At 46.0% G+C, this 268,560-nt stretch overlaps 1 protein-coding gene across 1 annotated transcript; it reads left to right on the top strand.

Moving 5' to 3' along the window:
* Nucleotides 1–27,423: 27,423 nt before the first annotated feature.
* On the top strand, nucleotides 27,424–173,936 carry MRPL20 (mitochondrial ribosomal protein L20). Its single transcript, XM_069610121.1, has 4 exons — nucleotides 27,424–27,670; nucleotides 101,867–101,977; nucleotides 166,250–166,327; nucleotides 172,964–173,936. Exons 1-4 carry the CDS (start codon nucleotides 27,584–27,586, stop codon nucleotides 173,135–173,137), a joined length of 450 nt encoding a protein of 149 aa, XP_069466222.1. The 5' UTR covers nucleotides 27,424–27,583; the 3' UTR covers nucleotides 173,138–173,936.
* The last annotated feature ends 94,624 nt before the right edge of the window (nucleotides 173,937–268,560 follow it).

Here is a 268,560-nt window from a genome sequence, read left to right as displayed (position 1 = left end):
TCCCGTCAGTATTAGCTGGCTCGTTGTTAACTGGTTTAGCTTCTCCAAAACCCCCTGCAAGTATTCTTCCTGCCCTGAGTTGGGGGCGTACACTGTGGCGATTGTGAGAGGCCACCCCCCATTGTAGCTGGACGAAGAGGAATCTACCTTCCTTGTCGACTTTTGTGCCTATTATTTCGAAGTCAGGTAGGTGTCTAAATGCTATGAGGACCCCTCAAGCTTTGCTCTTGTCATTGGCCTGCAGAACCTGGGGTTATCCTCAGCTTCATTCTGTATCTGTCTTGCTTACGGATATCGGTCCCCTGGAGCGTCACAATGTCGGGTTTGGTATCCTGGAGGAGGTTCTCCAGTTTCTGTCTCTTTAGTCAGTGTGTTTAGTCCTCTAACATTGAGTTTTAGTATTTGGATCCAAACCAATACCCCGTTACGTTCTGAGAGTAACCATGTCGAAACGATCCCCCTCCGGCTGGACTCGGCTGAACTTCCCCAAGCCGTAACGTCGTCCTAGGTTGCTTGATCTCGTTCCCATCCCAGAGAATAACTGTGCGGGAAGAGCCATTCCTCTGCTCTCCCCTGTTTCCAAGATCCGTCACCCCCTAACCCCCCGTCTCCTGGAGCCGACCCTTAGGCTGACATTCCCTGTGTAACCCCACCGGGTCTTAACCCTTGTCTCGTGATTTCCCCCCCCCCCCCCCACCCCCTTGCTGCTGTTAAGCGGACAGCCTATTCAGCCTGGGGCTTTGGTTGCTATCCCCCCCCCCCGGACCCTGCAATTCTTTGTGTCTCTGCTCTGACCCCTCTACTCTTCTCCACTCCCATGGCTTCGCTTGGTGGCTTTCATGTTCTGGCCTCCTATTAGGTCCTCCCCCTGCATCCCCTTCTTCTTCAATATTCAGGATCTTGGGTCCCTCATCCAACGTAGTGATGTGGTTTTGGCACCCTTCCCACTTGAAGACCATTCCAAAGGGGAATGTCCACCTGGATCTTATTTGGGCTTTGGTAAGGGCTTTGGTCACCGGGCCCATTTGCCTCCTCATTGATAGTATGGATTTGGCCAGGTCCTGGAAAAGTTCTGACGGCGCTGTTCACTTTTATCAGGGTTGCTTTCCTTGCCGCTTGGAGGATCCATTTGTTTCGGTCGTATCGCTGTAAAGCCATCGCCACTTCTCTTGGCCTGGCCCCGGGTTCTTCTCGCTGCGTACCTTCTATCTGAGAATTTCTCCCCCAGACATGCCCAGCAAATCTTTGAACACATGCTGCATTGTTTCCCTGAGGTCAGCATCGCTCACACTTACTGGCAGCCCCTTCACCCTGATGTTGGACCTTCCGAGCGGTTCTCCAAGTCCTTGGCTTGGAGCTCCAGGTTGTGTCGCTACCGCCTGCAGCTTCGCTAATACATCTATCTTCCGGGTGTTTTAAGTGAGTTCTTGAATTGCGTTTCATTTGTATCAATTCAACTGTCGCCTTTGATTTCCTGCAGGGATTGTGCAAGTTCTGTGCGTAATTAGGCTTAATTGTGTCTGAAGGGTAGCAGTCATTTGGTCACTGAATGCCTTAAAGCACTGTTGCAGCCCCTTGCTCGTGACCTCTTGCCCCTGTGGTAGCGTCGGGGGCTCCTCCAACTGCTGCCTCTCTGTGACCCATGGATCCTCTTCCTCCGGGGCTTCCCCCTCATTTCTACATAGCTTTTGGAGGGTCCCTTCTGTTTTCTTGAGATCTTGGTCCTTGAGGGGCCTTTTATGGCCTCCTTGGCCTTGTTGCGCAACATTGCCTGCTGATGGCGAGTGCCTGCCTGCACCTTACTGTAGGGGGCTTCTTCCCAGGCCTCTGAGGTTCCTCTTGACCCCAGGGTATTGGCCAGTTGTTCTGTAGGAAGGGGATGCTTTTCTCTCCCTCCTGTGCTCAGCGGGGGTCTAGCTCCCCTTTAGAGCCTGGGTTGGTTGCCCCCTGGGGGCTCTGGGGCTAATACGCTCAAAGGTGAAAGTGGTTATGGTCGCAGTGTCACACTGGCCTGGAGCCCAGGAGCTTCTTGAATTTCTTCCCGGGGGGCCCCCGTGCTCCCACCACCCCTGAGCCTCTAAGTATGCTCTTGAACCCATGGAGGTTCCTTCTCGGTTAATCTTGCATGGCAGGGTTAGTTTACATAAGGGTGGGTGGTGGAGCGAAGCAGCGCTCTCCTGCAGAGTCAAATGCTGAGGGTTGGGGGCACGTGCCGTCCCCACCCCTCGCCCCGGGTTCCTTCCCTGGCCGTTAGCGGGGGGGATGCTGCAGGAGACTTAGTGCTGTCACCCTTCTATTACTGCAGTTTGCCTCTGATGTTGCTGAATGGTATGGGCATGGGCCTTTGCTGGGGTCCGGGTATGCTGCGGGTCTCCTGCCATAGGGGGGGGTCTCCTTCCAAGTGTAGGTTATGGTGCGCTGGGGCAGATCCTTTCATAAACCTCCATGTCCGTTGTTTGGGAGAGGAGCGTCTTGTGTGCGCCTGCTTCATGGCTGCCAACTCCCTTAATTATGCCTACTTACCCTGCGCCAGCTGGGGCGCATCACAGCTCATGGGGGCCCTGTGCCGCGTGGTTCGTGGAGGCCCTGCGCTGCGTGGAGCCGGGCTTGCTGTATGGGGCAGAGGCAGACGCAGGATTTCAGGGGAATACTACCCGCTCCCTCTCATTTGTAGCTGGGTGTCCTGGCTGCGCCGGCTCTACTGTATTGCCAGTGGATCCGCGGTGGTCCGCTCGCACTCCCCAGTCTCGCCTATGTTGCCTTGGCTGAATGGGCACCCTGCGTCTTCTGCACCACCCGCGTGGGTTCTCTGATCTCCTCCGGCTTGACTGCCAGTCCCCACACAGGCATCGCTGCTGGCGGTCTCAGGTCCACTAACTCTGCCCCCAAACGCTGCAGTTGAAGTTTTCTTGGGGACCGCTCGCTTCACGGGTCGTCCCCTTTGCTTTTGCTGCCCTGGGGTCTTGTAACACCGCTTATTGCTCCTTTTTCGGATGGCCGGGGAGGAGCGCGCTCCTCACAGTGGGGTGGTCGCGGGGGCCCTTTTGGAATGTTCTTATGAAGCTTTTTGAACCTTTGTCTGCCCTTTCTTGAGTAATCTTTCTTCCACACTTCTCAATCCATTTTTCGTCCAGGATGTGGCACAGAGGGGGTGCTGGTCTCCAACGCTGATGATGCGGCTTGGATGCACAACTCTGGCAGCGTCGGTGCTTATTACTAGACTTATCTGCCGCCTTTGATACCGTTGACCATGCCGCCTTGCTCGTCTGGGCCGGCCTTTCTGGTGCCGTACTTTCCTGGTTTTCTTTGCTTTCCTCAACAGTCAATTTCCACCCCCCCCCCCCCTTTCCACTCTGTACCATCTGCCTTGAGATGTGGATTCCCTCAGGTTTCCTCCATCTTCCAGGTTTTGTTTAACGTAACCTCTTACCAAGCTTATCTGCTCTCACGGCTTCCACTGTTATTCTTAACAGATCACACAGATCCTGGTCCGTTTAGATCTCTCTCTTGTCGAGACAGCGACCAGATTTAGGTCCTGTCTCGAAGCTGTGGGTGCATGGATGTGTAATAGCTGCTTCAAGGGGAAAAAATGAGGAGTTGGTGGTGGGCGCTCCTTCCTCTACTGCCTTTTGGACCCCATCTTTTTGGCCATCTTTAGGGGGTAAATATGACATCTGAGATTCCGCAGACAGAAAAGCTAAGTCTAGTATGTCAAAGGGGCCATCTTCAACTGAAAACCCCATAGCAAGGTTCTTTGTTTACTCCTTTCTCAGTTACGTGCCTCTGTGGTGTCCTTACTTGTTATGTCCTCCATGGAACACTGCAACGCCCCATTTCTGGCACAAACTGTCTACTTCTTATGGCACCTTCAGGTCCTGCAGAACTCTGCAGCCAGAGTAGCCACTTTCACACCTAGTTGTGCTCACATTACTCCATGTGTGCACCATCTTCATTGGCTACCCATGGCCAAGCCCATTCAGGTCAAGGGCTAATGTCTAGTACATCATGCCTTTTATGGAACTGGGGCAGAATGTCTACAGGCTAAATTCTGTTTGTACATTCGTGCTCGGCCACTCCGCTTGGAATGCCTGATATTAAATACTGACAAACTGCCTTGTACATATAAATCCATTATACATCCATATAAAAGTGCTGTGTGCAAATGCGTCATAAAGTCAAAGCAGAACCATATTACTTCAAGGCAAATCGTAACTATTGCAAATGCCTGACTAAAGTGCCAAGAGTATAACGGATTCAAAAAGTGCCAGGTGCGCTTGAGAAACGTGTCAAGTGTTTCTGAGTTCCTTCCACTCTAATCGCATTTTTAATTTTAGGCAGTGTGAGTTGCTTTTCATGTTATTTTAACTCACTGGGCCGCATTACGAGTTTGGAGGTAGCCATGGTGCTATTAGCGCCATGGCTGCCTCCAAACTCTGGTCTGGGTTCCTTGAATGAGGAATTACTAGGCCATTCCAACCTTGGAGGATCCGGTAATTCCTCATTCAAAAAACCCATCCCCATTTCCATTTGAGCCCCCACAGGGCTCAATGGGATTGGTCCCCGTGCGGGACCCGCAAAGGACGTCTGGTCTGACCAGACGTTCCGAGGGGGGTCCCGCAAGGGAACCTCGTAATAGGGTGGATTGGGTTTACCGGCGCTGTTAAACCCATTCCGCCCACCTTGTAATGAGGCCCACTGTCCTATAAATCCATATTTCGAGTGACATTTTTTACTTGCAAATATTCTGAGACCTTTAGTTGTCTATAGTTTACCTGTACTTATTCACACTACAGCACCATTATGAAAAGCAAATAATGTATACATCGATAATTGCGTCACAAACCTCCGGCACTGTGTATCATCGTTCCCCTGCTGAAGGTGTGAAGTCGTAATATCTGTTGAGCCCTTACAGGAAATATTGTGACAAAAGATTGTGAACATTTGCAATAATAAAGTTTACTTTTTCTTTTATCCAATTCTTGCAGCGACTCATGTGCACTTATGAGAACTGTTTTTCCATAAATGTTTCACTATTCGGCTTCTTTTTCCTTCCAATCCCCCAGGTAAAGCAGGTTCACTCCATATGGCTCCACCAATTTGATCTTTGGATTACACATGTATATGTATTATTTGTTGCTTTACAGTGTAAGCACTTGTCATAATAAAAACACTTCAGTTACCCAATTGTCTATTTCTTTAAGCTAATGTGTTATTTGTTTTTAACCCCTTAACTGCCAATGCCTCCCACCCCCCCTGCGCGCCAAGCCCTTTTTTGGTGGTTTCGGTGTGTCGCCATTCAATCCCTTGTAATGCTTTATTTACATGTGATATCTCCCTCAAATTTGGCCCCCTTTCTTCCCACATGTAGGTGATCCTAACGCCCCCTAGGAATTCTAGTTTGCTGTATGGGGGTGAGAGAAAATAACCGAAAACGGAGCACATTTCGTGTTTTTTCAGACAATGCCAATAAAATTATGCACAAAGAAGCCTGTGGGTGTTTCCTTGTAAGAGCTAGGAACAAATGATTTGCTGTGCTAAATTTGCCATTTTCCAGGCTTTCAAGAACAGGTTGAGTGAAAACCAAAAAAATAAGGTTACCATCAATTTTGTGAGAGCTATGCAGGTTTACCCCCCCAAACCCCCCCCCCCCCCCCCCCAATAGTCCATGCGGGGACGGAATGGAAGAGGAGGGTAGGAAAGCTGAAAGGGAAGACCAAGGCATACATTTCTGAAAAGTAGACAAAATTCCAAGTTTAGGAAAGGGTGATTTGTGCAGGTGAGGCAACATCTATGTAGGGAAAATGCCATAGTTTGGGGAAAGATTTGAAAAATTACAGTTAAAAAAGGTATGTGCTGGACATGGTTGGACCTGTAAGGTAATGGCTTCTATGAATATTTAGAAAAGCAGTGCCCCGCTACATTCCCCTGACTTTTCCAGTTAGGAAATCGCATGTACCATAAGCCAAAAATGGAGCCATAGTACACAGGAATTTTATGCTGACGGCCTAAACAGACATACTTAGCATGTGTAAATAAGGAAAATAAATGTGAGGAATGGCAAGCATACCATTTTTGAAAGAGCACAGGCAGCCCTTTTGAAGGGTAGGTGACTTGAGCAGGTTACAAAAGCATACCGTGCTTAAATCGGCAACTACATGTAGTTCACATTTGGGAAATTAAAGGGGTGTGTAACAAAGTGCAATAGCAAATGTATGAAAATGTTAAACCAAGAGAAAACAACAAATGTCCTACTATCCTACATACCCACACATGTCCTGACGAAAACTGTACCTCATGTGTCGGTGCAAGTACCTCGGTGCAAATGGAAAGGGCTAAACCACTGGTAACCCAAGTGTTTCAGGAGAGCAGACTCCCGTAGGAACCCACAGAGGTCTGACTTGTGCCAATTGCCCTAGAATTTATTACCCAAAAGCCCGGCAAAGTCTGAAATTTAGGGAAAATAAACACAGTTTTCAGACATTTCCAACCTGGAAACTACTGAAACATACCGCCAACACATGGCCTACCTTCCCAAAGGTGTCTGGATGAAAACAGTACCTCGTGCGGGTGTACCTACCTGGGTGAAAAAGTGTTAACCATCACCAAGTCCAACGGCACTCCCAAGGAGCACCAGCAGGGTCTCCATCCGTTCCCTGAGGGGAAATTCTGTAATGCTGCCTACCCAGAGCTCCAGGATGGTCTGCGGTGATGTCACCGGCCTTGGATGACTCTACCATGTGGGTCCACCATCCCCAAGTGCAGCAGGACTCCCAGGGAGCCCCGGCAGGTTCCCCGATCTTTCTCAGAGGGAGAAGCTGTAACACAGGCCAGCCAGAACTCCAGGATAGTTTGTTCCTGGCCTTGGGCAGCTGTCTCCCATATGGAGTGACCATCTCCAAGTGCAGCGGCTGTCCCAGGGAGCACTGATAGGGTCACCTACCCTGAGGGAGTGGCACCCTTCTGGTGCTTCCTGGAACCGCTGCTGGGCTGCGGGATGGTCAACCCACATGGGAGACAGCCGCCCAAGGCTGGGCACTTTACCTGCAACCATCTTGGAGCTCTGGCTGGCCTATGTTACAGCTTTCCCCCACCAGGGAGCCCCGGCAGTGTGCCAAAACCTCCACAAAGGGAAAAGCTGTAATGTAGCCCAGCCAAAACTCAAGGACGGCTGGAGGTGATGTCCCCGGCCTTCGGCATCTGTCTCCCATGTGAGTCCACCATCCTCAAGTGCAGTGAGAGCGACCTACCCCAAAATCTGATATTTAAAAAAATGGGTACAAAACATTTGGAAAAAATGCAACTACTTCAGGTTCAATTTAAACACATAGATCCATAATTATGCCAACGGCTAAGATATTTCACACTTTGGTCCAATTAAATGGTTATAATAAATCTTGAATATGATAAATATGTAAGAGCCATGAACTGATAACTCGAGTAATAAAATAAATGAAAATAAGGCCTACTTTAACAATATACTTTCATGGAATATAAACGACTTAAAATATGAAACTGTCCATGAAAAGAATTACATATTAAGTACAACAATGAACTGAGTGACAGCATAAAAAAGGAGAGAACTGTGACCATGTTTCTAGGTGGACATATGGGAATGGAGCTACGAGACTCTGGAGGGGCCTGTACTTTGAGAAAGATAATAGCCAGTATATAAGGTATTCCCAAGGCGTATACCCTATACACTTTATCCTTTGCCAGGTACCAGTCTGTAATTCAAGACCTGGTAGAGTTTTGAAGAATGAACAACTCTGCATTAGAAGGTCAAAAGTTTTGTGGGTATCGTCTTTGATCCCACTAAAAGTACATTTGAATACTCTCTGCAGGATGGACTGTGGAAAAGACCTGCTTGGGTATGCAATGAAGTTGGCATATGAGGAGGTTCAAGGTTGGCAGAGTTATTGCGCAGCTGCCTGCAGGAGGCACCATGGTGGGGTCAGGCAGCTACCATGACAGCGCTGCTTGACTTCAAGTTGGCAGCTGACAATTTATAACTGATAAGAATCACTAGATCTGAAGATGGCGAGTTACTCAGAAGAGCCAATCACTTTGTCACGTACACACAAGGAGTTGGGCACATGAATTAACACCTTTCCTTTTCCAGTATAAAAAGGGGCAGGACTATACAGGGAGGCTTTGGTAGAAGGCCTAGTATGGGAGTTTAGAAACAAGCGTTGCAGTAAAGAGCGGAGTAAAAGAGGAAGAAGGAAGGCGAAGGGAGTTGAAGGAGAGTAAGACTTGAGGTGGATGGGAGAGGTAGGTGAAGATGCGACAAAAGAAGGGAAAGAGGAGAGCAGCGTAAAAAGGGGAAAACTAGCAATGGGGGAAAAGCAGAGATGGAAGGTGAGACACAAGAGAAAGGAAGAAATTACTTGGAGAACAGTTTAAAAGGTACAGACAAAATCGGTGTAGGAAGAGGGCCACCGATGGAGGAACATTTTTGGAAAGGTACTGAGGAAGAAAAGGAAGGTGGAGGAAGGAAGAAGTGCAGAAGGTGGACCCTGAAAATAGGATAAATGCTGTGAACGAAAGCCTGTGTCCATTAAGTATTATGCTAGCTGGTGCCTGGATGTACATCTTAACCTAATACCTAGCCCATCAAAAGTAGAGAGGGGTATTGGAAAGATGAGGAGGAGTGCAGTACCCTGGGTAAACCAACTTGACCGTGGTTTAACTCTCAACACCAAGCTGAGTGGGCCTGTCTTCGGTTTCTGGCCCTGCCGATGCATCACATCATCAGTTTCTGGCCCCTGGAAGGGCCTATCTTTGTCTTCAAGCCCAGGAGTGCCAGCGCATCTTCAAGCCCGGGACAGACAAATGGTCTTTCTGGCCAGGAGAGCAAACAAATCTTCATGCCCAATAGGGCCAATTCGTCGTCAATCCGAGGCGGATCAACCCATGCTCATATAGAGCACTAGAGGGGGACTAACTGAAGCATTCCCACTTGGCAATACAACTCTAGTTGAGTAATGTTAGAATACGGAAAGTGGCCATGGGATTAAAGTCCTCTAGAAGAAAGGGGGACTCCTTACAGTGTTAGGAATGTCAGCAGACGGAATCCTATGGGTGTGGAATGTGAACAGAGAACACTAAAAGAGAATGCAAGGCAAGTTGTATGGTGGTTGGTGTAAGGGGGAGGACAGAGAGAGTTGTTACAGCATAAAAATGAACTTAAAAGAAATTAAGTCACACATACTGGCTGTGTTCTGGTTCACTTCCTTAACAGGTGATGAGTTGCGGCAATGACAAAGAGCCTGCACTTGCCATTGAGTGTGGTTGCCCTGGCTGAACAGGTACAGGGTTAGTTGCACAGTCAAAATGGTAGCTCAGTGGGACTCTCCAGGCATGTATTGGGGATTATCTGGGCTGTGCGTGAGCCTATGAGGACACAGGAAGCACCCTAGCAGCATAGCCGTGCATGCAGACGACAGAACACGTGATCCAAGGACGCATTGTCCGGTGTTGCAAGTTGTTACCTGACAATTTTAGACATGATAAGGAGTTGACATGTCTGTTGCTTAGCTATGTAACAAGCTGAAGGCCTTCACTGCGGACACTGCGCTCCGTGCTGTGCCTGTCCCACGTGCACTGTAGCGACCGAAAGAAACACTTGCACACATAAAGAAGGGAGCATGCCGTAGCACAATTGGCTGTTACTCTTGAGAGGTGTTTTTTCATTGCACTTTAAAAGGGAGATTACAGACATTTGTCCCTGTGAACAAGGTGACAAATACCAAGAGCACAAAAATAGGGAAGCAACAGAAATGAATTCAAAGATTATGGGAAATATACCAGGCACTGGGTTATTCCTAGGTTATTAAATCGAAAGAAAGATTCCAGAAGCATATGTTAGCAGTATATGGTCCTAATTATTTGAGTAAAAAGAAAGAGGCACTGTTTCTTTGTCGAGGTCGGGCTGGACAACAATTTCTTAAAACTAGCTGAATGCATCAAGATGGGCAACCAGCTTGATGTATGCATAGCCAAGATGGACAAGCATTACGAGGTGAAGGGGAATAACATTTTGGCTTGTTATCAATTTTCCATCAGACAACAGAAATGTTGTGAGACCATTGAGGAGTTTGTTACAGCACTGTGAGGGTTGGCTATAAAGTGTTGTTTTGAACATTATCAGAAAGAGGACATTCGGGACAAGTTGATGATCAACAGGAGATCAATTGGTCCCCTCGTCTAATGGGAACTAGCCCACTCACACTGAAGTAGCTATTTCCCATTAGAGAAACGGCCCTCTGACCTGGAGAGGCAGAAAAGTCGGAGAGCCATTTCTCTAATGGGAAATAGCTGCTTCAGTGTGAGTGACCTAGTTCCCATTAGACAAGAGGACCTTTCTGCCTCTGCAGGTCGGAGGGCCGCTTCTCTAATGGGAAATAGCTGCTTCAGTGTGAGTGGGCTAGTTCCCATTAGCAGAGAGGACCTTTTTGCCTTTCCAGGTCGGAGGGCCGTTTCTCTAATGGGAAATAGCTGCTTCAGTGTGAGTGGGCTAGTTCCCATCAGCCGAGAGGACCTTTCTGCCTTTCCAGGTCAGAGGGCCCTTTCTCTAATGGGAAATAGCTGCTTCAGTCTGAGTGGGCTAGTTCCCATTAGACGAGAGGACCTTTCTGCCTCTGCAGGTCGGAGGGCCGCTTCTCTAATGGGAAATAGCTGCTTCAGTGTGAGTGGGCTAGTTCCCTTTAGACGAGAGGACCTTTTTGCCTTTCCAGGTCGGAGGGCCGTTTCTCTAATGGGAAATAGCTGCTTCAGTCTGAGTGGGCTAGTTCCCATTAGCCGAGAGGACCTTTCTGCCTCTGCAGGTCGGAGGGCCGCTTCTCTAATGGGAAATAGCTGCTTCAGTGTGAGTGGACTAGTTCCCATTAGACGAGAGGACCTTTCTGCCTCTGCAGGTCGGAGGGCCGCTTCTCTAATGGGAAATAGCTGCTTCAGTGTGAGTGGGCTAGTTCCCATTAGCCGAGAGGACCTTTTTGCCTTTCCAGGTCGGAGGGCCGTTTCTCTAATGGGAAATAGCTGCTTCAGTGTGAGTGGGCTAGTTCCCATTAGCTGAGAGGACCTTTCTGCCTTTCCAGGTCGGAGGGCCCTTTCTCTAATGGGAAATAGCTGCTTCAGTCTGAGTGGGCTAGTTCCCATTAGACGAGAGGACCTTTCTGCCTCTGCAGGTCGGAGGGCCGCTTCTCTAATGGGAAATAGCTGCTTCAGTGTGAATGGGCTAGTTCCCATTAGCCGAGAGGACCTTTCTGCCTTTCCAGGTCGGAGGGCCGTTTCTCTAATGGGAAATAGCTGCTTCAGTGTGAGTGGGCTAGTTCCCATTAGACGAGAGGACCTTTTTGCCTTTCCAGGTCGGAGGGCCGTTTCTCTAATGGGAAATAGCTGCTTCAGTGTGAATGGGCTAGTTCCCATTAGACGAGAGGACCTTTTTGCCTTTCCAGGTCGGAGGGCCCTTTCTCTAATGGGAAATAGCTGCTTCAGTCTGAGTGGGCTAGTTCCCATTAGACGAGAGGACCTTTCTGCCTCTGCAGGTCGGAGGGCCGCTTCTCTAATGGGAAATAGCTGCTTCAGTGTGAATGGGCTAGTTCCCATTAGACGAGAGGACCTTTTTGCCTTTCCAGGTCGGAGGGCCCTTTCTCTAATGGGAAATAGCTGCTTCAGTCTGAGTGGGCTAGTTCCCATTAGCCGAGAGGACCTTTCTGCCTCTGCAGGTCGGAGGGCCGCTTCTCTAATGGGAAATAGCTGCTTCAGTGTGAGTGGCCTAGTTCCCATTAGACAAGAGGACCTTTCTGCCTCTGCAGGTCGGAGGGCCGCTTCTCTAATGGGAAATAGCTGCTTCAGTGGGAGTGGGCTAGTTCCCATTAGCCGAGAGGACCTTTCTGCCTCTGCAGGTCGGAGGGCCGCTTCTCTAATGGGAAATAGCTGCTTCAGTGTGAGTGGGCTAGTTCCCATTAGCCGAGAGGACCTTTCTGCCTTTCCAGGTCGGAGGGCCCTTTCTCTAATGGGAAATAGCTGCTTCAGTCTGAGTGGGCTAGTTCCCATTAGCCGAGAGGACCTTTCTGCCTCTGCAGGTCGGAGGGCCGCTTCTCTAATGGGAAATAGCTGCTTCAGTGTGAGTGGGCTAGTTCCCATTAGACGAGAGGACCTTTTTGCCTTTCCAGGTCGGAGGGCCGTTACTCTAATGGGAAATAGCTGCTTCAGTGTGAATGGGCTAGTTCCCGTTAAACGAGAGGACCTTTTTGCCTTTCCAGGTCGGAGGGCCGTTTCTCTAATGGGAAATAGCTGCTTCAGTGTGAGTGGGCTAGTTCCCATTAGCCGAGAGGACCTTTCTGCCTTTCCAGGTCGGAGGGCCGTTTCTCTAATGGGAAATAGCTGCTTCAGTGTGAGTGGGCTAGTTCCCATTAGACAAGAGGACCTTTCTGCCTTTCCAGGTCGGAGGGCCGTTTCTCTAATGGGAAATAGCTGCTTCAGTGTGAGTGGGCTAGTTCCCATTAGCCGAGAGGACCTTTCTGCCTTTCCAGGTCGGAGGGCCGTTTCTCTAATGGGAAATAGCTGCTTCAGTGTGAGTGGGCTAGTTCCCATTAGCCGAGAGGACCTTTCTGCCTTTCCAGGTCGGACGGCCCTTTCTCTAATGGGAAATAGCTGCTTCAGTCTGAGTGGGCTAGTTTCCATTAGACGAGAGGACCTTTCTGCCTCTGCAGGTCGGAGGGCCGCTTCTCTAATGGGAAATAGCTGCTTCAGTGTGAATGGCCTAGTTCCCATTAGACGAGAGGACCTTTCTGCCTCTGCAGGTCGGAGGGCCGCTTCTCTAATGGGAAATAGCTGCTTCAGTGTGAATGGGCTAGTTCCCATTAGCCGAGAGGACCTTTTTGCCTTTCCAGGTCGGAGGGCCGTTTCTCTAATGGGAAATAGCTGCTTCAGTCTGAGTGGGCTAGTTCCCATTAGCCGAGAGGACCTTTCTGCCTCTTCAGGTCGGAGGGCCGCTTCTCTAATGGGAAATAGCTGCTTCAGTGTGAGTGGCCTAGTTCCCATTAGACGAGAGGACCTTTCTGCCTCTGCAGGTCGGAGGGCCGCTTCTCTAATGGGAAATAGCTGCTTCAGTGTGAGTGGGCTAGTTCCCATTAGCCGAGAGGACCTTTTTGCCTTTCCAGGTCGGAGGGCCGCTTCTCTAATGGGAAATAGCTGCTTCAGTGTGAGTGGGCTAGTTCCCATTAGCCGAGAGAACCTTTCTGCCTTTCCAGGTCGGAGGGCCCTTTCTCTAATGGGAAATAGCTGCTTCAGTCTGAGTGGGCTAGTTCCCATTAGACGAGAGGACCTTTCTGCCTCTGCAGGTCGGAGGGCCGCTTCTCTAATGGGAAATAGCTGCTTCAGTGTGAGTGGGCTAGTTCCCATTAGACGAGAGGACCTTTTTGCCTTTCCAGGTCGGAGGGCCGTTTCTCTAATGGGAAATAGCTGCTTCAGTCTGAGTGGGCTAGTTCCCATTAGCCGAGAGGACCTTTCTGCCTCTGCAGGTCGGAGGGCCGCTTCTCTAATGGGAAATAGCTGCTTCAGTGTGAGTGACCTAGTTCCCATTAGACAAGAGGACCTTTCTGCCTCTGCAGGTCGGAGGGCCGCTTCTCTAATGGGAAATAGCTGCTTCAGTGTGAGTGGGCTAGTTCCCATTAGCAGAGAGGACCTTTTTGCCTTTCCAGGTCGGAGGGCCGTTTCTCTAATGGGAAATAGCTGCTTCAGTGTGAGTGGGCTAGTTCCCATTAGCCGAGAGGACCTTTCTGCCTTTCCAGGTCAGAGGGCCCTTTCTCTAATGGGAAATAGCTGCTTCAGTCTGAGTGGGCTAGTTCCCATTAGACGAGAGGACCTTTCTGCCTCTGCAGGTCGGAGGGCCGCTTCTCTAATGGGAAATAGCTGCTTCAGTGTGAGTGGGCTAGTTCCCTTTAGACGAGAGGACCTTTTTGCCTTTCCAGGTCGGAGGGCCGTTTCTCTAATGGGAAATAGCTGCTTCAGTCTGAGTGGGCTAGTTCCCATTAGCCGAGAGGACCTTTCTGCCTCTGCAGGTCGGAGGGCCGCTTCTCTAATGGGAAATAGCTGCTTCAGTGTGAGTGGACTAGTTCCCATTAGACGAGAGGACCTTTCTGCCTCTGCAGGTCGGAGGGCCGCTTCTCTAATGGGAAATAGCTGCTTCAGTGTGAGTGGGCTAGTTCCCATTAGCCGAGAGGACCTTTTTGCCTTTCCAGGTCGGAGGGCCGTTTCTCTAATGGGAAATAGCTGCTTCAGTGTGAGTGGGCTAGTTCCCATTAGCTGAGAGGACCTTTCTGCCTTTCCAGGTCGGAGGGCCCTTTCTCTAATGGGAAATAGCTGCTTCAGTCTGAGTGGGCTAGTTCCCATTAGACGAGAGGACCTTTCTGCCTCTGCAGGTCGGAGGGCCGCTTCTCTAATGGGAAATAGCTGCTTCAGTGTGAATGGGCTAGTTCCCATTAGCCGAGAGGACCTTTCTGCCTTTCCAGGTCGGAGGGCCGTTTCTCTAATGGGAAATAGCTGCTTCAGTGTGAGTGGGCTAGTTCCCATTAGACGAGAGGACCTTTTTGCCTTTCCAGGTCGGAGGGCCGTTTCTCTAATGGGAAATAGCTGCTTCAGTGTGAATGGGCTAGTTCCCATTAGACGAGAGGACCTTTTTGCCTTTCCAGGTCGGAGGGCCCTTTCTCTAATGGGAAATAGCTGCTTCAGTCTGAGTGGGCTAGTTCCCATTAGACGAGAGGACCTTTCTGCCTCTGCAGGTCGGAGGGCCGCTTCTCTAATGGGAAATAGCTGCTTCAGTGTGAATGGGCTAGTTCCCATTAGACGAGAGGACCTTTTTGCCTTTCCAGGTCGGAGGGCCCTTTCTCTAATGGGAAATAGCTGATTCAGTCTGAGTGGGCTAGTTCCCATTAGCCGAGAGGACCTTTCTGCCTCTGCAGGTCGGAGGGCCGCTTCTCTAATGGGAAATAGCTGCTTCAGTGTGAGTGGCCTAGTTCCCATTAGACAAGAGGACCTTTCTGCCTCTGCAGGTCGGAGGGCCGCTTCTCTAATGGGAAATAGCTGCTTCAGTGGGAGTGGGCTAGTTCCCATTAGCCGAGAGGACCTTTCTGCCTCTGCAGGTCGGAGGGCCGCTTCTCTAATGGGAAATAGCTGCTTCAGTGTGAGTGGGCTAGTTCCCATTAGCCGAGAGGACCTTTCTGCCTTTCCAGGTCGGAGGGCCCTTTCTCTAATGGGAAATAGCTGCTTCAGTCTGAGTGGGCTAGTTCCCATTAGCCGAGAGGACCTTTCTGCCTCTGCAGGTCGGAGGGCCGCTTCTCTAATGGGAAATAGCTGCTTCAGTGTGAGTGGGCTAGTTCCCATTAGACGAGAGGACCTTTTTGCCTTTCCAGGTCGGAGGGCCGTTACTCTAATGGGAAATAGCTGCTTCAGTGTGAATGGGCTAGTTCCCGTTAAACGAGAGGACCTTTTTGCCTTTCCAGGTCGGAGGGCCGTTTCTCTAATGGGAAATAGCTGCTTCAGTGTGAGTGGGCTAGTTCCCATTAGCCGAGAGGACCTTTCTGCCTTTCCAGGTCGGAGGGCCGTTTCTCTAATGGGAAATAGCTGCTTCAGTGTGAGTGGGCTAGTTCCCATTAGACAAGAGGACCTTTCTGCCTTTCCAGGTCGGAGGGCCGTTTCTCTAATGGGAAATAGCTGCTTCAGTGTGAGTGGGCTAGTTCCCATTAGCCGAGAGGACCTTTCTGCCTTTCCAGGTCGGAGGGCCGTTTCTCTAATGGGAAATAGCTGCTTCAGTGTGAGTGGGCTAGTTCCCATTAGCCGAGAGGACCTTTCTGCCTTTCCAGGTCGGACGGCCCTTTCTCTAATGGGAAATAGCTGCTTCAGTCTGAGTGGGCTAGTTTCCATTAGACGAGAGGACCTTTCTGCCTCTGCAGGTCGGAGGGCCGCTTCTCTAATGGGAAATAGCTGCTTCAGTGTGAATGGCCTAGTTCCCATTAGCCGAGAGGACCTTTCTGCCTTTCCAGGTCGGAGAGCCATTTCTCTAATGGGAAATAGCTGCTTCAGTGTGAGTGGGCTAGTTCCCATTAGCCGAGAGGACCTTTCTGCCTTTCCAGGTCGGAGGGCCCTTTCTCTAATGAGAAATAGCTGCTTCAGTGTGAGTGGGCTAGTTCCCATTAGACGAGAGGACCTTTTTGCCTTTCCAGGTCGGAGGGCCGTTTCTCTAATGGGAAATAGCTGCTTCAGTGTGAGTGGGCTAGTTCCCATTAGCCGAGAGGACCTTTCTACCTTTCCAGGTCGGAGGGCCCTTTCTCTAATGGGAAATAGCTGCTTCAGTCTGAGGGGGCTAGTTCCCATTAGACGAGAGGACCTTTCTGCCTCTGCAGGTCGGAGGTCCGCTTCTCTAATGGGAAATAGCTGCTTCAGTGTGAATGGGCTAGTTCCCATTAGACGAGAGGACCTTTTTGCCTTTCCAGGTCGGAGGGCCGTTTCTCTAATGGGAAGTAGCTGCTTCAGTGTGAGTGGGCTAGTTCCCATTAACCGAGAGGACCTTTCTACCTTTCTAGGTCGGAGGGCCCTTTCTCTAATGGGAAATAGCTGCTTCAGTCTGAGGGGGCTAGTTCCCATTAGACGAGAGGACCTTTCTGCCTCTGCAGGTCGGAGGGCCGTTTCTCTAATGGGAAATAGCTGCTTCAGTGTGAGTGGGTTAGTTCCCATTAGACAAGAGGACCTTTCTGCCTTTCCAGGTCGGAGGGCCGTTTCTCTAATGGGAAATAGCTGCTTCAGTGTGAGTGGGCTAGTTCCCATTAGCCGAGAGGACCTTTCTGCCTTTCCAGGTCGGAGGGCCGTTTCTCTAATGGGAAATAGCTGCTTCAGTGTGAGTGGGCTAGTTCCCATTAGCCGAGAGGACCTTTTTGCCTTTCCAGGTCGGAGGGCCGTTACTCTAATGGGAAATAGCTGCTTCAGTGTGAATGGGCTAGTTCCCGTTAAACGAGAGGACCTTTTTGCCTTTCCAGGTCGGAGGGCCGTTTCTCTAATGGGAAATAGCTGCTTCAGTGTGAGTGGGCTAGTTCCCATTAGCCGAGAGGACCTTTCTGCCTTTCCAGGTCGGAGGGCCGTTTCTCTAATGGGAAATAGCTGCTTCAGTGTGAGTGGGCTAGTTCCCATTAGACAAGAGGACCTTTCTGCCTTTCCAGGTCGGAGGGCCGTTTCTCTAATGGGAAATAGCTGCTTCAGTGTGAGTGGGCTAGTTCCCATTAGCCGAGAGGACCTTTCTGCCTTTCCAGGTCGGAGGGCCGTTTCTCTAATGGGAAATAGCTGCTTCAGTGCGAGTGGGCTAGTTCCCATTAGCCGAGAGGACCTTTCTGCCTTTCCAGGTCGGACGGCCCTTTCTCTAATGGGAAATAGCTGCTTCAGTCTGAGTGGGCTAGTTTCCATTAGACGAGAGGACCTTTCTGCCTCTGCAGGTCGGAGGGCCGCTTCTCTAATGGGAAATAGCTGCTTCAGTGTGAATGGCCTAGTTCCCATTAGCCGAGAGGACCTTTCTGCCTTTCCAGGTCGGAGAGCCATTTCTCTAATGGGAAATAGCTGCTTCAGTGTGAGTGGGCTAGTTCCCATTAGCCGAGAGGACCTTTCTGCCTTTCCAGGTCGGAGGGCCCTTTCTCTAATGAGAAATAGCTGCTTCAGTGTGAGTGGGCTAGTTCCCATTAGACGAGAGGACCTTTTTGCCTTTCCAGGTCGGAGGGCCGTTTCTCTAATGGGAAATAGCTGCTTCAGTGTGAGTGGGCTAGTTCCCATTAGCCGAGAGGACCTTTCTACCTTTCCAGGTCGGAGGGCCCTTTCTCTAATGGGAAATAGCTGCTTCAGTCTGAGGGGGCTAGTTCCCATTAGACGAGAGGACCTTTCTGCCTCTGCAGGTCGGAGGTCCGCTTCTCTAATGGGAAATAGCTGCTTCAGTGTGAATGGGCTAGTTCCCATTAGACGAGAGGACCTTTTTGCCTTTCCAGGTCGGAGGGCCGTTTCTCTAATGGGAAGTAGCTGCTTCAGTGTGAGTGGGCTAGTTCCCATTAACCGAGAGGACCTTTCTACCTTTCTAGGTCGGAGGGCCCTTTCTCTAATGGGAAATAGCTGCTTCAGTCTGAGGGGGCTAGTTCCCATTAGACGAGAGGACCTTTCTGCCTCTGCAGGTCGGAGGGCCGTTTCTCTAATGGGAAATAGCTGCTTCAGTGTGAGTGGGTTAGTTCCCATTAGACAAGAGGACCTTTCTGCCTTTCCAGGTCGGAGGGCCGTTTCTCTAATGGGAAATAGCTGCTTCAGTGTGAGTGGGCTAGTTCCCATTAGCCGAGAGGACCTTTCTGCCTTTCCAGGTCGGAGGGCCGTTTCTCTAATGGGAAATAGCTGCTTCAGTGTGAGTGGGCTAGTTCCCATTAGCCGAGAGGACCTTTCTGCCTTTCCAGGTCAGAGGGCCCTTTCTCTAATGGGAAATAGCTGCTTCAGTCTGAGTGGGCTAGTTTCCATTAGACGAGAGGACCTTTCTGCCTCTGCAGGTCGGAGGGCCGCTTCTCTAATGGGAAATAGCTGCTTCAGTGTGAATGGGCTAGTTCCCATTAGCCGAGAGGACCTTTCTGCCTTTTCAGGTCGGAGAGCCGTTTCTCTAATGGGAAATAGCTGCTTCAGTGTGAGTGGGCTAGTTCCCATTAGACGAGAGGACCTTTCTGCCTCTGCAGGTCGGAGGGCCGCTTCTCTAATGGGAAATAGCTGCTTCAGTGTGAGTGGGCTAGTTCCCTTTAGACGAGAGGACCTTTTTGCCTTTCCAGGTCGGAGGGCCGTTTCTCTAATGGGAAATAGCTGCTTCAGTCTGAGTGGGCTAGTTCCCATTAGCCGAGAGGACCTTTCTGCCTCTGCAGGTCGGAGGGCCGCTTCTCTAATGGGAAATAGCTGCTTCAGTGTGAGTGGACTAGTTCCCATTAGACGAGAGGACCTTTCTGCCTCTGCAGGTCGGAGGGCCGCTTCTCTAATGGGAAATAGCTGCTTCAGTGTGAGTGGGCTAGTTCCCATTAGCCGAGAGGACCTTTTTGCCTTTCCAGGTCGGAGGGCCGTTTCTCTAATGGGAAATAGCTGCTTCAGTGTGAGTGGGCTAGTTCCCATTAGCTGAGAGGACCTTTCTGCCTTTCCAGGTCGGAGGGCCCTTTCTCTAATGGGAAATAGCTGCTTCAGTCTGAGTGGGCTAGTTCCCATTAGACGAGAGGACCTTTCTGCCTCTGCAGGTCGGAGGGCCGCTTCTCTAATGGGAAATAGCTGCTTCAGTGTGAATGGGCTAGTTCCCATTAGCCGAGAGGACCTTTCTGCCTTTCCAGGTCGGAGGGCCGTTTCTCTAATGGGAAATAGCTGCTTCAGTGTGAGTGGGCTAGTTCCCATTAGACGAGAGGACCTTTTTGCCTTTCCAGGTCGGAGGGCCGTTTCTCTAATGGGAAATAGCTGCTTCAGTGTGAATGGGCTAGTTCCCATTAGACGAGAGGACCTTTTTGCCTTTCCAGGTCGGAGGGCCCTTTCTCTAATGGGAAATAGCTGCTTCAGTCTGAGTGGGCTAGTTCCCATTAGACGAGAGGACCTTTCTGCCTCTGCAGGTCGGAGGGCCGCTTCTCTAATGGGAAATAGCTGCTTCAGTGTGAATGGGCTAGTTCCCATTAGACGAGAGGACCTTTTTGCCTTTCCAGGTCGGAGGGCCCTTTCTCTAATGGGAAATAGCTGCTTCAGTCTGAGTGGGCTAGTTCCCATTAGCCGAGAGGACCTTTCTGCCTCTGCAGGTCGGAGGGCCGCTTCTCTAATGGGAAATAGCTGCTTCAGTGTGAGTGGCCTAGTTCCCATTAGACAAGAGGACCTTTCTGCCTCTGCAGGTCGGAGGGCCGCTTCTCTAATGGGAAATAGCTGCTTCAGTGGGAGTGGGCTAGTTCCCATTAGCCGAGAGGACCTTTCTGCCTCTGCAGGTCGGAGGGCCGCTTCTCTAATGGGAAATAGCTGCTTCAGTGTGAGTGGGCTAGTTCCCATTAGCCGAGAGGACCTTTCTGCCTTTCCAGGTCGGAGGGCCCTTTCTCTAATGGGAAATAGCTGCTTCAGTCTGAGTGGGCTAGTTCCCATTAGCCGAGAGGACCTTTCTGCCTCTGCAGGTCGGAGGGCCGCTTCTCTAATGGGAAATAGCTGCTTCAGTGTGAGTGGGCTAGTTCCCATTAGACGAGAGGACCTTTTTGCCTTTCCAGGTCGGAGGGCCGTTACTCTAATGGGAAATAGCTGCTTCAGTGTGAATGGGCTAGTTCCCGTTAAACGAGAGGACCTTTTTGCCTTTCCAGGTCGGAGGGCCGTTTCTCTAATGGGAAATAGCTGCTTCAGTGTGAGTGGGCTAGTTCCCATTAGCCGAGAGGACCTTTCTGCCTTTCCAGGTCGGAGGGCCGTTTCTCTAATGGGAAATAGCTGCTTCAGTGTGAGTGGGCTAGTTCCCATTAGACAAGAGGACCTTTCTGCCTTTCCAGGTCGGAGGGCCGTTTCTCTAATGGGAAATAGCTGCTTCAGTGTGAGTGGGCTAGTTCCCATTAGCCGAGAGGACCTTTCTGCCTTTCCAGGTCGGAGGGCCGTTTCTCTAATGGGAAATAGCTGCTTCAGTGTGAGTGGGCTAGTTCCCATTAGCCGAGAGGACCTTTCTGCCTTTCCAGGTCGGACGGCCCTTTCTCTAATGGGAAATAGCTGCTTCAGTCTGAGTGGGCTAGTTTCCATTAGACGAGAGGACCTTTCTGCCTCTGCAGGTCGGAGGGCCGCTTCTCTAATGGGAAATAGCTGCTTCAGTGTGAATGGCCTAGTTCCCATTAGCCGAGAGGACCTTTCTGCCTTTCCAGGTCGGAGAGCCATTTCTCTAATGGGAAATAGCTGCTTCAGTGTGAGTGGGCTAGTTCCCATTAGCCGAGAGGACCTTTCTGCCTTTCCAGGTCGGAGGGCCCTTTCTCTAATGAGAAATAGCTGCTTCAGTGTGAGTGGGCTAGTTCCCATTAGACGAGAGGACCTTTTTGCCTTTCCAGGTCGGAGGGCCGTTTCTCTAATGGGAAATAGCTGCTTCAGTGTGAGTGGGCTAGTTCCCATTAGCCGAGAGGACCTTTCTACCTTTCCAGGTCGGAGGGCCCTTTCTCTAATGGGAAATAGCTGCTTCAGTCTGAGGGGGCTAGTTCCCATTAGACGAGAGGACCTTTCTGCCTCTGCAGGTCGGAGGTCCGCTTCTCCAATGGGAAATAGCTGCTTCAGTGTGAATGGGCTAGTTCCCATTAGACGAGAGGACCTTTTTGCCTTTCCAGGTCGGAGGGCCGTTTCTCTAATGGGAAGTAGCTGCTTCAGTGTGAGTGGGCTAGTTCCCATTAACCGAGAGGACCTTTCTACCTTTCTAGGTCGGAGGGCCCTTTCTCTAATGGGAAATAGCTGCTTCAGTCTGAGGGGGCTAGTTCCCATTAGACGAGAGGACCTTTCTGCCTCTGCAGGTCGGAGGGCCGTTTCTCTAATGGGAAATAGCTGCTTCAGTGTGAGTGGGTTAGTTCCCATTAGACAAGAGGACCTTTCTGCCTTTCCAGGTCGGAGGGCCGTTTCTCTAATGGGAAATAGCTGCTTCAGTGTGAGTGGGCTAGTTCCCATTAGCCGAGAGGACCTTTCTGCCTTTCCAGGTCGGAGGGCCGTTTCTCTAATGGGAAATAGCTGCTTCAGTGTGAGTGGGCTAGTTCCCATTAGCCGAGAGGACCTTTTTGCCTTTCCAGGTCGGAGGGCCGTTACTCTAATGGGAAATAGCTGCTTCAGTGTGAATGGGCTAGTTCCCGTTAAACGAGAGGACCTTTTTGCCTTTCCAGGTCGGAGGGCCGTTTCTCTAATGGGAAATAGCTGCTTCAGTGTGAGTGGGCTAGTTCCCATTAGCCGAGAGGACCTTTCTGCCTTTCCAGGTCGGAGGGCCGTTTCTCTAATGGGAAATAGCTGCTTCAGTGTGAGTGGGCTAGTTCCCATTAGACAAGAGGACCTTTCTGCCTTTCCAGGTCGGAGGGCCGTTTCTCTAATGGGAAATAGCTGCTTCAGTGTGAGTGGGCTAGTTCCCATTAGCCGAGAGGACCTTTCTGCCTTTCCAGGTCGGAGGGCCGTTTCTCTAATGGGAAATAGCTGCTTCAGTGCGAGTGGGCTAGTTCCCATTAGCCGAGAGGACCTTTCTGCCTTTCCAGGTCGGACGGCCCTTTCTCTAATGGGAAATAGCTGCTTCAGTCTGAGTGGGCTAGTTTCCATTAGACGAGAGGACCTTTCTGCCTCTGCAGGTCGGAGGGCCGCTTCTCTAATGGGAAATAGCTGCTTCAGTGTGAATGGCCTAGTTCCCATTAGCCGAGAGGACCTTTCTGCCTTTCCAGGTCGGAGAGCCATTTCTCTAATGGGAAATAGCTGCTTCAGTGTGAGTGGGCTAGTTCCCATTAGCCGAGAGGACCTTTCTGCCTTTCCAGGTCGGAGGGCCCTTTCTCTAATGAGAAATAGCTGCTTCAGTGTGAGTGGGCTAGTTCCCATTAGACGAGAGGACCTTTTTGCCTTTCCAGGTCGGAGGGCCGTTTCTCTAATGGGAAATAGCTGCTTCAGTGTGAGTGGGCTAGTTCCCATTAGCCGAGAGGACCTTTCTACCTTTCCAGGTCGGAGGGCCCTTTCTCTAATGGGAAATAGCTGCTTCAGTCTGAGGGGGCTAGTTCCCATTAGACGAGAGGACCTTTCTGCCTCTGCAGGTCGGAGGTCCGCTTCTCTAATGGGAAATAGCTGCTTCAGTGTGAATGGGCTAGTTCCCATTAGACGAGAGGACCTTTTTGCCTTTCCAGGTCGGAGGGCCGTTTCTCTAATGGGAAGTAGCTGCTTCAGTGTGAGTGGGCTAGTTCCCATTAACCGAGAGGACCTTTCTACCTTTCTAGGTCGGAGGGCCCTTTCGCTAATGGGAAATAGCTGCTTCAGTCTGAGGGGGCTAGTTCCCATTAGACGAGAGGACCTTTCTGCCTCTGCAGGTCGGAGGGCCGTTTCTCTAATGGGAAATAGCTGCTTCAGTGTGAGTGGGTTAGTTCCCATTAGACAAGAGGACCTTTCTGCCTTTCCAGGTCGGAGGGCCGTTTCTCTAATGGGAAATAGCTGCTTCAGTGTGAGTGGGCTAGTTCCCATTAGCCGAGAGGACCTTTCTGCCTTTCCAGGTCGGAGGGCCGTTTCTCTAATGGGAAATAGCTGCTTCAGTGTGAGTGGGCTAGTTCCCATTAGCCGAGAGGACCTTTCTGCCTTTCCAGGTCAGAGGGCCCTTTCTCTAATGGGAAATAGCTGCTTCAGTCTGAGTGGGCTAGTTTCCATTAGACGAGAGGACCTTTCTGCCTCTGCAGGTCGGAGGGCCGCTTCTCTAATGGGAAATAGCTGCTTCAGTGTGAATGGGCTAGTTCCCATTAGCCGAGAGGACCTTTCTGCCTTTTCAGGTCGGAGAGCCGTTTCTCTAATGGGAAATAGCTGCTTCAGTGTGAGTGGGCTAGTTCCCATTAGCCGAGAGGACCTTTCTGCCTTTCCAGGTCGGAGGGCCCTTTCTCTAATGAGAAATAGCTGCTTCAGTGTGAGTGGGCTAGTTCCATTAGACGAGAGGACCTTTTTGCCTTTCCAGGTCGGAGGGCCGTTTCTCTAATGGGAAATAGCTGCTTCAGTGTGAGTGGGCTAGTTCCCATTAGCCGAGAGGACCTTTCTACCTTTCCAGGTCGGAGGGCCCTTTCTCTAATGGGAAATAGCTGCTTCAGTCTGAGGGGGCTAGTTCCCATTAGACGAGAGGACCTTTCTGCCTCTGCAGTTCGGAGGGCCGCTTCTCTAATGGGAAATAGCTGCTTCAGTGTGAATGGGCTAGTTCCCATTAGACGAGAGGACCTTTTTGCCTTTCCAGGTCGGAGGGCCGTTACTCTAATGGGAAATAGCTGCTTCAGTGTGAATGGGCTAGTTCCCATTAGACGAGAGGACCTTTTTGCCTTTCCAGGTCGGAGGGCCGTTTCTCTAATGGGAAATAGCTGCTTCAGTGTGAGTGGGCTAGTTCCCATTAACCGAGAGGACCTTTCTACCTTTCCAGGTCGGAGGGCCCTTTCTCTAATGGGAAATAGCTGCTTCAGTCTGAGGGGGCTAGTTCCCATTAGACGAGAGGACCTTTCTGCCTCTGCAGGTCGGAGGGCCGCTTCTCTAATGGGAAATAGCTGCTTCAGTGTGAATGGGCTAGTTCCCATTAGACGAGAGGACCTTTTTGCCTTTCCAGGTCGGAGGGCCGTTACTCTAATGGGAAATAGCTGCTTCAGTGTGAATGGGCTAGTTCCCATTAGACGAGAGGACCTTTTTGCCTTTCCAGGTCGGAGGGCCGTTTCTCTAATGGGAAATAGCTGCTTCAGTCTGAGTGGGCTAGTTCCCATTAGCCGAGAGGACCTTTCTGCCTCTGCAGGTCGGAGGGCCGCTTCTCTAATGGGAAATAGCTGCTTCAGTGTGAGTGGCCTAGTTCCCATTAGACGAGAGGACCTTTCTGCCTCTGCAGGTCGGAGGGCCGCTTCTCTAATGGGAAATAGCTGCTTCAGTGTGAGTGGGCTAGTTCCCATTAGCCGAGAGGACCTTTTTGCCTTTCCAGGTCGGAGGGCCGTTTCTCTAATGGGAAATAGCTGCTTCAGTGTGAGTGGGCTAGTTCCCATTAGCCGAGAGGACCTTTCTGCCTTTCCAGGTCGGAGGGCCCTTTCTCTAATGGGAAATAGCTGCTTCAGTCTGAGTGGGCTAGTTCCCATTAGCCGAGAGGACCTTTCTGCCTTTCCAGGTCGGAGGGCCCTTTCTCTAATGGGAAATAGCTGCTTCAGTCTGAGTGGGCTAGTTCCCATTAGACGAGAGGACCTTTCTGCCTCTGCAGGTCGGAGGGCCGCTTCTCTAATGGGAAATAGCTGCTTCAGTGTGAGTGGGCTAGTTCCCATTAGACGAGAGGACCTTTTTGCCTTTCCAGGTCGGAGGGCCGTTTCTCTAATGGGAAATAGCTGCTTCAGTCTGAGTGGGCTAGTTCCCATTAGCCGAGAGGACCTTTCTGCCTCTGCAGGTCGGAGGGCCGCTTCTCTAATGGGAAATAGCTGCTTCAGTGTGAGTGGCCTAGTTCCCATTAGACGAGAGGACCTTTCTGCCTCTGCAGGTCGGAGGGCCGCTTCTCTAATGGGAAATAGCTGCTTCAGTGTGAGTGGGCTAGTTCCCATTAGCCGAGAGGACCTTTCTGCCTTTCCAGGTCAGAGGGCCCTTTCTCTAATGGGAAATAGCTGCTTCAGTCTGAGTGGGCTAGTTCCCATTAGCCGAGAGGACCTTTCTGCCTCTGCAGGTCGGAGGGCCGCTTCTCTAATGGGAAATAGCTGCTTCAGTGTGAGTGGCCTAGTTCCCATTAGACGAGAGGACCTTTCTGCCTCTGCAGGTCGGAGGGCCGCTTCTCTAATGGGAAATAGCTGCTTCAGTGTGAGTGGGCTAGTTCCCATTAGCCGAGAGGACCTTTTTGCCTTTCCAGGTCGGAGGGCCCTTTCTCTAATGGGAAATAGCTGCTTCAGTGTGAGTGGGCTTGTTCCCATTAGACGAGAGGACCTTTCTGCCTTTCCAGGTCGGAGGGCCGTTTCTCTAATGGGAAATAGCTGCTTCAGTGTGAGTGGGCTAGTTCCCATTAGCCGAGAGGACCTTTCTTCCTTTCCAGGTTGGAGGGCCGTTTCTCTAATGGGAAATAGCTGCTTCAGTGTGAGTGGGCTAGTTCCCATTAGCCGAGAGGACCTTTCTGCCTTTCCAGGTCGGAGGGCCCTTTCTCTAATGGGAAATAGCTGCTTCAGTCTGAGTGGGCTAGTTCCCATTAGACGAGAGGACCTTTCTGCCTCTGCAGGTCGGAGGGCCGCTTCTCTAATTGTAAATAGCTGCTTCAGTGTGAATGGGCTAGTTCACATTAGACGAGAGGACCTTTTTGCCTTTCCAGGTCGGAGGGCCGTTACTCTAATGGGAAATAGCTGCTTCAGTGTGAATGGGCTAGTTCCCATTAGCCGAGAGGACCTTTCTGCCTTTCCAGGTCGGAGGGCCCTTTCTCTAATGGGAAATAGCTGCTTCAGTGTGAGTGGGCTAGTTCCCATTAGACGAGAGGACCTTTCTGCCTTTCCAGGTCGGAGGGCACTTTCTCTGATGGGAAATAGCTGCTTCAGTGTGAGTGGGCTAGTTCCCACTATTATGCAGGACTTGGCCACTAGGGGCAAAAAGGGCAATTTTTCTAATGGGAACTAGCCTTCTCAGTGTGAGTAGGCTAGTTCCCATTATTATGCAGGACTTGGCCACTAGGGGAGCAAAAAGGGCCATTTCTCTAATGGGAACTAGCCTTCTCAGTGTGGGTAGGCTAGTTCCCATTATTATGCAGGACTTGGCCACTAGGGCCAAAAAGGGCCACTTCTCTAATGGGATATAGCAGGACTTGGCCACTAGGGGCAAAAAGGGCCATTTCTCTAATGGGAACTAGCCTTCTCTGTGTGAGTGGGCTAGTTCCCATTATTATGCAGGACTTGGCCACTAGGGGAGCAAAAAGGGCCATTTGTCTAATGGGAACTAGCTTTCTCTGTGTGAGTGGGCTAGTTCCCATTATTATGCAGAACTTGGCCACTAGGGGCAAAAAGGGCCATTTCTCTAATGGGAACTAGCCTTCTCAGTGTGAGTAGGCTAGTTCGCATTAGTATGCAGGACTTGGCCACTAGGGGAGCAAAAAGGGCCATTTCTCTAATGGGAACTAGCCTTCTCAGTTTGAGTAGGCTAGTTCCCATTATTATGCAGGACTTGGCCACTAGGGGCAAAAGGGCCATTTCTCTAATGGGAACTAGCCTTCTCTGTGTGAGTGGGCTAGTTCCCATTATTATGCAGGACTTGGCCACTAGGGGAGCAAAAAGGGCCATTTGTCTAATGGGAACTAGCCTTCTCTGTGTGAGTGGGCTAGTTCCCATTATTATGCAGGACTTAGCCACTAGGGGGCAAAAAAGGGCCATTTCTCTAATGGGAACTAGCTCACTCACACTGAAGCAGCTATTTCCCATCTGAGAAATGGCCCTAACAACCGATGGTCCGTTTCTCGGATGGGAACTAGTATCAACCGTTGCACTTGCACGGCATCCACTGAGCAACCGTCTTCCCGCTGAGCGCTCACTAAAAGTGCTCTGGAACCGCTTCGTTACTCCGGAAAAACAACAATGATGACTAGGAAGTGACGTGAAGAAGAGTAGGCAGGCCGTTGCTATGGTCCGTTTCTCAAGCGAGAACTAGCCACTACCCTCACGAAAATCAGAGGGACACAATGATGTCAGACGTCAGACGATACGTGCATGGAAGGGGGTGGAAACGTGCCCAAGTCACGTGAAGAAGAGTAGGTGGGGCGTTAGTATGGTCTGTTTCTTGAATGGGAATTAGATACTACGACGATTAAGGTTTCGCATTCTCCTTTTCATACGAATAACAGGAAAGTGTAGCGTAAGCCCGAATCTGCGGTAATAACATGGTTTTCCTCAGTCTATCTCGATGGGTGCGAAGCCGGGGACCGGACCGTTACTGGCGGGTACAGGAGGTGCTGAAGCACGCACGGGTGAGACATGCGCACATGCATGACCTACTTGTCACCTCTGATATTTGCAGTACGAGTTTGTTTGTCCTTTGCATTTCTTGATGTGGGCCTCTGTTAACGTTTCATCTCGACTATGGGCAACTGGTGACGTTTGACCTCAGTTGCCTGTTATCTCCGTATCCTATATCTATCAAATATGTGTACTTAATTTCCCTTTTGGCCCAAAGCAACAAGGACCCACTTATGTGGGTGAAGACTTTTGATTTTCGCTATCCGGGATTTTTTGTGGGAGTGTGTTGAGGGCGTTGGGTACGGGTATAACGGTAGCTGATTATATTTTGGATGGGTGCACACCCGAGCGAGCGCAATACAACCGTCCGACGAGTATTCTCCCCACGAGGACATGGGCAGTTTCTAGCCAACTTGGTGCCCAGGGCGAAACGCCCGAATGTAAACCTGCCCGTCCTCCGACTCGCACACGTCACTCCCAAACTGCGTCAAAACCCCTCCTCAAAACGACTAAATAATTGCTATATAATTGAAGGTGGTGTCGTTACATTATAATGCAAATACTATACAGAATAATTCTAATGTGAAAGCACAGCTGTTGCGGTCGAATGAAATTATTTTTCTGTCACCTGCTCTTAGTGAAGGCATGTCTGAATGCAGTTTTAAACTCCCTATACTGGCACACTCGCCCTGTGTTGCAGGTCTTCTGTTCGTACCACCTGACTTGTATTTCTCAAGGGGCAATACTAGACCAATCGTGTAAATTATTTTCTGATGGAAGGTTATTGTTGTATCTTGAATCTATGAGGCTGACTGCAAGCTAGGCTTCTGAGAATGCTGTGTAGAGTGCTGGAGGCCTGGGGGTTCCAAGGATGTCGGTTGTGGATTTAAGAGTTATGAAAGGGACCAGAGTAGATGCTTTGTACCTTCTCTCCCACCTCTATGCTGTAACCTAAAAAAAATAAAGCATCTTGTCTGTTTGCAACTTACCTGGGTCCGACTGGTTCCTGCTCCTTGTCCTTACCTGACTCAGGATACATCAGTTTATCATTCCAAGATGGACAGTCTGGTACACTCTTATTCTGCTCTTCAAAATACCTCTGAGAGGGGTAGGAAAGGGGACAAATAGCACCAGTGAGGGTTCCTGTATGCTTTGCGTTAAATCACAGGGCCTTTCAGGTCTATAACCGTGATCAGAGATCTCTATATTGGATAAACAAGTCGGTGATAAAAGGTTTGTATGTGTGAATCTTTAAATTCATAACGGATTAACGGCTTGGTGCTCACATCACTGTTCACAACTCTCACCCCAACATTAAAATGTTTATCATAAACCATACATACTTATCTGGACAGCTTAGGTTTTTTGGATGCAAGTAAAAATTGGCTGCAACATCAGACACTCAAATGGGGTACAAGGGCTCTTTTGCTTCTTGTTTCTAAAGAATTTTAGATGAGTAAGGGCTGGGTCAAGACATGCTGTGTGAGCATGCCCAACACTACCAATGCAGAAACATCTTTTGGTAATTATATCTATACAGGACGCCGTAGAAGAGAGACCCAATAAACGATACACAGAAAGGATGGTACCTCTTACAAACTTTAGCCTTACTACTACCAAGCTGGTGAAGCGTTTTTAAACAAAACCGGCTTCTAATGCATGGTAAACGGTCCACAGTTCCTCAGCCACTACCTCCTTACTATTACGCAGGCCTCGGGGGTTAGTTCTGCAAAAACTAGCAGGCCCATGCTTTATCTATCAGAGCCGGCATTAGCATCTCTTATTAGTGCTCTCCTGCAGCTAGTGAAAATCATGGTGTGGCAGTGTAGAAAGGGTGTTTGGCCTAGTGGATGTATAATTTGAGGCAACTTCTTTTATTGCTTTATGCGTTTAAAGTGTGGGCACAGTATGGCATGCTCCTTGGAGCCACACACACAAAACGTTCCAGTATGCTATTTTATGTACGGACATTGGACACATCAGACAAAAACAGGCATATGTGCTGTTACATAATGGAGTGCTACGCAGACGCCATTAACCAACATGGTAATGGCTTGTGCAACGTACAAAACATTGATGCACACATCACTGCATTCATTTGTCAAGAATTACTGTCTACCTGGTGACACACAATGAACTCTATTTTCCTAATCAAGGTGCTAAGTCACATTGATGAGCCATTTGGTGTGCGCGCTAGGCAATGGTTGCCTTGTTTAGACAATTAAAAGACTGTTGATGCTGAGCGGATTAATTTAGTCTATGTCCCAAAGTAGCCACTAGGATACTTGAGCAAGAAAATGACAGGGATGCACCATCTTTAACTAAAAAGTAATATACAAAAAAAGTTGTGGTATGTCAAAGAGACCTGAAAATAGTTTTAAACTTTTTTCTGTGTGGCATTTTAATTCTCTTGGAAGAATGCATAGGTTTGGAAAGTTAACGGATACTTGTGCTGGCCTGCTGAATGAAAATGCCCCATGTTTAGCCCTTAACACTGATGTCTTTTGAAATAAGCATTCACTTATAAATTGCCCCACCTAAAAGGATGTCTAACCAAAGAATGAGGGGCACATGGTGTGAGACTCCAGTATCTCACACGCTGTGTTTGGAATGCATTCCTTTTGTTTGAATATTCCGAACGCACCGCAGTCATCAAAAAGTCGGCAGAGAGCAGCCAGCCCCACATTCCAAAGGAGCACTCACGGCACAGCAGGCTGCTTAATATTTTGTGCAGCCAGATCAGAGTCCGCTTTCTGGGTGGGCCCCTTACTGCGCCCCACTCCTGAGCTGTTTAGCTCCTGCTCCCCGGGCCGTCACCCGCTCCGCCCGGGCCAAGGAACAGGGCTGAAGAGGACATTGTATAAAACAATGCATTTTACAGCCCACTTAATGTGAAAATGTGGGTAAACCACAGCACCGTTTACACTGTTTTGTAGTCTAGCACAAGAAAATGTCCAATAGATGTTAGGTTCATTATACCTTTGGCCCCGTGGGGGGCATGGCCAGCAGTCGGCAACCCGCCGTGCTCCTGCTCAGGATCCTAAAGCAGCCGACATAACGGCGTCTGAACTGAAAGTGCAGATATACAAATCGAAGGGCACACAGAAGGATCATTGTGCTCCACTCGACCACAGTAACGGAAGAAATCGGCACCGAGAACGCTGCGAACAGAGCTTTTGAAAAGGCTCCCCCGCGGCATCCAAGATGGCGGCTTCCAGCGCGAAGGCGGACGGAGTACTGCAACAGTAAGACTACACGGAGTGTCGGCAGGCTTACTTGGTGGGACTGCTGACTGTGACCTCTTTGTGGTCAGCCGAAGTGACACGCGACTTACGCCTCTACATGCGAGACACAGGGCTGAGTTGGAGCACCGGCGCTCACGCGACGTTCTGAGTGAGGCGGAAGACCCCGGCTGGCGGCCGAACATAAGAGGAAGTGGGAATCCCGTCGCTGCACTGGAACGAGGACGGGGTGCGCCGCTGAAGACCGCTTCTACAGTGCGGCGGGCGGGTGAATTGGCGCCGGATACAGAGATAGTTGTACAGTGGAACACCAGAGCCGCGTCTGCTGGTCGGGAGACCTAGAACGCGTCCGATGGAAGTCTCCACATAGCACGAACCGAAACACTTGTCGGGTGAGATAAGAGGCGAACCCTAACGGGTGGGACAACTGAGGCAAAGCAGGAACAGTTCCGTACACAACGCAACTGAACTATTTCAACCTGCAGAAGGAGCTACTATACCGCGCAGAGCCTACAACACGAGGGACTCACTGGACATGATCCCATGTCTGAGACGTGGCAAATAGCACGACACGCTGACGCTGTAGTGGCCTGTCTCAACTCGCAGCCGCAAACCGCCCTGGTCACCTGGACACCAACAGCAGTAACACGGTGAGTGACTGATCCTCTTTAAGCTGAACACTGCCTTTCGGCGCCGACCACCACAGTCCTCATCGGGGTTGTAAACACCACTAGCCAGGCGGGACCTCCAGAAGAGTGTAAAGGGAGGGGAGAGCCGGATGATCACATGTGTGCCTTGAACTAGTACTCTTGCCCCACCTACCTGAATCAAATTGTGGCACAGAGGATCATTACGTTTGAATACTGAATGCCGGGGACGGACTATGTGGATTGGTGAGCAGCTAGACACTAGATTCTAGTTTGTAACTGCGTAATACCCGAACTGGGGCCTTCCACAGCAGACCTCTGGACTCTGATTCGGATTCCAAGCTAGGGCTTGTAGCCCACCATACAACACTGGAACCCCTCAGCCGGGTCATGTCACCTCCAAAGAACAGATAAAAAACTGTAACAATGGATGCTTTCACGACAGCTATGCCGAAGCAGCAACCACTGCAGGAAGTCACTCCCGCGACGGAGCCACCAATCCTAGCAGCGGACCCTCGAGACACTCAAATTCTGCAGGCTATTGTGGCCCTACGAACATCCATGGAAGATAAGATCGGAGAAATCAGGTCAGACATACAACTAATGAGACAAGACGCCCGCAATCTGACGGAAAGGGTGACCAAAACTGAAACCTCCCTACGGGAAACCTGCGAAGATACCCGTGAGCTGAAAGCAAAAGTCCGGGAACTAGAATCGACAGTGGCTAGGCTAGAATCCCGCTCCGAGGACGCGGAAGGACGTGCCCGCCGCAATAATGTTCGAATCTTCGGGATTCCGGAGGACATGGAGGGCCCGAATCCTACTAAGTTCATAGAAACGCTGCTACTTCAAGAAATCGGAGCAGGTAAACTCACCCAAGCGTCCTCTGTGGAACATGCCCACAGATCCCTTCAGAAAAGGCCGCCACCGGGCTCGTACCCACGTCCAATAATGGCAAAGATTTTAAACTTCCGAGACAGGGAGGTAATATTGCGGTTTTCTAGAGAGGGTGGAGTGATCAAGAGGAATGATTCCACAATAGTTGTATACCCCGACTACACCCCCATGGTGCAACGTGCACGGAACTCCTTCATACCAATAAAAGCTAGACTACGGAAACTCAACCTGAAGTACATGCTATTGTACCCAGCAAGACTTAAAGTACTATACAAAGGAAAGGCAATCTTCCTTGAAACTCCAGCAGCTGCAAATATGTGGCTTGAACACAATAGTCTCGCCGATGACTGAAGAACTCGAGAAAGGTAATAAGTGACAAAGGAACGACTGAAACTATACATGTAAGTGAACATGGAACTAAGCAATCACGACCATGCCCGTGAAGCCCTAATTGAACCTGCAACGAACAGATGTCTTAATTGGGCAGGAGCACGAAGGACCAAGTGCGAGACCACCTACGACCCACCCGACCCAAAACAGTGCAGGCACAATGCCTACACACCACCCGTACCGAAAGGCCTGGAGAGGCTCGGGAGCACCCGAGCGTTGTGAGTTTGAGACAACTGCTGGGGGCAGTTTCTTGTTGTTTTCTTCGTTCGACGCAACCTTCGAGATGGAGGTTGCGAATGTTGGTAAGTCTCTGATAAAATGAAGACTGAGGATGGGAGGGCAGGAGCAGCGAACTTAGCGGGCTTCAACCTACAACTGAAGGGACTTTGTGGAGACTTGGCCACATTCATAGTTGGCTCTTGTGTGGGGCGGATTGATCTTAGGTCCCCTATAAAAACACCATGGCTATGCAAATCAGGATAATGACATGGAATGTGCGGGGTCTAGGCACCTATCTCCGCAGGAATAGAATTAAGTCCTACCTACACAGGAAAAAAGTGGACATAGCCCTGTTACAGGAGACCCACTGCACCGCTGAATCGGAGGCGAAACTTAGTGAACACTGGGTGGGACATTGCTTTGGGGCCTCCTATTCTAGATTCGCAAGAGGGGTCTACACCTAGATCAACCCTCACGTACCGTTCCAACTCACCAATATAGTAAAAGATCCAGGAGGCAGGTATGTGATACTATGGGGGACCTTTGAGCAAAAGGAAATGTGCATCGTGAACTCGTACTTCCCCAATAATAATATCCCAACACACTTGAAAGAGCTGGGCTCCAAAATGCTACAATACAGCAATGGCCTTTTTATATGGGGGGTGACTTCAATTGTGTCCACAACCCGACACTAGATAGATCCTGGCCTCCATCAAAGGGCCCCCCAACAGCCACTGCTTCCCTAAAAACCATGATTGAAGGACTAGACTTGGCAGATGTCTGGCGGGAACTTCACCCAATAGAAAGAAGGTTATTCTTATTTCTCGTCTCCACATGCCCTCCACACTAGGCTAGATTATTTCTTTGTGGGTAGGGAGCACTTACCTCAGATAGGAGATGCACAATACCTGGGGAGAACCATATCGGACCATTCTCCACTGCTGATAGAATGGAATCATATTGGCCCAAAAACCCCCATCTCCATGTGGAGAATGCCTGTGGAGGCCTTAAAAGACCCTGCATTTAAGGAAGAGCTGCATGAGTCCATAGACAACTACCGAAAACACTGGAAGTGTAGAACATATCGGCATACTATGGGATGCCCTAAAAGTAGTAATGCAGGGAGAAATCATTGCTAAGGCAGGTGGCATCAGGAAACCTTTACGCAGCAAACTAGACAGGGGAGAACAAGAAATTCTGAGACTGGAAGCAGCCCCTGTAGACACCCCAAAGAGAGAAGAGGGACTTGGCACTCTCAGTAAGAACTGCGCTGAAGGATGGAGCAGATTATCTAAATTCGACTTTGTCACCAGAACAAATGGAACACACGCAGAGGCAGATAAACCTGGCCGGTTATTGGCCTGGCTCTGCAAAAAAGAACACCCCAAACATATAACCACTACATTGCGAGATGAGTTTGGTGACACTCGCAGCACTCAACAAGGCGTCAATGATACTTTCTACGCACAATTATATTCCCATACAGACCAGGTTCCCCACGACCAAATATTGGATATGTTAGATGAGATTGGCCTGCCCAAACTAAATTCTACACAATCCGAAACCTTAGACATGGACATCACACCCGAAGACATAACGGATGAAATTAGATCCCTGGCAACATGTAAGGCTCCGGGCAATGATGGGCTACCCCCAGAATTTTACAAGGCATATGAATCCTCCTTGACACCGCTATTACACGAAGTCTTCTTGGAATCCTATGAGAGAGGTACCCTACCTGATAGCATGAAGGGAACACTGGTGGTCCCGATGCTCAAGCCTAGCAAACCCGCAGATAGGTGTGACTGTTACCGCCCGCTTGCTATGCTTAACTATGATGTTATGATACTCATGACAATCCTAGCCAAGAGGCTATCTAAAGTAATTGGAGACATAGTACATGCGGACCAAAATGGTTTTGTACCTGGTTGTAACACGACCATGAATCTGCGCAGACTCCAACACATAATAGCTCAAACTGATACAAGTAATGAACACTATGCACTATTGTCATTAGACGCCATTAAGGCATTTGACTCCATATATTGGGAGTGGCTGGTGGCGGTTTTGGAGAGATTCGGGTTTGGCCAAGGATTCATTAGGTGGATCGAAATCCTCTATAACGGACCAAGGGCACGGCTGAAATCTGGGAAATGTGTCAGAGCCATGGGACATTTGTAGGGGAACCAGGCAGGGCTGCCCACTTTCACCTATGCTTTATATATTGGGTCTGGAGCCCATTGCCATTTACTTTAGGCAGCAATTCTTTGACGCAGGCATAAGGGTAGGCGGGGTGGATCACGTCATCTCATTATTTGCCGATGACGTACTGATATACGTCAACAATCCTCACCTCAATGTACCAACAATGCTAGAAGTCCTTGATAATTACGCTAAGGTATCGGGCATACAATTTAGCAAAACCAAGTCCTGCTTGTTTCCTCTAGCGGGACTAAAAGGTAGGACTGCTGAGGAACTCCCAGCATTGGGCATAAATTGGCAAACCACTTAATTCTGATACCTTGGGATTCAGATAATGCACACCCCGGAACTAATGCATGAACGTAAAGGCGGCGCTACCAGCACTGCGTAAATCCATGAGATTCTGGGCTAGGTTGCCTCTATCTATGATGGGCAGGGCCTCCATAATTAAAATGATTGTTCTCCCTAGATTTTTATATGGATTCCAAAATGTGCACTTCTATATCACTAAACCCTTTTTCCGATTGCTAGATTCAATAATCCGGGACTTCCTATGGGCGGTTCGGGGGGTGGCAGACATCGGGTGGCTCTGTCCACATTGGTCTTGCCATACAAACTGGGTGGAATCCAACTACCAAATTTAGAGAAATATTACCTTACTGCACAGATGGGCTTTGTAACCAAATGGTTAGCGGACGAGACTACGGCAGAAACTCCCTTGTTACAGTCCATGATCTTCCCGATACGTTTGAAAGAACTGATCTAGGGCCCCTCAGAGCCTATTAAGAAAAACACCCTTTCTAGTGACCCTAGGTAGGAAAACATGGCACAGGACCAGTAGGTTAAGCAACTAAAGCAACCATACTCCCCCGGAAATGCCACTGCTCTCGGGGCTGGATAAAGCTGATACCGAACTAGATAATGTCAGGCTCTGGGAAAGAAAAGGGGTATACACTTGGACGGGACCTATACGCTGAGGGAACCTTCCGGGAGTTCTCTGCGTTCCAGGTGGAGGATAGTATTCCCTCTAGCCAATACATCTGGTACCAGAAGATTCAGAAAATAGCTCGAACAAAATGGGTAAACTGGCCTGAAGAACCGGACATGGACCCCTTCATAACACTGCTATATAATCTAGGAGATGGTGGGAGAGCGGTGTCCCAAATATACAGCCATCTAAGTGACACTCCTAGTCCCCGAAGCGTGGAACTAAAGTCCAAATGGGAAACAGACATAGGACGGGTAATGTCGGACAAGGAATGGGACAGAGCACTGTCGTTCCCTAAGGAGGTCTCTAGAAACCACAGATTCCGATTGATCCAGATAAATGTATTATACCGCACTTACCTAACACCGAATAGAGTGGCTACATTCAACAGTTCTATGCAACCGAACTACACCTGGTGCGGGGTTGAAAATGCAGACCTGGTCCACATGCTATGGAACTGTATCAAGACTCAGACCCTTTGGTCCAAAATAAAGCAGACGTGCGAGGGGGCGGGGTTAACCAGATACAAATGGACCCCGCCTGAATGCCATTTGGGAACTTATCGCAGATTAGCTAAACTCAAGCACTCGGTTAAGCTGATGGACTTAGTGTGTATAATAGCTAAAAGGACTATGGCCATGTCATGGAAAAAACCAACAGGTCCGATCTTCACAGTGTGGCGTAAAGAACTTGAGAAATGGGCGAACGCCGAAACAAAAGCCTGGGAGGACAGTGTAGCTAGATCCACCGAAGACTCGAGTATGGCACTAACCGCATGGAAAGACACCATGGCAAAATTATTCCACTCTTCGGATGATAAACCCCCTTGAGTAACCCACTGGGAGGATTCTCTGATCCAAGTAGCCAACTGTGCCATCTGAGTCAGTCCATCAGAGGCCACGAGGACTCCTGAGTGGGCTCTTGCGCCCCCCCACCCCAAACCCCTGACATCCAACTTGTCGGCAACCTGCCGAACACTATACAGAACAATTTCGGAGACAGTTAAAGTTAATTTGTTGTTTGTAGTTACTGTTTGATTTATTGCAATATGATTAAGGAAGATTTATCATTTGATATTGATGTTGACACCCAACCGGGGTGCTGCTTTTGTAACCCTAACTAAATGCCAATAAATAAATACCTTTGGCCACAATGGTGGTAATACAACAATTATATAGGGGGGATCCTGCAAAGTGGGGGCAGAGTTTGGAGGGTGTGAGGCGCTGAGAGGGCATAGCTTGCAGTTGAACTCCACTAAAAGAAAATGTTCAAAATAATAGTTTAATAAAAATGCCATTTCCTTCATGCTGCTTCGTTCCATACTCTACACTGTAAATCAATTCCACTTCAAATCACTTCATGGCAGCGGTGCACCCAAAATACTGTTGGTAATGCAGTGATTTTTAATACGTTAAGGGATGCAAAGATACACTCTTCAATAGAAGGCTACCGCGGTAGCTCAGCAGGTTGAGAGACAGTTGCTGATGTTGTTTATTAAAAAACGATTAATCGTATGACTTTTTGCAATTCCAAGTGCTATAAAATGTTTGCCCAGGGCATGCGTTGGGCCGGTTGCTTGCTAATATTCAGGGCGGAGATGGGGGTATTTCTACTGAAGAGGGATGGTGAACCCTGCCACCCACACCCCCTCTTACTAAATTCATGACAAGGAAGAAGGCCAGAAAACAATGCAATCCCCCATCTATTTTGGACGAATTCCCAACAGACCCATGATTAACAAATACATTGAGAGGTATCCTTTCAGCCAGCCGTACAGACCCAGGGACATAGAGATCTATCCTTGCGTGGTTTAAGAGCCACCTGCTATGATTGGAGACACCGCAAGGCATAAAATAAGCAGTGTCGTGGAGCAATTTGCTTTGAAATTCTGTAGGTTTGTTAATTACATTGGCACTTGTGTAGCAAAGCTAGCTATTTAAGTTACCCTGTTCAATGAAGGCACAGCTCACCCTGAATTCCTCTCTTACCGTCTGAGCTCTCTCCACACTCTTTTCTCTGTTTACTGCAAGTTCGAAGGGGCTAATGGAGAGACAGTGCATCAGTAATCATCCCATTCACTCTTGTGCCAAAAGGCCTGTGTGGGATTGCTACGCATATTTTGTTTTCTTTTTAAAATCATTGCAAACCAGAAATAATCAGGATAATACTGTTATTAAGCTAACTGTATCCTGGCTGCCAAAGACCAGTATGTGTTAGGAAAAAAGGCTTTTAATTCCTTTTCTAAAAATGTAATGGGTTACATGATGCATAAATACAGTATTGCTACTGTGAAACACTGCATTGTCTCCATGTTTTTCAGTGAAGTGCATCTGAATCTCAGTGTCAACTAGATTTAATTTTGTTGAGGAAGATGCGTCATATTGACTAGTGGACACTTTTGAAAATGTGAATGACCACGCGGCTAGATGCTTTGATGGCAAACCTAGTCCTGTGACCTGCAGGTTACATACAGCTTGCAACTGTTGCTCAACCCATGATCTGATCCCCTATCTTACCATGTTGCTTTATAACCACTATCCTGAAAATGAGATGGCCGCAAACTACAATATTCTCTGTAGTTTGCCCAGTTCTCTGCCTGCTAAGCCATCCACTCTGCTTAGCCTTATACATAATGAATACACAAAGCTAACTTGATATTTACTTAAAGTAGCGATCAATAGTTTCATCCAGTCTGTACATCTACAGACCTACTGCAAAACTGTACACGGCCTCCAGAGCTCATTTTGCTCTATGATTATGATTGCATTATATATTTGCACCTGCAGTAGAGCGAGCTGGCCAAACTGTTTTTCAGAGCCTTTTTATCATATCTATTTATTTGTGTCCATTCATGCAGCTAACCTCTTTACAGGCACTCATCCAGGGCTCGCAAAGTATTTTCTCCCACTTGAATAGTCAAGTAGATTTTAAGAAGGGCCAGTACCATTTGCAGGGGATGTTGGAAACTTTTATTTAAAACTTTACTTTGCAGTAAATTTCAAATAAACATTTCAATGTGCATGGCTGGCCTCTGGGTGGCAGCGATGTGCCAAACTAAAGTGGGTTTGTGGTGACATGCACCATTTTACAGAAAGTGCATTAAAATGTGTTGTCGTCCGTTGCCATGGGTCTAGGGCATGTCTCTTTAGTCAAGTGGGTAAACTAAGTTAATGAACTTGCAGGTCTAGTGGAATTTTAAAGAATTTTTTAAGACCCGACTTCTCACTAATGTCTTACTTAAGCGGTACACAAAACTGCTATATTGTTGTTCCTTTTATATCTTGGGTACAAGTATCTTCTGGTGGCATGAAAAACATTAGTACACAATTGCTAATCAAATGGGTTTGTTTGCTAATCAAGAAAAATGTAATTGGCAAACTCTGCTAATCAGTTTTTGAAAACTAATTTATGCCTTGCACCTGCTTGTACAGCTTGGACTAAACACCAAGAAGCCATGTTGCTGACTTCGTTAGAGACACCACGACATAGCAGCGTTAGACATAAAGCACACCTGCCATCCGGACTTCGGGACACAAACACGCACTCAAATACATGAACACGAGCGTACAGTTCTATAGTTGGAGGACAGATAATAAACTTACTGTCATTGCTTTTATTATTTTTGTCAAATGCAGAAACGGCAAGACGCAAGAGATCCTGAGCAGAGCTTGCAGGTGCTTACATGCGAATAACCCTTTGGAACTGCAGAAGCACCTATGGGACCTGACAGAGCCACGTGCGACTAACCTATTGAAATGTATTATAGCATGAACACTGTAGAAACCGCATTATAAGGTTTAGATAAATTACAGCAGGCCTCTAAGCAAGAGACGCGCTGAGCTGATTCAGGCTGGACAGAGAGCAAGACGTGTGAGACAGGACCCACAGCCAAGGCCAAGAGATACGGATGACATTCCAATCCCCAGACGACAAAGGGACCAGCTGCAGAAAATGCTGATAAATCCCCATAATTCAGAGCCACACAGCTCAAGTTTGCGGTCTCTGAACATGTGACGCAGCCAAAGCAGACAAGGGACAGCGATCAACGGTGGGAAAGGAGAGCTGGCCTCAGGCCACCAGACAGACTGCAAGAAGTATGCAACAAGAGTTTCGCTGGTCAGGAGAGCATTCTCATAAGCAAAGGTGGTACACACAAGTTACAATGCAGACACATTCGTTCTCATTACCTTGAAGAGGTACACCGTGAGCTGAAATCCTTTGCGGATCCTAGGCTTGGGCACGTCGGTTCTAGCCAATCACAGCTTAGTACCCCAGAGGTGGCTAGCAACGGGCAAGAAGCAATGGTAAATCCACCACACTGCAACAATGTTATAGTTAGTGACTTGGGGATGGATCAGGCCAGCCACCTGACATGCGAGGGCCAGTAGAATAGCATCTATAATGTCCTACATATGTAATGGAATACCCAATCACTTGGGCCAATAGGTTTTCTGGAGAGGGGCCCAAGTTATGACAAGGTGATGACGCTATCTGGAAGTAAAACCGGACTGCGAGCAGAGGAAGAGTGAGATGTGCATGAATATTTTCTGTTCCGGTACTGATCCCTGTTGGTTTTGTCTGTAATAATAAACCACAGATTGAACTTGCAGTTGACTGATTCCTCTGTGTATCCTGGGGGAGGGTGTTGGGCCCTCCAAGTCCGTGGACGTCCAGTGTCCCTCTGGCATACCTGGGGGTCCGTCCCCAACAATGTCCTTCTAGTGAAAATCCAAACTTGCCACCCATGAACCCACAGTTTAATTTCCTAATGACTGCTGTCAGCACAACAAACATTTGTGATTAAGCAGTTTGACAAGCATATAACCTTTTTATAAATATAACCTGTGATAAAACACAAACTAAGGGACACAGAAATTATAGGGTATTTTTGTGTTAGTCGAAGGAAAACATTTAAAAGAACTAGTGAAAGCAAGTTTCAGCAGCATTTTTGAGTTTGGAAATACCTTTTCCATGAGTGTAGGATGCACATTTGCACCCAGATACTCTATGCGGGGTGCGATCTCAAGGATGTCAGATTTGGACTACTATTCTCCTTTGGTCTGGTATTCTGAAGCCGCATCGCCCCCTGCCAGCCTACACTGTCCACACCCCGGCTGCTCTGAGCCAGCTCCCGCACATTTCAGCCAGTTCCTCTGACCACAGGTGCTGTGGAGAGGGTTGCCATTGAACTATTCAGTGGCTTTGCTCACCATTGATCTCCAGGGGATGAGGTGAGAAATAAAGTGGTTACAATGCGCAAGCGCGCTCCTGGCAGCAATATGTGGTGTGCGGCTCTGCACCCCCACTCCATACCCCAGCGCAGCAAGTGCCTTGGTTTTTTGTGTGGGTTGATTGCCGGCAGAGGCAAGCCAGATCCTGAGATCCGGCTATATATCTGATGCCAGGTCTCGAACCCGGCTATGGCAGGCCCATTGGCCAGCGCTGCATGTCAATATGGCAGGGTTTATATATGCTTTGCTGTCTTGAGTCCAAATATGTACGTGCTTGCTCCCCAAATATAGGCCAGTATCTGTGACTCAGTCCTAAAAAAATGGGTTGGGGGGGGTGATCTGACTCTCACACTTTGGTAAGTGATGTCACAGGAATTGAACATATCTGAAAGTGAAGTATGCACATTTCAACCCACTTGCCTTTTCATAATTTCAAGTGCACAGGACCAATTAGCATTTGCAAAGAGAACATATTTTCCTCTTAAATTGCTAAATATTATAGAACTAAAAATCTGTGTCAAACTTGTCTTATATAGAGGATGTCAAAATGAGACGTTTAAGTTTTCTACGATAAGCAGTTTGTGTGGTCTTTTGGCTAAGTTTCTTCTCCTCCTCCTCTGTAAAGGAAGGACAGTGCCTGCCCTCTTGAAATAGTGGGCGGACACTGTCCACCTGCAGGGTCCTACTGCCATGTCTTTTCCCATTATGTCAGTAAAAATGTCACACCACAGAAAGAAAACCAGTACGTGCTGGCTGAATGTACGCCACTATCGCCATGTAAGAGCACCCATGCTGCATTTGCATGCTTTCTTGACATGGCATAGCATTTTTACTGCCATTTTGGGCAAACAGCAGCTTCACCAGCGTAGACCAGTATCCCCATGTAAGAACGCTCATGTTGGCTTTGGCCAGAACATCAGTAAAAATGCCAGATCACTGTAAGAAATTATGCCCACACTGGCTGCACCAATGCAGGCCAGCATCCCCGTTCAAAAACACTTTTCTTAGTTTAGGACCTTGACCCTATATACCTCCCCAGTTCCCCGTTCTCTTACCCTGACTAGCACCATACACGCACATACATAATCGCAGGTGTACCAGTATACTAAAGCATATAACCACTCTCATTCTAATGCACACTTACTGACATAACCCCTTGTATGTATTTATGTATACAGACATGCACACTGTCTCCTTCCCTGCATGATACCTCCGCTACAGCATTGGATACCACTACATGCTGTCTGGATTGCCCTCTGGCTCCTGTGCACGATAGACGGGAAGTACAGGGGGAGGTCAAACCCTTCTCCCATCCTGGTTTCTGGCATGCGTGTTGGGAGCTGGAGCGCCACTATCTCCCAAGCTCTGAACACACGGGGAGGCGCAGGAGCGATTTTTGTTCCCCACACCATCCCATATGCCTTGGGCTTTTCCTAAGCCTGTTTGCCCCGTGGGCCATGGTAGATGGGAGGAAGCAAATGCATGGCCTACTTACCACCGTTATATTTGGGTGTACTGCTGGACAAGATATGGTAACAGTAATCCACCCCTAAATCATTCTACCTCCCACCCTTACCAAGAAAGCATCTTGTCACACCAAAACACAGCTTAACAAAATTGCACATACACCGCCCCAAAACACATGTATCTACATAAAATGTTCCTTAAAGACAACACTAACGCAACACAGACCACCACAAGTCATCAATTGTGTAAGCAATTTACATTACCAGCTTGAGGTGCCCATTATCCACTGCGCCCGATAACTTGCATCTAAACACCACTTAGAGCATTACCTTTTCCCATATCCATACATTAATATTGCAACAAGTCAACCTTTCTTTGTTCCCTGTGTTCCTATGTTTGACAACTCCTACTCTTTATGATCCTGACGCACCAAGCGATCATGACCATGGCAGAAGTTGTGCAAGGCCCAATAACGAACCCAAGGCATAGCAAATAGATTCCTCCATTCTTATGTGGGGCACAGTTCTGCTTGGCCAGAGGCACCCCATTGAATGGCAGCTGCACAGGAGGAAATGAATGTTGGTCATGCTGTAATCTGTCTGCTATACTAGAATTTCTGGGGTCCCAATTGGCCTTCCAGATCAAGTGGTCTGGAACTGAGGCTTGACTGTTGCTACAATGTCCTATGCAGTGTGCAATGATTAATTTTCAATTTAAAGATTGTAGGTTTAGCTGACCCAGTTTCGTCGTGTCGGAGATATATATAATATATATATATTGGGAGAGGCAATGGGGAAACCCCTCCATAACAGGAAAATAAAGTCAACTAGGTTGATCAACATGAGTTCACCAAACCTGCCACCTTCAAAATTAAAACCATTTATCTCATCGAGCTGTTCCATGTGAATGCCTCGGCCTCCAGCAGAGAAGCACAAGGGCATTATTTTGTTCCTGAAAACATCTGCCCCATCGTAACTGTTTCTTTTTTACAATCTGGGATTCTAACCCACTCTGTAATTAAGGCATTTGACCACATATCTTCTGAGCTCTGGTTGGTGTAAATATTATGTATTATAGCCAATAATATAGCCCGGTTTGAAATTGAGTGGTGCTGACAGCTATTGCTCCTGCCTGTAGTTCTAGAAGAGCCTGGTTAGCTTGGTACCAATAGGTACTCTTTGCTCCCCAGGCCTGCTGATGCCAAGCAAAACAACAAACACAACAGGAGGTTGAGGAGCCCACTTCTAACCTACCCTCATTAAGGAACATCACCTTTAGAAACGGACAAAAAGGGTTAGAAGGGCAATGCATTCTTGTTACCAGGTGGTTGCCGAAACTTAACCAGTGATCCACGAAAGCAGATGCTTCTTTGATTTGAATTTGCTTCATGATTCAATAGACAATCAAAAAGTACAACATTTTATACATGTACAAAAAAAATCACATAATGATTACAAATGTTAAAAATGGTTGAGGTAGATTTTTTGGCATAACAGTACGGATATGATCGGTATGGATATGATAGGATGTAAGCATCCGACTTGATTATCTACTCAACAAAAGCAAAACACACCTATGTGAATTTAACGCTGTGCATTTGGGTCAATCTATAAATAAGCATTGGGGGACAAAAGCATAAAGGGTCATACAAAATGAGCAAAAATGTTACATTTGCATCTTATGTTGAGTTAGATTTGCGGAACGCTATGTACTACCTGGTTCCCCGGTGGTAGCTCCTGCGGGTTAATGCCGGATACCCAGAAGCTGCTTTTTAGCTCCTGCTGATCTAATCTTAATTTTGACCTGAGTATTTGTATCGCACAGTACAAAAAAATCATACAATATTTAAACCCTTATAGACATTTAAATTCAAAAGTTTATCTTTGTAACCTTATTTTCCTCATCCTCAAAGGAACACTAAGCCCAAGAATGCAAATTAATGCAAGCCTCACAAATCGATGTTACACTTGAGATTTACACACTTTCATCTTGTTGTCCTGATGTGAAGAACATTTTAATATACACATAAAAGCAAACCCTTTTTTAAAGGCCTTTCTCCCTCTATTCAGGACTCTCAAACCTAGGTGGGATTTCACCTGTCTTTAGCTACGCAAGTCTGAGTGCTGGCATACTGGCACACTGCTCAACGCCCTGCCTCTCACTCCCGGCTTGCCAACTCTAGCGTCCCCTCCAGTTCCTCCACTCTCTCCTTCCCACCTACTCTATGGTGCTCTGAATCTCCTATCTTCTCTAACTGCTTCTCTATTGACTACCCTGCCCTCCTCACCAAATCTGGTAGGAAGAAGTTTAAAAAGGACATCCTGGTCTCCAACCCAGGCCTCCCTATCGTCGACACCTACACCAGTGCCTCCTCTAAGGAAACTCTCACCGACATCCTCTTTGTCGTTCCTTCGCCAGAACAACGGACCCTTCATATGGTCTCTGTGCTCTTCCCCTTTCTCCTCTTCTACCATTAATGGTGGCACCCGTTGGGACGCCCTTCTGGATCCCTTCCATTCCTCTAAGGTCATCATTAATGTTTATTTGAATGGGACCATCTTGGTCCAAGGCCCTCAGGCCAACCTTCACCTCTTTGATCGAAGCTTTCCGCGCCTCATCAATTTCCTTCTTCTCTTGCTGTTCCCTCCTCCCTTTCTATGGCTACCTCGCCTCCCTCTTCTGCCTCCAGCTTGGCTACCTTGCCTTCACCTTCTCTCTCTGCCCCCTCTCGGGCTCCTTCTACACCTCCGAAGGGCGTACCTCTGAGCTGTACCCCTCCTCAGAAGTCCTTCAAGGATGGCAACCTTCTCCATATTGCCACTCTAAACTCCCGCTCTGCTGTCAAACACTCCTCTGATATCTGCCGCCTCCTGGAAGAACTTGACCTTGATGTCCTCGGTCTCACAGAGACATGGTTTACGGCCTGTTCTGTCACTAGCTTTGACATGCTCCTACCTCATGGCTACAAGATCCTCTCCGCGCCTAGGCCCAACCGCCCTGGAGGGGGTGTAGCCCTGATCTTCCCTAAGTGGATTCCTGCCTCTGTCACTCCCACGCAGGTCTACTCCTCCTTTGAATGCCTCATCTGCAGAATCTCTCTCTCCCCTAGCCATTCGCTTACTGTGGCTACTATGTTTCGGCCACCTGGTCAGATCTCCTCCTTCCTCTCTGAGGGGGTGGACCTCTCCTCCTCACTCCTGGCCTCAACCGCTCAACTCCTCTTTCTTGGAGACTTCAACATCCACCTGGATGCCTCCTGTCCCCCCTCTGGACACTTTCGCGACCTCTGCGACTCTCTCTCACTCTCTATTCTCCCGTTTGGGCCGACTCTTTCTGCAGGGCACACTCTTGATGTTCTGAGCTCTTCTGACCTTCCCCTCTCTGTCCCTCTCTCCACTCCTCCTGGAGTGATCACTTTCTCCTATCCTCCCACCTCACCTTTCCTACCCCTCAGGCAAAGCCACCTTCATCACTGCCACCCTCCTTCTCAGTCATCCGACTCATGAAGCGCGTGTCAGTTGAGGCTTTCGCCGCCACCTTCTCACCTCCTCCTCCCCCTTTGGCTGACTCTCACCCTGACACACTCTTGATATCCTTGCCACTGTCATGAGAATCCGCCTGAAGTCCAAAGCCAAGTGCAACTCATGGTACGACTCAGACCTCGTCATCCTAAAACGCAAGTGCAGGGTGGCCGAGAGGAAATGGCGTGCTTCGTGTACATCCTCTGACAAACTGGCCTGCCGCCTGCTCCAAAGACTATACCGGCTCTCTGTCCTAACCAAGAAGAGAGCCCATATCCAAGCCCGCGTCTCTGCGGCATCAAACAACTCGGCCGAACTCTTTAAAATCTGCAAGGAACTGGCCAATCATGCCGCAGTCTCTACCTCCCCTGTCCCCTCCCAGGCCCTCTGTACGGCACTGGCTTCTCACTTCATCTCTAAAACTCAGGACATCCTGTCCTCTCTCTTCTTCTATATCCCGCCTCCCCCCACTCTCTGCTCCTCCCCTGGCCTCTCTGCAGCCACCTCACCTCCCTCCTTCTCTGCCTTTCCCCTGTTCTCCGTAGACGAGGTTACTAGACAAGTCCGATCTATGAAAGTGTCGTCGAAACGGGTTCACCCCTGTTCCTCAAACTATCATGGACCACATCGGCTCCTTGGCTCCTGCCCTGGCTGATTTCTGCAATCACTCCTTCACCACTGGAGTCTTCCCATCCCCCCTGAAGCACTCCCTTGTGCACCCTCTTATTAAGAGACCCTCTGCCGACTAACTATCGCCCAATCTCCATCACCCCCTTCCTGGGCAAGCTCCTGGAGAAACTGGCCATCTCCCAGCTCAATCTCCACACAGAATCTGTTGGTTGTCTTCATGACCATCAGTCTGGCTTCAGAGCTGCCAGAAGCACGGAAACTGCTCTCCTGAACATCCGTGAAGACCTGCTCTCCAACCTTGACTCGAACACCTCCTGTGTTCTTATATTAATTGATCTCTCCTCTGCCTTTGACACTGTCAACCATGCCATCCTGCTCAACCGTCTACGTGATAACCTGGGTATCACTGGTCAGGCTCTGGCGTGGCTGGCTGACTTCCTCTCCGACCGGCCCTCCCAGGTCCAACTTGGGTCTTTCCGATATCTTTGTCTCTACCTGTGGTGTCCCCAGGGATCTAACCTCTCTCCCTGGTTGTTCAACCAATACCTGGCACTCCTTGCCCACCGCATTGCCGCTCTCTGCCCCAACTTTCAGTGCTATGGGGACGATACTCAGCTCATTTTCAGGCTACCCTCGGCCTCCGCCTCTCCTTCCCTCATCTCTGACTGTCTGTCTGCCATCCAGGAGTGGTGTGCTGCCAATGACCTCTGCCTTAATGCCAGTAGGACTGAGATTCTGCTCATCGGCACACCCACTCCCTCCTTCCCTGCAGCTCTCTGGCCGGCCTCTCTTGGCCCTCTTCCCGCTCCCACGTGCATGGCTAAAAACCTCGGGGTCATCGTTGATTCCACACTCTCCTTCTCTCCTCACATCTCTGATGTCTCTAAGAAGTCACATTACCAGCTGCACCACCTCAGAGGTATTCTTCCTTTCCTCTCCTTCCCCCAGAAGCTCTCTGTCTCCAGAGCCCTGGTTCTCTCTAAGCTGGACTATTGTAACAGCCTCTATCTAAATCTGCCTGCCTCTACTCTCCGCCCTCTGCAACTTATCCAGAACAGGACTGCAAGACTTGTCCTTAGCCTCAAGCCCAGGGATCGTATCTCTCCAGGACTGAAATCGCTGTACTGGCTCCCAGTGGCTGAGAGGATTAAGTTCAAAACCCTCTGCATTGTCCACAAGGCCTTCTGGGGCCTGGGGCCGAAATACCTTCAACTCTCTCTTCCTAAATATCTTCCTTCTCGACCTCTCCGCTCTTCCTGCTCCAACTCCCTCAGGGTCAGTCGCTTCTCCAAGCAACGAGTAGGTGGTAGATCTCTCTCTTCGGCAGGGGCCTCCCTCTGGAACAGCCTTCCTGCCTCCCTGAAACTTGAGGAGAACCATCCCCGGTTCCGGAAGCACCTCAAAACCTTCCTCTTTGCTCCTGCTTTCACTCCCCCTCTCCCCTGTTGATTTTCCTGACAGCTACTGCACTGGAGACCTGGCCTCCCTTCTGATCTTGGGCCCAGGCCCGCCAGTTGCCCACCTGCACTGCCTCTCTGGCAACCCCTGCACTTGGGGACTGTTTTTTCTGTATCCTTACAGCCCCCCTACCAGCACTTATGTTCTGCATTTACCATACACTGCCACATGCTGGCCTTTTTATTTATCTTATTTTATTGTACTATCCCTTGCACTGCACTCCCCACCTCCCCCCCACCGCCTTCCCCCCCCCCCCCCCTGCGCTTTTTCCTTTCCCCTTCCCATGCACTTGCGCAATCTGAATGTCTCCTGGCCTAGTAGGATCATTGTCTGTCTTCCTTTTGTTCCCCCTCCCTTGCCTCGTCATCGCCTTGAAACACTTGTGTATAGGCGCGTTATAAATACCATATCATATTATGTCAAACTAGTGGACGCCATGGGCAACTAAGCTTTAAATGAGACTAAATGTTACAGGGCGAACTGTGCATGTAGGCTGTGTCCTCCCAGAGTACATGAGTCTATGCGTTTGTTTCCTGAGGTTGGGCTACCATCATTCCATTTAATAAAAAATGTAAACAAAAAAAAGCCCAGGTTCTTACCACACCACACTTAAGCATCACAGTTTACTGTATTGAATTGATATTTTATTTCTATCGCGCTCCTAGACCAGTGTTTCAGAGTGCAACAAGGCAAGGGAGGGGATCAGGGAAAACAAAACAACAATCTTACTAGGTCCAATGATATTGAGAACGTGCAAGTGCATGGGGGAGGGGAGAAGTGCAAGCAAGGTGGAAGAAGTGGAAAGTGCGGAGCAAAAGGAGAACAGAATAAGTAAAAAATGAATAATAAAAGCAACAAAAGTGGTAGTGCAGTCAGCAAGTGGCAAGTTCTGATTTAAGGCAGCAGACACGGTAGGTCCGATAAGTGCAGAAAGAAAAAAGGGAGGGGGGGACTGAATGGGTACAGATACAGACCCCAGTGTAAGGGTTGACCCGGAGGCTCAGCGGGAGGGTGGCAGGGTAAGCAGGTACCTGGGCACGGAGGACAGAGGGTGGCGAGGTGCACAGTGCCAGGAGAACAGATCAGCAGGGGATAGGGGGGAGAAGGCGGAAGCCAAGAGGAAGGTCTTGAGGTGCTTACAGAACCGGAGATGGATCTCCTCAAGCTTTAGAGTGGCAGGGACGCCCCAGTCGAAGACCGAGATCTACCCCTAGATCGTTTCTTAGAAAAACGACTGACCCTGATTGCGTTAGAGGTAGAGGAGAGAAGAGCTCGAGAGGGGAGGTATTTGTGGAGGGATAGCTGAAGGTATTTTGAGAGAACCAGAGCTTGGGAGACAGTGAGCTTCTGAGGGAAGGAGAGGAAGGGCAGAGTACCTCTGAGGAGGTGCAGTGGGAGGTTGACTTTTTAAAGACTTCAGAGATGTGGGCGGAGAAGGAAAGTGTGGAATCGAAGATGACCCAGAGGTTCTTCGCCTTGCAGGTGGGGGTAGGAGGAGGGCCAAGGGAGGCCAGCCAGAGAGTGAGGGGAAAGGATGGAGGTGGTGTGCCGATGAGGAGGATCTCAGTCTTGCTGGCATTCAGACAATGATCATTGTCTGAACACCAACCTTGAATGGCATTAAGGCAATCCGAGATGGGAGAGGAGGTGGCTGAGGGCAGCCTGAAAACGAGTAGGGTGTCGTCAGCGTAGAACTGGAAATGAGCAGAAAATGGCAATGCAGTGGGTGTGAGTTGCCAGGTATTGGTTGGGGTTGTTTTGCCTTGTCTCACATCTGCCTTGGAAAGTCGTATTTTCTTTGTATTGCTGCTGTGTATAAAACTAGTTCTTTTCCCTCCTTTTGGGAAAGTCGAATCTGGGTGCTTCCACATTTATGTTGAAACTAGGCCTCCCTCCCGCTCCCCATTTAGGAAAGTTGAATTTACAGTGCTCCCTCTCCCCCCCACCCCCATTGGTCGTCCGTTCACACAGCTCCTGTGTTCCCCTCTGGTTGCCTGCTCATTGCCTCCTTCTCTGTGATCCCTCTCCTTGTTGCCTCCTGTGGTACTCGGCTTGGGTTGTGCTTCTTTCATCCTCACGCTCCCTTTATGTTAATGTTTTTATAACTGGCACGACGTCTAAACTGATGATGGTTCTCTGTTGCCCTAAGGTTAGAAGGAAGACTATTCAAGTTTTGTTGCTTCGAAAGAGGAAGCTTTTCCGACGACCCGTGGCTAGCAGAACCTAGGAATCGCCAGCAAATTAGCATTGCTGGAGCACAGCTTGCATTCAGGGATGTAGTGGAGGAACCTCTCCCTAAGGTATTCAGCTCCTTGACCATAAACGGCTGGTGAACCAGACAAAGAGATTAAAATGTGATCCTTTGCTTCACCGGAAGCCAGTGCAGGGCCCTGAGAATGGGGCTAATATGTGCTCTATAAGGAGCATTTGTAGCCACTTGGGCCGCAACGTTCTGCAGTAACCGCAACCAATGTGAAATACCCATTGGGCGGGAAAGTAGAGGGCACTACAATAGTCAATGTGGCTGATGATGATAGACAATACCACTAGCGGTCACAGACCAAGTGGCAAAAAGGGGAGTATTTTACTAAGTACTCTCAGAAAAAAATTCCCAGTTTGAACGGATCTGGTTGGAAGCCTGTGACAGAAATGTTCGAGGGAGAAAAGACAGAAGATTATTTTTCCAAAATAACCTTCAGTGTTTTCTCCCCTGAACATTTCCGACTTGGCTCCACCCACAACCCACCCCCAGCCCCCTACTTACCTTGCTGCGGCACACTTCTGTGTGCCACCGACTTGTGTGTCCCTGCAACGCTTTGCTTGTTCCCTTTCACTTCCGTGATCGGGAACAGGCGCTGCAGGGTACTTTCCTATTTTTATTTGGGATCGGCTGCAGGGGACACCCCTGAACACCCCACAATATAATGAACATGGGTGCAGGGCACACCCCTGCTCACCTTAACACCGAATGTGGAATTTGGTCGAAATTATTTCAGCCATTCGGAATTTTCAAACTGCTGAAATCTCCCATTCTGGCTTTTCTTTTTGGTTGGTTGGGGGGGGGGACTTTTGGGTGCTTCCATTTTAACTGCACTTACCTGGGGCATTCTAGAAAGTGAGTATGTTAAAAGAACACCAAGATTCTTCTTGCCTCCTCGCACCCCCTTTGGTACTCTCAATCCCTCCCATCTTCTCTAACTGCTACTCTATCCTGTACCTCCCACGAAGTCCAGGAGGGAAAAGTTCAAGAGGGATATCCTCGTCTCTAACCCTGGCCTCCCTATCGCTGATACCCACTTCACCGCTTCCTCCAGAAAGACCCTAACCAACATTCTCTTTGTCGTTCCCTCTCAGACCTATGGACCCCTCATATGATCTAGGCTCTCTCTCCTATCTCTTCCTCTCCCATTAAAGAAATAAGAAACACCAAAGACCACCAGCAATTCAGGAAACTACTAACAACCTGGCTCTTCAGCGCCACAGATTCAAATTGAAACAATTAAACAGGAAACGCAATGAACTGGATGACAGAACTCCGGATGATACTGACAACACCCAGAACCTACTAATGGAAACCCTGACAATAACAAGAGAGACGAGGCTAGGTCGAATAGGACACAAAGCACACCCATAAGGACAGAAATTGGCATCCCTCCCAACCCCTTCCAACAACCACACCCACCCCATGAATGCTACCAGGTACCATACTTGGACAGAGTTGTGTGAATGTGAGACCGCTGCCACACTTGAACTGAGCTATGGGCATAGGCATGTGCCGGGCTCGGCCGGAGTTGTGAATGATGACGGGTGCGACGCTTGGACGTAGCTGCGAATGTTGGTATGTGCCATGCTTCAAAGGGGCTCTGAGAGATAGCTTGTGTGAGCAGCTGGATAAGACTGTGAGTACCTACCACTGCCTCATCTGGATGGAGTAGCGTTGGTTGACCGATACCGCGTATGGACTGGATTGAGAATGCTATTCAGCGCCAGATTTGGATGGGCTCACGAACACTATCTTGCCCTGAATACAGACATATTTGACTGAGGTGGGCGGGGGCCGAACTTGGACACGGTTAAGAATGTAGGTGGGCGTTGGGTATGGAAGGAAATCCGGGTGTCGGCCGGTGCTGAATCTGGATGGAGGTGCAGAGATGTTCGAGCGCTGCACCCGAAGGGAATGTGGAAGTTTAGCACCTTGCTTCCAGGCAGCAATGCCAATTAACCAATCCACTAACAATTTCACCCCTCTGCATACACACCTCAAACTCTAACCAAACACAACCCATTAACACAACAATCCACACAAACTTCACTACACTGCAACAACAAAAAAAACAGACTTGCACAACAGCCCACGACGGCTACCGACCAGGAAACGCCCCAAGCCCAGCGAACGTGTGTTAACTAACATAAGAAAACATTGCTGCAAAAGAAAGAAGTACTCTTCACCTTATGCAGTTAGTGGAGTACTTTGTAATAACTAGGGTTCGTTTGTATCAAATGACACCCTTAGTTTTAACCATATTGATGCATGTTTTTTTTGTAAAGAAATGCCACAAACGCCACAACATTTTTAACATATAAATTGTAATATATGAACAAAATTTACAATGTGTTCAATATTGAATTTGAACCACAGACAGTCATAAACATACTTAAAAAAGAAAATTATAATTTTCCAATCCTATTTTTCCAACTTATTAAGTGAAAAGACATTAACAAAGAGTAAAGAAAAAAAGTGTAAATGAACAAAGACCCAGTGCTCAAGGAGGGAAAGGAGGAAAATATCCTCTAGTTTAGTCAAGAAAGATTAGCGATAAAAGATTATGAACGAAAAGCTTCAGAGGATTTATTTCAAAAAAGGAAAAACTAAACAATTTTGTAGAAACAATTCTGTATATCCAGTTATAAAAAGATCTAGTAATTTCAACAAGGGTAATCAAAACCATCAGGTCTTTGGTATCCATTATTGTGTATTTATGTACATCTTGGTTTATATGAGTCCTGGAGTCAATAAGTATTCTTTTGTGCAGGACTCTATGAGGAAACCCCCACTGGGTTTGCCAGAGAACGTGTTGAGGCTGCCAACGGCACATTACTGCTCTCTTGCACTTTTCCCGCTTATTCCCACTAACTCGCCCCCTGCCGCCAGGGGACCACTCCGGTGGTGATGGTGAGCGGTACAAATATCCTTTAACATTAATGGTGGCACTTGGTGAGGGGTCCTCTTGGCCCCCTTCCACTCCTCCAAGACCATCGTTAATGTTTATCTGAATGGCACCGTCTTGGTCCAGGGCCCTCAGCCCGTTCTCCTCCTTTTCGGCAGGCATCACTCGCATCTTATCAACTTCCTTCCTTCTCCTGCCACTCCTACTAGCGCCTCTCTGGCTCCCCTGCCACCTCCCTCTTCTGCTGCCTCTCTGGCACCCTCCTCCTCCTCTCTGACTACTATGCCACCTCCTTCTTCTGCCACCTCTTTTGCACCCTCCTCGGCTACCATGCCACCCGCTTCTACCACCTCCACCCGATCTCAGGTCCCTTTATCACTTCCACTGGGCGTACCTCAAGCCTGTATCCCACCCTGGAAGTCTTTCAAATGTGGCAACCTGCTCCACTTCGCTACTCTCAACTCTCGCTCTGCTGTCAAACACTACTCTGACATCTGCCACCTCTTCAAAGAACGTGACCTGGATGTCCAGTCTCTCACCGAGACATGGTTCACAGCCAACTCTGTCATGAGTTTCGACACTCTCCTCCATAACTGCTGCAAGATCCGCTCCGAGTCCAGAGCCAACCGACCAGGAGTTGGAGTCGCTCTGATATTTCCATAGTGGGTCCCTACACGTCTCATTCCTACGCAGGCCTGCTCCTCCTTTGAATGCCAGGTCTGCGGGCTATCGCTCTCACTTGGCGCCTCTCTGACATTGGCTACCATCTATAGGCCACCCGGCCAGGTTGCCCTCTTACTCTCAGAATGGGCTGACCTTTCCTCTTCACTCCTTACCTCTCAACTTCTCCTCAAAGACCTCAACATCCACCTGCATGCATCTAATCTCCCCCCACCAGGCTCTTTCCCGCTCTCTTTCCCCCCTGGTCTGAGGCAAAGCTCACCCCAGCACTGCCACCTACTACCTTCTCGGCCCATGAAGCATGTTTCAGTGGATGCCTTTTGCTTCTACTTTCTCTGCTCCTCCCACTTCTGCGACTGACTCTCACTCGGACACGGCCCTCTCTAAATAACCTGCATCTTTCTATCTCCAACACTCTGGATGTCCTTGCTGCTGTCATGAGAATCCGTCTGAAGCCTAGCTCCAAGTGCAGCTCTTGGTATGACTCTGACCTCGCTGCCCTGAAACGCATGTGCAGGGTGGCTCGGAGGAAGTGGAGAGACTCTGTCCTGTCCAAGAAGAGTCCACATCCAAACCTGTGTCTCTCCTGCCTCGAACAACACAGCTAAACTCTTTAAAATATGCAAGGAGCTGGCCAATCCTTCTGCAGTTTCTGCTTCTCCTGTTCCCTGCCTTGCTCTCCGTACAGCTCTGGCTTCTCACTTCACCACTAAAACTCAGGGCATTCTGTCCTCACTCTCGTCCTCCTCTCCCTCTACCTCTCTCAGCCCCCCTCTGGCCTCCTTTTCCCCCTCCATTCTCCTCTTTCTCTCCTACATCTGACAACGTTTCAAGACAAGTTCGATCTATGAAAGTGTCGTCCAAGCAGGTGCTCCCCTTGTAAAGCAACCACTGGAGGGGATGTCTATGCCTCTCCTCTGCCATGTAAGAGCAGGAGTACAGAGGACCCAGCCAAGATTCTCTATAGGGTAGCTATGGTCGAGCAATCAAGGCCTAGCTTCTCAGGAGGTAATGGGGGCTGTTTCTGAAGTACAGTGTAGTCCCCAAGCACCCACAAAGGAATGTCCACACACTGTTAGGTAAAACACAGCTTTTTATATAAATAAGGTTTAAGGTTATATACACAATCACAATAATACACTTTGTGCTCCGACAATTCTAAAATGGTAAATCTATACAGTTCTAAGTGGTACCAAGATTACTTCGATTCCATTAAAATGCATCAACTGTACTCAGTTCAAGTAGCATACGAATCAACACAGCAAAACGATATCAACCATAGACTTAGGAGGAAGACAAGTTGGTTAGACAATTGGCAGAATACTGAATCCCTACCAACCAGACACAGTTCCGTATGAGGATTCCCCCCAACCTGGGCAACCTGTGAATGAAGATGCACTACACACCCAGTCCTTATATTGTCTATTAAAGTCTTATCTTCTATAGTTCTGCAACCCTAATGTACCTTGTGTTGTAGAGTTCTTCGTCTGGCCCTTCTTGAGTGCTCTCCCTTTCAAGCAGGAGCCACGGGTCGCCTAACCTCCGAGATGAAGAAAGGGTGAATGGTGGTGGTTGAGGGAGCAGCTTCGACCTTCGTACTGCTTGTTGACGAAAGCTTGTGAACGTCCTCTGAAGAAGAGGCGTGTGGTGCACCTCGACAATGAGTGATTGTTGCCGCAAAGAGTCAGTGAAGAACTTTGGCCCAGCAAGTGCGTCGAGGTGTCGGCGAACGGGATGCAACCACGGCTGGCTTCAATAGCTTCGTCGTCGTCTGTGGTCTTCAGGTGGCGGGAAACCCACCAGCGGATTCTCCTTGGTCGTCGGCGACCTTAAACTTTCTCCTGCAGGACGAAAGCAGTCAACGAGGATGAACAAGGGAGTCCTTGGATCAAATGTTCTTAGGCAAATGGAGCGCTGCGGCTCCGGTCGGCAACGGCGGTCGTTGGCAGTGGACTGCTGTCCGGTGCTACTCTTCGTTCTCCTCGCCGGTCCCCTTCTCCGGTCGGCAGCCTTTCGTAGGTCTGTCTACCAGGGAGCTTTGGCAAAGATCAGCTTGTGCACAATGGTCCCTCGTAGCTCGGGGAGAGGTCTCCTTACCAGGTCCTCCCTTGGATCAGTTCTTGTAGGCACAGCAGCTTTCAGATTTGCAAGGAAGGGAACAGCGGTTCACCACCTTCTTCCGGCTCGGTTTCGAGAGTATCAACTTCAGCTTCTAAACGATAACTAGCAGTGAGAGGCCCCCATATGTACTGTTCATCTCCCATCATTCTGCTGGGTCACGCTCAGGCAAATGATCATCCAGAAGGGCCTTCGGGCAATCAGGCAGCCAATCAGGCGCATAGTGCATTTAGGCCATTCTTCTCCATCCAGACACTCGCCACACAGAATGTGGATTTGGACAAGCACTCCGCCATTCAGCAATACACAGTGCATGCATACCAGTTTTGGGCAGGGCTGTCTGTCATTGTGTCAAACACCAGATACTAGACACCCACAACAGGAAATGCGTATTCGTCACACTCATTCACCCAGGTTCCACCCCACGGGCGTACCCACAACATACAGTCATTGGGAAGGCCCCAGCCAGTCTGGCATGGACTTCCCTACACTACCATATATGGAACTTCCACCCAACAGCCAGTCGGGGAAGGGACTTGGGAAAAGTAAGGTAACGCAGGGGCCATCTTGTTTTCTATCAGGAATCCACTGATTCCAATGACAGGGCCCGGGCATCCCAAACTGGAGGATGCATAGGGCACCTGTCAATTCAGCACAGAGCTGCCACCAGCCCGTACCCTGCTCTGTGGGCCACACACAGGTGCCCAAAAACATACACTAGAAGTACAGGGTCGTACTCCCACCCATGGGTGCCATAAGGGTATCCCATGGGTCTGTTCACCAAACCAAATACAGGAAGAGCCGCACCATCAGGAGTCCTCCGCACCACATGAACTCCTGCGCCGAAAACAAGACAGAACATACATGATAAAGCAATAAAGGACAAGGATACAGATGTCCTGTCCCCCTGATGCATTTCCAGCATCACACCCCTGCTCCTCCAGAACCATCAAGGACCAGATCTACACCCTTGCTCCAGCCTTGGCTGATTTCTGCAATCACTCTTTCACCACTAAATCTTTCCCCCCTCTCCTCAAGCACTCCGTTGTGCAGCCCCTCCTTTGAAATGTGACCGGTAGCCCAATTTACAGGGGTACCCCTTTAATTATATGCGTACCCCCTAATCACGCTCACACCAGATTAAAGTTCATCCCTCTAGGAAATTAAGGCCAAGAGTCTTATTTGGCAAGGTTAACACATTTTATCTGTACAGAAATGAGGATGGGGCAAAGGACTCTGCACCTGAACGGTATATTCTGTCCCTCAACCCTGTTTTCCCATAATGTTGCATGTTGTGCATTAAGCATGTACACTCCCCTATTCGTAGTATACATGGGCTTTTGATGGACAGGAAACAGCTGCTTAGTTACCCCGTGCTCTCTGCCAGAGCTAGCCGAACACTACGGCAATGCCTGTAGTCTATTTTTAGCACAGGCTGCATTCTTTTCAGGAATGGTGGTGGGGTAGTATTTTTGACACATACCGTGCTAAGAACTGCATAAGTTTTAACATTCAAAAATTAATTCAGCTAATAGTTATTTACACCTTATATTTAAATACTATCTTCATTTAGTGCCTGTTCACGTCTGTGTGTGATTATTTTTTTCATGGAAAAAAGCTTTCTCAGTGCTCTAGTGCTTGGAGAACTCTTGGCTAGTTGTAAAGCGCTGGGGGGGAGGCGGGGTGGTTGCAGGAAGGCGCAAGCTCCTTCCCAACAAACGTTTTTGGCCAAATCTACCTCCCGGGAAACTATTGCCCGATCTCCATCATTCCTTTCCTGGGCAAACTCCTGGAAAACCTGTTCATCTCCCAGCTTACTCTCCACACCAAATGTTGGTTGTCTCCATGACCATCAGTCTAGCTTCAGAGCATTGAAACTGCTCTCCTGAACATCCATGAAGATCTGCCCTCTAATCTTGATTCCAGCATTCCTTCTGTCCTCATCCTCCTTGACCATGACCCTGGTCATAACAGATTAGGCCCTGGGGTGGTTGACCTCCTTTCTTCAGGAACAACCCTCCAAGGTCCAACTGGGGTCCTTTCGCTCCACCACCTGTCTCTCCACATGTGGTGTTCCCCAGGGCTCTGCCCTCTCACCCTGGTTCTTCAATGTCTACTTGACCCCTTCTGCCTACCTGATCTCTACCTTCTACTCCAATGTTCATTCTTATGCAGATGACACTGCTCTTTCATGCTCCCCTCAGCGCCTTCTCCTCTCTCGATCATTCCTGACTGTATCCGCGATTCAGGGCTGGTGTGCCTCCAACGAACAGTAATGCTGAGATTCTTCTCATTGGGACCCCTGCTCCTACTTTTCCCTCTCACTCTGTCCACCCTCCTTGAGCCCTCTTCCTTCACCTTCCTTTGAGGCAAAAAACCTTGGTGTCATCTTCGACTTCGTTCTTTCCTCACATCACAGCCCTTGCCAAGGGCCACTACCAGCTGCACCTCCCCGGAGGTATTAGCTCTACAGAGCCCTGGTTCACTCTAGGCTGGACTACTTCAACAGCTTCTTTCTCAATCTGCCTTCCTCTACTCTCTGCCCTCTTCAACTAATTCAGAACAGATTGCAAGACTTATCTTTTGCCTCAAGCCCTGGGACCGTATCGCTACAGCCCTGAAATCTTTGCACTGGTCCTGGGGTGGCTGCAAGGATCAAATTCAAGACCCTCTGCATCGTCCACAAGCCTTTCTGGGGCCAGGGCCTGCACTACATCCAACTCTCTCAAAATACCTTCCTTCCCGAGCCCTTCGCTCAGCTACCTCCAACTCTCTAAGGGTCAGACGCTTCTCCAGGCTGAAAGTGGTGGGGGGTAGAGATCTCTCCTCTGAAGGTGCCTCCCTCTGGAATGGCCTCCATGCCCTTCTCAAACTTGAGCTGGATTACCTCAAGTTCTGGAAGCAGCTCAAGACCTTCCTTTTCTCATCTGCTTTCTTTCCCCCTCGCCTGCTGACCTACCGGTCTACTGCGCCGACTGGTTGCTTGGCTACCCTCTGTCTCACCGGGTACCAGGCGCCTTCATGACCAGTCTCCCTTGCACTGCCTCCGGGCCTACCGCACATTTGAGGCTGTAACTGTAACCTCTACAGTCCCCTGCCTCCTCGCACTTACCCAGAGCCATGCTGACTTGGCCGCTATTGCATGTAAGAGTTGCCGCATTCTACTGCTGACCCCTGCTTGACCCTCTCCAACTGTCCTGGCGTCCAGAATCTAGACACTGGTTCTTCATCTAGAGTCACTGTATCTACAGTTGCAAATACATCAATCTCTAGGTGCTGCCCACTGCCCCGGAATGGAGACACCAATTCAACAAAGACCACCTCTCAGACCCGTCCTTATTCCCAACCTCCCTGCACCATACCCTCCTCCCTTAACTCGCCCCTCCCGGTGCATAACCCATGCCACAGCACCCAACTTCACAAACCCCCCCCCCACCTCCTTATCCCGCATCGGGTCTCACTCCAAATGAAAAGACCACCCCCTCTGCCCGTCCTCCCTGCACCACATTATCCCCCCCCCCTGGACTCACCCCTCCCAGCGCATAACCCACATTCTAGCACCCAACTTAATGAGCCCACCCCCGTGCACCCGAACATCAATACACCCGGACGCCGCCTGCCCCCCCCCCAACCATCCTTCCTCCTCCAACTCTTAAGATCAGAGGAGCACTCTGGTGCGCCAAACACCCGTCTCCTCAAACGCCCATCCCACACTCTACTCTACACGCCTGAACACATCCACCTTCCTGCTAGCATCTATTGAGAACACCCCCTCACACTCACCGTCCTGACACCCCGCACAATATCAAACTCAAGCCAGAGGAGCTCTACGGTGCTCCACACATCATGAGTCCTCCTCCACTACCACGCCCCCCCTCGTGCCCACTGAGGAACTCCCCACCCTCTCAACCCATGTCCCCCCCTCTCCTTCAGCCTCTACTCATCCCCTGCCCACAGAACCCTCCCACCCCCCTTCATATCCCTTCCCTTCTCTGAAAGCGGCTCATTTCGCCCCTCTCTAGAATGGTTGCTTCATCCTTTTCCCACACTCCTATGGCACCAAAACCCACAAAATGCCCAAAGAGTAACTGGTCCTCTCACTCAACCCTCCATACATCACCACTTCTCCATCGGTCCAACCTCCCAACCTTTGCCTCCCCTACCTTCAGACCCTCCCCTCCCCCTTCTCCCAGTCTCCACCACCTTGCTCTTGACTTCTCACCTAATACACCTAAACCTCCAGACCCGAACCAGAAACAACCCGCCTAAATCCCCACACCTCAAATATTCCACTCAACACCGTCCCAATTCCCCAGGTTCGCCCCTCCTCATCTCTCACATACCTACCACCGCCCGCCTACGCTTCCCACCGACGTAGCCTTCTCACCCAACACTTCCTGGCTACTCGCTTATCGCCCACAATAGGCCCTCCAGAGGTGGTGGAGTGGCAATCCTTAACAAACCCCATTTCACCATCTCACTCATGAAATCCCAAGCATGCAACGCCTCCTGTGAATCCCTTCTGGAAAAATTCTCGCTATCACCGACATCCACGCACGCCTCCCTACTCATCAAAGACCTCCTGGATGCATTTTGCCAACATTGTCTGTGGCTCAATAGCTACCATTCAGGTAAATCACCCATCTCTTACACTTCTGGGAGATTTCAATATCTAGCTTGACATGCCCAAACCCATGACCCACCCACAGGTTGACAGCCTTGATGTACTCAACCTATTCCAACATACCACTGGTCCATCCCACTCAGGTGGGCACATGCTCAATGCTATTTTCCGCTCCTATGACCTGGTTTATATATCCCAAACCACTTATATGGACAGACCACTTTGCCATCCCTTTCTTTATCCACACTCCTACTCCTACAGCTCGCCCTACCCCCACCCTTGATCACAAATGCTGGAACAAAGTTATAGTACTCCCTGACGTAGCTGAAGCCCTGCTTCTGCGTCCCCCGGCAATTCTGCCCTGTTGTAGACCCTTAACCATTGATTCCATCGACTCCTGGCTTAATGAATCACTAATTCCTCTCACCCCCTCGTGCCCTGCAACCTCACGCAAAGGATCGTCCCCCAAATGGTTCATGCCCCACCTGAGGATTGTCAAAAAACAAAATGACTCCCTTGAATGTAAATGGCAATCATCTAAAACCGATCTCAGCAGACACATGTTCACCCTCCACCACCGTAATTACAAATCCGAGATCCGAAAGGCTAAAAAAGCCTATTACAATAAACGATTTCTGAACTCTGGCAGCAGGAGCAAAGAACTCCACAAGATCATCTGCAAATTCGTAAAAAAACCTACTTGCACCTCTCCCAACCCAATCCCACACAATCACTTTGCAACTCCCTCTCGCTACATTTCTACAACACCGTACTTAACAGAGTTGCAACCCTTAACACAAGACTGTCCTCGCTCACCCCCTCTCTACACCGACCCCTCCCCTTGCTGCCTTGGAGAACTTCCACTCCCACAATCTACCATCAGACCTAATCACCTCGACTCTCTCACCACCATATCCTCTATTATGTTGACATGGAGTGTAATTGGGTGACCCAGCAAACAGAATGTGGTCAAACAACTAACTGCAGGACTATCTTATCTATAAGCAATGTGAACATATGGCTTTGATGTGAGCGAACCGTTAAATCCGGGCCATACTTTCTGCTTGCCATCCCCATCTGCTTCTTGATGTTAGTACTGTCAATTTACTTGACCATGGCTTCTTTCTGGTTCGATTTCTGATTGTATGTTTCCAATGGACCCCACCCCCCTGCACGCTCAAGTCAATAGCGAATAATTTCGCACTTCATACTTGTAGTATCGCTGGATATAAACTCATTTAGCCAGCCCTAAATGTGTGTTTTTCTGTACTATCATACTGTTGACCAAAAACTGTAGGAACAGTCTTAAAATTCTTTCTTTAAACATAAAGGGCCCCAGATGGCCAGCGAAGAGGAATAACATACTAGATTACTGTTGAAGAAAGCAGGTTTTTTTTTTTCTTTTAAGACTCCCTTCTTGATGCACATGACCTTACTGGACTGAAGGCTAATAGAAGGCTTTCCCTGGCCTCCGCTAGAATTTTCTTTACTACTATACATTTCGACAAATTTAACAAAAGTCAAAATTTACTCAATTTACTCTGGTAGAGTAGGCCATGCCAAAGTGGGTGTATTGGGATTCCAAATAAATGGTCTATTTATGGCACACTCTGCAGATCACGCACCCTTTTGGCGAGAACTTCCAATTAGAATCCAAATTATTGGGTATGAAACAATAATCAAATCTGGAAACTTTCAATTTTGGTGCCCCTTTTCAGATGGAGTAGAGCTAAAAATTCTTTTGCGCCGACACCATTCTCCTATGTCTCCCAGACTCTGGACCGTCTATCCCTCAACACATTCATGAGTATAGGTTAATCTTGGGGTACAAGTTCTTTCCTCGACATCCCTGATACACCACCGGCATACTGGGCATATCCAGCCTCAAAGGAAAGTAGGAAAATAGCAAACATTACTTTATGCATATAATATACAAAGCACCATCAAACTCCACTAGTCCTGCCCTCCCTACAATCAACTACTAGATGATCACCAATATTCTTTGTGGGGAGGATTCCAGGCATTTAAAATGGTCATTGCCCACAAATCTACAAGCCAAGTCTAATTGCTGCACTATTTGCCCCTTGCTTTCTACAAACCTACACTCAATAGTATAAATATTCATCTGGAAGGGCAGAAAAAACAAGAGTTAAGCTTAAAATGCTTAAAGCATGCAAGAAAGTGGGGGCTCTCAGATTCTGGACTTTAAGACTGATCTCCTGGTCGGACATGGAGCAGTATAGTTTGCCATCCAGCTACACCTCCCATGTTTCAATGGCTACTAATCAAACTGAGACTTCTTTCCCTAATGCACCAAATAATTGACCCTCACAAATCTGTTATCATCCCGCTGGTCATCCAATCAACAAACAATTCACGATCCGGCTAGCCACAGAAGTATCAGGTTTTCCAAACTAGCTTCACAATAGGGGAAATCGGAGTATCGGTACTAAGACTCACCATGTGAGTAGGTCGAATCGGTCATGTAAAGGCATTTTAACTGTCCAGATACTCTCTCAGAAGTACTCTCCAAGTCCCCAATTTGCTCCATGCTGCACCCCAGAGTTCTAACTTCCTTCTAAAATCCGTAGAAATTGAGTGTACACTCCATTCTGCATTCAATGTCTATCATATTTTTCACTGTGTGGGGCCGAAACGTGTAGAGCCTGGATTGAGACCAAGAGGTGTGTTAGTGCCGATGACATCCTACAATCGGATGGAAAACATCCTAAAAGCAGGAAGGACAGCCGGCCCCAACAGAATCATCAGAGCAGAAGTGCAGTTATTCCAAGTTCTCGCTCAATCTACCCTACTAAAACACAGGGCGATAGGCCCAGTAGAGAAAGCCTTAATCCATAGAAAGATTAGGTATAACTGGACTTTACCTTTCGGTCTCATATTTACATGGGCAGGAAATCGGCAGCAGATCTCGACCTGCAGCATAGGCCTGAGCATCCTACATAATAATTAACAAGCAGCAGAAGACACTCCTTCCGATGCTGGGCCTTCAATACGTAGAAATAGTGGGAATGGTCATTGGTTCCCCCTAGGGCAGGAGGTCCGGGGGGGGGGATGCGCCCTAAGGGGGTGTCACACAAGGTCCGGAAAGATTGATAAAATAAAGTGCAACTCTGGCAAGTCATAGAGTTAATCTGCTCCCTACTTTTTCCGGATGAGCAGCATCAGTTATGGGAATACTGCATCCTAAGAGGGATCCGGGGAAACACCTGCAAACCAAGAATGAAGGTCTGGATATATACATATAGGATACTAGAGCGAGGTTCAAGTGGCGACACGGATGCCCATGGTGCCCCTTGGAATCGCGGGTGGAGGGGTCTTAGAGTACCCCCAAACAGTTCTTACCTTGGGATGTTTTATCTGATCAATTCCATTAACTTTAGGCCTTTGAGGTCGCTGGGACCTTTAATCCAACCTGGGGACAACTTGAGGGTGGTTGAGTTGGCGAGGGGTGTTAGTGGGAAAGGGGGGCGGTGTCCTCTGGATTAGTGCCAGGTGGGCATCAATACGATTGCTGGGATACACACGCGTGTACAATCGTGGTGTACATATACTACGACCATAGAGGAGGTTCATTAATAGTATTAACTAGTTATATCACAGGTCTAAATCCCCCCTATCAAAAGACGCACGGTGCAACACTTCTTAAAATGGGAAAATCCAGAAATGGTGACAATGCAAGAAGCACATATTTGCAAAAAAAGTCAGTTTATGCTCCTACCCCCAATTATTTCAGGCAAATGCAGATGACAAAACGAGGGGCTTCTTATAGCAATCAAGAATATTCCCAATGCAACAAACATTGGCTGGCAGAGAGACAAGCCAGGGCGATATTTGTTTAAGATACAGATAGATTGATGTTATAGTATATTTGTGTTTGCCTATGTCCTGAATACAGGATGGGCTTCTCAGGTCTGTGTTGTCACAACTGGAATTGGTTGCAGACTGGGATATCGTACTCGCGGGTGACTTTAACTTGGCGTGGTCATCTGCAGAGGACTGTAGCAGGGAACACTATCTGCCCTCCACGTCACCCTGAAAAGGTCTCGAACAACGTTTTTATTATATTTCCCAAAAAAGATAATTGGTGAAGGATTCACATTTTATTCTCATGTCCACTGTGCATTCTCCTGTATCAATTGCACATAACTCTCGGCTCAGCTACTGGGGAAAGGTTGAGGCGGTGGGATTGCAATCTATGCCCTATCTGATCATGCCCGGATTTCACGACAAGAACAATGCTGAATTTCAATAGTGGGCTTTGGCAATGGTTCCTTCCAAACGAGTTAGTAAAAGATGTGGTCTTGACAGAATTGGTTAGGGACAAAATACAGGAGTAATTTGAAAATAATAAGCATCAGAGATCTCACCCAGGTCTTTGTGGGGCGTGTTTTAACGCGTTCATTAGGGGATAATTGATAGCGGCTTAAGCGCATAGAGATGGACAAATGAAAGAATTAGAACTGGAAGATCAATTAAAAGCAAGTGTACAGGTTATGGCAACACAGCCTAGCAGAGCCATTACGAGAGCCTACCAAAACGTAAAAGGACAGCTGGATACTAGCTAAATGGGCAGAGAAAAGCTTACTGAATGCGAGCCAGAGGTTTTATATTCAAGCTAGTAATGCAGACCGCCTATTAGTTATACGACTTAGGAAGAGTGCAACTGCACAAACAATTCTAAAAAGGAGGGTGTGGTTTTGCTACAGAAAATGGGGAAGGGGAGGGAATAGCAGAGCAGTTTGTAAAATGTTATTCAACCCTATATACCTCCGACCAGCCGATGGAAGCTCCCCAAACCTATTTGGAATCCATTTCGCTGCCCTTGGTATCTAGCGTGGAGAAAGAGCTATTGGAAATGGACATTGCTGAAGAGGATGTACATTGGGTTATAAAGAAACTCCCTCTGAGCAAAGCACCGTGACCGGATGGTTTCCCGGCTTTATTTTAAGACATTTTGGACAGCATTGGCTCCGATATTAACAAGACTATTAAACTCCTACGGGACGCTGAGTGAAATAATTTCTTCAATGGATCAAACATAGGTGGTATTGTTCCCCAAGGCAAAGACCCAACGCTCTGTGGCACGTATCGCCCTATATCTCTGATGAACATTGATGCAAAAATACTAGCAAAAAGACTAGACTATTCTGCCAAAGCTAATAGACTCAGATCAGTCTGGCTTTGTTAAGACCCGATGGATGTTTGCTAATAGCGCAGCCCCAGCATTGCAGTCCTGAACAGGCCCAGCGGTGTGCAACGGGGCATATCAGTGCTCCTCACCCCCTACCCCCTCCAACCCTCCAACGAAAGACCATAGAAGGGGCTGGATGGATAGGAAGCACAATACAATCTCTGCATAATGCATGGAACACCAATGACCGTAGCTGCGCATATAACCCCTTCTAATGCCAGATAGGAGGCACAGGCCTGGGATTGGCGAAATAGATCGGCCTTCCCTGCGCCGCAAAATAAGTATATTATTTCGGGATCTGGAATGCCTTACAATTCTCCTCATGTCTGATCAGAACATATAATAAAGGGTACGCAGCCCAAAGAGTAAAGGCTTATGAACGCTGAAATCTGGAAAGTTGTAAACATTTAACAGAATCGACATACCGAAGTGAAATAAGGACCTCTACCATGAAGTTCCCTAGTCAGTTCTGAACCTGAGCAAGCCACGTGGAAGTCACTCTATATTGCTTATGGACTACCCTGCCCCCACACCTACCGAAGGAATGGCTAGCTCTGGATTGTTTTTCCTCTAGTGCAATCTATAGTGCAATCAGATGGTGAAGTGTGTCCAATTGCACATGAGCATCTAAGATTTTACAGAGCGGCCTTCACTGCTACTGGGAGTGAGAGCTGCTGAGTGCGTAGGCACCAGTACCAAATCCTTACTTGCCTAAAGAGGTAAGCCACGTTAACGGCACGCTAGTGCATAATACAGCAAAGTCCCTACAGAGGCGGGGAGAGTTTGTCTGGGGCAGACTTCACGAGCAACCGATGGCGGGCAGACTCTAGGGAAACAGCAGCATCACCATCGGTGGCTGAGCCAAGCCCCGTGTGAAAACCAATGGCCAAATACAGCCAAACACCCATCTGCTATAGGCCCTGATCCTCCCACTGTTTATCTCCTGACATCTCGCTGGGCGGTGAGCCCATTAAGATAACCTGTGAGACATCCATTGAGTTGATTTCAGATTGGAGCACATCTTTATGAGCCCGGTCCTACACTGCGGGCCTGCTCAGACCGGTGTGGCTGGTCTAACAAGTTCTAACCAGGCGTGGGATATCTGAGCGGTGAAGCACGCTGACCTAGCTGGGTGAAGCGCATCACTAGTGATCAGAGACGGAGCGGGCCATCTGCGTACATCAGTAGAGAGACCCGCTGAAGCGCAGATGCAGAGGAGCAGCTACAACCCCGGTGTGCTGATACACAGCAAAGGAGAGGAGGATTTTCCCACCTCCATATCGGAAGACCATGAATGCGGAGGGTTTACCCTAGGGAAGGGAGAGCAAAAACCACTGTAGCCTGTCATGGGGACTGCAAGCCTAAATCGATCTCCAAGCCTCCACCCCTACTGGGGCCATGCCCAAAAGCACAAGCCCTAGGCCATCACATAAAGAAAACCTCAGTAGCTCAGCCAGTTTTATTTATTTATTTATTTATTTTTCTGGCAATTTCAACCCTGAGCCGAACAAATATTAGGCATATTGCTGCAGCACACCCCTTCAAGGTGCCTCCCTGTGAGCTCAATGGCCCATGAGGTGGGGGCGGGGGGATCCAACACAAACCCTGGAGAACCTGGGCCTCAGGATTTGCCCTCATCAGGTGGAACTCGTATTATTATATGCTAATCCCGCTCCCCTGCCCAGATCACCCATATTCGCGCACACCATGGCAACCACCTCTGCCCTCACCAGCCTCCCTCCATCATTCATCACCAGGAACCATTGTCTCCAAACCTGTACCAGGAGACCCTTAGCACTCCTACCCACTTAACCATCCACAGCTCCACCCTCCAGCCATACCAGAAACAAGCTCCTCCATATGCGCACATGGCCAGCCCTCCACCCACATCACCCAGCCAAAATAAAATCACTGTTCCACCACCCCTACCGATACCACCCCTCTCAAATGTGCCTTAATCAGCGATAGGTCAGTCCCAGCTCCTGTCCCTGAGATCTATGAAATCCAACGACATTGGCTTCCTTGACATATCCGAAACATGGCTTCATCCCGCCACTGGTCCTGCATTACCCATTGCCATCCCGCCTGGCTATGCCATCCTACGGAACAACAGAATCCCCAACAGAGGTGGCTGAGTCGCACTCATCTTAAACACACTTGCCATCTTAACCATCAACTCTTACCCTATCCCCAACTGCGACTCACCAACATGCACCATCAATCTCCACCTCATCTACCGATCCCATGGCCACATCAACTCTTACAAGTTATCAATCCCTCATTAAAGCCGAGCTCCAAACTCCTTTTAGGCGACCTCAGCCTGGGCCTCAATGACCCCTCTGACGCACACGCCAAAAGCGTAGCCATGTCTCTCAATCACACTGGCTTCCTTCAGCGAACTGATCCCACCCACATCCATGGCCGCACCCTTGATTGGATTGCTGTTCTCAACTGCAACATCTCCTGCCTGATCATCTTGCCCTGCCCATGGTTCGATCACCACACATCACCTTTGACATCCCGATTGGGAAACGGCCCTCCTCCTGCCACCCAATGAAACCTAAAGGCCTAGCACACTGTACCAAGAACCTAGCTAAGGGCCACCTCCCACCAATCCTCTCGGAACCCAACCAACCGAACAAACGACCCTTTGGCCCTAGTCGATCTCTACGACACCACGATTGCTGAAGCAGTTGACATGCTCGATCTGCTCAAACAGCGCAAAGCTAAACCTGCTTTAAATAAAAACTCATGGAACACCCCTAAGCTCCTTGCTTTGCACACTCTGAAACGTTCTGCAGAAACAGCCTGGTGGAAAAACCTGTCCTCATTTAACAAAGACCAATTCACTTCTCTCACCAAAGAGTACAAAAAGGCCATACACACCGCCTAAGCCAACAGCTATAACGAGAGAATAGAAAGCACCAAATCTAATTCTCTTGAACGCTTCACAATCTTTGAGTCTGCAGTCACCCCTCCCACCGCTCTTGCAGTTGACGACGACTGGTGCACCAAGGTGCAAGAAGCCCTTAAAGGAAAACTCCTCACACTCCAACAAATCCGCAACAAGCCATCCAATCCAAACCACCACCCTCCTCTCACCCTGCGTCCCCACTCTTCCCCATCCCCCACGCCATTTGACTTTCACACTGTCTCAGAACTGCAACTAACCAACATAATCAAAAGCCTCGAGCCATCCCGCTGCAAAGGCGACGCCTGCCCTGCCCCCACCATCAAAGACTGTGCAGAGTCACAGACCGTTCATCACTGCTATAATAAACGCCTCCTTCTCAATAAAAACTGTTCAGCATCCCTGAAAGAAGCATGGATCCTCCCGCTACTAAAACAAAATAAAGTCCCTCGACCCCTACATCCCTACCATCTCATCACAACAGTGCCCTTCATCCTGAAGATCCTCGACCGTGCAGCCCACATCCAGGTCCAAAAATACCTTGAAGCCAAACACATGCTAGGCAGCAGTCAATCCGGCTTCTGCACAAGGCATGGCACGGAAATGGCCCTGCTCGATTTGAAAAATCAACTAGATGACATCCGACACAGGTAAACCTGCCTTGCTTGTCATGCTGGACCTCTCAGCTGCGTTTGATCTCGTCGACCATCAGCTTCTCTGCGATCATCTCACCACCACAGCAAACTTCTCTCCTGCAGCCACTGATTGGACCAGATCCTTCCTATCATGCCGCCTCACTCATGCCAGTTACCTGCAGTGTCCCCCAAGGTTCTTGCCTTTCCCTGACTGTGTAACATTTATACAAAACCACTTTTCGATCCTCTGGATGTCCTCGGCATCTCCTACACAAACTACTCCGATGACACCAAAATTCTCCTCCCCTTCAGGGTCTTATCACCAAGACACCGCTACCATCAACTCAACCTACATCCTCATCCAAAACTGGATGGCAACACACATGCCTTGCTTAAACGACAATAAAACCGTGATTCTCATTGTTGGCACCTCGCGACTCTCCACAACTTGGATCCAGCCTACAAATCCTTCAATATTGACGTCAACCTTATCCCCATCTCGCCCACTGCCAAAACTCAGGGTATCTAGCTGGGCGATTCATTCGACCTCCCTACACAGCCAAACTGATCGACGCTAGTAAGCCTTTCCCCTCCATATCCAATCGCCTCACTATTGCCAGAGCCATCACTGGGGCCAAGTTGGACTACTACAACGCCCTCTTTGCTGGAAACTCTGAACGCAACCTGTAAAGGTTACAAATCATACAAAACAATGGCGCCCTCGGTCTTACCTAACAAGCCCACATCTCAGAAGCCAGAAAAGAACTCTACTGTTCCTGCCTCTCTTACCACCCCTTCTTCCTCCTTCTCTCATGTTTCTCATTCTTCTGGTCGTGGTGGTGGCATTGGTCTCCGCTTCCACCCGAAATACCTTCATCTACCTCCTCATTGTCTCTTCTTACCTTCCCTTCCTTCGAATACCTGTATAAATCCTTTTCTTCCCCTCACCCTATTGCCTTTCTAATGATCTGCAGACCTCCTGACCCCCTCTCCTTTTACGATGACCTTGACCACCTCCTCTCTGATCTCCCTCTCTCCCCTCACTGTACTTGGTGACTTCAACCTTCACATCTTTCTATCCTCCCCTCCTACCTCCTCTCTCCTCTCCCTTCTTCTCCTACTCGCTCTTCTGGCTCCACTCTTGATCTCCTCTTTAATTCTACTTATTCCTCCTCCCCGTCTCTACTTTACCCAACTAGCTCTCTGATCACGCTTTACTCTCCTTCTCCCTTACTCCCTCTGTCCCTCCATCCACTCATTTATCCTCCTCTATATCCTTTTCTCAACAACGAGACCTCTAGCCCTTCCCTCTTTTTTGACACTTGCTCTTCTCTTCCCCCTCTCCTCTCTCAGCTAATGAAGCTCTATCCTCCTCTCTCTTCCAGTCTCGATCAACTTTACCCCTCTCTTCTTTCCGTCCTACTCGCAAACCTTCCCAACCCTGGCTTTCCCCTCACCTCCTGTACATGCGTCGTCTCCTCCGTTGCCTCGAGCATCGCTGGCTCAAATTCCCCTCTATCTAACCAACCCTCCTATTTCTCTTACCACTCTCTATATGACTCCTACCTCAACTCGGCTAAATGCTCCTACTATTCTAGCCTCCTCCACTCCTAAGCCCCTCATCCTTGCTGTATCTTTCAAACCGTTTCTCGCCTTCTCTCCCCACCCACTCCTGGCCTCTCGGCAGCGTCTCCCCTCACTCCTTCTGGTTTCGCTGACGACTTCTCTTCCAAAATTCTCTCTTTGCCAAAACATTAACTGCTCTCCTTCCTATTCCCCTCGTCCCGCCCCTCCACTCCCCTTCAGCTTGCATGTCTGATTTCTCTCCAATCACTCCTTCCGACGTCTCTCTCCTCTTGACCAAATCTCATCTTACTGCTGCCCCTTCCGTTCCCCTCCCCACCCTTCTTATTCTGAAGATTTACCCTCTTCTCATTCCCTACTTAACCTCCTTCTTCAATATCGGTCTCTCCTCTGCTACCCTCCGTTCTGCCTTCAAGCACGCTACCATACCTATTCTGAAGAAACCTTCTGCCAATCCCCTTCTTAAATCCAACTTCCGTCCAATCTCACTTCTTCCTTTTCTCTCTAAAATACTTGAACGCCTAGTCTATTCTCAGCTCTCGTCACTTACCATCGATCACCCCTTACTTCTCAATACTCTTTCCTCCTTTGGTTTCAAAGGCTCTGTTCTCAACTGGCTCTACTCTTACCTCTCACCACTCTTGTGCTGTCTTATGGGGCGGTCGTACCTCCCCTGCTCTCCCCTTGGACTACGGTGTTCCCTAAGGCTCTGTTCTCAGGCCTTTCTTATTCTCTTTGCACCTCCCTTCTTGCCCCTATCATCTCTTCCTTTGGGATTTCTACGCCGATGACACCTAGCCTTTCCTTTCCTTCTCTTCCTTCACTCCTGACCTCCATCTTAATCTCTCTTCCTGTCTTACTGCCATTAAAAACTGAATATCATCCCACTCTCTCTCTCTCTCAATACTGATAAGACTGAAGTCTTATTATTTCCCTCCAACACGCTTCCTCCTCCCTCTCCCCCTCCTATTCTTCCCCCCCCCTCTAATCTTCCCATCTCTACCCATGCTCGTAATCTAGGCATTCACTTTGACTCATCCCTCTCCTTTACCCACCATATTTCTCTTCCCTCTCGCGCATGTCGCTACCATCTTTTCAATATTCGTAAAGTCTGTTCTTCTCTCACCTTCCATGCTACCAAGATTTTAATCTCCTCCATCATCTTCTCTTGTCTTTTCTATTGCTCTTCTCTCCTCTTCGCCCCCCCTCAAATCCCTCTACCACTCTGCTATCCGTACCCTCTGTCTTCTCTCTCCTTATGAATCCATCGCCAACTCGCCCTCACCTTGGCTGGCTTCCCTTTCACTCCCAACTTAAATTTCACTTCCTCTGTCTTGTCTTCAAATCTCTCCATGACCTTGCTCCCCCATATCTCTCCTCTCTTCTTTCATTCTACAGTCCCTCCCGCTCCCTCCGATCTGCTGATCGTTTTCTACTTTGTTTCCCCGCCCCATGTGCCTCTTCTTGTTTCCGCTCCTTTCAGCTCCAAGCCCCCATACACTGGAACTCCCTACCTCCTTCTATCCGCTCCATCCCCACCTATTCTTCCTTCCGTGCTTCCTTGAAATCTCTCCTTTGCCATTCCCCTCCCTGACACTCCTCTCCCTTTCATCTTTCTCTCTCTCCCCTCCAGTTTCCCTCACATACTTCTCTTTACCTGCCCCTTCCCTCTTACGTTTCCTCCCCTCCTCTTGCTTCCTCACTCTATTCCCCATTCTGTCTCCCTCTTCTTAGGCAAATTGTTCTACATGCGGTTTTTCTGGTTTGCATCATGTTTTGTCTTTTGCTTCTACTGTTATCATTTTCTATGTATTCTTGTTATTAAATTGTGGAGCGCTTTGGAGTAAAGCGCTATATAAACACAATAAATACAAATACAAAAGATGTCCATTGGCTGCCGATCTGAGAGCGAATCAACTTCCAAGATCCTCTCCATCGTGCACAAGTGTCTCTCCGAAACTGCACCAGCCTACCTTTCTCAGCGTGTGGAAAAGTACACCCCCTCTCGCCCACTAAGATCCTCACATGACCACTTGTTTAACGTGCCCAGATTCAACCACCAAACTGCAGGTGGCTCAAGCCTCCCGGTCAGCGCGGCCAAACTGTGAAACCATCTCCCCTTGTTATTGACAATGGAACCCTCCTGGACCTTTAGGAGAAACTTGAAAACTTGGCTTTTTATCTAAGCTCCTCAGAGCCAAGACACTGTATCACTGTAAACCTCTTGAACATGCGTCTCCTGCTTTCCCGGTTTACCTTTACCTGTACACCCCTTTTCCTAATGTAACTAGCGTCTAGATACCTTAGGGTTCAGTGCGGTGCTACAAATGCAAAAATAAATAATATCCAAGAGATTTCCACCTAGTTGAGAAAATATCTAAGATGAATACGCCAGCCATTTAAAAAAATGTTTTTTATCCCTTTATGCTGAGAAGGTGTTTGACAGAGTTGAATGGTCGTTCCTGTTCCGTACACTAGAACATACGGGATTCAGAAAAAAATTGAAACAAATGGTGCGAGCGATTATCACACTCACAATATACAGCTTTCAATTAACCTACAATTATCCCAACAGATTGATATTCGAAGATGGTTTTGTCTCCATTATTGTTTTCTATTTATTTGGAAGCATTATTTGGAAGCATTTCTTGCAGGACTGAGTGGAACAGCACAGATCAAGGGAATTGCATTTGGTGGGGAGGAACGCAAAATAATGGAATTCACTGATAACTTGGTACTCGTTCTGACGGATCCACTTTATTCTCTAGAAGCGGTAGTCTGTGAAATCTAGGCATTTGAAGAGTTGCAGGACTAAAAATAAAACTACGTGAATCTGAAATTCTTAATCTATCGTTAGACGGTGACCAGCTGGATAAATCTATATGTTGCTCTTCATTTAAGGGGACCCAAGAGGGAATCGCTTACCTTGGGGTGACCATTACAAAATCGTTAGATCTGCTATATGAGGCAAACTACAAGACATTATTAAAATATACTAAAGCTGAGCTCAAGTGGGGGACCCTCAACATTTCCTGGTTGGGTAGGATGTCCTCTTTAAACATATCTCTCCCTAGGTTTCTCTATTTCCAAGCGCTTCCTATACCCCTACCCAAGACTTTCTTCACAACCTTCCATAAATTGGTAAGGGCCTTTTTATGGAAAAATAAAAGGCCACGAGTTGCTCTACAGACATTAACGGCTTTGAGGTGCAAGGCGGTGAAGAGGGGTGCGGGGGGGGGGGGGTTGGTGCTCCTGAATTTTATCAATTCTTTAGAAGCATCGCAATTAAGGGTCCTAAGAGAATGGCTCTCTGAGGATACAAATCTGGGCCAAAATCTATAGGGCAGTGTTAGTGGCACCACTGTCGGGGGTAATGTTGCTCAATAAAGCTGAAGGGCCTAAAAACATGCATGCAAGTCGGATTGTATTGCTATTGGTGGATTCATGGGACAAAATTATAGATCGAATTGGATTCTCTTTGATTTCATCCCTGTTTATGCCACCATTTAGGAACCCACAGTTTACACCAGGGATGGAAAGGGGAGCTCTCCAACAGTGGAGCAATGCACTTAAGGTTCAGAGACTTAATACACGGCCAGGAGGTAAAATCCTTTGATACGTGTAAACAATGAGTTTGGGATGGGGGAAGCCGACAGGCTCGGATACTACCAGCTGAGGTATTGGCTAGCCCATCCTCCGAACAAATAGTCAGCCTCTTGACCACTCGCCCTTTTCGAGAAATACGTTACCTTCCCATTCAGGGGATACAAATGTCATATCATCATTGTATACAATGACCATACATGAAACATTAGGAACACACCCTAGGGTGTGAGATTCGTAAGAGCGATGAGAATTTCTCTGGGGGAATATTCTGAAGTTAACAAGGCCCATACAGCTACAGAAAATGTATACGGTTTTGGTACAATGGCATTATACCACGGATAGATTACAGAAAATATTTCCTAGCACTTCCCCACCCCCTCCCCCTTCAGTTGCTGGAGAGTTACGTATGATTTAAACGAATAGAAAAATAAAGAATGCAATAATAACAAAATGTATTTTTTAAATTGCGGGGGCCTGTCCCCCAATGCCCCCCTTTAACCTTGCTTCCAACCCGACCCACTCCATTTAATCCTTTACCCTGTGTGGATGGGCAAATTGTTGTTACAGGGACGTTATGGTTACAGGTAAAACCGAAAACCCCCAGAAATTTGCCAGTTAAGGTAAGCTAAGCAACCACACGCCACCACTGTGCACTGCTTAACACCCATGACATCACAAATGTCATTGATGACATCACTGCCCCACAAAGCCTCCACTCCTTCCAACCCGAAATTAGCAGCAATGCCTCTTTGCACGGCATACCTTTGCAGATCTTGCACAAAGGTATTGCCCACGATCAGCACTGTGCGTCTCTCTATCTCTGCCAACTTCACTACAGAGTAGTGGGAAAAAAATAGTACCGCCCTTCCTGTGAACCACACAATTTCCATGCCCACCATGCTCAGAAGGGCAGGATGTGGCACGTGCCTTTTCCTAGCTACAGCGAGGGCTGCGCCCAAGTAAAGCAGGGACAGTCCTTCCCTTTCCACTGTTCTTTTTGCAGCAATCCCTCATTGGGTACTGTGAAATATTCACACATGCATGCACCAATCACATCAAAGACCTCTGCATCCAATACTATCATGTGTATAGCCCTCCGCATGTACCGTTGAACACTCTGAGTACACGTCACGTGTTCGCCCAAAGCACCTCCAGTAGAACGTTCTGCAAAAGAATCCACGATTTCAGCATCTTAAATCATCCAGACCGGCACCCATCACGGCTTTGGCTATGCACCCAAGAGGCTAGGCCTTGCCCACACCCAGCACAACATAATGGAGCCATGTATGCGAACATGTAGCCAGGTACTACAAACGTAACATATCCAGCAGTACTTCCACCCAACCCTCGCACCCTAACAGCAATGTATGGAAATGTATAACAGTTAGTGTAATCCACAAACATACCACAGCCTCTGGCACCCCTACCCACTTCCATTCACAAAGTATTGTGTCACTGCCAACCACACCACAAAATCTTCACATCATTGGGCCTTCTCCCAGCAATCTGCACAAAGGAGAGTACCCAAGCGCATAGATGATCCAATTCAACCCTACCCTCTTCTATACTGACAGTATTCCAGCACTGCACCCCGTGGGCACACTGCAGTACTTGTCACTGCAGCATCTCCAGCCATATACCGGAAAACTGTAGGATGTTCTAACAATCACCCCACCCATGGAACCAACAATATACCCATGTCACCTTTCTTCTGGTGCGCTACCAAATCTAAAATGTGCTACACAACCATTCTTTAAAGGTCACCACCCTCTTAGAGATGCAGAGTGAAAACTGCATGGCTGCAATGGGTGTGGTCCAGGCCTAAGCTCTTGGGTGTATAGCCAAAGACCATACACCCAAGAGCCTAGGCCTTGGCCATACCCACCGCAACATAATGCAGCCATGCATGCAAACATGTGACCAAGTACCACAATCCACAAACGTACCACAGCCAGCGGCACTCCTACCCGACCTCAGCACCATAATACACCTATGCATGGAAACATACAACAGTTAGCAGAATCTACAAAAATAACACTGCCTCCAGCACCCCTTCCACTTTCATTCCCATACTATGGTGTCGATGCCAACCGAACCACAATCTTCACAGCAGTGGCCCTGCTCCCAGCACTCTATTTAGTGCACAAAACCAATACCTCATAGTGCAGTACAGTAGTCACAACTCTGCGCAATGGACACTACTCGAGCCAATAAAATATGCAGTTGAACCCTATCCACTTCTATGCACACAGCATTTGAACATTGCACCCAGTTGACACACTGCAGGAGTGTTCACTCCATGAGCTCCAGCCATGGACACTGTAGGATGTGCTAACAATCACCACACCCATGGAATCAACAATGTATGCAATGTTGACAAACCACACAAACAAGACAATGTCAGACCTACTTGCAACCAGGGCACACAGTTGTCGGTGCAAGGCCTCCAGTACACCACAGTACACGCTATGTTAAAATATTAATGTCATGTGTAATGCGCTCCCCTTCTGCAATGGACCTGCCACCATTCACCACGGAAATAGGTCGCCGCATGAGCTATCGTGGCGTAACAGACTGCCTGCTACAAGGTACTCGCCTCTGGAGGTACAGTACTCGCGGATACTGCAGGTACCACCTTCTTCCACCTAATGAGATCTATCAGATGAACCACTTCTCACTCCCCCACCCTTTCCATCCCTTCTTCCCACTACCACATGGCGTAAAGTATGTTTGCCAGGCCCTTTGGGCACTACACTGTCCGCGGATAGAACATGACGGCATAACCCAAAATTGTGACGCATAGCAGGCTTCCCTCCAGCCAACCACCGGCCGCGTCCAATGTTCGCCGACATCACGGCATACTGCAAGCCAAAGAGACTTTTGACTGCGGAGCAAACGGGGAAATGGGTCTGCGGAGCCAGATGGCACACATTTTTGGAGACGTACATTTCAGTTCTTTGCAACAAAAGTACTGTTCGGATTTCCATGAAACATACAAAAGCACGCTTTCGGGACTAAGCTCCTGCTCCTCCCGCAAAATTTGGTTAAAATCCCTCCAGCCGTTTGGGCTGTAGGCGTGCTCCAAGTTTTTACCCATTCAGTCTATGGGGGGAAAAAAATGTTTGGGACCCCCACCACCCCTTACACATTTGTCCCCTCTGCCCCCCTTAAAGAAACCTCACTAAACTTGCCAAAAAATTCAGAGTGGGCCATATACTTTTTTTGCACAGTTTGGTGAGGATTCGTGCAGGGGGAGGAAAGTTATAAGCCGCCCAAAAAGAGGTCTTCCTATGAGATGAGCAACTTAACCATAACTACACAGCCGCTACCGCGGACCGTTTTGAACATTGCACCCAGTTGACACACTGCAGGAGTGTTCACTCCATGGCTCCAGCCATGGACTAAACACTGTAGAAGGTGCTAACAATCACCACACCCATGGAAACTACCTCACGCCATACTCCAGGCCAATGAGAATTTGGACCGCGGAGCGAACAGGGTAATGGGACCACGCTGCGTAGCTAGATGTCACTTTTTTTAGGGGCGTACATTTGAACTGTTTTGAAAGTACTGAATGGATTTTCACCAAATTTACCAGGGACCAAGCCGCCGCTCCTGCGGCAAATCTGATGAAAATCCATCCAGCCGTATGCCCTGTAGGCCTGTGCAAAGTTTTTCTCCATTCAGTCTATGGGGAAAAACATTTTGGGACCTCCCCGTATAACTGTGCCCCCCGCACCTCCTCTACGAAACCTCACCCAACTTCCCAAAAGAATTCAGAGAGGCCCATATACTTTATTTTGCAAAGTTTGATGCAAATTCGTCCAGGGGGAGCAAAGTTATAAGCCGCCCAAAAAGTGGTCTTCCTATCAGATGAGCAACTTAACTATAACTACAGGGCCACTACCGCGGGCCGTGTAATAATATATTTTCAACAATCGTTCTCATCGCATTAGTTTTATTTTTGTTAAAACACTTCATACCCTGCTGGAGAGGATGCACAGACCGAGGGGAATGGTCTCGTATTTGGTGGACCTGTTGTGACGAGTCAGAAATTTGACAGACCAGTACAGTCTTCTCCAAAAGTAGCCATTTCAATTCAATAGGGGAGCGAAACACCTCACCTGTTAAGACTAACACTAAAGGAAAACACTCTAAAAAAGGTGTCTGTCCCTCACACATGTACATACAACAAAAGCATACAGGTTTTTTAGATGGCCGGTCAAACTCACAATATAGTAGTTGTATGCAAACATAAACTCTATGAACAAGTATCCTTGTATCATGCGTTGGATCCCCTTCCATAGGATTAATACAGGATCCTCGGATCAAAGTTCCAGTGAAGATTTCAATATTTATTTTACATTTATTTAAAGTGCATTAGTTCATTATAAACTTTTAGCACCAAAACCAGCAAATGTACGCTACATAGTCATCAAATCTACTAAAATGTTAACCTTCCATTACATATTACTACAATCAACAATATTAAAAACAGTCAATACTAAAATGAATATGTATTTAGCGTCTAATCGAAGTTGCAGCTAGCCTACTACTGAACAATAGCGTCTTGCATTCGAACAAGTACATAGTCTTCATATATAGCACCATTTCAAGTCGTTTTGGGAACAGTATAATTTACAATCTCATTCCATTTCATAAATGCTGCAGCTGTTATAATATTGGATTCAGCTCCATAAATGGTGGTCCAGAATTGGTCCTTGATGATATTGTCAATATTAGTAACAAGGCATGAATATGCCTTTTTTATATATTGCTTTTGTAGTGCTAGGCAAGCTGTAAGCAAATGACAAGTCTCTATTATTTTGACACATGCAGCATGCATACGTATTCATTTCACCTTGGTTCCATTTATTTGTATATTCCCTAGTAGGGAGGATATTAAAACGTAAATAAAAGTTCTGGAGAGCTCAGTTTCATTTTTCATATAATCAAGCTCTCTGTGCAAACCATTTGGACCTTGGGGAACTCTGACTAAACGCTAACCGGAGTGCCTCAATAGGCACAGATTGCGGCATATTAATAACTGCGTAATATGGTTGAGCCAATTCATCTGACTCTCGGGAAGAACCACAACGGCGTAAAGTAGACCCGGAATTACGGCTGTACGATATATTTCAATGAATCCTTGTATGTTGTATCCCCCTTTTTATGTATGATATACTATCTTACCGCCAGCCATTTATTCCATGTTTTACTTAATACATAATCACCTTAGTAAGATCTTGTTGGGTTAATGGTAATCGGAAATCCTAGGTATGCGTACTCATGAACATTTTCCAATGCCTGACCATGTTTCAATACCTTCATGGTATTATGCGTACCATTTTTACCAAGCGCATAGTTTTAGTTTTAATTGTGTTAATCACCATTTTGTTTTTATTCACGTATGTCATTGCATTCATGGAACGGTGGATTCCAATCTCTGTTTTCTGAAAGAAAATAATATCGTCGGCATAACCTAACCATGCTAAAGGGAGGAGGAAAATGAAGTACTTTCAAAAAATTGAATTTCATATCGGCCATGTAAAGACTATATAGCAAAGGAGAGAGTGCACAACTCTGTTTAAGGCCATTATTTGTTTGCTGATATTTAGAGTATGCTCCCGATATATTTAATCGTGATAGATATATGTGAATATATTTGTTGAATAAAATACAATAAAGTCTTCTCATTATCCAGGACCACTAGCTTTTTCCAAAGTTTAGGTTTAGAGACCAAGTCAAAGGCCTTACTAACATCTATATAGCAGCAGTATAGTTTCGTCCTGAGTTCTTGCTTCGTTTGGGCAAGAAGGTACTGCAACATAGATATATTAGTGATGGTGTTATATCCTTTCCTAAATCTTATATGTAAGGGGCACAATAGATTGCTGTTTTCATTCACTGAAATTGTAAATGTTTTCAATTTAATCGCTGCAAAGATTTTTTGGCTAAGATCATTCATAGCTAGCAGTCGATAATTATCTCCCTTTTTGAAAATACTGATCTACTGCTAACCTTCAAAATGTGTATAAAAAGATGATTAAGAATCTTGGCCCATAGTTGTGGGTCTGCCTTGAATACCACATTCACAGGATGCCATCGGGACCTCGCGCTTGAGAGCTCTTTAGTTGAGATAGAACACCAATCAAACTATGGTCATCTATGTCCCAGTTAATTGTGAAATTCGATGCAAGTTTCTTCTATTTCATCATAGTGCAGAGTCACACCAATCAGACTTCATTATTGGGTTGATTTCAATCGGATGGAAGTAAGCTCATCTTGTGTGCATTGAAATGTGACCAGAACTTTCAGGAATTATTGGCCATCGACCATTTTTTTTTTTATTTAACATTTTTTTTTTTGTTTTTGTTTTTTTGGACACCATCAATTTTCTATACTCCGTATTGGCCCTTTTCCTAGTAATCGCTTTTTCCACCAGACTAGTGTTTTTATCTCTTGATTTTACTGCACATTTTGCGATATAAACTCTTGCATTTAGCAATAAGTGGATGAAACGATATTCTTTTTCTATCGTTTCGAGATATTCTATTTTTAAAGTTGATCTGTCTAGGTTTCATTTTATTTTTCATAATAATATCTAATGCTCAATTACAGTCTTTCAGAGCTCTTAATATATCAGAGTTAGGATGTTTTAGTTGGTCATTTATATCTTGAATATTCCTTTCTTTCCAAATTAATCGATTTACCTTTATTATCCAACCACTAACTTTAACAAATTGTTATTGTCAATAGTATCCCTATGTTGTATGATTCAATATCATTTGTTCTCATTACCCAGTAGTGCGTTCCAAGGAGTTTTAGATTACTCAAAAAAGCTTGCAATAAGTGATTGCGGCTTGCCGTCAGGGGCTGTTATATTCGTGCCTTTAGTGTTAATAACTACGTTTTCCAAAACAACTGATTTATTCCCTTCATTTTCCTTCAGGCGCATTTTTGCACTGCACAACGCGGCTTTCCGCATTATCAGATGTAAAGACAAAAAAGGCAGGCAATATAGTCTCTGCTCAGGCTTACCTGTGTGTCCTTTTCACCGTGTCACCAGAGCACCAGACACAAGACACTCCCTTACTCTCCGGAGCGAGGAAGCGCACGCTGATGCGCCGTTTCCCAGTTAAAGTAGTAGTCATGGGGAGGCAATAGATTGTAGATTCGATGAGTCAATCCAGGCAATAAAGTCGATCTGGTGAATAACGTAGCACGCAACGTGCTGGCAAACAGTAAAGCAACAATCCACAGGGAAACTCGAACCGCAATTAAGTCCGCTCGACACACAAGACACTCCCTCATACTCAGGAGCACGACGGACAGAGTTGATATATATTCAATACGAATAGGCTGAGATGCAGGAATGGAGTCTTTGCTGCCATCTGCCTTGCACTGTGAGTTCTTCAGTTTGGCTTGCTGACATTTCTTCATTAGTCAACTCCACTTCAAACATAAAGGCGTGCATGCCATCCATAACACAGTTTATGGAGTAGCTCAAAAATAGTTTACCAATGCGGATGATAGTGTCTAGAGAAGTCTCACCTATAGGTAACAATATCCAAATTCTGTTTCAAACGCAACACAAAGTGCTCTTCATTCCACAAGCCTTGCACTTGGCACTTGGATATGTTAAACAAGATCCATCACTCTTCCTATGTGATTGTTCTATGTTTTCACAAGTTTCTGCTTCAATAAATCAAAAGACGTTATCTTCACACTTCTAGTTGGTTCTCAATATAACTTTCCTTCTTTATAAACAATGATTTTGTCAGGATGTGTTTTGCCACAGTTAAAATCATCACACGCTAGTGGCCTTGCCACTTTCTTTCCACCACAACCTTGAACCACAATGCAGTACCTCAATGTCTTCTTCCGGGTTCACTAACCTGCCAGGACTAACCACTTCCCTGGTATACTCACCTGCCATGCTACAACTCTTACTACTACTACTACTACTACTACTACTACTACTACTAGTTTTCTGTGATGAGGTCTGTTTCAAACTTTATAAAGGTTTGTAACTTTCAACAACATCGAGATCCATAACTTCTTTCATAAGGGCATAATGAACATTGATGCTTTTTGTTCCACTGATTTGTTTGCCACAGGCAATGCAGGTTAATTTCCTCTTCCCCTTGACAATTACTATAAGGAGGGCTTCTTTCCTGCCATCTTTGTCTTTCTTCTACTCCACCAATTAACTACTGGAAATGTCTCTTGTTGGGTTTCTTTCTCTAGGAAAGCGTGTTTCCCTCTTATTTATTATGGCCTTTGGCTTCGGCAATACTGGTTCTCTTCATCAAGTATTGCCCTGTACTTTGGCAATAATAAATGTAATCTTTCGTCGTTTTGTCTCTGCAACACACTGAGGGTATTAGACAGATGACACGGATGCAGTATTGAGCTTTCATTGTAGATTTCATTATTAGTTTAAATAAACTTGCATTAAGTTGGCCCAGAAGTCCAGTTCATAAGAGGGTTGTAGTTACTGCACAACAACCCCTCTTCCCCCGTTCCCTTGTCCTGTAAATTCTTGGCTGGCCTGGTTAACCAATAATTCCCTCATTGGCAGCGCTTAAGCAGGCAAGCCCTGCTTGAATAAACAATACTCTCCCTCGTTGGCAGAGTTCCCCTTGCCCGTTGTGTCCCTCTGCGGGTGAGCCGCACCGTCCTTGCCGTTATTCTTGGCTTTTGTAAGCCCAAATGAACACTTCTCTGGCGGCGTCCTGCTCACCCGTCTTCTATGTCTGCCTTGCCACGCTTCCCCCGGAGCGAGCCAAAGAGGGAGAAAAAACACACTTTATTAGCCCCTTGAACCAGGGCACCCACGTGGCTCCACTTGATCTCCCGCCATGCTGACACACCTCCGCCTCCCCCGACCCGCAACCCGGCAGCCTTTCTACTCCTGTGCTCCCTTCGTCCTGCTTTAATGTAGCTGCCCGCAGCCCTGCCCCATTTCCACACTGGAGCCCCTTTTCCGGGACCCGCCCTCAGTGAACACCTCAGTCTCTCTTAATGTAAGAGTCATTCCAGAAGTACTTAAATTCGTTAGTTCGGTAATCAGAATTATTTCCAGTATGCAGGCTGTCAATTATCGCCCGGGGCCACCTCGCCTAGGCTAACTCACCGGCCTTCCTCTGTGCTTCCGTCCGACCCACTGCTGTTTCAGCTCCTCCTTTCCGCATCAGGATTTAAACTCCTGACCGCTCTCGTCATAGCTCCAGTGGTTGAACCTTCTCTGCAGGGAGTCTGCTTCACTCTTCGTGTACTCCAGTACTCACCAGCCACTGGAGCACTGCACAGAATTGGGAGAGCTCCCCTCTCCCGCAGGACAGCCAGCATCCGCACCATTTAGTTTATTACTTGTATAGCGCTCCTAACCCAAGGTTAACTGGGCGCTTGTGCTTGAATACAGAGTGGTTACATGAAAGAATACAATCAGTAAACATATATACAGTTACAAGGTTACATACTGTAATACAGTTAATAAACATATTTATAGTTACTGCGATATAGAGCCAAACCACAATGGATATATTATTTAGAGGTGGGTTAAGTCAGGTGGTTTCTGACGGACTCTAGCAGAGGGTATTTGTAAGTTAGGTCAGGCCGGTTCTGCATGACCTTAGAAGGGGATTGTAGGCAACTCACGCACCTGTAAGTTGGTGCTAGCTAGGGTACATACTCCTAAGCAAGACGTGCAGTGTATAAAGTAAACAATGTGGGAGCTAGTGTGCTAGTTGGTTTGAGAGAAGAGCCAAGATTTGGTCTTGGCTCTGAAGGTCCAGAATGAAGTTTCAGATAAGATGGCTGGTGGGAGTGAGTTCCAGCACTAGGCAGCGACCACTCGGAAGCTGGATCCTCCATCTGTTTTTAAGTTGTAGTTTGGGATGGTGAGCTGGTTCAGGTATCTGGATCTAGTGGGTCTGTCAGACTGGGTTCTAGAGAATTTGTTTGAGGTATTTTGGTGCTGTGTTCGAAAGGCATTTGTGCATGATGACTAGAGATCGTAATGTAATTCTGTTGTGTACCGGTAGCCAAAGTGCATCCTTCCTTAAGGAGATGTATGTGGCTGGAGCACGGAATGTTTAAGGCTGATCTTAAGGCATTGTGTTGCAGGACTTGGAGTTTGTTTAGGTTCCGTACGGAGGAGCCGAGGAATGGGGTGTTACAGTAGTCCAGCTTCGAGAGTATTAGTGCCCTGGCTAATGTTAAACGGCTGTTGGTAGAGATGTAGGGTTTACAGGCATTTATAAGTTTGTCGGTGTAAACTGTTGTGAAAGCTGTGCTGTTCACTTGTTTATTAAGGGATAAGGTGGAGTCCATGTAGACCCCAAGCGTTGATACTTTGTTTCCGTCAGCGATGAAGGCAGAATAGCGTTTTTGTCTAGTTGGTTGAGTCGGGTTTGGGAGCCAATCATTTAAACAAACTGTGGATGGCCATCCATGCTTGGATCTCTAAGTAGATGTTGTTGATCATTTTGGTGTCCTTTTTGTATAGCACCCTGTGAGCGTGATGAGAATCTGGGTGTCATCCGCATAATTCGTGTAGGTGACACCCAGATTGTCTAGACGATCAAAGAGATGCTTAGTAAATATATTGTAGAGAGTGGGTGAGAAGGGTGTGCAGTTAAAATGTCGAATCAATAATTTCGAGAAAAAAAAAAAAAGTCAAAAAAAAGTTGAATATTTATTTATTTTTGGGGGGGGTTGGCTAGTAAAAAAGGGTTATTTAAAACAAACAGGGGATTGGGGGAACCCCCCATTAAAAAAAAAAAATAAAATAAATGTGACTCTTTTTTTCTTCAACATTATTGATTCGACATTAATGCATTTGAAATGATTGAACCGGTGAGACGCAAGAACCTGGCGGCACTCCACAGTTGATGGGCTCTGGTGGGGCAGATGCTAAGGGTGAGAAGACCCTGGTGGTTCTGTTTGAATGGAAGGATTGTCTCCAGCTAGTGGCGTTAGGTGAGGAGGCTGCTGCTGGGGTTGGGTGCTTGTTCAGGATTTTATGGTCGACAAGGTCAAAGGCAGCTGAGGGGTCCAAAAGTAGGAGGATGGATAGTTTGCCTTTGTCCTTACATTCATCCATCTGTATCTTTAGGTTCAATAGGGCTGTCTCAGTGCCGTGTCTGAAGCCAGTCTGGCGTAGTCTTAATAAGTCACTGTCTTCCCAGTGTTTCTGATTTTAGAGAGATGCTGCACTGTCTAACATTTTTTGCAGAAAAGGAACCATTATTATAGGCCTATACTTAGTGGGGATGCTAGGATCTAGGTTAGGTTTTTTTAGAAGCTGACCCATGCTTCTTTGAGATTATCGGGTACTGAGCACTTTTTAAAGTATGAGTTTATAAGCGCTGTTATAAATGGTGCCAATTCCCCTTTTTTTGTTTCAATTTTAAGTTTGTAATAACGCTATTTCATCTGATAGGGCCTTCTGTATATTTGCACACCAGGCAGAGTCTTTATGGCACGTGTCAGCAGGGGGTGCCAGTGACTAGTTCCCCAAGTATAGTAAAGAGTTCCTTAGTATTTGACTTGGCGTTCTGGATTCTTTCATTAGAAGTGTCCTTTTTGGTGTTCTAAATGGCAGTTTTGTAGGTTGTGGCAGCAGTGACAAAAATCGTTGTTTCTGGTGGAGGGAGTTTTTCTCTGTAAACCAGTTATTTAGGTGGGTGGTGTGTTTGGCTTTACGCAGTTTTAGGGGAGTGATTTTGTTTATTGCTCGCTCCAAGGTATTGTTATACCCTTCTTTCCACTAGAAGGGCAGGGTCCTTGCCATCAGTGGGTGAATTGGTGATAGGCTGTAGTAGTGGCAGTAGGTTTTCTATGGTTAAGTTGCACTTATGCCTAGACCTGGGCGAGGGGCAAGGGTTACCCCTGTGTTGGTGGAAGGATTCTGTTGTGGTCTGACCAGGCAAGTGGTTCATTTTTTAGAATTGTGGTAGGGCAGTTAAGGTCCGCCAACCAATCTAGAGTCCTACCTTTTATTGTGGGTGGGTTCAGTAATGTTAAATTTAAAACAGAGTTGGGAGATGGTATTCTCAATGGTAGATGCGTTGGTATCTTTTCGATCATGAAGACCAAAGTTTAGGTCACCTAGTAAAATGATCTGTGAACTAGTTTTAGTGTTTTGTGTTAGGAGGGTGGAGATGTCATCCTCGAAGGAGGATATGGGGCCAGGCGATTGGTAAATAAGATGTAGAAGTAAGCTCCGGTTGGGGGTGAGAGGTAGTTTAACTGAGAGTAGCTCGGCAGATGGTAGCGGTGTGCTTGAGAAATCTTCTCAAACCGAGGTTGGTTTTGGCAATAAAGGCAATGCCGCCCCCTTTACCTGTGGTTCTGTCAGCTCTAATGATGGTGTAGTTCTCAGGGAGCGCTAATATTATAGCGGGTCCAGAGGCTGGGTTGAGCCATGTTTCGGATATGGCCATAAAGTCCAGTTGGTTGAATGTGATCTATTCGGCGATGTCAAGAGCATGGGCTACTAACTATCGGGCGTTTGATATGGGCTCCTTTTGATGCTTGGTGCGGCATGTGCGTGTTGATGACGTGGTGTGGGATGTGAGCTGCCTAGCACTTTGTTGATGAGTGAGTGTTCGGGGGATGGCTTAAAGGCCACCTTTGGGGTGGATCGCCTGTTTTTGGGTTCTTAGGAAGGAAGTGAGATCCTAGTCTCACATTTCTGGTGATAAGTGGACAAGAAATCAAAGGCGTAGGTGGAGTGACATAGCGGCGGATCCACTCTACTGGGGTCAATGGCGCTGGGTCTGTAAGGAGGGGGGTTGATTTCAAGCTCGCAGGATCAGTCATGAACTGGGTTTGTGGTAAAATATTAGTAGGACTGAAGGTGAGAGGTAGGTAGTAGTGTGGCCATTAAGAGAACAGTCTTGCAAAAGAGGGCCATTCGAGGTGGTACTCCGTGCAATGTTGTGAGATTCATGGGTGGTGGTGCAGTATTGGGCTTAGGGTGCTGGGCGATAGGTTTGCTGGGTGAGTCTCTATGGATATGGTTGGCAATACTGTGGCTATGGTGGTCAGGCGAGTAGTTTTCCCATTATAGTGGGTAGTAGCAGTCACAAGGCAATCATATTGTGGTAGCAGTTATACAAAAAGGAGACAGTTGTCACGTTACCATGCGAGATCAGTATGTGTATAGGCATTGGCAATCGTATTGTGACAGTGCTATACAGGAAAGGATATGGCAGTCTCGTAGCAAAGCGATAACAAGGCGAGTATAAGCACAGTGGCAAACATAAAGTGGCAGTGCTATACAAAAAAGATGGCAGTCTCCGGTAAAGTGATATCAGAGCGAATAATAGTATAGTGGCAATGATATAGTGGTGGTGCTATACAAGAAAGGAGATGGCAGTCACATGACAGAGCACAAACACTACGAGTATCTGCATAAAGACAGTCCTTATAATGCTTATTTGTATGTTTTATCTTATGACTTTGTAGCAAGCCGTATAGGTATGTGACTAAATATTCCAGAATCGGCCTTAACAGTGCGTGCGAAACGTGAGGCTGATAATACCCGGGTGTTACATTCACGTTAGAGTATATACTATCATATATTATGTGCTATCATATGAATAAATCCACATTAAATGCTGTAGGTGTCCTATACTGAGAGTAGCATATGAAATTGGGTGCTGCTTAAGGTTGGGGGGGCAGCATACAGTTTGGGGAGCTATCGTGAGCTGGGCTAAGCAAAAGGTTGGACGGTAGGGAGTGACAAATGGCAGCAAATCTCACCATGTGCAGCGTACAAGGATGTTCATATATTGAGTTCGGTATCAGCGTGCAGTGTCTTGGCCCGGAGTACGGAGCAGTTTGAAGTGTTTACTGACCGAGTAAACAAAGGGGTGATGGTCGTAGCAGGATGGCAGTGTTAAATCGAGTCGCTCTAACGGCTCAGTCAGGAAGAGCCTTATTCGGTTGCATTTGTTCAGGCCGGCTTTCGCCTGCCAGTGCCCCACGATTGGCTTTCAGGAAGCGCCTGACCAATCGGCTGGTGCGGGCTTCCATGGATCCTGTAGCTGCAGCGATTTCCCGCTGCACGATTTCTGTACTTCCAAGCCACAACTCGTATGACTCACCCAGTACTACAATTCGCTGGAAACACAGCAGCGGTCCCGGCGTCGTCTTTCTGCTTCTGCTTCTCACACTGCTGATGAGTTCTTCTACTGCTGCTGCTCATGGCCTGCACCTGAAGGGGCTTTAAATAATCAAAAGTCCCGCTCAGGTGTGAGCCATTAGGAACACTAGACTGCATACTGCAGTTCTGTGGCTCTGAGCCCCCTTCCTCGTCCCAGTCCCTAGGGCATTATGGGACTTGAAATCCCTCTCTTCATCAAAGGTTTCGATTTTAAGCACATCCAACTCTCTCTGCTTATAGAATGTATTTTTAGCAAAGGGCTTTAAAGTAATTAATGGTTAGTTCTTGATTTCATAGCTCAAATAAAAAGGGAATCACATGTATCGGAAGTATTGGCATTGATGTTCTGATCCTTGTACGTTTTATTCCCATGCTGACCGTAACGGTTTTTGCTAGTTACGCTATGGGTGCTTTTGGAAAGGGGAGTCTTTCTCTGACGACACGCTTTTAGGTATTCTGGCATTATGGAACGCTCACCCTCCGAAGAAAAGTACTGCTTCTCTCCTACCGGAGTCACACTATTCCCTTGGATGGCCTTCTCCTCCCAGGTGATCCGTCCAGCTAAACCCCCTCTCCCCACCCCCCCCAAACCCTCACCTTAGGGTTATGATCAGGTAGCGGTTGCCTTTCCCAGGCCACCTGGCAGAGACTTTAGGCAGGGATTCTGTGAGGACGCTGCAGGATTCATCACACTATCCAGTGATCAAACCCTACTGGTCATTCATAACCGAAATTCAATGTCCACCTTGGGAATGGAGGAATGATCACTAGGGTTGTGGATTCCAGAGAAGGCACCCATACCCAAACCACAGTTCAAAGCTTACATGATCCTACTATTGGCAGTATTATTAATTCTGGTGAAGAACTGGAAGGTTAAAGAGGTCCCAACTACTAATGACTGGATAATAGAAATTTTGATTATTGTAGCATTGGAATGGGTCACTTAGGGGACTGGGATCGGTTCTAACCTTCCTTATGATATGATATATGATATGGCATTTGTAACGCACCTATACACAAGTGTTTCAAGGCACGACGAGGCAGAGAGGGGGGACAAAGGGAAGACAGACAACGATCTTACTAGGCCAGGAGTCATTCAGATTGTGCAAGTGCATGGGCAGAGGGGAAGGGAAAGTGCAAGGGGAAAGGGAGAGGGAAAAGTGCAGTACAGGGGTGGTAGAATAACAAGATAAAAAATGAGGGCCAGCTGGTGGCAAGTGCAAGCTAAGTGCAGACAAGTGCTGGGAAGGGGGGCTGTAGGGATACAGAGACAGTCCTGCAGTGCAGGGGTTGCCACGGAGGCGTGCAAGGGGGAGAGTGGCTAAGCTAAGGACCGAGATCGGTGAGAGTGGCCCAGTTGCAGATTCAGTGCAGTTTCAGTCAGGAATTTAGCTGGGGAGAGGGAAGCAGAAGCAAAGAGTAAGGTTTTGCCCGTATTAAAAGTTTTATTCCAACATTACAGAATACAAACAACATAAATGAACAACAAGTTTCTTATGCAAATACAAATAATGAATAATAAATACAAAATCAATTCAGCAATTGGGAAAAGTAGACTGACCAGGCTAAAAAGAAAGAAAGTAAAGAAAGGAAGTCAGAAACCCAGAAAGGACAGAAAAACCAAGAAACAATCAGTAAGCAAATGAATCCAGCAATGCAGAATCAAAAAAGGGTACAAGCATTAATGAACACAGCAAAAGCATATTCCAGTTAGAGATTGAAATTCTACCGTAGACCAATTGAAATTCAATTTTGGGGCATTTGGAACGGGTTCCTGGAGGTCTACGGTTGAATTTCAATCTCTGTAAAAGAGGAAGGTTTTGAGGTGCTTCCGGAACCAGAGATGGTTTTCCTCAAGTTTCAGGGAGGCAGGAAGGCTGTTCGAGAGGGAGGCCCCTGCCGCGGAGAGAGATCTACCCCCAACTTGTTTCTTGGAGAAGCGGCTGACCCTGAGGGAGTTGGAGACGGATGAGCGAAAAGCTTGAGAAGGAAGATATTTAGGAAGAGAGAGTTGAAGGTATTTTGGCCCCAGGCCCCAGTAGGCCTTGTGGACAATGCAGAGGGTTTTGAACTTAATCCTCGCAGCCACTGGGAGCCAGTGCAGAGATTTCAGTCCTGGAGAGATACAGTCCCTGGGTTTGAGGCCAAGGACAAGTCTCGCAGTCATGTTCTGGATGAGTTGCAGAGGGCAGAGATTAGAGGCAGGCAGAGTTAGGTAGAGGCTGTTACAGTAGTCCAGCTTAGAGAGAACCAGGGCTATGGAGACAGTGAGCTTCTGGGGGAAGGAGAGGAAAGGAAGACTACCTCTGAGGAGGTGCAGCTGGTAGTGTGACTTCTTAGAGACATCAGATATGTGAGGAGAGAAGGAGAGTGTGGAGTTGAAGATGACCCCAGGGTTTTTTGCCTTGCAGGAAAATAGCCAAGAGAGGCCGGCCAGAGAGCTGCTGGGAAGTAGGGAGTGGGTGTGCCAATGAGTAGAATCTCAGTCTTACTGGCATTAAGGCAGAGGTCATTGGCGGCACACCATTCCTTGATAGCAGACAGACAGTCAGAGATGAGGGAAGGAGAGGAGGAGGCCGACGGTAGCCTGAAAATGAGCTGGGTATCATCCGCATAGCACTGAAAGTTGGGGCAGAGAGCGGCGATGCGGTGAGCAAGGAGTGCCAGATATTGGTTGAACAGCCAGGGAGAAAGGTTAGATCAATGGGGGACACCACAGGTAGAGAAAAAGATGTCAGAGAGGAAGGACCCCAATTAGACCTGGGATGGTCGATTGGAGAGGAAAGAGGTCCGCCACGCCAGAGCCTGACCAGTGATACCCAGGTTATCACAGAGATGGTTGAGCAGGATGGCATGGTTGACGGTATCAAAGGCAGAAGAGAGATCAAGTAATATGAGAACACAGGGGGTGTTAGAGTCAAGGTTGGAGAGCAGGTCTTCCCAGATGTTCAGGAGAGCAGTTTCCGTGCTTCTGGCAGCTCTGAAGCCAGACTGATGGTCATGAAGACAACCAACAGATTCAGCATGGAGATTAAGCTGGGAGATGGCCAGTTTCTCCAGGAGCTTGCCCAGGAAGGGAGTGATGGAGATTGGGCGATAGTTAGCCGGGCAGGAGGGGTCGGAAGAGGGTTTCTTAAGAAGAGGGTGCACAAGGGAGTGCTTAGGGGGGATGGGAAGACTCCAGAGGCGAAGGAGTGATTGCAGAAGTCAGCCAGGGCAGGAGCCAGGGAGTCGATGTGGTCCTTGATAGTTTTGGAGGAACAGGGCCGAACCTGTTTCATAGATCGGACTTGTCTGACAACCTCGTCAGCAGAGAAGGAGGGAGGAGGGGTGGCTGCAGAAGGGCCAGAGGAAGAGCACGGAATAGACAGAGGGAGGTGATGGGAGGATAGTGAGGACAGGATGTCCTGAGTTTTTTAAATGAAGTGAGAGGCCAGTGCCGTGCAGAGGGCCTGGGAGGGGACAAGAGAGGTAGAGACTGCAGCAGGGTTGGCCAGTTCCTTGCTGATTTTAAAGAGTTCAGCCGAATTGTTAGATTCCGCAGAGATGCGGGCTTGGATAAGGGCTCTCTTCTTGGTGAGAACGGAGAGCCGGTATTGCCTTTGGAGCAGGCGGCAGGCCAGTTTGTCAGAGGATGAACATGAAGCACGCCATTTCCTCTCTGCCACCCTGCACTTGCGTTTTAGGGTGACGAGATCCGAGTCATACCAGGAGTTACATTTGGCTTTGAGCTTCAGGCGGATTCTCATGACCGGGGCAAGGATATCAAGAGTATCAGATATAGCAGAGTGGAGAGGGCTGTGTCAGGGTGGCAGTCAGCCGAAGGGGGAGGGGGAGATGAGAAGGTGGCGGCGAAAGCCTCAACTGACACGCGCTTCATGGGTCGGATGACTGAGAAGGAGGGTGGCAGTGATGAAGGTGGCTTTGCTTGAGGGGTAGGGATGGTGAGGTGGGACGATAGGATAAAGTCCTCACTCCAGGAGAGAGGAGTGGAGAGAGGGACAGAGAGGGGAAGGTCAGAAGAGCTCAGAGCATCAAGAGTGTGCCCTGCAGAATGAGTTGGCCCAGATGGGAGAATAGAGCGTGAGAGAGAGTCGCAGAGGTCGCGAAAGTGTCCAGAGGGGGGACAGGAGGCATCCAGGTGGATGTTGAAGTCTCCAAGAAAGAGGAGTTGAGTGGTTGAGGCCAGGAGTGAGGAGGAGAGGACCACCCCCTCAGAGAGGAAGGAGGAGATCTGACCGGGAAGGGGGGAGGGAGAGGGAGAACGAGAGAGAGAAAGGGAGGGAGAGGGAGAACGAGAGAGAGAGAGAACGAGAGAGAGAGAACGAGAGAGAACGAGAGAGAGAGAGAGAGAGAGAACGAGAGAACACACCAACACAAGGCATTCAAAGGAGTAGTAGGTCTGCGTAGGAGTGTGTCAAAGCTGGTGACAGAGCTGGCCGTGAACCATGTCTGTGAGACTGAGGACATCAAGGTCCAGTTCCTCAAGAAGGCGACAGATATCAGAAGAATGTTTGACAGCAGAGCGAGAGTTAAGAGTGGCAATGTGGAGAAGGTTGCCATCCTTGAAGGACTTCCGGGGAGTGGTACCGATCAGAGGTACTCCCTGCGGAGGTGAAGGAGCACGAACGGGGGCAGGGAGGGAGGCGGAAGGCAAGGTAGCCGAGGTAGCCTTCAGAAAAAAATTAGATTTCCAATGTGCCCACAGTGGCTGCACATTTTTGACATCTTTTAAAGCTTTGCGCTCTCCATGCAGGGAGCTTTGGTGAGTTTCTTATTTCAGCTGGCTGTACGAATGGCCATTAGACACAAGTTAAAAATCTATAATATTTTCAAAGACCCAACCTTCTAACACCCAAACCTAAAATACAACAAATTGCAAACTGCTAGCCAAATTGCAGCCGATGACACTGAATGGGTGTTTGCTTGATTAGCCAATCGTACAAATATAGTCCTGGCCTGGCTAATCATTGACTTCTACCAAACTCTACAAGGTTCGTGTCACATCATGCCCACAAATGCAGACACTGCCATGACTCTGACAGAGATTTGGAACACATTGGGCCTCATTACGACCCAGGCGGTCCGGAAATAACGGTGGCGGTAAACTCGCCGCCACCGTTGTTTCCGGACCGCCTGAGTCCGACCCCTGCAGGCGGGAGGTGATGTTCCCGCCAGGTCTGACCTGGCGGGTTTAACACCTCCCGCATGCAGGCGGAGGAGGAAACACCGGCAGCATTACGAGATGCTGCCGGTGTTTCCATGATCCCCATTTCCATCGAGTCCCATAGGACTCAATGGGAATGGGGATTTACACCATTCCGCCTCCGTGATTCCCGGAAAACCGGGGTTGTAATGCCCCGGTAATTCCGGGAATCACGGAGGCGGAATGGTAATACGAGTCCGGCGTTAACCAGGCGGTTTTACCGCCTCGGTTAACGCCGGACTCGTAATGAGGCCCATTGTCTTTAAATGTCTCAAAATATCTCTTCTGGTCAGACATCGAACACATTTTCCCCTTTCAGGACAATCTCTCCTTCAACTTGGTAGTCTTTAAATCTGCTACCTACAAACATTAACTTGCACCAAACATCAGCTCCATCTGATTCTATCCAAATTGATCACTATGCACTCATGGTGGGCTTGGATCATATTTCTACATAGAGGATACCAATTGACAATTCAGAAAGCTAGGAAATCAAGCCTAGACAAAGACCTAATTATTTCACTGAGTACATTCTCTAGTCAGACCAGTGTTTAACATTCTTCGTTCTTAATCCACTACCACCAAGTAGCTATACATAACCTAGGCATACTGTCATGACCGCTGACCCTGGCAGTCGGGGTCCCTGGGCCATGCCACGGTGTCCCTTCATGGCACCAATCATGTCCCCCCAAGACTCTCTTGGAGTCAGTCTTGGCGCCTTTTGCGTCAGGCTCATATGGCAGAAGGTGGAGCTGGAGCTCACAATGGTGGCAGTGTCACAACATGGATGCCCCACATGGTTCAGTTCCAGAACGGAACCATGCGGTCTAGCATTTAGGGTGTGGTCAGGCCTGACGGCACCTGGGATACCTGCAGGCTATTTAAGCCACGCCCAAGCTGGAGAACACGCTTCGCGTTGCTCTGCTCTCGCAGCGTGACGTTCACCAGTCTGTCGGATCGTCTTCAGCATTCCGGGCCTACACCTGCAAGAAGAAGCACACCATTAGTTATTCTTACATGTTAGCGAGTCCAGCTCTTGTCATCCGCTCCAGTGTCCAGAACACCCAGCATCTCGGCGTACGCTCGCTTTCTCTCCTGAAGCCGTAACCTGGGGAACAAAGAAAAGCAGTATTATTAAGCGTTTATTCTTTACATTTAAACAATCAGAAGGCTCACGCTTACCTGAGTTGAACTCGCTGTTGGTTCATGCCCATTCCGGCCTTCCAACAACCTGCAAGAGAAAAGGCAAGGCTGATTAACACGCAGAATTGCTCGGCAGCGATTCGAACAACATCTACTCACCTCTCGGCAGCTACCATCTGAAACATTGCGGCGACCTGCAAGAGAAGGACAACACAGTTTAGCACACCGCTTGAAAAGTACATAGCGTCGCGCTCCGCGCTTTCACTTACCAGGGGCAATTCAGGACAAGCTGTCAAACCAACAGACTTACCTGAAGAACTGAGTCGCAGCAGGTCTGGACTCACAGGGCACGTACCAGTGAAGCAACTCGGTGGCGACGCACCCATCCATGATGCACCCCTGCACAGAACAGCAGGACGGAGAGCGCACCATTTCAAAAACCAAGGTGAGGAAAGCACTAAGGGGTCGTTGGGTCCACAAGGGAGGTTGGCTCTGGGAAAGAAGAGACTGTAAGCTAAAATCAAAACTCCTGTGTTCCAGACTAGATCCTTGGCAGAACAAGAACCCGAAGGAGTGGGTCCAGATTGGTAGCAGTCAGCCAGATTGGGTGGAGTCCCTGTGGATACCAGGTGAGCGTTACCCATACTACATTATTCCTCTCCTCGCGCTAGAAGATGTCTATGGATCTCTCTGACTTATTTAATCCTTTCCCTAACTTCATGTGGGCCCTAACTGTGTGTGGCAAAGTCAAGGACCCCTCTCAACATACCCTCAGTTCTACATATTGTGAGAAACCAGAGGGTATTCTCTGCTCCTACTACCCCTGTATCCTTTGCTCAGGTGGCCAGGCAAAGGCCACTTGAAAAGGGCATTGTCGCACTTGCACAATCCGAATGACACTAGGCCTAGTAAGATCGTTTCGCTTGTCCTCCCTCCCGCCCTTGTCTTGTGGCAGCTAGAAACACTTGTGTACGGGTGTGTTATAAATGACATATCATATCGAGGCCATCACGCTTGGGTTCCGACCCTGGGGTGGAGAAGAGGGTGGGTCACCTGGGTAGAGGGTCCTCTCTGATTGGGAGGGGGGTGCCCACAGGAGCGACATGGTATTCCCCCTTTCACTATTGAAGACCGCACCCAGCCTTTATAGGCAACTGTAAGCCAGCTCCCCTCATTTTACATTGGACAGTACTGGGACGAGAAAGAGGCGACAGAGTAATGAACACTAAAAATGCATTTCACCATGCTAGTACTCGTACGAAGAAGATGCCTGCAGAGTACTAGGAAGGTCAGGCATGTTCCTTTTAATTATAGTCCGGCAAGCCCAATTGTGGATTCACACCGGCAACCTGTCAAGTGTATAAATGGAGAACTAGAGGACAGCAGAGAGAGCAACAGGGCGACCCTTGTGGGAGAGCTCAGCAGCTGACCCTTTCTGAGAGGAGGCAGCGTGGTGGAACCTAAGAAAGAACCAGGACGCTGGCCGACATTGCAGAGGAGCTGTGGAGCCCAAGGCGAGAGAGGCTGTTAGGCTGTCGCCGGTGTGGGAGCCTCCGTGTGCAAGAACGAGCAGCTGGAGCTGAGGGCCGAGCAGGTCAGAAGAGAGGATGCCGTCCGCGTCCCTGCCGAGGCGGCGAAGTTGCCGGCGTGTGCAAGATTGCACCCGGCTTGCAAGTGGAGCTTGTGGAGGCCGGCACGCCGACCTCAGAAGAACGCAGCAGGAGGTGCCGGGAGGAGCCGCTGCCGACAGGTGAGTGTTGGGGAAAGCAACTCAAAGCCAGGGCGCTCCTAGCGGGCTGTGCGTACGTAACTATAAGGATCGAATTGAATGAACACTTGAAACTAATTTGAAATATGCATATTGAATCCCGAACTGAATGAAAACTTGAAATTAAGCTAAAGCAAATCGCAGATAACGGCCAAAGGGAAAGTGCCCATGGGAAAGCAACATGCGGAAAAGAACGCAAGTGTGCCATAGAGAGGTGGGGCATGAGTAAGACCACCTGAAAGTGAACTTTATAACGGATGCAGTGCGGTAAGGCCAAAGACTAGAAAGTGGTGTGTGGCACGTTGTGGCAAAGCCAATAGGCTAACTAGGAAAAGCCAGCAAGAAGGAGCGAGTGGGTATTGTCTTAGCGCACTCTGCAACTGACGGAGGAGATACAGGTACGGAGGGGTTTTGGGGGACGATTGTGACGGTGAAGTGTCGCCTAAACAGGACCATGATCACCCTGGCGTCTTTGTATGCCCCCTGCAATGTGCACCAGCTGGCCTTTCCTAGGAAGATTTTCTTAGTATTGGAAAAGTGAGGGGGGGAGTGACCATGGTGGGAGGCGATTTCAATTCCATAGTGGATCCTGCTTTAGATTGGTGATCAGCGCGGGGGGACCGAGCCAAGCCACTGGGGAGGGAGCACAAGGCTTTGTCGCAGCTACTTCAACGCCACTTCTGGGAGGATGTGTTGTGGAGATAGACACCCCCAGGTGGGTGGTTATACCTTCTTCTCGCCCCCATATCAAACCTACATGAGAATTGACTTCCTGCTGGTTCCCAGGGAGCAGGTGGCCGTGGTAGTGTCCCCAAAAGCGGAACCGGTGACCTGGTCGGACCACGAGATGGGAGTAGTGGGATGGGGGCAGTGGGGAGTGGAGGATGGACGGCGGGGGACCCCAAAGTGGAGGTGTAATGATCTCCTTAAGGACGCAGTCTTTAGGAAACATCTCCAGAAAGAGATTGGACACTTCTTTGAGACGAACACCACGGGGGACGTTCAGTGGAAAGTGTTATGGGAGGCGGCCAAGGGCACGTTTAGGGGCCCTCATACAGGAAGGCGCCCAGAAGAAGAGAGGGCTGCTTGAGGGGAAGTTACGGGGGGAGACCTTAGAGGGATGCGGATGCGGGGTGCAGCTTACGCACCCAGGGGTGGACCGGGAGCAGTTGCTAGCAGGGATGCAAGATAAAAGGCAGGAGCTGCATTCACTCTTGATGGTTCCATGTAATAATGTCGCCACAAAAATCTCGCCATGCAAAAATATCGCCGAAAAATGGCCGTTTTTTGTGGCGACATATTGCATGGAACATGCGGGGGACACCTCCGCAACCCCCACATTTTTTTTTTCTTCCCCCCCCCCCCCTGTCCCCATATATATGGTCACCCATATAATATCGCTGCAACCTTTTCCCGGCGATATTATTTACGGCGACCATATATATGGGGATAATATTACCTGATACCCTCTTGATTGGGAAAGTGTTTCAAAAACAGCGTTTTGCCAATCAATGATATTATGAAAAGGGGGACTGGGTGGGGATCCTACTAGCAAATTGAAAAAAAGAGCGAAGGGTGGAGAGAAGAGTGACACGTATACGAGGGACAGAGGGGGGCCTTTTGGGAGGTCCAGGCGACATTCCCAATGTTTTGCTCAGTTTTATGAGGGCTTATATGAACAGCCTATGGGAGAAAAGGGGAGGGTTATACAGGAATACTTGGGGAGGCTTCCAATACCAAGATTGACTGATGGTGAAAGGAGTTCTCTACAGGTGAAAATTACAGGAAAGGAAGTACTGGGAGCCATAGCCCACCTTAAGCCGGGAAAGGCGCTGGGGGAAGATGGTTATACCTCCAGCCTTTTACAAAAAGTTCCAGGAACTGCTAGCAGGCCCCATGGCTAGTCTCTTTAACTCGATCCAGGATGCAGCAGATAAACCCCGCTCCCCACCCATCTCATTTCTGGAAGCACTGATAGCGGTCATACCCAAACAGGGTAAGGACCCTACATATTGTGGTTCGTATCTTCCCATTTCTCTACTGAACACTGATGCCAAGATATTCTCCAGGATATTGGCATCGCGGCTGGAGATGCTCATGCCACGGTTGGTCCATGCTGACCAGTCAAGGTTTATTCGGAATAGGCAGGGCTCGGACAATCTGTGCAAGACTTTACACATACTACATGCCCCAGAGGTGAGGAGAGCGGGATCAGTGCTCCTCTCCCGAGATGCCGAAAAGGCCTTTGACCGGGTAAACTGGTCATTCATGATGGGGGTTCTAGGGAAGATCAGTATGGGGGCCTGGTGGATGGGGTAGGTTGCGACTCTATACTCCGCTCCGAGGGCAAGAGTGGCTGTCAATGAAGGGGTGTCAAGGGCAATGAACCTGAGCCGGGGCACTAGACAGGGGTGTCCCCTATCCCCTCTGTTATAAGCATTCATGATGGAACTCTGGGCAATCGAGCTACAGAACAATCCCAAGATAAAGTGAGTCCATCTAGGGGGAAGGGAATATAAAGTGAGTCTGTTTGCGGCCAATGCACTCCTCATTGTTATCGAGCCAAGGGTGTCGATCCCAGCGCTCTTCCAGGGTCTCCAAGCGTACGGGTAACTGTCTGGGTACACGGTCAACCTTGAAAAGTCAGTGATATTTCGGGTTGGGAATGGGACGGGGGAAGATGGGGGAATTATTGAGGGACGTGGGGTCATTGGGGAAATGTCAAACCTCTTTGACAAGAACTACACCACACTCTGGGATAACATACAGCTTGACCTACAGCGCAGGGTTCGGCTCACTTGCTCCTGGACGGCAAGTCTTGATTGTATCAAGATGACAGTCCTTCCCAAGTTTCTGTTTCTGTTTTTGTTTCAAATTTTCCTGATCGTGGTCCCAACCCTTTTTTTATTTTTTATTTTTTTTATTTATTTGTAACCAAAATCCAGAATGCCCTGCTATGCTTCCTGTGGGCGAGTGAGACCAAGGGTGGCATATAGAACACTGGTCCAATCGGGGGATAAAGGGCGGGTGGGTTTTCCCCGATTTGGCAGCATACTACAGGGCGGCAAACCTACTGATCATGGTAGACCACATGGACTTGACCGTGGAGAAGCAATGGGTCCATATGGATAATCCGGTCTGGGCACTGGTCACGCTAGGTGAATGGTTCTGGGTCCCGCCAAAAGATATCCCCTGAAGGTTGTTGACTCATCATATCCTGGTGGTATTTTGGCTGGTGTGGCGGGAGGGGGGAGGTACTCGCTGGCTTTCATCATGGCTATCACCACTCAACTGTATGTGGGCGCCACCCCTGTGGGGCGGGGGATCGCTGCCCTGGAGCGTTATCAGGCCTGGTACGAGGCGAGGCTATCAAGGGCAGGCTAGTTGTGGGAGGGCAGTGAATTTGTACCACTGGCCAGGTTGGAGGAATGTCTGTCTATAGGGAAACTCTGTCTTCCGCTATGTACAACTTAAGGGGGTGATAACCAGTTCTAGATGGGGGAGAGAACGTCCGCAGGGAAGTAACTCCCTTTGAAGGGATTTTGCTGCAAGATAGTGTCACTAAAGGACGAATATCCAGACTATACGCTGAATTGAGGTGGGGGCGACCTCGCTGGCTGCCTACTGGCAAGGGATAAGTGGGTCAGGGATTTGGCAATAGACCTCACGGACCAGAAATGGGTGACCATCTGTAAGGAGGGAGGGGGCCAGGAAGTCCACACAAGCCTTGCAATATAGAATGCAGGCCTACAAGATAATCCACCGCTGGCAATACTCACCGGCACGGTTTGCAAACATGTATGCAGGGGCAGATTCGAGATGCTGGCAATGCAAACGGCCGCAGGCTGACTACTCTCGCATGTGGTGGGCATGTTCGTATATACAGAGATACAGGACGGAAGTGCTGTCTTGCCTTAAGGACCTGGATGAAATACAAAGGGGGCTGTCGCCAAGTTTGCTGCGGTTCGGGGTAGAGGTGGAAAATGAGGCTGCAGGGGTAGAGTGTCATTTGGTGCGCACTTTGTTGGTGGCAGCACAAAGTTGTGTGGCCTAGCACTGGAAAAGAGGGGAGCCCCCTCGTAGCGGGAGTTGGTGCTGAAGGTGCAAACACTATATGATATGGAATACCTTGCGCACCAGCTCGATGAAACCCGCACAGCGAGTGGCTGCCCTTCTTTGCTAAGTATGGACATTGAGCTGTTAGGGAAACAATGGGGATTAATGGAGGTGCAAGGGAGATGCGACTGTTCCGGTGGTTGTTTCTTGGTTATGTAATATGCATTCGGGCGGGGACATCTTGAACACTGATATGAGCCACATGTTTTCCTAGTGGTAGTGTAATAACCTGATGGTGCTTTGATGTGTTACAAAAATGACAATAAAATATTTGATTTTCCAAAAAGAAATCTGTCTCAGCAGTCCTAAAGATCAGTGAATTAAAATTTGATATTAAATTTCTTTATTGTTTTTCTAATTTTAGCATTTTCGTGGGAGGAAGAATAGGTGCTTCAGTTTGGCAGTGAGAGCTGTTCGACGGGCTTTTGTGAAATCAACTAAGGCACGGAAAGCAAAGGGACGACGCATGAGATCGGTAAAATTATTAAAACGTGTAATGTTAATTATGCATAAAGAAAAATACATTGCTGAGAAGCTGTTTGGGTGGAGTGAGTTAAGAAAGAGCAGTGTTTCCCAAAATTAAAGAACTCCTTGTTCTAGCATAATATCAAAGACTACATTGCTGCAATGTAGGGTTGCATCTCTTACAACTAACTTGGACAACTCGTTGATTCTCCACTAAACATAACCTCACTCTCTTAGGTGACTTTAACCTTCCCTCTCCAACCATGTCTCAGAAATCGGAACTTCAGACTTTTCTTACTGCCCATGCTCTCCACTCTACCCATAAACTACCTACCCAGACCGGGGGTAGCTTTTTGGATCTCTTATTTATCTATACCTCTCTCTCGGCTACTAATATTACTGTCGCACCATCCATATCTGATTCCATTGTTTCCACTACCATCTCCTTTCCACCCTCTGATCTCTCCTAACCTCACCACTTCCCTCCCCTATTACTAAAAGGGAATGTAAACCTTCTGCCATTCCTCCCTTTCTATCGACCCTACAAACCTGATGCTTCTTCCACCAGCATCCAATCGCTACTATATTACTCATTCACTTCCCACTCCTACCTTTCACCCCCAAGTCTCAGTATCCTCAACCATGGTTCACCCCATTCATACTGTCTGCACAGACATGCGTAGGCTGCTGTGCAAAGGGTGGCATACCCACTCAAACGAGGACCTGAAACTCTACCTCTCTGCCCTGAACTCTCTCAAGTCCTTGCTTGATGGAGCAAAAACAGATTTATACTTCACCTGCACTCCAACCTCCAACCATCCTCTCTGGCTACATGGCACCCTAAACTAACTCCTCCTAAATCTAGCATTATCAAGCTACTCTACCATCATCCTATGCCTCTATCCCCCACTTTAGATACACTAATGCTGAAGAAGTCCTATCTCTACTGATGAAGTTTAAACCACCTCTTGTGTACCATCAGACGCTCTTGCTCCTTGGCTAGTCAAGCCTTTTGACCTTTTAGTGGCCTTTCACCTCGCCGAACACATCAACCTGTCCTTACGCTCTGCTTGCTTTCTCTCTATTTTTAAAGTCCCAAACTTTTGCCATGCCCTGTCTCTCCTTCTGCGTTCCTCTAAAGTGCTCAAAGGGTGGTGTTCAACCGTCTTGCACATTTTTTAGACGTACACAAATTTCAAGACCCCCTAAAAGCAGACTTCCGCTCCTGTCGTTCCACGGAGATTGCCCACATGAATGTCTCCAACTTCATCTCTTCTCCAACTTCATCTCCTCTGCTAAGCACCTCCAACCTATCCTCTATCCTAATTCTCCTTGACCTTGCTGCTGCCTTTGACACTGTCGATCACTGTGATCTCCTTAATACTCTCTTCTTCACGATAAAATCCCTTGCTGGATTGAATCCTACCTGGCTCCTCATCAATTCTGTCTCCTAGAGCAACAACACCTCTCAAGTCACTCCTAACTGCTCTGTCTTGGGTCATCTCCTCTTTACAATCTACACTTCTGCGCTTGGGGCACTATATCTCCTCTTTTGGATTCTCGTACCAACTCTTTGCAGATGACACTCAAATTTTCTTCTCTTTTCCTGAATTCTCCTCTGATTTCACTATCAAAATGTCCAACTGTCTCTCTGCCATTAAATATTGGATGGCTTTGCACTCTGATTTTAAACTCCAATAAAACAGAGGTGCTCTTCTTCCCTGCCAAATACACACTCATCTCTTCTCCTGCCTATCCAGTTCCCACCTGACACTCTCCCCTACTCGTCTTCTGTTAGATGACAGAGGTTTCTATGACCCTTCTCACACCGTCTCTACTTTTATCTCCAAAACTGCAATGGCAGCTCACCGCAACCTCCGATTAGAAAAATCAGACGGCTGCTTCCTTTCAACACTGCCAAGCATCTCTAAACTGACTACTGTGCCAGCATTTTCCTGGGTCTCCCCAACTATGCTTTCTGTCCTCTTGCTAAAATCATTAACTTTGCTACCAGGATTCTCTTTGAACTCCCTCACTTCACATCTACTTCCCTGTACCGCCCAGGCTGGATGGCAGACTATGTAAAACAGGGCCAGATTTAAATGTTTGCTCCTGGTTCACAAATCTGTCCATGGAAAGGCACCACTGTATCTATCCAACTCTACAAGCCTTCTCGTAATATCTGTTATGCCTCCTTGACTACCCTGTGGCACCTTGCCCTCCCTGTGCTTCCTCTGACTTCTCTCTCTTTCTTCCTCCACTTGGATGGAATTCTCTTCCCCCGGACATCCTAGAAACGGTCCACACCGATTTTGTTCAAGAACCAAACTAAAAGCCTACCTCCAAATTACTTTCTTAGCCTACCTCTCATTTGCCTTCTAGCTAACATTTTCCCCTCGCTTCTACCTGGTCGCTGTCCCTCACGTTCGGCTACCTCCACTGTAGCACTTCATCCATCATGGTCACACCCCTAACTGTGAGGGGTCAGAAATGTGAGGCAGACAACCTTGTAAGGCGTTTTCAAAATTTGCCATTTTATTAAATTAAAAAGGTTGGATAAACTCCTCCCTATCCCTACCCTAACGAGGATTCCCCTGCCTAAATTATAACGGAAACACTCTAACTAGCAATATCCGTCCTTCACACTCGTACATTAAACCAATCAATAAGGAAATGCATGGCAGTTCAACACAACAAAATAATATCCCAATTGAACTTGTAATCTAAAAAACATAGTGCTGGCTTATGATCTGGGTGAGTTTCCCTTCCCCGTTTTAACCAGGGTTCTTGCTCCACAGTTCAAAAGAAAATCTTTGTTTGTGACAAAGTTCCAAGAGTTCTTAAACACTTCAAAGATATACCAAAGAAAATAGAATGTTCTTTCTCTTCTTTGCTTAAGAATGAAGCTCAGAACAATCTTCTCCACAATGCAACAATAATTGTCTTTGTCAGGATGTTTTGCCACACTGAATGCTTTCAAAGAAATGTAGCTAATCCACGGCAGAATTCTACAGTTCTTCCTTCGGCACCATACATGATATAACAATGATTGTCAGGATCACAGTTTAGCACTTCATTTACTGTTACCTGGACTATTCCCATGCGAGGCCTACTACTTCAAAGGTGTGCAATCTGAGTATACACCCCTTGCCGAACAGCTCTTCACAAACAGAATGCGTTTCAGTGGTGACCTTCAACTTGAACAACTTCACAATGTTCCTTGTTTAGCAGCATTAAACCTTTATCAACCTTTCAGGGAAACAAGATTAAAATTAGTGCTCTTGGGTCTTCCATTACTCCCCTGGCCTGTGGCAATATCTGTTGGACTTTATATTGCTTGGGGTTTAGATTCTCTTGACTTGCAAATGGTTGTAGACATTAGTTTTCAAAAGTGTGCCTCACCAGGTTGATGGATATTCCATAAACTCTGATGCTTTAATTTACAGTCATTTGGTTTCTTAAAAACACCTTCGCTGCTTTCTGATAGTTCGGTGTTCAAAAGTACTTCTAACACTTCTTTCACTCACATGTGAGTGAACTGCCTGCCTGGAACACGCGAGAGGGCTCTGAGTGTCCCAGAGTCTCGTTCACGCTGTGAACTCACCTGGTAGGTTGCGCTCTTCCGACCCTCTCGGCATTTGCAGGTCTTCTGTTGCAGTGGCTCCCTGCGAACCAGCAAACAGTTTCTTTTGGTCCGCCTGCGCCCCTCATTGCTGGAGCCTTCTTTGCTCCAGAGCCCCTCATTGCTGGAGCCTTCTTTGCTCCAGAGCCCCTCATTGCTGGAGCCTTCTTTGCTCCAGAGTCCGTGGTGTACACCAGTCACGGGAGACCTCTTGAGAGGGAAAACTCCTTGCAGCCTTTGCTTCCTGCTGCACAGCCTCTGCAAAATGAACCTTCAAAGGGCAAGCGTTCCCTCAACACGCTTCCCTCTGCACCTGGGACATCTGGAGACCGAGCATCTCCAGACGAGCCACTGTCTTTCACTTCCCAGTGGTCTTGGTGTCTTCCCCCTCCAGTCCTGACCTCGGCTGCATACTGTCTGCACGACGACTCCTGCTCACACTGCTCTCCTCCTACTTCAGCCTCTGCGTCTCTTCATTCTCTATTGTTTGATTTATTTATTGCGCATTTGTTAGCCGCCTATACAACAGAATGGTGTTTCCAGGCGCCTGCACCTGGAGTGGCTTTTTAAGCCTCTCATGTCACTCAGGTGTGGGTCATTTACATTAATTAGTTTTTCTGACTTATGAGCATTAGAAGATTGGGGTTTCGGGGAAAGCTAAACAAGGGTATTTCCTATTCCTCTTGACTGGTCACCCCCCACCATGTGACATGTGATCCTCCCGCAGAACATGACCCCCAGGGTCGGTATCGGAAAGCGTCTGCCTTTCCCTGGATACATGAGAAGGGTACCAGGCCAGGTTTTCTGGGGAATCATTTCTGATTTATCACATAACCTAGCTAGCCGTACCACCTACCTGCACCTACAAATTTTTGTTCTTTATGTATGTCCAACCATGTACCGTCCCTGGTGACTGTTCAACTTCCCACCACCGGCCAACTTGGTTAGAATGTCACTCGAACCCACCCCATTGTAAGAAGCCCACTGCTTCCCGTCAAATCTGATTTCATATCAATTGTACGTTCTTTTGTGATCAAAAGAACATTGCTCCCACCTGTATAAATATGTAAATAAATAATGATGGCTTTTAGCATCAAGGGGGGGGGGGTCTCATACCAGGCGTAGCACTGAAAGTGCTGTGCCTTCCAGTTCTGGTGCGAAGGTTGCTAGCTCATAACGGGCTCTTCAACTGCTTGGTTAGGGGAGAGTTAACCCAAGCACTTAGAGTAGCAATTATATTCTGGTGGGAAAGCTGGAAGTTCCTCGGCCAGAGAACCTGCAGAACCAGACGATCTCAGTTTGCTGGTACACAATCGCAAAGGTACTGAAGGAGGGCGTCCACACCTTGGCATGACTCTGAACATGTACCGGCGGACATCTTGGGGTCAATAGGGTTGTTGCTTTGCCCAATTTTCCAAACCGATGTGGCCTTCAGATATACTGAAATGTGGAAACTACCTTCTCCGATGGTCTTGGCAATAAATGAGGAATACTACGCATGCTTAAATCGAAAATACAATTTCCCAACATGTAGAGACAACCAATGGAAGGTGAATGAGACGTCTAGTTCCACAATGCTGGGCTTGATACAAATGTCTTCTTGCGCTCATAGTCCTCGCTTCAAGCACAAGAGTCAGTATATCAGTCGGAAGATGCAAAAAATTCTTCGGTTTCCAAGTTCACAAGGAGCAGTTCCCTTTATGGGCTTGGGTTCCAGAGGTTTCCGTGAAACTGGCAGCTTTGGGAGAAAACATGATTAAACCTGTTACAGTGCTGAGAGATGCATTGGACTGATGGGATGTGATGCTTCTAAGTACTGAACATCTGTTCAGTATGCCACTGCAACACCCTGTCCCCAACGCCGCCCCTGTTGGAGCCGCAAGATTTTGATTGCAGCTGCTTTTTCTGTACCCGTGCCTCCACCATGTTTAAAGCCTACCCTTATACACCCATCTGTTTTATACCAATATCCAGTTACCAAGACTAATGGTTTTCTGTGTCTACTAGCAGTCAAACTCTCTGAATAATCCAACAGTTGTATTCAGCTGCATCACAGATGGAAGAGTGCTCGGCTTTCTCATGTTAATGGCTCAAGAGTTAATTTGAGGTTTGGGCAGTTCTTGGTTTCTTTTGTGGCATAACATTGATTATTTGGACTCTCCTCTTGTTACGGATCTGCTATTGTATCTACTTCACCTACAAAAGAGGTTTTACCATATCAGCTGGTCTAACCACAGGATCTCGTATTGGCCAAATATTTTCAGAGTGGGTACAGCTATTGCTGCTGATTCAGAGCAAGATTCCTTGCATCCTTCTAAATGTTTTAGGTTAGTTAGGCAGAAGGCTTTGCAGGCTATGAATATTTTACCACCTGAGAAGCATCAGTTTGCTTTTGGCTTAATCTATTCCTGAGAGAATCATTTTAGCTATGTAAATTCCTTTGTTAGCTCAGTCCATGTCCATCTTGAAGATCCATTTGAACTATGAATGATTCCTTTCTCAGAAACATTAGCCCTTAAATGCAATTCCCTAAGGGTAAGTGGACAGTGGTTATAGCAGCTCTTGGAAAAGAGCAAGGGGCATGATCTGTCTGCCTCTTTGTTGAGCAAAGCGCCTAATGCTTCGAGTGTGTCGGGGTATTAAGGTAAGAATGCTTAGCAGAACTCTACAATTTTTCCAGCAACTCAAATCTGCTTGAGTTATTATACAAGATTACAGAATTGCTTCCAGCGGCTGTCAACAAGGAATTTTCCTGTTGGCTCTTGCATTTAAGAGACCGAAACATCCGCTAGAAGTTAAGAATAGCGTATCGTTTGCTGATTTCCGTTTTTGTTTGGTTCAATAAAAATGTGACTACAAAAAAATAATTGTGTATCATGCTGTTATATGAGGCGACTGATGGAATTTGTATTTTTTTTTCAACAGATAAAGGAATATTTAAAGCACTTTTCTCACTGAATACTATATTGTAATTGTTTATTTATAGAGCGCTTATGCACGGGTGAAGTGCTTCAAGGCGGGATGGGAACAGAGGGGTAAAGTGTCATTCTTAAGCCTTGACATTTCCGAATGATCTTGCAAAAAAGACTAGCAAACTTGGCCTGATGGCCTTACTACAAGTGCAGGTGTAAGAAAAAAGGAAGGAGTGAAGGGGGAGGAGAGGTAGAAGAACATAGTCTTTAAGCTACCGTACTCGGCCAACAACGTTTTGGGTAGTCCAAGTGCGTGACAGATGGTAAGGCGATAAGGGGGCGGGGGTGTGAAGGTGAGGAGAAGGACATACAGAACAAAAAAAAGAAGAAAAGGCTGCCGTACTAAGCCTGGTGGACCAGACCCAGTACTTTCTAGGTAACGTAAGTGCCAGACGTGGAATGAAAGGGCGGGTGGTGGGGGAAAGGGAGCAAGTGCGCCCAGTCCAAGGACCTGGTTTAAGTGCTGAGAGGTTACAATTCATAAGGAATGAGTAAAGAAGCACAGAAGTAGTGGGTGGAGTGCAGAGGCCTAGGGGCAAGTGCGAGGACTGGCGGGGGAGCACGAGACCTGTGTGGTTTTGGAGGTGCAGCAGGTGACCAGTCAGTGAACAGAGCTAAGTTAGGGAGATGAAGTAGGCAAGAGTAGAGAGGGGGTGTTAACGAGGGAGAGAGAAGAGGAAGGTCTTGAGGAGTTGCCAGAACTTAAGGTGATGGGGCTCAAGACGGATAGAGGGAGGGAGGGAGGCTGTTCCAGAGGGAAGTGCCCCCAAATCTCTGTTTTGAAAATCTGAGTTGGAGGCGGACAAGCAGGGGCTTTTTTTGTTTTGTTCTCACAGATGGCATGATGGGCATGATTTGGAATACATCCTTCACTGTCTTTACCACTTCCTCATCTGCATCCATGCCATTAGCAGTCTTTCACAGGCTTGACCATTTTCCATGGCAAGACATGTACCAATCTAGTGGCGTAGTGGGTATCTAAAAGACAGATTCTAGCCGACAAGCTGTACCAACTGATTCTTTTTCTACATGATTTCAAAGATTCTCACTGGCATTTGCTCTGGAAATTCAGAGATTTCTTCCATTGCATGCCTTTGAGGCGGTCCCAGGACATCAGAAATCGCAGGGGTTTTAAGCAATTTCCTGTCCCCGAAAAATCAGTTGGCACAAGACCAGCAGTAGACCTTTCTGATCTCCCTCTGTTTTGATCAGTGGAATATGTCCACAGGGTGTCCTAAAATGAGATTCTGAAGACGTTCGACTGGGACCTAGATGTCTCCTTGGATCTCCAAGATGGCACATTTACATTGTGATTTTGGATGGTGTGGTGAAATTCCTAGTTTAACTGTGGGGCTCATCTAGTGGGGTGACGAAGAGGACTCCAAGCTAGTGGATGATTGGTTGAGGGGTGGTATGGGGAGGACCCCTTGGTCACCCCAACTTAGTCCCCAACCTAGGGCAGATGGACTGTACTATCGGACCAAAGAGGCTATTCTGAACCATATGAAGCGAAAGCCACATGAAATGGGCAATTGAATGGTGTTCCTGTCCTCAAAGGGAAGTACATATGAATTCCTGGAGTAAAGCAATTTTTAAACTCTATCCCCTTAAGAAAACTTCTGTGATCAAAGGACACAATGTAACTAAGGAAATAAAATCCTTAGTTGCTGGTAAAACCCACTCCAACATCAGAAGTACATCACATTTTATTACAACGCTCGCACAGCTACTCAACACAGACATCAAAAACATACCATACTTTCCTACAACAATTTCACAGTATATCCATTTAAGAAACTGGTGCTGCATTCAATTCCCTGAAGCTCTAGCCCATAGAGCTCCTGCAGGGAGTGGCGCTAATTTCAAAAAGACAAAAAAGGGTAGCAGGCGCCCCTCTCTCGAAAGAACAAGGCATGATAACCTGTTCAGTGGTTATTAACCACATTCAGAGTTCGCAGCCATTGCTTTTTGCTCACTGTACCTTCACAGATGGGAAATATCCATTTGCATATCAGTCTTTGTCCCGCCCACAAGGGCAGTCCAGCACCGAAATGCTATGGCAATTCCTCTCTGAACAAGAGTACCACCAGCAACCCCATACACGTGTTTCAGCCTTGTTGGGCATCATCAGTGAGGTGAAGCTGAGCCTCTCTAAGCACAGTGAGCAGGGAGTCCACGTCTGGTTGCCCCCAGGTAACCTAGGGTGACCAACCCCAAGTTCCTTTTCAAAAATACAAAAAAGGTAGCAGGCGCCCCTCTCTCGAAAGAACAAGGCATGATAACCTGTTCAGTGGTTATTAACCACATTGAGAGTTCGCAGCCATTGCTTTTTGCTCACTGTACCTTCACAGATGGGAAATATCCATTTGCATATCAGTCTTTGTCCCGCCCACAAGGGCAGTCCAGCACCGAAATGCTATGGCAATTCCTCTCTGAACAAGAGTACCACCAGCAACCCCATACACGTGTTTCAGCCTTGTTGGGCATCATCAGTGAGGTGAAGCTGAGCCTCTCTAAGCACAGTGAGCAGGGAGTCCACGTCTGGTTGCCCCCAGGTAACCTAGGGTGACCAACCCCAAGTTCCTTTTCAAAAATACAAAAAAGGTAGCAGCTGCCCCTCTCTCGAAAGAACAAGGCATGATAACCTGTTCAGTGGTTATTAACCACATTGAGAGTTCGCAGCCATTGCTTTTTGCTCACTGTACCTTCACAGATGGGAAATATCCATTTGCATATCAGTCTTTGTCCCGCCCACAAGGGCAGTCCAGCACCGAAATGCTATGGCAATTCCTCTCTGAACAAGAGTACCACCAGCAACCCAATACACGTGTTTCAGCCTTGTTGGGCATCATCAGTGAGGTGAAGCTGAGCCTCTCTAAGCATCAGCTTCACCTCACTGATGATCCCCAACAAGGGTGAAACACGTGTATGGGGTTGCTGGTGGTACTCTCGTTCAGGTTGGAATTGCCATTGCATTTCGGTGCTGGACTGCCCCTGGGCAGGACAAAGACTGATATGCAAATGGATATTTCCCATCTGTGAAAGGCACAGTGAGTAAAAGCAGTGGCTGCGAACTCTCAAGTGGTTAATAACCACTGAACAGGTTATCAAGTCTGTTCTTTCGAGAGAGGGGCGCCCGCTACCTTTGCAAAACTAATTTCAAAAAGTGCTTGAACTTTGGTCACGGTTGGTTGACTCCCAGAGCCCAAGCCCAGGCTGTGGGCCACTTGCAGTAAAAAAAGAATTCTCAGTACAACCTGGAGAGGCAACAGCCTCACAATTGGTCAAATGGAGTCAGGCTCCAATGCAAACATAGGTGAACTGACTATGCGCAGACCGACACAGACCCTCACTTTCACATTCTTAGATGCAGACCGTTACAGAAAGCCCCACCCGGTGGGTCATGGGCTGTGTAAGCATGACGCCCCAGTGAGTGTGTTTCAGGTACGAGCTGGAAATGGTATGGAGCAAGCTGGAGAATGAGTAAAGAGTTTTGGGTGGAGGGAGGATGAGGAAACATTGCAAGGTGGTTGGAGACCTAGGAAGGAAGAAGCCCATAGATAGTAGAGTACTCTTGAGACTGCAAGTAACATTGGGAGTAATCTCAAATGTTGTGAACTATTTAAGGAAGCTCTGAGGGGTCAGAAATGCAAGCCGGATACAAAGTAGTTATGTTTTCAAAGACATTTATTAAATAAAAATGGGATGGAAAAACACCACTCTGGCCTTATTCTAAAAAGAAATGTCCATACCTAGAAATCAAAACTTACGATCAGTCTGTGTCAGGATGTCAGTAACTGAAAAGCAGTCCTTGTGTCCAAAACATCCTATCCTGACCCACGCACTAAAACAAAACTAAAGGGTGCAAGGAAATGTCTTTATCTTGATGTTGGCAAAAGTGTCCAAAATCAAAAGTATAATAATGACTCAAACAAAAATGTTACCCAATGTAAAGACCCTTGTATCCAGAGGGTGGTGGTCCCCTTCCCCTGGATTCTTAAGTAGGATGGCAATAATATGTCTCTAACCAACAGTTCCTTTGTGTCTTCACTGGACTCAGAGTTCTTGTTCAAGTAAAGAGTTCTGTAATGGTCTTTCTGTAGAATAGAATCATTTATAACTTTGCAGATCACCTGGTATACGCCCCTTCCAGGAATCTTGATACAATTTCAATTACATGGTGCACTCGCCTGCTATTTACGTGTTTCACAACATTTACTCGTACTTCTCCCCACGTTGGCATCTCGTACATCTATACTTGATTGGGGTTCGCCTTTATACTTTGCCTTGTCTCCATACAAGCAGTCTTCTTTTTGTGGTTTGAATGTGTAATTTGTCTTGTCTACATTTAAACAAGCTTTGCTTTTGTACTTTGCCTTGACTGTCGTGAACCATCGAACTCGCCCCTTCTGGGCCTCCTGGTCCCTGACACGTCAGGCCTTACACTCCATAATACTACCAACATAGCGGCAAGATCAGAACGCTGCTCGCCAGTCTTCACGTTCTACGCAGCGTCCTCTATAAAGAAGCCACAACCCCGCGGCCCTGCGCGTCTCAACCAGGGCCAGATCTGCTACCAGCTGTGATCGGACGTGTGCTCCGAACCTTCTCTGGCTCCTGGATTCCCTTCTCCCAACTTCTTCCCTCTTTCCTAACTTCCCGGAATCCCTGCGTCGCTTTCACTTGCCCCCCTACTCCTTCTTGAATATTCCCGGAGTTTCCCAAGATCCTGGACATCGAAGCTGAACGTAATCTGAAGCCGAGGACGGCCGAGCAGGCTTATTTAAGTCCTGAACGATACGAAAGAAGACTCCACCTAAAGACTCCAATCAATGAGAAAAGTCAAGCCTGGTGCCAAGCACCTCCAAACAGTTCCTAGGAGCAATCCTAGATACTCAAGAGGGGTTGACATTTCCTTCAGAGGAAAGAATTTGGAATATACTACTGCAAATTCCGCAATATCAGTCTCCGGTCACCAAATAACGGTACGCAAAGCAATGCGTTTGCTGGGCATGATGGCGTCATGCATTTACCTGGTCCCCCATACGCGCCTGCGCATGCGTCCCATGCAGGAATGGTTGGCGAAACATTGGTCTCAGGCAAGTGGTCAGTGGGACGATCTAGTGGTTGTTTCGCCAGCACTAGTACAAAGCCTTCACTGGTGGACAAGAGAGAATCTTGCACAGGGGAAACCCTTTTACGATCCCGAAGTACAGGCAGTAGTCACTACCGATGCATGTCTGACGGGGTGGGGAGCTTACCATCTCCACCACACAGCTCAGGGTCTCTGGTCTCCCCCAGTGGCCAAGAACCACATCAACCTGCTAGAGCTTCTGGCAGTATTCAGAGCGCTTCAAGCGTTTGAGCCCTACCTACTAAACCTGTCAGTGCAAATCCGGACGGACAGCACGACAGCCATGTTCTACCTGAACAAGCAAGCATATATATATATAATTTTTTTTTTTTTCCCACTACGCACATGAGCAGAATTAAACAAAGGTTACTAAAGGTCTCAAGAGGAGAGTGTTGCATCAAACGAATCGAGAATTAAGCCGGAGCGAACTCAGCTGAAGGTAACCATGCCAAGAAGCCAAGGTCATATCTGGTTGGAATAGGCCGACAGTGGATACAATTAAGGAGAAAAGAACAGAGTATCCTGTTCAGAAAAGGTCAAGATGAGCCACAGATGGTATAAGACTGGCAGAATTAAATCAAATACATGAAGAGGCCAATTTCACAGTGTCCTAGTCACTTGGCAAGGCAGGCTGGAAGAGTAATACTTTTACACCTACGTATGGATCTCTGTCATGCCTATACTCCTTAAAAGTTCTCAGACCAAGAAGCAGACTCGAGGCCAAACTACAAAGCAGTAATTGACACATGATCACTGAGGTGATGGTGGATTGTAACCTAATTGGAGGGAAGCTGGGGTGCAGACTAACTCCCTGCACCTGGCTGCTCTTTCTGTCTGCTGCTAGACGTAAGTGGAAAAGCAGGAGTGGGGTTGATGCCAACCCAATCATAGTGGACCGTGTAATCTAGGGCCTTACGGCCAATGGGACGTCGTACTTTTAGTGACGTTCATAGTGGCCATTTTGAAGAAAGGGCTTAGTTGCCCCACCTGATATTGATTATCCAGGCCCCTCTCCCCGTTGGCACATACAGATATAGTACCTATGATTATAGTTACCTTCCTATAACCAATCACGTTGCATGATGGGTTTTTAAGATTGCACGTCAATGATGAGTTTTTGCTAAAAATACTGTTTTTTCAGAAATTAAGTTGGAATTGGAAGAGAGAGAGAGATCGATCGGTTGCTGATGTTCATTGTACTCCCCGTTTTATGTACTTCTCATTAAATGGACTCCTTTTGCCAAACTATTGAGTTGTCAGTTATTTGATGCATGAGTATAAATCTGCATCCGCATCTATCTCGAGGGTACTGCTACTCATCTTAAAGGCTGTTTGGAGATCCCCAGTCAGAGGGCTGGCTGGAGACCATCCAGTTCACTTGGTTGCAGAGATTGATGGTTTGATTAGATAAGATACCCATCGGCCGTCGACATAAGTCCTCAGCAATATCGCCAGTCCTTTGCCATCCAGCTGATGGAACGCGAAGCAGGTCAGGTGTGAAGGGACCTTTGCTTTCTCCCAAAAACCCCTTCCCACTTCTATGAGCAGCTGATCAAACAAGCGGCACGGAAAGGCGGTAACGAAGGCGGTGATCCCGAGCGTCCGGAGAGGAAAAACATGCAAACGGTGAGTGAAAAAGCCTGAATGTTTTGGCAAAAGCTTGCATGCCTTAATGAACAAGTAAAGGGAAGGTAACGGAGGGAGGTGGGACAAATATAACATCAGAGAAGAGTATAACGTAAATGTGTATATATAAGGGGCAAACATTGAGTGTGGCCGAGCAATATAAAGAGATATCGTGAGTGTGGCCACGATAAGAGTATACGCCCAGTGGTTTTAATGGGCGCTAGCAGTAGCCTTCATCTAAAGTCCTGATTGATAGGATGACGTAGGAGACCAGATCGATTTAAAGACTATCTGAAAGAGAGAGGCTTACATTCCATGTTGGAATACAAATAGGGGCAGGATGCATCGGAGGAAGCAGATGGCATGACATTTGTGTGGCCGGCCAGAGTCATGGCTGTTTTATGTGTTTTAGTTAATGTGTGACATCAGAAGGTAAAAAAACTTTTTTGAAATGGCATGAAAAGTGCACGATTATAAAGAAAAAATGTTGCATGGCATGGACTGATGGTTGTTAACAAAAGTCAAAGTAAAATTATTGTTGAAAAAACTGGATTGGAGCTTGCGACGATTGGTGCTCGCTCATACTGTTGATTTTGTTTATGAAACGTAAAGTATAATAAAGTGTTATATAAAGAGTGGATAAACGGGTTAAGCATCGAAGACATTACCCCATTTATATACTTGTGCAAACAGTTGCCGAAGCATGCATCTAAGCTTAAACAGTACAGTGCGGAATGGGTTAAAGGGACCGCAGACAAAATGTTTATGCCATGGCCCCAAGGTGGATCGCTATCTAAAATGATCCTGCAGCACATGACAACATATTTGCATGCCACATAGACAGGCGGGGGGGGGGGTGGAATTTAACGCCTGTCTAGTTTAGACTTTGGAAGATTTACCAAGAAGAAAGAGTATGAGCTACCATTAGATTGGATGCTGAATATATGCACAGAGGGGGGGGGGGTGAAGAGCCTTCTGCGCCACCCGCCCCGTCTGAAACAAAAAGCGGAGCTAGTAAAGACGGATTGTACCCGTTGAGGGAACTTAAAGCAGCCATGGGATATAGCAAGACGTCATATGAGTTGCCTATGCAAAGTAGTGACGAAAGCCCAGAAAAGGACAGAGAAAGAGATATTACCTCCAAGTCCCGAAGGACAAGGAGAGACTTGAAAAGGGAAAAGGAGATCATGCACAAGCAAGTACATCTCTAGGTACGGGAAGAGAGGTAAAGAGATGAGGATAGGACTCATGAGATGGCATTCACACAGAGCGAATGGATGGGAGGTCAGATTTTATTGAAACTCGATGGTAAAGGCATTGAGGGTATGAGACAAAGGGGAGAACAAGACGAATTAGAAGGAAAAGAGAAGCAAAAGGAAAAACGATTAAGAGACGAAGGGGTTAGGAAAAAAAGATGGGCAGAAACGAGAGCAGTTATATCATGACTAGCAGGTCAGAAAATAGGAAAAGGCGGAAGAACAAAGAAAACGTGATCATAAGCACAGAACAGATGATCAGGATAGAATAGAACAAAGGAGAATAGAAGAACAAAACATACAGGAGAAGAGAATAAAAAGACAAAGAGATGAGGCAATGCGAAGGGCACATGAACGAAGAGATGCGAGGAAACAACAACAAGAAGAAGATATGGTCAGAGAGGAAGCGTGGAGAATTTGATGACATAGAACGCAAGCAAAGTCCGGGAGCAAGGGATCTCAAATATCTGGAAAGAGAAGTTAACCTGATCCAGTAGTAGACTGGGAAGGTATAAAATAATTATTTCCTGTGTACAAAGTACCAGACACGTCTAAGAGTAAATCTAGAAGGTGACTTAGACACCAGAAGTATCGGAGAGACAATCGATGGAATATATGATGAGATGGGGCAAGAAAAGATACTCCATGGGAAAGGAGAGGAGGAGTGTCCTGAGAGCACTCAGATGTATGATACTGAGGAAGCCTCCCGAAGTGGCAGATATAGAGAGATGTCCTTAGATAGGCTGACGCTGAATAGAAATGAGGAGGATGAGGGAAGTTGCGCGAGTTGGGCACAAACAATATCAGACGCAGAAAGAGAAGAATTTGAAGAAAGAGAAGATGAGAGAAGTCGCGAAAGACGCTTCTCTAGGCGAAAGGGAATAAGATGGTCGGATTCTACTGGGTCTGCACCTAAAGCACCGGAGTTAGCCATACAATCAGATCGACATGAAGGAGTATCACACGGTCAGAGGGGGGGTGTCTCCACCACCATATGTGAGCAGGTTAAGGACATTGTTGGGTAGATGGCGATGCAGGAATATTACCCCTGCGGTAGACCGAAAAATGATGAGGGGAAAAGGAGTTTAATGTGTTGCAGTTCCCCTTGTTAGAAAAAGGAGGAACGAGGCCACAATATATACCTTGGCTGCAGATGGATAGAGAAAACCTGAAAAATAAGCTCCCAATGTTGACATCTGGAGCTGGAAAATGGATATGACGGGAGAGAACACTTTAGCTATAGGGGATATTGAGGGTCTTTTAATCGCCATACTTGGTGGTAGAGCGGATGATGTGTGGACAGGTGCAGGTTACCATGGAGTGACTACAGTTAATACCGCGCATGACAGAGCATTGTTTAACAATTGCAGAACCGCGGTATGGAAAGTGCTTCGAGTGCTATACCCAGACACTTCTGATTTGGGAGCTATTATGACACGCAAGATGAAGGGAGATGATCTGTTGCTTTATATTCAGAATTTCCAAGACTCATGGGTATAGGAAACGCAGGAATCTTGGGGGAAATCTATACCCGTGTTTTACCATATATTATGCCATGGGCTGCCAGAACGGGTACAGAAGCAGCTCAAGAAATTGGTAGGGATTGAGCCTAAACCATGGTCTGAAATACAGCTGACCATCATGCACTACTGCAGGCTGCAGCAAGAGAAAAATCGCAAAAGGGATGCTGCATGAAAGGGCAAAGAGGCTAAATTGGTGCAGAAAAAATTATCAAAATATGCCATTGAGGGGGCAATGATAACTAGTAAAGATGGATCAAATATGCAGCAGGTCAATCACCAAAGACGGTTCGATCAAAGCAATAATGGGTTTTACCCAAGAGGAAGAGGCTTTCGAGGAAGAGGATGGCAGAGTAATCGGGGAGGTTTTCAAAATATGCTAAATGGAAAACAGGATATGCAAAATGGGCAAGTAATCAGACCACCTCCAAAATATTGGACGTGTGGGATGACCGGGCATCTAGCACGTATGTGCAGAAGTCAAGGAATGGTGCAAAACGACCAATTCACAAGAGTAGGGATGGTGAATCCATCTGCGTTCTCGCAGCAGGGTGGAAATGGATTTGTGCAGAATCACACGGTACAGCAGCAAGCACCAAGAGTACAGCAAAGCTTGCAACCGCAGCAGAAGGTGACACATTTTCTACAGGGACAGTCTCGACAGTCTCCGATGCAACTGTCATAAACAGGTACAGGACAGGTACTGAATTCTGGAATAGGAGATGCCACTGGTGATGGAGGAAATCCATTCATGCATTGTGGGACAAGATTATATATGAACAAGGACAGATCATTGGGAGACCTGATGTGTTCTATCCTATCGGTGATACCGAACCCTCACGAGGAACCAAGGGTAGATGTCTTTATATGGGAAAAGGAATATTCTTTCTTAGTTGACACAGGAGTGACGAGCTTGTGTATATGTGAAGGCAAGTTTTCTTTGTCTGGCGACGCCATAAATACTCCAGGCTTTACAGGAGCAACAAGTCGTGTTCCTTTTACAAAAGAACTTCCAGTTTCCATAGGAGAATAACTGCTATATTCGAGGCAGACTCCTATAAATATATTGGGACGAGACTTAATGGCAAAGCTAAACATGACAATCTTGTTCACGGAGAAGGGCATAGTATGTTCAACTCCAGGAATGCATTATTTGAACGTGTGCAAAATGATTAGAGCATATGCAGGACAAATGACAGAGCTATTCCATTGGAACCACAGATATTAGCATATGAAGTGCGCATGTTAATGTTATGGCTACCAGGCCTTACAGACAAAACAATGAGAACCTCAGATGAGTTTCTGTTCAGGCCAAGAATAACTATGCATGAGGAAAAGGGACAAGTGTTTCCCATAACAATTCAAGCAGCCATAGTGCGAGGAGAGGTGGCTTTGCTTGATGGTTGTGATGATGAAGGCAGGCAATGGTCCGCAATAATCGCCATTGGGGAAGGTTACAGATTGACTGACGTCACTGATGACAATCTATTTGAAAAACAAATAGGTGAAGATGAGATGACATTTGAGGTAAATCTCATTTGTTGGGTGGAAATGACTCCGAGAGGTGCGTCAGAGAATGATGTTGGCATAAAAACATCCTGAATATTTTGATGACATGTCAAAAGTACCTGTTTCAGTATGGACTACAGGCCCTTATCACGTAGGCTTACTGAAAGGAGTTGGAGAAGTGAAGATTAAATTGAAACCAGGAGCAATTTTACCAAAAGCACGACAGTATCCCATGTCTAGGGAGGCAGATGAAGGGATTTTTAAGACAGTTTCTGCCATGATGGATCAGGGCATCTTAGTGACGTCGAGTCGTCATGCAATACTTCGATTTACCCCGTGAAAAAAGGGAAGGGAGTGGTCTTGGAGGCTAGTACAAGATCTTCATCCGATAAACCAGATAGTCGAGGCAGAGTTCCCTCTAGTCCCGAACCCGTCTACAATTCTGTATACCATACCTGTTAAGGCACGGTATTTCACAGTGATTGACTTGGAAAAACACATTTTTCTCAATCCCATTGAACAAGGATTCACAGGATTTGACATCATTTACGTTCAGACAAGTTTGTCTGAAAAGTACAAGACTACCTCAAGGATATTGTGAGTCTCCTTCAATTTTCAACAGGGTCCTGCAGGTGTACTTAAGCAATATTGCATTAGAGAGTGTTGTCTTGCAATATGTGGATGACTTTCTAATTTGCAGCACAACAGAGGAAATGTGCAGACGCGATTCCATTCAGCTATTGACTGTACTTGCTGAGAAGGGATGTAAAGTTGACAAAGAGAAGTTACAATATTGTCAACAAGAAGTGCTGTACATAGGCCAGCTGATCTCACATGAAGGAAACTAGGGTTACCCCTGAAAGAGCTGAAGCCATTTCAAAAACAGCTATACCACACACGATAAAACAAATGCAGAGTTTTCTAGGGTTATGCAATTACATCAGAGCATGGGTCTTTGATCACAGTTTGTATACAAAGCCCTTACTACAAGCCTTAAATAAGCACAGGCAACAAAAGAAAAAATCAAGTAGACTAAAACCATGTAGGAGGGGTTTGATGAACTAAAAAAGGCCATTTGCACACCACCAGTCTTGGGGATTCCCAATTAAACAGTGGAATTCTATCAGTTTTAACACACGAATGGCAGTGTTATTACAGCAGTCCTTGCACAGAACCACGTTGGAGTACAAGCCCCTGGCATACTAAAGTGGGAATTTGGACCCAGTAATGAGGTCACTTCCCGTGCGAACAAAGAAAGCCACAACCATTGTGATGGGGTGCCCAATGACATTATTTGTCGAGCATGCATTATTTGACATTTTAGAGAAACCGAAAGGCATGTTGACATCTCAAAGAGCTTCTGCTTATGAAGTGGTCATATCGAATCCAACGATTAAAATAGTGTGAAGCAAAATAGTGAACCCAGCTATCTTTATAGCAGAACCAGTCACTGAAGGAGGGCCAATACATGATTGTGCGAACTATGAAGAATTTTATGATGAGATTCCAAGAGTGAAACAAAATGCATTGGCAGAAGGAGAAATCGTCTTCGTTGATGGTTCTTCCAGGATCGATCAAAATGATGGAGTAAGATATACAGGTGCCGCTGTAATAAAGCACACGGCGAATGGGGAATTCTGAGTACTCATTAGTGCACGGTTACCCTTCCATTATTCAGCACAGGCTGCAGAATTATTGGCGTTGTTATTCGCACTTTAGAATCACGCAGACCAGGAAGTAACAGTGTACAGTGACTCCGCCTATGTGACATCGACAGTGCACGCAGGCTTAGCACGCTGGAAAAGGAGGGGCTACCTCTGAGCGGACGGCACGCCAGTGCAGCACGCAACTTTATTGGATAGGCTCGTTAAGGCACTACAGCTCCCAGTGGGCATAGCGGTCGTGAAATGCACAGCCCACACGAAAGGGACAGATTTTATCTCACGTGGAAATCAAGCAGCAGACACTCAAGCCAAGCGTGTAGCAACCGAAGATGAAATAATAATGTGGAAATGTCTGATGTGCATGAGAAAATTATTGTTGCACGAAGTGAGCCGGCAGGCTATAGCAATATGCCAAAAACTCAGTAAATGGAGCTCCAAGAGAAGCCCCACAGGAAGAAAAGAACCCATGGAAGCGAAGACGGTGTTCTTTAAACCCCTCTGAGCTTGTGGCGACATGACAGCACTTGTAAACCAGTGATGCCTATAGCCTTATTGAAGATAGCACTGGAACAGTTACACTATCCAGCGCACCTAACAAAAGAGAATCTAGCAGCAACAATTGCCGAAGACTGGTTTATACCGAACTTGGCAGAACACGTTGCATTTTTAATGGTAAATTGCATAATCTGTCAAGTTTACGGCTGGGCATACACTACATGTAATTAGAGGTGTCATCCCAAGGCCTGATGGACCCTTTCAGCACTTGCATATCGATTATGTCGATATGGTTCAAGTATGTAACAGGTACAGGCATTTCATTGTTGTGGTGTCCATTCTCTAGATGGATAGAAGCAGGTCCATGTACACACCCAGAGTCTACCTGTGCGGCCACATTCCTGGTGAGGGAGATGTTTCCCAGATGGGGAGTGTGTGAAGTAGGTCAGATAATGGTCCTCATTTTGTTCATGCAGTATTTCAACAGATCAGCTGTTGCTTGGTATAAAGCACACATTGTCATCAGCGTATCATCCTCGAGGGAATGGGATATGCGAGAAGCTCAACCAACGGCTTCTTAAAGGGAAGGATAGCCAAGTTTGAAGCTTACTCTGAAGAAGGGATGGTTACACTGTCTTCCACTGGCACTGTATGCACTCAGAAACCAACCTGGTTCTGATTACCATCTCGCGCTGCACAAAATCGTGACAGACAGAAGAATGCGAACGCCTTTAACACCTCGAACTAGAGCTAGATGTGATGCTTAGCAAACAGGAGAAGTGTTAGGATTGGAAATGCAAAACTATTGAATTGCATGACATCTTGTTTTTCTGTAATTTCAGGACAGCTGCAGCGACTACAAGAAGGGTGTAGGGCAGTACAGAATACAGAAGGAGATGCTACAGCAGATAGTTTCAGAATTACGTGTACCTCAGTTATTCCCTGGGGACACTGTCTTAATGAGGAAGCACACAAAGAAGTGGGACGAGCCACGGTCCCCCGGCCCGTTCATTGTAGAGGACATCACACCCTCTGCAGTCAAGTTACAGGAAAGAAGAGCTTGGATCTTCCTTGGTGACATCAAGCCATACATTGGAGAAATCCCTCTGCCCGCACCCCACCACGAAGAGACTACAGACAACGGGTAAGAACCTCAGCACGTGCAGACAAGATCCATGATGAGGAAGGACGCATGACCAGTCAAGCAAAAGGCAAGAAACCTTTGAGCAAAGTTGTGACTTAGTTCTGGACATTTCCTTTAAGCAAAATAAGGGAAGGAGGACATAACACGAAGACTCTGTGCATTCTAGTTGCAGGGTGAAACAAGAGAATTGCATTTATAAGCCACAAAATAGCTTCTTGATTTTGAACATTGGACTGAGGCACACTGAAGCCTTGATAAGAAAAGCTATGCCAAATTTTGATCGAGGACATATAAACTGGAAGAAAATACAGTATCCGGAGTCCTTCGCCACAGAATCCTTTTTTGGACTAATTTTTGGTGTCACGCAATAGTGACCTCACCAAAGGCATTCTGATCTATTTTGAGTTAGTGTTGAGGTCCTACCCATCATTGGTGGGAAGCCTCACGAACATAAGTTTCTTCAAGATCCTGAAAACAGAAACAATAAAGAGGCTGCTCGCAGTGATTGCAGAACAGTTTCTTTTACTCCCGTCCAGTGAGGACAAGACAAATGTCCCTATCACAAGAAAATAACAGACTAGCTAATGCTGTGTTTTTTCACTTGATTGAAGACTTTCCAGACCTTGTGGGGAGGCATGCCAATGTAGAGGTCCTCACTTTCTTCAGAGATCCAGCAAACACTACACATCTGAATATGCTCCTGCATAGCATTGTGATTCAGATTGAACTTTTCAGTCATCATCGAAATCGCAGAAGAGTGTAGAAACTTTCCTTCGAGGGACAGATTGTGAAGGTGTTGCCAAGGAATTCACGTTTGTTTATGCTGACAAGAAAACATGTTGCCTGGAGTGAAGCAGATTAGTGGCATAGACTGGGAATTGGTCTATATGGAACATGCAATTTAGGATTTACTGAACGTATTGCCTCATTAGGAACTTTCGTTAGTGGAAAGAGAACTGTTTCCAGACCCAAGAGACAGTCTATTATTCGGACCGAGAGAATAACCGGTCCAGCACGTGTGACCTGCAAGCAGAGGCAGCAGAGTCCAGATATGTTGACACTGTTTAGCATGTATTCAAATAAGTTGTTTTGCTTGCTTAGATGATCGAGATGGGAAGCCAGAACAGCAGCATAATCCTCCCCCATGAGGAGAGGCATTGCTTTTGGCCCAGGAACAAATGCTGTAAAATTACCTACAAGTGTATAATTTTCACATGCAATGTATTATGTTCATTATCATACTGTTGTCATTAACAATTAGAGCTGCATTTTTTATAGGTGCACAAAGCGTTCAGATTCCTGTGCACCCACCTAATGATGTACGCATGAGACCTACAAAGGTGCCCAGACCTTACATAGACATTTCAGTTCCTAGAAAGAATGATAGTGACTGAGCTTGAGATGGATGTGATGAACAATGACACACACAATGACACAATTAACAAATGAATTGAAACGCCATAGACCGGGTCAGCAAAGTAAACCAGATAAGGGATTGATGAAAGGTACACCTTCACAGATAATGGGCACATACACACCTGGTCTAGTGTCAATGATTTCAGAATCGCATTCCATCGGACAAAAAACGATGAGAAGTTTTATGCCAAAAGAAGATGAGAGACAAGTGGAGGAAGCTGAACTTTTAAGGAGACAAAAAACTTTAGAGAATGAACAGATAGAGACAGCACCTACGAGCACACTTGATCCAGTGACGAAAGGTTCAAGCTCAAGTCCTGCAGGATAATCGTGTGTGAAGATAATAGCAGAATCAATATGGCCATTTTATAGCCATTACCAGGAAAGGACATAATGTTAAAGAAGAACGGAGCTTTCTACTAGACAGGGAACGAGGATGGATGTAACTAATCAACCAGCCAGAAGAAGCTATATGGAATGTGTTCAAAGATGTGGTTTTAGCAAACTACAGAAAGACTTTAAGAATTAGAAGAAGCACACAAGAAGACAATAAAGAACTGAACGAATACCTGGACAGCACAGCACACTTGGGGAAACAACATATGTACCAACATATGAAGGAAGTTGGAAGGCGAACTTCAGATGAAGAATGCTTTGTTTGTGCACTCCTACCTATGGGGAAGTCAAAAATCTTCGTAGCTGTTGAGATAGATGTCAAAACAGCACACTGCCTATCACATATAGCAATGTGCACGACCATCGGCCAATTCATGGGAAGTGATGCTTCGCTCAAATGGGCAACTGAAACGACTGATCCAGATGAAGATTATTATGTCCAACACATAAAGACGAGAAATAATGGCAAAACGAAGAACATTGTGATCAGATATGAGAAATCTGGAGTGAAAGGAGCAGAGATCAGAAGAGAAACAAACAATAAATGTATTGAAGGAAAATCTACAGAAGACGCTCGAAGATGGAAGGACAGAGGTCAAATGCAAATTTGGGGAACAGTGCTTTCTCCAGAAGGATGGGAGAAAGGAGTGGTGATCTGCAGAACATGGATGATCAGTGGCTACTGTAAAGAAACTGAAAATGCGCAAATGATATGCAAACAATTATGGCCGAGGCTTGCAAGACTACCGACATGGTTCGAAGACTGAGGAGGACCCTTGCAGATAGTGCCCTTGGATAGTTCCAAACTATGCTTTAGAAACAATGGTACACGAAAAATGGGAGAGAATCAGAACTGTGGACGAATCTTCGATGCTACAGGAATGATACATGGAACTGCAGTGATCCTGGATCATTATTGGGGTGTGTGGCTCCAAAGCATATATCAGATTGCCGAAGAATTGGGGAGGTATGTGTACATTGGTGAATGTCCATGTTCCAGCATTGGTGATTCCAAGACGTGATCTGAAAATTGACAGTTTCCCGAAAGCAGATGCTCACCTGAGGAAGAAGAGATCTGTGGAAGTGATAAGCCGAATGAAGAGAGAAAACTACTTATCTGCCAAATCGATAGAAGCCTTTGATGCAATCCCGTATGAACATAGGTTGTTCAGCCTAACATCATCAGTGTTCGCGACAATTCTGATGCCAAGAATTCAGGTTGGAGCAAATACTAAATGGTTGCAGATAACCAGATGGGAGTTACTGCAGATTGTGAACACGACCATAAAAGGATTTAATGCAATGAAAGAAGAGTTCAGAGCAATTCGACTAATGATGCTCACAACAGATATGTCCTAGACATGATCAAAGCGAAGGATGGAGGTGTTTGTGCAAAAATCGGAAAATCATGTTACACATTTATACCATCACACAATGACAAAAATGGAACCTTAACAGAAGCCATAGGGATGCTGATACAACTACAGAATCAGATGATAGATGAGGTTCACGAAGTTGATGATGACAGTTGATTTGGAACACTGTTTTCATGGTTTCCACAATGGATGGCAGATGCATTCAAGTTCCTAGGAGCCCTATTGGTGATGATATTGCTTGGAGTCTGTGTAATCAAGCTAATAATCTCTCAGTGCCAGAAAACTGCAAAGAAGGCCATAGAGATGAAAATCATGATTGATGTTGAGTCAGGATGGAAGCTCAAGGACCTGACTGACGAAGAAATAAGAGATGTTGTGAAGGCCAGCATTTATGCACCTGAAGGAACAAAGTTCCTGTATCCTAGAAAACATAGAAAATATGTGGGGAGATGGATCTATTCCAATCCAAGTGGAGAATGTCAACTAATGACCTGGAACAAAGATGAGCATGTGAGAACAGCAGGATGCTTGAAGAGAGTAATAAAGATATGGAGCCCAAGGAAGCATTTCTTCAGACTTGGATGTCTAGATCCAGAGGATGAAATTAAAGTGGATACAAAGAAGGAGGTGCGAGTGGTCAATTGACCAGAGGGGGGAGTGAAGAGGAAGTGCCAAGTGTCATCCACATTCCAGCCACCCCCTTCGTAGTACCTGGTACTTTCACGCCAAAGTATGTGACTTATAAAGAACAAACCAGCAAAGAGCAGCGGTTGAGTAACAGCACCTATTGAAGTACTGACACATTAGAAAACCTGGCCAGTAAGGTACCCATTGAGAAAACTATATCTACAATCGTTGTCAGAATGGAATACCCTAAGAAGCCGAGAACATAATAAAGGAAGACGAATGGTGATATCATAAGACATCGGACGGACACACACATAGATGATAAAAGACCAGAGAATGCTGATGGAAAACAAAGTCAAAAGGAGATACTATGGATAAATGACATCTTGAACCCAAGATGAAGAAACTTATGCCATATACACGATGAAGATATTCAGTTAATTTAAGCGTGTACAGATGCAAGAAACTGCATGAAGCAAAGAAATTGTGAAGCTTGCTTATGCTTAATAGTAAATGGATTGTGGCAAGCGTATACACTAAAGGTTTTAAGAGGAGAGTGTCGCAGCAAACAAATTGAGAATTAAGACGGAGCGAAACACAGCTGAAGGTAATCATGCCAAGAAGTCAAGGTCGTATCTGGTTGGAAAAGGCCAACAGTGGATACAATTGAGGAGAAAAAAACAGAGTATCCTGTTCAGCAAGGTCAAGATAAGCCACTGATGGTAGAAGACTGGCAGAATTAAATCAAATACACAAATACATGTCCTAGTCACGTGACAAGGTGCAGGATCAAAAAACCGGAATTAAGGCATCAAACCATACCATATACTAATGACACACCAGCCACGAGGATTCGGAGTCAAATATATTTATTCAAGAACAGCATTTGAACAAATGGATCTCAGCACCCCAAGACGTGTAAGGCAGACACCGTGAGGGTAGAGGGAGAGCATCAGTACAACAGTCCATAGCCAACTTCATAGCATTAGAAGGCATTGGCCAGCCCCCTTTGTTCAGACATCATCAGGCTAGGGATCAAGGGGTTACTGCGTAATTCATTCTAATTAAACATTATAGATTCTTGCCGCCAGTGACGAGATAGTTTACTATCTGAGAACCGGGTGCATCTGGACGGAGGAAGGAATATCATGTTCCCTATGACAAGGTGGCTTTCCTTGCTTTACCAGCTAATGTTATCTTTCTGTGCTAAGGTCAGACAGTTCTGAAGCAGAATTGAATAACGGCTCCCACGGAGGAGCACATTCAGCCATATATAATTCTTTCCAGCTATCTGCTATAATGGCCTAACAAGACTGAATGGCACCTGGGTTTGCTGATTAGTCGTGCTCATGTACAGCTTCAAGGTTCTCTCATTATAAGACAAACAATTCATTTGGCGGCCTGGCATTCGTAACTATGTAAGCAACTCAAAGTTGAAGCAGCGGTCAATACTGTGCTGAAGCTGAAAACCAGAATATATATGATGAGTAGAACAAAACTGAAAATGGCCCCCTTGCACAAAATGGCTTCTCAAGCATTAGTTTCAGGTTCACATGTTGTGACATTGTTTCATGATGAGAAAGTGATGCGAGTGTGCTTATGCCAACACATAATTAGACAGCATAGTTGCATTTATGTTTTCACAAAGCCTCCTTTTGGCCCAAGCCAAGAGCATCACCCAAAAACTGCCTCTTGCTCAAACCAAGTGTCTGAGTTGTTGTCGTCGGAACAACCCGAATCATTCTCAATGGACATGAATTCTTTAATCGTGGCATCTTGTGCTACCATTGCGTTATTGGTGATTTTGGACAGTTCGGGTTTCAGCTTGATTTTTTTGACAGCCTGCGTACAGCTACCCCCTATCGTGGTGCAAATGGCGGGTAGACACTGCACGCAGCAACAACAGAATAGTACGATACGAGTATTATGGTCAAGAATGAGAATATCATCCACCCCCAGGATCTTGGCATGTCCCAGAACCAGCCACCAATGTTCCAATCACCCTTGGGGACATGAATTGCTGTACTTAGTATATGCAACCTTTTTATCGCTTTGAATATTGTGGTGGAGGAGTTGGGTATGTAAACACAACACGCGGATCCCCTAACTTGCATACACCACCATGTTCTACCAGGATGCCGTCAAGCACCATCTATTTTGAAGGGCCAGCAATCGGATTGCTTTTTGCTCCGTCATATTATATATTATGTCTGTTTCGTTAATTGTTTTCTCCAAGACTCTAGCTAATCTTCTAATGTATGAGTTGATTACTTGACCCCAGAAGGGTACAAAAGATGTTGCCACATCCCCAAAAATCTCCCAGGTTGGATCACCATCTACCTGCCGCCTGGGGCGTGGTTTGAAAATTTCAGAAGTCGTTGCAAGATATATTCCTGGCAAGAGTATCCCCAAGTAGCAGGTACCTCCCCAATCCCTGGGTAACCATGGGTATGCCTCATCGCTGCATACAAAATAAACGGGACCTCCTATGTACAATGGTCTGTCTTCATGCCCTAAAACAGCAGTATTTGCGCACCTATCAAATGTACCCATTTGACGAGAGCCCTTTTTACGCATACAAAACAAAACAGAACAGAGTGTGGGCTATGGTTGATTGTGTAGGAAGGCGTTATGGCATCCTTATTGCCCACAGGAGCCATCTTGAAAGTGATCATAGATTGATGGGGTCTGGAAAGCCTATAGACAGGTCTGGTAGATGCAATGTTTGGTTTGCTTCTGTCTGAGAATACCGAACAACCCAATGGTGTCAATACGAGTCTCTCGAAATCATTGATGTTAGTACCATCGAAGTTCCCTGTAGAACTGTCATTCCATCTTCTGAAAAATATTCCCCTAAGAGAGGCATAAGTGGCAGTAGTCGGAGGGAGAGGATGTATGTACCAATCCAGCCCCTTTTCCCCATGCTGTTGCAGATGTGAGCATACCCAGCAGTCTGTTTTGTTCAGGATGGCATGCGTAGCGTTAATTATCAGCAAGATGGTGGTGTTGTCATAACCCCCTCTGTTTAACATCCCGAGTATGGAGAGTATGAGAAAGGACATGTGGGGTAACCATTCTGGTAGTGCTCATAGTTGGTAACATAACATCAAGCAGGTGTAAGTGCTCCAAATACCATAATAATATTATCAAACATATTGTAATACATGTGAATATTGAGACCGATACACATTTGGCCTTCAAGGACCATCGTTTCATCTGTATATGTCTAACTTCATCAACCTGGTCATCAGCATTGCCGGTACGAGCGGCCCCAAACACAGGCATAGTTCTCTAAAAGTTTCTCAGCGTCTGTTATAAAGCCTTGTTGTCGCGCTTTTTTTAGTTTATCCGTAGGCAGCAACTGATCGCGAGATGTCCTCCAATCCGTTGGTTCAGAAAGAACGTAGGAAAAAGCACAGAGGTTTGGGAACAATGACCTTGCTTGTCCCCACAAGGACCAAAGACCGCTCCCGGCCCTTCAAGTGGCAGGGCTGAAGGTAAAGGCTACTGCAAATTTGTAGCGCTCCTCTTGTCGCGTGGTTGCAGTTTGTACCTGGTTGCACCAGGCAGAAAGTGGTCAGGAAACAAAACGCTGATGTCTCCGGGTACAGATGCATATGCGGAGACAGCATTGGCAGAAGATGATGCAGGAAATGGAGAAGGCAGCAAAGATGGCACTGCAAGCTCCCCAGGCCCTGGAAATAGATTCAACTCAGGCTTGGCATTCTGCGTGTCGATCAGTGCTGATGCATTTTGGGAGATGAGTCATCAACGTCTGTCGCCCCACTTGACATAGGGCAGAGGAAGTGGGATCAGTTTAACATGCGTGGCATAGATCCAATATTTTCGGCCTTCAATGCGTACAGCAGTCTGCGCGGCCAGGAGGAGCTGGAAGGGGCTCTTCCAGCGAGGTTCGAGGCAGTTTCTTCGATCAAAGTTCTTCGTGAGGACCCGGTCCCCTGGCTGCAGACGATGACCTGGCCCTTCGTATTTGACTGGAAGAGCCTCTCGTACCAGCTGATGAATCAAACGCAAGTTTTGGGTCAACTGATAACAGTAATCGACTAACAGAGGGTATTCTATCTCGCTCAGTTTCCTACGTCTAGGTACTTTCCACTCGTACACTGGTCTCCCCATGATAATTTCATAGGGGGAGAGACCTGTTCTTCACTGTGCGGTTGTCGGCATTGAGAGTAAGGCTAAGGGCAAGGCATCTGGCCATTTCAATTTGCTGTGGGCACATATCTTCGCTAGTTTATTTTTCAGAATTCCGTTGTGACGTTCCACAAGTCCGACGCTCTGAGCGTGCCTCGCTGAGTGAAAACGTTTGTCAATTTGCAGGCCTGCGCATATTTGCAGTATTACAGCTGCAACAAAATGCGGCCTATTGTCGGACCAAATTACTCTTGGCAATCCAAACCTGGGGAAATACTCTTTCAACATAGATTTGGCTGTTGACATAGCCGTACAATCTTTCAGTGGTTAGGCCTCAACCCATTTACTAAAAGCACAGATTACCACCAGAACATATTTGTAGCTCTGGCAACGCACAATCTCAATGAAGTCAAAATGTATTACTTCAAATGGCATGGAGGGAGGACCGAAACTACCCTTTGGTGTCGTCGTTCTGTTTCCAGTGTTATGTTGTAGACAGACCATACAGTTTTGGACAAGGCGCTCGGCAACCCTCGGGATGTTCTCATTATACCAGACAAGGTCAAGAAGCTGACAGATCTTTTTCACACATATGTGTCGCGCCATGTGCCATGATGACTATGGCGGTAACGTATGCATTGGGTAACATCCATCTTTTTTTTTTTCATGCTCAACCCAACAACCTGCATTTTCTAATCCAGCGGAACCCTCTGACCATAGTTTGATTTCTTCGGGAATAGCCTATGTCTGAATTTCTTTTATGCTACCAATCCCTTCCTCCGATCACGCAAGTGTCAGTGACTCATCTTGCTGAACCTAAAATTTACATTTTGAAGTGTACGTCATTTGCAGTTTGCTTAGCAATTTTGTTGGCAAAAGCATTTCCTTTCCTACGTCGTCCGTCACTTTTTGGTGTGCGGCGCATTTCATTATTGCTAGTTTGGTTGGGAGTGCGAGTGCCGACAACTGCACTATCAATGTGCCATGCTGGATCTTCGTACCTTGTGATGTCAAGAAACCCCTCTAAGCCCACAGACGACCAAAGTTATGAACTACCCCAAATGCATATTGACTATCGGTAAATATGTTTACACTACATCCTTTAGATATTTCACAGGGTCTAGTCAAGGCGATTATTTCTGCGGCTTGGGCGGAGTTATGTGGGATTCGTTTACTTTCTAGGATAGTAGTCAAAGTGGTGATGGCATAGGCAGCAATGGAAGTGCCATCTGGCAGTTTGAAGCAAGAGCCAGCACAATATAGCTTGCCATCCGGTTCTCTCAAGGGTAGTGTGTCATTGAGGTCAACCCTTCCCTTATCTAGTTCAGTTACAAAAGGCAATCATGTGATATAATGTCACTGTTTTCTGTCTCCTCTGGAGAAGGTAGCAATTCAGCCGGATTCAAATCGCAACATCTCTTAATTTGGATATGCGGAGCAATGAGAATCAGCTCGTACCTTGTCAGCCGAGCTGACGTGAGATGTTGTGTCTGCGTTCTATTCAACAGAACGTCTACTGAGTGAGGTACCATGACGGTTAAAGAGTGACCCAGAACCATCCCCTCACTTTGCTTTACTGACGCAGCAGCAGCAGCAGCTCTCAGACAACGCAGCAAAGTACATGCAACAGGATCCAGTGTGGAGAAGAAATAACCGCAGTCTATTCTCCCCCCCCCCCCCCAATGGTCTTGTGTCAATACAGCCAAAGCACAACCATCTCTTTCATGCACGTACAGGACGAAACATTTTTCATAATTCTGTGTGCCCAAAACTGGAGCTGAACACAATGCAGCTTTGGGCGAATCGAATGCTGTCTGGCAGTCCATGTTCCATGGCAGGCGAAGGAATATCTTTCTTAGTCAATGCCAACATAGGCTTAATCATCAAAGTAAAGTTTGGGATCTACTGTTTACAATATGAGGCCATGTCAATTAAAGCTCTGACCTCTTTATGTGTATTTGGGACAGACATGTCAGATATGCTCCGAATTAGTTCTGGCTTCAATCGTCTGCCCTCTCTCCACAGGAGGTAACCCAAATAGGCCACCTCCTGGCGACAATACTGGAATTTCTTGTGATGCTTTATGGCCATGCTCTGCTAAGTGTGTCAATAACAAAACAGTGCCCTCCTTGCAAGCGTCCTCTGAATCTGCGGCTATCCCTAAGTCATCAATGTACTGTAATAATGTGCGTGTGAAGGATAGTTCTAACATGTCCAACTATTATTTCAGGGCCCTGCAGTAGATGCTCTGACTTTCTTTAGCCTTGTGGCACTCCTGTAAAGGTAAAAGAGCAACCCACCTAATGTGAACGTGAATAAATATCTATCAGCATGCACGGGAATGCTAAAGAGAGCGTTTTTCAAATCTACAACATTAATGTGAGTAGCAGTAGCTGGAATCCTAGTCCGCATTGTAGTAACATCGGGGACAATCGGGGAATTGTGGAGGAACAATTTTGTTAATCGCACGCAAATCAATAATAAAACGGAATGGAATCTCACTCCTCCCTTTCTTGTATACCGGAAGAATCGGACTATTACACACACTCCCTGCAATTTCTTCAATTACGCCTCTATGTACCAAATCGGAGCCAATGCTTTTCAAGGCCTGCTCACCCTCGACCGAAATTTTATATTGCGGTATATGCAGCAAGGTAACCCCTGGTTTCAAGGTAATGTGGACAGGTTCAGCTTGCAAAACACCGACATCATTATCCTTCACAGCCCATAGACATGCTGGGACTGTACCCAATTCAGATGGTAATGGCATGGATACAAATTGCGAAACGGGATTTTGTTGTGGTGAAATTGTCAAATATACTCCATCCGGATTACAATAAATCACAGCATTTAATTTCTTCAATAAATTCAACCCCAACAAATTCTCATCGCAATTATTGGTCAGTAGGAATGGACACTGCTCAGTGAAAGGACCTAATGTAATGGGCACCGGCTTCGAAACCGGGCAAATCACTGGCGTACCTGAGAACCCTACAGAAACATTGCCCTGACAGTGGTATATATGGAACCCGCTGATGGTCGATTGAGTATTTCTGGACACTGGTGTCTACTAAGAATACATGCTCCCTATTACCAATTCTTATCTCTACGTAGGGCCCTTTTTGGTCAGTGGGAATGGTTCCAGACCCTGTTTTGGGCTGTTCTATGGGAAAAGTACATAATCGGATGTACAGTCTTCAGTGTAATATGCATTGAAGGGGTTATCGAATATGTTCCTGCAACCTATATTCTGTTGTTGGTTCTGTTGGCCTTCTTGGGGTTGTCTGTGGCTGTGATTGTGAATTATTGGCATAATTATTCCTTCCAGGGCCCCCTAGGCCTGGACGTCCCCTCGATCATCTAGATAGGGTTCCATTTGATCTCTGCTGGAGAAATGGGCATTGTGCGCCCCAATGGCCTTCATGTCTTCAGTATGCACATTGGTTAATGGATGGGGGACCTAATTGGCCCTGGCCGTGTGGTGCGTATTGCCCCCTAAACTGTGTTACCACCTCTAGCTCCCCTTGCTACCTGCTGAAGCAAAACCCTCGTTTTCAAGTCACCTTTCTTTTTCTCCACCTTATCCTTCTCTGCGTTAACTCTATTCTCATACAACTGAGCCATGTGTAGATCCTCAGATTGCGACTTTGCTTGCCATGCACTTTCAGATGTCCTAATCCGTGCCTGTATTTTGGGTAACAAACCTTGCACGAATTTGTCGACAAACAATTTTTTACTTGGTTCCGTACTCAGATCTTTTCCACTAAAATCCGAAAACACTTCCTCAAACCTATTAAAATATTCTGTAGCACCTTCCAACTTGTTTTGCATGCAAGCAGTGAGTTTGTCCCAAACAATCCTTTTCTCTGGGACAATCGTTTTCAATGTAGTCATAGGCAATGTTAAGATAATCTGCGGGGGTCGCTCACTGTTCTTTTTGTGCGCAAGTACAGCTTGTCTTGTTCTGGCCTCCATACCGTCCATGCCGAAATGCATCCTTTTGGGCCTGTACTTTAGGCACATATTGTGGAACACCTCCAAATCTCCAGTATGACAGAATTCTGAGTGTCCCTTCATGTCTTTGGAAAGCCTTCATATGCCTGTCTGCTTGTGTCATGGCAGCCCATGTGTCGCCTAATCCTGGCCCGTCATCCATGGAACTAATCTGTTTCAATATATCAGCAGGCAGAATCACAGGAAATAACAAATCAATATCACCCAATATAAACACAGATGAATGTAAGACAGATTCAATCTCCTTAAAGAATCCAGACAGATTCTTTTTAATATCTAGAATCAGTTGTTTAATGGTATTTACTTCTTGCCGGGAAAATGTGACATGGACAAACTGGGAAAAGTAATGTGCTTCAATTGTGCATGCAGCACCTCCATCAACAGCTGGGACCTCTACCTTCTGGACAAATGTTGGCGTAACCTCTCTTATAGGTAACTGCATAGTGGGCGAGTCAATCCTGGGAAGGTCTAAACGTCTATTCAACAATAGGGCCAAATCAAGAGACAATGCAGTCCATGCAGTTTCTGGTGAAAAAGATCTTTTGTAAATCAGCATTAAATCAGCCGGGCAACATGCGTTTCGTTTCATACAGTCGTCCTGTAAATACTCGACCATCACCTGCAACACTTTCCTTGCAGCTCTGTATTGGCATAACGTATCATGAATTTCAATCTGGGAAATGGTGGCATCTGAAAACTACTTGAGGGCATCTCTTATGCAAATACGCAGCTCTTCAATAACCGGTTTGGAAGGAGGGAAAAGCCGCTTCTGGACATACGATGTTTGCGTCTTATGCTTGTCTACAAGTAATTTGTGCAAACGGTCGAGTTCTCTCTTGAATACAAATATTCTACTCAGATATTCTTGCATCTTCGCACCATTACTACAAGTCCAGGCAAGGACCACCTGATCACGCAAATCTTGCGGCGCAACTTCATCTATTAAATCTCCCCATATCTCAACCAAATATGAAGCCATTCTTTCAATCAGTACCTTTTAGTCGGAGAAATCCCCATGATCGGACAAAGAGGATAAATTGGCACATTCATCGTCCCTTTCAACATATGTTTCAGCCCACTGGTGCAATTCCATCGTCCTTTCTTTGCTAACTGTACTATGGGTTTCTATGTAATCATTATAAACTTCTGACAGTGAAGCAGAACCACTCGGACGAGAGTCAACATGCAAATCCGCCTCGCTAGGCGGTGGGGGAAATGACGCCGGCGGCACGGATGGGCGAGGGGGAGAAGCAAACGCAACAGTTGGCACAGGTGCCAATACAGGAGGGGGCGCAAGCGGAGGAACAGCCAGAGGCGGTACATGGGGAGGTGGTGCAGTGGAATCATCAATTGGGTCAAACCTTCGCTCATTCAATATTTTGTTTATAAACTCATCTGACGCATGCATATCCTGAGAGGGCTATATCTTCTGTATCTCTAGCTGGAATGCCCTGTCCAAACCCCTAATTTTATCATCCTGTGTCTGTTGGTTATGTTCTAGTGCTTTCTCAGCGTTCGTCTTGTGTTTGCGTGCATGTTTCTCTCTACTTTGCAAGCGCTGTGGCGCTTCCTTCCTCCAGTCCCTGATGGTGTCAAATGCAGCGGGTCTAGCCTTCTTGCGTAACAATACAGTTTCTAAGTGTGCTATGCAGGCTAACTCGAAACTGCCTTAATTCGGCCATTGAAGTTCGGGTGCATGCCTAGTTTGTCTGTGCCAAATCGTATTAAAAACTATTGCTCCCAGTCCGTATTTTACGCACATTTCATATGCCGGCGACCCTTAGGCTGGTGCCGATTGGCCATATTCCAAGGATCGACTTCCGCAATGCAAAAATCACGCAAAGCACGATGTCAATTTCCCAGGCATAGTTACAACCCGCACTCTCTTTACCTGGGCGTTTGCTCTTGCAAGGCAACTCACAACGACAAATATCGGGTATCTGGGCACGACTCACCTGATTTCAACAATCGTCCTGAAAGACGCAGTTGTCGTGTCTGGCGTGTCCGGCTCAAACGGCCTCGATTCCGGGACTCTCGCCACCGTGCTTGCAAGACGTGGTCTGCCGGCCAGAGAAGGAATGTGCGCTAATCACTTCTCACTTTGCATAGGGGTGCCCCTAAGGCACACGTCTATCTCGGTCCGGTCACCTCATCCTCGCTCGTCTTTTCGATGGGGCATCAGTGGGAGGGTCCCTGTTCGGTTGCCATCTTGATGGATCAAAAACAAGAATTAAGGCATCCAACCATATACTAATGACACGAGTAATCTAAGTCAAATATATTTATTCAATAACAGCATTTGATCATATGGATCTCAGCAACCCACAAGAGGTGGGGTGGGGTGGGTTAGGAGGGGGGGGTGGGGGGATTGGGGGGGAGGGTGAACGGGGGGGGGGGGGTGTGTGTGTGTGTGTGTGTGTGTGTGTGTGTGTGTGTAAAAATAAATATCAGTACAACAGTCACATATATAGCAAACTTCACAGCATTAAAGGCATTGACCGGCCCCCTTTGTTCAGACATCATCAGGCTTGGGTTCATGAGGTTACAGCGTAATTCATTCTAATTAAACATATACTTTCTTGCCGCCAGTGCCAGGACCATTTACTATCTGAGAACCGGGTGAATCTGGATGGAAGAAGGCTTATCATGTTCCCTAAACGAGCTGGAGTTCCTTGCTTTACCAGTTAACGTTCTCTTTCTGTACTAAGGTCAGACAGTTCTGAAGCAGAAATTAATAACAGTTCCCGTGGAGGAGCACATACAGCCATATATAATTCTTTCTAGCTGCCTGCTACAATGGCCTAACGAGACTGGATAGCACCTGGGTTTGATGATAGTCGTGCTCATGTACAGCTTCAAGGTTATCTCATTATAAGACTCCATTTGGCGGCTTAGCATTCCTAACTATGTAAGCAACTCAAAGTTCAAGCAGCGGTCGGTTACTGTGCTCAAGCTGAAAACCAGAATATATATGATGAGCAGAGAGCAGAACAAAACTGAAAATGGCCCCTTATATAAAATGGCTTCTCGAGCAACGGTTTCAGGTTCACATGTTGCAACATTGTTTCATGATGAGAAAGTGATGCGAGTGTACTTAGGCCAATCGTAATTAGACGGCATAGTTGCATTTATTTTTTCACAGGCAGGCTGGAAGAGAGACTTTTACACCTACGTATAGATCTCTGCCAATGCCATACTCCTTAAAAGCCTCTCAGACCAAGAAGCAAACTCGAGACCAAACTACAAAACAGTAATTGACACATGATCACTGAGGTGATGATTGATTGTAACCTAATTGGAGGGAAGCTGGGGTGCAGACTAACTCCCTGCATCTGGCGGGTCTTTCTGCATGCTGCTAGACCTGGAAAAGTATGAGTGGGGTTGATGCCAACCCACTCATAGTGGATGTGTAATCTTGGGTCCTATAGAGAGTAAGGCCAATGGGATATCATACATCATACATCATACTTTTAGTGACGTTCATAGTGGCCATTTTGAAGGAAGGGCTTAGTTTCCCCACCTGACGTTGATTATCCAATCCCCTCTCCCTGTTACCACATACAGATATAGTACCTATGATAAAGTTACCTTCCTTTAACCGATCACGTTGCATGTTACGTTTTTAAGATTGCACGTCAATGATGACTAGTTTTTGCTATAAAAGTGTTTTTTGTTTTTTTTTTAAATTAAGTTGGAATTGGAAGAGAGAGAGAAGATCGAGCGGTTGCTGATGATCATTGTACTCCCCGTTTTATGTACTTGTCATTAAACGGACTCCCTTTGCCAAACTATTGAGTTGTCATTATTTGATGCACAAGTATGAATCTGCATCCCCATCTATCTTGAGGGTACTCGTCTTGAATGGATGGATGGAGATCCCCAGTCAGAGGGCTGGCTGGAGACCATCCAGTTCAAGGGCCTCCCACCGGGTGCCACCATTGTGAGAAGAAGAGAAAGGAGAGATGACCGAGGCCATATGTAGAGTCCATAGGTGTGGCAAGGGAATGACAGAGTATGTCGCTGTGGGTTTCCCTGGACGTAGCACAGGTATAGGTATCAGCGATAGGGAGACCGGGGTTGGAGACCAAGAAGTCCTTCGTAAACCTCTTCGTACCAGATTTAGTGAGGAAACCAGGGTAGTCGCCAGGGTAAAGAAACAGTTACAAAACATAGGAGAGACGGAGAGCACCAGGGAGTTGGTAGGCAGAGGGAAGCAGGGGAATGGTGTGAAAAACACAAGAGAAGGACACAAGGAGGGGCGCATGCAAATCAAAACATGGAGTCGCACTCTATGGAAACCGAGCAACAGCAGGCACTAATTGCCAATATGTTGACAAAGACGATACTTTTGTTGAAAATTATATTTTGGATGCAATGCTGTGCTATGTAGAGCTATGGAGAAACCCAAAAAACTCACACATCAAAATACTGAAATAGTATCTGAGAGAGTAAAAAGGGGCCTAATAGCAGAGGTGTTTATAAAAATTAAAACAACTGCTAAGGCAGAACGTTCTGGAAGTTAGGGGGTGGACACAGGTCAGTTGATTGATCATTACTATGAAAATCAAATCTTACCCATGTGTATGTGCTTTGGGTCAAGAATTAAGGGTTTGACAGACACCAAATCTCAGTGTCCGGTTGACTGATGGATAATATCCAATTTGCCCATCATTATTTCAACAACCAAAATGGGCAATGCAGCACCAATGTGCTAGGGTGATTCCATTTTCAAATATATCACAAATAGCAATAGAAGACATGACTTATCGTTCGAGGAACATAAATATCGATGAAGGGAAGGTGAATGAAATACATTAATGAATCATACACCAAATTTAATCTGCATAATTAAATAATTTTTAATACTTTTTGTAGCATATGAAATTGAGTGGAACATATCGAAAATGTTACTGTGAGCAGATTGTGAAGACCACTACTAATTATTTACATCAGGAAATCGGCTTTTCTACATGTTCCTCTTTAGGTGGACAGGGCTCATTTGCAATGTTTTTTGTGGCATTGAATGTGTCCTAAGAACAAAATCTGGATTGATTCCATGAGTATGCATGGCCAACGCATTCAATGTCAAATCTTTCACAAATTAGAATTCCATATCCTGGTATATTGGCTTAACCACCCATTGTTTGCTTAATTTTGTGAAGGCCTTGAGGAAACGATGCATCTCGAAATGTGCTGCAGTTTTCACTTGTTCCCTCCCAACGTTCTCGTTGTGCGCAAGTACAGCTAGTCTTGTTCTGGCCTCCATACCTTCAATGTCGAAATGCAACCTTTTGGTCCTGTACTTTAGGCACATATTGTTGAACACCTCCAAATCTCCAGTATGTGTCACACTCACCAGTGTCTCTGCAGGAGGGATGGATGAGCCTCCTTGATCCCGAGTTCTCACTTCGCCTGTTTCACCCGGAGGAACACCTGTCAAATATAAGATGCACACTCAGACCTGGGTTTACCTGATTCCCCTGGGCCCCTTCCCTTCTCACGACTACGTGCTGTCATGTCCCCTAAGGGCTTACCTTGGTTTTTAGTGGGGTGTGCACTCCATCCTGCATACGCAGGGGCGTGATTCTGTGGGAGATTCACAGGCCTACACTGATGATGCCAATGTCTGTTTACCAAGTTACGATGCCACACGCTGTTATGTCTTCACAGCGAGGCAGAGTGTTCCATGTGCTAGTTTCTTCACCAACAAGAAAGTTCTTTCCACACAGCGAACATTGCGCAATGGATTTTGAGAGTCCAGAATTGTCTTTATTTTGCCAAAGGTATCTTGGTTGAGTAGCGCTGCGCGTAGAACTCGGAACCGCCGGTAGGTATGCGCGGTGAGATAGATTCGAGCGCACTGAATAATGTATCCTTTTGTTTGCAGGAGTGGATTATGGAGTGCTTCTGCCATGTGCCTGGGTTCAGTGCTACTGGAGAGCCTCGGAGGTCCGGTAAGTATGCACAGACAGATTTCTACTCTTTGCCAGGGCACAACATTTCTTCCAAAAACGAGATACAAATTGGCTGCCTCTGTCAGAGACGATTGTGGTGGGGAATCCATGTAACTTGACGATTCGGTCTAGAAAAACCTGCGCCAGAGTCAGAGCTGAAGGAATACCTTTCAGAGCTATGAAATGGGCCATTTTGGAGAAGAGGTCCACTACTACACGGATGGTATTATAACCCGAGCTGGGAGGTAAGTCAGTGACAAAGTCCATTGATACTGTGTGCCAAGGCGCTGGTGGAATGGTGATTGGCTGAAGGAGGCCGGCTGGTTTTTGCCTGGATGTCTTGTATTGTGCACACACCTCACATGTGCCTATGTAGGTAGCAATATCCTCTCACCAAGTGGGCCACCAATAAGATTTGCTTACTTTCTTCATGGTTTTAGCTATACCTAGATGGGCTTCCAACAGCGAGTCGTGGTAGTCGGACATAATTGCTTGTTGCAGATCCTTAGTTGGAACATAATGTCGCCATTCGCACAGTGCACTCTTGATTCCTAGGAGTTCTTTCTCAGAAATCACATAGTTCAATTCCGCTGGGGAAAATTTTCTCGACCAAAAGGCAATGGGATGAAGGCATCCGGTTTTGGGATTCTGTTGGGACAATAAGGCCCCCATGGCAATGCTTGAAGGGTCCGTTTCCACGATGTACAGTAAATCGGACTGCAGGTGTTGTAGTATTGGGGCTGAGGTGAATTTTTTCTTGAGGGCTCGAAAGGTTTCTTCCGCCGCTGGTGTCCATTCGAATTTTCGGTGTTTACACAGTAATGACGCAATTGGGTGTACTAAATGTGAAAATCCTGGTATGAAGCGTTGAAAGAAATTTGCAAAACCTAAAATTCTGTACTCCCTTTACAGACGTGGGTGAGGACCAAGTGAGGATTGCCTCCACTTTTCTATTGTCCATCTTGATTCCCTGTGGTGTCAGTACATATCCCAGAAACTCCACCTCGGTGACGTGGAAGGAACATTTTTCACGTTTTGCATACAGTTGGTTTTCACGCAGTTTGCGGAGTACTGCTCGCACATGGGTTACATGTTCTTGGGGAGTGGTGGAGTCAATCAGAATGTCATCGATGGAGACGACTGCGCAGACATCGAGGAGTTCACGTAACACATCGTTCATAAAATGCTGGAACGCAGCCGGGGCATTGCAAAGCCCAAAAGGCATGGCCTGGTATTCGTACAGACCATAGCGGGTACGGAACGCAGTCTTCCACTCGTCCCCTTTCTTCATGCGTACCAGGTGATATGCGCCATGTAAGTCTAGTTTTGTGAAAATCTTTGCTTGTCTCACCTGGTCTAGGAGTACTGGTATCGGAGGTAATGGGTACTTGTTCTTTATGGTGACTTGATTTAAGGCCCGGTAATCGATACACGTTCTTAAATCCCCCTCTTTCTTAGGTACGAAGAAAAGTGGGGAGGCGACAGATGACTTAGATGGTCTAATGAAACCGTTGGCAAGGTATTGATCTAAGTAAGTCCGTAGATGAGTGTTTTCTTCCTCGGTTAACGCATAAATGCGACCGCATGGTACTTGTGCCTCTGGTAGCAGATCGATCTGGCAGTCATAAACTCGATGTGGCGGTAACGTGTTAGCTTGCTCCTTTGCGAACATGTCCTGGAACTCCTGGTATTCCACTGTTAAGGTTCCCTTAAACCTGTTATTTTTTCTTGTGAAGCTAACAATGGGTTTCTCTGGGTACCTTTGTTGTCATAGCAAGAGACTCATTCTGTGGGAAAGAGTAAGATTCTCGCTCGCCAATCTATCCTTGGGTTCTGCGTCTCCAGCCACAGTGTCATGATGCCTACCCCCGGGGCACCAGACCGGGTCCAGCAACCCCGGAAGCAGGCATCAAGTTATTTTGAGCAAGCCCAAAAACCCTTGGTAGGGGCCGTTTGGGTACGGTCCTGGCGCCTATGGCGCAGGCTCATATGGAGAGTCAGTCCTGGCGCAATAGGCGCCAGGCTCATAGAGTAGAACTTACCTGATGCAGACCATGCTGCAAGTTTACCTGATGCAGACCATGCTGCAGAGCTCCAAGCCAAATGAGGCTTGGAAGGGACTATTTTACCTTGGGACTATTTTTTACTCGGGTGGGGCTGGGGAGGAATACTTACCTGGGACTACTTTGGAGGCTATTTAAACCAGTCCCGAAGAGCAGCACACACTTTGCGTTATTCTGCATCCAGCAGCGTAACGCTCACCGTGTCTGCAAGCCTGCATCCAGTCTTCTGCCATGCTCGCCTCAAGTCTGCAGCTCCTAGTAGAAGGGAGGAACAGAAAGTGAAGAGGTTGGAATAAGAGCAAAACCTTCGATCCTTGCCTGAATTCCGGTTCGACCGCGCCTTCGAGCTGGAAGAAAGAAGCATTTTACACGCGCCGCCTCGTCTGCTGCAGCGCCGTGCTGAACTCACCAGTGTCAGGCTGAGAGGTCCTGTGTCCGCGGAAGCTGCTGAACCCCCAAGGATCCCCCTGAAATGTAATTCCCAGAACCAGATTTCAATTCAGCTCTGTAAACTACACCCCAAAGGGAAAGGGGGAAGTGGATAACAAAACAACACCAGGCAGACTGCGTCAAGGCTAACCAGAGCTGAACCTGCAGAGGATATAAGAAAAGCAGATACAATTCCTTTATTTACTTACTTAACCTTAGGAATGGGAAAGACTTTAAATCCTTAACTAATAATTAAGAATCATACCTGGCTCTTCTCTTGAATTTTCTTAGAGAAGCTTGTAAAGAAGCTGAAAATCTCTCTTGAGACTCTTGAAATTCACAGCAACTTCTTACTTTGGGCAAATCTGGAAAGTTTAGGTCATTGTCTCTTTTCCAAAATGCACTAGATGTCCAGTTAAATTGTCTTTATTTATTCTTTCCTTTTCTTTCAAACTATTTACAATTCCATTGAGTTTGTGAATTCTTGAAGAAACACGTGTTAAACTCACACGCGGGTTATTTCCATACAGATGAAGTTCACGTTGAAAACTTCCTGCGTTGAAGAACACGCGCACGGAAAGCAAAATCCACGCGCAGAAAACACACGTGCAAGCCTAAACACGTAAAGTAGAATTCACGCGCAAACGAGAACACGCGCAGAAAAAACACACGCGCTAAAAAATTTCCGTGTTGATGAACTTCCACGCCTATTCACACGCGCCTTATAATCCACGCGCAATGAGTTCACTCGCGATCGAATACACGCGTTTAAAAAGACGCGCAAGAAACCACACCCGCAATTGAGTTCAAGTGCAGAAGCACACGCGCTTGAAATCAAACGCGCTATAAAGTTCTCACGCGGCAATTAGATTTTCGCGTCCGGAAGCTCATGCGCTGGAAACACACACGCTTTAAAGTTCTCGCGCGACAAATGAATCTCACGCTAAGAGCACCCGCGCTGGAAAACAAACGCGCTCTTGAATTCTCACGCGATGAACAGATTCTCGCGCTAAGGAGCACACGTGCTGGCAAACACACGCGCAGTTGAATACACTCGCACGCGCAAAGGTCGAACGATAATTTCAGATTACAAGTAGTACGCGTATTTTCAAATAGCGTTCAAGCGCACTCAGGAAGTTCAATAGTACAAGTACAAAGATAACTTTTTACGAATTTTCAAGGAAATGTCATTAAAATGAACAGAGCTGCAGTACAAACAAAGTCACTTATCTCCAGAGCGAATTCATAAGGATCTTCAGAGTTTCCTGTCTTCAAAAACGAATTCCTGACAACTGATAGCTTCTCCAGGAACCCCCAAGAAAGTAGCCGCTCAACTGCTAACGCTTGAAGGATAAAATCCACCAGGCCCAAGTCTAAAGCAGGAGCAGCCACTAAACACGTCCTCTCAGCTGGGGTTTAGATGATGAAAGGCACAGAGTGACAGTTTCGAATGTTCATTGTTGTTCTGCAGTGTCTTCTAACCAATCAGAGCTGTCACTGTGAGACTCCATTTTGCCTTGGGTCAGAACCAGGATTCTGAATCAGCAAGTTAAGGCCAAACCAACTACAATAGAAAACTTCCCACCCAAATAAGGCTAATCTAAAAAAGGATAACAAAGAGAAATAATGAGAAGGAAACTTGAATAAGGGAAAATAGCCTGAATAGGGGAAGGAAACCTGACAACCAGCCTTCGCAGCATCCTCACGATCCACCACATCCTTCTGCACGTTCCCGCCGCACTCTGGCACCTAAGGGGAACACAAGAACAGCAAAGGTGAGCCAAGGGAATAAACAGAGGCAATAGTAACTACCCCCATAAACTTACCTGATTACCGCCGGGGGTACTATTCCTCTTCACGGGTCGGCGCAGTCTCATTTGGATCCTCGCCGTACCCCAGCCCCTAAGGGGAACAAAAGGACAACAAGGTGAGACAAAGGGAAAAACAAGGGGAACTCTTCTCACCGCAATAGACTTACCTAATTTTACCGCGAGAGGCATTATTCCCCGAACTTCTTATTTTCTCTCCACACCTGAATAAGGGAGCAAGCAACAGGTTACATTCTGGCCTTGTTTTATTGAACTGTGTAGGATAAGCCAAATCCTTACCTGAATTTCGTCAGCTACCACGAGGAACTCTTCACTGGTGTTAAGCTGCAAACTGCAAGGAATCGGACAAGAGTGAAAGTCAGACATGTGAACTTTTACAAACTACATACTTTTCGGAGTCAATATTGTTCTGGAACTCACCAATTCCTTCGAGCCAGTGAAGCAACTGGTTATCAACGCGCCCCTGCGCTCAATGCAGGATGGAGAGCTCATCTTTTCAAACCATCAGGTGAGACTATAAGAGGGGACATCAAAGGTGATTGATCTGTGGGAAGAACAGCGGGGGTGGGGGAATTTACGCTCAACTCCACGGGTGGTTAATCCCCTTTCTCCATTTGCAGAAGAATATTCCTACGGGCCAAGCAAACGAAGCCAGGTGGGCAAGTCCAGTCCGTCATCTCGGCCCTACGCGTCACATTGGTGGAGACCGCAGCTGTCCAGTTCAGATCGACGCCTCTGTGAGAGCCAGGTGAGCGTAACACACAGTATCCCAAGAATCAGCTGGAATTGGGGTGCTGCGATAAGGTTGAATCGAATACCTTCCCTATGACCATCTTGGCAGATTAAGGTGAGAGTGGAAGTACACTGTGTTACTAGTCCGGAAAGGAGTTGTGTGCCATCCGCAGCTGTCACACTTTCAACGGTGTCCTTACGGTGGAATGCCAATCCCAAGGTCTTTGCGGTGTTTACGTCCAAGTAGTTCCTGATAGCCCCACTGTCTATGAAAGCCTTGAGGGCATGCATGCGGGTGGGTTGTGATGGATCTACCAAAACCACAGGAATACTTAAATGTGAGATCTGAGTGCTCCGTTCTTGGCTCGACAGACCGACCTCTACATCTGCCGGGCGTTGGAGTTTTCCACTTCTTGTGTTATCCAGGACCCCCCATTGTCTTCCGAGGGGGTTTTATCATGCAATCCCGGAGGAAATTACCAGATTGGACGCAATATAAACAAAGTTTTTCCCGACGCCTCCGTTCTCTCTCTGCTTTGGTGAGTGGTCCTCTGAGGACACCCACTTGCATGGGCTCTGAGTGCGTTTCGGAGGCTTTTTGCTTGGAAGCTTCTTTCGGTCGGACATACACTGGTCTATGTTCTGATCTGGTTCGGTCGACCATGCGATCCTGTAACCGGTGGTCTAGTTGCATAGTCAGATTGATGTATTTGCTACAGTCTTCAGGCAGATTAACTACTTGTGCAAGAACATCTTTTAATTCTCCTCTCAGTCCTCGATAAAATAATGTTATTAGTTTCTCCTCTGGCCAACCTGATTCGGCTATTAGACGATTGAATGTGGCGACATACGAAATAAGATCCTGACCACCCTGTCGCAGAGAGCAGCTCATCGTCCAAGGCCTGACCACAAGTCCGATGGGCGAATAGTTTTTCCAGTTCACATTGAAAACCTGGGTAATTTCTCAACAAGGGGTCGTCCCTAAGCACTAACGGGACAGACCAGTCCGCCGCGTGTCCTCCTAAATAGGAGAGGACGAAGGCTACTTTAGCCTGGTCGTTCAGAAAAGAGTCCGGTTTGCATATGACGTGTAGGCGGCATTGATTCATCAACGCTCCAATTTCTTGGGATCCCCAGAGAAACATTCTGGGGGTGCTAAAGGAATATTGCCTGGAAGCAATACCTGAACGGGTGTGACTACTGGTGCCACGGTAGGCTGCCCCTGAGGGGCTCCACCTGGTAGGGGTGCTAGACCGGCTTGGGTCTGTAAGAGCTGTCTCGCCAAGTCGTCTGTTTTATCCATGTTGACTACCAGTTCACGCCTTAAGGCATTAGTCTCTGAGCGGGCTGCATGCACCTCGGCCCGTAGTTCGCCTAACAATAGGGAAAGCTGGTCTACCTTAGAGGTTTCCATCGCTCGGGTAGAGTTGTTGTGGATGGCTTCGTGTTCCGTCACACTCACCTATGTCTCTGCAGGAGTGATGGATGAGCCTCCTTTACCCCGAGTTCTCACTTTCCCTGTTTCACCCGGAGGAACACCTGTCAAATATAAGATGTAGACTCAGACCTGGGTTTACCTTATTCCCCTGGGCCCCTTCCCTTCTCACTACTACGTGCTGTGATGTCCCCTAAGGGCTTACCTTGGTTTTTAGTGGGGTGTGCACTCCATCCTGCATACGCAGGGGCGCGATTCTGTGGGAGATTCACAGGCCTACACTTGTAGGGATGATGCCAATGTCTGTTTACCAAGTTATGATGCCACACGCTGTTATGTCTTCACAGCGAGGCAGAGTGTTCCATGTGCTAGTTTCTTCACCAGCAAGAAAGTCCTTTCCACATGGCGAACGTTGCGCAGTGGATTTTGAGAGTCCGGAATTGTCTTTATTTTGCCAAAGGTATCTTGGGTGAGTAGCGCTGCATGTACAACTCGGAACCGCCGGTAGGCATGCGCAGCGAGAGAGGGTCGAGCGCACCGAATAATGTGTCTCCTTTTGTTTGTAGGAGTGGATTATGGAGTGCTTCCGCCACGCGCCTGGGTTCAGCGCTACTGGAGAGCCTCGGAGGTACGGTAAGTATGCTCAGAGGCTTCGGTAAGTATGACCAGCGTTATTGGAGCGAGCGCAGTAAGTAATGTCTCTCCTTTCTTTTGCAGGAGTTTGGGTGCTCGGGCTACGAACTTGGATTCCAGCGTGGCGAGAAGATTCGGTGAATATGCGCAGCGTTACTGGAGCAAGCGCACTAATGAAAGCTCTTTGTGCTTACAGGTGCCGGTGTAGGTTTCACCTCGTGTCCGGGGAAAGCTGCGGCTTGGAGAAAGCACGGAGGTTGATCCGGAGCAGGTAAGCAGAAGCAGGATGATCCAAAGCAGGATGATCCGGAGCAGGTAAGCAGAAGCAGGATGATCCAGAGCAGGTAAGCAAGAGCAGGATGATCCAGAGCAGGTAAGCAAGAGCATGGTGAGTGTGTTGCTGATGCAGCTTACAGAAGCAACACGAAGCACTGGAAGAATCTACGGTGTGGCTTATATAGCCAGCCACACCGGAACACTAGAGAGCTCATGGACCTTCATGCACTTCCTGTTTGGCAACAGGAAGTGGTAACCAGGAAGTTACTACAAACACCAGGAAGGAATTAAAAGAAGGTATCTGCTATGGGTTTTTGTGTGCCTATGCCGGGCCTGCCAAGCCTCCACCCAGCTTGCCCTGACTACATGCTTGGTACCCATGACAGTATGACAGAATTCTGAGAGTCCCTTCATGTCTCTGGAAAGCATTTTATCTTACACTATCTTCTCAAGAGCTTTCTGTGGAGGTGAATATGGCACCAGCCGCTTCTTTTTTTTTTTTCGTTTCTGCTCCTCAGATAAAGGTCCATGTGCACATTTGTGAAAATGTTTGTTTTCTGTCCATCAGTGTACGTTGGAACAATGGTGCATCAATAAATGCCACTTCTCAAGTAGAATTTCTACAGACCCATCACAAGTTTTGGAGTTCCACTAAAGATGGTTGCTGATAGATTGACGCCACTTTAAGATTTTTTCAGAACCCTTTTTTCTACCAGCAGCTGTAATTTTTTTGACTGATTTGGCAACGTGCCATACATAGATTTGATGACGAATGTGTGGAAACTGCTCTCGCATGGCCTTGGCTATCGGCTCTATTTGCATCTCCCTCTATGGAAGAAATTTGACGGATTTGATGAAACCACATTTCTCCCTGGCCACAGAAGATGTACATTCGTATTGACATCTGTTCAACTTTCCAGGCTTCACTAATGGCGGGGAATAAGAATTCCCTTTTGATATTTGAAGTACTGGGTTTTAGCAAGGAACTCCACTCCCACAAATTGACAGAAGCTGGAAATCCTACCGAAAGTAGACCCACTGAAAAGTAAAGCTGCTGAACATAGTAGCTTTCCAGCTGGCACTTTGCCCAGCATCGGTTGAGCGGCCCATGAAAATATACTATGGGCATCGACACAGCTGGCTTGAATTTTCAGGTTAGTGCCTTGTAATACACTAGATACATTCACCAATGGCTGCCCGCATATGTTCCCCCTAAATGTATGGACTCATTTCAGCAGCTGTCAAATACAATCAATTTTTGGAACCTTTTATCAGCAATCGTCTGGCATGAATGTGGTTTGTGAAGTCCAGATCTTTAGTGAGTTCCACAGTTAGTTCTGCTGAAGCTTCAGTCTGTTATTTCAGGTTGTGATATTTGCACGCGAATTGGAGAAACCGATATAATCAAATGTTTCTTTGGTGGAACATTTTTGACGGGTGTACGAGATTGAAAGTAGAGTCCAGGCTGTCTTGAGGGACGGGAGGTATAAATCTATTCCGCATCTGCAGCCTGCACTTTACCGACGATATGTACGACCGATCCGAGTACACTAAGAAGCGGCGACCCTGAATTCAGCGTAAATTGCTTCCACATGCAATTCCAACCAAATGTATGCACACGCTGCCTCCTGTGGGTCCTGCGTGATGAGTTAGCTGTGTTTTTTGTTGTGTTGGACGATGGGCTGCATAAATAAGTACTATCAATGATCTCTCCATCAAAATCTGGTAGGGTACTGAAATGGTAGCTTTCGGTGTATATTTACTTCAAAATTGTCTTACTAAGGTTTCCATTGATCCAAGCTAGTAAAATACTATGCTATACTAGATTTCACTACATTACATCGGTCCCCGCTTTCTTGAGCATCTTAACAAATCCAACAATTATGACCATTATAAAACAATGCCATTGTGCCCTTTAAAAGCCGCATTGTGTTTTCGTAATCGGTTGTTTGATATGTTCCTTTTTTGGTGTAGAGCACAGTGATGGATGCACAGACCCTCACAAGTGCCAGCCCTGTTCTCACGGAAGCCAGCCATGCCTTGTTATTACAATCCTGTGGTATGATTTCTGAAAGAATGTGCTCTGTGAAGAGCGTGCGACAGTGAGTAGTCATAAGCCAAGTGCCCATTCATCTCCACTAAACTTCCCATGCCCTCCCAACCACCGTCCCAGACAGTCCAGAGCCCCACATCTCCAACCCCCTCTCCCCCTAACCCTCCAGTTTCTTTAATGGGGGATATCCATCCTACTCTCCAGCGCACTGATCACTCACAGACCCCCCAACACAGCCCTAATCTTGTGTGGCAATATATTTTCCCAAAGAACAAACAAACGTCCACTTATCTTATGAGGACCCAAGCGGGCAAGGTGGCAAATCAAATATTTGGGGTCGTGACCTAGGTGAAGTTTGTGGTATCAAAGAGAATCCAAAAGGGTAAAGGGTAGAGTGCCAATATATTGGCTCATGCAACCAGAATAGACCTATTCATGCTAGATGTTATGTGTGCCATTATTTCTGCATCATCAGATCCTGTTTGTTTTAGTTAGAAAGATGTGTGCTCCCTTGCCCTGACCTCCACACCGCAGAGATGAGCCCAGCGGACCCACGTGTGCCAAGAGCAACGAAGAGACGGCGGCCAATTATAAGCTTGTTTCCCATATAATATCAACTCTTCAGTAGGCCCCTCACTGATGCAGTGCTAGAATGTCCTATTCATACGTTGATACTGGAGGGGGGTGAGGGTGGATGGGCATGAGGCAAGCGCAAAAAGCCTGGAACACGGCTGAAGGGAGATCCACATATGTGGATTGCAAAGGCGGGATCTTGCAGAGGGGAGTCTGGAGAAAATCCCCTCCACTGGGGATTTATTTGCAAATGGCTCCAACGACACAGGCAGGTATTACTCGTTGAACGCGGAATCCAAGCCTCCCATAAAGCCACCATCTAAATGAACGGTAGGCCACTAGCCTGTACCACCTGTGGAAGAGAAACCTACATACTGTAAGTGTTCCAGCCTTACTTGAAAATGCATCCTGAATTGTATGACCTAGTTGCCCTTACAAACGTCACTTTATTGATAAATTAACTTGGGCTTTGGAGTCGAGACACATTGCAAGAGTGAACACCCATTCAATCCATAACGGTTTGAGCCACAGAGAAACATTCTTTCTTAGTTGAAAGTGAAACACACGTAAGCGATGAACACTGCACTTTGCAAAAAAGATGGAGAAATATATCCAATTTGAAAACTAAATTCATTTGTCGGTGATGGATCAAATTGACGACAATGTAGGGTACAAACATGAAATATTATTCGTCTCAGTGGTCAAAATGACATCAGACCTAGAGTACACGTACGTGTTACTTGAATTGCGAGGGGACGTTCGTGCATAAGCACCATCATAATCCTCAACACGGACCTTGTCAGGCAGGCTGCCTTGAAGTCATGCAGCTCGGTAACGCATAGCGGAGGTGTGCTATCTTCTGATATGTAGGCCAAGCATCCAGAGTTTTCTTTGCAGCAGCAGTTCTCCACCTCGACCTCGGTTGGCATGACCTTGCAGCGATTGCAGGTACACCAGGTGGAAACGTCTTCCATGCGACGAGGCTCAGGCTCATGCTCCGGTGAGTCATCTTAACCATCGTTCGATTCCCCTTTGTTTCCGCACCTTTCTCTTTCATTTACTTCCTTCTCGGAATACTCAGGCTCGTATTGGTAGGGCCGTATTGCTGTCATTATACGACACATTTTCAAATAAAACACAAGTTTAAAATTGAAATCAATAGTAATACTAGTCCAGGTATCTGTTGGCATTAGGGTTTGTGCTAAGAAAGTAGCTGAACACTGCAGAAACGAGTCACAGGCAAACAAGAAAAAGACAGTGAAACGAATGAAAAAGCAACTCTGATGTTGTCTGATGAGAAGGGGTCTGTTTATACTTATTGAGTAAAGAGGCGTCCGGCCATTTCCATGGAGACACGTCGGTAGCTTGCGCACAGAGGACATTGACATGAGACGTGCGTTGGCTTTGTGAAAAGCGGCATAAGCGTCGAATGATATCAGCTTCAGGGGCGGAGAATGTGATTTAGTGCTGCACGGGCACTTGAATTTAGGGCGATCGATCCATGGATAAGATTAGTACAAGATGGCTGCGCCTGACTCCTTTTTTTTCTGCATGTGTAAAAGTGAGGAAAACCAAGGTAAGATAAATAGGAACGTTTTTTATGATTGATCACTGTATGCTGAAAAGCACATGCCGAACGATCGGGACAATAATATTTTTACTGCACTATCCCTTCAACTCATGGATAGTTTCTCATGGATTTCACATAAAGGCATATCAGGAACAAAAGCGTTATGAGTGTTTGGGTTAAAGGTGAGGGCCTGGCTAGAATGACGATAGGCCATGAAGAATTCTGGTATCAGAGGTCTTCCTCGTGGAAGGGGGCAGAGGGGGTGTCCTGTGACCCATCCAATGAAGTCATAACATCTCTACAGTATTCGTCTCCTCCCATGTGATCCTACCTCATAAAGCCGCCCCCAGGGTTAGGTAGCAGCTGCCGTGCCCTGTCCACATGGCAGGAGGTCACCGCCGGGGAATCCGTGATGACTTCATTTGATTCATCACAGCCCACCCCAATTGTTGAACTGTGGAGAAGACTTATAACATCTTAAAGTTTTGAGTTTGAGCTAGAAGAGAACTTCTGTGTTTAAATGAAATCTGTTTTACCTAAAATATGTGTTTGTGGATCCCACTCCACTATATGACAAAGGAGACAGGAATTATCTTTGATTTTCTATCAGTTGGCCCCACAAGATTTTACAAAGGCTGTCTGTTTTGGCAGCATACCTTAGTCAGGACAGAGTTTCTTGCATGAGGGGTGAGAAATGTGAGGCGGACAACTTTGTGAAGATTTTTCAAAAGATGCCATTTTATTAACTCAAAAGGTTGGATAAGCGCCTAACTATCCCTACCCTGGCAAGGATTTCCCTGCCTAAAATAAAATAAAGGAAATTCTCTAACAAAAGGTTTCCGTCCCTCACTTATACATACAATAATTTTAAAAGGTAAGGAATGGCAGTTTGCATATAACTGATATAACACTTATGTTCGCAGCCTGATAACTGTCTCTCCTTATAATCTGGGTGAATTTCCCTTCCCCCGATTTGAGCAGGGTTCTTTTGAACAGTGCCCAAAGGATAAGCAAATCCTGTCTTGCAGCAAAGTTCCAATTTAGGATTTTTGGTTCCAACTTGACAATAAATGTTCCAACTTGAATTCCAACAGTAGTTCAAAATTGTTCAAACTTGTGACAAGAGCTCAAAACAACTTTTCCATAGTTCATTAACATCAACAAAAATGTCTTGTCAGGATGATTTCTTAACAGCTCACAAGAACATCTCAATGGTTCTGCCGCTGCTTCTTCAAGACTTTCAACACCAGCACAGTACCTCAACCACTTCTACCAAGCCCACTACTACAATGTTCTCTACCCTGGTGTACTCTCCTGCCAGGACAGAATGAGACTACAAACTAGGAGTACGTCTGTGTACGTCTGTGGTACAGGTTAGCTTCAAACAGGTTAGCAATGTCTTTTGCTCTACAACATCAAATGTAAGTATTTATTTCGGGAGAAACAAGAAACACACTTGTGCTCGTTGTTACACACTGGTGATTGCCAAACGCAATGCAGGTTATGCCCCACTCCTATCAGAAGGGAAGTCTGCCTGCCAGTCTTGTTTCACCACTGCTACATTCACCAACGACTTACAATAATTCTATCTCACTCTTATACTTCTTTGGCTTTTGCCATGTGTTTAAGCTAGTTCCTCTTATGGCGTCTTTTACATATGTGCAAGATGTTTTGCACTCTCTTGGCTTTGGCAATATTGTTTCTTTAACTCTCGCCTTGGTATTATTCTTTTTGCTTGGGAATTTCTTTTTTTTGTCTTTGCTTCTCGAGTTATTGCCCTCTCTTGGTGCTGGTCTTTGGTTTGACCCACGCAGACAGAGTCCCACCCTTCTGGTCTGATTGTTCGCTTTTTATTATGCCAATTGCTTTGCTTTGAGTCAGCTTGGTTTATAAATGGTTAATCGGATAATCAATCAGCTTTATGTCAGTTCAGTATTCAAAACAAGGATTCTTTTCCCACTTCGCTTTAATTATACTCACTTTGTGCTTAAGGCACCCAGACTGGGCCAGTGGGCAGTTACGGGGCACTCTGGGGTCACAATCTACAAGTGAACTCACCAGCATCCGCTTGCCTCGCCTCCAGGTCTTTTGTTTCCCTGCGTGGCTCTGCAACCGCTTCTTCTTGGTGGTTCGCGCCTGTCCATAAAGGATCTCTCCTTGCTTTTACAGCTCTCGGGTGCTCGCCTGCCACCCCACCGGAGCTTTTCTGACAAGTGGAAAGAAGTTCAAATTGTGTGCTTCTAACTGCGCAACCTCTGCAATTAGTCCCCAGGGGAAAATTTGTTGCGCCAACGCTTGCCACTGCGCAACCTCTGCAATTAAGGTCTTGAGTAGCGGAGACCCTTTCCGAGGCCTTCATTTGTTCGGTACACGTCTCTGCTCTCCTGCAACCTGTGCTTCTGTTGCCACGTAACTAATCCACCTTCTGCGACAACTCTTCTCTCCCATGGCCTGCACTAGAGGGGGCCTTTTATACCTCTGTTTCCCTCGGGTGCGGGTCATTACCACTAATAGGATGCAACTTGAAAGTCTTGTCCCTCTGCAGCACACTTCCTCGTCCCAGTACTTTGGGCATTGTGGGATTTGGAGTGCACAATGTCAAAATTAGTTTTTCTCATGGAACTATCACTACCAGGTTCCTTTCTTTCCTTATGTTCTTTAAGCGTATTACAAGGATTACATTGAGAAGTTGGCTTTATAGATGAATAAGGGTTTTGTAGTGTAAATTGTTAACATTTAAAGACGTCTCTTTTTTCCATGGGAAGTTATAGGAGCTTTCAGCCCCATTAATGTTGGTGATCTTAAAGGGAGTTTTCTTACTGCAAATGCATAACTGGTTATGATGGTTCAGACCACATTCAGATAGTCGGCCTTGGAAATGAACTATTCTCTCTGACAGCAAGCCATTACATTTTCTGTTATCAATGATCTTTCCTTCCTTGGGGAAGACCAATACCACGTCTCATCCACCAGAGTCTGTGTTTCCCTGTGGTCATTCTATTCCCATGTGATCCTCCCGGCTAATACCACCCCGAGGGTCAGGATCAGGAAGCGTCTCTTTCCCTGGCCACTTTGGAGGAGACTTTAGGTAGGGTCTTTGTGAGGACTCTGCAGGATTAATCACACTTAAAACTTTTCAGGTACAGTGAGCAGTTAACCCTTCAGTTGACCGATACGGTGAGAAAGCTCTACTGTGGGCCCAGCATTTTCTGCTAACCAATGAAGTTTATTGCAGAAACTGCACAAAAGGGAAGGGAGCCGACTAGCATCTGTTCAGAATACTCTCATACACTTCTTTGGTCACCTCAACACCATACTCTTAGACTCAAGGCTTAGACAAAGGAGGGCACGAAAGTGGTGAAGGGTTCAGTTAAGCACACACGCAGCACTCTTAATACGTTGGGCAGAATGTATAAAAATAGTTAGTTATCAAGACCTTAGAATAGACTTGTGTATATGAAAAACTACAGGTAATTAACACACTAAAATATTCGCTACTATATTATATACACATTCACTTTCGTATACTCTAATACAGGTATAAATGGAAAGTCTGTTAACAGACCCTCTCCCAATCCAACCACCTTACAGCTAGGACTTTATGCAAAAAGAACCCTATATATATTGGGGCTAAAACAGGTTTGTTTAGTCCCCCCCTATACTCTTCGCCCAGGGATCAGTGAAGGAGTTGCTGAAACCTCTGGACCATCTGTATTCCTGCCTTGGTTCCGTTGAAGGAAGTCGAGGTGTCTCTGGTACAGAGGTCACTTCAGGTGTCGTGTTTTTGGGTCTGGCTACTTTGCAGTTTGAGGCTTTGTTGGACTGGTTTTGGACACTCGAGACCCACTGAACACTGGACAGCCACTCTGACTTCAGAGGAACCCCCAGAGCGTGATGCAGGTAGCGATCAGCTATGGCCACTTGAAGAAAATTACAGAACACAACCCTCATGGTGAAAACAAACTAGTCCTGCAGTGGGTCTCTTGTTCCATAAAATGGGCATCTGCAGAGACGTTGCAGCAAAGTAGTCCAGGAGAAACGTCTGGCTAGCCCACAGGATGGTTTTTGACTGTTACGAGCACTTCTGGTGGCTGGATCTTCTAACCGAGGTCTGAACGGGTTGTTCCCACTGGACCAGGGGTTGAAGCACCGATGATGGTCTTCAGGAGATCTGCAGAGAGACAGGGCTTTGCCAGGCAAGTGAAGAAAGGGTTGCTGGCGATGTTTTAACTAAGAGTTCCTGGTCGTCAGTGGGGTGCTTTCCTTCGTAGGGGCCTTGGCTCCAATGATGATTTGTGGAATGTATGCAGGAGCCCTCCCTCTTATCCGAAATCCAGGTTGGAGTTGCCCCCAGCCCACCAATGGCAAGGATTTGCACCATTGAAACTTGCCCCGGCCCTATCCAGTCATGTACAGCCTCTGGCCACTGCATCTGCCCACCAGAAGACGCACTCTGGCACGAATGGGGACTGGGTCCAGACAGCCCACCCCCCTACAGTCCACACACTCAGGCCGCCACTTTGCCCGTGAAAGATGATGATTCCCCAGGAAAGGTTCAGTGAGAGGCAGTGGGCACTCAAACGTTAGGGCTACTGCACCTAGGAATTCTTGTACACATTAAGAAAGTGCTGCAATTGTCAGGCTTGGAGTGTGGTGCTGCCCAATGTCACACAGCGAAGAACATATCAGGTTTTACACTGACATAATAGAACAGCCCTTTTACATGAATTTATATAATCCCTAATTGGTATTCAGATTTCCCAACAGCCTTGTAAGGTAAAAACAAAATGGGTTTATATTTTTGTCTTAATTATGATTTAATGTTCACTCACGAGCAACTAACAGCCAACACGTGTTTCAACTAAATCAGGTCTTTTTCAAGGCTGATCTGCATTATTTTAACGAGCAAATGATAACCAATCTTTTATCAGTTGGCGTCATGCACATTCATGTGATGCATTTGTAATTTAGACAGTTAACACCAATCTAGACTTTTCAACACAGGTAAAGAGAAGGAAAAGAAGGGAGGCAAAATGCAAACAACGTGAATCCAATTAGATTTGCAAATACTATGGAACAATTCAGTTTTGTAAGAACACTTAAAGAAGACCAATCAGCTTATTAAACTGTTGTGAAAGACAGACAAATCCTCGTGGCACTGCCCTTTTAGAGTATATGGTTATCTAATAGGCAATAAGGGATAAAATGCTGAAGGCTACCTTCTTGCTTCCTTCCTCCTCTCCCGAACAAGCTAATGCAAGCCAAAGACAACACAGCAGGAAAGATTTATATTTTCTTATAACTGTCCCCACTTGTCATATCTGCTATGTATTTGAACTCTGAAATATTTTTCTGAAGTGCACGTTTTTTTGTTAGCCTCTCATCTGCCCAACTCATATCGGTTGGGATGCACTGGATTCCTCCTTGTTTACCAGTGTATGGAGAACTCCCCATTTATTTTTTTATTTTGTTTTTTTGTAGCATTGACTGTTCAATGGGAGAACAAGCCAATTGAAGTGAAGTGCTGCAGCAATACTTGGTGTTACATTTTCCTTTCAGTAAAGTGACTTTTTGTTACATTTTAAATGTGTCCAGAAGAGGCTAGTGACAATGAGCCAATTTGTACCCTTTTTCCTCCAAGTGGACTACCATGCAATTCTGGTTTAATGATCATGCCTGTCAAGTACCATATACTCAAAATGGCTGTGCCTTGTTGTTTGAAGCCCACTTCTTGACAGCCCATGTGACCCTCTTCCTTGGACTGCTGGGACATACGTTTGAACTCGTGCTCCATTGTCCTCACCTCCCTGAATTTGGAAGAATCTGATCCTGGCCTCCATCCTCCTGGGACTTGACGGCGTTGCTGCATGGCCAAAGGCTAGCCTATAGACTCACATTTCTGCAGGCATTGTCTGCTCTGCTGGTACCTTGCCATCCTGCTTTGTTGCTGTCGTTCTTCTGAGGATGGACCTACATGGAACTGAAGTCCAAGTATCTTGCTGCTGAGGGACTGCTGATATTGTTGAGGACTCAACAATGTATACTCCCATCTACTGCTCCAAGGCCGTCTTTGTGCATGAGGAGGTATGACATAAAGACGTCTTTATCTCATCCAGGGATCTCTGCCAGAGGCTGACACAACTTCCTAAGGCAGACTCAAACCTGTGAGACTTCTGCTGCTGAATGGCGAGTACTGTTGTCCTAAGCAATTCCTTATTGTGGGGTATTTCGTCTGTCAATCAGTGTCCAGTTGGCAAGATTGACTATATCTAACAAAGAGCCTGTGTCCCCATTCAATAACATTGGGCCTGAAGCTCCCTTTAAAAGTAGCTACCTTATCTAGTGCAAGGCAATTAATCCTGGAACAGGAGCCTTTCCTACTGTCCCTTATGATATAAGGACTGGTAGTCTACATTTTCCATCACAGGAAGCCGTACTTCAAAAGGCATACTGCAATTTTTTGCCCTATTTTGTCAAACTGTCCAAACATTTCAACCCTATTGGCTCCTCTGGTTAAGCAAGGCAGACTATTGGAACCACCCTGTAGTAATCCTAAGGCAGAGGTAGTTACCCTTGAAATTGGATTCCAATTTCTAGCATAGGACTTGGACTTCTATGCTTAAGACCTATCATTTGTAATTAACATCTTTTCCATGCTTTAGGACTGTAGAAGTGTTTTACCACAGAGATGTATTAACACCTAAAGTGGTGTGTAGCCCACTTAGCCTATTGGTGTCTATATTGGTTTGCTTAATTTCTAGGGTTTTGACTTCAATGCATGGGTGCTGTTAATAAATGGTATGTTTTCAATATACAGTTTTGTAGACAAGAAAATAGTTGCCAATCTCTCTTGCTGTCAATTGTTCATCGCATCTGACTGCTCAGCCCTGTTACCAAGTAAGGTATTGGGTTGACCTTTAGTGTGATTAACCATTTGCAGGTCTACTGGATTGGCTTCCCAGAACCACAGACAAGTGCTATTCCTGAAAACCTTATCGCAATATTCTATTTGAACAAGAAATTAGGTGTTTGTTGCCATTCGCTTTGCAACCTAGTGATGGAGATTTGAGACTGCGACTTCACCTACTGACCCTTCTGCTTATTTAAAAGCGAAAGCAATTCAACAGCGGATGCATTGAGCAGACTCCTCATGCTCTACAATAGTGGACACTAAAATCTCAATATTTGCCCATTTGTGTCAGCTACAATTAGAGCCGACTTGCAATGAGTGCATCTGCTGTGCAATTGACTGGAGCAGGCTGTTCTTGTGGATTGGTCCACAAGACTCCTTCTACTCTCGTGGAAAGTTCATGTAACTCCCAAAATTGCGAAATCTGTCACCAGCGAGGCACAGAGGGATTGATTTTTCCTGGGCACATGACCATGCTTACTGAGGCTCTGCAACAAAACCAGAATCGCCAGCTTACTGCCCCAGACGTAATGTTGTGACATTGGCTGCCTCTTTGCTGACTCGGGCAAGCTCCCTGCAAGTCTACACAAAGCCCTGATCTCCTTCCTGCCTCTATTAGCCCTTTGCAGGCCAAATGCTGAGAGGAATGGTTTTTCCAGTAACGTGACATTGTGTAATCCCAACCACAGGCTTCCCACGGCTGGGATTCCTTAGCAAAGAGATTGTCTAGCTAAGGGGATTTCCTCTTTGGCCCTGAATGATCATCAGGCCTTCACACCCCTCCGCTCCCACACCCCCGTCCACTCCTCCATGCCTAGCTCTCACCCCTTTTCGTCTAAGTCCAGCACGTGTTTCATTATCATTGTCCCTCCAACGATTACTGCAAATGATATCCCTAATCCCTCAAGCAATGTTATCGAACTTGTATTACTTTGTGGTCTCTACTACATTGTCTTGCACGCTACTCTTCACCCTTCTAGACACTATTTCCTCCTCCGGATCACCACATCTTGGTCACATTCGGAGTAGTGTAGCACTAGATTGCTTTATTCCTGCTGTGCCTCATATGTCAATTTCCCTGCTTCCTCTACGCCCACTACAACTCGCCACCAATCTTTTCTCCTTCATAACTATCTACCTCACTCCTCTTTTCCACTCTCATTTTACATACACCTTTCATTCCCCTTTCTACTTCCACGCTCTCCCTTCTTTTCTCCCACACGTTCCAAACTACTTATCTCTACCTCCATAACCTTCTACTGCATCAGTGCATTTCGCCCCCACGCAAAAGGCTACCTGGCCATCTTACTTCCTCTTAAGCAATCGGTCCTCTTTGTCTACGCTCTACAATTCCTTGCCACGCCCCATCCTCTCCACCTGTTCTTAAACTGGTTTTGGAATGCCCAGCCTATTGGTAACAAAAGCCTCCTTCACGGGCCATTTTGATGCCTACAGCCTCCGTTTTTCCCTTGACTCCCTCACTTGCAGTCATGGTCCTCACAAAGATCTGGATACCCCTTACAACTCTGCTACCACTGCTGCATTCACACATGACTATGCTACATTTCTGCACCCCTTACTCCCACAAATGCCGCATCTTCCAAATGCGGCAAGACTCTTTCACCATCACCCACCTCTCTGTCACTCTCCCCAGCGTCAGTCCCCCATTGCTAAACAAGTATTCAAACCGGACTCCCTGTCCTGCTACCTGGCTGAATTCAGGTACTTATTGCTATTACCCCTCCCTAGTAGTACTTTATTGAACAGATGTTTCTCCGCTCTAACCTAGCTCTCTGCTCCCCGTTAGCAATATCCCTTGCACACCATCACCCTTCCAACCCTCGGCCCTCATCCTTGGATCATCTCTCAGAGCAGAGTACTCCATATGAACAAGCAACACCACCTTTGTATGGACTGTCGACCTCAACTTGCCTCCAATAATCTGTGCCTGTCCACCACCAGGGCCCTCGAAATTGCCAAATCATATTGCTCCCCAGATTAGACCTCACCGCCATTTACTTTCCTCCACACTCCGATTCATGCTTAGCCCTCCTTGCATCTTCTCCTACTCCCTCTCTGCCAATGATTCAGCACATTGCTTCTCCCCTAAAATAACATTTGTGACACCCTCACTACCCTTCTTCCCCACCTCCTACTCCTCTTCCTCCCCCTTCCATCTGCATTTCCCTCTCCTGTCTCCTACCCCAGATGAAAAGTGCACATCTTCCAACCCCCCCCCCCCTTTGCTGCAGCCTCCCTTTGACCCTTCACCTGCTCCTTCCACCACCTGCCTTCACCTTCTTTCTCTCTTGGAATCTTTCCAGTCTGCAACCATCCTACCCATCCTTAAGAAATTCTCAGCTCAGATCATTGTCTATCTTGGAATAGCAGAACAGGAAAACCTCTAACCCTCTTCCTCTCCCTTTCACAACCCCTTACATCCCTCAAGGGTCTGTCCTTGTTACCTTACTGTTCGCCCTCTTCACCTCCTTCCTTGGTCGATTTGATCTCCTCCTTGGGTTCTTCTAGCACCTGTTTGCTGATGACAAACCAATCATCTTTTCCGGACTCCTTTGCTGAATCCTTTGCTCACGTTACTTATACTTTCTCCAAGACCGCAGTTGTCTACATTCCTGCCTCCAATTGCACCCTCCTTCCCTCGCCATCTCCTCCGCGCTCACTCACAAACCTTGCTGTAGATGCTCAAACTTGGGGAACCTCTTTGATGGTAAGCTGGAACCCCACCCCACTTTGTCACTTCTATCTTGAGGGCAGCCAGGATTAGCCTGCATTGCATCAGAAAAATGTGTACCTTCTAACTTTCAGTGCTACTAAACCCCTCCTAATGTCCTTGTCTCGAGTGCCTTGAATACTGTGCCAGCCTCCTTCTCGCCATTTGATAAAATATTCACCATTGCTACCCATATTCTGTACAATCGTCTCCCACCTCGCGCCACTGCTTTCCTTCCGGTTAGCTTTTCATGAAGCACCAGTCCCTCCTGAAACGCCTTCTCCTTATATTGAAATCTCTGCATGTTCTCTTAGCCCCTTGCCTAGCTAACACAATTTCCCTTTACCTTTACTCTCGTCCTCATACCCTCTGTAGTACTCGCCTTAATCGCTGTGTCCCCCACCAACCCTGTGCCTCCTTTCCTTCCACTAACCTGCACTTCTTGCTAGAGGTGGGGGAGCTGGAGATTTCATGGGTAGGGCCGAGCCTGAGGGTCAGGCCTTGCTCTAGGAGCCCACCACGGGCCAAGCCCGGGAAATGGCTGCACAAAACGCTTCCTGCAAATCGTGGTCAAGTTTAATATTTTTGTAGGAACACAATGAAACGGACCTCTTGATTTACATATAATTAACACATGGACCCCCTCTCAGCTAATCTGCGACACTGCTGTAGTGCCGGCCCCAGGTCTGCCCGTGCAGATTTGTGCGCCCCCACTGCAAATGCAGAACACAGCCAGGGCTCAGTACTGTTGTTCGGCTGAACCATCAGCCGAACAACAGAACTGAGCCTCCTGCTGGTCTTTAAACTGGGGTTAAGCACTATTCCAGGTTTGATTCTTTAAAGGGTGCTGGGCTAGACCTTGCCCCCTCCTAATTGTCATGTAAAGTTAATTACATGACATTGAGCTGCTGGAGGCAAGAAGACCTTCTGTGGCCGCACCCCCTAAGCCAGCGCTGCTCTGCATGCTTGCAGTCAGGCAGGATTACAGACTGCTTGCGAGTGCGTCTTTTTTTTTTTTCTTTTGCATTTTGATTTTTTAATGTAAGCAGTGGGCGAGCAACCGATGGTGCTTGTGGCCGGCCCCTGCTTTGGGCAGGCACTGGCCCAAGAGGGGGAGGTCAGGCCAGAGCCCTAAGTCGGGTTTGGGCCGGCTTGAGCCACGCCGGGCTTGCCCAGCTCTACTACTTGCCCCTCCAAGAACACCATTCAACCCCTCTTAAAAACACTGGCACCGTTAGCTCCTTAAAAACGGCCCTAGGACTACACCTTTTCAACTTAATGGATCACCCTCCCTTTAAACTCTCGCCCCGTGCTCCATTCCATCCTGTGAGTGTATGCAGTCCTTCCCCTTGGACCACTCTACTATGTCTCTCTTAATCTCAGTTGAAACATCCTATACTTCAATAAACTGAATAACTAGATAAAAGAATCCACCCATTCTACGTTTGCCATAAACTTGCCAAAAGAGCTTGGTACAAGCAATTCGTTTTGGGGATGTCAATAGAAAATGTACCAATCGAGGGGTGTAGCAAAATAAAAGTACGCTCAAAGGCAAAGCAAGAATAAATGGCTTTGGTTCTGCTACTGAGCTCTAGACAAAAGGAAGCATCCACTGAGTGTAACCTGTGTTTGAGTAATTGAATTACCAGGACAAGAGTGAACACTGGTGCGTACATGTATGTTTGAGAAGGGGCTACAGCGGGGCACCGGATCCTTCAGAGTTTGTACTGACCATCTAGAGGGTGTGGGGCACAAGTTTCATTCCATATCAATGTAAACTATAAATTGTTACCAGTGGTGCTTATGCTTGCATCTGGTACATCAAGGCACCCCATGAAAACCTTTTGAATAAAACCAGGCAAAGCAAATATTGTGTATAATGATGAAATGACTTTAACCCTGAGGCAGAAAATAAACAATCCAAGTGTATGTACTTAAACATTTTTATTGTATTGGCAGAATGTATTAGTAACCACCTTAAAGATGGGATCATAGACTTAAACCTTCTAAAAGAATCAAACACCCAAAGGGTAAATGGGTAAAACTGCTCAGTACAAGCGTCTACCACCTAAAACCCGAAGTATGTGAAAATGTCAAGGACAAGTTTACTCCTTAGCCAAATGGATTAGGGGAAAGCTGAACAGTCTTATAGGGGTGAAAACATAATCCCACACTGCCAAACACATTGGGGTGTCCATAATTGGCATGCTTTCCACTTAAATCGAGACTGCCTGTCTGTTGACGGACCACCCATCTAACCTGCCCTCTGAAATGAAAGCAGTGCCGGGATACGGAACACAATGTGAAATGAACAGCTTCCAGTGTTACTGCTCGTGTCTCCTTCAAGAGGGCACAGCACTAGCTTGGCACCACCTGTGCTCCTCAGATCACCAAATACCACTGACCCCAGTCTGTCGGAAAGCTTTATGAATTAATAAAGCTTGATCTGCTTACAGGCTAAGGTCTGTATGCCTTTCCTCACTGCCTCTTCAACCCATGGTTGAAATCCCTTGTTTCACAACGCCGGGCTGGGGGATGGCATTCTCTTAATAATCCTGTTTGTAACCAACCACTTTCGTGTGTGTGTGTACGTCATTATTAGTCTCATTAAAAACCAGTGTGACGGGTACAGTACCTTTATGAGTTGGAATACATGCAAGCACTTTTATTTATTTTGTCCTGGTTCCAATTTAACTTTTCACAAATGAAACCAATGCATACAATTTATAATGCACATTCTTCTCTTGAATACATATGATATTGTAAGAGAAACATTGTACAGGCAATTTCTGATAAAGTCCAACTGATGTGCTTTACATTTGCAGCATCTTTCTCCCTCGAAGCACTTGTCACTTTTGTTTTATACTTACCTGTTAGGCAAGATCCATGTCTTATTAGGCTTTTACAGAGATTATTGATTGCTGTACATAGTACTCATCTGCAATAGCTACAGTTGGTGCATAAACGTGAGACCATAGCACCAGACCAAATCTACTTACTGTTGGGTTGTATGTTTAATCAAGGGTTCTTCATTCCGCTGTTTTTGAATGGGTCAGGGGAGATGAACTCACGAAAGCGATTTTATTCTAAATCAGGATCTTTTCTCCTATGGGGCTTACTTCTCACTCTTTCCATATGAGAGCCTCCTGCCGCCTCAGAATTCTCTTCTCTTGCTGAACGGGTTTAAAGTGAGTGCAAAAGCAAATGTCATAATGGTAGTCTTTTCAGGACCACTTAATTCTCTGCAAACTTTTTTCCCTGTGTCTCCCTGCCGTCACTGTTTGTAAGCGAAGGAATCCAGATCTCTTGTTTTCTTGGTTGTGGGGTCATGTGGTAATGCTGTTGCCCCAAGTCTTTATCTCTGCAAAGTGCTGTCCGTCCACTAGATTTTAAACTTCCTTTGCCACATGGCCCAAACATCTCAAAAGAAGAGATATCGGCACTTGGCTTCTAGCGTTTAGAGGGCTGAGTTTGGCCCGCAGCTAGGGTTTGTCATCATAGTCCCCCTGAGGCTGCTTCTTTGGACCCTGTCACCCCCAGCCCCCCGGTCCAAGGTTCTTGATTCTGTGGGACCCTAGCCAACTAACTGTCCTTCTTGCTGTCCTGGCATCTTTGTATCTAAAGGGTCTTTTCCTAAGCCTTGCCCTATAGTTTAGGGAACTCCTACTGGATCTCAACGCCACTCCATGTATCCATTCCTCCTCCCACCTTAGTCTCCCACCCTATAAGAGTGGGACATATGCTTTCCCCCGAAGTACCCCGTTTCAGGTCTTGACCAGACTTTTCCTCTCCAGCCCCCCTTTTTACTACATGCCCTTTGTCTTCGTATCTCTGCCTCCTCTCTTGCATCTCTTCGTCCCCCTCCTCTGCTCCTATCTTAATCCACCCTGCTCCTCCTCTATGCTCCTCTCTTTACCCCATTCTCTTCTGCCGCCACTCCTTTCCTCACCCTAACTTCTCCCCATCTGCCGCTACTCTCCCCCTTCTCACCCTTGGCAGCTCCTCTTCACTCCTATCTTCACCCCCCTTTGATGCTCCTCTTGTCCTATGCCCCTCTGTTCAGCATCCCCTCCAAATAAATTCACAAACTCCCACACACTTCATGGGGGTAATTGTTCCTGCATACGTCTTTCCTACAGTTTTTAATGATGATTTTTTTTTTCTTTAGCTTTGGATCTCTAGAATTGCAGGCGCAACACGCGAACACGGCCTCAAGTATCCCATTCTCATTTGCAATTTGACTAAGGTGAGTATGCCTCTACTAAAAAAAAATGAAACCATCCTGTAACTGCATCACTGACAGTGTTATAAACATTCAAACAAATATTATTTTTAGTCCACTAGATAACCTAATGTTCGAAGACACATTGTAGCTTCTCTCCTAACGGGGGGAGGTTGGTCTGATTGTATTGGCATCAGAATTTGCATACAGCTTTCATTGTAGAACCATCTTATGTGCAAATGTTCTGTTCATAACTAGTGGCTCAGTCTAGCAGTCATTGGTGCCCTGGCGGGGGGTGCCCACCAATCGGGTGGCTAGGAATGTGGGCTTAAACCGCAGGCTGGCTCCCCCCTCCCTGCCACCATCAAGCCTCCCCCCCTTTTTTGTACATTTTTTTTTAACATCCCCCACACCACCTACTTGCCTTATTGAGGCGGCAGGTGCTGCAACCGCATCCGCTCCTTCCCTTGCCTCCCGCAGGCTGCCATTGAAAGGGAAGAGGGGCCCCGCCTTCACTTTCCATGGCGGCCAGCTTTGTAAAGGATTTTCCCTCATTCAATGGGACGCTGGCGGAGTCCTCGTTAATGGCCCTATCTTTGCTCTGGCTGTTACCCCGTTCCAGCCCTTGGAATGGGGTCTTAAAGCCACAAGAGATTCCAGTTTGCAATTATGTCACATCTGTGATTATGTTAAAAATTGTTGGTTGAATGTTATTAAAATATTCTTCTAAACATCTTGCAAATGATGAATGTATCTTGCCCTTTTAGTTTTTTCTTTGGTAAGAAAGAATTGCCAAAATATTGGGTGTCTGAGTACATTGATAGCAATATGAAATGAGATTTTATGGTGTCAGTTTTATTAAGCCTCTTGTTTGTTTTAAAATCTACCTGTGGCCTACCTTTTCTTCATAGGCTGTGAGAGAGGCTTCTGCAACTGATTCATATTGTGAAGCTGTGTGCCTGTAGCGCAAGTCTGCGTAGGTTGAACTTTGAGGTGGTTGGAGAAATGAAGGGCTCGAACGGTTGCCGTCTGGGAGGGCTATTCGTTTCGCATGCATCTGCGGCTTTGCTGGTGTGCCTACTCTGCATGGAGTGTAGATTATGAGCATTTTAGTGCAGGGAGCAGTCAGTTACGCTACAACTTCCTCCTTTCCTACCCCTATTATAAAACCTGCAATTCAAAACTCCCACTTCGTTTCTCTTCCGCCTCCTTCCAACAAACCAAACCAACGACCTAACCATACCTCCTGTAAAACCTATCCACCTCTCCTCTCTTCCACGGAGACTTAACTTCTCTACTCTTCCTTACCTCATCAACTGAACATTGCACTCTGGAATGCTCAGTTTGTATGCAACACAACTTCCTTTATCACCGACTACTTTCACTCCAGCTCGCCTACCCTAGACCTTCATGCTATCACTGAAACTTGGATTTCTCCATCCGACACTGCGACTCCGGCAGCCCTACACCACTCCAAACTATCCTTTATTCACTCTCCTCGACTGACTGGCAGAGGTGGCAGCATCAGACACGTACTCTCTTCCCGCCTCAATGCCTCACAGATCTTCAATGCTTCGTCCTCTCCTACCTCTTTTGAATTCACCATCTCTACCTCTGCCTCACCCGGTTCACATCATCTCCATCTATCGCCCTCCTGGTCCTGCCGGACCAATTTTTGATGATCTTGGGCAACTCCTTCATTCTCTTTCCACTAAACGCCACAGCATTCTTTTAAATGGCTTTAACCTTCCCCCTCCAACCACTTCTCAGAAATCTGAACGTCAGTCTTTTCTTACTGACCACACTCTCCACTCTATCCATATCCTACCTACACAGGGGGGTAACTCTTTGGATCTCTTATTCATCTCCACCTCTCTCAGCCACTAATACTATTGTCACACCACTCCTATCTGATCATTCCATTGTTTCAAACATCATCTGACCTTTCCTCACCACTTGCTTCACCTATTACTAAAAGGAAATGTAAACCTTCTGCCATTCCCCCCCCTTTCTCGCCGATCTAAAATTCTCTCTCCTCCTTCACACCCAATACCTCTTTTACCAACACTGCCTTCTCCAGCTCCCGATCCCTACTATGACTCATTCTCCTTTCACGCCCCACTGCTTCGCTTCACCCACCTAAGTCTCAGCATCCTCAACCATAGGTCAGCCGATTCATACATTCTCTCTGCACAGACATGCAACGGTTGCTGTACAAACAGAGGCGTACCCACTCACATGAACCTGCAACCTTACCTCTCGGGCCTGAATTCTCTCAAGTCCACTCTTGATGGAGCGAAAAGGTAATTCTACCTAACCCTCATTGACTCACTCCGACCATCCTCGCCGGCCACAGGGCACCCTTAACTCACTCCAAAATATTTGACTATCAACTCCACTCTCAGTTAATCACCTAGCTGAATACTTTGCTGCAAACATTGCCAAAATTAGAGACTTTCTCATGACCTTCCTCACACTCACTCTGTCATTTTACACTCCACCTACTCTACCATCAACCTCTATCTACCACTTCACACTAATATTGACAAACTGCTATCTCTATTGATGAAGGCTAACCCTTCTTGTGCCCCATCAGACACTCTTGGTCCTCGGCTAGTCAAGACTATTGCTCCTATAGAGGCCTCTCACCTCACTGATCTATTCAATCTGTCCTTCAACTCTGCTGGCTTTCCCCGTTTTCAAACGAGCCATCATGATCCCTCTCCTAAAAAAGCATGGAGCTGACCCGAACTTTCTGGGTAACTTTCGCCCCGTGTCTGTCTTTCCACACTATAAAGTGCTCAAAAGGGTTGTGTTCAACTGTCTTAACAATTTCTTAGACATCCACATATTTCAAGACCCTCTACAAGCAGGTTTCCGCTCCCATCACTCCACGTAAACTGCTCTCATGAATGTGTCCAACTTCGTTGCCTCTACTAAGCACTCAAACCTATCCTAATTCTCCTTGACCTGTCTGCTGCCTTTGACAATGTCGATCACTCTGATCTCAATACTCTCTTCTTGGGATTCATGATCCAGCCATTGCCTGGATTGAATACTACCTTGCACCTCGTCAATTGTGTCTCCTGGGGTGGGGGTGGACAACACCTCTCAACTCACTCCTCTAACTGTTGATGTTCCACAAGGCTCTGTCTCGGGTCCACTCCTCTTTACACTCTACACATCTGCTCTTGGGGCACTAATCTCCACTTTTGGGTTCTCGTACAAACTTCGGGGAGGACAACACCCAAAGCTTCTGTTTTCTTGAACTGTCCTCTGGTCTCTCTTATCAAAATTTCCAACTGTCTCTGCCATTAAACATTGGATGGCTTTTCACTCTCTGATGTTTACCAATACCCAAACAGAGAGGTACTCTTCCCACCCCTAACCCCCTGCCAAAATCTCTCTCATCTCTTCCTATCCAGTTCCGCCTGGCACTCTCCCCTACTACTCTTCAGCTAGAAACCTTGGCGTCATCTATGACCCTTCTCACACCTTCTGTACTTTCATCTCCAAACTGGCACAGCAGCTCACCTCAACCTCCTTTATATTAGGAAAATCGGGCAGCTCCTTCCTTTCAACACCACCAAGCATCTCTAAACCACTCTTGTCTTCTCTAAATTGGATTACTGTGCCAGCATCCTCTTTGGTCTCCCCAACTATGCTTTCTGTCCTCTCAACAAGATCATTAACTTCGCTACCAGGACTCTTTGAACTCCCTCACTTCACACCTACTTCCTTGTACCGTCACAAGGCTGGATGGCTGATGGTGCAAAACAGGGCCAGATTAAAATGTCTTATCCTGGTTGGCGGGCGCTGTTGCGCGCAACTAAGATGGCTGCCTGATCGGAGTGCTCCGATCCCACGAACATCCTATATACAAATAAATCCTTTTTGGAGCCACGGAGAGAAGAAACTACTACAACGTCCGTTTCCCGTACTCCTACTGCACATTGTGTGCAATTCCTGCTCGAAACCGCGAAGGTGTGGGGGAGTTCGCAGCCTGCTTCGAACTAACGGCTTCTCCAGTTGACCGCGGCCCGCCCCAGGGCTCCGGAAGAATCCTACGCCAGACTGAGGTGCCGTCATCAGCACAAGGCCGCGAGGGGGAGCAGCGCTGAACACTGCGGTGCAGCCCCGCGACACGGGCCTGGGATCCGACCATGTGGGCAGACATCAGGACCTAGTGTGGACACGTAGTGGTCTGTGGCTCCGGCCCGCCTCCCGGGTAACGACTGGGTCGGCGCACCATCTTTTCACACAGGGCCCCGGCCGACTCATGCACTGGGCCTTTCGCCGAGCGAACCCTCGCCCGACGTTGCGAATGCAGGTGTGAGAGGTAGAGCCGTGCGGACCCAGAGACAACGGCTGTGTCACAGAGTAAAGTTTTATAAAATCCTTTCAAAACTGGCTGCCACCCGGGGACAGTGCTAATCCTGTGCGGACGGCTGGCCTGACCCGCGTCATCGACCTTTGCTCTGCACAGGTGAGCCATGGGCCGCAACGAGAAAAAAGACCGAATCTGAAGATGGCTACCAGAGGAGGGGCTTAGGTAGAGGGCAGTCATTGGCTGGAGGCAGTATGACCAAGAGACCAGCCTGACGGGGAATATTAATGAGTATGTGAATTCATGCCAGACCCATGCTGGAGAACAACAGTTACAGGTAGTAACTTGTTCCTTGAGCCACTTCCTTTTCCAGCTGCTCCTTTGTCTCGGTGCGTTTTTTACGGTATGCTGCTGCCTGGGCTGCGGATTCTCCTTGAAGTAGTTAGTTATCATTTTAGTTATGGAGTCTTGTACTGCCATATCGTGTAGCATTGGTTCATAAAGAGCCCATCGCGGGGGTCCGGGTTGAAAAACTGGCCGGTCAGCAGGATTGGGCTATTGTCGAAAAAGACCTTTGTGCCATCTCTACATCCTCGGTGAACGTTGGCAGTTGTGGAGTCGCCAATATCAAATCTATTCGCGACGAGGAGCGGTGAAAGTGTGGAAAAAAATAAGTCTGCCGTCTCTGGGTGGAGGACCCTCCATGTGACCCCTAGGGATTTAAATAGGTGGCAGAAGCCCAATGCAATTTTGAAGTCTCTAGGAGCCGGGGCGCCAAATTTGTCTATCGAGGGGTTTGGGACCCCATTAAAGTCGCTCCCTATGACTACTTGGTCTTCGATAAAGGGGAGTAGTGTTGATTCCAGATCAATAAAGCTGTCTTCTTGGCCCTCATTTGGGGCGTAGATGGCAATTGGTGTGTGTAGTTGATCGTAGAGGTCACCCTTTATTGCAATGTATCTGCCATCTGGGCTCCGTAAGATCTCCTTTTCCTTGAAGGGTGTTCCTCTCGGTAGCAAGATCGCTGTGCCTCCATTTTCGCTGTTACCAGGAGCCATGTATTGAGTCGGGAACGCCTGACTTCGCAGCCGTGGGCAGTCCTCTGCCAGCAAGCGTCTCCTGGAGGTTTTGTAGGTGCTTGCGTGGATTTGTTTTTACGGGAGAGTTCAATCCTTTAACATTCAATGAAACGTAGCGTAGCTTTGTGTGGCGGAGGGGCATCACGTTGTTCACCACCCCAGCCCCCACCTGACCAGTGAAGGTGAACTGTTGAAGGGGGGGGGTGTCTTCAGGTGCCAGGCTGTGGATACAGTCTGCTGAAACCTGGTTTTCTTCATAACCAAACCAGGGCCAAACGTGGCCTGCCTACCTAAGGGGCCCAAAGAGGACCCAACAACCAAAGTCAAAAACCAAAGTTTAACCAAAAAAGGCCCAGTGTGCCAGCGGCCAGAGTGTATGTCCATTCACTCGGCTGGGGCATATTGTGGGACGCCCAGGCACTGAGTGTGTTCTGGCACGGGGAACAGGTTGCTTCATGTTAGTTTTGAGTAGGAGGAGGCTTCCCCCCCCCCCCGTGGGGACTTTCAACCATCGATTTCACTGTGATTTCAGGGTTGAGCTTTGTATTTTATCCGGTGACTGGTTTGTCAGGGCTTCGTCCGGAGTCGATGGTTCCCCTCCCATATGTATTGTCCTCTTTGACTATTCCATTTACTCCCATTCACAACCTGGTTAGAATGTCTCTCAAACTCGCACCATTGTAAGAAGCTCACTGCTTCCTGTCAAATCGGATTTTTTCTCTATTGTACGTTCTTTTGTGATCAAAAGAGCATTGTTCCTCCTGTATATAAATAAATTAACATTTGTTGTGAACCATGTTTTCAAATAGCGCTTCTCTCATTTCCACTTTCCTGGGCTCTCGTGAATTCCAGAGTGATATTAATCCTGATGTATTTGTGTAGTGTGGTATACATGAGAGGTGACCAGAAAATGCATGGATTGACTGATCTGTAGCAAGAATACACGATTGATATGCCATTCATAAACTGCAATAATATCTGGAAATGTCATGTACCACGCACATGTTGTGCTGCAGCAGTCAACTAAAAGAAAAAAGTTTAATAAAAAAATAAAAACACTGAGGAAGGAAAACCTCAATATTAATTTGACCTTTGGGGGGGGTGCATTTATCAGGACGTTTGTTAGAGGATCAGTCATATCTTTTCTTCAGCAAAACAATTTCATCAAAGCAAAATAACTGTAATTGCCATTATGTTACCATAGAATATGTGCATTATTTGCTTATTCTTTAATCAACACCTTTCTCTTTGTAGTGTCAGGTAGCTTTGAACCGGAAGGTGATCTCCGAGTTGGCGATATATGAACCAAAGACTTTTAAATCCTTGGCAACCTTGGCACAGAGGAGGCGAGAGGAAGGCTTCCTCGCTGCCCTGGGAGATGGAAAGGAGCCTGAAGGAATATTTTCCAGAGTCGTGAACTATCACTAACGTGGTCTTGGCAGCCTCCTCGAACAGTATCTAGTGTTATAAGTTCACGTCATGGCATGCGGAAAAAAGTTCTACACAGTAATGAGAGCCTTCAAACCCCTACCGAAAGAAGAAAATACACTTCCCTAGGTGACCATAAGTTTGGAGAAAGCATGGATCTTCCAATCTCTATGGCTACGATTATGGACTGGTGTTAATACTGATTTTTTTTTTTTTTAATATAAGCAAAGTACTTCCATTCTGTATAATCGGGCTCTCTCGTTCCTTTTTCTCGCGCTTTCTCATTTACTTAGTATTTTCCTTTTTTCTTGGCTTTCTTTTCCTATGTTCTTTTTTCCTGGTTCTCTTTTTCTTTTCTTTTTTTCTTGGCTTTCTTTTGCATCCGATTTTCCTCCAGAAGTGTTACCAAAATAACTTTCTTTCAATTAAAGTTCATATTAGCATGTCTCGCAGTTCGAATGGCGTTCCTGAAGAGATGGAATCATTTAGCAATGTGAACTCTGGTGATGTTGTAAGCCATCAAATTAATAGCATGCCAACCTCGTCAGGAAAAAAACCTTTCAAAGTTTGGAAATCCAAAATACACTATGAAGAGCTCCATGATGACCTCAGCAGAAAAGATTCTTTTTAAAACTGCGTCCAGAAAACATACATACCTTTTGATAGTAGTACAAGTTTGTCAAAGATGAAAGGGGCCAAAGTGTCACTAATTGTAAGATGGATGCACTTGTAACATATGCATTTTATTTAAGGGATTTATTTAGCATCTCTTGTTTTTATAAATTAATAATGGACACAAGTTACAGTTTTTTTTTATTTTGTGGCATTGTTTTTGAATGTTTCCTCTAATGTGAATGGTTGAAAACCTAACCATAAGGGTGTAGAACACCTTGATTTGGCCATGTTTTTACATAGCAGGATCAGCCTGGCTAGAACGACTGGACCAAGGGATACGATAATAAAAGTGTAGCTTTCACAATTCTTCTTTCAGCGGAGCTAGAACTGAGTTCAAACTCCAGAAAATCGGTCCTAAAATGGCTGACGCTGTGAATTAGTAATAGACGGTCTCCCTTGAGCATGATCTTGACTAGTCAGTTAGCTGACAGAGGAGGCTTCCAGACAGTATCTGTGCTGTTGTCTCAGATGATTGCCCCAATTTGCAAATACCACTGCTTCGTAGGAGTTGAAGTCGTGCATAGGGAAAAAGCAGGTGATGGCAGGGATTTTTAAATATGTTTGTTCATCTGCCTCAAGCTTGCAGGAGGTGCTTATATTAATTACTTAAAAGGCTATTCTGTGGATGAGTAGGCCCAACGATTTGAAGAATTTGGAGCGTTGATAAGCATAAGTAACAAGTAGCTACTGTATGTTGGACATCACCCAAGGTGCAGCAGCTACATCTGCGTAATAACAAATCCAACTTTTAACTGGCGATTACAGCAATGGCACATATCTGTTGTAACAAAGTTATTGATTAAAAACTTTCTGGAATGCACTCAAACATTTAAAGTAGCCCTCTAAAAATTGAGAAACCTTCTAAACCAATTCCACAAATCAGCCCCACTATAAAAACGGAATGCGTCTAATGCCAACGATCAACACCAGGCTTTGAGGTGTTGTAAGTCAATATATGAATGAATATGTTTATTCCGGAATGAATTCCATAAAAACAAGCTACATTACAAAATAACATTTAAATGTTGTTCGTTCCAACTTAAACTAGATGGTGTATGTTATAATTGCTGAAGATACAATACAAAAAAATTACAATTTTTTTCTACATAACCATTGAAAACGTCCTTCTATTTAGGGCCTGCTTCAAATACAGTAACGCCCAACTAGGCCTCAGCGAATAAGCCCATAAAAATAACATCTGGGCGGGTGACATTGGGCGAATCTCAATTCACGTAATATAGGGCTGATCGTTCTAGCTCTAATCATGGAGTAGACTGGGCAAAGGGGAATGAAGAGCAGAATGTCCTCTACCAGTGCTTGGCGGAGCAAGCACTGTTTCCCAATAACATCACCTGACCATTTTGAGGAATTGGCACTGAGCGGAAGGCAATTAAATCTCACTCTAGCAATGATATCCCTCTCACTAGGGGCATTAGCCCACACAAGATAAATTTGAATGGAAGGTTCATAGATGATCGCCAAATTAGATGCTTTAACCAGTTCTACACTCCCCTCCACACAATTGTATACATAGTGAGCAGAGATTTTATTTGCCTTGCCACTAGCAAGGTCAAGTGATGAGTATTCAAATGGTGCTGTGCTGCATTCAATTCATCAAGACAGGTTTTAACATAATGGAACCATGGGATGTTAAACACCCTAGGTTTAGCTAGTAACTCAGTTAGAATTAGTTGTTAGCCCAGCCGTTGGATTTGTCAAAATACGTAACCAGCGGATAATTGGTTGAGCCATTACTTCATCTTCTAAAGATGGGGGCTCCTAATTCCATATGTATACCAAAATGTGTAACTGAACCTGGCGGTCCTAAGAGGGAATTAAAAAATGTATTCCCTGCCACCTGTATATCTTTGGGAATCACATAGCCCCTTTGACGATTTACATGGTGATGTCACTTCTCCCCAAGGGGGAGCCCTTTTCCATGAGGCAAGGGGGGGTCCAGCCGCTACCCAATAGTCCCCCTAGTTTTGATGTGTTTGGGTGTCTGGGACGCGGGACTCCTGACTTGCAACCTGTGTGCTGACTCGACCATCCGGAGTAGTAGGGTGCTGAGGACCGCCACCTTGCCTCATTTTACCACATTCTGGTAAAAGACTCAGCTGAACTATTGCTGTATTCTGATACTGTCATTACTGATTGGATAACCAACCCCCTTCCTCCTAACCACCTCTTTACCTCTCTCCTCTTGGCTTTTGTCAGGTAGTTAAAGCAGGTGCCTTTAGGGTTTACAACTTACCACAATTCCGGGTAAAGCAGCTGCACAAAATAAAACCTGCAACACACTCAAGATCAAACCCTGTTATTTAAAACCTGGCAAACAACTAAAACCGCACATCAAAACCAATCCATTGAGGTTATTGACACTAGTACAAACACCCAAGGCCTGATCTCAACCTTTTACCCTAAGGCAATTAAAAGTGCTACAGCTCATGACTTGCGTGACGCTTGCCCCACCTCATAGGCGACAAACAGATCTTCCTCTCAAGTGATCGACATTTCACTGTTCGACCTCTGCTATGCCCTCCAAACGAGCTTGCCGCTAGGGCTGATAAACACTAATACAAATGATCAGCAGGTGGTTGTGAGTGGAAACCGGCCAGAAGAGGTACAGCTGCCAGTGTGCAACACAGTCTTGCAGCAAGTCCTAATGTGCACTGTGAATCAACTGAAGAACCTGTGCCTTCACAGATGGGGACCAGGCAGCCGGAATATACCCCCAACCACTCTGCAAGTGTAGATTTCTCTGTTACCTCACATTCTGGTGTTCTGAACTTTGCTGTAAAATGTTTACTTAAACTCTGTGTAGCAATCCACAAGGACGTAAAGCAGCAAAATGGAGGCAATTGTAAAGTTACAATCAATGATCACGCCGGATATGGAACAGATGCCTGGCGCACAAATTGAAGTACTCTCAACCCCTTCACCACAAGTTTTGGAAGCAGCCTTCGTGGAGAATGAAGAAAATTGTACTCAAATGGGTGAAGAAGCCCTATCTCCATGTACCTATCCAGCGTGCAGGCAGCGGTGCATGGCAAAACGCCTGAATAAGAGGGTGACAAAAGAGGGAAAAAACAATACAAGAACCGGGTGGGAAAAGTGCTGCTTGAGCGTCAGACCCTTTAAACTCCACATTGGACCTGAGAAAATGTGCCAAGAAAATGGAAAAAAGTAGTGTGAAGGAAAAGGTCTAACCTCTACAGGCAGGTACTCTCAAGTTGGATGGTCAAAGAGGTTGGAACAGTGCAACATACCTCTATAATGTCTGCAGCTGACGGCGACTTCGAAGAAATAGATCTACTGCTAAAACAAATTAACACATGTACCTCAGCAGCTCCCGTGATGGTGGAAGACTTGCTCTCAAGCCCAAAGGAAGTCTCAAAAAACAAAACTGCTGTCGCAAAGGACATGGACCCAAAGATCTTTAATGTTGGTCCTGTGAGTGTAATAAGGAAGCCCTCCATTTAAACAGATTGCGCCTACTGGAACTTTTGTATAAGGTGCCATCACTTGGGCTGCTTTCTTCATGCGACTTTGAATTTGTAGAACCCCTTACGTCCTCCACAGAGAAACTTTCTCTGATTCACTGCTGTCTTCCTGAAACGGCAGGTATGATTCGGAAACAACACTCTTCTCTATAATTTTTGGGGTTTATACTAGACACTAAAAAAGAAAACAGGAAAGAACCAAACCATTGTACCAAATGCACCTATAACCAATCCACCCACACTTCTCCTACCTCTAAACATAAAGGGACAAAGAACCCAGTCAAGCCCCTTGGAAGCTACGAGGACGACCAAGGATGGAAATGGCTTCAGTGCGTTTTGTAACTCGAGGGGCTTTTTTAAACTTATTCAAACATCAAGTTCCTTGACCACGATAACTGCCTTTGACATATTCACCCTAAAAGAGACCCTTGCCTCATTGCATATCAAGGTCGATGGCTATACAATATACCTGTCATTTGCATCAAGGGGCCTTCTAGGAAGATCTAAAGGTGGTCGACTGATTGGTATCAAGAACGATATTGACTCCACATTAATCTTACCTTGTGATCCGGGGGAAACGAACTGCCAGTTGAAGTTTAAGTTGATCAGGATGGGGTGTCTATATACGATTCCCCCAGGTGATCAGGTCTCAATCAGTAACGGACTATCTAGACACTAAACTAATACAGTTGGGGGAATCGATTGTTGATAATCCAGTGCTGGCTGGAACGCTAGATGTGTGGACAAGAAAAGTGGACCAATTATAAAACAGTGAATGCTAAAAACATAATGCAACTATCAAAAATCAATGATTTAACCGAATAGGAATCAACACTACTAAACAGAAGAACATCAGGGGTTTGCCCTGGTGCCCCCACGTGGTACAGTGGTAATAAAAATCTTCATTGGATTATTTTAGTGGTAACAATCCCCTGCTTGAAATGGTACAAACTATGAATGTTTCCCCAGAAAAACCTAGTGATCATGCTGCACTATCCTTGAAGCTAAATCTGGGGAAAGGTGCATTCAGCACACAAATGTGTGGAGGACTACGTATAAACATAGCAGGAAACCGGCTTAGATTGTCACACACTAAAATTGGCAAACTGTGTACTTTGATCTTCCCCTCTGGAAGTTTCGACTGGCGAATGTTCAAGGGCATGAAAGCATAATAGATTGAAACTTCGCTGAGCGATATTGCACGTAGAGTGGGTAGGAGTGATTATGTACCGCCTGTAGACAGTGGGGTGCGAAAGCAACAGAATTAGGATATTGAGATTCGGAATGCTAAACGCTGCACAAGGAGGGCTGTTAGAAAGATTAAAGCCAAGTCTAAAGGTAGTGAGCAGCTTAAAACCGCTTCTATTGAAATAGCAACCATTACAAAAAACTATAGACATTGGGTAAAATGCATAAAACTAACCAGACTAGAAACTGCTAGGAAAAATTGTGCGTATTTTTGTAAAAAGGGACTATCGCAAGATATGGGATATGCTGACGCCATCTGAGGATGTAACTGATAAAACACTTATAAATCCCATCACAGTGCACCTCTAGCATGCTTATGTAAATAAGAAGTGTCTAGCCCATAACTCTACTGTTGCGCACAGAGACCCAAATGAACCTTGGGTCTTAGAAGTCAGAGGAGGATCCAAGAGGCAATTGTTAAACTTGGCTCTCAATCTCCTGGCCTGAGCGGCCTTACAAATGAGATCCTAAAGGCTGATCCAGAAAACTGGGCACAGGTTCTGTTGAGACTGTTTGCCTGAGTATGCATAGAGGGCTCAGTGCCGTCCTCATGGCAGCAGTCTGTTTTTGTAACGGTGTATAAGAAAGGCGACTCGTTGGAGGTGAACTACTACAGATTGCTATCCATGTTGGACGTCACCGGGAAGCTATTTGGCTTATTTGTACTGCAGGAACTGACCAAATGGGCCGAAAGGAACTTTATTCTCCACCCCTTCCAGACGGGTTTTCGGACTGGTTCTGGCACTGCACGCAATCAGAGCCCTAGACCATCTCATACAAAAAGCATGCAGCAAAGATGCTCCAGCCTTATACATTCTTGATTTCAAATCTGCTTTCGAGCAGGTAAAAAGGGCTACTCTATTGGCGAAGATGGGCTATCCTGCAGCGTTGCTCCAGATGGTCATTGAATTGCATACTAGTAACAGGGCACAAGTGCGTCTAGATAACACTGGGACTAACACAGCAGAGGCAAACAAGGATGCACTTTAGCTCCTTTATTATTCAATCTATATATATATCCGATCTGCCGGGTATACTGGATGCTAAATCCTTGTGCCCACCGAAAATTGCCACTAGCCCCATATTTGCAATGCTATATGCGGATGATTTAATTATGTTTGTGAGAACAATATCTGACATGAAAATACTATGCAACGAGTTGGCGCAGTTCGCAACCAAACACAATCTGGCCATAAACCTTGAAAAATCCTAGATTATGCTAATCACAAGAGAAAAGGTAAACCGGGTAAGGCTCGAGACCACCTTAGGGATAATGAATTAAACACCGACCTATAAATATCTGGTATTGAGGTTGGATGCTTGGGTTATGGTAGAGAACAAAGTACGCAGAGCTAAACAATTTACAGCCCAAATATCAAAGGTGACTAAAGCCCAGGCGGTTTTCTCACTTGATGGGGTCATTCTCCTCTACAAACAATGTTTCTGTCCGACTATACTATATCGTCTTGGGGCCTTGATATTACAGGACCTAACATGGTTGGACAGGGTTGAAGGTGCCTTTTGGCGAATAGTACTAGGCCTTCGGCCCTCGTGTCCAGTCCAACTGGCCCGGTTGGAACTGGGTCTTATATCACTGCAGGTCCTGGTCCACAGAGGAAAGAGGTCTGTTATACATGAAAACTAAAATTAACCCTAAATGGGGGCTGTTGAGATGCTTGGGTGGCACTCGGGCGAAAGCACAGTGTGGGAAAAAGGCCCTATGATGTGCTGATAAAGGACCTTTTTGAAAAGCCTGAGTGGTGGCCAGACAGGAGTCGGCGGGAGACGGTAAGGACTTTAAAGAAGCAGAATAGATGGTACTGGCAAAAGAATCCTCTCCACCTAGAGAAACTGAAAAGTTGTGAGGTCCTAGGCAAGATATCTCATACATATTTGAAACCAAAACCCTATCTATAAATATGCCCTTCCCCTGAATGAAGATTATTCCGGCTGCTCCACAAACTGCCATTGTTATCTGTTTGTGGCGCACAGTTAAGTTTAAATTACAGTGAACGGTTTTTGTCAGATATGTAGGCTACAACATATGCCAGAATCAGCCAAACACGTTCTTACTGAGTGCATGAAACTGGGCCCAGTGTACATGTGTAACCTGGGCAAATCCATCTATCTTTATGACACAATCAAACTGAAACCTTTTAGTCATATTGCTTAAATGTACAATCTACGCCTACCCAACTGGCACTGTATCGTGTTTGGAAACATGTAAAAGAATGTTTATACCCCAAGGCCAAACTGTAAGACACATTCTCCTCGCCCCCAAAATGGCATGATTAAAGACACATTGTCTCTGTAGAATAGCAGAAACAGGGAGGTTCAGCCATTTGGTCACCTATCCTTAGGAAATGTAGGTCCTTATGGGAAAACATTAATTTAATGTGTGGAAGTATGTTTGTGTGCATGTTTGTTTGGTTTGTCTGTAGTGTGTACGCTTTTGATTTATTATTGTTTCCACTGATATTGCTGTTACGATGAATAACATTTCTATGAACTTTTGAGTATACAAAGATCTGAGCTTTTTAGTCTGTTTTAGTTTTTAGCTTAAGTCTGATTGAAAATAATGAAATTGGTTGATGTTAAGTAAGCTGTTTTCTTGTACGGTTAAATGATGGTTACTATGATTACTTTGTTATCTAATGTCTATGTCAAGATTATTCTCATCATTTGTGTAAAGCTCTTTTGAGTTAAACCACAATGAAGATTACTATTATAATAGTCCCCTAGGGGTGGTATAATGCGGGAAAAGCCCTACCCCTTATAGGGATAAGGACCATCACCTGGGGTACAGCCCAGTTACTGTTGCTACTCCCCAACATTCCTTAGCCCTCCCTAATGTGTAAAGCCACTACATTATAAGCAAGGCTATGTATTCTAACATAGGGCCTAAGACCAAAAGTACTATGACGAGGAAAAACACAGGAGACCTAAAGATCATGGGCTGTGATAACACTTGTACGAGGTGGCCCCAAGGAAGCATGAGGATTAAGTCAATAACAGCTGGTCAAGTGGCACAGCGAGTAGAGCGCTCGCTTTGACACCCGTGCAGAGCCTGTTAACGCAGGTTCGAATCCCGGCGGGGCCAAACTCAGCCTTTCATCCTTCCGAGGTCGATAAATGAGCACCACACACCGTGGGTAATAATAAGCAGCGCTCGGATACCTGAGGGTTTGTAGCGCTATATAAAAGCCTAATTATTATTTATTATTATTATAACAAAGAAGGACTTTGGGAGGAACTGGCTACAAAGTATGAAAATGAAGAAAGGACTCGTAAAAGAGCAAAGCCTGGTCTTGAAGCTGACCGCTACCATAACGAGAAGCACAGTGGGGGCAGGTGCAGTGGTATCCAGTCCTGTTGGGGAAAGCAGCCCGAGTCTGAGGTCTCCAGCGGAGGAGACTCCAACGCCAAACAGCAGCTGTGGAGAAGCGGGGAGCTGCAAGAGGACCCTGTTAGGTATTTTTAATGTTTTTTGTTGTAGTTTTAATGTTTTTTGTTATATTTTTGTCATCCTGTGGTATTTTATTTGGGTATAGTGGTATTTTTGTATTTTGGTAATATATTGTGGTAAGCTTATTGGGATATCTTTTTTAGTAGTGATATTCATTTCAGAACACTGCCTAATAATTATTTTACCAGGGCCACTAACGGTAAGCAAGTGCTGGACTTTGTGTACAATACCACATTATGCCCTTTTGGCTGTTTCAAAATACATTTATTGTTTCACATCACAAAATAGTTGTACACACAGACGCATAGCACTTCTGAAAACTCAACTTATAATAATCAATTTACCTTATATTTTACCACATAGTAATGTGAATTACCACCTGTTGGACCTCAGTCTATCTGCTAACACAATAATTCAGACACAATGAAAACACAATCTAACTTTTTTCCTAACTTCAGAAAATGAACAAACTGGTGCATCATGCTTTTTATTTTTTTCCAGTCTTTTTTTCCAGTCAATTATACTTGAACATGAAGTGCGTTTCATTAGCAGCTTGCACACATTTAAATAGGTTTTCTAGTAATAAGCTTCAACTACACATTTGTTGCTGACCGACTAGCGCAGTCTTCTGTAACCTTGAATGTTTCTCTCCCAATTTTTGACAGCTATGTCTTAACAAAAGCTTGCTTCTCCAGCATGGGGTCTGGCATGGATTCACATGCTCATGAATATTCCCCGTCGTCAGGCTGGGAATCCTCGGTAAAGAAAAAAACCAGTATCAGTTTCGTTTCTGATCTGTCTTTCGTAGTACTAACCAATCACTGGTCTCTGCGTCATACTGACCACAGCCAATGACTGCCCTCTACCTAAGCACCGCCTCTGGCAGCCATCTTCAGATTTTTACCGCACGTTCATGTGTTGGGATCCTCGTGCTATTGCTCTCGAGCGTTAGTGCTATTTTTTCACGTTTTTTCTCAAAAACTTCGTTTTTTTCGGTCAAAAGAGCCTCAAGCTCCACCGACTCTCCATCCGATCAACGGGGACCCGTGTCGGATTCGTCTGCGCCCCTCAAGGGTGAAGATTTCGTCGAGCTACGCTTTTGGAGGACTCCAGAAGTTTCTCAGGCCCGGACATGGCCCAGGAGAAGGGAAGCTCGACGCCCGGAAAGCTGTTCAGGATCTGCCCTGGATGCCAGCTGCAGAACGTCTTTAAGGAGGACGAACACTCCTTTTGTCTCTACTGCTTACATGAGGACAAGACGCACGTGGAGAAGGACTGTGCGTTTTGCGGCAACATGTCGGAGCGGACCATGAAGGACCGCCATCAACGTCTCGCCAACTGGCTGGAAGGGAAGAGCCCGTCAGGCGAGAAGAAGAGGAAGAAATCCGAGCGGTCTTCTAAGACCTTTGAGGACGCCCCGGCGACGGGGGTCCAACACAAGGCCAAGCACCGCGAGTCCGCTGGCACCGGGAGCGCCCAACGGTCGGGCTCTACGGGCGCCAGGCAGGGCGCACCCTCCCCGGCATCTTCAGCCACGAGCCAACGCTCTGGGTCGGGTAAGAGGAAGGGCGAGCACCCGGCGAAGCTCCTGGAGAGGCCCCGGTCGAGCTCGAAGGCCCCATCGGAGGGGGAGCGAGGCAGTGTCCCCCCCCCTCAAGGATAAGGCGGTGAGCGCACCTAAGGTGGTGAAGGCCTTAATCCATCCGGCCAAGCCCTCTATCGATACTGTCGCGGCGGCCCTGGCTCAGCCTGTGGAGGCTACACCAGTGGTGGCGACCTCGGGGCTCAGAGTCTCCCTGCCACCTCGGAGGGAGTCCTCTTTTGTGCCCATCGATAGGACCCCCGTGAAACCCCCGGCGGGGAAGAAAAAGGGGGGGCAGGGCGTCGACGTAGATTCGGCCTCAACCTCAGAGGAAGAGCTGATTGAGGTCTTAAGCCACGGCCTTGGCATGGAAGAAGACCGGCCCGTCGGGATGGATCCCGACGCAGGCGACGACGACATCGTCGAGGGTGCCGACGGGGCCCCTGATCGCCCGTCGGATTCCCCTCTGCCAGTGCCGCAAGACAACTCGGCGGCCATTTTGTTGGCTATACAGTCCTTATGTTCAGAGATAAGGACGAGACTACCGTTGCCGACGGAGGAACCTCTCCCGTCGGGGGATCCTGAACCGGGACCTTCTGGTGCTCCCCCGCCCAAGAAAAGAAGGATTCACCCTCCACCTCCTTTTCAGCCGTCGCGACCCGTCCAGCCCTCCTCCCCGTCCACCCGAGGGGATGATACGGGGACTGACACGGCAGCGACGGGTACGGACGACGAGGTATACGACGAGGATCTACCGTCATCACCTCCCACCAGGGCTTCTCCGCCCGACGAGATTGGATCGTTCCACTCCATGATCGCCAGGGCATCCGAGCTTTTCCAGCTCTGCCCTGAGGAGAAGAAAAAGGAAGGATTCCTTTATCAACGGCGCGAGGCCAAGAGGAAGACGGTCCTCGCGGTGCCTCTACTGGACGACCCTTCCACGACGCCAGCTAGAAGAGACCGGTACGAGAAGTACCGGGTCCCGGACGCGGCCCCCCTGTGCCTCCGGGCGCAGCCTACCCCGGACTCCGTCGTCTCTGCGGCGGCCAGGAAGAAAGCGGGGGGGGGTGCGGCCTCCACATCGACTTCCCCACCGGACGGCGAGGGAAAGAAATTGGACGCTATGGGACGCAGGGTCATCTCGTCGGCAGCAACGACGATTAAAGCGGCCAACGCCTTGGCTATCGTGGCCCGCTACGACAGGGAGTTATGGTACAAACTGGCTCCCCTGCTGGACTTCCTACCGGACGACAGGAGGGCGGATGCCCTGGAGATCCTACAGGAAGGCGAGGTGGCGTCGGACCACGCCATCACTATTGCGACGGACATCGCCGACACTGGGTTTCGCCAGTTGGGCAACGGCGTGTGCCTTAGGCGGCGTGGATGGCTCAAGGCTACGGACTTCCGTCAAGACGTACAGACCAGAGTCCTGGACATGCCGTTCGATGGGAACAACCTGTTTGGGAAAACAGTGGACGATTCCCTCCAGGCCATTAAAGCGGACACTGAGACGCCCCGGGCCCTTGGGGTTCTACAGCAACGACGGACGCCCTTTCGGAGCAGCGGAGGCAAGGGCGCCTCCAAAGGTTCCGGCGGCGGTTTTTCCACCTACCGTCAAGCGGCCCGCTCGTCGTCTCAGGAGGCCTACAGAGGACGAGGCAAGTCTGGCGGACCCCGCCGTCGTCGCCAAGGAGGTCAAGGCGGCAAAGCCTCGTCGAAACAGGATTGAACCGGCCGTGGGGTCGGGCCCCCACCGAAGCACCCCAGTGGGAGGCCGGCTGGCGAGCTTCGTCAGCGTGTGGGAGTCCATCTCCACCGACAGTTGGGTGCTGGACGCTTTAGCCCGGGGCCACGCGCTCGAGTTTCAAAGAAGGTGCCCGCGCGTCCCCCCCGTGGCCAGGAAAGAGCTTCACGTCCCTCAGCTTCTCCTGGAGGTAAAGGCGATGCTCAGGAAGGGCGTCATCGAACTCGTCCCAAAGAGGCTTCGGGGCTCCGGAGTTTACTCGAGATACTTCCTCGTGAAGAAGAAGACGGGAGGATGGCGCCCCATCCTAGACCTGCGACGGCTGAACAAGTTCATCAAGGCGCAGAAGTTCCGGATGGTCACCCTCCAGCACGTCCTGGGGCAGCTGGAGGAAGGAGACTTCCTGTCGTCGTTGGATTTGGAGGATGCCTACTTCCATATTCGCATCCTAAAGGGGCACCGAAAATTCCTCAGGTTTGTGGTCCAAGGGCGTCACTACCAGTTCAAAGCCCTCCCCTTCGGACTACGGTCGGCACCCAGGGTATTCACCAAGTGCCTTGCACCGGTGGCGGCGCAGCTGCGCCGCGAAGGGATCCAAGTCTACCCCTACCTGGACGACTGGCTCATCCGAGCCAAGACGAGGGAGCTCGCCGTGGAGCACACGGCAAGGACCGTCCAACTTCTCACGGACCTGGGATTCTCCGTGAACTACGCCAAGTCCCACCTGGTACCCGCGCAAAACGCACTGTTTCTGGAAGCGAAGCTCGACACAGTGTCCCTTCTGGCCTCCCCGTCGAAGGAAAGGACCAGGTCCATCCTGGGCAAGGTACAGCGGAAGTTGGCTTCCGACGCGGCCAAGGTGAGGTCCATCAAGTCCCTCCTCGGAATGATGTCTTCTTGCATCTACCTCATTCCCATGTGCAGGCACCGGATGCGCCCTTTGCAGGAGTTCCTGGACGCGCGCTGGATACAAACGACGGGCGGCTTCGAGGAGAGGATCACACTCAACGAGAGTTTCCGCCGAGCGGTCCGGTGGTGGGGCACCCGCGCGCATCTGACGGCGGGCATGGACTTCCGGACCCCAGACCACCAGGAGACAGTGACCACGGATGCCTCCCTGGAAGGGTGGGGAGCGCACACCGAAAATCTGCACGCGAGAGGCCTCTGGCTCCCGACGGAGAAGTCCCTCCATATCAACGTCCTGGAGCTCCGTGCAGTGTTCTGGGCCCTCAGGTCCTTCCTTCCGTCCCTCAAGGGCAAGGTGGTGAGGATCTTCATCGACAACACCACCACCATGTTTTACATCAGGAAACAGGGCGGAACCAGGTCCCCAGCACTGTCCAAGGAAGCGCAGGACCTGTGGCATTGGGCCGTCGCCCAAAGGATGTTTCTGGTCCCGTTTCATCTGGCAGGGATAAAAAACACCATCGCCGACTCACTCAGCAGGGAGCTGCGCTCGTGCCACGAGTGGGAACTACGGCAGGATCTAGTGGATCCCCTCTTTTGACGGTGGGGCACACCCCAGATCGACCTGTTCGCGACAGCGACGAACTCCAAGTGCCGGAGATTCGCCAGCAGGTTTCCCCAGGCGAGGAGCATGGGCGATGCCTTCTCGTTCCCCTGGGAGGGCCTGTTCCTCTACGCGTTCCCTCCTTTGCCACTGCTAATCCGGCTCGTCAACCAGCTCAAGAGGTCACGGTGCAGGATGATCCTCGTCGCACCTGCGTGGCCGAGGCAGATATGGATCCCGGACCTTCTGGACTTGTCAACGTCCCCGCCAATCAAGCTGCCGGTGGACGCGGATCTACTCTCCAGGGAAGGAGGCGCCATCCTCCACCACGATCCGAAATCGCTGAACTTGCAGGCCTGGCTCCTGCAGCGCTAGAGTTTGGAGGATACGACATACCGGCCGACTGCAGAGAGGTTCTTGCAAAGGCCAGGGCGTCCTCGACTCTTAAATGCTACGGACACAAATGGAAGAGGTTCTCTGTCTGGTGCCACGCACAGAAGATTAACCCTCTACGGATTACGGCTCCCCAGGTACTGCCGTACCTGCTGACGCTGGCCAAAGCTGGACTGGCACACGCGTCCATCAAGATTCATCTTGCTGCGATCTCCCGATACACCAGAACCACGGGGCGGACGTCCCTGTGGTCTCATCGTCTGGTGAAAGAGTTCATGAAGGGACTGTTCAGGTCGTTCCCGCCGGTGCAGGCTCCGGCCCCGGCGTGGGAGCTCAACGTGGTGCTGACCAAGCTCATGGGACCTCCATTCGAGCCTCTGCACTCGGCCCCGTTGAAGTTTCTGTCATGGAAAACAGCGATGTGGCCATCACCTCCGCACGACGGGTGGGAGAGATCCAGGCCCTTTCCTGCAAGGCCCCGTACTTGACTTTTCACGACACGAGGGTAGTGCTCAGGACGCACCCCTCCTTCATGCCCAAGGTACCGTCGGACTTCCATCTCAACGAACCCTTGGTGCTGCCTGTGTTCTTCCCGTCGCCTTCGTCGCCGGCTGAGAGGACTTTGCACTCGCTGGATGTGGCTAGAGCGCTGAAGTTCTACGTGGTCCGCACAAAGTGTTTTCGGAAGACGTCACAACTCTTTGTGAACTTTGGACCTGTCAATCAGGGGAAGGCTCTCTCGAAGGCTTCCATTTCCAGATGGCTCTCCGGCTGTATCATGTACTGTCATCGGTTGGCAAACCGACCGCTGCCTGGCCGTCCGAGAGCCCATTCCACCAGAGCGATCGCAGCTACCACGGCGTTCCTTTCTGGTGTGCCCCTGCTGGACATATGCAGGGCTGCTACGTGGAGGTCGACGCACACCTTCACGAAATTCTACTGCGTCGATCGGGATTCCAGGGAGGAGTCCAGGGTCGGCCAAGCAGTGCTGCGCAACCTGTTCGCCTGAGGTGAGCCTGGTGAGGAGGTAAGATGCTTAATGTTGAGTTTGATGTAATGCTTAATGTTGAGCCTTTGCCACCTCCCGTGGTTGTGCATGTGTGTACTGCTATGTATTCTTTATTCATGAGCATGTGAATCCATGCCAGACCCCATGCTGGAGAAGGAACAAGTTACTTACCTGTAACTGTTGTTCTCCAGCATGGGTCTGGCATGGATTCACATGCGAACCCTCCCGCCTACCCCTCCGCGGCTCTTCACTTGGTCATACTGCCACTTCACGTGCTTCCAAATCTGAAGATGGCTGCCAGAGGCGGTGCTTAGGTAGAGGGCAGTCATTGGCTGTGGTCAGTATGACGCAGAGACCAGTGATTGGTTATTACTACGAAAGACAGATCAGAAACGAAACTGATACTGGTTTTTTTCTTTACCGAGGATTCCCAGCCTGACGACGGGGAATATTCATGAGCATGTGAATCCATGCCAGACCCATGCTGGAGAACAACAGTTACAGGTAAGTAACTTGTTCCTTCATAAATAGGAATCCACGTAAAATATAGGTTGTGAATTACTTTAAGAAAACAAACATATTTCTATCTAAAACAGCCTGTAAAATATTTTTCTCATACGTTACATTCTCCTCAATTTACTGCATAATTACCTAGATCTGTTGGGGTCAGTGGATTCTCGGACCACAAAGATTAGGATAGCGCTTCCCTGCTTCAGCTAGTGATATTCCCCCTTTTTCGTCTACTGGACAGGAGAATTCTTATCACGTCCACTCCCTTTTCGCCTGGAACGAACAAGCCAGCCTTTTTGCTCCCGAAGTCAACCAGAGGAAAAGAGTGCCTGGAGCCAGCCCTTTACCAGTCTTTCTGCTTCCTTTGCCAGTCAGTGAATGAATGACAGCCCTTTCTGCTGCAATACTTTTTCTAAAGCCTCATGTCATTCAAACCAGCTCCCTTTTTGTCAGTCAGCCAATCCAAGAATGTTCTGACCGTGTCCAAAGCAGTTGGGAGCGGACATAATAGCTACATCTCAGCGCTGTTTTCCTGCTCTTAAAGTTGTTTAAACAATGCAATGTCTTTAGCTGAACGGATCTCACATTCCACACTTCTGATTTCACGTTCCCATTCAGACACAGAGCATTAAGCCTGCATATTTAGTTTATTTCATTTCCAAACTAGCATGCATGTCCATCAATCTGCACCAAGCGTATGTAACTAACATGGACTGATTTGCACTAAATGTTAGTATGGGAATCTCTTATGTTAAAAGGATAAGGTGAATTAGTATGTTAGTTTCATGTTAGTTTTATTTTCATTGCAACTCAGCCCACAAATGTGGTATCGTGGAGCAAAGTAATTATTTTCTAGCACGTGTTCTGTGCCTTCCCAACATTGGCATCTATTAGATTCAGCACGAGTCTCGCACCCTTGACCCTAGTAAAAATTCAGACCTTTTCTAAAATATGGATGATGAATTGTGGAGCTACCCTTGTTGAAAGTCAGAATAGGGAAATACTTTTTCCTATTACATTTCCTTACACACACTCCTTTTTTTTCTGCTGGGACACAACCAAAATCACTGCAGGAAAAAAAAAGTGCAATAATCCTAGCTTCACCACATAGCCAACGTTTGATCTTGGGCACAATTTTACTTTGATCTGAACAGTCCAGAAACAAACATGCAATTGGTAATATTCATACACAAAAACACTGTGTGTATGTATATGTGTATGTATGCATGTATGTGTGTGTGTATATATATATATATATATATATCTCCACACACACACACATATGCACTTTCTCTGTGGTTGTAATACTACAAAAAGCCATAGATGATAATGCATTAGAATGTCCAAGCAAATGTGACCCTGCTACCAAGTTGTTAAACTTTCAAAGTTTTATTTTAACCAAAGCATGCAGACACAATAAAAAGAGCATAAACCATAAGCTCTTACTCGCATGACAGACCAGGATAAAAATAAGTGTCTCACCCTCCTGGGTGGAGTAGTGCCACGGGTTCTACCCACTTCCTGGGCTTCGTCAGGCTGTTAAACATCCATTTTGCAATCTAAAATTCACTCATCTAAGTAAACAGTCGGGCTACTACGTGCGTCAGACTCCTCCCTTTCGCCTCTAAACATCACGATCACGTGATTGCTGTGTGTCGGTAAGGATTTCCCAATTTTGGTCGTCAATGTTGGAATGATTCTCTCACTACTGATTCCCATGTTTCAAGATGTATATCTATATGTATTTAACTAATGACACTACCATTCATTAATGGCTGGCTTTGCGGAAGAGTCTGCCTCGCCACACTCGCCCACCGTTACTTTCTCCAATATTCTAAAACATATGAATATTCATGTTTGTGCGCAAGTGCTATATATATATATATATATATATATATATATATATTCAAAAAAAGGAGGAAAAGGCAAACCGCACCCCCGCAGGCACATGTACAAATGTCATGTTTCAAAAAAGGTTGGACAAAACACACCGGACACAGTATAGAATTACTAGTGTCTTTAATGTTTACAAAATGTTTTTTAAAAAAGCATCATGCAAAAGCAATGCACAATACATAAACAGCACATAGAAACAAAACAGCAGGACGCCAAGGTGTAGCAGCCTGCAGACTATATATATATTGATCGTATACTGCAAAATACATTTTGCAGATTGGTCCCCTCAAGCAGAAGAGGACACTTATAAAAGCCGGAATGGCGGCTTTCCAGAGCCTGTACTGTTTTCTACCAGTGTAGTACCATGCTTCTCCACTGCAGCCAGAGCACCAATAATGGCGCGCTCAGACAAAGTGCATAAGCGGGTTTGTACCTGGAAATAATCATCCATTACAAAGTGTTAGACAGCATGTTGTACCCAAATGTGTAAAACATATTAATTAAAACCAGTGGCAGACAACTCATTACCAGCATGCCTGAACATTGAAAACAATTGTCCTTGAATGATTATTCCTCTATAATCTAAACTCTACATAAGCCAGTTGCACTATCTGAGATCTGACAATGACCAAAAGGTGCATGTATTCTTCTGGGAGCAACAGATAATTAAATTTCCATTTGTAATAATTGTACAGATATAATAAAGTGCAACTTCAAATAAGAAAAAGTGCAAATGCAAATTATTAATGTTCTAAAGTGCTCATGCTTTCAAATACCTCCCTATCTAAAGTGCAAATGCTTATATGTGTCTCATTATTCAAGTGCAAGTGCTAAACCTTATGTGTATATCTAATCTCCCATCTTGGCACATAGTCTTAATATATGTGTGACTTCGCTTCTCTGTAAAGTATGTTTAATATTACTGTAAAAACACATACATTTCCGAGTCAATGTTGAGGCCCTTCGGTCTCAGTGTGTCAAATTTGCAAATGAGCGAGGCTTACAATTGTCTTAACTTCAGTTCTCTATTGCCCAACCTCCTTTGTTGGGGCAAATGAGCTAGACCTAGAAATGACATTTCATTGATATTGCCTTGATGTTTCTCTAAAAAGTGTCCCGTTAATGGATAGTTCAAGTCTCCGTTTTTAATTGCCCTGTAGTGTTGCATCATGCACAGTTTCAAAGGTCCTATAGTGGAACCTATATAGTGGATGGCTCTGCCTCAACAGTGAAAAAACTGAACTTCTACTCATAAGGTCACCTTCTACCCTGGATAATCTCGGTGATAGTACGCATCTTTCACTATTGACAATATTCCCATCAAGGTCTCCAACAACGTTAAGCCACTCGGAGTCTACCTTGACTCCAATCTATCCATGGACAAGTTAATGCCATCGCCTCCTCCTCAGCCTACTACTCTAAAGTTCTCAAGGCTGCCAGACCCTTCCTGTCATGCCAGAAATGCCTCACCATTGCCAGGGCAATAATTGGATAGAGGCTGGACTACTGCAATGCCCTACTCGTTTTTACCTCCAACAGAAACTTGGCCAAACTCCAGTTAGTCCAAAATAATGCACTAAGGGCGGCCACAGGGACCTCGCGAAAAGACCACATCTCTGAAGTTAGAAGACGGGCCCACTGGCTCCCGGTCAAAGAGAATTGTCTTAAAAACCCTTGCCCTCACCCACAAATGTCTCCATGTACTTGCTCCCCCTTACCTGACACAAAGAATCACCAAGCATACTGCCGGAAGACCCTTAAGGAAGTGCTACTCCAACATGATTGTCACGCCAAAAACGCGCAAAGTGTGCGCCGGGGGCTCCAGTTTTCCGACTCTGGCCGTCACCCACTGGAACGCACTTCCACCTCACGTAAGAATGATCGAGTCCCACCTAGCATTCCGTAAAGCTATTAAAACTAAGCTCTTTGCTTGAACTGAAAATGCTATCAGTCTGTAACAGCAAGCTTCCTAGCGTGCATCTGTGTAACTATAACTATAGCTGTATTTGTGTAACCAAGAGACCTCTGGTCACCTGTTTAACCTTTAAATGAAAATTCATACAAATTCTTCTAACGCCTCGATGCCCCCAGGCTGCAAGTGCGCTATACAAATGCAAATAAATAAGTTGGAAGTGCATGTGATCACATAGACAACAAATCTTGTTAAACATGTAATGTTGTGCTTATATTTCCATGTCATTCCATTGCAACTCATGAAAGGCTTCTGTGATATGAAGCTACACATCTTTCAATTGGCACACTTTCGGAAACCTGATTTAAGAGCTTGTTTGGGAAAATTTTGAGAAGCATTTTTCTCCAGATTGACCATACTCGGGATAAAGTAGTTTTCAGAGTGGGAGCTTTCCAATACGTAATGCTAGGGCTTTGCTACAGTACTTGAGACAGATCTGAATCAGTATATAAAACTTTCCAATTTTTTCGCATTCTACATTGGATATTTTTAGCTTGATGATTAAATCCTGTTATAAATCTGATGACATTGTCATTTGTGACATTCCTAGATTTTAACAGGCTAGATCTCTCCACCTTCTCAGCTTTCTCATAACTTTCTGTCATAGTACTTCTGTTGTAACCTCTAGCAGTAAACCTCTGACTTATGTATCTGGCTTCTACTTGGTAATCAGAGTTATTACTGTATGCTCTCTTGGCTCGTTAAAAATTCTCCATATGGTATTTATTTGATCAATGATTCAGGATGATGACTCATAGCATGAAGAGTTGAGTTGGAGCTGGTAGTCTTCCTGTATAGTTTAGAAGTCAATACATTGTTTTCTTCTTTTAAATTCAACATCTAGAAAGACTAACTTGGTTTTACTAGAAACAATAGTTAGTTCTAGATTAAGCTCATTGTTGTTCAAGATTGTAACATATTCATTTAGTTCCATCATAGTACCATCCTACATAATGAACAAGTCATCAATGAAACGGTACCAGGTGATATGTTGTGTAAATACTTCCAACTCTTCTGTCCAGGCTTCTTGAGTCCCATATAGAGATTTGCATACATTGGGGCCATACACGACCCCATCGCTGTTGCCCCGAGTCTGTGTATACATCTGGTCACCATAGATAAATGATTGTGCTCCAGACAAAATTTCAACATGTCTAAGAGTATTGCATTGTGTTCCCGGAAACTAATGGATCTACCTTCCAGAAAGAAACCTACATGCAGCAATACCTGCTGTGTGCTTAATCGAGGTAAAGAGCAAAACGACATCAAGGGAAACCAGAATATAATTGGCTTCCCAATTGATGTTTTTAGTTTTAGTTAATAAATCTGATGTCTCGTCAAAAGGAGCTTAAACTTAAGACAAATGGTTGAAGAGAGAAATGTAAATATTTCGAGGTGTTTTCCAATAAACTGCCAATAGAAGAGACTATCTGACGACCCAGAGGGTCTATCAGGCTCTTGTGTATCTTTGGATTGAAGATATAATTGGTGTGATCGGATACCTGTTAAGGAAAAGATATTCATCATCACTGATCAAATCAAAGTCACACCAGTTACAAAGCTTTTGGTAGTAAAGTGTTTATGTCTTTCAATACTGACTTCTACCAAGATGTAATTATTAATGTCATCTAGCTGCCTCTTTGCTTCTTCATATTTTGCCCTGTCCATAATCACTATTCCTCCCCCTTTGTCCGATGGGCAAATGGTGATGGTGTCCTCATTCTTCAGTGCCTCCAGAGCCTTATATTGCACAAAGTTCAAATTCCTTTTCGAGGATGGGATTCTGGTAGATAATTTCCTGAGGCCCTTCATGAAAAACTCTTCTGAAGTGTCTATCGCACCACATGTTATTTTGGGGCAGAATATAGATTTCGACTTGAAATGACTAGGGCAATTGATATGTCTGTATGCCAAATTGTTCTTTAAGTATTTCATTATCTTCTGCCCTCGTGTCTTCCTGGTCCAGTGTGGGCAATTGTTCCATACTTGCTAGACACATGAGTCCTGTGAAATCTTTTTCAGTAAGTGGTGAAACCTCTTCGATGTTTCTGGTCTTTCTCCCTGTTCCTTGCTTCACTTTCGTGGCATAACATTTAGTCAATTTCAGCTTTCTAGTAAATTTAAACAAATCCACCCTTGTATATGTTGGGCTGAATGACAAGCCGAGAGAGAGAGAGAACAGATCTTTCCACTTCCGGCATGTTTCTGGTCAAAATATGGTCAAAATATTAAAGATCTTTAGTTTGAGGTCTTCCTTACTCTTGGTCGCCCCCTCTGGTTGCTGCCAGATCGAGTGGTCATGCTGGATTGATGGCTTGTGCTGGCGTCCCCGTCTCGTTTTTGTTTTCCTGCGGTTCCTCTTCCTTGTCCCGCATACTGCCCCCTTCCCCTTCTGTCCATCCTGCTGTCTAAATGTAACAGTTGGAACTCCTCTAAAAAGTTGAGCTTTTTTGCAGGAGGTATTTCTCCCTCCAAAGTGTCCACCTCTGAACTGCTTGCTTCTTCTGTCGTAGAATGTATTTCGTGTTGAGCACTTGCCTTCTGCTCCATTCTATTTTGATGGGGACATCAAAGCGTTTAGCAAAAGTGTATATCCTCCCTTTTTCATAATCTAGGCGATCCAGTTTAAATTTGTTGTTTTCTGGTTCTGATTTCCCCTTTGTGTCTTCAAGTTCTCGTCTACTCGGATCATCCTTCTTTTGCAATCATCTCCGTCCTCTGAGCTGAACAGTTGCTCTTCCATTTCTTCAATATCCTTGAGTAATTTGATTCTATCCAGTTTGGCAAATTTTCTCAAACTTTCAATCATCTTGAAGGAGCATGTGTTTGCGTGGTCTGTCCATTCCTCAATGAGTTTCAGATCTATATCCTCAAAGGTCGGGATAGTTAGGATTCTCAATCCTCTTAGGATACGTTTAACTTCTATATATGTTTGCAAGGTCATAGCTTCCCACCATTTTGCTATTTCTTTCTTCTTGATTCTCTCACGTTTGTCCAATTTTTGTTGTACTGTCAAATTGGCTGGTAAACTGTTATCCGCCACTGTTTCCCCACTGCTGTCTTGTCTTGATTGAAAAGGATCTGGGCCGCCGCCCATCTTTTGGCTTCAACCTGGTCTGTCATCTTATTGGCCCTTCAAAAAATGGAAGGTCCAGGAAAAGTTTCCTTATGTGTCTGCACATATTAAGGTAGCAATACAGCTGAGCTGCGAGATAAACCTGCCTTTTTCTCGACTAGATGGCACACTCTCACTCAACATCTGTGGCTGCGGGTGCTTAGCTCAGTTGATCTCCCCAATTTACACCATCAGACAAAATTGTTTTTTTTCCTCCACTTTCCCATGAAAGAGAAAGTGATATGTTGCAATAAAAATGCCATGTGTGAATATAGGGGGCTACACCATGACTCAAGTATGTATATCTATACATAGAAGTCCATCTGGGAAAAAACAGATATTCCTAGTGATGGGTGGCGGCAACTTGTGACTAAATCTGAAAAAGCGTGATTAGCCTTTTAGTGCTCAGCCTCATGTAGCTGGTACTTATTATACACTTTCTCTGTGGTTGTAATGCTACAACAAACCATATATGATGATGCATTAGAATGTCCAAGCACATATGACCCTACTACCAAGTTGTAAAAATTTCAAAGTTTTATTTTAACCAAAGCGTGCAGACACAATAAAAACCATAAGCTCTTACTCACATGGCAGACCAGGATAAAATAAGTGCCTCGCCCTCCTGGGTGGATTAGCACCACACGTTCTGCCCACTTCCTGGGCTCCGTCAGGTTGTTAAACATCTATTTTGCAATCAAACATTCACTCATCTAAGTAAACAGTTGGGCTACTACATGCGGCAGACTCCTCCCCTCCGCCTCTAAACATCACGATCACGTGATCGCTGTGTGTCCGTAAGGATTTCCCAATTTTGGTCGTCCATGTTGGAATGGTTCTCCCACTACTGATTCCCATGTCTCAAGATGTATATCTATGTCTATTTCACTAATGACACTACCATTCATTAATAGCTGGCTTTGCGGAAGAGTCTGCCTCGCCACACTCTCCTACCGTTACTTTCTCCAATATTCTAAAACATGAATAATCAGGTTTGTGCGCCAGTGCGCTATATATATATACACAAAGGATTTTATACTGCAAAACACATTTTGCAGATCCGTCCCATCAACCAGAAGAGGACATTTGTGGCGGCTTTCCGTAATGTATTTTTATTATCTTTTTGTTATTTTAGTATTGTTTATTTCCATCTTCTGATCACCTTTATCTTTGTTGAATTGGTGATCTCCTATTTGGTTTTTTTGCTTGGTTTTGAAAAGATTTTTTTTTTAGAATGGATTTCTTTTTTTGTGTGCATTTTTTATCATACAACATTAAAAGAATATATTATTGACAACCATAAGTCCATACAACTGTGCCAGTGACCTCAGTTTCATGTAAAAAAAAAAAAATCAGTTTGTAAAACTAATAAAACAAATCTGATTAACAGTGGAATCAGAAATTGTTCAGGAAACTGTTCTTGGTGAAGTGAGCTTCCATCCTCTGTAGGTGGAACTTCTTTTGGGGTCATCATCTTCGCCCCCTTTTTGGACCCAGGGGACTCCATTCCAGTGGCATCCTCCAGGGATCCAAGGCTTCCAGGCGTCTGGTGCACTGGGAAAACAATGATTTTTCTAGAGTAAAAAGAAAAAAGAATGAAGTACATCAATCCATTTACTTTTCCCTTTTTATTTGGATGCCTGAATTCAAACTTAATTATGCACACAAATGCATATTATACACAAAATACCATATGATGCAGTGAGGACATCTCTTTAGCACCCTCTAAAATAACATATATTAAACACACTAATACAACACACTACGTTTTGAGGCAATTGTTTCAAACCCAATCAATCTTCACAACAATTAACAAAAATAATAAAAATTAACTAAGTATTTATTTACAATTCCCCTTTCTCTTAATTACCCATTTATATTTTTGTTCACTAATTTGCTATATTTTTCGCTTTATCCCTTTACACCCCATTTCTATATCTCCAAACTATTTACACCTATTCACCTGCTTTACCATCACATGTTTCACTCCCTGCTAGTATCTATTTGCTCTAGCCTTTTCACCTCATGTTTTGGTCGAAGTGCTTAATCTAATTAACCTGGACAAACTGCTCCACTGTTAATTCTCCCTCCTTTTTAGCAATTCGGTAGACCACCAGTGAAATCTTATCTACAATTCCATATGGCTCGTGCCATGCTGCAAGACATTTAAGGTTTTTGTGCTTACCTTTCCCAAAGTTAATTTTATATACCTATCCGTGCAAACGCATATTTCAATTGCTTTCTCAGTTCTTCCACATATTCATGGATTGTGGACGCATTTACAAGAACCTGTTCTTTGTCCTGTAGAGCAAGTGTTGTGGTAAAACCACTTTCCTACCTGTCAAAATTTCATGGGGGCTGATATTTGTTGATATAGAGGGTGTCGACCAGAGAGTTATCTACTTCCACCACATGTTCTGATTTAGCAACGGTGTAGCATTCTTTTACACTGTAGCTTTGGGTAATTGTTTTCTTAGGTTTCAATAGACCTTTAGCTAAGGACCAAAATACCCCATTTACCCCATTAACGAGGGGCGATAATCTCCTAGGGCAATTTATCCCTATGAGAATGGCTATTTCATTAATAGGTGTGACCAATACATGTTGCCTCATCCGATGCTTCCCTATCTTTGTCAACATCCGTGACACCTTCGATAGATATTTCTCCCCCATTGAAATTGTGCAAGGGGCCTTCACTTTAGCTCACCTTTACATGATTTTGTGGGGATCTCCCTTCATTGATACTTTTTATCAGTTCTTTTGACATTATTGTTGCTTGGGAACCTCTATCAATCATTGCAAATGCATTACTTTTTTTTCAATAGTGATAGTAGCATAGTACCTATCCTCAACCTCTTCTAGTATGCATACAAAATGAGAATATTTACAAGTTTGAGGACTTCTTTTTCATAGCTCGTTTTTACTTTTTGCTAGGCAATTGGGCATATGCAATGTAATTTTACCCTCCTTTTTGCCCACTTCACTTTGAATTTCTTTGTCTATTCTCCTGGGCTCAGAACCTACTCGCTGCCTCTCTGACTTGGGGCCACTACTGTTCACACCCCCTCATTGTGCCTTTCCCATTGTCTGGGTCCTCCCTACTTACTTTCACATTGCAACCTATTGGCTGTGTATTTTCACAAGTGTCATGCGACAGCATGTCAGTTTCCAGTTTCTGTTGTGTGACACTTATCTGTATTTTGTACGGAGCCTGTCATCTCTGTCCCTTGGGATATCCCTGGCTCAAAATACTCCTCATGTGACTGACCTGCACCTAACCTTTGGGCAATTGTTTCCTCTGTGGGTATCAACAGTATTTTGATTATCAAGCAAGAATGACCTATCTTTTGAGTGTCATTCTTCATTTTGTGCTTCATTTTCACATTGGATAATCTTTTTAAATGTGCTTCTGTTCTTTGGATTTTTATTGTTAATTTTCCTTTTGTTTGTTCTTCATCTTCACACACCTGAATGGTCTGGTTCAACTCCAAATTGAACCACATTCCCTTTGATTGTGTTATAATTTCCTGTCTCACTTTCATTTATTTTATTGTTTTTAAATCAGCAAGCAATTCAGTATTTTTATTCAAAGGCGCGCTCCATGGGCATCTGTTTTCATCAGGGCAGAGGTGATTAGCCAGTCACTTGTCATTACATACAAGATCACTTCTATGACCTTCTGCACCTTCACTTGGCTGTTGCTCTTGAACTGCACATCATTTTCCTATCTATTCAGACAACATTTTGACTTGGGTCTCTAAGCATTGAAACCTGTCCATGTCTCTGAATTCCTCTCTTTGTGGTCTGGGCCGGTAATTCTTAAACTCGCCCTGATTAGGCCTGTTCTGCTATCTCTCAGGAGATTGGTTTCTATTTGTATTACCTCTGAATTCACGTGACACAGGAGGTGGAGAACGGGGCGTGACCATCCTTTGAACATGGTCAACCTGAGGTGGGGACTGATTATATTGGCGAGGTACATAATTCATATTTTGTCTTTCATTTGGTGGGAACTGTTCCCTATGCTGATATCCATTTTCAATGAATCCATCCACATATCTTGGTCTTTCTTGGTGGCGATACACCATTGTGTGAGGGTCCAATCTACTCTGGGCCCCTAATGTCTGGTATAAGCTGTTATACATTTGATGATTTTGGTTGTTATTTAGGCCTGGCATATTGTGCAGAAAACCCTCTCTGGGAGAACTACCAAGGTATCTAGGGCTAATTTAAGAATATCTGCCACTCTAATGTATAGATTGGAAAATTATAGCTAGGGGTGATGTCCTCTGTGGAGTCATGCCCCTTTAATTATATGTCATATTGTTTTTTTGCCTGTGTTTAGGCTGATTCAAGTGGCATCATTACAGACTTTACGTCTAAAACTACTGGTGTGGATTCCTTAGACTTTGGTTTTGCCTCTTTATTCCTAGGCCCCTCCTTTCTGACCAAATATCACTTCATACAGTTTGGTTCCCTGTTTTATTATGCTTTCTAGTGGTTTTTCCCTGTCAAATTCACTGATTAATTGGGAGACTAATTTCTTGTTGGAGCCCATAAAAGTATGCCATTTCAAATTCTACAGAGTTGGGGTTAAAGGTCACATCAAAACATGAAAATGTTTTTAGGTTTTGAAAGAACTGGCGAGGTGACTCATTTTGCTGTGCAGTCATAGTGTAATTGGCTTTCTTGGTTTCCTGTATAGACTGATAAGGTGAGAATGTTTGTCCATCTCTTTCTCAAAGTACCCATGACATATTTTCCTGTTCATTGAGACCATGAATGATGCTAGCAGATGTCGCTTCTAGAGTGGGGTGAAAATACTGTCTATAATGTTCCCTAGGAATCTGAAGGGCTTTGAATATATTGTGAACCATCTCTAAATTGTCTTCCATAAAACAATCCCCTCCCCTTTTGAACGGTTTAATCAAAGTCTTGATAGATTTCATAATTTGTAACCCTCCACACACTCACTCTTTTGGGACTTGAAAATAGTGACATTCCCTTAACTCCTTTCCCTGGCAACTTTATTCTGACCCAATACCCTTTCTTTATTCCAATTGTTTTTGCTCCACGTTTGTCATCCGTATACTTTATTTATATCCCCTTGCTTATCTTCAACTCTCACACATAGCTCTCTTTTCATACATTCATCCCACTTGTGTTGTCTCCCTTCATCTCTTACCCATCCCATACACAACCGACTGCAGGGCAACTTTCCTCGCATTAATTGGAATGGAGACCCTATCGGGAGCGGTTCGGTAAAACACAAGGAATTTCATCCGTTCTCTTTTGAAGTCTCAGTATTCTGTACACATATCTGGACCAACTCCTTCAACCACCCATTAAATCTTTTGATCATGCCATTATATTGTGGATGATATAAGGACGTACACACAGGCTCCACATAATGCTCACTTAAAGATTTGTCCATCTCTCATGATTTAAACTGCACTCCATTGTCTGAAACAATTTTACGTGGTGCCACTTCATTAACGAACAATTTCTCAAACAAAACACATTCTTAGTATTCACCTCCTTCATGGGTTGAACCACAGGCCATTTTGAGTAGTAATCCATCATGCACACCAAAGATTTACAAGCGTCCAGCAAACTTGGAAAGGACCTGCTATATCTATAGCAATTCTTTTCCACAGACGAGCAGGTAAATCCACAAGAGTCATCAGGCTCACTCTTGTGTTGTGGCTCTTGTCGCTATTTTGGCACAGTCTACATAATTTCGCTACATTTTCAATTTACGAATCCATACTGGGAACCACAAATCTGCCCTTATTCTTCTGTCTTGATTCTGCTTATCCTTGCCCTCAAGGACTTAGGAGAAATCAGCACCTCTTACAACACATTTGCCTTGAACACTTTCATCTACAATTTTCCTCATTGAGCTCAATTCACATCTCAATGCTGTCTCAGATGGCCAACCCTTGACGCAATACTCATTTGCTAGCCTCAGTACTTCATCTTTTTTCCTTCTTCGTGCAATTAATCCCTTGATATCACTTTTTCAGCAAGCCACACCACTTCAGGTTTATCAGCACCTCTTCATCTATCCATGCCACTTTGTAATCATCCTCAATTACACCTTCAGGTATGTCTATTGGTAATCATGACAATCAGCACGCACATTATCTCTTCCCGGAACATATTCTATTTTGAATTTGTAACCCTGAAGTTTGAACACTTACCTCTGTGATCTAGCTGACAGGTTAGCACCACCTCCTGGTGCCAACACATGCAACAATGTCTTATGATCTGTTCTTATCATAAATTCAGTTCCCCATGAAAACATCCTTAAATGTTCTACTGCCAGGGTACATGCTAATGCTTCTTTTTCAACGGCTGAAACATTCCATTCACACTCGGATAATGTTCTTGAAGCATGGGCTTCCACCCATAACTGACCCTTATCTTTCTGTAATAGAGTAGCACCCAGGCCGTAACTGTGCACATCGACCCCCCCCTCCCCCAACACATACCACCTCCCACTCTCAAAATGTCTTAAGTGGTAAAGCCACTCTGATTTCTTAATCTCCTGGAATCATTTTTCTTTCACACCCGCCCATACGAATTCTGTTCTTCCTCCAAGTAATCTTTTTAAGGGTTCTATCTTCTGTGAAAACTGTTCCACCAATCTTGAATACAATTCTGTCAACCACAAAAAAAGACCTTAACTGCTCCACATTCACCAGGGCTGGCGCTCCTTGTATTGCGTCAATGTGGTTCTGTTTTGGTCCAGTGCCCTCACGTGAGATACAATTACCTAAATATACTCGACTTCTTTAACACCAAATCTGCATTTTTCACCCATGAAGATCAGGCCGCTACCTTCTAAAATTGCCAAAACTTCCTTCAGAATATAGTCCTGCTCTTCCTTATTCTTACCATAGACCAACACATCCTGAAATGCGACCCCCCCCCCCTCCCCTTCCCACTTCTCTGGAACACAAAAGAAGCGCTCACAAAACCAAACTGCATCCTTTTAAATTGGAAGAGGCTACAGTGTGTTGAAGGCTGTTAAAGGTTTGTCATATCCAAGGTGCTGAAATCCCTAGCCTCACCCAACAATGTTAACATCTCTTGCAGATTAGGTAGGGGATGACAATCAGCCGCCACAACCTGTTTGCATTCCTCAAAACCACACATAAACTGATCCTTCCGTCAGATTTCCTTGTCAAAACCACAAGAGATCCAAAAACAACAAAGGCTGTCCCCAAAGGAAAATTATCTTGTGAGGGGTGCAGTTAAATAATGTACTGCACCCTATCTTACTCCAAGAGTAATAAAGAAAAAGACAGAATCACTACTAGCTGGGTGCTATTAGTCACTGCCTCAGATGGTGTCCTATTTTTGGCTATTTGCTCAACACAAAATCACATATATATATATATATATATATATATATAAAACTCGATCATATAGCTTGGTTAGCCATTTTTGCCATTTTGTCAACTGTATTGGACATGAAACCTAATGGTACAAAAGGTCACAATTTATTGCAAAAATACAATTTTTCCACAAACTCAATTTTACCAATTTTCCATGAAAACGTCATGATTACACAAAATCAATAGCAATATTTAACATGAAACAGAGGGGGGAAAAAAGAAAAACAACAATAAATGTAGATACTCCCTAAGAGTCAAAAATGCTCATACATGGGTATAAATAGCCAATCCTTATTACAAATCTATTTATGTATAAGCAAAGCAACAAATAACATCAAATGATGTTATTTTGTGAAAAATATCACTCTAATCTTACAAATCTATGAGCGTGATCTCTTAACGGGCAAATGCCGTAATAAATAGCGGCCATTTTCTTTCAGCAAAACAAGCAACACTGAGAGACCTCTACGACCTGGATTGTTTTTTTGCTTTTACTGGACCTGATCTTAATGCAAGTTCATGCTTTAACTTACTTTCACATGTTATTGTTTTCTTGACACTGTTTTTAACAAACATTAAGGATACTTATTCTTACATTTACGGATGATAGACCGGGTCCCTACTGGATATATATTAGATGGCCAACTACTCCTACTTACCTGTTGGCTCTGAAAAATGTAAAATGGATGCAGATGGTAAGAACCACTGACTTTGACATGGCTAATCACTAAGAACTAGCAGTTAGATTGTGAGTTGGACACTTAAGCTATCCAATATTCCTTACAGATCAGAGTTTGTTTTTAAACATGAAGGTATGACGCCTTTTGGAATACTGAACTGAAAACCTTCAGACTTTGGCACTATGTGAAAAATTGAAGGTTAGCACTTACTTTTTATGTTTTTCGCATTTCATATACCTATTGCATTTTTCTGTTACAACAAGTACTAATGGGATACCATGAACATTTACCACCACACTAACCTTACTCCGAAATCTTGGATCATGGAAACCATAAGGTTATCAATGAATTTGTAGACTAGATTTAACTGATTTAATGACTGAGCACTCTACTTGTTTTTATATGTTCAGAACTGTACCTGTTGGTGTACTATGAATATTGTTATATTTCATCATCAAATAATTGTATGCATTAATGATTTACAATGTATTGACACTAAGACTTACCAAGTGTTGTTTTGACTTTTTTTGTAGATTAAATTGCATCTATTCTGCCCCTGATGAAGAGGTGTACTCGAAACGTGTTGGGCTATTTTCTGTTATACATTTTCTGTATTTATTTAAACTATTGAATGGCCATTTAAATTACTTGTTGGATTGTTATATGCAATTTTCAAAAAATCATTGATTATAATTGAAGAGTTAGACAAATATGTTCAATATTTATTCAAGTTGTGAAGTTGTTAAGTAGGTTGCCATCTGGTACCTTGCTCAACCACTCCAAAGAGTTTGGCTTTTCCAGGTGACAGATGGTGTGCAGGGGACGCTTTTCATTTTTTCTCATTGGTTCACAACCTATATGCCAAGGTTGTTGGTTTCTCCCCTGCACCTAGATAATCATTAACAGTTGGTTTCAACCACTTTGCCTTACTGAAAGTTTATTTAACTAGGAGTGCTTGTTGTAAATGGATGATAGTTTTTGATATCCAGTTTGAACATCTTGCACTCTCCAAATAAATCCTTGAGGTTCTCCAACCCCAAAATAGTGTACTTTGAACATGAATCTGCCATTATTCTCATCTTGTGGCCATCAAATGAGACCCAACACGAAGGCTTTTCGCGATTGCCCTGATCAAAACTCCTTCTACCATTAATACATAATCTGCGGAGATATCCTCACTGCCAACGACATTCCCCTCGATGTACTGCACCTTGGTCTTGTGCACAACATAAAACATTCTTGTGTCCTTTACAGACCGCAGTTCGGAAAGTCTTTCTCCAAAGCCGGACAGTTCCAACTATTAGCAAGATGGTCCTCCATCCCACACCTACAGCAATCACTTGTCACTTCTCTGTACATAGTAACCTTGTACTTCTTTTCTTCCTCTCTGTATCACCTTTTTCAACGGCCCAATGGTGTACAAGTCATCTTTCTTTTCACCTTCCAGGGCTTTAATGCTCATCTCTAACACTTCTGTGCTCCTGGCTATTTCTATTGTAGAAAGTAGATCAGGATTGTTACCTGTCCAGTCTCTCGCTAGTCTTCTTGTTCAGTGCATTCATAAATATCTGATCATGCAGCACTTGATCAGGAGTTATTTTCTCGAATTCACACTTCGCTGCCAATCCCCTCAGTGCTCCCATATAGTCATCAATTCCTTCCCCAGGCATTTGTTTCCTAGAGTAAAAATTGGACTGTTACAGAACTACATTTTCTTTCTTCTGCAAACTAAAGAAGGGGATGGTCTCTCTCAGGCAGTAGGCAAGAGTGGTGGGGATGCTTTCCGCCTCCATCCAAGCCATCTTTTCCAGGTCCTTTACATTACAGGTTGTTACAAAGCCTGAAGAGGAAGCATCTTCGCAAGAATCGATCATACCCCCAAATGGTGGTTCTGTCCCCCGAAGCCAGGATCAAGCTTTTATGGTGGCTCAAGCAAATGACTGCCTGGAATGGCAAGGCGATCTTTGGTCCGTCTCCTGACGTTTTAGAAACCGATGCCAGTAGGGCAGACTGGGGGGCTAGGATAGGGCAGGTTTCCACTGGAGGCAAATGGTCGGTTCATGAGAAATATCTTCATATAAATTGACTGGAGTTACTGGCAGGCTCTATTGCAGTCAAGAGCCTCCTCAAGGACTAAGGGAATTGTCCTTTGGATGGACAATGTGTCGGCGGTATGCTACATAAACCACCTGGGGGGAACCCGCTCGAAGGCCCTAGCGGATCTAGCCAGGGAGTTTTGGCACTTTTGTTACGACAGGAACATTCTCTTAAAAGCAGAGTATCTCCCAGGGGCCAGCAATGATGTGGCAGACTGGAATTCCAGGTATCGCCAAGATAGGAGCAATTGGATGTTGGACAGGGCAGTCTTTCCAAGATCCTATCTCTCTGGGGTCCTATTCAGATATACCTTTTTGCCTCTCGCCTCAACTGTCAAGTCCCTCTCTTTTACAGTTGGAGACCTGATCCCTCGGCTCTGGGACCAACGCCTTTCTCCAAGATTGCAAAAAAGGTAGCTGGTGCTCCTCTCCAAGATTGGGCAGGTCCCCGTCCTATGCCTTTCCTCCGTTCAACATGATTGCCAGGGTCCTAGTGCCAGTACGCGGTACTCTGCGGAATTGATAAAAGTAATCCCCTTTTGGCCCCCTCCGGTGTGGTGTCCCGCTCTCCTGCTGGAGTTAGCTGTAGATGTCCCTCGTCTTCCCCCTCTCCATCCTCTGCTCCTAACGGAACCGTCTGGTCTCCCTCACAACCTGATCCTTCGGGGGCATCTTTCCCTTATGGCTTGCAATATTTCAGCTCTTCCTGGTGCTTCTGAGGACTTTCGCAGGACTCCATCGATGTCAAGGATTCCTGGGCATCCTCCACCGAGTCAGGCTATTCCTCAGCATGGAGCCGCTGGTGTTTGACTCAGCACCTCTATCCCATTTCTGCTCCTCCTGTAGAAGAGGTAGTTAACTTTTTGGCTGAACTGTTCAAGGAGGGCAATGCGTACAGAACCACTAATGGGTTCAGATCAGTCATTTATGCTGGTCACATGCTTGTTAAAGGAGAACCAGTGGGCAGACCCTTCTTGGTCAGGAAGGCCTTTAAGTCAATTCGTTTTAAGGTCCCTCCTAAAGCTAGATATTCAGTTCTTTGGGATGTCAATAGGGTCTTGGATTTGTTTCTCTCTTGGGCCCCATAATGACTGACTATCTTTGCAGCAACTTTTTTCTAAGTTGGCCATGTTTCTATGTCTAATTTCAATTAAAAGTGTCAGATGTCAGAGCTCTGGATGTTGATAATAAGATCTGTTCCCCGCAAGGTTTAACTCTGTGTCTACAAGGACTAAATGTATGATTTCTTCCATTTCATATCCAGTATTTCCGGAAAACATTCAAATATGTGTTGTGCGATGCTTAAAATGTTTTAAGTTGAGGACTGAGGGGCAGAGAGAGCTCTCAGCTGCTTATTTCCTACAGGAAACCCTGTAAACCTGTTTCCCCCGCCGTCTTGGCCAGATGCATTAGATGGGTCATGAAGGTAGCTGGAATTGACATTTCTTCCTTCGGGCGCACTCAGTAAGGGGGGGTTATGGCTTCTGAGGCAGCCTTCCTGGGGGGGAGGTCTTGAACGGATTTTTGAAAGCAGCTGACTGGTCCAGAAATTGCACATTCAAGACGTTTGATCATAAGCGTATTGATCATGTGGCACTTAATGTGATGCAAGCGCTTTAAACTTGCATAATATGAAGCGTCATGTCTTGATATCGAATGAATAATCCCCCTCACTAACGTGAGAGGGGCTTTAGATTCTATTAAAAACAAGGAGGCGAGTATTATCCCACCCACCCTATTCTGTTTTGTTTTCATGCAGCTTCAGGTTGAGATTCAGACAAGGAAGCTTCTAAGAGTGCCTCCGCACGGTGTGCCACATGAAGATCCGGGAGCTGATCATCCATTGGAGTGTTCATATTACTGTTTCTCTTCAGGATGGTCTTGTGCTGCAGCTTCAGAAGAGGAGTTGCTTTTAGAGGAATGGACTTATATGGGGTGGGTGTCTGCTCATAACTGGCCTCCATTTTGGACTGGAATTCCTCCCTTGGGTCTTAATGAAACCTGTGGTTTACCAGTTTAACTTGTTTAGAAAATAATTTCTAGTAAAGATTGATTTGAATAATACTGGCCTCCTTGTCTTTAATAGATTCTAACCCCCTCTCCCTCACCCCTGCTTTCATGTTAGTGAGGGGGATTATTCATTAACTTTAATTAATATGAAGAGCGGCGGGGGAAGAGTGCTCTGAGGTGAACAGAGCAGCAGTGCCAGCCTCAAAAGTCTCCCAACGTTCCATCGGCTTGTGCAAGTCACGTGGACGAGACCTGCCAAGCCGAGGATGGGACAATCCCATAATTTAAATGTTTTTGTTCATTGTCTCACTTGCAATGGGCTGAAAAGTACAAGCCCCAAACTAGACCAACTCTTTAAGTGCCTTTGGAAAATTGCACAAAAAAGGCAGTCACTACAGCTTTCACTGCAAAATTATTTTCAGATAACAAACAAGTTTAATGTTTAGGGCCTGATTCTATGTCTGTGTAAATGGGTCATTTTCAAAATGCAAAACCCGCAGTGTGTAGTTAGTACTTGACAATATTCCCAAACGTCCAGTTGAAGCATTTGCATTTATACCTTTCAAAATTGCAACGAGGGTCCTTTGACTTTAAATGATGGGTCAATTTTTATCTTCCATGGAAAACATTGAGCTGGAGGAATATTTTTAACTGCCACGGCAGCAAACATTTCCATTTTTCGCCCTAACAAGTAATTATGTGATTAGTGGTATTCACTGCAGGACCATCTCCTCTAGCAATCACTGAATGGAATGTAAAAGCCCGACGGCACCGCCTAGTATTTTACTGGTAAAACTGTTGCTCGCGTGCAGAAAAACAACATGCAGGATTTCTGAAAACCCATGTCCGGTTCCGTTAAAAATGTAAAAACAACTATTTGCACATACTTGCCAACCCTACAGGTTTAGGCAGTAGGCTATTGCTTTTTAAGCAGTCCTACTGCCTACAGATTTCAGTGACAGATCCTACTGCCTTTTATAGTGGCAGGTCATTTATGTGACTCTAAGGCAGGCTCCAGGACAAAGCATGCAACAGATTCATTAGTCTGTCTATACAGTGGGCTGGTAGGTTAGTACTTTGGGCTCAGCCGCTCAGACCAATCCACTGGCCTGACAGCTACTTGACTCTGTCCTGCACTCCTGCTGGGACAACCCTTAGGTGAACCAATAGTGAAGGCTAGTGGCAGAGCGTACCACCAACACGCAGCATATGTCTATCAGACTGAGGGGGGGTATCAGTCGCCAACTCAGTCAGTGTTCAACTTGCAATAAATATGTACTGCCTGGGCTGCTGCTACAGAGCAGTGGCAAACGTTGCCTACCAGCTCTGTGTGGTTACCTTCTGTGAAGTTAGGTAATTAAATTTGGTATTAAGTTGCCATTCAGAATTATGCATTTTTAACATTTCAACGTCTTTCCATGTTGTGGTATTTGATCGGTTGTGTATTTTAGAATGCTTAAATGGTGCCAACAATGTATGGTTTGTATTTTCCTGTGATGTCATTGTCATGGGAGTTATTACTTAGAAACCTGGAAAATCCTACAACTGGTGAGTTGCTGCCAAGCTAAGGACTGCATTTTGTTTGAAACGCTCATTTCTTTCTACATGGGGTCCTCAGCACTGCAAGCCGCTTGCTCTTGCCCGGACTCTCCCTGCTTCCTGGAGGAGGCGGGATTCTGCAGCATCACCTGATTGCTCACGTGATAATCAGAGTGTATTTATTGAGCCCTGAGCCACTCTTGCGGCGTAAAGCCCTTTGGAGTTAAGCCCACTGGCTGTTATTCGGCTGTTGGACGCTTGTGGCGCGACCCTGAAGACTGCTGATCATAGGAGGCGACGCGATCCTCAATTTGCTCTGGCTGCAACCAAAAGCTTTGTGGCTGACGAATGCGGAGCAAAAGTTAGGATAAGTGTGATCTCCGGTGTTCTTCGTGAGCGGAGGTCCGTCGTGCACACAACAATCTAGGAAGAAAACGGTATTTATAACAAGCATTACTCTGTTTCATCCTGCTTATGTGTATGAATCCAGCGAGCTGTGGGAGACTGTGGGGCTAGTCCCTTTGATCCCGGCTGCTGTACATTTACACACACGAGGTGTGTCAAAGACCTTTTGAAGTCTCACTTTGTTTAATTGAAGACAAAAGCACTAACGATTGGTGTGCGCACAACAACGAATAACGTACACAGGTGAGGTGGTGAAAAATTCTAGCAAACTGAAAGAGGAACCATGTTAACTAGATCCACCAAAACTGGCGCACCCCCTAAAAATCCATCTCCTTTGACTACAGCCCATTTTAATTATATGGATGTATCAGTGCAACAGGCGATCTTGACTCCGGCTAGGAGCATGGCGAAAAAAGGGTCCATGGTGAATGGGGACATTTAAATGTTCTGTAGTGACTCATTATCAGCTCATAGAGCAAAGAGGGCAATGGACACGAGCAAGACACAGATGATTGGTGGAACTGATGGCAGAGACCATTCAAGAGCAAGCTCTACGCTTAATACTGTCTATTCCAACCCAGTCACTGCAGTGGCTCAAGTGTCTACCCGCACAGGCCTCAATGTTCATCTGCATAATCAATCCATATCTGACACGGCCCTGCTGGGCTCACTAACTCTTGATGGGATACCTCCCATCACTACAATGTCATCGGTAAAAGTAGGGGGTGATACCTCAGTCATTGACTTGGATATGAATGGCTCAGCGTTTTCAGACAAATGTATGTCAGAGAACTTGTCTAGCACTCCTATAATGTTTACAGATGCCTCTGTGAGTTCTGATGAGGACTCAATTGTTTCGATTGAATCTGGAAGTGCTGATCCATGCGTGGGCACCCTGGGCATGAACACCACTCTTTGCCCTATGATGCATTCACGTAGTACTAGCACTTACAGTGACCTGAATGTGCAGTCCCTTTCACAGTCTAACATTACGCTACAAACACTAAATTTGGCAGTTTATTCATTAAGAGATTTATTATATGCCTTAGAACAAAAAGTTAAGATTCAGGAAAATATGATAAAGAACCTTGAGACTTGCTCCAAGGGTTCGGGGGGTATACATAAATGTTCTGTTGCCTCACAAACAAACTCTGAAGTTAGCCCATTAAAACTGTCATGCTCACCTGCAAGCAATCCTGGAAATCAGGGATGTAGGAGTTGTTTACCTCACATTGAATCAGTTATTTGCGAGGTAGATGTGGAATCTGAACATATACAACCAAATGGGCAGATGACAAGTGAATTTTTATTTGAACATGATCAATCATTGAATCGAGTTTCCACTCAAGTCTTATTCAATTTTTAATGGTGATATTAAAAAAGCGACCATATTGAGAAAAGGGGCTGATGGTTCGAAAAAAACAGATGCACACTAATATTGTTGAAAAGAAGGCCCAGACGAAACTCACTAAAAATCAACCCACACCCAAAAGCATAGGAAGAAGTATTACTAAACGTTTTGTGAAGGCTATCTCGACTTCATCTGCAGCAACTAAAACTCTAAGTGTGAATACTTCTAATGGCATTAAAAAAAATATATGTTTTTAAACCAAGCTAAGTCAAAAAGGACTGGCAAAGAAACTAATGGGGAGAAGAGGGAAGATCATCCCCCATTGGATGCCCTGATAAATGAGATTGCGCAATTGAAGTCACAAGCTGAGACAGCTAAATTTTCATTTACAACTCGAAGTAAACTGTCTGGTGCTCGTGTGGTTCCTTTAGCATCAAGTCCAGAGGATGTGATGCGACACAGAGAGGAAATAAGGAAAGCGGTAGACGAGTATATGCTGGGGCGCAATCTCCCGCCCTGGACGCTGGGTGCTCCTGCTGCCCCACAGGGTTTCTCAAATAAAAAGTCTGGTACATCTGCGAATACAATGAAGCAATCAGTGGTGACTGCTAATACATGTAGTGACAATGCCATCGATTTGGCAGTGACCACTCTGTACCCAACTACAATCAGCTGCAATAACACCCAATCAAGTACTAGTACTACCATGACTACTACAAAACCATTGGCGCCCAGCCAGGCAACCTTTCCTAGTGACCTGTCAAATACAGTGCTTTCACTTATTAAGAATGCACTATGCGATTTGGGCAAAGACAAGAAAGGCAAGGAATTGGCTCCAGTGAGCCTTTCACCTGGGATACAAGATACCAAGAGAGCTGTAAAAAGCAAAGCGCGACCAGCCCTATGCTCCTCGATCCTTAAATGTAGACCGGCTCCTTGTACTCAGTATGACTTAAACTGAAGAGCCATCTTAGCAATTTTCTCTGATGTCCAACCACTAGAAGCTATCACATCAGTTGACTTAACCTTGGTGGAATTTGTGTCCAATCAGAATTTGAATGCAGTTAGAATTTGGATACAATCAAGAGCGATTCAAAACTTGAAGAACCAGTTGTTTGATCTAGGTTTTTTATTGAGTGTAGAAACAAACCACATTGCAAGTGAAGTAGCACCAAATGGAATAGATAATGTGACACAATCTGAAATCTCATCCTCATCTGAGCCAAACACCACAAAAGTGATGCAAGGAGGAGAGTCCTGTGCCTGTACTTGCAAGCTAAATCAGCATTAACTAAGCAATTCTGTAAATCAACACTCCCTCTCATTAGTAAGTTGGAATACTCGAGGGCATGAGCATCTCCTGAATAATGATGATAGTGGGTTAAGCAAGTTCGATATAATCCTTTTGCAAGAATCTTGGTTAACTTTAGCCCCAATTTGGGAGGAACATCAAGTCCATCACATTCCGGCCTTAAGGTCCTCAGTAGGCAGGCCATCTGCAGGTCTACTTACAGCCTTAAGAGAAGGCAAGGATGTTGTCTCCAAATTGTGGGCAGCTCCAAATCCTTACACACTACTTGTTAGAGCTGTCATTGAGGGTGACATCTATGCTATCTTTAACGTTTATTGGAACCCCATAGCTATATCCATTGGCTTGCTGTTCAAGGACTTGAATGCGTTGTTAAACATGGTGGATGAAGATAAAAAGGTTACACACTTCATCTTGGCAGGAGATTTAAATTTGAATTGCTTTGAAAAAGATGACAAGCGGCAAGATGAGAGGTTAATGCGATGGAACTCTCTAGTCTCATCTAGAAATTTATATATGTTGAATGGGGCTATTCGTCCAGATGTACCGTCGGCTCCAACTTGGCATAGGGCCAGCTCCTCATCAACAATTGACCATGTATATGTGAATTATAAATTGTGGTGCAAGATGCAAACGTTTCAGGTATCACAGTCCACAGTGAGCGACCATGGCTTGCTGTGTGCCAGGTGGCAATCCAGGTTAAGATTTGAGGATGGCAAGCCAAAGGGCGCTTCGAATGGTTGTCTGGTGGTTAATTGTGCTGGGAGCCGTCTCTGATGGACGGAGAATGCTTTGATTCATTTTAATCAAATTCTTTCAGAATCTGACAACAACACTTCACAAACAGAGATGGGTCTATTTTACAGCAATGCAATGCAGGCTTTTAGCCAATCAAATACTGGTAAGTGGAAAAAAAAGGTTCACTTACACAGGTTTGACAGGTTCCTCCATATTAGGAGGACTGCATATCGAGCAGAATTAAGACAATTATCAAAGCATCCTCAGTCGGTTCGAGTGGCTCTCGGCAAAAGGGCTCGCTCATTGTATAACAATTGGTGCAAGGAGCACAGAGCGACTCTATACTACAGGGATGGCTTGTGCATGTTATCTGCGTTAGCACAAAAAAATATATCCAAAATGTGGGCTTCTTTAAATCAAGCCACAAGTTACCACCAAATGGACACGCAAACGGCAATAGTAGAGCCACTTTGAGCAAGTATATGCCCCACCCTCTGACTTAATCATGTCCTCAAGTAGTTCATGTGCCGTGGGCCCCGATGGCATTTCCAATCAGATGATGAAAAAACACTTAGAACTCTGGGGTTCAATTTTGTTAAAAATATATTCAGCCATCAACCGACATCAAAAATTGCCAAAATCTTGGACTGAAGCAATTACGATACCAATTTACAAGAAAGGAGATCGACAATCGCCGGTGAGTTATCGCCCGATCTCACTTTTAGATGCACCTAAGAAAATATTTTGCAGAATTATTTTGAAAAAACTTAATAAATGGGTATCTGAAACCTACAGTCTGGTTTTGTCAAAGGAATGGGAACAATTCCTAACATCATGGCATTATCAATAATACAATCCAAACAAGTCGAGAGTGGTGGACCTTTATATTTGGGATTTATTGATTTTAAATCTGCATTTGATTCCATAGACGGGTCAATACTGGTTGCCAAACTTAAGCAACATCACTGCCCCATCACTAATGAATTTGGTAATATTATTACATTCAAATACCACAATGCGAGTAAAACTAAATTTGGAAGGCAAGTTGTCACCTGAAATCCCAATTTATAGAGGGGTAAAGCAGGGCTGTGCTCTTGCATCATTCCTTTTTAATTGTTTTATTTTGGATTTAGGACCCTCAATAACGAACTGCATTACTGATGCGCCCTGCATTGGCCAACAAAAAATAGTATATCTATTAGATGCAGATGATTTGGTGTTATTCTAAAACACCTATGGGATTGCAAAATATGTTGAATCAACTGGAATCCTATGTAATAGTTAATAATCTAATTGTCAACACCGCCAAAACACACATTTTTATTTGTAGTAATAAACCAAAAAAACAGATTAAAATGCCTTCTTCATCATTGCCAATTATCAGTTGTTCTAAGATATAAATATCTGGGAATTTTCATCGAACACCAGAAAACACATCAAACTCAATTTTGTGAAATTAAATCCAAGTTAGATCCTTTAATTTCTCAGTCAAAGATATTAAGAACATTTGGAAAATTCACATTAAAGCATGTCATATCCTACAAGTCCAAAGTAGTCCCGATCCTATTGTATGGGTCTGAGGCTTTTGTTCCACAAGAGCGTTGAATTTGGGATTGCTGGGAAGGAAAGTATTGGAAAGCAGTGTTAGCCCTATCGCCTGGGACTCCATTAGCGTTACTGCGGTTTGAATTAGGCTTAACGTCATTACGTCATTACATGTGCAAGCCTTATGGAAACGATGTTCCCTCATGCGAAAATTATTGGAAGGTGTAGAGAAACCATCACTTTTGAATATACTAGCTCAAAACGTGTTATCTTTCAATGATGGTCTATCAAGAAAGTGGCGGCAACAAACATTAAACGCCTTAGCCTATGCTGCGGTAACAATTGAACTTTTGTTATCTAATCCAGATCATGCGAAAAGAAAAATCTATGAATATGATTGGATTAGCAGCATGGCAATGTGTACTAAACTTAAAGATTTCAACTTGGGAGTGTTTGGTTCCAAAAGGTACGGTGTGACAGCTGATTACTTATTAAAATTTCCATCGCATGCACACCAGCGCAAATTATTAAAATTTAGATTAAACCTATATGAAACGAAAGACATTTTGTGCAGAAGGCGAGTGATCCCAAGAGAGCAAAATTACTGTAGATTCTGCTTCAATACAGAACAGAGAGAAACCTTACAGCATCTCTTAGTTGAGTGCACTGCCTTGACCATTGTAAGAGCGAAATGTTTTGAGAAGAGATTTACGGTACAGAGTCATACAAATAATGAACAAATATGGAATATGCTATTTTCAAATCCGAGATTAACAGTTCAGATTGCGATCATGCAATTTTTGGACATCGTATTGCCGGAAATTTGAAAATGAATAGCGAATCTAATGCAATTCGTATTGCTTTGAAAAATGACAATCATTGGTCTCTCTGTTTTATCTTTTACTTTTCATGTTCTATTTTTTACCCACTAATATTAGGAAGTCTATGGGTGACAGACTATATTTCATCAATGTTATGCAATTTACTTTGGGATTATGTATACTTGGTATTTTATTGTATTATGTGTTTAATTCTTAATATTTGAAAAGTTGGTTTTCCAACTGTAACAAATAATAAATAAAAACATTTTTAAAAAATCCTACAACTTTTTGGTCACAGAATGTTGGCAAGTAATTGCATCCATGTTTGAGAGCTAACTATGTTGGTGGTTCACTGATGGTGCAAGGAAAAGAACTGCATAGATTAGGACGGTATTGACCCTTTTGCAAATTGCAGAGGGTGGGCATCGGCCACATATGTGCCTGCCTGCAAAGGTTTGAAGCTCTTTTGGTGTTCTGTTTGTCATGCAAGCTAATGGATGTAGTAACGCTTCCTTTCACTAGTGCAGAGGGGGTTGTTTGAGACATTTACCTCCCAAAATATTTGTCACTGCCGCTTTTTGGTAGCAAAAATGTATTTATTTTTAATTTTATTTGCATGGTGCTCTGCCACATAACATTTAAGTATTTTGAGACTTAACCATGCCGTATTTTTTTTTAAATAAGTTTCGCATTGGCAACTTGCTTGCAACATGAATATTTTGTTTATTTTGTTTCACAGCACTTTTAAATATCACAATTGTACTTAACAAAACCCTCGTTTTAAATACGAGATGTACCATTAGGAACACTTAAAAACTGAATTCTCAGAGTGATGATGGATTAAGAAGTTGATTTGTTATTTGCTATATTTTAGGAGGGGAAGTCAATGTTTTTATGAGGGTGAGGAATGTTTGTTTGGTGCATGATATCGAGGAGGATTTCTTGTCTGTAATTGGACTGACCATGAGGCATTTCTTTATGTGTGATAATTTCAAGAAGAGTTCAAGGAGTGCAGAAGAGACGGATGAGATGCTTCAAAGAGGAGGATTTGGTTGGATTGTGAACAAAATAGATGGCTTTCACCGCTCTGAAGTCCCCATACATTAATTAAGCTATACAAGCCTGAGCACAGCAACGGCATTTAACAAGGTCTTCAGGCCCATAACCTGGTATTGCCCGAGGGTGTGGTCTATAAAGCTATTCTCTTCCACAAAACTGGGAGGAGGTGGCTAAAAAAAGGTCAGCTGCTTTTTTCGGTCAAATTGAATTAAATATATATGGGGGCGGATAAGGGTATAGACTAGGTTGAGGGGAAGTGGGAAAAATGAGAAAATGTTTGGAATTGGAAAGTACAGCAGTTTATGAACTTCCCTCTCCGGTTCGCCACACGGTGCCCTGCTATGATGCTCAGGTTCTTTCTGTTAAAAAGATGAATTTAATTTCCTGATGCGTCTAGTCTTATTTGCCAAAATTGTGAATTCTTTGAAAATGCACGTGTAAGTTACTCACTTTAGTTAATATATCATTCTCCAATGTCCCATTGCCTCCATACTTTTTGGGATGGGACAAAGCTGCTATGTATATAAAAAAAAAACTCCATTGAAACCACCTGCTTTTAGCAGCCATTGTGCATTTGTGACGGGCTGCACTTAGTCTGGCTTCAACCTCATTTTGTTATCCTTTTCCATACGTCCATCCAAACCTAACATATGTATGTTAAGCAGAGAGGGAAGACGGGATTGCGCTAAGAGTACAGTAGCACTATGGTGAGTAATGTTTGCATACTACTATGTCTCATCCGTTTTTTCTATACTTTTGGGAACATGACAAAGCATGTTTTTTAAAAAAAAAAAAGAGTTTTTGTTTAGTGCTGCATAAATCGTATTATTCAAGGTCCTAGCCCAAGCTACCTTAGCAAAGCTAGCAAAACTGAGGGTTGTTAGAAGCCGGCTCATAGGCCACTATGTTAAATATAGATGGGGGAAACCATACAGAAGAGTTTCTTGAAGGCTGTTCTCCTGTTATTTTGAAGGAAGTATCTACCCTGATGAATTTCGGTCTAGGTTTGGTTCATACCCTCAAAGCACACCTCTATAGGGGTTTCAACCATGCTCATACCTATTGGCTGACTTTCGTTTAGCAGCCATGAATCCTCAAGGCTTGGCTTCAGCATCCAAGTGTAAATATATCCTGCAAAGTCTAGAAGATATGACTGCATCATAAGTGTTTCTTCAAGAGAAGCACTCGTTACACCATGATGAGAAGCGATTGGCAAATAAACAATCACGTCCAAATATATTTGTATAATAGAGAGGGAAGCACATAGTATCAAATAGCGATTTGCAATGGTCTCTCAGGTAGTTATCTGGTGATTAAGGGTTTTTTGAATGGGCAAATGTTCTCAATAGTAGAAACATATGCTCCAAATAAAGGCCAATACCTATTCTTTTATGATATTCTTCGCATCAGGGGCTCTTTCCTCAAGGGAAATAGTTATCAGTGGGGACTTCAACAGCCACAAGCTGATAAAACATCTCGGGTGGATAGAAGAAATTTGCTGTCACGGCTCAAATCCCTTAGACACCTCTTTGTGCTCCAGAGCAGCAGTCTCGAGACCTGGGACTGACGGACCCAGGTAAAAGCAGTTTGTATTCTGTTGATGGATGAGTCTCTGGTGGATGTAGCCCATTTATGGGCCGAGTTAGTGCTTGGTCATGGCAGGACCAAGATCCAGAATGGCAGTCTTGGATGGGAGGTATTCGGTTTTCTTGGTTTGGTTGAGGATGTTGTTTTGTGGTTCGGACATGCTGGTGGTTGTTAGATTTAGGTAGTGAGCCCCTGTCTGTGCATAATTCAGATAATTTGTTTGATGAAAGAAGGGAGATGTGTTATACCTGATCCCTTGAATGCATTAGTGTATGATGTAACAGAGAGAATGCTGAGTGTTTGTGTCTAGAATGTTTAGATGTGAACCTGGTTACAGCCCAGGCAGTTGGAGATTCAAGCCTGGGTGGTGGAGTGCCAATGGGTTCCCTTCGGGGCTCAGCCCTGTACCTGAGCTACCTACTTTTTTTTATAACCTAAATAAAGGAACTTAAGTACAACTTACCTGCTGCCTCTTGGAGTTATCCTTACAACAAGGGACTATCGCAGCAGAGCGCCATGATGCTGGTGGCTCATGATATTTGTTGACCAAATGAAAACGTTTTAAAATAACTTGAACCCAAAACCAGGTTTTTATTTTAAAAAGATCAATTGGGATAAACTCCGTCCCTGGTACTTTGTTATTCTGTTGTGTGGTAAGGGCAGAAAGCACCTCTTACTCTGAATCGCAGAGGAATATCATTGGCAATGGACAAACCTTCAAGCACTACCTGAATGGAATTTACATTGGAACCACAATCTTAGTGGAACATTCAGGGCCGGGGGAGGTCCTACTCCATCAATCTGTTTAATTGAGTATGTTATGTTTTATTTTGCACTATCATCTTGCTGTTGTATGCAAGGAGCAGAAGTGAACTGCTACATTTAATGTTGATGGTTCATTACAAATTCTATTACTTATTTGTAATATGTTTTAAAGTTCCATATTGTTTGTTCGTATTTTTTGTATATGAAATCAATTAAAATAAAGCTCCTTAAAAACCGATGGGAGTTTGAGAGAGCGAAAGAAAGAGACCCTTATCCAACAAATGACTTGTTTCAAGAGATGGTAGATTTTTCTAAATTGATTGGAAAGATGAAATTAGAAAACCTCTATGAAACTAATGATGAACGCTCACTAATTGAACAAGAATTCCATTTCAGGAAGACATTTCGACCCAAGAGCGTTCATTATTTTCAGCATATCATTTTGGAGGAATTTGAAAAATCAGTCATAGAAGATCAAAGTAAGATAAATGACTATTCTACAAAGCAGGGAAACTTGTCATCTTATCAGTTTGGAATACTCAAGGATTTGTCTAAAAATCATGATGTTACTATTAAACCTGCAGATTAAGGTGGTACGCTAGTTCTCCTGAATACTGAACAGTACGAGCATTTTTATGATCAGACTACTTATCTACAAATAGTAACAGATCCTGCAGGTACTATTATGGATTTGATCAAGTTATGATAGACGCAGAAAGGAATGAGTGGATTTCAGAAATAACAAAGCCATTCTTAACTGTCACCCAGTGATGCCTGTCTTTTAAATGTTGCCAAAGATTCATAAATCTTTCACTGAACCTCCCGGTAGACCCATTACAGCTGCCACGGCAACCTAATGGAGCCACTAGCTCAATACCTAGACTTGGTTCTTCAACTGTTGATCCAACATACTGAAACCTATTTGCAAGTCTTTCTGAAATTTGTACAAACAGTGGTGTCGTATGACAATGGATTGGCTAGTCACGTGATGTTACTAGTCTTTACACGTCTATCCCTCATTCTGAGGGACTGGCTGTCCTAGAGTGTTTTATCTTATAATTTGATGATGTGAGTGCTAATAAAGTGTGTATTTGAAGCCTAAGGAAATTTGTGTTGGATAACGATGCTTTTAGATTAAAAAATGAATATTTTCCTCCAGTATCGGCTCCGGTATATGTAAATATTTATATGTACTGGTTTGAGACTACCTTTATTTTGTCAGATGTGAGATGGCAGAAACATTTTAAGATGTACAAGAGGTATATTGATGATATTGTTCTGATTTGGAATGGGACGGATGAGGAACTGAAGACTTTCCTTAGTGAGTTAACTGAGAAACGCACACATTAAATTCACCATGGAATATAGTCGTACTACAGTACAATTTTTGGATACACCCGTTTTATTTCAACATAACATGTCAAACTACACTGTAAAAGGGACAGATGGAAATAATTTGTTACACGCACAAAATTCCATCCAGACTGTATCATCTGAGGTTTTCCATAAAGTCAATGTGTACGTGTTAAATGTATTGTGTCTAATCCATTAGAACTGGATAATCAAAATGTTTATTACTACAGGCTACATTCAGAAGACGAGGTTACTCTCATCAATGTATACAGACTTGCTTGGAGAAGGTTTGTAAGATTAGTCGACTGTCTCTAAGATTTCCAAAAATTAACCAGAGTCTATTTATGTTAGAACTTTTTTCAAAACAAGGTTTTCAAATTCAAAATAGTGTGTTAACACATTTGTAATGCTATTAGCATTACCAATCATCTGTTTACAAATACTCCAGTTTTTTCGCATATAGAAAGAAGCATTCAATCAGCATTATACTTGTAACAGCAGGTCAAACGAGCATACGGAAGACAACAGTTAAGAAAGGAACATAACCTTATTTAAATTGCCAACGCTGTAATAACATCTTAAAGTGCAACAAATACAACACCCATACACTGGTGAAACAATTGAACAGTTATTAGACATGTGATTCAAAGAATGCAATATATGTAATGAAATGCCCTTGCAGCCTTTTCTATGTTAGACTTACTGCAAGAAAAAGAAAATATCGTTCAGATCATTAAAAAACTGCTAATATGAAATCCCCTGTATCTTGTTGAAAATTGACATACAGTGTATTGAATGCAATTTGTTATTTTAGATACTGTTAAGATTCAGAAACGAGGTTGAAATTAAGTTGCTTGCTCAATGAGAAATATATTGGATTAATAAGCGGTCATCTTTAACTCCCAAAGGTCTGAATATTGAATGAGGCTTAAGTTGCTTTCTATAAAATTTGCTTATCACAAAATGACATGTATTTGTATAATGAGATTGAGTGTAAAATGTCGTGTCTTTATAATATAATTGTTTAAATAATACAAATTTGACATGGTTTTATTTCAAATGTTCTCATTTATTTATTCTTCCAAATGTTGTTCTTTATTTTAACTACTTTATCAAGCTTTTTTATTTTGCACATTTAGCGCTATAGGTTCTGTTACTACGCACATATATTTCACCTGGAAGTATTTTCTAATTCCAAGATGGCACTTACCTGCAATCTTGATGGTGGAATCAGACTACTCGTTCTAGATGCTGGCCTTTGGACTTCTGGAAAATAGACTATGCCCATATACGGGCAGTGTAGGTTTTGCCACAATTTGAACTAAATCACTCGTGGAGGTATTGCTGACAAAATGAGCAGGGCATTGGTAAGCACACTTGAGTAATCTTTATAACTTTAAGTGAAGCATGTTTTTTGATGTTGGTTATTTTATTTAATACACTAGTTTGGGTTTGAGTTATTGATCCGAATATATGTTTCTTTATTTTTTAAATAACTATATGAAGGGATGACTTTTGAGTCAGTTTTTAAGATCTTTGATCTCTTATAAGAAATAGGATGCCAGATTTGCAAGAAGTAGAACAGTTTTGTTGGTAAAACATGGTTCATGGAATCTAAAGGAGGAGTTCTTAATTCTGTTACTTAGGATAACAGCAGTTTGAAAAGACTGTTCTAATTGGCCTTGGCTGCTACAGATTATTATTGAGAGATTTATTTGTTGGAAATGTGATCTCCAAAGGTGGAAGCCAGTATGACTACTTATGACTTAGACTGTTCATTTTCTGAAAGCATATATAAGATTTCATTGATTATTTTGAGTTTTATTATCGTCTCATTTTACTTATTAGATCAGTTATGGAAGTTGCCATCAGTCGCCTGCAGAGCAGTTTACAAACTCAAAATGTGTAGAGTAAACTTATCATACACAATACAAGACATCATCAACGTCTGTTATTGGATGACGTATTTCTGTAATTGGTGTTAGATATTTTGGAAACACAAATTAAATAATTGCAATAAGAAAATGATACTTGTTTTGTATATATTGAATGTATTTGACTTGATCTGTAATTTCTTTTTTTGTAAATTAACTTGTATGGATATTTACTTCACTATTAAATTAGTACAATACTATATATTACTGTATTTATAAAATAATGATTTGCCTGTGCAATATTGATTACACTAAGGTCCTTAGTTTAACAGTTTTGCAGATTGTTTTATTTAGGTCTTAGATGAAGACCCACTAATACCTGCAGAGATAGCTTGATAGCATTTTGATATGATTGTATAGTTGTTGAATTGATTGAGTGCAACCTACACTCACTAAACCCTAGTCCAACCAAAGAGGTTAGAAAGGACTGCCTGTCCAAATCGGGCATCAGCCATCGGGCTGCCTTCAGTGCAGTAATGGAAAAAGAGGCTGTATAACCTGTAGATGATTTTAATGCCACAGAGGCTGTGTAGCTTCTTCTCAGTGAACAGCAACACCTTTAGGTGGCTGTTTGGTAACATTTCACTTACTGCTATTTTACCTCTATTTGTGGACCACCCAAACCTTTAGCTTTTGTGCCAGCCTACTGTCTTGTCTTTTGCCAGCAGGGCATAGCTTTCAGCTGCACTCAACTAGGCTTTTGCTGACATGTCCTTCAGAAAGTCAGTACTGAGAAACTATGTTTCTCTTAGGTTTATGACAATGTTGCCATTTTTGGCAACTGTATTTCATTGTGCAAAGTACTTTACAGTACCACACAGTGGGGTCCTTGGGTTTTCGGGCCGTTGACGTTCACTAAGAATTGTTTGGTAACTGGACAATGTGCCTAGGAGTAGACTGGTGGCAGCTGAAGCGTTTTCATGTATTTTTATGGACTTTTACTGAGCCATACCATGCTTGGCTCATGACTGTGGCTATTGTCCGTCATGGCCGTGCCACAAGGTCTTTTTTCTTCTCCTTTGGCCATTTTGTTTGTTGGCCTTGATCCTGATCTTTGTGACCTGGGGAGTACTTATTTGGGCATGCATTCTCCCATGAAAGCTGCCGCTTTTCGTGGGCTAATGCATGTCATGTTTGTAGGTACCCAGGATGTGGGCTGGGATGTTCTGGTCCCAATTCACACTACTGGTGCCAGGATGTCGGGTGTGCACAAGGGCATGAGAGCGACAGTGGTCCCTGATTGGACCACTGCTGGCATACATGAGTGGTGCAGATCTCCTCATTGGCCACCTTGGTACGAGCACTCACTGGACTTGTGCATAAGAGGAGGGGTCCTGAATGCAGACCCACAGAACACCAATAGGTCTGAATTGACCTATACACTGAGCCAAGTATGCAGAATAGCCAAGCAGACCAAAGGACTATCCGGAACCCAGCGGAAGAAGGTTGGCACCCTGAGCCTGCTGTTGTCCCAGTAGAGCTCTGCTTTTGACTCGATCTCCAAAGACCTGTAACCTGTAAGGGAGCTTCAACCCCTTGGATTGGTGGGACCAATCACTTCAAACGTCATCTTGTTGTCCTGCAAAAGAGCCTTCTCTGAAGTTTCTCTGGACCCTCCAGTGGACTGACCAGCTCGAACCATGGCACCTGCGAAGGATTTTTTTCTTATCAAGTTTTACCTCTAGCTTTGGTGAAATCCTAGTTCGTACTGCAAAGCTTCTTCTTGCCAAATTTCGTCATCCCATGCTGTTTTGGGCCACGAGAGAGAAGCGTGCGTCAGACCACGAGACTTGGGTGCCCCTGCATCACTGTAGAACAGTGGAGGTCGCAGCTGGTGACTTTCCCACCTTGCTTCAAGTATCATGAGGCCTTTCTTTGTCCTGCAATCGAGGCGTGTGATACAGCTCCTGTTGTGAACTGGGCCCGCATCCGCAGCGCCTGTGCACCTTGAAGCTTAACAACGGGTGGGATTTCGTACTCACTGTGACCATCTCCAGTTTTGCCAAGTTTGGACCCGAAGTGAGCCAAAAGCGGTGAGTAATACCACTAACCAGTGGCCCCTAGTTCACCCATCGCATTTTTATACACAAAGGATCCCTTGTGGTCCTTGCTTTGGCTTGAGTGGCCTCAGCTTCCTAAAGTCGCCCTGAAGTTGGGAATAGCTTTGTTCTCTGCAGCAGATCCTCCGCTGACTCTCTACACTTCAGAATCCTCTCCCTAACTTTTCCACCCTCTTGAATTTTGTACTTTGTGTCTTTACGCACAACGGGTGCTTTTACGTTCACATCTAGCATTAAGCACAAGGCTCCGATCTTTGTAGTGCTGGACTTGTAAAGTTAGGGTTATCCATATCTGAAGTTTGCTAATGTGATAGTTTGCTTGCTTTTCCTCCTTACAGGTTTTGGCAGGATTCCACACTTTACAGAATTTACCAAATCTGACTGTACCTGTATTTTACATAGTGTGTGTTTAAGTAGTGATATTACTGTGTTTTTCTTGTTTCACTTGTGTTAATTCCTGGGCCTAATAAATTGTATATTTTTGATATATTACTGTCTAAGGGTAATTCTTGTCATCCTACTGTGTGTACTCGTCCAAGACCTTAGATCACCCCACTATTCCTGAGACTTAGCCCTGGCTGCTCTCCAAGCTACCTTGAATTGTCCTGGCTAACTTCCCAGAAGTATTCCCAGAAGTATTCCCTGTTCACTAACCAGGGTGGCATCATAAACGTCTGTTCACCAGAGCAGAGTTTTGAAATCCATTCTAACAAATTGGTGTACAGCGGTGGGATACCACCTGAACTACTTGTTGGGTGTTGCACACTGGTGTGCCACTGAATTACATTTACACAGTAACAGACTTTTTGTTGGCCAGTAGTTGTAAACCACTTAACTAAACTTATCAAATGGAATCAGTCACTGCTATTACTTTGGGTGCTTCTAAATCTGAAACATTAAGAAGGCTATGTGCTGAAAGAGGTATCACTACCTCTGGCACAACAATGAGCTAATCCAAATGATTATAAATTGTCAGGAAAGTAGAATTGTACCTCTCCCCTCCTATAATTGTGCAGAAGGTGCTGGGGCCGCTCCCAGTAACAGTCATGATATGGCTGTTGCTGCCATCACAGAGAGAGGATGAGGATGATGCTCTATCCCATGTGTCCGCTATTTCCTTTGAAGCTGAGGCTGTGTTAGATCGCAAAAGACAAAAGCGTATGCTGAGAGGAAAGGAACTTGAGTTGAACATGCTAAGCTGGAGATGGAAACATTTAACAAGTAAAAAGAAAGTTGGAGCTTGCCAAGCCTTGAGCTACAAACAGCTTCTCAAGAGGGTCTGGGAATGGTTCACGTGCCGATCCCTCCTCACATCCTAGATTTCCTAAAGATCTGCCTAGTGTGTATGGTGAAAGAAATGACATCATGGACGGGCTGACTGCGTTTGAGTATGCATGTGAAGTACAAGCAGTAGTAGATACAATAAGATTGCATGCTCAGTAGACTGCCCCACTCTGGCTGCAGTGCCATTGTGGAAATGTCAAAGAGACAGAGAAAAGATTTAGCAGAATAGAAGCAAACCATGATGTTGAAGCGTGGGAAGACTCCTACCCAATACTTGAAAAGATTCAAGGAGTGCAAGAAAAGAGTATTTAGTAATGGGGTCACAAATGTATATGTTACAGAATCTTTTAATTAATAACTTGATTTCTTGGGCGGAAGGTTATAAAGTTGCCAGTTTTGAAGTAATGGTCCATTAGGTGATGCTTGATTATGGTTGTCCCATGTTCCCCTGAGCTTAAGCAGCATCTAGCTGACTCTAAGGAGATGGATCCTAAGAAGTTAGCCACTGCAGCAGATGTATGGGTATCCCGCAGGGTGTCCAATAAAGGCAAGCCACTTCTGGGAAGCAGGAAAGAGGGGATGAAGAGAGGGTGATCAAAAATCAGCACCTCGTTCTTTGGGCGAATTCAAAATTGGTTAATCCAAAATTTTATAGTTGAGGCTTGGTTGTCGACAATTGGGTGTGTATTGATTACCAGAAATAAGAAATTGAAAGTTCAGTGGAGTGTACAATCCCAGTTGCGCCAATCCAGTAATATATTTTTGAAACTTAGATATGTGAGAGCCAAAATAATATAATTTCACGCTATTGGTAGTAAGAATTTTTATTTATCAAATGATTTTTCAGTGCTCAAATTGCCATGTTCTCAGTGCTCAGATTTCTTTACTCTCTGCACGCGTTTTCACCCTTTTTAAAATTCAAAACGGATCAGGTGAGTTTCTGTGAAAAAAGGCAAACCCAAATTTCACCTGTACATGACTGATAAATTTACAGGTAAAGCAAATGGTGAGGATAAAACAGACAGTGCCGCAAAAAGGGAAAAGAAGAGATTTTTCTATTCACAAATACATTTTATCCCAAAGAGATTTTTTGCATATGTATTTTAGCATTTCATCTATTGCCATATTAGTGGCCAATTTCATTATGAAAGATTTTGAATAGTTCGATTTTAGCTATGTCCTTTTGTTATGTGTCAAGCTCAGTATTTTGGCTATTTAAGGTAATTGTCCTTTTCCTAGTAATATCAAAAAGTCTGAAGGGTCCAGTTCAAATTATTCAATGGCATAAAGGGAGAAAATAGAACATTTCAACCACTTAGTTTCTCATGTGGGTGAAAAAGCCCACTTTTCTAAAGTGGACTAAGAATGAAGTAGCCAGGTTATATTTAACCAGAAAGGGGGACGCTTACCTCAGATTTCAATAGAAAAGTTGAAAGTCTGGAAAAATGGAGAGGGATTTGATTGCCCTTCTCCTGGAACATCAGGATTGTTGCACAACGCTGCAACAATTTCGCAGGCTTTTATACAGCCCAAAAATGTGTGATGTCATCACCCTTGCACTGAGCATGCGCGATGACTTAATTTTGGCGATTTTAAGTGCCAATTTGAAAAGGTTACACATTTATGCAGGCATATAGCATTTGGTGTGATAGTTGTTCAATTTTAAAGTAAGCTCTAGCAATGTAAGCAATCTATTTAGATGAGTCATTACTCATAAAGGGTTATTTTAAACCTGTTATTCAATCTAGTCCTTGGCTGATTGAGAAAATGGGGGCATGTTATTTAATATGGAAATTACCATGTGTACCATGTCATAGATGATTGTATCATCTTTCTAAATGAACACTATTCAATACATTTAAAGTGAATTTGAAAACAGCGATCCTAAGGAAAAACAAGAAGTTAAAGGTGATTGTTTCTCAAATGTGATAGATGAAAAATATGGGTTGTAAGGAAAGACCCACATTGTATGATAGTTTTTCTAATAGATGTATACGTCTTACAGCCAATTATAAAACTCATTGTCACAATTGAGACCTGTGTCCATAAGACAGATCCATTCTGATTCTCTTTGTCTTAATATTAGTTCCTTGTTTCCACCTCTTTGTGGATCATTTATTTGTTCAAGTCCATAAATCCTCAGTTGGTCAACCTTTTGATGTGGGTGTTGCATGATGCAATGCATTGCCAGTGGATATTTTAGGTCCTTATTCTTGATCGCCCATATATGTTTGAAGATGCTAGTCTATATCCAGCCAATGTTTACTCATGCCTCTCCAAGTGATGATCAAATCTGGTAAGGGGTTTAATTTCTTATAAAGGTGGTTTTAATGAACAGATCAGACTATATTAAAGAAGGTCATAGACAATTAAATGATCCTGAATGTTATGAGAAATAAAACCATAACCCCTTTTTGAGTAGAAATTGGCTGGATGTAGGCTTGTTAACACGAGAAGAATTTGACTATATGCATGTACAATATTCGATCATGTCAACAAGTTATTCTTTTAACCAAAAATCCACAAACAATATCTCAAATTCCCTCCCTGCCGCCCCATCGTAAATGGAATCAGTTGAATCACAAAAAGAATCTCACAGTTTATAGACATTCACTTAAAACCTCTTACCATGCAACTAGCCTCATTTATTTGGGACACTAAACCTATAATCCAACAACTCGATTCAATACCATGGCAAGAGAATTATCGATTTGTGACACTTGATGTTGTTTCTCTTTGTACCAGCATTCACCACGATCAAGGTATCATGACAACTGAATTCTTCTTAAAAACTTGGTCAATCTCTTTCAGAGAACAAAATAATATGATATTGGAAATGTTACACTTTGCCCTCAGCAACAATAGCTTCTGTTTCTACAAAACAATTTACAAACAACTACAAGGGACTGTGATGGGGGTCTAAATTTACCCCTTTGTATGCAAACCTTGTTTTTTCGAACTTAACCATGCATGGAAACACAAGGCCTTTAACGGCTCCAGAAATATTGTTTTCTGCGGTTGTTACATCAACAATATTATTATGATATGGGAAGGAGAAACACTGGAACTTAACACCATATGTGAACTATTTGAATGAGAACAGATACAATTTAAGGTTTACTGTAAACCAAAGCAAATAGAAAATTCAATTTCTAGACCTGGAACTATATACCGACAGCAACAGAATTCTCACCAACCTCTATACTAAACCTACATCGGGCAATTGCATTTTGCACACGACTAGCAACCACCCGAAAAATATCATTGCCAACATTCCATATGGAGAAATTCTCAGGCTGAAAAGGAATTGCAGCACACAAACAAAATATGAAACTAACATTGATAAAACAATCACAAAGTTAAAACAAAGGGGATATAAAATTCGAAAATTGAAAGAATCAATCACAAAAGCAAAAGAAGTAACAAGAGATTTTCCATTACAAGATAAGTCAAAGAATCCAGATACTCTGTCAACTACAAAATGTATCACCACCTTTAGTTCAGCCTCAACACTAAGGAAAATCCTTAACAAAGATTGGAAAATCCTGAAATTGAATGACAAAATAACCAAATACATTGATGGAGTAGCACGGATTTGCTACAGGAAAGCACCAACCTTGAGAAATATGGTCCGCCTAAGTCATCTAAAATCTGTTCGAAAAAAAGACCATGAGTTTACTGAACTACAAACCCATCTATGGCACATACAAATATGGAAATTGTAAACTTTGTCCATTACTAGCAAATGGGATGAATCGTATCACTCTGCCAAATGGAAAAGAAAAACCTATTAAACAACATTCCTGTAACAGCAAATGTTGTTATCTATGCAATCCAGTGCATTTGCACAAAAATCTATATTGGAAGCACTATCAGATGCCTGAAAACCAAAATCTTCGAACATATACGGGCGATCAAGAATAAGGACCTAAAATATCCGCTGGCAATGCATTGCATCATGGAACACCCACATCTAAAGGTTGACCAACTGAGGATTTATGGACTTGAGCAAATCCACCAAGAGGTGGAAACGAGGAACTCATTTTACGACAAAGAGAATCAAAATTGATCTGTCTTATGGACACTTGCGACACAGGTCTCAATTGTGACAGAGTTTTACAATTGGCTGTAAGACGTATTACATCTATTAGAAAAACTATTATACAATGTGGGTCTTTCCTTACAACCCATATTTGTCATCTACCGCATTTGAGAAACGATCACCTTTAACTTCCTCTTTTTCCTTAGGATTGTTGTTTTCAAATTCACTTTAAATGTATTGAATAGTGTTAATTTAGAAGAACAAGTTACTTCTTACCTGGTAACGTTCTTTCAATGGGATGTTCCTGTGACGTATTCCTGATCTTTGATAGATCACTTCCAGCTTGTTGGCCTTGGAATAAAATTTCAGTAGAGGGCGCTGCGCGTTGACGTCCCTCGAGTCGGTGTCCTTTGACAGCCTCCATATCAGTGTCGACATCATCATGCGTATAAATAGACTCGCGCAGCGTCCGTTGCTCAGTTCCGTTTTGTAGCTTGGAATTATCTGTTCATGAATTGGTTATTGACCTTGAAGGAGCGTAAGCTGCAACCACAAGGGAAGTTTTACTGAGGGGATGGATGGAGGGGCGATAAGGAATACGTCAGAGGAACATCCCATCGAAAGAACGTTACCAGGTAAGAAGTAACTTGTTCTTCGAAGGGATTGTGTCCTCCAACTTATTCCTTATCTTTGATAGACTCCCATAGCAGTGGTGTGTAAACGGAGGTGGGAGTAAAATTGTCATATTCCCTTTTAAGAGTGAACAGAGTGTAACACAGCTTTGCAAAATCTAGTCTCTTGACTAGAGGAGGAATCAAGATTGTAGAATTTAGTAAAGGTATGTGCGTACGACCATGTGGCAGCCGCAAATATGTCTTGAATCGGTGCCCCTCTCTGGAGGGCCGAAGAGGCTGCGATACCTCTGGTTGAATGAGCCCTAAGATTTTAAGGAGGCTCTTTGCCTGCCAATTTGTAACATTCTAGAATGGCTAAAATAATCCATCTGGAGATGGTCTGTTTTGTAATTGGCAATCCTAGTTTGTGCCCTGTGTAACCTACGAATAGTTGGTCTGATTGTCTGATCCTAGCCAGTCTGCTGATCTAAAAACTCAAGGCTCGCCTTGGATCCAGCCTATGTAGCCTCTCTTCCTCTTTCCCTGGATGGGGAGGAGGATAGAATGAGGGTAAGGTTATTTTCTGAGTGATGTGGAATTCAGAAACCACCTTTGGGAGGAAATTAGGCTTCACTTGTAGGACAACTTTGTCCTTGTGAAAAATTGTATGAGGAGGTTTACAAGATAGGGCTTGTAATTCGCTCACCCTCCTGGCCGATGTCAAAGCCACTAATAAGACAGTTTTAAGGGTGAGAAATCTTAACGAATAAGAGTGGAGTGGTTCGAAAGGAGTACCCATCAGGAAATTCAAAACTAAATTTAAGTCCCATAAGGGAACTTGGAACGGTCTCGGGGATAGACATTAGTTAGCCCCTTCAGAAATTGTATTACTAATGGTAATTTGAAATATGATGGCTCCTCTGCAGTGCGCTTGAAGAGCGACAGCGCTGCAAGGTAGCCCTTGATTGTACCAACTTGAAGACCTGAATTCGCCAAATAGAGTAGAAAGGATAGCACCATTGGTGTACCACATGAAAAGGGGTCAATATTCTTTTCTCTACACCAGCTGCAGAATTTGTTCCAACGGCAGCGGTATAAAGTTTTTGTTGCTGGCCTTCTGGCTGAAAGCAACACCTCCATGACGTCATCTGGGAGGTCCCAAGTCTTGTATCTCAACCATTCAGAAACCAAGCGTGAAGGTTGAGGGTTCTGATGTCTGGATGGAGAACCTGACCTCCCTTCTGTGGGAGAAGATCCTCCCTGTGTGGAAGATGAATTGGAGGGCAGATGTCCAGAAGGTCCGGGTACCAAGTTCTCCTGGCCCAGTCTGGGGCAATTAGGATCATAGTCTTCTGGAATCTTCTCAACCTCCTGATCATCTGAGGAATGACAGGGACTGGAGGAAACACGTACAGAAGTGGAAACTCCCAGTCTACTACGAATCCGTCCCATAGAGCTCCTCTCGGGGGAAATTCCCTTGAACAAAAATGATCGCACTTCCTGTTGATACTGGTGGGGAACAGATCCACTTGAGGGGTTCCCCAAAGGGCAAAGATCTCTTGAAGGACTTCCTGAGCTATCTCCCACTTGTGAGAGACTGTCTTCTGCCTGCTCAGAGCGTCCGCTGTCAAGTTCTTCTCTCCGACTAAGTGAACTGCCGATAGAGAGATTCCTTCTTGGATTGCCCAAAACCAGAGCTGCATCGCCTCTCTGCACAGAGGCAGTGATCCTACGCCTCCTCTTTTGTTGAGGTAGTGCATGGCCACTGTGTTTTTCTCTTGTACAGATGGCAGAAAAGCCATCAGCGCTAGTCTGATTGCTCTCAGCTTGAACAGGTTGATATGTAGTCTGGACTCCGATTGAGACCAACGACCGCTGACGGTCAAGTCGTTGGCATGGGCTCGCCACCCTGTGAGTGAGGCGTCCGTGACTACTGTTATCTCCGGCCATGGTTGCCAAAACAGTTCTCCCTTCAAAATGTTCTCCTGACAGGCCCACCACTGAAGGTCTCGAGCCACCTTGTCCGGAACCTGAAGGAGATCTGTCATTCTCCCTGAGAATTGCAACCACTGAGTTCTTAGTGCCCACTGGAGAGATCTCATTCTCAGGCGAGCCTCTGGCACAAGGAATATGCCGGATGCCATGAGGCCTAGCAACCTCAAAAAAGTCGAAGGCTGGGAGACGTTGGGCATTTTGAAACTTGGTGACCATCTGCAGAATATCTTGAGCACTCGCCTCTGGTGGCGAGGCTTTCCCCAGGGAAGTGTCCAGGACCGCTCCAATGAACTGGAGTCATTGTGATGGTATCATCTGTGACTTCTTTAAATTGAGGGAGAAGCCCAATTTGTGAAGGAAGTGGCAGACATAATCTAGTTGGATCTGAGCTTGTTCTGAAGATACTGCTCTGATCAACCAATCGTCTAGGTAGGGGTAGACGTGGATCCCTTCCCTCCTTAGACTTGCAGCCACTACCGACATTAACTTGAAGACCCTCGGGGCGGAGGTCAGCCCAAATGGCGGTACTCGAAATTGATAGTGAGAGTTGCCAATTGCGAACCTCAGGTATTTCCTGTGTTTGAGATGGATTGGCACACGGAAATAAGAATGCTGAAGGTCCAGAGATGCCAGCCAGTCTTGAAGCTGGAGGGCCTGAAGGATCTGAGCGAGAGTTACCATCTTGAACTTGTCCTTCCTGAGGAATTTGTTCAATTCTCTTAAATCCAATATGGGTCTCAGTCCTCAGACCTTCTTCGGTATCAAGAAGTAGGGGGAATAACAACCCTTGTTCCTCTCCACTACAGGTACCGGTTCTATGGCATTTTTCTCTAGCAGGTCTAGAATCTCCTGCAAAAGGAGCGGATCTGGAAACTTCAAAGAGTTGTTCCCCCGTGGATGACTCTGAGGGGTGCGTAGGAAAGGCAGGCAGTAACCTTGGGCAACTGTCTCAAATGCTCAAGCATCTGACGTAATAGCCTGCCATTCCTTCAGATGTTGAGTTAACCTGCCCCGTACTGGTGTTTTGTGAGGAGAGTCCTCAGAGCGGTTTAGAAGCGGCTGATGCAGATGCCGAGGGTAAAGAGGCACCTGCTGCTGCTGTGGCTTTTGTACTTTTAACCCGTCCACCTCGGGTGAATTTCTTTTGGCCTCTTTGAGCCGGCTGTCCCCTTCCTCTTCCGAATGCGGAATAGAAACGAAAGGACCCTCCTCTCCAAGAGGTTCCTGAGGGGCGATCGGGAGTTTGACGTATTGCAGCTCCAAGGGAATTTGCTGCTGCCCTAGAAGTATGTAACTTCTCTAGACTGTCATCAGCCTTTTTACCAAATAAAGAAGAGCCATCAAAAAGCATATTCAAAAGTCTGGCCTGAACATCTGGAGCAAAACCAGACTTTCGTAACCATGCAAACCTGCGAATTGTAGTACTTGCCGCCATGGCCCTGCTGATACTGTCGGCAGAATCCATGCCAGTTTGAAGGGATTCACACATTGCGTCTTTACCATCTTTAATGATGTTCAGGAAAGCTTCCCTTCTCCTTCTGGGAGGCATTCAGCCGCTGATGAAGCACACTCCCAAAATGTATGGCTGAATCTTGCGAGCGTACAAGTAGCATTAATGGATTTAAGTGTCATGCTACATGCAGAAAAGACCTTTTTTGACATAGCATCAAATCTCTTGTCATCCCTGTCTTGTGGAACAGTAGGGTATGCAGATCTACTGTTCGGTGAAGTTGCTGCTTGAACAACCAGACTCTCTGGAGTTGGATGTTTTGACAAACAGTCAGGGTCAAGGAGCTAAGCTTGTGGTAACTAGTTGAGAAAACATTGACATCGTCGACGCAGAAGTCAAAGGCTTCGAAGAAACCGAAAAGGGCATCAAAAAGGTATGAAGTGACCTTGAAGAACTCGAGAGGATCTGAATCCTACTTGGAGTCGTCGAGGTTATCGACGACATTCTCGAGGTCATGATGGGAGCCCTCAGTATGACTATTGACTATGAGGTAGTTACAGTCGTAGGTTTCTCCTTTATCAGCGTCGACATCGGCGTCGATTCGACTGATGTATGCGTTGACGGGCCCTTCGCTAACGGCATCGATGACGCAGATTTGAGTCGAAGGGACCTTCGACGAAGGTGTCTATGACGCAGTCTTACTGCTTTTTCTCGAGGGTTCGGAACGCTCTCGAGCAGTTTCTTTCGCTGGGTGCAACGACTCACGGCGTTTTGCCTTTTCGGGTCTTTCACCCAGGGTATCACCTTTAGCTGTCTCCGAGGGGGTCGAGGCCGCTTCTCGAAGACGCTAAGCATCTTTTTTCAGAATTCCTCCCACTTGGCTGGAGAGCTATGTTTTGTGGGGCAGGTGACCCTTTCAGGGGAAACAGAAGAAGACGAAGAATAGGGAGATCTTCAATGCCTCTTTTTCGAATGTCTGGATCTCGAAGAGTGATGGGAACTACTTCGAGACCTCGAACGAGAATGTTTACCGTGACGGCGAGGAGACGAATGTCTCGACTCTGCTGAGGAAACTTTCGAAGGAGTTTTAGAAGTTTTAAGAGTCTTACCTTTTTCGAACTTCCCCTTCGCTCCTTCAAGGCTTTTGCCGTCATGGACATGCAGTCCTCGCATTCTGAACACTGGTGCTCCGATCCCAGGCACCACAAACGGATCCTGTGAGGATCCGTCAACGACATTTTCTTTCCACAATCTCGACACTTTTTGAAGCCGGACCGTGGTGTCCACGGTTCAGATGAGGAAGCCATCGAAGCGAGTAAGAAATACTCAAGGAATAAGTATAATATAGTTTGAGTAACGAACTGAGCAACACAATTCCGAGGCCCACGAAGCGCAGAAAAACGGAACTGAGCAACGGACGCTGCGCATGATGACGACGGCGCCGATACGGAGGCTGTCGAAGGACACCGATTCGAGGGGCGTCGACGCGCAGCACCCACTACTGAAAAAAAAATTCTGAGGCCAGCCATCTGGAAGTGATCTATCAAAGATAAGGAATACGTCGGAGGACACAATCCCTTTGAAATAAAAACTTATTGATGATACAATCATCTATGACTGTTACGCTCACCTGGTCTCTGCGGAGACTTGCAGCCCTCCCGGGGGTGAGGTCGCTAGGGTCCGACTTCGCCCTCTGCGCTTATGTGGTGACTGGTGGTAATGGGTGATGCTGCTGGGACTGCTCCTGCATGGAGAATAGGGGGCGTGAGTATGCCAGCTTGTGCGCCTGATCCCCTTCCTGACCCCCTCTCCCAAACCGTGGTACCTGTGGGATGCGCTGTCCCTGAAAGCTCACCTGTTGATTAGTTTTGGCGAGCACTCTGTCCTGCTGCTTCTGGCAGGGGCGCTTGCATGATCTGGACCGAGTTCCTTCACTGTTCCCTTGCTCGTGGTAGTCCAGTCCTGCTATGACTAAGCCACTATACTTCAGGTAAGTGTTCCTGTTTTTCTTTGTCTTTCTTCGTCTGTTTTTGTTGTATTGTAAAGTCTGTTGTCTTGTATTGCTGTCCGTTCCACTTTTGATGTTTTCTCTTTTGCTTTCTTCCCTTGCAGGTGATGTTGCCGGCCCGGCAGAAGTTGCAGAGCTTGAGGCGACAGCGGGAGGGAATGAGGAACGAAGCTGCAGCGGTACATTAGCTGTTAACTAGGGGGCGCGCAGGTTTCAAATGCGGCACGGCCCTAGGACAGATGTTCTACCCTTGTCTGTCGTCTTCTTCACAGCATCCGAGTTTGTAGATGCGGAGTGCGGTGCTGCAGCATTGGGATCAAGATCACTGGATGTCAGGAGATGAGTCTGCAGATGAAGCACCGGTTTCCTGGAGGTGAGTATGCGGGAGAACGCCTGGTTTCAAAGGTAAGTAAAATGGTCCAAGCGGCGGTGAGCGTCAGGTTGCACGCGAGTGCACAGTAACGCGAAGCAACGGCCTTAAGGATGGAGCAGCTTATATAGATGAGCTTCTGAAGCCACGCCCACCAGATTCAGCCTGCCTGCCACACCCGATGAGTCAGCACATGAGGATGTTCTCTGGAATAAAGGCTTTCAGCTCCTGGAAACGTCCTGTAAAATAAAAGCACTCCTGCATCCTGCACTGAAATAAAGTGTTCCTGCTCACATCTCTATATGAGCCTGGTGCCTATGGCACCAGGACTGAGTCCAGCCAGGGCCCCTGTGCTTATAGGTCCCAAAGGGACATAAGTAAGTCAAGTGACCCATTGCCCCATCACTAGATAGTGTGGTTTTTGTGTTCTGGGGCCTGTGGCCATAACAATGACATGGTACAGATGGTAATTTCCATGTTAAATAACATGCCCTCCTTTTTTTCAATAAGCCAAGGACTAGATTGAATTACAGGTTTAAAATAACCCTTTGAGTAATGACTCATCTAAATAGATTGCTTACATTGTTAGATCTTACTTTAAAATTGAACAACCATAGAACCAAATGCTATATGCCGGCATAAATCCTTGTAAGCTTTTCAAATTGGCACTTAAAATGGCCGAAACAATGCAAAACGTGATGACATCATTGTGCACGCTCAGCGCGAGCATGATGACGTCATCACGACATTTATGGGCAGTATAAAAGCCCTCGAAATTGTTGCAATGTTGTGCAACAATCCTGATGCTCCAGGAGAAGGACAATCGGATCCCTCTCCATTTTTCCAGACTTTTAACTTTTCTATTGCATCTGAGGTAAGCATCCCCCTTTCTGGTTAAATATAACCTGGCTACTTTATTCTTAGTACCACTTTAGAAAAGTAGCATTTTTCACCCACAGAAGAAACTAAGTGGTTGAAATGTTCTATTGTCTCCATTTAGGCCAGTGAATAATTTGAACTGGATCTTGCAGACTTTTTGTTATTACTAGGAAAAGGATAATTACCTTAAATAGCAAAAATATTGAGTCAGACATGAAAGGACAGGGTGAGTGGATAAAATCGAACTATTCAAAATCTTTCATAATGAAATTGCCCACTAATATGGCAATAGATGAAATGCTAAAATACATATGTGAAAAATCTCTTTGGGATAAATGGTTTTTGTGAAAAGAAAAATCTCTTCTTTCCCCTTTTTGTGGCACTGTCTGTTTTATACTCACTATTTGCTTTGCCTGTAAACTGATCAGTTATGTACATTTAAGTGAAGTTTGGGTTTATTTACCTTTTTTCACAGAAACTCTCCTGAAGATCCCTTTTGAATTTTAAAAAGGGTGCAACACGTGTAGAGAGTAAAGAAATCTGAGCACTGAAAACATGGCAATTTCAGCACTGAAAAATCATTTGAGAAATAAAAATTCTTAAATTCTTACTACCAATAGCACAAAATTATATTCTTGTGGCTCTCACCTATCTAAGTTTCAAAAATATATTACTGGGTTGGCGCAACTGGGATTGTACACTCCACTGAACCGAAGAAGAGAGGGTGGGTCATCTGAAAAATCTTCATCCCAACAGGGGTCATAAAAGATTTTAAAAGGGTAAGTCGTATGACCATGTACAGGGTAGTCGGACTAATCATCCCAAGCACAACTCTGGTTATTCTAAGCCTCCCTATGTCCAAGACCCAGTGGCCCTTATGTGGCTTGTGGAGCAAATGACCATGTAAAGGGGGCCCGAGATGTAAGGTCAAAACCTTGGGCGTCCACTCTGTGATTGGGACCTTCTCTCATGATGAGGAAGAAATACTCACAGGTGCATTCTTCTCTTCTGATATCTTACCCTGTGGGATAGAATTGAAAGTGGTCTTAGTTTCCCGGGAATCCTGGGAACCTAGAGTAGGTGAGGCATATGCCTGCATCCCTGACAATACAAAGCACTACTTTAAGGATAGTGTCTTGGTAGATAGTGTAGAAACCTCCACCATTAGGGACACTGGGGCCAGCAGAACTGTAGCGGGTTCCACTTTGGTAAACCTAGATTAGGTAGCCAAAGCCCTTCTGGTGGCCGCTAAGTTGGCTGCTGGTCCCCCTCTCAAGTCTCCAGTTATGCCTGTAACTCTAGCTGTGAAAGGTGGAGTAGTAAGGATACCTGTGAGTGTTCGGAGGCACATCTGCTGGAAAATGATCTCAGAGACCTAGGTCTTGTGGGAGAGACAGCAGAATGACCCTGCACTAGGCCACAGACCAAGGCTGCCTTGGACAAGTCCAAGGCTCAGCCAAAGGGGAAACCCAGGGCTAAAGGAGAAGAAAAGAGAATATTCCCCCCAATCCACCTAGCTCTGAGGTGGAGGCAGTTGGCCAAGCCCCTGGACCTGACAAAGAGGGGCTGCCTGAAATGCGTAAACCACATGACCATCCTGAATTGCAGAGCTTGCTTGCAGAAGGTGGTCCTGATGGGGGGAAGGGTTCAGTAAGGGCCAACATGGGTGCCCATCTTTGGAAGGCCTGTTTCCAGCTTGAGGGTGAACCTGCTGGGAAACACAGAATGTATTGGGAAGGTGGGCTACTATATAGTGAGCCCAAAGAGTTCACTGAAGGCGAACATAGGAGGTCGTTGGTTCCCCTTCAAGGGAGACCCATCCTCCTGCAGTTGGCACATGAGGTCCCACTTGCAGGTCATCTTAGCATCAAGAAGACTAAGGAGAGGTTATCCATGCACTTCTAATGGCTCTATAATGGGAGGTCCATGTAGAAGATCATTGCAGGAGTTGCACCACTTTTACCAGAGATTCAGCAAGTTGCACAACAATTCAAGCTCCATTGGCACCACTCCCTGTAGTAGGTGTACCATTTGAAAGGGTAGGGCTTGACATTGTTGGTCCCCTTGAGCCTCCAATATCCCCTAGCAGCAGGTGTATTCTGGTGTAAATTGACCATGCCACCAGATATCCTGAAGCCATCCGACTGAAGACTATAGCTGCCAGCTCAGTTGCTAAAGCATTGCTTGGCATTGGCTTCCCTGAATAAGTTGTGTCCGACAGAGGCAGCAACTTGTCATGTGGAAGGAGTGTGTGGTCTCCTATATGTTTTCATCAGCTTAACATCCTCAGACAAATGGCCTAATTGAGAGATTAAACAGAAAGTATGATTGGAGCTTTTGAGAAGCCCCAAATGAGAAAGTGTGATTCCCTACCATGCCTACCCTTTGCTTACAGAGCGGTCCCACAACAGGGGTTTGGATATAGTCCCTTTGAGCTTCTTTTGTCACCCTGTCAGGGCACCCCTAGCTATAATCAAGCAAGGGTGGGTGCTCCCCACTCCCCCCTGTTACTGCAATTGTAGTGGACTATGGGTTGGGATTGAGAAAGAAGATGGCCTTACTGATGGCTTAGGCTGGTGACAAGCTAAAGGCTAGACAGGCATTGGTATGACCTGAAAGCTTCACTTGTAACCTTTCCTTGGGTCAGAAAGTCCTGATTATGAATCACGTAAGGCCTACGGCCCTAGATGATAAATGGTCAGGCCCATATGTGGAGCAACTTGGTGAGGTGAAATATTTAGTGGACCTTGAAAGGTCTGGTCAAGCCCCAAAAGTGTTCCATATAAATAGGTTGAAGGCATTCATCCCTAGAGTTGAAATGGCTGCTCTGCTCTTGGCATCAGACAGAGAGGCAGAGGAATCTGAACCGCCCTCAGACCTGTTCCAAGGCAGTCCTTCGGATGGCTCCATTGAGGGTGTCAATTTAGCTCCTCAGCTGTCTTCTCAGCAGCAGGGTGAGGGGAGAACCTTGCTGAAGCAATTCTCCCCCTTGTTTGCACTCACTCCAGGTTTCACACCTTGGTGCATATGAGACATTAACACTGGAAATAGTGTGCCTACCAAATGCAGGAGCTATAGGATGTCAGACAAAGTTAGGACCCACATCAAGTCTGAGGTCAACAAGATGTTGGATCTAGGCATGTTTGAACCCTCCAGTAGTCCATGGTCGAGTCCAGTGGATCTGGCGCCAAGGGCAGGTGCCTCTGAGTTTGAGGGTCTGTAAGGATTACAGGGCTCTGAATTCTGTCACCAAGACTGATGCTCACCCCTACCAAGAACAGATGAATTGGTAGACCATCTATGTGCCACTAAGTATCTCGTCTTGGATTGAAGAATGCACCTGCCACATTCCAGAGGTTGGTTAGCCATTTTCTGAATGTGTTGGATGAAATCTGCATTGCATATCTGGATTATCTACCAGTCGTCAGCCCCACTTGGGAGGAACAAGTGAGACACCTAGGAATTGTGTAGCAGGCTCTTCAGAAGGTCCACCTGACCATAAAGGCAAGAAAGTGTCAAATTGGCCAGGACTCAGATGTCTACCCTGGGCATGATGTTGGTAGAGGTAGAATTCAGCCTCTTCCCACTAAGGTACAAGCAGTACAAGACTGGTCTACCCCCACAACCCAAACCCAAGTGCGAGCTTTCCTGGGTCTCACTGGGTATTACAGGAACATCATGGCAGATGGTACCATACCTGCCCCCTTGACTGCCCACACTACTGCAAAGAAACCCAAGAAGGTAACCTGGTCTTAAGAGTGTGGGAAGACTTAAAAGACTCCTGGTGCCAGACCCCTGTTATCATGGCCCCTGATTATCAGAAATCTTTTATTGTGCAGACAGATGCCTCTGACACTGGGATAGGTGCAGTTCTATCACAGCTAGTTGAGAAAGGTAGGGAACACACTATTGGATTAATCAGCCGCCAGTTTAAGGACAGAGCTCAAATGGTCTACTGTAGAAAAATGTTTTTCTATTGTGTGGGCTATAAAGAAGCCGAGGCCCTACCTCTATAGGACCCACTTCAATGTGCAGACTGACCATAGGCCCTCAAAGTGGCTGATGAACATGAAGGGTGAGAATCCTAAGTTTCTCAGGTGGTCCATTAGCCTCCAAGACTTTGACTTCACTATTGAGCATAGGTCAGGTGTCCAACATGGCAATGCTGATGGGTTGTCCAGAAAGTTTCACCAACCTGAACATGCAACTTATTCAGGGGTGGATTAAGTCTCCCTGTCCTTACTCTGTGTGGAGCACGTGTTACGAAAACGTTTACATACTGCTATTTTACATCTATATATGTGGTCCCCCAAACATTTTGCTTTTGTTTCAGACTCCTGTCCTGACTTTTGCCAGTGGAGCACAGCCTTCAGCTGCATTCCACTGGGCTTTTGCTCATTGTTATGGGGAAACTGTCATGTCCTTCAGACAGTCAGTACTGCTAAACATTGTTTCTCTTAGTCTTATGACTATGTTGTGACTTTTGGCAACTGTATTTCATTGTGCAAAGTACATTACAGTCCTGCACAATGGGGTACTTGCATTTTTGGGCTCTAGATATCCACCAAAGATTTGTTGGCAACTGGGCAATGTGCCTATGAATAGACTGGTGTCAGCAGTAGTATTTTCATGTATGTCTATGAACTTTTACTGGGATGCATTCCCTCGCGAAAGCTGCCGCATTTCGCAGGCTAATGCATGTCACGTGTGTAGGTACCCAGAAGTTGGCTGGAACTGTCTGGTCCAATCCACACTACGGATGACAGAATGTCTGGTGTGCACAGGGGCACGAGAGCTGCAGTGGTCCCTGATTAGACCACTGCTGGCGTGCATGAGCGGGGCAGATCTCCTCATTGGCCAGCTAGGTGCGAGAATTCACTGGACTTGTGGATAGGAGTGTGAGGACACAGCCGTCGGTCCTGCAGGAATTGAAGATGGGCCACCAAACCCATCCCAACTGTCTGGGCAAAAGAGAATTGAGTGATTACTTGCTTCTGACTGAACAGCTTGGGGTGGGGGAGGGAGGGATTGGATAACAAAACCAACGACCAGATCCCATTCAAAACACTCTGGCTCTCCTCTCTGTACAGTTAACCTAGGGCACAGCTCTCCAGACTGAGATCTACAACTAAGCACAACACAGATTAGTTAAACAGTGAATATCCTCTAACCATCCTTCCTTCCCTCTGTATGCCTCTCCCCTTGTTTTACCTGATTAGCCTTCCTTTTGCTCTTGAAAAAATTCCCAACTCCTGGTGTCCTAAAAATGTATTAGTCCTCTTCTCACTCAGTTGTCACTCTTGCAAAAATCTTCTTTCTTAAGCCCTGGTCCGTCCTCCCTCCCTCTCCCCTAATTGGCTGTCCTCCCATCAAGGCCCCAAGCCCATGTGGTCCCCGGCAGTGCTCGAGCAGACCAGAGTTGAGGTGAGAGCAAGTTAATTGGCCCACCAGAAATTGTATTTTGATATTAGGCCCCAATTTGTGTGCATTCTAAAGCGCTCCTGCGCACGTGTCATTTTGCTCTTCCCCTGCCTTCAACCCATGCGGTCCCCGGCAGTGCTCCAGCGGACCCGAGTTGAGGTGAGAGCAAGTTAATTGGCCCATCAGAAATTGTATTCTTCTGCCACGCCCGCCTCGAATCCAGAGCTCCTAGAATAAAGAAGAAAAGGACAAGGTTAGAAAACAAACTTATTTCAAATTCCTCACCTAATTCCGGAACCATTTCATCTCCGGACCTGGAAAGTACATCAGTCCTGCATGTGTCGCTTCGCCAGCTCCAGCACGGCGCCATACTCACCAGTTCTCACATCATCTTTCGATCCGGCACTGTCTCCATCATTTCTTCGCCGTAATCCGGCACCTAGGGGACACAAGAAAAAACAAGGTGAGCCAAGGGAATCAACAAATACAACCTCTTACCACCATAGACTTACCTGATTTACCACCGGCGGTATTATTCCATAACTCTCCACATTTTCATATGCCGCATCTGTAAAGAGGGAGAAAAACAACATGTTAACGCATGCAATAGTTACCGGACAGCGTTGGGTAACAGACTCTTACCTGAACGCCAGCAGCAGCTACGAGACCTTCTTCTCACGAACTAAGTTGCAACTTAAGGAAGGAAGGGGACAAGAGTGAACATCGGGCACATTGAACTCTTTGAACTTGATACTTACCAATCCCGCCAGGGATTTCAGAGTCAATACTTACCGGAACTCTCCCAACGCCTTCAAACCAGGGAATTAACTGGTATCTAAGCGCCCCTGCAAGACACGCAGGATGGAGGGCTCATCTTTTACGAACATAAGGTGAGGTTACTAAGGGGATATCGGAGGTGATTAGTGGGGGAGAGCGAGAACAGTTGGGAGGCCATCACTAAAACCTACAGGTGGTTAATCCCTGTCTCCACTTGCAGGAAAATACTTCTTTGGGTCGAGCAGACAAGACTAGGCGGGCCAGTCCAGACAGTCATCTCTGCACTACGCATCACGTTGAAGGAGACCGCAGCTGTCCGGGTCCGATCGACACCCCTGTGGGGTCCAGGTGAGCATAACATGCTCCTTTCACTTCTGGCTTTTCATACCTGATCACGTGATTCCTGGTATGAGCTCTGTTTCTTGTCTTAATGTCCTGGACATAATCATCTTCATCGGGATATGCTGTTTCAGTTGCCCATATCAGTGAGGCATCTTTTCCCATAAACTGTCCTCTGGTGTTGCACATTGCTACGTGTGACAAACATTGTGCTGTCGGGACATCAATTTCTACAGCCACGAAGATCTTGGATTTTCCCATGCTGTACGGTAGAAGTGCATACACGAAGCATTCTCCTTCCGAATATCGTCTTCCAACTTCTTTCATGTGCTGGTACCAAATGTTGTTCCCCAGATGCGCTGTGCTGTCCAGGTAATCGTTCAATTCATTGTTGTCTTCATGTGGGCTTCTCTTGATTCTTAGTGTCTTCCTGTAGTTCGCTATAACTACATCTCTAAATGCGTCTGTGTGACTTTTCCTTGCTGGAGGACTCTCTGGCATTCTGGTCAGTGAAGCAGTTTTCTTCATCTGCATCGATGTGCTAGGAGGCAGTTTTGCATTTCTCTTCCTCTCCTCTTGTATTCTTTTGTAGAGTGCCTTTACCCACCATCCGTTTGACATCAGCCTAACTTAAAGGCCGCATCATGGGCCTGGTGCTTGTTGTTTGTGTTGGAACTGGTGTGCTCATCACTGCAGTCTCTGTGGTTCTATTTTTCAGTTCTTCATGTAATTTCCTTGCGTTAGCTATAAACGGGAATAAATGATCTATCGGTGTTTGCATCCTTGCAGTGAATTCTTCCATAGCCGCTTCTGTCTTCTTGAGGGCTTTCGCTATATCTTCTTTTGTCTGCCTTTCATTTGATTCTTTTTGGTCACCTTTACTATTTTCTGGGACTGATTGTTCGGTAGGCAGTCTCGCACTTTCTGTTGTCTTCGTTCGAGGTTCTGTAGCCATTGATACTTGCCCTTGTTCGTGTGCGTGTATGTGTGCGTGTAGTAGTCAGTGGTACGTTTTCATTTATTCCGCGCTGACCCTGTCTCCAGCTTTTCTCTTCATTTGTTACCTCAAGTGTATATGAATCACTACTAATTACATTCAATTTTAGTTTGTTTACCTTACCATCAGGTTTTCTTGGAACCGGAATAACTAAATAGGGCCTGGGTGCTTCCGTGGGGCCCATGTGTACATTATCTGGTGGGTGCACTGAAATTTGAGCACTTCGTGCACCAATAAAGAATGCAGTTCTGATTGTTAATGACAGAAAAACAATGATAATCACTATGCATATACACATAATCAAGCGGTTTGAAAGTTGGCAGCATTTCCTTCCAGGGAAGCGGGGGCGCCCCTCTGTTTATGGGAGGACCAGGTTACTGTTCTGGGCCCCCATTTCAATCATATCAACTGTTAAAGTTCTATTCTTTTCACTTACTCCATTATTGTCTCTCAGAATGTTTGTAACATAAAGTGTCTTGTGCTTCGTAAGTATCCCCCTACCCCCATTGTGGGTGACGATTATCTCTGGTTGTGCAAAACAGTTCCCTTGCTAGACTATGGAGAAAGATTAACACCTTTGGTAAATCACATTCATTATGCATATTCAAATAGGGTAAATTCCCAGTCCACCCCCCGAATTTGCTTCAGTCCTGAAGACATGCTGGATCCTGTTCAATGTAAAAATGGAAAACTTAGCAATCAATCGAAATCACAGTTAAAAAATAAAAATAAGAAATAAAAAATAAAAGTAAGAAAATAAGACGGTGAAGTTCTCGTCTCAGCTCTCTCGATCTGTCCCTCGGCGGAAAGATGAAGTGCTTTGTCTCTTTCACCTGGATCTTTCCCTCGGCAGAAGGTTTCACTGGAATCTCCTCATGTAGTCTCTCTGAAAGTTAGACAGCTCCACTTGCAGCATTATGCCATGGAGGAGCGTTCCGATATGCGCAACATTAGCTGGATCTCTGATGAAGGTGATGACGTCAACCTCGGCCGGTCTCCCCACCTTTTCTGGAAAGTCGGTGACTAGATGGAACAGGACATTGTGCGCCAGTCGGCTGTCCTCGGGTGACAGGGACATTTGTCCTGCTTTGCTGGATTCAGGATTACAGGCCTTTCTTTTGACGTGAACAGTCTCTACGCTTTCCTGCTGCGTGGATTGCGACCAGGTAGTTGAGCTTGACCCACAGCTAGTTCAAATGTTCAGTGTTTCTTGGATCTCTAATGTATGTAACCGTGTCTGTGGTTCTCCTGATGAGTGCCGGGCATTCCTCTATGATATGAAAGAAAAGCGTATATGTGAGTTCATCTATGATCACCTGCGGTGGAAGCATTTGTGTTCTTATCACTGTATTCGGGTAACACAGTGGAGGCTTTCGTGATGACAGTCAGCAGTTGCCGGATTACTTTCTTGTTGGCAGGGTCTTGAACAAAGTCTGTGACACAGGTTATTCTCCCTACAAGTGAGGTATATGATATTACTACTAACTGGAAGTAGGTGAGTACATCCCTTGTGAGATTTCTGCTGGGAGATACCATAAGTTCTGTGAAACAAAGTCTTGCTGTTGGTTGCTTCAGGACACTGTGTTAAGCTCTTAAAAGGAAAGTTTTTCCTCAGTCTATCAGTCTTGTTTTCCAACAATGCTTAGGTGTGGCTTGGTTCAAAGGTTTGTATTATCAGTGTGTTGTGGCTTAGATTCGCAATTCTCTTCTTCACCCTGCAACTATGATGCACCGTGTGTTCATTATGTCCTTATCCACTTTTTTGCTTAGAGGAAATGCCCAGTTTAAGCCACAACTTGCAAAGGAGTTCTTTTGTCTTGGCTTTTGCTGCTCATGCATCCTCCTTCTTCGTCATGGATCTTGTCTGCATGTGCTGAGGTTCTTCCCCGTTGTCTGTGATTTTTTCGCGGTGGGGTGCAGCTAGAGGGATCTCTCCGATATAGGGTTTAATGTCATTTTGAAAGATCCATGCTCGCCTGCCTTGCAGTTTGGCCGCTGACTGAGTTCAATCCTCTACGATAAAAGGACCATTGAAAATTGGCCCGTCTCACCTTTTCCTCGTGTGGTTTTTTACCAACACAGCGTCTCCAGGGAAGATGAGTGGCGTGCATAGACCTTGAACTGCATCTGTTTCAGCATCTCCTGCTGCATTTTGTGCTGCGCTGCACCCTTTTCGTCATCGCTCTAGTTGGTCTGAAATGACAGCAAGGCTTGATGTCATGTAGTTCAGGTATTCCTGCAGCTCGGTTCCCAAGACCTCTCGGGTTGACTGGGCATCACATCTAGCTCTATCTCAGGGGTTGAGGGGGGTGTTCATTCTCCTTCCTGTGACTATCTCGTGCGGCGTAAAATGATGGTCGGAGCCTGGTTGGTTCTGAAGAGCATACAATGCCAGTGGTAGACAATGCAACCATCCCCTCTTTAGAGTAAACTTCAACTTGGCTATCCTTTCTTTTAACAAGCCGTTGAGCCTCTCACAAATACCATTACCTTCCGGATGATACGCCGACGAGAACTTGTGCTTTATACCAAGCAATAAGCGGATCTGCTCAAAGACTGCGTTAACAAAATGAGCCCCGTTATCTGATCTCATCACCTCACACACCCCCACCCATCTGGGGAACACTTCCCACACCAGGAATTTGGCAGCACAGGTTGAGTCCGGGTGTGTACAGGGACCTGCTTCTACCCATCTAGAGAATGGACACACCACTACAATTAAGTACCTGTACCCGTTACACACTTGAATCATGTCGACGTAGTCGATATGTAAGTGCTGAAAAGTGCCATTTGGCCTGGGGATGACTCCTCTCACTACTTTTAATGTGTGCCCAGCGGTGAATTGCTGGCAGATTATGCAGTTCACCATAAAGAATGCAACATGCTCAGCTAAATTCAGTATAAACCAGTCTTCTGTGAGCGTTGCAGCTAGATTTTCTTTTGTCATGTGAAATGGGTAATGCAATTGTTCCCATGCTATTTGTAGTAGGGCTACAGGCATTACTGGTTTACCAGTGCTGTCTTGCTGCCACAATCCGTCAGAGGGGTTTAACGAACACCCTTGATGCTTCCATAGGTTCTTTTCATCCTGAGGTGCTTCGCCTTGGAGCTCCATCAGTTGAGTCTGCCCCATATTGCTATAGGCCTCTGGTGTGGCTCGTGCTACCATCATATGCTCATGGGTGCGTGCCACTTCTACTTCCATGATCATCTCCCTTTTAGACATCATACGCTTGGTTTCCGTGTCTGCTGAATGGTTTCCGTGTGACACGAAATCTGGCCCCTTTGTGTGGGCGGCGCATTTCACAACCACTATGCACACTGGGAGCTGTAGTGCCTTTATCAGCCTGTCCAATAAGGCTGCGTGTTGCACTGGCATGCCATCTGCTCGGAGGTAGCCCCGCCTTTTCCAGCACGCTAAGCCTGCGTGCACTGTGGACGTCACATAGGTGGAGTTACTGTATACTGTTACTTCCTGGTCTGCGTGATTCTCGATGGCGAGTATCAACACCAATAGTTCTGCAGCCTGTGATGAATAATGAGATGGTATTCGTGCACCGACGAGTACTTGAAAATCTCTGTTTGCTATGTGTTTTATTACGGCCAGGCCTGTATATCTTTGTCTGTCTTCTTGGTCGATTCTTGAAGACCCGTCAATAAAGACGATCGCACCTACCGCCAGGGCATTTTCTTTCACTCTGGGGATTTCATCTTAGAATTCTTCGTAGTTCACGCAGTCATGTATCGGCTCACCTTCAGTGACTGGCTGAGCTATGAATGTAGCTGGGTTTACTGTTTTACATCGAACTATTTTGATCGATGGATTAGATATGATCACTTCATATGCAGAAGCTCTCTGAGATGTCAATGTGCCTTTTGGTTTCTCTAAGATGGCGAACAATGAGTGCTCGACGTATAAGGTCATGGAGCATCCCTTTACAATGGTTGTCGCCTTCTTTATGGCGAACGCTGCGGCAGCTAAGCTTTGTTCGCATGGGAACTGGCCTCTCATTACTGGGTCCAGATTCCCACTGTAATACGCCAGGGACTTGTACCCCAACAAGGTTCTTTGGGTGAGAACTGCCGTCATAACTCTGGTATTCATGTGTGAGAAGAGGTAGAATTTCTCTGCATAATTAGGAATCCCAAGAACTGGAGCCGTACAAATCGCTCTCTTGAGTTCCGTAAACCCCTTTTCCATTGTCTCAGTCCATTCAATCTTTTCCTTTGTCGCCTGGGCCTTCTTTAGGGCCTGGAGCAAGGGCTTGGTATATGAGCTGTAATCGAAGATCCGTGCTCTAACATAATTGCACAGGCCTAAGAAGCTCTGCATTTGCTTTATCGTGAGTGGCTGAGCCGTGTTCATGATAGCTTCAGCCCTTTCTGGTGTTACCTTTTTCCCCACATGCGAAATTAACTGGCCTATGTACAGTACCTCTTGTTGACAGTATTGCAATTTTTCCTTGTCAACCTTCTATCCTTTCTCAGCCAGTATAGTCAGTAGCTGGATAGAATCGTGCCTGCATTATTCTTCAGTGGTGCTGCAGATCAGAATGTCATCCACATACTGCAAAACAACACTGTCTACTGCAACATTGCTTAGGTCCATTTGCAAGACTCTGTTGAAAATGGACAGGGATTCACAATACCCCTGTGGCAACCTCGTGCTTTTCAGATGCATTTGTCTGAAAGTAAATGACGTTAGATCTTGTGAGTCATGATGCAACGGGATTGAGAAAAAAGCATTTTTCAAGTCTATCACCGTGAAATATTTCGCCTCGATCGGTATGTTACACAGGATCGTAGATGGATTAGGGACCAGAGGGAACTCGGCTTCAACAATATCGTTTAATTCTCTTAAATCTTGGATTAAACGCCAAGACCCTCCTTTTGATTTCTTGACAGGATAGAACTCCGTGTTACAGGGTGAATCTGACGTCACTAGGATGTCCTGATCCATCATGGCGGAAATCGTCTTCGCGATCCCTTCATCCGCTTCTCTGGACATAGGATATTGTCGTGCTCTTGGTAAAATTGCTCCTGGTTTCACTTTAATTTTTACTTCTCCCACACCCTTCAGTAGGCCTATGTCATGGGGTCCTGTAGTCCATACTGAGACGGGCACTTGGGCCATGTCGTCATCAAAATATTCCAGACGCTTCAGTGCCAACATCATTCTCTGAGGCACTTCTCGTTTGATCATTTTGACCCAGAATATGAGACTTACTTCCACCCTTGTCTCTTCTAAATCAGGGTGTTCTTCGAACAGATCGTCATCGGTGACATCAGTCACTCGATGCCCTTCTTCAATGGCGATAATTGCGCACCATTGCCTGTCTTCGTCATCGTACCCTTTGACCAATGCTACTTTCCCTTGTACTGCTGCAATATTATCGACAAGGGAAATACTTGTCCCCCTTCTTCATGCATAGGTATTCTTGGTCTGAATAGAAACTCGTCAGGGGTTCTCATGGTCCTATCTGCAAGGCCTGGCAATCCTGCCATAAGCACAAGTATGCCATATGCGAAGACTTCTGGTTCTAATGGTATAGCTCTCATGGCTATGCGTCCGGAGTATGCCCTGATCATTTTGCACACATTTGAATAATGCATTCCTGGAGTGGAGCATACTATGCCCTCCTCCGTGAATGAGATTGTCATATTCAATATTGTCATTAAGTCTCGACCCAAAATGTTCACTGTGGTCTGACGTGAATATAATAAAGTCACATTCATCTCACATTCTCCTACGGAGACTGGGAGATTGTCCGTAAAGGGAACTCGACTATGAGCTCCTGTAAAACTCTGAGTATCTATGGCCTGGCTGGACAAGGAAAACTTTCCTTCTCGTATGCACGAGTGTGTTGCACCGGTGTCAACTAAGAAGGAATATTCTTTCCCCCCTATGACGACATTCACCCTTGGTTCCCTATTAGGGTCTGGTGTCACTAATAGGATAGAGCATATCAGGGTTCCCAGTGAGCTGTCCTAGTTCATATATAAGTTTGGTGCACTGTATACTTGTGGAATTTCTCCATTCCCAGGGTTGCTTCCCCTTCCAGAGTTTGTGCCCTGAGACACTTGCGGTGGTGCCTGTTGGGATTGCCCTTGTGGCAGGTTCCCCACGCTCGTGGGTTGAACTCCTTGTTGCGCCCCTTGCTGCAAGCCTCGTGCTTGCTGCTGCACTGTGTGATTCTGTGCACCGCCCTGTTGTGGGATAGCAGTCGGATTCACCATGCCTGCTCTCATTCCTTGTCCATTTTGCCACGTGCCTTGGCTTCTGCACGAGCATGCCACATGCCCTGTCATTCCACACAGCCAACACACTGGCGGTTGTCGGGCTATTTGTCCATTTGACATATCTGGATTGCCCATCTGCACGTTTTGAAAGCCTCCTTGGTTACTCTGGAAGCCTCCCTGATTACTCTGAAACCCTCCCTGATTACTCTGCCATTCTCTTCCTCTTAATCCCCTTCCCCTCAGGTAAAATCCTGCGTTACCCTGGTTGTTCTGCAGCGCTTTAGTCGCCTGTTGTACGTTCGGTTCAGCTGGGCTTGTCAGCATGGCTCCTTCGAGAGCATACTTTGATCATTTCTTTTGCACCAGCTTCACTTCCTCACCCTTACGAGTTGCCGCCTTTTTTCGATTCTTTTTTTGCAACAATCTACAGTGATGTGCATTAGTCAACTGTATTTTGGCCCACGGTTTAGCTTCTACTCCTACCAATTTCTTGAGCTATTTCTGCACTGATTCTGGCAAGCCTTGGCCCAATGTATGGTAGAATATATGGATAGATTTCATCCAATATTCATGCGTTTCGAGCACCCACGCGTCTTGGAAATTCTGGATGTAAATCAACAGATCTTCTGACTCCCTAATTTTTCGAGTCATTATAGCTCCCATATCGGAAGTGTCTGGGTACAGCACTTGTAGCGCTTTCCATACTGCTGCTCTACAGTTATTAAATGGTGCTCAATCATGGGTAATGTTAATTATGGTTACAACAGGGTACCTTGCCCGTTTCCACACATCGTCTGCTCTCTCACCAAGTATAGCGATTAGGAGGCCCTTAATGTCCCCTATATTTAACGTGACACCCCCTATCATCTTTTCTAACTCGTGTATCCACTGCCCAGCTCCCGATGTCAGCATTGGAAGCTTGTTTTTCAGGTTCTCTCGATCCATGTGTGGCCATGGAATATATTGTGGTCTTATTCTCCCTTTTTCTAGCAGCGGGAATTGGAATGTGCAGTCTTCCTTCTCTTTCCCCATGGCTCTCCTGTCTATCGCCGGGGTAACATTCCTGCATCGCCGTCTACCTGGCAATGTCCTCAATCTGTCTACATAGGTGGGTGCTGACACCTCCCTCTGACCGTGGGGTGTTCCCACATGTCGGTCATGCTGCACGGCAGACTCTGATGTCCTGGGTGCAGACTTGCTAGCATCTGACCATTGTACCCCTTTGTCCCATGGGAGCCGCTTTCCACGCTGTCTCCTTCATTTGTCTCGTCCTGCATCTCCTCCCCAGAGTCGGACACGGATTGTTCCCAATTCACGCAACTCCTTGCATCTTCGTTGTTCTTACTAATTTCTAGTCTGTCCAGGCACAGTCCCCTGCTCCCACTACTTCGGGTGACATCCTCTGTGTCATACAGCTGAGTGCTTTCCAAGCGCTCGTCTTCCCTTTCCCCGTGGGATGTTGGCTCCAACCCCATTTCATCATATATTTTATCGATCGTTTCCCCGATGCTTCTGGTGTCGAAGTCATCTTCGATATTCTCCCTACTCGTGCCTGTTACAGAGTCGTACTCAGGAAAGAATTCTTCAATGTCTTCCCATTCTACAACAGGATTGGGTTTTTTAACTTCCCGCTCCAAGTATTCGAGATACCAAGCCCTCTGCCTACGCTTACGTTTCTATATCATCATCAACTTCCTTGCGTTTCCTCGCTTCTTCTCTAGTCTTATCTTCTTCCCTTCTTCTTTCATTTCGACGTTCATTTGCCCTTCTAACTTCATCTTCCCATCTCTTTATTCTCTTTTGACATACTCTTTGCTCTTCTTCCAACCTTTGCAGGTTCTGTCTGTACTGATCATAGGCTGTGCACTGTTTGCGCACGGTATTCCTTGCTCTTCGCGATATAGCTGTTCTTGCCTCAGTCTATCTTTCTTTTTTATTCTCTCGTCCCTTATTTCCTTCTCCTTTTCCCTTCTCTGTGCCTCATCAGACTTCTCTCTCGGTCTCACATCATCACTTCCTTTACCATTGAGTTTCAATAATATCTGTCCTCCCATCAATTTGTCTTTTGCGAATGCTATCACATCAGTTCTGTCTTCACTTCCTTTCTATTTCTTTCTTTCCCTCTCTCTCTCTTTATCGAGAGGTGCACTAATCTGTGCCTGATCCTTCCTTTCATCATCGCGTCTCTCCTTGTCCCTTGGGATTGGGGAGGCAAGATTAATTTCCTGATCCTTCCCCTTAATTTCGTCACTACTGTACGTATGTGACTCATATATGTATGGTTACTATACCCCGTAGCTGCCTTTAGTTCTCTTAGTGGGTAGAGTCCCTCTGACTTCCCTCGATTTCGAGGCTGGTGGTGCGGTAGGCGTCTCAACCCCCTCCGTGCATATGTTTAATATCCAGTCTGCGGGTGGCTCTTCCTCCTTCGGCTGTTAGAACATTTTCCAAAGTTCCAGAACAGCAAGACGTTTTTCTAATTTCTTGCCTGGATATGTGGCATGCAAGTCGGTCGTCATATGTTGTAAGACGGCTTTGGATAAGGACCCCTTCTGTGGCCACGGCATAAACATCTTGGGGGCGGTTCCTTTAACCCACTCAGTGCTTTATTTCTTAAGCTTGGGTGCATGTTTAGGCAGTTGTTTACATAAGTGAGTGAGTGGAGTACTCTCCTCCATGCTTGAACTCTGTTTCTAGCAATACTTTCATGCAATTTCACCACTCCCAACAATACGAGTGAGCACCAAATACCGCAGGCTTCAATACAATCTTTCCTGTCAAATTTTTATATCATCAATTTACTCAAGAACAACAATCCGTGTGCGATTCCCTCTCCACTACAGAACTGCGTAAAACCCAAACTTCGTTTCAAACAATCAATGATACACAATTCTTTACATGTGACATATAACAGAACACGTACAACAGACACTTGGCAGGCACCAGCTGGACACACATAATCTCTGCCTTCTAATCAATACCCCAACATGGGGTGTAAACAAACTCCCTTAACGACGTCTTTAAACATGGTCGTATCCTAATCGTCCCCTATTCTGTGGGCTCTGAGTTCACGTTTCTTCTGACCGCTATATTAAAGCGCAGGAACAAGGCGAATCCTCTCACTTTTATCTCAGGTATCCTCCCTGGTATCCTCTTGTTTTTCTCTCAGGTGTCTACCCGGTACCCTCTGTTTTCTCTCAGGTGTCTATCCCGGTACCCTCGGTTTTCTCTCGGGTGTCTATCCCGGTAAATAAATATATATAAATATATATATACATATATATATATATATACACACACAGTCTTCTCTACTTCTGACTATTTTGTTTTCCCTGCCACCCTCCGTTACATTCTCCCTTACTTGTTCTAATGCCTATAAGACATTTGCCAAAGTATTGCATTTTTAGTTCACTCACCGCTCGCATGGTTCCTCTCTGGATCCTCGCGATCACAGCCCCTCCTTTACTGCCTCCTTTGGTCTTTTCGTCTGATCGGCTGCCCGTAGGAATGAGAAGGGTTATGCTCTGTAAGGCAGGTTCCTTCAGAGCCACTGCAGTTTTTGATGGACTTGCACTATCATTGTCCACGGGAAGCTTCTCAGTCTACTCAGCCGAATTGCGAAGGACTTGTGATATTGCCGAAGACCTAGAGTTACTTTGTGTCGACGGTCAATAGGTGTCTTATCAATAATCAATATTCACTAATTGATGGTCAAAACCATCCTCTGCTACCAAGTGTACATGAGGGCGGAGCGACCTCTGACGGGCCCATGGGATCAGAGCTCGCCCTCAAGTACTTTTAAGACGAGATAGCTGCACCTTGAGGAGGATGGGGTGCAGGATTCTCTTACTCCAGCACAAATCAATAAGGACAAGCCAATGGTTTGGCAAAGGGAAGTCTGTTTAATGACAAGTACAAAAAACGAGGAAACAAATGGAAATCAACAGTGATGCGATCGCCTGTCTCACTTCAACTCCCAAATTCTTCATTCAGACAGCAATAGTTATAGTGCATTCTCGTCATCATTGACGTTTAACTCTCAGTTTGTCATGCAATTCTATTGGTTGGAAAAGGTAACTTAAGTATAGGTGTTATATCTGTATATGGTAACAGAGCATGAGGATTGGATAACTCTTATCGGGAGGGCATCTACACCCATCCCTCTACAACACTTGTGGTAGACTTCACTACAAGTACGACGCCTTATTGGTTCTACCAGCTATAGGACCCTAGATTATTTGGTCCATTATGACTGGGTAGGTTACACCCCTAGACATAAATCTCCATTTTAATTGGCAGCATGCAGAATGGACACCCAGATGCGGAGTGCCCCAAGATTCACCCTGCCTCCCTTCCATCAATCAGTACTTTAGGGCTGTGTGTCAATTAGTTGGTTGAGGATACCCTCGAAACTGTAGCTTCATATCAGGAAAAGTTATGGCATCCTCGGGTTCTGGGTGACATCAGACATTGGTGCCTCTTCGCCCTTGGCTGGTCACGTCTGTTTACCGTGAATCTGCTTCATTTTCCTTCTTTTTGTGTATTTGATTCTTTCTTAGCCTTGCCACCTTCCTGGGGCCTCCTTATGTCGACATTCACTGGCTGGCAGCTATGCTCTGAAGTTTTGATTCTTCGAAGTTGCCGCTCTCCTCCCTTCTTGGAGTTGACCTCGAATTCCCAGGCATGAGCTACTTCTTACTGAGTTTCGATTCTGCTCTTCCCTTCTGGGTTTAGCTGGAATATGAATCTCGGCCTGTTTTACCCCTTGCAGCCTGGGCTTAATTCTGCTTTTACAAAATGGAGTCGCACTTGTATAATGTGCTTCATTGAGGTAGGTATATGATTGGTGCTTGCCGTTCTATTCTTCTACTAAGCATTGCAAGCAGTACCGTTTCCTTGGCTTCTTGCGTTTCAAGCCTATTTACAGGCATTTAGTCAGTTATGTATTTTCATCCTTCCTTCATGGTTACGTTCTTCATGCTGCAGCGTTGTTTCTTCTTTTAAGTCTGTCGCACCATTATTCATAACTTTTTGTCTTGTGTGTCATCCTTTAGTAGTTGTTTCGGTCATCTGTGAGTCTGTCCGGGCCCGTGTGTTGTCACCACTCGCCTTCCATTAAGGCTCTATGGGTCTCTTCGGAGACAGTCTGCAAGTAGTCTTCATTTCGTGTTAACTGCTGGTACGGTTGTCTCAGTGGGTACCGGGCTGCCAAAGGCTGTCTGGTTATAGGCACTTCAACAGGTATTGCTCGTCTAATGGGCACTGGGCAGAGTCCTAGTGCTGCTCTCTGTTGGTTAATTTGTTCTTCATATGTCACATACCTTGGCAAGTATGTTCCTGTATGGGGGGCTGGGGTGCAGGCCATGTCTGGGACCTCCTCTACACTGGAACCTTCTAGGTGTACTCCTATGTATCTGAAACTGCATTTGAAATCACATTTGAAACTCAGGCCTCTCTCACCATACAGGACCCATTCTAGGTGTGCCCCCTGTACCAATTGTACGGTAAAGCTCAGGACTCTATCCCACTGTACAGGTCTCTCAATTCTCAGTGTGTTCTCCTGTACCAAACTACATAGCGAAACTTGGGGCCCCTTTCCAGATATACAGAACTCTCGAATAGCAGCGTGTCCTCCTGTACAGTGAAAAGTAGGCCCCTCCACCTCAATAAAGAACTCTCACCTCTGGGTGTACCCTCCTGCACCAAGCTGCATTGTGGAACCTAGGCCTCCCCTACCGCGCAGCATTTACATCTAGGTGTGTTCTCCAGTACCAGACTATACCTAGGTATGCTCACCTGTGCCTGGGCTGCATTGTGGAACCTGGGGATCTCCGTCTCTATACACAAGAGCCAACCCTAGGTGTTCCCACCTCCAGCTTGTACTGTCAAAGCTACTACACTGTGAGGTTGAACGCTCTCCTGCTGTGTGGGTGTCCCAGCCTAGGTGCATAATTGCTGTCTAGGTGTCCCAGTTCAGGTCCTCAATTGCTGCATGACACTCTGAGATTGGTTGCTACCTGACACCCGACAGCCTCACCCGCTGTCCAGGTGTTGCATTATAGGTGTACAATTACTATCTAGTTGTCCCACTCTAGGTGTTCAATTGCTGCCTGACCCTCTGAGAGGCCTGGTCCTTCCTGCCGATAGCTAAGCATCTACACTTGGGTGTTAATTACCACCTACCTCTCCCAACTAAACCTCCCCTGTCACCTAGGTGTCCCATACCAGATACTTGATCACCGCCTGCCTTCTACGAAGCCTAAAACCCCTTACGATAGCTAGGTTTCCCAGTCTTGATCACTGCCTGCCTTTGTGGAACCGGGAATCCACCTGCTGCTGTCCAAGGATCAGGAATTGAGCTGTTCAATCATCGCTTGGCTCCCACCGAAACCTACATCCCTTCGGACATCTGATATCCTACACCCAAGAGTACAACCCATGGTAAACCACCTGCTATCCACCTATCTGGATATTATCAGTACCTTCCATAATTGAATCCTAAGAACCCAATACCCCTGAACACCCAGCAACCACTAAAGCCAGTAACTACTACCATAATCCCCACCCTAATTTACCAAACCCATAGCCCATAACCAGGCATGTCACCCTCCCACGTACAATACTCCCCAGAACAGCCCTCCTGTTGCAAGAGGAACACCCCTACCCAACCAACTGAATGAAGAACATAGCCCACAACCAGCTGTGCCACCCTCCCACGTACAATAATCCCCAGGACAGCCCTCCAGTTGCAAGAGGAACACCCAACCCAACCAACTGAACAAAGACAACCTAAAACTTCCTGATGCAACAACCTAAGAGGATTACAATCGACACCAGCTTGGCACAAGGATCAACCATTGGACAACTGCCCCTATAGGCCCAAACCCCAGACCAACTCTTCCCCCCCCCTCCAAGGACCCAAAATGCCCCGATGCAGAATTGGACGCTGACAAAGAGAAAAAGAACACAATACAAATAATGCGGCTGCACAAGCTCGACCGCCCCTAGCAGAAGACGCCGTCAATACAGAACACACCCCATCTAACAATACTATCGACAAAGCAAACATCGTAAAAGAAAAATCCTTATACCGTACCTCGCACCAACCAAAAAACCTAGATACTTCAACAACACTGACATTTCCAGATGGATATAAAAGAAAAACGTACAATGGAAGAAAAGAAGAGTGGACCCAAGAAGAGAATGGGACGCCAACCCCCTTACCCCATTCATCACAAGAACAGAAGGGAATTATCAATACCCACATCAAATGACATGTGATGACGAAGCAATAGAAGTCAACAACCCAATTATCAATCTCACAGACCCAATCGGAGTAAACATAAAAGCACCCCAACTGAACACCTACAAATCAAAACCGGGAACAACAAATAAACAAAATCACACCAAAAAGATCCACTTCAAGCTAATTAACGCAAGATAAATGTCAAAACATGCCGCCAAAATCTATGACCTCTTAAGTGACTGAGGCATCGACATCCTTTTTGTAACCGAAACATGGTTAGACAACTACAAGATCACCCTCAATAACTGCCTGTCTGATACCTTCAAGTGCATCCATGCAAACAGGAAAACCAAAGGAGGTGGTGGACTGGCAATCATCCACAAGGAACACTTGGAAATTAAAGTGGAAGATCCATTACACATCAATAAATGTGAATTCCCTAATCATATATCTATCAACAAATCCCAGAAGAAACCTGAAATTCATACTGGTATACAGACCACCAACGTATGATGCAGCCTTCGTAGATGCCTTCATAGAAGCAATCACCAACCTAGCTATCAAGCATAACCACCTGATTATCCTCAGATACTTCAAAATCTGGTTTGATGAAGAAACCACAACCTCACAAAAATCTCTTTCCAGCCAACTAACAACGATGGAACTACATCAGTTGGCTGAAGGAGCAACCCACATGGCAGGACGTACACTGGATGCAATCTTCGCCAACAGAAAACTAATTACCAAGGCGCCACTGATTCAGATCCTCTGGAGCGACCACATCATCCTCTCCTTCGTAATCACATTGCCCTCCGCAATAAGCAAGAAACGGGAAAAGCTACCAATCGTCATGAAAAGAAACTGAGAACCATAAAAAAACTCAAACTTAGTGGAACTACTGGAAATCACCAAACCACAAGCAACAACTAGGAATGAAGCTGACCTAGACACTAAAATAAATATACTTCACAACTGAATCACCACAACAATTGACAAGATCGCCAAAGAAAAACCTTTCAATCCATCTTGCAAAAGAGCAACAGCAAAATGGTACACCCCACTACTAGGCACCATGAAAAGGAAAAAGCGAAAACTAGAACTAGAATGGAGGATCAATAAAGACTGTGGAAAAAAATGCAAACTTCAACAATGTACCCGTTCATACAAAAAGGAAATCCTACGACAAAAGAATCAACACACCAAACACCCAAAAAGAACTATTTAAAACATAAATGAAATAAAAAACGCCAGGCTGCAACAACGCTCCAATACCATCGAAGAAACTATGCAATGACCTTGCAGACCATTTCAAAAATAAAATCATGACCATCCAACAGACCATACAAAACCAACCATGCAACCACAACACTGAAGACACCCACTGATGCAAGGAACACCAGAACCCACTCCAAAACTTCCTGCACTTGTCAGTGGAGACTTTCGTCAAACTGGTAAATCAAAGCAACAAATTGGGCTCCCCTGTGGATCCCTGCCCCCCTGACCTCTACAAATCAATCGTCTCACAAGGAACACCAATGAAATATTACAGGAACGTCCTCAACCAATCGATCACAACAGGGAGTGCCACAATCTGTCAAATCATCATACATCAAACCACTCCTCAAGGATACAGCAGGAAACAAAGAGGACCTCACCAATTACAGACCCATCTCCAACATCTCCTACCCAGCTAAACTCCCCGAAACACACATATATAGAACAACCCAAGAATTCATAGAAGAACACTGCCTACTAAACCAGGCACAAGTAGGCTTCACACCAATGAGAGCAACAGAAACAGCACTTATCTCAATCTGGGTTGATCTAAAGGCAAATGCAGACTCCAACAACTGCACCGCCTGATACTTTTAGACCTCTCCGCAGCATTTGACACAGTTAACCACGACTTCCTCATCATGAGACTGGAAGAATTCGGAATCACTGACCACGCCTTCCTATGGATCAGGTCCTTCATAACAAATAGAACAGAAACAATATAGATGAAACCTTTCAAATCAAGCCCAAGAGAATCGTCATGCAGAGTCCCACAAGCATCATCCTTCTCGCCACTACTATCAACATCCACCTGTCTCAACTAATTAAAATCATCGAAAGACATGGCCTCACATGTTACAAATACGCTGACGACACACAAATAGTCTATAAAATACAAGACTCACAAGAAGCAAACTCAACACTAGAGAACTGCCTTTGTGAAATATACAACTGGATGAACCTAAACTACCTCAAACTCCACCCAGGCAAAACAGAAATAATGATCATCACAAAAAATGGAGAAGACAACTGCTACATCCCATGGCCAACAGAATTTTGTGAAACCCCACCCCCATCGATTGTAAAAAAAATGTATTTAAAAAAAACCTTGGTCCACAAGTAAACACTCTAATCAAGAAATGCTTCTTCCTCCTGCGAGCAGCTAGAAGGATCCTACCATTTCTGTCATTCACCAACAAAACCACTACCGTCGTCGCTCTCCTCATGTCCAGATTCGACTACACCAATAGCCTATATCTAGGCATGCCTGAATGACTCCTAAATAAACTCCAACGCATGCAAAATGCAGCAACAAGAATGCTCCTTAAACTACCTTGACGAGAACACATCAAATCAGCGCTGAAAACGCTATATTGGCTACCCATCAAACAGCAGATCAAGTTCAAATCAATGTGCATAACTCGCAGAGCAATCCACGACCAAGGTCCTTAGAGTTCCTTAGAAGAAGAATAAACGTACACCACACTACAAGGCCACGCAAATCCAGTAGCGACACCCGTTTGGAACCCAATTCATACAGCAAAAGGAAACTCGGAGGATCCTCCTTCTATCACCTCAACCCAAAAACCTGGAGTGAACTACAAAAGAACATACGAAACACAAGAGATCACCTACAATTCAGGCAACTCCTCAAATCCTGGCTCTTCAACCCATAACTAGGAAGAATGCCCACAGGGGTATACACAGCGGAACTACGCTGAGAGAGGAACCCATCCCTTATTCCCTAAGCCTTCGACCTTAATAGAAGTAAGGATATAAGGATATACGGACCTACAACATATCCATCGATCATTTGAAAGATAGAACACCTAGAATCCACAGATCAATCGGAAAGGAAGGCAAGGTATGTGCCGGCAATAACACCTTCGCCCACATTGTAATCACAGCCAGCAAAGGGCCACCAACAGGAAATAGATAGGAAGGAGAGGGTAATGATAATATAACACCACCACCTAGGTAGAGTTAATGCTCACCCAACTGGGGGTGTAGTAAGCTCAATAACTTCGCTGGGGACCAGCCTCATCAGTGCCCTAGAAACTACACAGGAAAGGGAAGAGAAAGAATATAGCTACCCAATGGACCACTGACAGTAAATAGATAGGAAGGAGCGGGGAATAATAATATAACACCACTGTCGAACTAGAGGATAATGCTTGCCCAACCGGATGTACTAAACTCCGTAACTTAGCTAAGAACCAACCACGCCATCGCCCTAGAAACGAGACAGTTAGGAAAGAAAGAAAAAGAATATACCTACCCAGTATGACAACCGGATACATAAAACAAAACTACAAGGATTAAAAGACATATAACCCTCTAACTAAAACCTCAAATTTCTGCATACTTATCTCACACAAAAACCCACGCAACCACTTCTCTCACAGCAAACCGCGCGCACTTCACCACACCGCAACAGCAATCAACACATAGATCGCTGAACTGAAGCTGCCAACAGTGCACCACCTTCTCACTTTCCTACACCCTCTTTAGCCACTGACCAAACCCCACCTCTTTGTTTACAGATCTGCCTGAGCGCCTGGAGACCAACTCCGTTGGTGACAGTGTGCTATATAAATACCTTTTAACCTTAAGTGTCTCTCTCACCAAACATTTGGGCGCTGGTACTCTAAAAATGCTTCAGGTTTGATACTGTCTTTCTCTAACCTTTGAAGCTGTTACTCTATTTATCTTTCACTTGTGGACTGAGTTTTCTTGCACATTTAAACTTCCTCTGTGCATCATCGTTGTTTTACTGCTTTCTTTCACTTAAAAAAAATGTTTGGGTCTTTTAACTTTTTCGTTTGCCTTCACTTGCTTCAGAAACCCTTGCGTGTTTTAGGACCTGCCTCGTGCTTTGCGGTAGAAAGCCAGTGTTGCTGGCCTCACTGAGAAGGTGCTGCTGCACTGCCCGCATCTCTCCTCCGGAGCGGAAGCTTTGAATCGCATTCAGGGGCACATGCAGCACAGACAAAAAAAATCTGTGCGATCCGCAACAAGGTACATGCCCACTAGCGTCTGGTAACCTGGCAACTGGGCATTCCCCTTGATGTCGCAACGCTTCTCTATGCCGCTGCGTCCTTTTCTGTACTCTGGCAGCTCGCAGTGATCTCTCCGTCAACGAATGAAGTGAAAAAGACAGGGTTTATTTGGGGCTTCCTACATCAAATTAACTATTAAATCTGTTTTTCTTTTACTTTCAATTATATTTATTTTCTACATAGCTGTTCAAGTCACTAACAACTTAATGCGCTGATCACTGAAACGGTTTGTAGTTTAAACTTTACACTTTAAGGATTCCTTATCTTTTAAGAACTTTTACAACTAAATACAGTCTCAGTTTTCACTTAGCTTGCTTCTTCTTGACTCTTTTCTTCAATGACTGCTGAAGCTAAAGTTGCTGTGACCTCCCTGTTTCAAGTATGCTGGTGAAAGGCAGTTTAGAACCTTGATAAAGGTTCCAAACATGACACAGCTGCCCTTCCCCCAATCATTATTGAGTAGAAGGTTCTCCAGGGGGTTCTCCATTTTGGAATGGGATAATCCCATTCCCGTATAATGTCTGTAAAGGAAACCACTACTAAATCCGATTCAAACTGCCTTTACCTCTCTGCTTCAGCCCTACAGACCTGATATTACCCACCCTCCCCCGGTACGACCGTTTCCCAGGGGCTGGTTTGCCAGGATTAGCTCTATGGAACGTAGCTGCCAACCTGGGTGCCAAAACATCCACTGACCACTCCTAGGACCTCACTTCTGGACCATAACACTTTCTGTCCATCAAATATTGTACCCTGCCACAAATAATTCTGGACTCTAGCATGGCCTGTACCCCATACTCGTTTCCTGCACCTTCCAAAACGTACTCGGCCTGGGGCTTCCTTAAACCTAGTTCCTCAAGTACAAGGCTTTAATAAATCCACATGAAAGTTTGGATGACTACACAAATTAGGTGGCAATTTTAACTTCACAGTTACTGGTGAGAACATCTTCTCAATTTCAAAAGTCCCAATAAACCTATGGCTAAAATTGTTCTTTCCCTTTAAGGCTAAATTCCTGGTAGACAACCAAACCAACTCACCAACAGAATAGTTTGGAGCTTCTCAATGAACATCTGCATATTTCTTGTTGCTAGTCTTGCTGTGTTGCAATGCACTAATAGCCCTATGTAAATTGTCACTGATCCTCTTTAATCTATCCTCTACCTATGGCACTTTTAATTTCAGGCAAAACCTCATGCAGGAATCTCAGGTGAAATCCCTGATTAATGAAGAAAGGAGACATGGAAGTAGAATCATTCGCAGAATTATTATAACAGAATTTGGTCACCCACACAAAATCCACCCAACTGTTCCCAGCCTTCATGTAGCACATAAGATATTTCTCCAATTCTTGGTTAATTATTTCTGGCTGCCCATTGCCCTCTCGATGAGAACTAGTGGTCAGATTTACTTCCATACCCAAAACCTTCCAAAAATCACCTGACTACCTAATCCATGTAATTTACAACATTTTGGAGGAATGCCTTCGCCAAATTTGCTGCTGAAGCGACTCCCCTGACGGGAATTAAATGCCTCACCTTAGTTAGAACATCCACAATTGCCAGAATATTTGAACATCCCTGATCAAGAGGTAGATCTACAATGTAATCCATTGATATTGTGTACCAGGGTCTTGGTGGAATTGGTAACAACATTAATAACGCTGCTGTTTTTTTATTCTCCGACTTAGCGTGCATACAGTTCTTGCAGGTCTTCACAAAATGTAATGCATCAACTGTTATTCCTTTCCACCAAAACTGGCCTCGTACAAGCTCCAATGTCTTCCTGGATGCCCAGTTAAGGGAGAATCCGGACACTGCTTCAGATCTTCCTCTGGCAAGTCTGAGGTTAATACATCTTAGCTTCAACATATGGTATGCCATCCTCAATCCTTCTGATTGAATTCTTTCTCACCCACTCATCTATTTGTTCTAGGGTCATCTTACTGTGGGGTTTTTTTTCATGAAATTTGATCACTCCTTCTCCAGTCTTTTAAAAAAGTTTGTAATTCGATAATAACAGTTTAAGGATTCCTTATCTTCTAAGAACTCAAACAACTAAATACAGTCTCTGTTTTCACTTAGCTTGCTTCTTCTTGACTCTTTTCTTCAATGAATGCTGGATCTAAAGTTGCTGTGACCTCCCTGGTTCGATGAAAGGCAGTTTAGAAGGTTCCAAATATGTGACCACTGCCCTTCCTCTAATCAATGAGTAGAGGGTTCTCCATTTTGCAATGAGATAATCACATTCCCCTATAATGTCTGTTAATGAAATGAAGTAATTCAACCAAAACTCCCCCAGAACCACTACTAAACCAGATTCAACCCACCTCTGTCTCAGCTTTACAGACCTGATAGTGAGGGATCCTGAATGCTGATCCGCAGATCACCAATAGGCCAGAATCGACCTATACACCAACACAAGTATCCAGAAGAGGCGAGCAGACCCAAGGACTATCGGGAAACGCGCAGAAGACGGTTGCCATCCTGAGCCCACTGGTTGTCCTGGTATATTACTGCTTTGCGCTCGATCTCCGAAGACCTGTAAGGGTGCTTACAGCCCTTAGAGTGGTGGGACCAATCGCTCCCAATGCTTTCTTGTTGCCCTGTAAAAGAGCCTTCTCAGAAGTGTCCCTGAGCCCTCCAGTGGACTGACCAGCTCGAACCTTGGCTCCTGCGAAGGATTGTTGTCTTATTGAGTTTTACCTCAAGCTTTGGTGGAAATCCTAGTTCGCACTGCAAAGCATCTTCTCGCCAAATTTGGCCCGCTAGAGAGAAGTGTGCGCAGACTGCGAGACTTGTGTGCCCCTGCATCACTGTGCGACAGTGGCGGTCGCTGCTGGTGACTTTCCTACTTTTTTTTGCAAGTGTCCTGAGACCTTTCTTTGTCCTGCAATCGAGAAGAGAGATACAGTTTTTGCTGTAAACCGGACCCGCATCTGCACCCACAGTGCCTGTCCCTTTTGAAGCTTAACCAAGGGTGGGATTTCGTACTCCAGCAGACCCTCTCCACACCTGCCAAGTTTGGACCCAGAGTGAGTTAAGGACAGTGAGTAACCTTAACCTCTGTCATCGCTCTGGGCAACCCTCCAGACCATCATTCTTCACCTTCCAAGCCATTGCAGAAAGGGGGAAGACCATATGCAAATCAGACTTGGTCCCACCCCAAAAGGGGCATTGCAGCCCAAATTGCTTGTTCACTTCCTTTCTGCACAAGACCACAAGCAACCCAGACATGTTTCGGCATCATCAGTGAGGTGTAGCTTGAGTCTCTGGGCCCATCAGCACAGGACTCCTGTCTGTGCATACCCTTCTCACTCGAGGTGACTAGACAAGAGGTGATGGTTTTAAGGTTTGGAATAATGATTTACCCTTGGCATCACTCTGGGCAACCGCCCAGACCACCGGTCTTCACCTGCCAAGCCATTACAGAAAGAGGAAAGACCATATGCAAATCAGGCTTGGTCCCACCCCATAAAGGGGCAGTCCAGCCCAAACTGCTTCGTCACATCCCTTCTGCATGAGACAACAAGCAACCCGAGACATGTTAAATCCTCATTGGGTGTCATCAGTAAGGTGCAGCCTGGGTGTATAGGACCAGCAGGCACTGGCCCCACCTCTGAGCATACCAGTACCACTTGGGTGACTAGACAAAAGAAAGAGGTGATGGCTGGAAGTTTTGGAATTAATCTTAACCTCTGGCATTGCTCTGGGCAAATAAGTTGACAGTCAGGATTTTAAATCTGTTGCAAATGTACCTTAAGACTGGGATCCTCAGGGAGTACTCCCATCGATGAGGGGAACACCCCATTCAAGGCATCTGCCCTGACATTTTCCACCCCAGGTAATGTACGCGATTTGAAGAGATAAGACATTGACCTCTGCCCAGGTCAGTATTTATACGGCCACCTGTTGGAGAGAGTGGAACCTGGCGTTGTCCTGGTTGTTTAAATACACTTTCGCCAACTGATTGTTTGTGCACAACTGGACAACCTTAAACTTAAGCTGGGGGGGGCAGCACACAGAGACGCCGGGCCCCCATCCCTTTTGGACCATTTCCCCTAAATGGACAGTGACCCCAACGTAGCTCCTCACACTACCTGACTGGCATGAGTAGTGAGGATCAGGGGTTGAGGGGGATCCAATGGGAAACACTGAAGGAGGTGACAGACTTTGAGCTACCACTTCAACTTCTTCCTGATATAAGGAGATACTCTGATCAACCTGGAATAGTTCAAGGATGTCGATTTCCAATGTGCCAGGAGATCCAACGCCAACAGTCTTATATGAATTCTGGCCCATGGTACCACAAAGACCATCGCTGCCCACTCTCATTAAACTTCCAACCATTGAAGAACCAAAGCCTTTTCCCTGCATAAAAAGCATCTGTGTCCTGAATGTTTAGCACTCTGTGGTGGGGTAGTTCCTTCCATCATGAAAATACCCCCAATAAACTCTTATCACCTGATTAGGGGCTAGTAAGGACTGCAGATTCAAGAGCCCGCCAAACCTCCCCAGAGGGGCCTGCATGATAGTCATGTTCCTGGGCCAAGGGACTCAGAAGGGGCATGACCAGCCAGTTGTCCAGGCAGGGGTGGAGGCAGATGCCCTGTGAGTTAGGTTAGACAACCAAAGGTGCCAAGACCGTTGTAAAGACACTGGGGGCTGTGAGAGGTGGTTGAAAGACAGCATAGAAGCTCAAAATGGTCCTTTCCCACTGCAAACCTGAGAAACCGCCTGTCAGTCTCCCTGATGGCGATGTAAAAGAAGGCATAATTGAGCTCGATATAAGAGAGGAAGTCAGCCTTCGACACATATGGAATGTTGCCCTGAAAGGTCTCGATTTTGAAACCAATCTTCTTGATGTGTTGGTTCACTCTCTTGAGGTCTGATTGAGTGCCAATCCCCTGTGGGCTTTGCCATTAGAAACATGATAGCAGAGTCCAAGTCCTTGTTCCCGACTGGGAAGTCTCTGACTAGATCTCTTCTGCAAAAGCTGTCAAATATTTTTCTAAAGGCAGTCTTCTTTAAAGGGTTTCTGTGACAAGGGGTCACCATTATCCTTGAATCCAGGGGCTAGGAGCTGAATTCGGTGGAGTAACCTCTCTGGAGCGTGTCCCGGACTCGGGCGTCTCTGACGTCCTCTTCCCAAACAGAGATGAACAGCTGCATACAGCCACTCAGTGGAGATAACCGGGGTCCTGTGCTGCCCAATTGAGGATGCAGAGTGGGGTAACTTTGAGTTTGATGGGCTTAAATCCTACTCTGCCACGAAACCTGGTATGGATATAGCCTCTTTGGGGCTGAAAAGTCGCTCTTGACTGGTACCTATTGAGAGCCTTATGTTGGGTCTGTTTAGGTTTGGGCTCAGAGAGGACATTATTTTCCTTGGCCTGTTTGACAAAAGCATTAATCTGGGAGCCACAGATCTTCTAACTCAGGAAGTGCTGTCGCATTAAGATGGTCTTCTGCAAGGCTTCCCCATTCCATTGTCTTAGCCAATACTGTTGTCTAGCTGAGTTGTCTGACACATCCCCCGTGGCAACAGCTTTCATTATGCCCAAGTCCAGCATTATCTCCTTGATCATTTGAAGCAGGTCTTGTAATCCTGACCCTCTCCCAGGGCAAGAATTGGTGCTTGAGACTATTTAAACAGAGTCTGAGTCACGTGACCAGAGTAAGCCCCTGCTCTGAGTGCAAAGTTTGAAGTCCCATGAGCCCTCTTTGGTGCAGTTTCAATCTATCAACTGGGTCTGAAGGTGCAGCATCTTCAGTGGTCACAAAGGTATTTCTGGTGAAGTAGAGCAGAATCGAGTTGACCGTGAGTATATCATGGAACTCCTGGCTAAACCCCTGAAGGGGGTAAAGATTGGATCATCCCCTAGGGATTGATTCCTTTTCAGGCTCCTTGAATTCTCTTGTGATGATGTCCAGGATAGTCTGCAAAAGAGGGGAGACAGCTTTTGGGAACAGGACATAGCGGCTATTTGTAGCAGGGGGATGCCATTTGGGGTCACCAGGCGTTACAACTGCGACTACTGGTGACTGCACTGAGAGCTCTAGCACTGTCTCTGCAGCCCCTAGTCAATGATTCAAGAGACAGTGGGCCTCATTACGAGTCCAGCAGTAACCATGCCGGTAAAACCGGCA

Source organism: Ambystoma mexicanum, chromosome 8 (genome assembly GCF_040938575.1).
Source record: "Ambystoma mexicanum isolate Mex_15411 chromosome 8, UKY_AmexF1_1, whole genome shotgun sequence".
NCBI classification, from domain to species: domain Eukaryota; kingdom Metazoa; phylum Chordata; class Amphibia; order Caudata; family Ambystomatidae; genus Ambystoma; species Ambystoma mexicanum.
This window is presented reverse-complemented; position numbering and strand designations above follow the sequence as displayed.

What these genes read in the sequence shown, in the direction of transcription:
- MRPL20 (XM_069610121.1), top strand. Translation starts at nt 27,584, where the DNA reads ATGGTTTTCCTCAGTCTATCTCGATGGGTGCGAAGCCGGGGACCGGAC. An exon ending in AGGTGCTGAAGCACGCACGG is followed by an intron (nt 27,671 to 101,866) that starts GTGAGACATGCG and finishes TTCTAATTTTAG; the next exon opens with CATTTTCGTGGGAGGAAGAA. An exon ending in AGGGACGACGCATGAGATCG is followed by an intron (nt 101,978 to 166,249) that starts GTAAAATTATTA and finishes TTTTTTCTTTAG; the next exon opens with CTTTGGATCTCTAGAATTGC.